This window comes from Ceratotherium simum, chromosome 8, assembly GCF_057802395.1.
Source record: "Ceratotherium simum simum isolate JZ-2026a chromosome 8, ASM5780239v1, whole genome shotgun sequence".
In the NCBI taxonomy this organism is placed as follows: Eukaryota; Metazoa; Chordata; class Mammalia; order Perissodactyla; family Rhinocerotidae; genus Ceratotherium; species Ceratotherium simum.
Genome location: NC_141907.1, coordinates 71940376 through 72226640, shown reverse-complemented (window position 1 = coordinate 72226640; position 286265 = coordinate 71940376). Strand labels below are relative to the sequence as shown.

Genomic DNA, 286265 nt, shown 5'->3' with positions numbered 1-286265 from the left:
CTTTTGTGGGCTGGTGTGAATTAGCGAGATCCAGCCTGAGCTGGTCTCCAGCAGGGGCAAAGAAATCTTTCCTTCATTTGAAACTACCAACAAACTACTAACGCTGATTTCCTTGGCCTTTGGCGGCCCTCTCCCTGATTCTACTGCTTTTCGGTTGGTTTCTTCAATCTTTGGTTGGCTTCTCTCTCCACATATTGTAGGGACCCCAGGGATTCAGCGCCTTGGGACTCTCAGATCGCTGGTGCTCCCAGCGAGAGCTCATTCGCCCCCCTCCCCCACGCCATAATTTTATTCCCACTCCACGGAGCACTCCAACTCGATGCTCTGTAGTTGTCTCAAACTTAACCTATCCCAAACTGTTTATTACCTTTTCCCCGCCTCTTTTAAACCTGCTTCGCCTCCTGTGCCCCGCTGAGATTAGAGGCATCGCTGGCCTCCTCATTTCCCAAGCTACCTTCTTTATAGTTTCCTCATCTGTCTTCTCTTCTCCTGCACCTCATCGTCTCCAAATCTTGTTACTTCTGCTGCACGGATATCTCTCTGATAGGACCTCTGTTTCTCTTTCCCGTTGTCAATGATTAATCCAGGGCCTTTATCTTATGTCTTGTTTTATTCCGGATTAGAAGTGGATCTGTCAATTCATCTCCATTCTCCACTTCAGGGTCCCCACTGTTTCCAAGTTATATTCCAGAACCAAAGCTGCCCGTGTCACATTGATGCTTAGACACTTCTGGGAGCTTCTTGCAGCTTAAAGGATAAAATTTAATTTCTGTAGTTTGGTTTAGTAAATTTTTATAATCTGCTCCTGTATTGGTATGCTAGGACTGCCGTAACAAAGGCACAGACTGGGTGGCTTAATGGAAATTTAGAGGCTGGAAGTCTGAGATCAAGGTGTTGGCAGGGTTGGTTTCTTCTAAGGTGTGTTTCCTCGGCTTGTAGTTGGCTGTCTTCCTCAGTGTCTTCACATGATCTTCCTTCTGTCTGTCTGTGTCCTAATTTTCTCTTTTTATAAGGACATCAGTCATATTGAATTAGGGCCCACTCTGATGGCCTCCTTTTAACAATTACCTTTTTAAAGACCCTATCTCCAAATATAGTTACATTCTGAGGTATTGGGGGTTAGGACTTCAACATATGAATTTCTTGAGGGGGACACAATTCAGCCCATAACAGCTTCTCATCTGCTTTTCTAGCTTGGTTTCCCATCCTGCACACCCACATGCAGAATCCTTTATTGGTTCCCTGTGCACTTATAACATGTTGCTTGTATTTAGCTAATCATGGCTGCCTGTTGCCTGATCCTGCAGTTTATCTGGTTAGGTGTCCATGTCTTTCTCTTAACTGTGAGCTTCTTAAAGGCAGGGCTGGTAGGACTGGACCACAGTCATGTCATGCTATCCATCGATTCATTCTGAAGACGCTTCCTGTGCACTGAATGAGGAGCTGGGCGTGTAGAGCAGATAAGACATGGCCCTTGCCCTCAAGAGGAAACAGACAGAGAAATCCAAAATAACTGTCCTGGGTCAGGGTTATGACACTTCTCATCCGAGGACTCGAAAGACGCTGAGGCTCTGACCAGCACTACTGGCCGGCAGTCACTGGATTCTTAACGGACACATAGCCAGAGGAGAGCCAGGCCTGAGAAGGGGGTACAGAATCTGACCCAAAGGCTTCTGCTGGAGAGTAGATCTAGTGCAGTGTTTTAAAAACGTGATCAGAAGACCATCACTTGTGGCTCTTGTGAAAAATATAGATTCTGGGTCCCCGCTCCAACCTTATTGATTCAGAATCTCCAGGATTTCAGTCCTGAAATTCTGAATCTCCTCAGAGGATTCTGAGGCATGCTGAGTTTAAGAAGTACCAATATTTTGAAAATGGATGGGGTTTCATAAAACGCTTCCTCCATATTCCTAGTGCTTCGTGATCACTAGTGATGCCACCATCTGGAACCCCAGACCTAGAGGAAACTTTCGTGGTCCTTGAGTCAGACTTACTCTTTGGCTTGTGCCTGCAATGTGCTAGTTCTGACCCTTGGGTTCAGATCCTGCTCTGCCACTTCCTAACTGTGTGACCTCGGGCAAGTCACTTGACTTCCTTGCCCCTGTAAAAATGGAAATAGTGTTCACCTCATAGGGTTGTTCTGAGGATTAAGTGAATTAATACATGTAAGGCACGTGGAAGACCATCTGGCACAAGGTAAATGCTCAAATGTTAGCTATTATTAGCTCTTACCTCTTAATTATGATAAATATTTGCGTCTATTGTCATTACGTATTTGGAAGTCTTTGTCCCAACTGGACTGTGAGCTTCTTGAGGACAGAGGCTCCATGCTCAGCACAGAGGATTCCATAATAAATAACTGTGCACCAGACACAATGTTAGGAGAGAGCACAATCAATGACACAGGCACAAAGCCCAGCCTTTAGGAGCTTGCGTTCCCCGTGGATCTGTTGAGGGGATGAATGAATCCAATCAGGTGCTGTCATTTTCAGCCACACAGCTAAACCTTTGACTTCGATGGGATTTCCTAATTCTTTGTTTCAGGCTCCTTTTAACTTTTACATACCACCACTTCTCCTCTGGGCTTCAGGGGCCCTTAGAATAGCTTAAGCCCATGTGAAGCTGTTACAAAGTCACTGCTCAAAATGCTATTATCAGTTTTGTCATATTTGTTCCCCAAAGATGTTTTGATTTTCCACAGTTCAAGATTTAGCAGACAGCAGATTACTGCTTAGTTTGTTCGTTTCTTGTTTGTTCTTACTATTTTTTGCTAGCAGGTCTATAGTCCAGAGACTGAATGGAAAAAGAATAATATCAAGGAATAATACAATAAACAAATGAATTCAATTACTATCTACTTATTGGATTTAATTCTGTACTTTTACTCTGTATAGTAAATAACATTATTATTTTAGTTAAAATATACAAAACTAAACAAAATGCTATTTGGACAGATCCTTCAGGGAGTTGTAATCTTGTTAGAGAGAGACACACTCTAAATAACAGTCTAAATAACAACAGATGGAAGGATATAATTGAGTATCAAGTCAGTAGTGAAGATTTTCAACCCAAAAGAGGGTTTGAGAACTCGGGGAGATTACTCAGGCTGGCGTGGGAGGGGAGTGTAGGCAGGGCCAGACCATGGAAGGCCTCAGATGCATGTTAAAGAGTACAGACTTTATTCTGTAATTAATAATAATATGCTTTTTTTTAGTGCCAAATATTTAAAACAAAATCTGAAACATTCTTCCTAAGACTGTACCCTTGTCCCCAAAAGAATTCAGATTGATCGAAAATGTGTTCACACACACATAATTCAGAATTAGATGTGTGCTTACTGAAATTTTAATTACAAATCGTTGCAAGAAATGTAATTTTTAAAAAAATTCACAGCGATATTTGTGTAATATAACTTGGATAGCATTTGGTCCATTGCGTCCTGAATCTTACATTCCAGGGGTTTCACTACTAATTCGAGTCTTAGTCTTCATAAACCTTCTACCAGCCGGCCAATGTTTCCTGCTCACAAACCTATTGATTCTTTCTGGCTTACTAATGTTCTCTTTTGTGCTTTTACCTTGACGTGTTTTTCCCCTTCGGAGCTCCTAGCTTTTGCTCAAGCAGACCTTGAGGCTGTAGATTTCTCTTCCTACCACAGAATTCCTTCCTTTAATACCCATTATAAAACCCTATTTCTCATGTGAAGTTCTCCCTTATTAAATAAGTGAAATGCACAAACTCGTATTTTTGTTCATGTAGTTGCCACAATGCTATTGCCATATTACACATTTCAATAATCTATAGGGCCTGAAATACCCTATGGGATAGATAGCATAGCCTGGATGCTATCTGGTTTTATTTCCTCTATGTGGTAGGTTCTTCTGGGGACCTGCTATACTAACCCCACCTCTTAGTCTCAGTGCCACCGTGGACACTCAGAGAAGCCCTTTAAAATGCAACTTTAAAAACACTCCAGTCTAATTGAATACTTAGTATTCTCCACACCCCCAACTTCTGTATTATTAGAATTGACTGTTTGTTTCCTATTTTGCTTTTATTTTCCGGTGTGAACCCATGAAGCAGAAACAAGCCGAAGTACCCGTTGGTCCCGCAGATTCCACCTTCAAAAGGAAATCCAAAAGAAGTCTCTGGCATGTGGGGTGTTGCTTAGCAACCAACCCAAACAAACATGTTTTCCTCTCAATTTTTTTCCCCAGTCCTTATTTATTTAAGAACATTGTAAAATAGATTTTTACCACTTAACATCTGAAATCGTTAGAAGAAAATTTGGTGTTTTGGGCTTTATGAGAACTGCTAACCATACTAAAACTTTATTTTATTTCTCACTTCACTGCTTTAATAATGCAAGGCTAGGATTTGTGGCATTCTTCTTCATGTCTGGAGTTCGGTTTGGATCTGTCCCTGCCTCTGGGGGAGTTACCTCGGCACCGTCGTTGGCTGGCACTGTGATTTTGATGACTTAATTTCTCTACCTCCGTTTCCTTCTCTGAATAATGAGGTTAAATATCAACCTTACAAATTCCCACAGACTTTTTGTTGAAGACCTAATGAGGGAATATTAATAAATTCATCAAACACTTATAGAGTGTCCACTAGACGCCAGGCACCATGTTGGATTCTGGGGAGACAAAGATAAGACATGATCCCTACCTTCAAGGGGATCAGATCTTATAAGTCAAGGATTATTGGATACATCCTTACATCACTTCCAATCCTTCTTCCACACCTCATAAAGTCTTATGAATCTTTCTAGACTCAGGCATCATCTCCTTCTGGAAACTTCTGTAGCCATAATCCTGTCTCCCAGCTTGAATTTACTTGCCCCTCTCCCTGTAAACATTTATCACAACATTTATCACCTTATATTGAAAATATCAGTTAGCATAGTTGTCTTCCTGAGTAAAATCTAAGCTCCTGGAGAGCAGAGACCCTGGCTTATTTGGTTTATAGTTTAGCAGTTTGGCAGCCATTTCCCTTTCTTATCATAACAGTAATCAAATTTTCTTGGGGAACCACCCTCCCATTCTGAATCTGTGTGTGCCTCAGACGCAGCTGACACCACCACCAGCTCCCAAGTGATGAGCGTGGAACTCAGGCTTGGCCAACCAGAACATCATGTCCCCTTGGCCACTGTGAATGGTATTTAAGAACAGGAATGGGATCCAATTCTGTTCAATGGAAATCAGGACAAAACTTTTTTTGGAGTTGTTGGAAAAGAAAAGCTTTATTCCCACTAGATTTAGAGTTGTAAGGATGTAAGTCTAGACAAGCTGGCAGCCAAATGTTGATGCTCAGGGGAAAAATGGAGCCAACAATATATATACAAAAAAATACATATATGAAAATACTGGCAGAATACCAAAATTGAACTAGTGGTAATGTGTGGGTGGCCATCCTGTTCAAGAACGTTGTAAAATATGCTTTTATCATTTGCCATCTTCTAGTGTTATCAGATGTAGATATGATATTTATCATCTACATCTTTATTCAAGTTCAAAAGAATTTTGAATAATGTAGGACCAAGAATAGAATAGAGCACTTTGAAATAGTGTGAGGCTTTTTTCTTCACCAACTCAAATTTGTTCAGTAATAGCATTTGGGTGTAGTTGGTCAAAAACTTTGAATCCAACTGTGCTTTCATTGGCCCAGATTTTCCAAAAGGATATCAGAATATTTTTCAAATGCCTTTTGATGCCAACGTGAATGAGGCTTACAGCATCCCCAGATCTATCGGACTTTATAGAATACCTGTTTTATGTCCATCTAGCACAATATTAGATATAATTAGGGTACAAAAGAAGTTGTCCTTGCCTGCCAGAAACTTGTAATTAGCTTGTGAACACAAGCTATACACAGATAAAGCAATTATTGCAATAAGCTCTGTATGGAGTTGTATGGAACTCATCTGGGAAAGGTTGTTTGTTGTTGTTGTTTTTTAAGAGTCTGAGGTCTAACTCTTAGGGATTCTGATTCATTGTGTCTTAGGTGGGTCCTAGGAGATGGAGAAAGACCAGGGTATGATGACATCACCTGAGCCCCTGAGCCAGCACTAATTGAAGTTAGATCTACCCCTGGACTTCATTAGCCAAAGAATTTCTTTTTTGATTTATTTATTTTAGGTTAGGGTTTCTGTCCCTTGCAACTGAAATAGGACTAACTAATGGATTTGAGTAGAAGTGGATCATGCAGACTGGTAAGAGTTGTGTTAGTGATATGCGTAAGACGCTATGTGAACACATGATTGGGTCCCTTTGTTGAGGTAAGCAGGCTAAGTTGGGCATATAGGGTGGCTGGCTCGGCCTCCCACTCTGCAAGGGTTAGGAGATTTGGAGACTTTGGGGATGCTGAATCCCACTTTCCTTTTTAATTTCATTAAATTACAACTTTGAAATCTTTGCTGTAAGTAATATTCTAAAGGGCCTTTTAAAAATGTCTTTTCATTGTCTTATTATTTTTTAATAGCTGAAGTTCATAGTTTTGATAAAGTCTGGTTTATGAATTTTTCCTTTTATGGATTGTGCTTTTAATATTATATATTTTTTTCTTTTTTGATGAGGAAGATTAGCCCTGAGCTAAGCTCCGTTGCCAATCCTCCTCTTCTTGCTGAGGAAGATTGGCCCTGGGCTAACATCCATGCCCATCTTCCTCTGCTTTATCTATGGGACTCCTGCCACAGCATGGCTTGGTAAGCAATGCGTAGGTCCGCACCCAGGATCCGAACCTGCATACCCTGGGCCACTGAAGCAGAATGTGCGAACTTAACCACTGCGCCACTGGGCTGGCCCCCTTGATATCGTATTTAAGAAATCTTTGCTTCACCCAAGGCCACAAACCCTTTCTCCTATATTTTCTTCTAGAAGTTTTATAATTTCAAGTTTTACTTTTAGGCATATAATCCATTTTGAGGTAATTTTTGTATATGGTGTGAGGTATGGATAGGGGCTTTTTTTTTTTTTTTCATATGGATATCCAATGGTTCCAGCACCATTTGTTGAAAAGACTATCCCTTCTCTATTAAATCATCTTTGCACCATTGTTGAAAATCAATTGACCACATGTGTGTGAATTTATTTCTGGATGCTATGTTCTGTTCCTTTGATGTGTGTGTTTAACCTGTTACTAATACCATCCTATTTTGGTTATAGTTCCTTCCACTCTTGCTCACTGGCCACATAAGATATTTTACATTTGTAAATTTTAATGGTTTGATTTTGTTTAATGACTCTTTCTGGTCACAGTCCTTACTTTGGTCTGGCTCATAAAGGCCTCCCCATCAGTTTATCAGAGAGCATTAGTGAGCCATGTTGGATTTGTGTCTAAATGATATTTAGAAATCATTTACAAATGTAAATTTTAATATCAGCCATCAGTTTTTTAAATGAAGCAAGTTGTGATTTATCAATTTTTTCAGTAGTCTTTGACTCTTCTTCCGAAATATAAGGATATTAGCAAATGTATACTCTCTACCAGTAAGCACTTTCTAAAATTAATAATAACTTTTACACTGCCAAAGTCTATAAACTTTCATTTTTTTCTAAAATAATAAATATAATATTTCATCTTATATATTTGAATATATTCCATACTCATTACCAGTACTTTTAAAACATGGGTTCCCCTTCTCTTAGTTCTTTTTCTTGATTCAATCCTTTTGGGATAGATTTTTTTATTAAAGAAGTTTTTTTTTTTTTTTTAAAGGACTCATTAATGCCTCATTTTTCCCAGAATCTGAACAAAATTGAGAATGCCTTTCTGTTGCCATAAACATAAAACAAATGGGCTGGGCATAATATTCTTGGCTCAATCTTTTTTTTCCTTGTTCTCAGGATTCTGGAAACATTCCTTCACCTTCCCTGTCATTAAGTGTTGCTATGGGGAAGGTCAGATTAACCCACCCTTTTTGTCTCAGCCCTAGCAGATGGCTTGATTTTTATGCCCAAAAGTTACCTGCTTAATGTTTTTTTTTTTATTATCCTGTTCCAGGATACAACTTTGTGTTGATCACTCTGCATAATTATTTTTCTGGGGAACATTGTGTAGGTTTAATCAGCAAATTCAATTTTTCATTTATTTGGGGAAAGTTTTCTTTTTTTATAATTTTGAAATATTCTGTCTATTATTTATTTATTTATTTATTTTTATGAGGAAGATCAGCCCTGAGCTAACATCCATGCCAATCCTCCTCTTTTTGCTGTGGAAGACCAGCTCTGAGCTAACATCTATTGCCAATCCTCCTCCTTTTTTTCTTCCCCAAAGCCCCAGTAGATAGTTGTATGTCATAGTTGCACATCCTTCTAGTTGCTGCATGTGGGACGCGGCCTCAGCATGGCTGGAGACGCGGTGCGTCGGTGCGCGCCTGGGATCCGAACCCAGGCCACCAGTAGCGGAGCGTGCGCACTCAACCGCTAAGCCACCGGGCCAGCCCTTTATTTTGTTTTGTTCTCTTAATTCAGGAATACCAATTATGCATATGTGGGAGCTACTGTGTTTGATTTCTGTATTATCTTCTTCCTAATGATTTCTCTTTTTGTCATTTTTCTATTTTTTAATAGGATTTTTACAAATCCTCCCTTCCGTGTTACTGTACCTTTCATGTTTTTGTAGTTTCAAATGTGGCTTTTATTTCTCTAATTATTTATTCTAAATTCTTAATTCCTCTTGCGAATTCTACCAGCTCACTTTTCATTTCTCCATGGTCATGTGTTTTATTTGATCTTTTCCATTCTTTTTTTAAGTTAAAATTATTTTTAAAGGATTTCTGTTTCTGGCCCTGATGGAGTAATAAGGACAGATTTACCCAATTACCTTAAACAAATATAAAAGCCAGTCAAAGTTTATAAAGAGTGGTTTTCAAACTTTGGACAACAGGCAGTTACGAATAGTAATTCTTGAAAGAAGACAAACGAGCGAAGTGAGCCTGATAGTTTCCCCAGCAATTCCCTGGAGAGGGCTCCCAGGCTGCAACGCAGACCCTCTCGGTTGAGAAGACAGAGTAAGCCGAGAATCTGGGGAGGCCAAGGCCGATAGAATTCGCAGAGTACCAGAGAGGAGAGAGCTGCACAAAGACTCCAGACATCTCCAGAGTTGCCCTTGAGTCTTGGAGCATGCATTCGAGGAAGCTGCCTGAGGCAGAGGAAAGGAGCAGGTAGGAAGATTCCTGAGGCTCTCACAGAGACAGGAACTTTTCAAGTTCTCAACACCCATAGCAGAGAAGCCTTGTGATATGTGGGGCATTGAACAGAATACTCAGAAGGGTGATGCCTCAGTAGCGGGGCCAGATTAGCCTAGAATAAAAGCTGGTCCGTTCTGTATAACTCCTGGTCAAATTAGCCTGCTGGCTATGCCTTCTATTTCTTATGTGATTCTAAGTGATTCTAAGTCATGTGTTAAAATTCTTCACTACTGTTATGCCCCTTCCTGTATTTAAAGATTTTATTTTTTAGAACAGTTTTAGGTTCACAACAAAATTGAGAAGAAGGAACAGAGAGTTCCCATATAACCCCTGCCCCCACACACGCATAGCTTCCCCTATTATCAACATCCTGATCAGAGTGCAACATTTGTTACAATTGATGAACCTACATTAACACAACATTATCACTCAAAATCTATAGTTTACATTAGGGGTCACTCGTGGTGTTGTGTGTTCTCTGGGTTTGGACAAATGTATAATGAAGTATATTTATTATTATAGTATATAGAGAATAGTTTCTCTGCCCTAAAAATCCTCTGTGCTCTGCTTATTCATCCTCCCTTCCCCCAACCGTTAGCAACCATTGATCTTTTTTACTGTCTTCATAGTTTTGCCTTTTCTTTTTTTTTTTTTTAATTTTTTGTTTATTGCAGTAACATTGGTTTATAACATTGTAAAAATTTCAGGTGTACATCATTGTACTTCTATTTCTGCATAGATTACATCATGTTCACCACCCAAATACTAATTACAACCCATCACCACACATATGTACCGAATTATCCCTTTCACCCTCCTCCCTCCCCCCTTCCCCTCTGGTAACCACCAATCCAATCTCTGTCCCTATGTGTTTGTTTATTGTTGTTATTATCTACTACTTAATGAAGGAAATCATACGGTATTTGACCTTCTCCCTCTGACTTATTTCACTTTGCATTATACCCTCAATGTCCATCCATGTTGTCACAAATGGCTGGATTTCGTCGTTTCTTATGGCTGAGTAGTACTCCATTGTGTATATATACCACAGCTTCTTTATCCATTCATCCCTTGATGGACACTTAGGTTGCTTCCAAGTCTTGGCTATTGTGAATAACGCTGCAATGAACACAGGGGTGCATGTACCTTTGCAAAGTGGTGTTTTCAAGTTCTTTGGATAAATACCCAACAGTGGAATAGCTGGATCATATGGTAGTTCTATCCTTGCTTTTTTGAGGAAAACCATACTGTTTTCCATAGTGGCTGCACCAGTTTGCACTCCCACCAGCAGGGTATGAGAGTTCCCTTCTCTCCACATCCTCTCCAACACATGTTGTTTCCTGTCTTGTTAATTATAGCCATTCTGACGGGCGTGAAGTGATATCTCATTGTAGTTTTGATTTGCATTTCCCTGATAGTTAGTGATTTTGAACATCTTTTCATGTGTCTGTTGGCCATCTGTATATCTTCTTTGGAGAAATGTCTGTTCAGGTCTTTTGCCCATTTTTTAATTGGGTTGTTAGTTTTGTTGTTGTTGAGATGCATGAGTTCTTTACATATTTTGGAGATTAAGCCCTTATCAGATGTATGGTTTGCAAATATCTTCTCCCAATTGTTAGGTTGTCTTTTCGTTTTTTTGATGGTTTCCTTTGCTGTGCAGAAGCTTTTTAGTTTGATGTAGTCCCATTTGTTTATTTTTTCGATTGTTTCTCTTGCCCGGTCAGATGTGGTGTTTGAAAAGATGTTGCTAAGACCGATGTCGAAGAGCGTACTGCCTATGTTTTCTTCTAGAAGTTTCATAGTTTCAGGTCTTACATTCAAGTCTTCAATCCATTTGGAGTTAATTTTTGTGTATGGTGTAAGGTAAGGGTCTACTTTCATTTTTTTGCATGTGGCTGTCCAGTTTTCCCAACACCATTTGTTGAAGAGACTTTCTTTTCCCCATTGTATGTTCTTAGCTCTTTTGTCAAAGATTAGCTGTCCATAGATGTGTGGGTTTATTTCTGGGTTTTCGATTCTATTCCATTGATCTGTGTGTCTGTTTTTGTGCAAGTACCATGCTGTTTTGGTTACTATAGCTTTGTAGTATATTTTGAAATCAGGGAGTGTGATACCTCCAGCTTTGTTCTTTTTTCTCAGGATTCCTTTAGCTATTCGGGGTCTTTTGTTGTTCCATATAAATTTTTTTTTTTTTTTTAAAGATTTTATTTATTTATTTTTTCCCCCAAAGCCCCAGTAGATAGTTGTATGTCATAGCTGCACATCCTTCTAGTTGCTGTATGTGGGACGCGGTCTCAGCATGGCCGGAGAAGCAGCACGTCGGTGCGAGCCCGGGATCCGAACCCGGGTCGCCAGCACTGGAGCGCGCTCACTTAACCACCAAGCCACGGGGCCGGCCCCTGTTCCATATAAATTTTAGGATTCTTTGTTCTATTTCTGTGAAAAATGTTGTTGGAACTTTGCCTTTTCTAAAATGTCATATAATTGGAATCACACAGTATGTAGCCTTTTCAGATTGGCTTCTTGCACTTAGTAATATGCATTTAAGTGTTCTCCATGTCTTTTTATGGCCTGATAGCTCATTTCTTTTTAGTGCTGAATAATATTCTGTTGTCTGGATGTACCACAGTTTGTTTATCCTCTCACCTATTGAAGGACATCTTGGTTGTTTCCAAGTTTTGGCAATTATGAATAAAGCTGCTATAAACATCTGTGTGCAGGTTTTTGTGTGGACGTTAGTTTTCAAATTCTTTGGGTAAATACCAAGGAGTGAGATTGTGGGGTCATACAGTAAAAGTATGTTTAGTTTTGTCAGAAATCATTGAACTATTTTCCGAAGTGACTGTACCATTTTGCATTCCCATCAGCAATGAATGACAGGTCCAGTTTCTCCACTTTCTTGCCAACATTTGGTGTTGTCAGTGTTCCAGATTTTGGCCATTCCAATAGCTGTGTAGTGATACTTCATCATTGTTTTAGTTGACGTTTCCCTGATGGCATATCATGTGGAATATCTTTTCATGTGCTTGTTTACCACCTCCATATCTTCTTTGATAAAGTGTCAGTTAAGGTGTTTGGCCCATGTTTAAATCAAGTTGTTTATTTTCTTACTGTTGGGTTTTAAGAGTTCCTTGTATATTTTGGATAACAGTCCTTTATTAGATGTCTTTTGAAAATATTTTCTCTTAGTCTATAGCTTGACTTCTTATTCTCTTGACATTGTCTTTTACAGAGCAAAAGTTTTTAATTTTAATGAAGCCCAACTTACAAATTCTTTCTTTCATGGATCATACCTTCCCTTGGTGTTATATCTAAAAAGTCATCACCATACCCAAGGTCATCTAGGTTTTCCTACTATTGTGTTTTCATCAATTATTTATTGTGGTTATAATAGTTTTTGCTATGTAATATTTTGTCATCCTGTTATCTGAAGCATGATGGTTCATAATAGTTATATCTTTATTGGTCCATTAGCAGTATAGAATAAACTCTTTTTTTCATTGCATGCTATTTGCTTTTTAATTCTACTTCTTTATTTGGCTGTAATATTGCAATTCTTCAAAAATAATTTAACCTGTTCATAAGGGAAATACATAAAACAAAGAGAAACAAAAGATGATGCAGGATTTATTATTATTTTTTACCACTATATGAATCTGTCTTTGAACAGAGGGGCTGCATCCATTTACATTCATTTTTTCCCAGCTTTATTGTGGTATGATTTACAAATAAAAATTGTATATAATTAGGTTGTATGATATGATTTTTTAAAAAGTTATACAATGCGATGTTTTAATATACACACATATACATTGAAATGATTACTACAATCAAGTTAATTAACACATCCATCACCTCACATAGTTACCTTTTTTTAATTAATTAATTAATTTATTTATTTTAGTGTGTGTGTGTGAGGAAGATCAGCCCTGAGCTAACATCCATGCCAACCCTCCTCTTTTTGCTGAGAAAGACTGGCCCTGAGCTAACATCCATGCCCATCTTTCTCCACTTTATGTGGGACGCCACCACAGCATGGCCTGACAAGCAGTGCATCGGTGCACGCCCGGGATCCGAACCCGGGCCGCCAGCAGCAGAGCCTGCACACTTAACTGCTACGCCACGGGGCTGGCCCCATAGTTACCTTTTTTTGTGTGTAGTGAGAACACTTAAGATGTACTCTCTTAGCAAATTTCAAGTATACAATACAATATTATTAACTATAATCACCATGCTGTACATTAGATTCCCCAGAACTTATTGATCTTATAACTGAAAGTTTGTACCCTTTGACCAGCCTCTCCCCATTTCTCCCATCCCCCAGCCCTGGCAACCACTGTTCTACTTTCTGGTTCTAAGTTTAAAGTTTGTAGATTCCACATATAAGTGAGATCATATAGTATTTGTCTTTCTGTGTCTGGTTTATTTCACTTAGCATAATGCCCTCCAGTTTCATCCATCTTGTTGCAAACAGCAGGATTTTTTTCTTTTTTTATGGCTGAATAAAATTCCTGTGTGTGTGTGTATGTGTGTGTGTATACACACACGTATATATCACATTTTCTTTATCCTTTCATCTGTCCAAGGACTTAGGTCGTTTCCATATCTTAGCTAATGTGAATAATGCTGCAGTGAACATGGGAGTGCAGATATCTTTTCGAGATACTGATTTCATTTCCTTTAGATATATACCCAGAGGTGAGATTGTTGGATCGTATGGCAGTTCTATTTTTAATTTTTTGAGGAACTTCCAAACTGTTTTCCATAAAGGCTGTGCCAGTTTACTTCCCACCAACATTGTATAATGCACTGTATGATGCATTTTGAGTTAATTTTTGTGTACGATCTAAGATAAAGGTCCAATTTCATTCTTTGCCATGTGGACATCCAATTTTCCCAACATCCTTTGTTGAAGAGACTATCTTTTCCCCATTGAGTATCCTTGGTGCCCTTATCAAAGATTAATTGACTATATATGTGTGAATTTATTTCTAGGCTCTCAATTCAGTTCCATTGATCTGTATGTCTGTTTTAAGGCAGTATCACACTGTTTTGATTACTATAGGGTTGTATTACAGTTTGAAAGCAGGAAGTGTGATGATTCTAGCTTTATTCTTCTTTCTCAAAATTGCTTTGGCAGGTATTTCTAGATGTACTCCTAAATATTTCATGGTACATCTCTTTTTTTGTTATTAAGGTAAAATTGGTATATAAAATTATATGTTTCAGGTGTACAAAATTTAAATTGACATCTGTGTACATTACAAAGTGATCATCGCCAAAAGTCTAGTTAGCATCCCTCACCATACAATTGATCCCCTTCACTCATTTTGCCCACCCCTCAAACTCCTTCCCCTCTGGTAACCATCAATCTACTCTCTAAGATGAGTTTGTTTTTGTTTTGTTTTGTTTGCTTGTTTGTTCTGCTTTTTTAGATTCCACATATGAGTGAAGTTACATGGTATTTGTCTTTTTCAGTCTGATTTATTTTGCTTAGCATAATACCCTCAAGGTCCATCCATGCTGTTGAAAATAGCAGGATTTCATTTTTTTTTTATGGCCGAGTAGTATTCCATTGTGTGTGTGTGTGTGTGTGTATATATATATATATATATATATATATATACACATATACATATATACACACACACACACATATAAGTTTCTTTATCCATTCATCCATTGATGGGCACTTCGGTAGTATCCACATCTTGGCTATTGTGAATAATGCTGCAATGAACATGGGAGTGCATTTATCTTTTTTTGTGTGTGTGAGGAAGATTAGCCCTGAGCTAACATTTGTTGCCAATCCTCCTCTTTTTGCTGAGGAAGATTGGCCCTGGGCTAACATCTGTGCCCATTTTCCTCTACTTTATGTGGGACACCACCACAGCATGGCTTGATAAGCAGTGCATTGGTCCGTGTCCAGGATCTGAACCCGTGAACCCCAGGCTGCCAAAACGAGTGTGAGAACTTAACCACTACACCACTGGGCCTCCCCTGCATTTATTTTTTTGAATTAGTGTTTTTTTGTATTCTTTGAATAAATACCCAGAAGAGGAATAGCTGGATCATATGGTAGTTCTATTCTTAATTTTTTGAGGAATCTTCGTACTGTTTTCCATAGTGGCTGCACCAGTTTACATTCCCATCAACAGTATGCAAGGGTTCCCTTTTCTCCACATCTTATCCACCATTTGTTATTTCTTGTCTTCTTGATAATAGCCATTCTAACAGGTGTGAAGTGATATTTCATTGTGGTTTTGATTTGTATTTCCCCGATAATTAGTGATGTTGAACATCTTTTCATGTGCCTGTTGACCATCTGTATATCTTCTTTGGAGAAACGTCTACTCAGATCCTCTGAGCTTTTTTTAATTGGGTTGTTTGTTTTTTTGTTGTTGAGTTGTATGAATTCTTTATATATTTTGGATATTAACCTCTTGTTGGATATATGATTTGCAAATATTTTCTTCCATCCAGTGGGTTTCCTTATCATTTTGATGATGATTTCCTTCGCTGTGTAGAAGCTTTTTAGTTTGATGTGGTCCCGTTTGTTTATTTTTGCTTTTGTTTCCCTTGCCTTTGGAGTCAGATCCACAAAGATATTTCTAAGACCAATGTCAAGGAGCTTACTAACTATGTTTTTTTTCTAGGAATTTTATGGTTTCAGGTCTTATCTTCAAGTCTTTGATCCATTTTGAGTTAATTTTTGTGTATGGTATAAGATAATGGTATACTTTCATTCTTTCACATGTGGTTGTTCAGTTTTTCCAACACTATTTATTGAAGAGACTTGAGAAAGGACAACATTAATTGTCCATATATGTGTGGGTTTAGTTCTGGCCCTCAATTCTGTTCCAATGATCTATGTGTCTGTTTTTATGCCAGTACCATACTGTTTTGATTACGGTAGCTTTGTAGTATATTTGAAATCAGGCAGCATGATACCTCCAGCTGTGTTCTTCTTTCTCAAGATTGCTTTATCTATTTGGGATCTTTTGTGGTCCCATACAAATTTTAGAATGATTTGTTCTTGTTGTGTGAAAAATGTCATTGGAAGTTTGAGGGGGATTACATTGAATCTGTAGATTGCTTTGGGGAGTATGGACATTTTAACAATATTAATTCTTCCAATCCATGAGCATGGAATATTTTTCCATTCCTTCGTGTCTTCTTCAATTTCTTTCATCAGTGTCTTATAGTTTTCAGTGCACAGGTCTTTCACCTCCTTGTTTAAATTTATTCCTAGGCATTTCATTCTTTTTGATGCAATTGTAAATGGGATTGTTTTCTTAATTTCTGTTTCTGATAGTTTGTTAGTACGTAGAAGCCCCACAGATTTCTACATATTGGTTTTGTATCCTGCTATTTTGCTGAATTCATTTATTAGTTCTAATAGTTTTTTGGTGGACTCTTTAGAGTTTTTGATAAATAGTATCATGTCATCTGCAAATAGTGATAGTTTTACTTTGTCCTTTCCAGTTTAGATGACTTTCATTCCTTTTTCTTATCTGATTGCTTTAGCTAGAACCTCCAACACTACATTGAATAAGAGTGGCAAGAGTGGGCATCCTTGTCTTGTTTCTGATCTTAGAGGAAAAGCTTCCAGCTTTTCACCATTGAGTATAATGTTAGCTGTGGGGTTGTCATATATGGCCTTTATTATGTTGGGGCACCTTCTCTCTATACCCACTTTGTTGAGAGTTTTTCATTGTATATCTCTTAAGAATAAGGATGTTCACTTTCATAAACATAATGCAATGATCACGCCTAAGAAAATTAACAATAATTCCATAATATCATCTAATACACTGTGTAATTCAAATTACCATAATTGTCCCTAAAATGTGTTCTATAGTTTTCTCTCTTTTTAAATCCAGGAGCCAATCAAAGTTCATATTTTCCTTTTGGTTATGCCTGTTTAGGCTTTTAATCTAGAATAATATCTCCCCTATTCCCTTTTTCTTTCATTATATTGACTTTTTTTGTAGAGTTGACAGATTTAGAAAATAAAAATGCAGAATGCTCAGTTAATTTGAAGGTCAGATAAGCAATGAATCATCTTTTACTATAATATGCCCCACACATATACTAAAAGATGATTTGTTGTTCATATGACATTCAAATTTAACTGAATGCCCTGTATTTTGTCTGGCAATTCTACTTTTTTGGAAAGTTCAGGCCAGTTGTATCATAGAGTAGCTCAAATTCTAGATTTGTTTGTCTTCTTAAGATTCAATTCTGTTAAACATTTTTTATAAAAACATTTCATAGTTGATGCTGCCTCCCTCTTGTTGCGTCACATTGAGAGTCACATATCTAGTAGTCCCATTAGTGAAGCTAAGTTTGATTACTAGATGAAGATGGTGACTACCAAATCTCTCTAGCTAAAAGCATCTTGTTTCTTTGGAACAAGGTGGGGTGGTATTCTGAGACCAGATGTATATCCTGTTCCAAATAACCTTTTGTGCAACGATTTTAACATTCATTACTGATAATTTCCTGAATCAATATTACACTGTGGGTTGCGAAATGGCTTTCTAATTTTATCATTCCTTCTACATTTATTGTTAGCTGGCATTAATCTGTCAAGAATACTTTTCTTTTATGCTCTCTCTTATAGTATCAGTATATGCTAATGAAATTAAAAAAATTCAAAAAGAAATTATTCTTTTTATTCTCAAATTGCTCCAGTTTTGGCGAATGGAAGTCTCCTTCAAGTCTGTCTTTGGTCCCTTGGATATGACCCCACTTTGTCTTTGAGTACTTCCTTGTATTCTACCATTAAAGAGATTTCCCAGGCTCATTTTTTCACTCGTTTTGTCCAAGAACAGGAATCAGCCTTTTTCCCAAAGAGCCCGGGACAGCTATCAGTTTACTGCTGTCCTGCTCCGAATCCATAGCCGTGCTTTGTGACACTGGAGTTGGATCACGTAAACATGCTTCCTTTGCCAGCTGGCTCAACTGCAAGCTTTGTCGGTAGAGGGCACTGGAAGGACACTGCAGGAAACAGGCTTCTTGTGCTGGTGTCTGTCCTCTCTTCTGGCTCCTCCTATGGAGCAGCTGCCAGCGATGTGCACGCCGAACACCCAGTGGCCCTCACTGTCCAGCTAGATTTGCTGGAACCTTGGTGGGCAGTTTCCTGCTAAGCAGTCAGGCCCACGGTTTCCTGCTTGCCAGCCTCTGTCTAGTGGGAAGTGTCCTGTTCACCAACTTCAACTCACCAGCTATGGACCAGCTCCGGTCAAGATAACCAGCAGACTTCTCTGCCATACCCTGGGCTGCAGCTACACTCTATCTAATGAAGTCTGAGTCTTAGCTTTGGGGAGAGGGCTCCTCTTTCCAAATTGTTCTTTCTTTGGGTACTCTTAGCCGAACAATATTGTTAGGGATCTTTTATCTCCTCTGGTTAACCTCCTGTTTCTAGTTAATAATTCTTTATGTTAAATTTTCTCTATTCAAACTACTGGTATGTTTTCTGTTTTCTAACTGAACCCTGAATGATAAAGTACAGAGAACGGGCTTTGAATGGTATCACCATTCAAAGATGCAATTTCTGAATTAATTTGGTCATGCCCTTGGATTTGAGCACAGTACTGAGCCGCTCATCGATAGAAAATGAGATGCTGTGTTCTTTGGCATGCAGGGACAACACAATTAACAAAGCTATGACCTGTGGTTGATTGTGATGAAGTGCCAACTGAAGCAGCTACATTGGGAGCCCAAGGGGCTGCTGCACTTGACTAATGATGACCACAAGGACTGTGTGTCTTAGTCTGTTTGGGCTACTATAACAAGAATACCCAAAAGACTGGATGCCTTACAAACAACAAACATTTACTTCTCACAATTCTGGAGGCTGGGAGGTCCAAGATCAAGGCATCAGTAGATTCTGTGTCTGGTGAGGGCCCTCTTCCTGATTCATAGATGGCCATCTTCTTGTGTCTCTACATGGTGGAAAGGGTCAGGGAGCTGTAGAGGGTCTCTTTCATAAGGGCACTAATCCCATTCATGAGGACTCTACCCTCATGACTTAGTCATCTACCATAGGCCCTACCTTCAAATACCCTCACATGGAGGATTAGGTTTCAACATAGGAATTTGGGGGGAGGGCGGTGGGCACAAACATTTACTCTATGGCAGATGATATGAGATTGAGTCTCTTCATAGTTAGAAAAGCTTTCCCCACACGCAGATTATAAAGTAACTCCCTCATGTATTTGTGTAATATTTTTATAGTTTCCTTTTAAATTTACATCTCTGGTCTATTTGGAAATTATTTTGATGTATGGTGTGAGATATAGATCCAATTTTATCTTTTTCCAAATACATATCCAGTCACTCAAGATCATTTGTTTAAAAGTCCACCTTGGGACCGGCCCTGTGGCGCAAGTGGTTAAGTGCGCTTACTCCGCTATCGCAGCCTGGGCTTGGCCGGTTCGGATCCCGGGCAGGCACCGATGCACCGCTTGGCAAGCCATGCTGTGGTGGCGTCCCATGTAGAGTGGAGGAAGATGGGCATGGATGTTAGCCCATGCCGGTCTTCCTCTGCGAAAAGAGGAGGATTGGCAGATATTGGCTGAGGGCCAATCTTCCTCACAATATAAATAAATAAATAAAAGTCCATCTTTTCCCAAGTGATCTTAGATGCCATATATTAATTCCCATATGTATTTGGGTCTATTTCTGGACTTACTGTTCTCTTCCAGTGTATCTATTCATTTGCCAGTACCACAGCGTTTTTATTAGAGGAGATTTGTAGTGTGTTTTAATATTTGTAGTCCTCCCTTACTGCTTTTTATTTCAGGATTTCGTATTATTGCATGTTTATTTTTCCATATGAACTTCAGAATTAGCTTACATAGCTCTAGGAGAAAAAAGTTTATTTTTATTTTAATTGGAATCACATTACATTTATATATTACTTGGGGAGAATTGATGTCTTTATATTGTTGAATTCTCCTGTAGGAGAACCAATGATGTGTTTCCATTTGTTCAAGTCTTCGTTTTTGGCTTACAGGAGTGTTTCACAGTTTTTCCAATATAGTTTTAGCACATTTGCTGTAAAATATTTTATCTTTTATTTTTGTTTCTATGTTAAGTGACATTACATGTTCTAAATGGTTACTGTCTGTATTTTTTGTATATATGTTTTTAGGTAAATTTTATATCATACTACCTTACAGAGTTTGTTAGTTGTTATTTTTAGTACTGATTTTGTTTTCTAGGTGTAGTGTTATATAATCCACATAGAGATATAATTTAATTCTTTCTCTGTTTTTGTGCATCTAAATGCTTATGATTATTAGCTTTTATCTCCGATACTATGCTATATCGTAGTGGAGATAGAGGACATACCTGCTTTGTCCTTGATCTTAATGGGAATGATTCTAATGTTGCTCCATTAAGTATGATGCTGATTTCCAAGTTGAGGTATAAAATATTTCATCATGTCAAGGACGTATCCCTTTTTTATTTTTATGAAGTTAAGAATGAGTGTTGAAATTTGTGAAAGGTTGTGTTACCTTTTATTATTTGCCCACAGTTCTTTCTTTTTTCCGTTCTTCTATCGTGATTCAATGTGGGGGGCGTGTACTTCACCGGCACATTGATGTTGGGTTTGACCATCTGACTTCCTTCGAACAATGGAATTTGATCAAAAGTGACAGTGTGTCAGTTCTGAGCCCAAAGCATTGTAAGTTTCTGCTCGCCTCTCTGTGTTTCTACCTCTACCATCAGAAAGACGTGCTTGGGTAGTTACTGGTCCCAGATAGAAAGACATATAGAGCAGACCTGAAACCATCTTGCAGCCTGAAGCACAACCATTCCTGCCAACCCACAGGCTAGTAAGGGAAAAAAGAAAAATATTTGATTGTGAGCCATTGAGATATTGAGGATGTTTGTTACTCATTATTTTCACAGTATAGCTAACTAATACAAAGTCCTTTTTATCATCCATAGATCTAATCATATGACATCTTTCTCCTTAGATCTAACTGTATGGTGGATTACAGGAATGAATTTACTAATATTGAAGCATCACTGTCCTGGAATAAACCCCCTTTGATTACGATACATTCTAAACTTGGTTTTAGATTCTGTTTGCTAGCATTTTATTTAGGATTTTTTTCATTGCTAGTCATCAGTGAAATTGGTTTAGAGTTTTGTATGTGTGTGTTTGCACTCTTGACCAGGTTTGAGTTTCAAAGGTATACTTGTTTCATAGAGATCGTTTGGGCGTTTTCCTTCTCTGTTACAATTTAAATGGTATTGGGATCAACTTGTCTTTGAAGATTTGATAGAATTGCCCTGCAAAATCATTGGGGTCTAGTTTTTATAGTTAGTTCTTTGATAACTTTTTCTCTTTCCTCTGTAGAAATTTGTCTATTTATGCTTTCTTTGTATAGCAAGGTCAATTTTGGTAAATTATATTTTCCTAAAGAATAATCTGATTTATCTTGTTTTTTGTTTGATTTGTATTGAGTTGTACAAAGTAATGTCTTTTGATTTTTAAAATTTCCTCAGTTTTCTTGATTATCTCCTTTTTTAAAATTACTTGTGTTTTCTACCTTTCTTCCTTTATTGGGTTAGCTAACAGTTTATCTATTTTGTTGATTTTTTTTAACAAAGAACCAGCATTTTTATTTATTAGTTTCTACTGTTTATTTGTTCTCTAGCTCATTACTTTTGCTTTTAACTTTATTTCCTTCCTTATGTTTTCTTTTGCTTTATTTTATTGTTTTTTTTCTAATTTTTAAGATGGAGGCTCAATTTGCTTATTTTCAAGTTTTTATTTTTTTATTGCTGCAAGAATTCAAAGCTATGGGTGTTCTGTAAACACTGGTTTAACTATACTCTATTGATTTTGTGTTCTCATTACAATTCCTTTTTAGAAATTCTGCAATTTAAATTTTTTCCTCTTTTGTCCCAAGAGTTGTTTAATAGAGAATTTTTAAATTTCCAAATGAAATTTCTAGTTTTAGAAAGAGCAGACGAGCAAGACCTGGAAATAAAGACGTTTGCTCTACTTCAGGTTTCCAGTACTTTTAGTTTTGAATGAAACTAACAAGTTTGATTGTTACCTGAAACGGCTTTTAAAAATTTTCCAATACAAAGAGAATATTTACTTATTGTCTACAAGTGATAAGAATAGCTATGGGACCTACCAAGTTTTTATCCAAGGCAAGAAAGCAATAAATTTACTGAGCAAATTAATGAAGATGATGAGAAACAAACTGATTTGTGATTGCATCTAGCCTTTCATTAGCTTTTATATCAGCTTTGTGAAAATTACAAAAACGTGCTCCCCCTGGGTGATCCTGGCCTGTAGTGCCCTGCATGGCTGGAGGACTTCTGGCCGAATATCAGCCCCAACTTGGCTGCTGTTTCCTTGACTAGGAACTTTAGCTCAGCCAGAAACTGTATGGCTGATCCACCAGGCCCTAGATGGCTCTCTACTAAGCCCAGCATGTTCATTAAAATGGTTACATTTGTTAATTGCTGGGAAACTGTGGGACAACAGATAAGAAAAGCAATTGACACCACCAAACTCTCATTACATTTGAGATATAAGATTTATTCACACCAACAAAAATAATCACAACCAAATATACACTAATTAAAGAAATAAAAGATTATAGGAACATAAAATTTAATATTTTCTCTTTTAAGTGTGTAAAAGTATTTTGTTTACTCATACAAAAAGTATTTTGTTTGCTTCTACATAAGATTTCTATTCGTAAAAGAAGAGCAAACATTAAAATGCAGTGATAGTTTGCATTTCTTACATGGAAAGAACATAGACCAAACCCTGAAGCTTTTAGTTTACAAGAGTGTTACCATAAAGCCATACACTAAACTAATGATCAAAAACGTTATCTATTTCCAGATCCACATACTTATACATTCACCAGCTAAGCTGAGAAATAAGCATTTCATATTATCTCCCACCCCGCTAGGATTTTTCTAAAAGCAAAAGTAAGAACCTGTATTTTTCTCCTTTTAATTGACCTCAGAAGATGCACTATCTAATTCATGAGAAACGCGAAATTTCAGGTATTTATCTTCTTCCTCGCTCTTACGGTCTAGGACTAGCTTGTCTTCACGGCTATGAAATTCTTGGCTGTGGCGTTCATGGCTGAATTTGGAATTTTCATGACTATCAATCACATCGGAATGCTCGCTGGTCTCATCGTTTGCCTTCAGCTTATATTCTTTGGAGTGCTCGAGGCTGTGGGTTTCCACACTGTGGTCATCCAGCTGACTTGTTTCCAGACTGTCCTTCCCACGGCTGTCCCAATCAGAAGCCACATGCAGGCCCTGGGCAACAAGGATGGCCTTGTGTACACCACCTACCTCCTTGCTTTTCACATGTGATGTGAGGTCCTCTTCTGTAGCATCAGGATACTGAATCACGGCACAAATGGAGAAAGAATTAAATGAACAGTCAGGGATGGGAACACTGTAATTCTTTAAGAGTGCTCTAACTTTTAGGCCAATTTATACTGAAAATTGTCTAAATTTGGCTGAAGCAAAAAATAATACTAGCATGTTACTTTGTATTTTACCAAGCCCTATCACATGTCATCTCCTTTTGTTTATTTTTTATTTTATTTATTTATTTATTTTTTTTGTGAGGAAGATCAGCCCTGAGCTAACATCCGTGCTAATCCTCCTCTTTTTGCTGAGGAAGACCGGCTCTGAGCTAACATCTATTGCCAATCCTCCTCCTTCTTTTTTTTCCCCAAAGCCCCAGCAGATAGTTGTATGTTATAGTTGTACATCCTTCTAGTTGCTGTATGTGGGATGCGGCCTCAGCACGGCCGGAGAAGCGGTGGGTCGGTGTGTGCCCGGGATCCAAACCCAGGACACCAGTAGCGGAGCGTGCGTACTTAACCGCTAAGCCATGGGGCCGGCCCTCCTTTTGTTTAATAGGTACATCAGTCATGTATGTGATGAAATTTATGAGGTAAGTCTCATTATCTCTGTTTTACATAAAGAGAAAGTGAATTGAAAGTTAAAAATTGAAGTGGGGGCCAGCCCGGTGGTGTAGCAGTTGAGTTCGTGTGCTCCGCTGCGGCGGCCCAGGCTTCGAAGTTTCGGATCCCTGGCGCAGACCGACGCACCCCTTGTCAAGCCATGCTGTGGTGGCGTCCCATGTAAGGTAGAGGAAGATGGGCACTGAGGTTGGCCCAGGGCAGTCTTCCTCACCAAAAAGAGGAGGATTGGCAACGAATGTTAGCTCAGGGCTAATCTTCCTCGCCAAAAAAAAAAAAAAAAAATTGAAGTGAATAGTAAGTGGCAAGGCTACATGTCAAATCCAGATCCTTTGACTGTAGATTCAGTGTAATTTGCAACTCTACAATTCCTCTTAGGAATTTAACTTCAAAATGTGACTATTATATTGTAAAAATAATTGCTGTTTTCCAAAGTCTTATTTTAATCTAAAAAAGTGAATAGAATAAATGCCCTATAGCCAGGATTTGGAAAAATAGCATTGTGATTGAGAGACAAAATTAAAGAGAAATTACATGGACTTAAACCTAAGAACCACCAGTGGAAAAAGGCTTTGTAGTCAATGGTCATAAAGTGATGATGCTTGCTGAATGAAAGAATGAATGAACAAGTGAATATGCAGATTCTGGTTTCCTAGAATGGGGCTCTAATCATAAGGATCTGACATGTCTGTTAAAGGACTTACCTGGACTTCAGATCTGCGGACCTTCTTAGATTTCGACCTCGGGCCATAGCCCACACTATCACCTCGGCCATCATATGTGTCACTTGTGGGGACAGCTGGTGTGAAAACTGGGGTTGCTGGAAGGTCAGTGGGAAAATCAGTGACCAGTTCATCAGATTCATCAGAATGGTGAGACTCATCAGACTGGTCAGGGTCATCAGTAGGATCAGTTTCATCTGAGTCATCTGAGTCAATGGAGTCCTGGCTATCCACATGATCTCCATCATCATCGTCATCCACATCGTCTGTGTGGTCAGGGCTTTCATTGGACTTACTTGGCAGGGTCTAAGAATCAAGACAGCCAGAAAAATTAATGTAATGGGTTTTATTTTCCCTTAGCCTTTACAGTGCATTAGTCCTTTACTAGCTTTCTTTTATTTAGTTTCAAAATCTTTGCGCCCACAACAATACATTCAATGGCTTTTAGGAGCTAAAGTGAGCATCTTCCAGTTTTTCTTTTAACACAAGGATAAATGGAATCATAGTCTGAGGTATTTTTCTTGCTTTCCCATAAAAAAAATCATTTTCCTAGGTATTTTCAAGCCAAATATGCAAGTATAACATTTATATCAATAACATTGTTTTTCCTTGTTCATATTAGATGTTATTTAATTTACCAAATTCAATGATGCAATACATACAGACACATAATTTTAAGATTTCTTTTTCTATTTGAAAGGAGAATTCTCGGGAGATCAGAGCATCCATGTATTAATGCATGCACTAAAACCTGAAAGGGCCTCCCTATTCGCATGAATAATCAAGAGGTGACTTTGTTATGTATGTTTATGTATAAACTGCAGCTCAGATCTGTCAATCGAATTAACCAGTTAATGTCTATTAAACCTCTGCTTAGCAAATATACTGGGTCATTTATCTAACTTTCCTTATTAGAGATTCTTAGCATATTCAAACAGAATCTTAAGGAAAACAAATTTAACTTATCTCTGCTTAGCAAATATGTCAACAGTCCTAATAAAAAGAACTGTTATCAAATATACCATTATGTTAGGAACAGAAACATTCCTAGAGGTAAAATCTTGGCTTTGGTAGGTATTAATTAGATGCTTATCAGATATTAGATAAGACAGCTTACAAAATACCTTAAATATATTGTAAAAGGCTTAGTATTTCAAATAACAGACATTAGTAAACATTTCCTGCCACACCAAATTTATCTGAAGAAACCTGGTATTGGTGACATTTAGTAAATATCTGCTTTCTTTCTGAGCAAGTTTTAGACTGGCAATGTACTGGAAAATTTGCTAGTGGAATTTTGTCAGAATTGAGCCCAGACAACGTCATTGGGAGAAAGAGTGGCTTCTTTTGTCTCTCCAAGACATAGTGGGCCTCTGATTCAGAGTGAGAACTCACCTCTTGTTTGAGGTCGTCAGTTTCTTCAGAGGACACGGTATTCTGAAGAAGGAAAGGCACATGTCAGTGTACATCATATGTGCTTAACTTTTTAATTCAAAAGTTAGCCTTTTCCATCCAAAGCAAGTCTCATTTTTCAGCCTCATGGGTGGATAGCTTCAAGTGGGAAGAAGCCAACATGGCAGATCAGTTGGTATCCCACGCTCACGTTTACCAACAGGCAGAAAGGATCCATTTAACCAGCCCAAATGGCCTGCGTGGTGGCTGTTTTTCTGTTGTTGTTCTTTAATTGTGAGAAATTTAATTTTTTAAATTAATTAAAATTAAAAATACCTGTGGTGCTAGGAGAGTCTGCTTCTGAGACGGATCAGGCTTGAGCCATGTGCCTACAGCATCTGGGGATTTGTTGTAAAGCTACAAAAACAGTTACATAGTTGTCATTATTAAAAAAAAGAAACATAGGGCTCTCTAATTGGTAAGCTGAAAAATATACTTCACCAATCTTAATGGATAAGCATAACATGCATGTGTATAGTCAACCAGACCTTTAGATACCCCTCTTATGATTTATTTTTTCTTGCAGATTCATTTAATAAACTCTTACATAGCACTTTCTGTGAGCCGGGCACCCTTTCAAAGTGATTTACATATAATTCAATCATTTTAATCCATTTAATCCTCTCAACCCCCTATGAGATAGGTTATCATTATTATTCCCATTTTACAGATCAGGAGAAACTCAGCCGCAGTGAAATTCAGTGGTAACTCCAGCAGACTGGCTCTTCACAGGTCTTAACCCTGTGTCTTCCTGCTCTATATTTGCTGGCTGAAATTTCCTCTTAGACAAAGCATGTCTAAAGCAGAGGCACCCTTAAGTAGTGCTGATCGTCATTGTTTCCTCTCTCCATGGAACAAGGGGAAACTCTCCAAGGTCCTGCTGTCTAATATGGTATCCTCTAACTATATAACATGTGGCTATTTAAATTTGTTAATTAAAATTAAACTGAATTAATTTAAATAAAATAAAAAATTCAGTTCCTCAGATGCACTAGCTACATTTTGAGTGTTCAATAGCCACATATGGCTAGTGGCTATCTGAGTGGACAGTGCAGAAATAAAATATTAACATCATCCCACAAAAGTTCTATTGCTCTAAGCTGTCCAAGACATGAATGGAATGGTTTTTCCTTTAGCCAAGTCATTTATCTGGAAAGTGATTATAACATGCTAGTGCAGAGGAGTGGAAATTGCCCTCAATGTGTCTCATCTGATGGGCTGTGTCATCCAGGGCCCATCGCTTCATATCCCCGTCCTTGGGAACAAGAGTCCGGGGGGCTCCCCAGAGTTCCTTCCACAGCCAGCCCCACGGGGGGGCTTCTCTGAAAGTTTTTTCTGAAAGAAGAGGTTCCTTGCCCAAAAAGGTACAAAAACTACTGGTCCAGATGAGTTCAAAGTTTCTTTCTCTAAAATAAATATTTATATAAATATTATATATAAATGTTACAATTTATATATATTTAATAAATATAGATATATATTTCCTGATGATACACGTAATCTAGGCTCAGGGAGAATGTATTTACGACTTTCCCATAGTTCCTACTAGCTCTAAATTTCCAGGATTCTAGAAGGTTGAGCTCTTCACTTCTCTCCTAAATATCATTTGACAACTTATATTGCCATGGCTTCATGTGCCGTATTTTATTCTATGAAAAAGGCACTAACTCTTGCCTCAAAGAGTGTGACCTCTATCTTCTCTGGAAATGCTAATTTTTCTGGCTTATTACTGTGATCCGATATTTGTGTTCTTAAATCGATTGGAAAACAGACACATCTAAACACACCAACTTGCACACCCAAACACACACAGCAACACCTCTCCGAACGTCTTCATTAAGTGCTCCGACTGCAGTGAGCTCGGGCAGCTCTCTGTTGGCTTTTGTTCTCTTCATTTGAAATTGAACTCTGTGTGCCTTTTTGTCCAAGCTCCTTGGGACAATGCCCGTTTGTTGTTTGGCTGGCACTATTTCACCTATTGTGGAGGGGCAGGTACATCTATGGTTCTGGTCAAATAATTATAATGAAGAATTTGATTTGGTCTTATGTTTGGTTAGAAAAATGTGATCTAAAGTCAGCTGACAAGCACAATAGATACAAACAGCATAAACAGACTTTCATTTTATAGTGGGCTTTTTAGCAAAAATCTGAGGAGATATTGTGAATATGACAGTCGTACAAACTGTCCAATATGTGAGGTGAATCTTAAACTTAGCCTTCCGCTAAGGAAAACAAAAGATAGAATTTTCTGCTTCTAGAACAGTATATTGACTCATGGAAAGAAAAAGCCACACAACTTCACAGAACTCATTTTACATAAGTGATAATGGCCTGGAGCATTATTTTGTTATATAAAAAAATCTAGCTCAGTGTTAAGAGTATATACTTATTAAACACTTTATTGTGCTCGGCACTGGCCTAGATTGAAAGCAGGCAGTCAATAAATACCTTTATAAATTAACAGCCTTGACCATGAAAATAAGTAAAATTGCAACAAATGTGTTTGCAGTGCTTCTTGCGGCAGATGTATAAATAACTTAACTAGATGATGAACCTAAAAGACGCTTACCAGCTTCTCCTCAGAGCTGCCAGAATTAGCCTGTTGAACCTTTGAAACAGAAACAATGAAAAGAGATTACAATGTGAATGCCTTCCTAGCACATGGCAGCATACAACTCATTTATTTTGAGAATTTTTTTAAAAGATTCAGCTGTACTCACTGGAAGGGCATAGGCGATGCCTAAGAGGCATAAGCAAATCACAGCAATTCTCATGGTAGCGATTTTCCTGCAAAATATTTTGTAAAGAATATTCGATCTCGTCATAGGTTACAACAGTGATAACCTTTTAACGATACCATATTACAAAATAATCACAAATAAAATATATTTTCTGTAGAATATTTTCTCTTTTTTAGAGAAATCTTTCCTTTTTAATATTATGATATTTTGAGTTAATATTTGCAATGCCACCTTTATTCTCCATCTCTCATTATTAGGCAAGGATGGGAGGAAATTTACAAGATTATATTTATTCAACTTTAAAATTTAGAGTTCCAGAGATTAACCCATTACTATCTGATATCTCTAGCTTTCTAAACCTAAAAATAGATCAACAGCAATTTAATTAAAATAATAAGCTAGTGTGGAAATATTTAGTTTTCAGAGAAGAAAAACACAAAGAGAGAGAAAATAAAGCTATGAAAGAAATTTGCTGTCTCCATTTTTCCAGCATGCATTTCAAATGTGATTTTTAACTTCAATTATTAAAAAGGTGCTAATTAGGTGAAATAAAGCTATCTCTAAAGTTGGTGATTTAAGTAAGGTATTCTAGATATTTGAAATGAAAAAGAAAACATTGAAAACAGTCAACCGCTTTTCTGTTTGTGATAAGTCTACTGAGTGTCATACAGGTATTTTGGTGAAAATTTTAACAGGTAAATACAGATGTAAAATATTCAGAAAGGGTTTTTTTCTCCCTGAAAATAGGATAAATCAAATCATTAAAAAATAACATTATCATTGGCTTATATTAGCACTAAAGATCTTTGTCCTTTTAAGTACCTCCACAATCATCTATCCATTTAAAATGATATAGATATAATTATTCCAAAGAGACATCGAATTTAATTTTTTTCTGACTGGAAGAGGTACTTTCAGTTCTTTTGAGGACTCGGTGCAAATATTTTTAGGTTTTATGTTCAACGGGCTTTTAAAATAGCTGGTCACCTTTCCTCCAGGAGATCTGCAATGTATCTTGGCATGTTTATTCAAAAGACTAGAATAATTGTAGTCTGCTTAACAGCCTTCCAGTTAAACTCTTTTCCTTACAACTTGACCTTCCCCCTGATATGAAACTGAATGCTTAAGACAGCAACAAAGTAGCAGACTGCAGGCTTACCTTGGTCTGTGGCTGGCTGAGAAGAGTCAGTCCGAGATGATGCTGCACTGCTGGCCTCCTCTCCTCGCTGCTCACAGCCAGGCCCTCCCAGGATTTAAATGCTGCTCCAGACGGTCTCCACCAACACAGGGAGGAGGAGAGATGTGTCATGAGGTTTTTTGCCGCTGCCCAGCCCACTTGCTCCCACACTTCCCCTTCTGGTTTTGTGGTTAAACAAACAAGCAAACAAACACACAGACTACTCTACAGTTAAAATGTTACTTAGGTACAATATCATTAAACTAGCTTTTTCATTTATGAGATTGGTCTTCAGCATCCTGGAAGGGCACCTAGGGGTCCCCAAAAAAGGGAGGAAATTGACTAGTTCTTACAAAGACTTTATAATTTCTGAATTAGAAGAAAAAACATTAATGTGTCAGTCCCAAATAAAATTAAATATAACGGATTTTTGTTTCTTTTGGTTTAAATAACAGATTAAGGTAATATATGCAACCAAATTTGCCTCATAGTTATACTTATTTAAGAGCTACACGGCTATCATTCAGGCGTACAAAGAGTTCAGAGACTGTCCCTCCGTCCTTTGCTATTCAAGCTGGGTTTCTGTGACGTCAAGCGTGCAGCGGCTTGTCATTTAGACCAACGGCATTAGTAACATTAAAATCCACGTTCATGCCCATTAAGTTGGATTTATAAGGGCCTTTCAAGGACATAGATTTTTGTCGCATTGTTTGAGTTGTTTGCAGGTGATGAATCTGATAACGTGCTATATAAAACAGAAGAATGGTGATTGACTGTAGAGGCTGCGGAAGTAAAGCAGTTTCTGAGAGCAGGGCTACTGCTTGAGAGTGCTGTGTGTGCCGGAGTGTGGCTTGGGATCCCACTTTGCCACTAACTAGCGGTGTGACCTTGGGCAAATCACTGAGCCCACCTGTACTTGTGTCTTCACCTGTCACACGCACACACCATTACCTAGCTCCTGGTGTTTCTGAGAGGTTTAAATGAATTAGCATGGGTAAAACTAGCAATGAGTGGCACATATTATATGCATATTTTAAGCACTGTGTGTGTTAACTATTACTAAAATTTTTAGGAGGAGCAGGTAGTCCTGATTTGTAAAGTCTTTAAATGGAATAGGTTATTAGGATGAGACTAGACGTAAGATCTTTAAACTGTGTACATCAATAGTGTAATTTACACACTTCTAGAGGAATGGATTAGATTCTTTCTGAATCATCTTTTTCTAGTTTTTCTTCCAGGATATATAAAGTTGGTTACTTAGTAAGAAAATTTAAAAAAATTCTATATTTAAAAAACTTTACTGGATATTTAAAAGCTGTTTGAATGAAAGTTACAGATGAATTTGAATATTGGAACAGAAATTAGAGGTAGCAGAGTTCTGACTCCATCCTAAATATTTAATATCATCTTGAGATTACCTGACCTCTTCATCTACCTTTCTTAGTTGTGAAATGGAGATTGCACTACTCAATTACCTCAGAGCGCCGTTGTAAGAATCACGTGTGGAGTGAGATTAAAGGTAAATGACCCCATTTATTATCAGTTCTATCGAAGGTGTCAGTTCCTATTGACCAAATACTGCTTTTAATATAAATATGGATTAAATAATTTCTTGCAGTGTTAGTAGTATAACCAATCCATAGGTTTTATGGACATTCGGTGGGGGAAAAATATGTCTCTTTTAAATTGGATGCATTCCAAATGAATTGATACAATTGATTTGCGGGTTCTAAGCACACATTTTAATAGTTCAGATGGCAGCTATCTCTGTAAAATATAAAGCACTCAGGTTATAAAGTTGCAAAACAGACTTATTTGCTTTTAAAAGCTGTGTTTTTTCCTCTTTAAACACATTACTCACTCACATAAGTTTGTCATGTTGTCAGTTCAGTGGAGGGAAGTGCACAAATTCTAAAAACAACAAGATTTCCACAAGATTCACTATGGTTTACTCTGTGCCCACGGGAATGATTTAATATGAACTTAGAGAGTTATAGGAATAGATTTCGCTGGAGCCCAGCCATCTTGAGATGAACCAAATGACCCAGCCCAGGACTCTTCCGGTCATAGCTCCAAAGGGCCACACGATGGCAGTGTTTCTGAAAGGGATTTCAGACCACAATCTGGTTCTGTCAGTTTTCTTATTCTGGAAGGATAGAGCATTCACGTATTTAATGACAGAACTATAAAACAGCCATGGGGCCCTCCATTTCTTGGAATGCCAGGTGAGGAAATATTTCCCAACAATGACCTGCTGCACAATAACAGGGAACAGAGAGGCCAAGAGAACCAAAGCATTCTTGTTCTGCTCCGTCCTGGCCTTCAGCAATGCCAGGTGGATGCTATTGTCTCCATCCCCACTTCCCATACTCTCTCAAAAGGTTACTGATCCCGAGGTCTCACTCAGAGTGAAGACTTATGAATTCATGGTTAAAGAATGTGTCTGGGATGCTTCAGAGATGAGAAGATCAAGTGATTTGTAACGGAGGCAGTGCTGTAAAGTATAAAATGGATAGTGTGTCACTCTGAGTTTTGAAGAGGCTCATGCTTCTTGCTTTTTGTAATCAAACATGCTGCTGACATCATTTTCTGAGAAGGATTTTCCAACGGTCAGAATTAACATGTTAAATGATTAAATCAGAAGAGCTTGATCTGTAGCATTTCCACGCTAGTTTCATTCTTGATTAGGCTAATGCTTGGTTGTTAGAATCAAAAGGTCGAAATGATCAAATTCCTTGTAAATCTTGTATGTCGAAAGGAAAAAGCTTAGTTATTAAACTAGAATGAAGAGTGGTTTGTGGTCATAAAATATAGACACCGTAGGAGGACATATGGAAATATATAAAGAACATTTTATTTTTTTCTTGAATTACATGAAAATTCTCATATAATGGGAAAATTTACATGTCCAGATGTCACTGTTTGGTGGACTTTATTATACTGACTTCTAGTTTATTTGGATATTTCTATTTATATTCTACTTAGTAAAGTATAATCAAATTTTGCAACCCTTTTAGCTCTGTCAATAATTATTTTTTCCCCTGAATTAAGGTTCAGATAAAAATCTGATGTCTTGACACCATCAGCAATCTGTCATAGAGAAGTTGGGAATTATAGCCAATCAGAAGCCCACTACAGTATTCATCATTTGAAGTCTAGGGCAGAAGGCATTATTTCTTAGAGGGAGGGAAACGAGGGTGGAAGATAACAGGGTGCTGTTTTTAAGTTCAGACATGAAATGAGAGCATTTCAGAAATACAAAGGAGAAACACTATCAAACTTTTTATCCCATTGCTCAATAACTTAGTCAACAAAATTCAGCTCCTGAAAAAGTGGTCTCGCTATTGGTAAACATTAGTTTCATTTAAAACAAAAGAAAAAAGCTTCTTTTTTAGACCCATAGAATTGTTATAGAGTAAGTAAGTACTCGATAAATTGTTAATGATTAACCACTCAACTCTCCATCCATAACAACTAATTCTGAGCATATAGGTCTTGATTATCAATACAATGCGTGGGCACTATGCTTGAATCTGTATATCATATATTGATAGCTAATATTTACCAGGACTCAAGAATCTAGCAGTATTTCTTTTTCTTTTTTTTTGTTTTTTGTGAGGAAGATCAGCCCTGAGCTAACATCCATGCCAATCCTCCTCTTTTTTGTTGAGGAAGACAGGCCCTGAGCTAACATCTATTGCCAGTCCTCCTCTTTTTTTTTTTTTCCCTTTTTCTCCCCAAAGCCCCAGTAGATAGCTGTATGTCATAGTTGCACATCCTTCTAGTTGCTGTATGTGGGATGCCGCCTCAGCATGGCCGGACAAGTGGTGCGTTGGTGCGCGCCCGGGATCTGAACCTGGGCCGCCAGTATCGGACGGAGCACGTGCACTTAACTGCTAAGACACGGGGCCAGCCCATCTAGCAGTATTTCTTTATCAAAGTATTATCACTAACTCTAAGAGCATTCTAACACTCTTTAAATGATAGATTCTTTAAAGTTGACTTAAATTATTACTTTTTTTTTTCTTAAAATGGCACCATTCTTACCCTCATGGAGCCCATGGATTCATGAAAATCAACTAAGAAATTTGTAACTTGAGTAGCCCATGAGGTTAAGAGGGTGTGATTAAACAGTAAACTCATTGGGCTGTGGACAGAGAAGGCACAGGGTGGAGACCCTGTGTCTACACTGAAGTTGAGGGGATGGGTATTTTGGGATAGGCTCAAACAGGAATTGTCTCTGCCCATCCAACATCAATCCAGCAGCATAGAGCTCTATATCTGCAGCAACAAGAGTGACAGTACAGGAGCCTGTAATCAGAGAGGACCCGAAGAGGGGGAGGTGGAAGCAGCAGGGACGGACAAGGAGAAATTCTAGCAGCCACAGGCCCTTGTTAGCGCAGAAAAGACGTTTTGCCACACTAAGCAACCAGCGACAGGCATTTTGTGGAATGTATTTGAGGGGAGAAAAGCCTTCTCTGAAATCAGTTTATGAGAACTCTCATTTCAAATCTGATGTTTGAGTAATTTCAGTAGAGAATCCATTGTAAGGTTGATATGAAAAAGTCACCATTTCAGTGAAGAACAGAAGAAAATCAAAAGAAAGAGGACAAAAAACGGACAGCCAAAGAAGCAACTGGATCAGATATTTTTCTAGCCACAAATGGCTAAGGGTTTTTCTTTGTTTTACCTATTCCAGTTAAGGAATATCTCACATTAATGTCTCTATTCCATGGTATAACATTTATAGTTTTAGAAAATATTATTTAAAATAATTGGTAATTAAAGTTTGAGTGCTTCTTTAATGTTTGAATTCCTCAGTAGAATGTAAGTTCTAAGATATGCTCATTCCTTAGCAGTTTACGTGCCAACAGATATTTATGCAGTGAATGAAAAAATTTAACTCTATAATAAAATGTATATAATTCTTGGGGCCAGCCCGGTGGCACAAGCAGTTAAGTGCGTGTGCTCCGCTGCAGCGGCCCGGGGTTGGCAGATTCAGATCCCGGGCGCGCATTGACGCACTGCTTGTCAAGCCATGCTGTGGCGGTGTCCCATATAAAGTGGAGGAAGATGGGCACGGATGTTAGCCCAGGGCCAGTCTTCCTCAGCAAAAAAAGAAGAGGATTGGCAGATGTTCGCAAAGGCTGATCTCACCAAAAAAAAAAAAAAAAAAAAGGATATAATTCTTATGTAAGTTGAGTCTTCCCTGATGATAATTTTTTGTTGCTTTCATAAAGCCTTAAGGTGAACTTCTCCTCTAGGTCCTATCAGAAGCTGCTCTCAGGCAGAGTGGATCACACCTGAGAACTTCAGGCACGCTCCCTGTGCCCACAGAGGGCTGGCCAGGTGGATGCTGTTTTTTACAGACCGTGAGGGCCTATGAGGTCTGGCCTCCTGCTGTCTCCCAGCCTTGTCTTTCACCAGCTCTCCTCCTTGTACTCCATGAAACAAGCAAACACAGCCGCTCAGAGCTCCCCGATGTGCCACGCCATTTCAAATCCACCCCTTCGCTCACATTGCACGACCCCTATATCTAGAATATTCCTCCAGTCCCATCCACATCTGCCTGTGAAATATTTTCGCATCTTTCCAAGCTTAGTTCACATCCAGCAGTATGGCATCCCCTATTAAGCCCTTTTTGACCTAAGTAGAAATAACCACTCCTACCTTTGGGTCCTTACTGCACCCTGTGCGGGATCCAGCGCAGCACCTAGGATGCTTGATTACCGTTACATGCTTGTCTCTTTGCACTGAGGAGGAAACTCCCTCCAGGCGGCGACCGGGTCTCATTCACCTTTGCATCCATAGTCTCCTGCTGGGCTCTCTCGTAAGTGTTCGGGGAACAAGTGAAGGACGGAGCACGACTGTAATAATGCTTATTCCCACGGGTGCTGCATGTAATGTGGCATTTAGTATCAGCCCCAGGGAGCTGGAGCAACTACCCAGTTCTCAGAACAATTATATATACGTTAAAAAAATGCCATTGCAGAATTTGAAGAGCTGGGATCTTCTCCCCTTATCTATGGGGTTCCGGCAAGCCCTTTAAAATAAAGCTGTCTGGGTCTCAGGTTTCTTGATAGAGTTAATCTGGATTATTTTTAAGCTCAGTTGCAGCTCTAAAATTCTGTGATTTTGTATTTTTTAAATTTATGAGAAGTAAAATATTGACATTACAACGGGAAGAGCCAACAGATTGTAGAAAGGGAGATGGCATTGAGATTGCAAGAGAAATCCAGATTAAAAACCAGAAAGGGAAGATTTTGACACAAAGAATCTCTGATAGTCCAGCAGACAGGTGAAAGTTGAAGAGTCTTTAAGATGTTTTTAAGTAAAATATCATGTGTTTTTTGGCTATATTTTAAATCAGATAAAAACTTAATGAACATTATTATAATAATAGCAGTAAAAATAAAACATTTTTCAAAAGGAGGGAAATCACTCCCAACGTATGACTCTCATAAGTCAAGCTTTGATGTTCTGTGAATTTTTTACCCTTACCTCTCCAAATATGGGTTTTTTTTAGAGGCATTGTCTCAATATGGGTCACATGAATTTCTTTCAGATTCTGTTACACCAAGAGTGGGAAATTGAGGAGAAAGTGACTGAAGAGGTTGGCTTGTTTCTTTCCTGGAAAATGCTGCCTGTGGTTTTAGGAGACAATTTTGTTGCCAAACAGATCTATAGCATCAAGTGTCTCCGTAATCTGGAGATGTTTTTAGATTTTCCTTTCCCGCACTAACATCCTCTTCATTTCCAAGCATCTGTGTCTGTGATTGCTCTAGACAACGCATTAATCTCACTTTTTATGTAGTGAAATTTTTCAAGAGTCATCCAGAAGCAAAGTTTGCGACTGAATTCTGTCTTCTTTTCAGCCATTTCATGCTTAACAAATTTCTATTGCTGGTTTTTTTCCCCTAAGAAATACATTGTAATTATGATGCCGTCAGCATTTACTTTTTCTTTGGAAACAACGAGTAAGCCCAGAACTTCTTCTTTTGCTTGTTAAAAGGAGAGATATTCAAAATAACAACAATAATGATAATTGCATGTTTTTATGGAACACCTATAATGTATGAGATTTAAAAATCTACATTATGTCTAATATTTCTAACAACTATATGAATTCAATTTTTCAGATAATTACAATAGAAGCCATTTACTGTGCCAGTCACTTCTACACACATAATTTCATTCATTCCTTGCAAAAATCTTGAATATATATTTACAGGGTCAGTAGAGGCCCAGAGGAGAGAGTGGCTAGTTCTACCTGTCTGGGTGGGAAAAGCTTCTGAGAGGACGCTGGGGTGAAATACAGAGGAGGAACTGATGATCAGAGACTAACTTGTAAGACGTGAATCAAAATTATAACCAAACTCGGTTGAAATAAAAAAACAAACACAAAACAAAAGCTATAAATTACAATTATATTGATGAGAAATCTTATAAAGAGAGTGCATAATCTTGTCTCTAATACACTCGAATCTAAGAAAAATGCAAAGCTTTATTTTTCCACACATGTCACCCAGCTAATGTCATGCTATAGTTATGAGCCATACAGTGTGAGAGAATGTTGACACATCTCCGCTAATCTCAAACTACTGTGAATCACCAATTCAAAATACATGATTACTAATTGTGGGTTAATATCATTACCTTCATATTTTGTGTGTATATATATATATATACACACACATAATGACCTTAAATATTAGTTGTCTTGATTCTCTAAACTTTGAGTGAATTGCTTATTATATTTTAACAGGTACTGTATACCTAAACAAAGGCACATTTCATGGTTAGCCTTCTGTCTTACTACATTTGAATTCCTCATAGCACCTACCACAATAATTGTGGCAGGCACCACTGGCTGTACACCCAAGTTTCGTCTTCTTTAGGGTACTTGCTGAGAAGCAGCTGCCCAGCTGAGACTACATTTCCCAGCCTCACTTGCATTTGGGTGTGGCTATGTGACTAGTTCTTGCTAACGGAATGTGAACTAAAGTGATGTGTTTCCCTTCCAGGCTGAAGTGCCTAAAAACTAAGTGTGCCTCATCCATAACCTTCTTCCTCAACTTCGGCTGAATGGAGAGGACTCGGAAGCATTTTTGGAGGGCAGAAACCCATGAAGGAGAGAGCATGAGCTGTCTGCAGACCAGGAACTCTGGCTTTAGATACTATATGAACCAGAAAAGTGCTTGTTGCCTTAAGTTCCTGATATATGTTACAATAGCAGGTGTTACCTTAATCAATGCAACCTCTTGTTATAATGCTCAATTTGTCGTCTTTGAATGTTAGCATCTGTATTCCGGATGACTGGATCTGGGATCAGGAGACTGGATTTAAATTATCGTGCTATAACTTTATATATATAATGTCCCTATTATAATCTCTGTCTATATAATTTTCTATTCATTTTTGCTTCCACATTCCTGAAACCCTGAATTAGTCCATATGAAATTACTAATACGTTAAAATTGGAGTTGGTTATTTTCTACAATAGGTATGTGACTCATTTAATTCCAAAAGGAGATGGTGTATCATCTCATTTAAGTGCTCATTTAATGCTCCAGAAGGAGTATCAGTAGATACTTTTAGTGATTAGGATTGCAGGTTTCTCTCAAGCCTCTGTTTTCGTTTCTCTCACTTTTACCAGAAGAGAAGCAGCTTTGGTGTGGGTTTTAGCTGATGGCGTCCAATGTTGAAACCCAGGGGACCTGACTTATTTTGACTATGCCACAAACTCCATTAAATATTATTAGTTTGCGTCTGAGAAGAGAGAAGCTACAGCTATCTCTCAATAAATAGTAAATCCATCTTGCAACTTCTGGTTGTTCACACAGTGTCATTTGCTTTTACTGCTTAATTAGGAGGCCTGTCTTTTGGGCCTATTCACCAAACGCAGACAGGGCAGTAAAGATGAAGTTAAAATCGACCTATCTAGTTACATTTGAGAACATAAAATTGAGTCCTCTGAAGGTTTTGGATGACTCCTGTTCCCTGGTAGGAAAGTGTTTACAGATTAATTTTATTCTTAGTTGCCTTTTACCAGATCAAATATTGTGTGGGTGGTAAATTCTAGGAAACCTGAAGAATTTTAAAACACTCCACCGTGGTTCCTAATATGGAGATGACCATAATTAGAGGAAAGAGTAGGTTGTGTTAGAAACCGTTCACGGTTGGGAGCTGGAGTTTTGACATTTTCCTGTATATTTCACCGATATTCCCCAACCCGTGGTGGTCTTCTGGTCTGTGGATCATGGCTTGGCCGGGCGATTAGCCAGAGTTTTTAGTGAAGCAGTGAAAGAGGTCATGTAGGCATATCTGCAGAGCTGGTACTCCCACTCGTCTGGGTTGAGGAGGAAGTGGAGGCTGGGGTCAGCCTTCTTCTGCTTTTAGGCAGTGCCAAGGCATCTCAGACTGGGGTTTCACTTTATTTTCGTTTATGTGGGGTTGGTTTAGACACAAGTAAAATTGTGATGTCTTAACTTCTAGTAAGATTTCAAGCATACATCTTGCTTCATCAAACTTGGTCTCTTAAGAATCCAGTTTGTGTCTTAGAGATGATGGTATTCTGAATTTAGAAGGATAATGGTGACACACTTTCGTTTAAATCTCATAATCTTCGACTATTTGGGGATGTAAATTAATGAAAAACATTTCATTTTTTCTTTTTAAGAAAAAGGATAAGAATCCTATGCACAGGAAGTTTATTTTCCTGAAACATATTTTACTTTCATAGTATTTTTGTAAAATTGGGAAGCTGATTTTTTTCTTGTGGTCCTATCTTCTCTCCTGAATTTCAGCCATGTGGGCAGGAGGACTAGGACCAGGAAATAAAATCAGTTAAACTTTTATCCCACTGCACCAGGTGCATGTGAACACGTGGCTATCTGTGTGTACATCTTTCTCTCACACAAAGGGTTTGAGATTTTTTTTTACAAAAATCCACGGAACATAAAATTATATAATAAATACTTGAGAGATATGCTAAGAAACCAATAAAATTTGTAAGTGTTGGGGTAAATTTAGCACAAAAATATAAAATGTCTGGTTCTATACATTGGATTATAAATATTAATTTAGTTGCTTTGAAACAATATAATTTAGTGTCAAATGCTTAAAAAACACTCATTTCAGTCAATATAATTAAAAAATATGAATTGTATGTATCTGTCTGGCTATTAAAGATAGCATTTCCCAATCTAGTACTATTGTTCTAGTCGTAGAATTCCCCAAGAAGCTGAAAGAGGGATAGTAAGAAGGCAGGGCGTTGAGAAAAGAAGGAGTAATTCTTGACTCGTGGCTCCATTTTAGCTCTAAGACAACTCAGGTTCTAGATGGGCAGAAAATAGCTAAGAATGGAGATCAGAGCAGAGGCTTTGGTTCAAATAGGGAAGGATGTCTTCAGTTATAGTCAAATCAGTGTGCTCAGAAAGCAGTGCTGGAATCGGCATTAGGAGCTAGGGGATTTCTTCTTGGCATCAGAGTCTTTTAATGGGGTGCCAAACTGAAAGACTTCAGCTACATCCATCCCTTGTTTTACTTTTCTAGATCAGGGATCAGCAAGCTCTTGGCCAAATCCACCCGTAGTTTATGTTTGTAAATAAAGTCTTATTGGAACATGGCCACGCTCATTCATTACGTTGTGTCTATGGCTGCTTTAGTGCTATGACAGTAGAGCTGAGCAGCTGGGACAGAGACCTATGGCCTGCAAAGCCTAAAATACTTACTATTTGGCCCTTTACAGAAAAGGGCTCACACCTGTTCCAGATGAAAGACCTTTCTTATTTTAGCCTATTCTTTAACTCAAACATATGAATCAGACCCTCACCCATTTCTAGCTATGTCATTTTTGAGGTGTGATGAGCAGTATTCCATGTGTGCTGTCGGATGCATGGACCTGGCTTTGAACCATGCAATACTATGCTTTCTGTTTTGTTTTCACTCATTCTGATAATGCCCTGCCTTAGAGTCAGCATAGGACACTGAATCAACGATATTAAGGATAAATGTTTAAAGATTCTCAGGTCTCTTTCTGGTCATAAGCAACAGTTCATTAGATACAGTCTTGTAAAGGAACTTGAAATTTCTGCCAGGTGTAAATAACCCTTCTTGTATGTGCTCATCTGACACTTCTCTGTCACTTTTTCTGCCTTTTCATATATTTCCTTGTGAGATAATTCTGTAATTATCCCCGTTGTTCTCACCTTTCACAACCAAAGGCCTTAGTATCATTTGTAAATCTTAGAATTTTAGTATAAATAATCATATCAATACCTTTGATTTATTTATTGTCTTTTAAACATTTAAACTGCTTTCAGATTGATGATCTGAATTGATGCTTGTTTGCCTCTGGGAAAGGGATCTGGTTGGCTAGAAACAGGGATGGGAAGGAGACAAATTTTCACGGAAATAACCTTTATAGCCTTTAGATTTTATACCATGTGTGCATTAGTTATCTATGACTGTGTAGTGAAATTACCACAAACTTGGCAGTTTAAAGCAATACACGTTTCTTATCTCAGAGTTTCTGGGTCAGGAATCCAGGCATGGCTGAGCTGAGTCCTCAGCATCAGAGTTTTCACAAAGCTGTAAGTGAAGTGTTGGCCAAGGCTAGAGTCTCACCTGAAGATTTGATTGTGGAAGGATCTGCTTCCAAGATTACATGGTTGTTGGCAGGATTCAGTTCCCTGAGGACTGTTGGATCGAGAGCTGCCTTTCCTGATTGTTTGTTGGCTGGAGGCCTCCCCAGTTCCTCTTCAACATGAGAGCTTGCTTCATCAAAGCATGCAAGCTGAGAAGGCAATAGAAGGAGTCTGCCAGCAAAATGGAAGTCGAAATTTTATGTAACCTAATCACAGAAGTGACATCCCATCATTTTTGCCCTATTTTGTTAGAACAAGTCATTAGTCCATCCCACACTCAAGGGGAGGGAATTACACAAGGGCATGAAAACCAGGAGTTGGGTATCATAGGGATACATTTTAGAGTCTGCTTGCCACAACGGTGTGTACTACCTATTTAGTAAAATTAAATAAATAAGAGTGTTTTTAGACATCCAAGACTTTTATTTATTTATTTATTTATTTATTTTGTGAGGAGGATCAGCCCTGAGCTAAGGTCCGTGCTAATCTTCTTCTTTTTTTTGAGGAAGACCGGCTCTGCGCTAACATCTCTTGCCAATCCTCCTCCTTTTTTTTTTTCCCCCAAAGCCCCAGTAGATAGTTGTATGACATAGTTGCACATCCTTCTAGTTGCTGTATGTGGGACGCAGCCTCAGCATGGCCAGAGAAGTGGCACGTCGGTGCGCGCCTGGGATCTGAACCTGGGCCGCCAGTAGCGGAGCACGTGCACTCAACTGCTAAGCCATGGGGCCAGCCCCATCTAAGACTTTTAAATGAAAATGAATGTCTCAGTGTCATATGAGAAATATGATTCTATTTTGTAAATAAAAAATACGATGTGCCTCTATACTTATACAAAGATGTGTATAAATACATACAAAGTGATAGGAAATATACAGATCAAATGGTTAGTGTCTTTGTTCTTTGTTCAAGCTGCTATAACAGAATACTATAGACCGGATGGTTTAGAAACAACGAACATTTATTTCTCGCAGTTCTGGAGGCTGGGAAGTCAAGATCAACGCACTGGCAGCTTTGGTGTCTGGTGAAAGCCCACTTCCTTGTTCATAAATGACCATATTCTTGCTGTGACCTCATATAACAGAAGGGGTGAGGGAGCTCTCTGGGGTCTCTTTTATAAGGGCATTAATCTCATTCATGAGGGCTTATGACCTAATCACCCTTATGACCTAATCACCTCCCAAATGCCCCATCTCCTAATACTCATTAGGGATTAGGTTTCCACATATGAATTTTGAGGGGACACAAACATTTAGATTATAGCAGTTAGCAATGATTACTTCTATGGAAGGGAGTGAGAGAGGAATGAGTATAAAGGAACTTTCATGGTTTAATCTAGTGCTTTGTTTTCTTCTCAAGACCGTAAGAAAGCAGTTAGGATCACTTTATAAAGTTGTAGGGGATAAATGGCTTTCCATGGCATTTGCTCACTTAATTGCAGGATCAGGACACAAAACACAGTTCTGAATGTCAAAGACTTTTTTTTCCTATTTATTTATTGGATTATTTATTTATTTCTAAATAAATAAATTGAGTAAATTGTTTTATTCAGAAAAATTATTAAAAATTAAAAAAACTATTTATAAGAATGATATTAGTTCCTCTGTTGATGCTTGACTAACTTCATTGGGTGGCCGTCTCTACCCAATATGTCTGGTAATTAAGCCATTTTTTAAACCATGATAAAATAGACATTTGTGTTTAATTTTATGGTAGGGTTGCCAGATTTAGCAAATGAAAATTTAGGATGCCTAGTTAACTTTGAATTTCAGATACACAATGAATAACGCTTTAGTGTAAGGATGTCTCAAATATGCAAATATTTTATACGTACAATATTTGGGACATACTTATACTACAAAATTGTTCGTTGTTAATCTGAAACTCACATTTAACTGTATGTTATGTATTGTATCTGGAACCTTATTCTACGGGCAATGAAAAAAGCAGTGTACGTTCTTGAGCAGAAGGATTACGTAGTAAAATGGAATTTTTTTTTTTTATAATTTTATGTATTTATTTTTTCCCCCAAAGACCCAGTAGATAGTTGCATGTCACAGCTGCACATCCTTCTAGTTGCTGTACGTGGGATGCGGCCTCAACATGGCCGGAGAAGTGGTGCGTCGGTGTGCACCCGGGATCCGAACCCGGGCCGCCAGCAGCAGAGCGGCCTCTCTTAACCCATAAGCCACAGGGCCGGCCCCTAAAATGGAATTTTAAAAGGATCAGTCTCTACTTCCTTAGAGTCTATGATACCCCCAAGATCCTCATTTTTCTCTTTCTGACCCAGGGACTAATCCATTTAGCAAACATTTGTGAATGCTGCCAGGTGTGAGGCACTCCACCAGCTGCTGGGGCTACAAACAAGGTTCCATCCTCGCTCTCAAGAACCTCAAAGCCTTTTTTGCCAGTATTTGTTATAGGATTTTTTTTAGGTGATGACTAAAGGTTAGAATGTACCAAATCTGGCAAAAATAGATCAAATTGTTGTGAACGTCTCAGCTCTCAAACTTTAGTGTTTTTTGAGTGGTTTTAACACACTTTAAGGTTTTTAAAATTATAAGCTATAATGGATATTTAAGACAAAAATATTTTTGAAAATGGAGAAATTAAAAAAAATAGTTTTAAGGAGTTTAACATTACATTATTTTCTTTGAGTCCTCATCGTCTTTTCTGTTCTTCTGAAATAGTCATTGAAATATCCCTGTGGAAGTATAAAGAGGTAATATAATTTTGCAGAATGTGATTTACCAGTAAAAGTTTGCCAAATTTGACTTTATGACTATATTCCAGGAAAACAGAAAAGTAAAACTCAATAAGGAGATAGTCTGCAACTAAATTTCAATAAATGTCCCAGAGGCGGAGCTGTGTGTCAAGGTCCTTTATACATTGATTTAGGAGATTTTTCATTTGCAGTTTTAAACACATTATTCCTTGAGGATTCTCCTGATGATGTAACATAATTGGATGACTGATCAGTTACTGCATGAGTTCTAGAGTTCCATATTTTTAGATTGAGTAACAGATCTCTGGTGGGGAAAGGCTGACTATGTGTAGCCACAGAAAAGTGGAAAAGAGAAGGTGAGTGTGTCATCCAGGGCCTGATTGCTGTCAGATCCAGTCCTCCCATTGTCCTTGCTCTGCTCTGGATCAGAGAGAATGGCCCTGTAGGCTGCGTTCCTAAGCCCCCATGTCATCTCGCCTTTGGCTAGTTTTAGTCGGTGGATGGCACTAAGGGAGATAGTCAGGCAGGAAGAAGTGGGAAGCCTGGGTATTTCTCCTTCTCTCTCTGTCTCTGCATCCAGCGGCATCTCTGACAGTGCCTTTGCCTTCCTCCTGGCCCCAGCTTCCGCCTGGTGATCCCGGACCCTGGGATCTAGTACCAATCTCTTTCCCTGCTCTGGTTTAGGGAGAGCAATGGCTACCTGATGTTGTTGCCTCATGGAGCCTATTTGTCTTCTCAGATCTTCCATATTCCATGGTATCAATTCCCTCTGTTAAATTCTTTCTGTTACGTGTACTTGAAATGGTTTCTAGTCTTCTGGATAGATTTTGCTCAATATAGGGAACATGGAAAATTTTAGGAGAATATCAGGAAATCAAGGATCCTTATTCCTCTCTCCTTGGCGTCATCTTCAGGGAGTTTCAAATAAACAAATGAACACCTGTTTCTTTAGCACTAACACTTTCTCTGTTTCAAGGATTAGAGACCCCTCAGGGTCTTCTAGAGCAGATGATTCCAAGAATGTTTGGCTAGTACAGCATGAACCTGTACTCTGTCTCAAACCAAGTTTTCCTTTATTTTCTCAGTGAACACAGAAAATTTCCTTTTTTTAATGGAGGGAGGTATTATCATTTCTAGATCACTAATTCTTAAAATGAATATGTAAGGGAAAAGAGAATAAAGAAAGGCAGAATGAAATGGAGAAACAAGAAGTTTAGAGATAAGGGAAAGAAAACAGGCCTGCGAGTTTGGGTGCCAGTTATATTATCTGATTTCATGTCAGACTTGGAATCCAAGTACCTGGTGGGCCACTTTTGGTCAGCAGAACTGGTGCTGCAGGATGAGTTGGATGAACTGGATTCCAACACGATGACACGGAATCAGATAATATTACTACCCTCTTTGAGAGAAGGGCAATAACTTTGATTAAAAGGGGATTAAGAAATCTATTTTCTCAGAAATGTTACTCATGACCCTGAAGTTTGTCAACACATTTCAGATATTTGCATGGAATTGGAAACCATAGTAGACATAGGAAATGATGTTTGCTATGTACACTGTAAATATTAATAATCACAACCGCTCAGTGAACTCTTTGTTTGCCAGCAAAGTAAAGGAAAATATTTCATAGCAAAAGCAGTGAACTTGACAAATGGGCCTTGATAGCACAGACCTGATGGAGGGGAGGCAGCAACCACATGGCCTGGGTTTATGCAGGTGTAAAATGCCTTATTCCAGAATATTAACTCACATCCTTGTGAGCTAAGGGCCTCGTTAGCTGACCTATTAGGCAAAGTCAAACCTTGAATTAGGATTTGTGTAAGTCACAGATCTGCTCACTGCTTTCTGGCGTCAAGTAGAAAGAAGACAAGGCCTTTCTTAAATGTCCCAAGGCATTATTGCTATACAGTACACCATTGCCCTCTAGAGCAAGAGCTTTACAGTCAGTCTGCCTCACTTCTACCGCCGCTCTGCTCGCTCCCTAACTGAGGCACCTCGAGCAAATTAGTTCTCCTCTCTGGGCCTCCTTTGTAGGGACAGAGACAACACCTCCTTCAGAACATCGTTGTGGGAATTAATCATGCTCATACATATAAAGCTTAGACCAGTACCCAGAACTCAGTGAATACTCGATAAAGGTTAAATATTGTTATTGTTCAGAAATGTTAGCTGTGATTTAGAGCTTGTGTTAAATTCAAAGTATGGGAAATACACTTTAGATAAATGCATAAAGTGATATACCATATTAAATGTAAGAAATCATGTCGGTTTATAACTTGTTCTATCTTACAAGCAAAGGAGAAGAAAAAAAAGTGAGAACAGGGAGATTTGACAAATGGGAAGCAATATAAAAACATTTAAAACACTTAAAAATGAAATTCCTTTATTCAGGCACATTTTGCACATACATGTTGAAGAGAACTGTGACTGTATGTTATAGTAGCAAAGAAGGCAGTATAACAGACTGGGGAATGTGCAGCAAAATAAAGTCACTAAATTTCGATGGGCAATATATTGGGAAATAGATCCGAAACTGTGGTTAATGTTCAGCTTTTGTTTGCTCTGTTTCCTGAGAGTATTTAGCTTACTGAAGCCAAATGACATTTGTTTACAGATGGAAAATTATGAGCAGTTTAGGGAAATAAGCACATATCTTAATTGGGCAACATCACCTTTTCCATGAGATGTGTAAATGAGACTTTAAATAGTTTAGATAGAAAACAATTGATAGAAATTCTCACTCTCTGTGTCTCTCTCTGTTTCTCTCTCTCTTTCCTCTCTTCCTCCCTCCCTCCCTTCCTCTCTCTCTCTCTCTCCCTTCCTTCCGATGCGTGGTGGTCCCAATCTTCATGTTAACAAATATCAACCCAGCAATAAAGGTTGTCAGCTGCATTTTTGAGTGGACATCCATTCTGTCACTACCATTGTTGGGACACCGATTTTGTAGCAGGCTCTGATCAAGTCTTGCTATAATGACTTTGATGGTTGTTAGGGTCCATGCAGGATTTCCCATATGACAGCTCTGGAAACAAAAGACTTAATTGGAAATAGCCAAATGGCACTATTTATAAATGCAGTCAGATTTAGGAAAGTGTAAATAACCATGCACATACGTTTAAGGAATTTACGATTATACTTTTCCCCTCCAAAACAAAGTTAACACTTGATGACTCAAATAAGTTGGTGTTCCCATCTCACCCAACTCATCTGGCTGGAACAAGTTCACATGCCAGTGTGGGGATGGCCGCATGACTCTTCCAGGAAAAGATAGGAAGTATATCAGTGTGATTTTGAGTTTATAAGTGTTGAGCAATGCTGCTGCCTCATAGCGAACCCGTTGATCTACCTGTGGCACTTTATGCCAAACACAGGCCATGTTTTGACATCAATCCCTCCTCCTTAGAACTTGGAAACACCTAAAACCTTTGACTAGTTTAATGCCCTCCCCTTCTCAAGTGTGCAGTGGTAGCACAGAACATTTATTAAAGATGACTGTAGAGCAACATTTACAGAACTAGAAATAAGAGCAAGTGGTTGTAAGAACGATGAGAGCGAATGGTCATTACGTGCCTGGGCCTGAGGGAGATGGGTGGGGGCTCCAAAGCCCAGCTTGCTGTCTTTCGCCTGGTTTTGTTTATAGTCTGGAATTGCTACCACATCACAGCTCCTGGGCTCCCTTCTGCTATGAGACTCTGTACCATTTTGCAAACACTCAGAAGGATGAAGGGCTCAGAGCAGCTCAGGTAAATGGGATTAATCACACCTTCTTTTTAATCACTGGTTTATGAGCAGAGGAGAGGAAAAATGAACATACTGAAAGCAGTGAGGTTTGACAAATGGGCAGCAATGGCACAAAGCTGATAGAGGAGAGGAAGCTGGACCCAAAAGGGACAACTGTTCCCTTTCTCCTGAATGTTCACACCAGTCGCTGAGCTACCTGTACAAGGAGGAATGCTACCTCTTCCACTGTAGTGGAAGAAGAGCCTCTCTCCTGCCAAACTTTTCCGGGTCATCCCCAAAGAAGTACTCTCTCTCTTTGCTAAATTACCATAGAACTTTAAATATGCTCCTTTTCATGGTAATTAACATCTGCTCTCCCTCTCAGCTGCATGAGATGGAGAAAAGAAATAAATAACACAAAAATGAGTCTGAATAAACAGATTTGATAATTACAAATAAGTTATTTTGATAGTGTGGTCAAGGAAGGCCTCTCTGAGGAGGCTGAGACCTAAAGAATGAGCAGGAATTGGCTATAAAAGCAGTGAAGAAAATGTTCCAGAGAGACAGAACAGTGTGTGCAAAGTCCCCAAGAAAAGAAAGGACTGGGGATGTGTACTGAAAAACTGAATGTAGGCCAGTTTGCCTGGAACTCAGTGAATATGCCATAGCAGAAGAGAGCCTTAGGGAAGGCAAATCCACATCCAGAATAAGTGTCTATTCCAGTAAGGACAAAACATTGCCCCTTCCATGATGGAAGCATTCCAGTGTAATAAACCTGCCACCAGGTAGCTGGCTGATCACCACGGGGAGTGGTGCCATATGGGGGCTCCATGTTGGTCTCTGCTGCTGGCAGATCAGGCCCTCACCAGTGGCCATAGCCAGGTCGGTCTTGGTGAGTGGAAGTCCATGTTGCTGAGTTCAGCACAACCTCCATCCCTGCCACTACGGTCATTTTGTTCATGACCCCATTGGGCAATGACAGGGGTGTCTGGGGAAAGAGGCTGACTGGTATCCACAGAACAGCTCATCCTATCCACTTGATTGTTAAAATCCTCCTCTGCTGGCATCACCCTTTGGTGAGCATTCACATGGGACACAAATATCTTTACGATTTTTTGGCCACTCAGAGAGGTTTATCCACATACCTCTTCCCCAAATTTCTTTGTCCCCAATTTTCCAGTTGTGTTCCTTCCAAGTCCCTGACCTTCCAGCCAAACCACTGGACATGCTGCCCCCCCTCCCCCAAAAAAAAGAAAAAAAGAAGAGAACCTGACTACCAGATTTAATTTCATTTGTCAAAATGGTTTAAAAAAATATTTTTTTTCTGGAGTATATTACTTGACCAGACACAGTAGATTTATTCATATCATTTAGCATATTCTGTCCAAGGCAGAAAATGGAGAAACTATCTCTTACTTAATTACTGGAAGCTTGAATCATAAAAGGTAATTATAAATTAAAGATGTTTCTGCTTAAACTTTGATTTTGTTTATAATACATATGAAAGTTTATGAATGCATTTCCATTTAAAAACATACTTAAAATCCAATACAAGATAATCACTTATTTTTGAAAAATGCATGCTTTTGTTATCCCATTACCTTGAGGGAAATATGATCTTACCAATCATCGTTATTACTATGCCTTCTATTTTTTGCCTTTGTACTTGAAAATCATGGGAAACCAAAACTAGAAAGAAAAGCAATAAGTAGGTAATGTACTATCAAAAGTAGTCACAACATATTTTTTGATTAATTCTGTTAAGGTTTACAAATATGAAGTGGCAGAAATATTTTATTTTGTATCCTAATATTATGGTGCAATTAATTTAATTATTTTCTAGAACAAAAGAAATATGATACATAAGCTTGGACTGGTAACTATGAGGAATTCTTTCATTCAGTTAACAAAACTACAGGGAACCAAACAAAGCCCTTGCCTTCAAGGAGTTTGAATTTTAATTGCAAGGCTAGGTTTTAAAAAGTTAACAAATAAATATATAATATAACATCATGTAATGATAAATATATTGAAACAGTGGATTGTGTTCATAGTGCTAATTATCAAAATACTTAACATTCAAATTTGACTGTTACGAAACTTGTATTTTTGCCTTTTTAGAAAATCTTGGAAAGCATGCTTCTTTGTAAAAGACAATCAACATAGTTTGCTTCCTATTATAAGGTTTAATTTGAAAAGTATCTTGGAGCTAAACAGAAGGTATCAAGCAGTTATTTTTGGTTCTAGAGTATGCAATTTTTTTTTCAAATATGCGAAGTTAGGTTTGTGAAGAAAGCTCTCGTCTCTGTAACTTCCTGTTTGAGTAGTAAAACAGAAGTGTAGGAAGGGCCACTATGACCAAGCGATAATGACAGTTTATTCCTTGGAGAACCTTGTTTTTCCCCTGCCCATAAGCATAGGTTTAGGAAGATGAAACCCTCACCACAGCACATATGTACATTTCGCTGAATTGACGAAAATAATCCAAGTCCTGATCTTAGAAGTTGGGAATTACACTGGAAAACCTAACTGAAACTGACAAAGACTACAATTATAAAAACATCAGGATTTGAGCCCCCACTTAGGGGCAAAATTCAACAATATTTTAAAAATTTGTTCTTCAAAAACTGGTCACTAGATGGAAAATTCTATTCCTGTTATGTAGAAATCCTTCTTTAGATGGCAGGAAAAATAAAGTAAAATGTTAAAATAAGTAGCCTGTTCCATAGTGATTTGTTTTGCACGTTAGATAAGACAGTTACCTAAAGAGGTACTGAAATATTTAGAATGAAAGAATCTTTTCAGTCCATTTTCAGTTTTTCCATTGTCTTTCACATTAATGTGCCAGGTATTTATACTTGATTATGTACCAAGGTATTTATTATTGATTATATGGCAATCTGTCAAGACAAAGATGAGTACTGAGACACTAGTCTAATCAGGGTTACTTGCTATTAAATTTAGGAGCACAGATGCAACACATATCACCTAAGCTCCTGCTTTCTAGTAATGTTAAATTGGCACAATATTGACTATTGACTTCATTGGCCCTTTTCAGAAGGAATCTGAGCTCAGTCTCAGTGGGTCTACGGCATATTGCCTTGCATTAATGTGAGATTCAGTGTAAAGTAATACCCCAATTGATAACTATATGTTAAACATTTTCCTTTCTCCATATCTACTTAAGGTTCACTTTCCAGGCACTCCAAGATCCCTCTGGGCCCTGAGGGGCAGAAACCACTCTTCTCACAGGGTATTCGTTCAGTGCTGCCCAGTTACACCAGGGATCTCAGGAGCAGCTGTTTGGATATCTTCAAGTCTCCATAGTCCCCTCTTGCTCTGATATTTGACTCTGTTGAATTTTTAGTTTTAACCTCCCTCTTGATTTTTGCAACTGCAATCCTTTTTATAAATCACTTTGTTCCACTCTGAACACTGCCCCAATTCCTTCATTGACCAAAATATCAATAACACAAGGCATTTGTATTTAGCAGACTATACTGAAATTTTGGAGTTGTACAGTGGACTTACAATATTACTGACTACAAGCCCACAGTTAAAATTTAGTAATAGTCATCATGGTCCTATCGTGGCCTCCATTGGCCATCCATCCGTTATTTCTTACTGGCTGTCTCTCCTTAGCCTTGCTGTCTTCACTTCTGGTCACTGCCTCACCCTCCCTCTCCTGCTCTTCCCTTGTAATCTGATGTATTAATTTGCTTGGGCTGCCATAACAAAATACCAGACTGGGGAGCTTACACAACAGAAACTTAATTGTCTTCCAGTTCTGGAGGCTGGAACTCCAAGATCAAGGTGCTGGCAGATTTGAGTTCTCCTGAGGCCTCTCTCCCTGGCTTGCAGATGGCTGTCTTTTTCCTGTGTCCGAACATAGCCTTTCCTCTGTGCAGACATCATATCCCTGGTGTCTGTCCTGTGTCTTAATCTCCTCTTCTTTTATGGGCACCGTTCAGAATAGACTAGGGCCCACCCTGACAGCTTCATTTTAACTTAATTACCTCTTTAAAGGCCCTATGTTGAAATGCATTCACATTCTGAGGTACTGGGGTTTAAGGCTTCAACATACAAATTTAGGGGGGACACAATTCAGTCCATAACATCACCCAAGTCCTTTCTCTTCTTCTGTCCCATTGCAAGCCTTCAATCCCCAGATTTCTGTTCCATTTTTAAAGCAGAGCAACTTTGTTTTCTGTTAAATATCTCTCTCTATGTTCAAAACAAAATGATATCTACTTTTGGATTTCACTTTTTAGCAATACATGGCTCAGGTGAAAGTTTTAAAATTAAAGTTTCTCCTATACTATAAATAAGTTCCATGGTAGGATTCCATAGCCTTTGTGCATAAGAGGGACAAATATCATGATTTATTCTCCTTATCCTACAGTTCCCTCAGGGCCACTGGATGGGTAGGGCTTGGTTGAGAAGCTTGGATTTTCCTTGTTCAAACTCATGCATTTTCTCTTGAGTTACAATAGGAACTTGTAGAGATATTAATGCGAGAGAAAAAGAAGTATCTTGTCAGCTGGTAATATATTGGTCTCAGGACTTTTTTTAAACAAAATGTATCCAGTGCATGACTGTTACCCTACATTAATAAGCCAAAGGAATGTACCTGACTTTCCATACCTCTCCTTCCCCAATCTCTCCCAGCCTGACAGCCCCTCTTTCAATTCCAACTTTTGGAGACTTTCAATTCACGGGCACTCTCAACACACATCATTCCAGAAATCTTTATTGAGTAATTGATCTATACTGTCTTTAATCTTTGTTTTATTGTGGTAACATTGGTTTATAACATTATATAAATTTCAGGTGTACATCATTATATTCTGATTTCTGTGTAGACTACTTCATGTTCACCACTCAAAGACTAATTACCATTATATTGTCTTTAATCTTTACAACACTCCTGCAAGGTAGGCAGTATTAAACATATTATACAGATAAGAGGTTATAGGTCAAGGTCTCAGTCAAGGTCTTATGCTATTTAGCTACAGAATCTGAATTTGACCTATGTCTGCCAAGTCCTAATGTCTCTGTTCTTTTCACTGCACAAGAACAACAGATATAAGAGACTTATGCTCTTCAAACTCTCCCAGGAGTTTGGAATTCTCAAAATTCTTAGTCTTGTCTTCAAATATTTGGATAGGGTAAGGTCTATCCATCTTTATGTTCTTTTCCCTCTTTTTTTTTTTTTTTCTTTTTGCTGAGGAAGATTTGCCCTGAGATAACATCTGTTGCCAGTCTTCCTCTTTTTGCTTGAGGAAGATTCCCCCTGAGCTAACATCTGCACCAATCTTCCTCTATTTTGTATGTGGGTTACCGCCACAGCATGGCCACAGACCAGTGGTGTAGCTCCATGCTTGGGAACTGAACCCAGGCTGCCAAAGCAGAGCACGCCGAACTTAACCATTAGGCCACAGGACTGGCCCCTCCCTCCCTTTTTTTAAAATTAAAGAATTGTTGAGGGGGAAATTATCTTTAATCTCACAATCCCCTAAGATTACTCTTATTAATTTTGCATTTTACCTTCTTTTTTTTTTTTTTTTAATTTTATTTATTTATTTTTTTCCCCCAAAGCCCCAGCAGATAGTTGTATGTCATAGCTGCACATCCTTCTAGTTGCTGTATGTGGGACGTGGCCTCAGCATGGCTGGAGAAGCAGGGCGTCGGTGCGCACCCGGGATCTGATCCCGGGCTGCCAGCAGTGGAGTGCGAGCACTTAACCGCTAAGGTACCTTCTTATCCCGGTTGATGTCAGTTTACATATTGGCAATCTCCTTGGCTGGCCCTTCCTGGCTTAGGCAGGGAGAGAAGTGAGTCACGCCAGTCAGGGTCATTCACTGCTGGAGGAGGTGCCCAGCGGTTGGTGGGAGGCTCTGAAGGGAGGGAGTCCTGGGTCAATGCCAAAGGAGAGTAAATTATTGAGACACTGTTCCAGGAAGCGGCCAGCTAGCGAAAGTTTGGAAAAGAAAAGCAACATTCATGAACCAAGAAATAGTTCAAAAGGTGAATCAAGATAAAAAGCCCAGTAGGAGAGGCAAGAGAAGAAAACAAGTTGACCAGGGGCCAAAGGAAATAAACACAGACAGGTTGAAGGATGGTTCAGGAACAAAACGTTGATTGATGATCTTGTCCTTTATGCATTTATTAGCACATTATCATTAAGCCCTAGTTAAAATGTCACTAGGACTGAAATTTTTGGATCTACTTCTCTATAATAAGAAATAATTGTGTCATGGGTACCTAAGTGAACTGCTTGATAAGTATTATTTTGTTCTTCTGAATTCCTTTTTTCCTAAGTCATCATAGTGGGGAAGAGAGACACAAACAAAATCAGTAGTAAATTTTTGTTGAATGCTAAATCCTCCTAACAACTCAAGAGAGAAGTGTATTATTATTCCCATTGTGCAGATGAGAAAATGGAGGCACAGAAATGCTAAGTAACTTTCCTGTGGTTGTACAATGCCTAAGTGGCATAGCGAGGATTTGAATCGAATACTATGCAATGTGTTAAGAGAGAAAATAATGATACAGTGTAAACAAAAGAAGATCCAATGAATTCTGCTTGGATGAGGATCAGGGGGAGCTCTGCTAATGAGGAGACATATTTCCTTTGGTCATCCCACAACACGGTACCCATGTAAATATTACCTCTGATTGTCCTTTCACATAAATATCACCCTTGACACTGCTCTCATTACCCAGACACTGAACTTGATGCATGGATAAGGATTCATCCTGATTTTTCTTTTACCAAAGAGCCCTAAGTCTTAAGGACATTCCCACTCCATAGGCTGGGGTGTTCCCTTCAAGCTAATGTTTGTTTCAGAAATTCTAGATATTAAATACTATCACAATTCATTGTTTGCACTGAAATTTTTATAAGAACTAGTAGAGTCAGATAACAGGTTAAAATCCACAAGATGATTTTTATACTTCAAGCAGTTTGGATAAGAGAAGAGAATACTTTCTGAACAAAATGTTTTCCTATGACTAGTTCTTCCTGTACATATTATCCTAAGGATAAGAGTAGACTGGGCTAGAAATATTACTTAAATTCCTTTTTCACTGGCATGGTTCTTTAACAGAGCTTTCCATAAGAAAAGTTCAACAGAACAGGGAAATGTGATGAATTCTCCTCCCAAAACATTTATCAGTTTGTGTGAAAGATCTAGTTTCGCTATATTTTCCACTTGTATTTATGTTGTACAATCTTGGAGTAAAAAATGTCTACAAGAATGTCTACTACAAATGCAGGTAAGGGAAAACCATGGCTAATTCCAGTGCTCAGGAAATGAGGGCTCCTGGCTGATGGAGGTTTTTGAAAAGCATTTTTGTCCTTCTGAATACTAATAATCATTACACTTGCTTGCAGATGTAGAAAATGAGGCCATCGGAGGGATTAATTATCAATACATCAGCTCATTTCTGGACAGAATTTTATTAAAATAAAACAGTAAAAATATAAAGTTGTTTTCCTTATTATTTATATTTTTCTAATTATATAAAAGGAAATGTTCCTTTTTACCAATTGGATATTTTTTATTGTGTTTTGGTTTTTTAAGTTTTATTATATTTCAATGATATTATTATTAGAGTTGGCAGAGGCTTTCTGCTACCAGTTACTTTCGTTTCTCTGAAACTTGGTTTCCTCCTTTGGAAAATGGAGAAAATGTAGTCTCTACCTCAAAGAAGTATTGAGAAGATTAAATCAGGAAAGGCATGGAAAGCACTTAACAAGTGCTGGGAGCATGGTAATAGCTCAGCAGATATGAACCTTCCTGAAATAGAACAGAAATGGCATTAATACCATGTCTGTGGGTAGCATACCCATGCTGTCCTTCTGTGTTGCAGGTTGAATTTTCCAGAGAAAATTCCTGAATTCCTGACCCAGAGATTCCAGGTGTGTAAAAAAGTATTTTGATAGTAGTTATTTGTTTTGCAGTAATAGTAATGAAACATTTTGCTTTTACCATTGAACCCTTCCTAATGACAGAAAAAGGTTCTCTGTGAAGTATGAAATCATAGAGTAAACAACTTCATACCGAACAAATCTTAGGTTTCCTTTGCAGAAAAACACTAAAATGTGAAATGTCTTTGTTTTTGGAAGGCGGTAGGGCTCTCAAAATCATGGGCCTTTCGCTGAACACCTGTATCACCCATACATCCAAGTATAATTACTCATGTTTTAATATTGTACCTCAGCTAACTTTTCTCCTCAAATGGGGATGATTATTTATTATATTTCTATCATGTTGGAGAAGTTTGAAGCCTATGTGCTAATTACTACTGAGCATTTCAAAATTTAAAATTAATAACTATTACACCAGAGGAGAATTTAAAATACAATTCTGAGCATGTCACCACCCTGCTCAACATCCTTCTAAGACTTTCCACACAATTTACCACGTACATTTAGAGGTGGATGAGTGTTATGTGTCATCTTCTCCACAGCTCCACTCCTTAGAGGTTTGCTGGGAGTGTTCACGAGAATTCTACCGCACGTATAAGCAATTATTAGCAAACCAGGTGTAAAAGCAGTTACTCAATCTCTTTCAATTCTTTGTCCTCTTGTCACTCCGCAAGGTTGACCCTAATGCAGCCGTGTCAATATTTCCGTGTAAGATGAGCCAACCTTCTTAGGATCAGGTGGCAGGGTCCTTTAGTGGTGTAAGTGTGTGTATGTCTGCGTGCACCCAGGACACTGAGGGATGGGGTGGGGAGGGGAGACACAGGACTTAATGGAACTCCAGGTCAAGAGCTCCGCCCTGTAGCTGCTGGACTGTTGGGCTTGCCAAATTTTTCAGTTTCCATGCGAGGACAATCGTGCTTATACAGACTTTCTAGCTAATTATATTTATTAAATACCACTAATTACTGTTTCATAAACTTTTTGGTAGAGATTTCTATAGTGATACTTGAAGCACTTGCTGAAAGCAACTCAGGAATGTGGACTCCTGATTACGGTCTTCCAAATGCTTAAAGCCCCTTAGTGTGAAGTATTGCTCAGAGTATTACAAATATGAACTAATTGGTCCGAGGGTGTTAACACACCCTCTCTTAGACACACACACACACACACACACACACACTCTGCTTAGGTGAAGTATTTTAAACTGTATTCCTGACAATTTAATAGCATTGCATGCGCAATATAATACCAAATCCTTTCCCTGACCTCTAAGTCGTTATGTTATCTGCCCCACGTTGCTCTCTTGTGTCACTTACACTCTCCCCTGACTCACACTAGGGCATACTTATCTCTTGCCATTTCTCCAGCATGCTCTGCCTAATCTTGCACACACAGCACCTTTGCACTGGTAGTTTGTTCTGCCTGAAATATTCCCTCAGACATTCACAGGGCTAGTATTTCACTAATATTCCCTCAGACGTTGACATGGCTAGCTCCTTCACTAATATTCCCTCAGATAGTCACATGGCTAGCTCCTTCACTTCACTCAAGTATCTTCAACAGATGTTACTTCCTCAAGAGGGCTTTCCTGATCACCCTAGCAGTTCTCGCTCTTTATCCTCTTCCCCTTTTTCCTTTCACATAGAACTTACCCTTACTTGACATTTCGTTATACATTAATTAGTTAGTTTGCTGTCTGTCTCCCCACTAGAATGTAAGGTCTATGAGGGTAGGACATTTTCTCTTTGGTTCACTACTTTATCACTAGTGCCTGACACAATGCCTGGAAGATGGTAGGTGCTCAAAAAATTTTTGATGAATGAATGGATGAATCTGTATTCATTCAAACTGTAATATCTTTACTTATAGTCTGTTATGCTATAGCTTTCTTAATTCATTGAAACTCTGTGAGGTGATGCTTAAGTGATTCTTTTTTTCCTCCAGTTTTATTGATATATAATTGGCACACATCACTGTATGAGTTTCAAGTGTACAGCATTAAGATTTGACTTACATAAATTGTAAAATGATTACTGCAATAAGTTTAGTTAACGTCCCTTATCTCATACAGATACAATAAAAAGAAATAGAAAAAAAAATTTTCTCCTTGTGATGAGAACTCTTAGGACCTACTCTTTTAACAACTTTCCTACATATCATACAGCAGTGTTAGCTATAGTCATCATGTTGTACATTATATCCCTAGGACTTATTTATCTTATAACTGGAAGTTTGTACCTTTTGACCACTTTCCTCCAATTCCCCCTCCCTGTACCCACACCTCCACCCCTAGTAACCACAAATCTTATCTCTTTTTCTGAGTTTGATTTTTTTTTTTTAGATTCCACATGTAAGTGAGATCATACAGTATTAGTGCTTCTCTGTCTGACTTATTTCACTTAGCATAATGCCTTCAAGGTTCATCCATGTTGTTGCAAATGGCAACATTTCCTCGTTTTTTACGGCTGAATGATATTTCACTGTATATATACGTATACCTATATGTGTATATATACATACATATACATATATATACCATAACTTTTAAGTGATTTTTTGAAATGGAATCCGTATCACAGAGTCAGCTGGTGGCAGTTGGTGCTGAAAGTGACCCAGGGCTGATACCTATGACATTCGTTTCTCCATTTTGTTTGTTTATACAACACATTTTTCTGGAGCGCTGTGTTTCAGGCGCTGTGGTAGGTCACTAGCAAGATAGAAGGAGTCTCTGTCTACATCAAGTGTCAAGTCTATCAGGGAAGACAGACAAACAGGCAATTAAAATAGATCATGGTAGGTGCTATTATCAGATAGATTCAGGATACTATGGACAGTGGTGTGCTGGGGCTGGCTCCTACTGGTTCATGAGAGCTGATGGTTAAATTTCTAGGAATTTTGCAAGCTGTTTATTTATTTATTTATTTTTGAGGAAGATTGGCCATGTCCTCACATCTCTTGCCCATCTTCCTCTTTTTTCTTTTTTCTCTCCAAAGCCCCAGTACACAGTTGTATATCACAGTGGTAGAGCTGTAGCTCTTCTATATGGGACGCCACCTCAGCATGGCTTGATGAGCTGTGAGTAGATCTGCGTCCAGGATCTGAACCGGCGACCCCAGGGCCACCAAAGAGGAATGCATGAATTTAACTGCTGCACCATCGGGCCAGCCCCACAAACTGGTTATTAAACCCAGCCACTATTAAAAATTAAACTGTGTAAACTTACAATTAAATAAATTATATTAAAAACAAAGGTAATAAATGCTTATAATTTATCATTTTCTAATCATCTGTGCACTTGGACTTATTTACGTCTCTTGTATCTGTATGGTGGAGTTGTTATATGACGGTGTGCTACTGTGCATCTTTCCCCAACTCTCCATTCAGTGACTCACATTGGTAGTTTGAAATCAACTGTGGTGTGAGTATTTATACCGTGGAAATTGCTACAAGTGATATTTTTCCCCTCAGAGAGCCTGTTGTAAATATTTATCAGCACACCATTGCTATGAAAGCGCATAGTAGGGGCACCTAACCTCACTGGGGGACACCAGGCAAGGGACCTGAAAGAAGAAGCAGAAGTTAACCAAGGGAAAGTTGCATGAATGGTGGAGAGTATTCCTATCAACATCAAGGCCAAACAGGTGAGACAGCTCTTATCTTCAGTCACGTACAAGCTCTTATCTTCAGTCACGTACACCATGATTCTGCCTCTCTGTCACTTCTTTACTGCAGGTTACTCTCTCTAGAATCTTAACCTCATTCTAACTCAAAAATAGGTCCACAGTGGTGGTCATGGGAAGCATACTGTGTGGTTATGGGAAGAGGAATGTCTCTTGCACTCTTCCTCCCTTTCTCCCTCCCTGGACTCTCTACGTTTGTGTCTGTCTTTGTTATTGGAAGATCTTCTGAAATGGTTGCTTCCTTTAATGGGATCATAATCTGCCAAATGGTTAACATTGCCTAGTGTTTAATAAGAGCTAGTTTGCAGAAAGACCAAATGTAGATCAGCTAGGGTGGTCTTGAGACAGTTAAGTAGGGGTTGAAGTGGACAGCTTAGACCATGGAAATCCTTGACAAGCATTAATGTCATGCTTCTGGTTTGTTTTATCTCTGAAGGAAGTCTTTTCTCAGAAAGTTGATGCTGGGGATGAGAGAGGTGAGGAGGGGAGGAAAACATACTTTAGTTAAGGCATATGCTGTGAAAAAGGAGGAAAGCCAGGGAAGTTAGGGGGAGAATTGGATAAAGGCAGAGTGCTCCAAGCTTCCCGCATGCTGGGCTTAGCGTGGGAGGGGTGACCAGGAGCCTGGGGCTTAGGACCTGTGCAGTCAATCAGGACCCTGTGCCCAGAAGGCACCGCCACATTTGGTTTAAGGCTCTGCTGTCTCTACCTTGAAATTCATACTCTTTGAACAAGGGACCTTGAATTTTCATTCTGTACTGGGCCCTGCAAATTATGTAGCCAGTCTTGCCTGGAGTTACATTTCAAATAGGGATGGCACATAGATTTCTAATAAAAATGAAATCCTCATGAACAACTTGATATGTCATGCATGGGCAAACTAACAAAACACGATTTCTTTAAAATCTTTGATGAATGTACAATTGACTCATGGACTACAATAAAATTGATATAATAAAAGAACACTTGAAATAAACAAGGTTTGAAAAGTTTTAAATTGAAAATTTTATTTCATGAGACTAACAAGACTGTGCCTATTTCAATGTACTTCATGAATTTGCTACCATGCGAAATACAAAATTTTCTTCTGACAAGAAACATTTTGGTAATATTCATTTGATCAAAAAAAATCATCAAAAGAGAAATTACAAAGTTTTTTCAACCACAAAAATGCCTCAGGCTACAACTGCTAAACACGTAGATGAGGCAATGTCAGTATGTATCACCAAGATAAATGTTAAAGGAATGATGTGCGATGGTGCTATAACTGACCAGCAACCTCTCGGCCTATTTTCAAACTTTTGCGTTAAATAAATTCTTACTCTTTTGGAATTGTATTATATGTTTTTCTTTGACTTCAAATTTTTGAAATAAATCCAGAGCAACTACTAACATAACTGAAAATTGGTAACAATCTGAAAATTATTTTAATTGTGTTGCCATTAAGCACTTCCCTGGGAGAACTTCCGCTAATGTAGTAGACTGAGCAAAGGAGAAACTTTGCTTTTCTCTCTGTGGAGAAACTAACCAGCCACAAAGAGGACAGCTAGAGACATAGACACGAAAGAGTATCCTAATGAAAGAAAGGCAGTTCAACCCACAGTCAGGCTCCAGTAATAACACCCATTAGAAAACAAGCCCCCCTCTAAAGATGGAGAATGTCCAATCAGAGAGGCAGTAGAGGTACCGGTTAAGAACTCAGACTCTAGAGACAACGATCTGGATTCAAATCCAGCTTCACTCACCCTCCTATTTGGCCTTGGGCATATACTTAACCGCTCTGTGCTTCTGTTTCTTCATGTGTAAAATGGGATGATAATGGTTTCTTCTTCGTGGTTATTGTTGTTGAGATCTGTATCAGTTTGCTAGGGCTGCCATAACAAAGTACCACACACTGGGTGGCTTAACCAACTGAAATTTATTGTCTCACAGTTCTGGAGGCTAGAAGTCCAAGATCAAGGTGTTGGCAGGTTTGATTTTCTCCAAGGCCTCCCTCCTTGTCTTGTAGATGGCCATCTTCTCTCTGTGTCGACACATGGTCTTTCCTCTGCGTGTGTCTGTGTCTCCTCTTCTTATAAGGACACCAATCATATTGGATTAGGGCCCCCACCCGCCCCCATACACCCTCCTTTTAACTTCACTACCTTTTAAAAAACCCTATCTCCAAATATACTCACATTCTGAGGTACTGGGAGTTAGGACTTCAACATACAATTTTGAGGGGATACAATTCAGCCCATAACAAGATTAAATGTGTTAATTATGCAAAGAGCTTAGGACAGTGTCTGATACATATTAGGTGCACTATCTAATATCCTTTTGGTGCATCACTCTTAAATGGGAACTGATGGCCAAAAACCACCTGACAGTCTGGGTAAGGTCTCCAACCTGAAAGACTGGGACCAGGACCAGGGCAGGGGAGAAGGCAATGAAGTCCTACAGCTTGCTATGCAGAATTCACCTAAACTCATTTTCAGTCCCAAGTCTTTCCATACTCATTTGAGCTAGTGTTTCCAAACCTGGGGCCTTTCTGATTGCATGTTTCCAGGGAATATACCTTTAGTCTATGCAGTGGAGGTGGAAGTAGTGGGGACAATGTAGAATAGTTGCCCTGATCAACAAAGTAGAGGAAATTACCTGGTTTTTTCAATGCAGGCTTTCAACTCGTCTCTTGGTATCAGCCTCACCTCAATCCCACCATCAAAAATACCTAATGCTTCACCTCCTGGGCCCTTCTAAGCTTCTGCAGGCATCTCACATGTTCTCCTCTGTACCCTGGGGTTGTCACTTACTATGTCAGCCATCTCAGTTACCATTCTTTCCACTTCCCATCCTCCAGTGTGTTGACATCTTTGGTCCACTATTGTTTCCTTTTCTATTTTCTCTCTTTGAATTTACAACCTTTGTTATTCTTCTGTGGCCATGTTAGTGAGTTTGGGAAGAGAAAGAAGAAAGAAGATAAGCCTTTAATCTGACATATTTCCCTAGATCTTCTCACTTGTTCCATGAAGTTCCTCAAGTACTGGTTTTTGGTTTCAATTGTACTTCCTTCTGCTGTTGGCTTGATTAGGTAGTGTTACCATGCCAGGTCCGTTTTTGCCTGCTGTCCAGAAAGCCAATCACTGAGATGACAAGATTGCAGAGAGAGACAGGGTTTATTCACAAGGCAGCCAAGTGAGGAAAACGGGAGAACAAGTCTCAAATCCGCCTCCCCGAACATAGGGACTCAGGAGTATTTATGGGGAAGGGGGCAAGGTGGTCTGAAATGATTGGAGGTGAGGAGAGATGAGGTAATTGATGATCTGCGCAAGCGTAGTCAGGCTTCAGGTCTCCTTGTAGGACACACGCTCACAGAATGGTGACATTAGCATGCCCTGAGGGTGGAGTTCCAACCTCTTGCCATCAAAAGGGCCCAGTTGATGGGTGGGTGGTCTCAATTCTGCCTGAAGTGGACAAGGGGTTCAGTTCCTGAAAAAAAAAATAGCTCTAACACCCATTACCATGGTAACCCAGGCTCCAGGGAGATGTCATCTATAGGAACCTAGTGGGAGTCAGAAGACATATTGCCCAAACAGCACAGTTAACAATGAGTAAGTTTATCATGCAGATTTAAGTCCCCGCCTTCCATTCTGATAAGTTTCTAGGTAAGACCATCCCCCCCATTCTTCCTGGTACAGGGAAGAAGATACCTTTACAAATGTAAATGTATCCTTTAAAGGGTATCCAGAACTAAGAATGGGCTTAGCACGACCCACCCCCCGGGTACCCAGAGATGTCTATGGTAATGGCCTTTTCTGGGGGCAGGCCTCCCATCCCAAACTCCTTTGGTCAGTTAGTGGGGGTGGGGGTCAAAATGTCATTCAGGCAGAGACATATTTTGAGTTGGCAAATTCCAATCCCCCATAGTTACTAGCTGCTTAATCATCAATGGCTGTTTGCCGGTTTCAGTAGGTTATATTAGATGGGAAGCACACAGCAAGGGGACATCTTTTTGATTTAATTCAGACTTGGTTGGCCAATAGTGAACTAGGATGGATCATATGTGTCTGTTCTTAGAACCACACAGACATGATGCTGAAAAAGTAGCAGGGTACTTTCTCAAAGAAATCCTGTTCCGGCTCAAGTCAATTGCCTATACAGACTAGGCTTCCCCAACCCATACCATTATTTGATGTTGGAAAAATTTGTTATTTTTCTCTTAGTAAGTCTTTTCTAGTAAAACAAACAATCTGTGGGAGATCAAGATTTGGCCACCCTGAAATATATCTCTTTACCTTGATTGTTTTCTCTGAGGGACATTTGACCTCCCCCACTAACTGCCTAAAGAATTTGACATGGTGGCTCCTTCCTGGAACAGATATTCTATCATGATGGCTGTAATGATAATGTAAAATAGATGTTACAATGGGAGGGGCACCAAGCCTCTTTTATCAAAAAACTCTATCTCTCCCTGACCACATTATCTATAGATGACCCTGAAAAGAATTGTCCTCCTGCCCTCTGAAGTCCCAGGCCACTACCCACCCCCAACACGCTCCTCGCCTTTAGCTGCAATACTTAAGCAAGCAGCTTAGACAGAGGGATGAGTTGCTCATTTCTGAGTTTCTCCCATGTATACATGTTATTAAACTGGGTATTATTTTCTCCCGCTAACCTGTCTTGTTGATTATTTGGCCAGCCATAAGAACCTTAAGGAAAAGGGCAGAGGGAGATTCTCCCTCTTCGCCCTACAAATCCAAACAATCAGCCAACAAACGGACACTTTTTGGGTTGGTTACAGACTGGTAGGAAGAAGCATATCCCCCTCCTACCCTCCCTTCCCCCTAAGACAGACACACTGTTGAGTTTGATTACATTTCTTATTTATTTAACAACAGGAAGCAGAAACTTAACGAAAGTGATGTACTTAAAAGTGGAGAGTGAGAGTGAGCAAACCAGCATTTTTTACTGCAGTTACTGCTGACCTGTACAGTCTCTTTGGGGGAACGAGAGGTTGCAGGTGGTTGTTAGTGACACTGTGCAGGGTATTGGCTGTGCTGAAAATGAGAAACTGAAATTTTGCAGTCTGCAATTTTTTTTTAATCTCAGAGAACATATAAAATCCGTGTGCTTTCATTTAACTCATAAAATATTTGCTAACTTGGGGTTATTGTGGGTCTTACATCAAACTTGAATAAACATTGTTATTCATGGGGAGAAAACAGAATACTCCCCTAAGAAAACTAATCAACCACTACTGATACCACTAAAGTCCTGTTCCTTTGCAAAGGAACTGTCGAAAACCCTGCAGCATACTGCACTCGCTAACAAGAGTACTGCAGAGAACACAAATACTGAAAAGAAGGAGGTATCCTGTATCCATCTACAGATGGTACATTTTATATTGTTAGCACCAAAGTAAACTTTGAGGATGGCATTTCTTGGTCAACAAGCCAAGGGTAATGCATCTGGTGCTGATTCTAATACGTTTCACTAATTGAAGGTTCATTTAGGATAATATTTAACTAAAGCAACCACGGAAGAGCCCTCACAGGTCATATTTTACCTCTGTTCGCTCAGTTCCCTTGTTGGTAATAGATTCAAAAGCTCTTCTGCCAGTGCTTTCCATTGTGCTGTTTCTAGTGGTACTTTTTCATTTGCTACATTAAGCACACATCAAGTCCTTCAAATTTTGGCTGAAGGAAAGAAAGAAAACTTTTAAGCATTGACTTTGGATGCTGGGAGAAATAACCTTCTATAGACCTGCTTATGTGCAGCTCTAATGCTTTGGTGCCCCAGAGGACAAGCCTGGGTTATTGACTCCTTGCAAAAGCTGTAAACGTATTAAGAAACAAACTCTTCTTAGAGGTATCTAGGACTGGACCTCTAGCTTTTCTGGAAAACACCCTAGAGAACACTGTTTCTAGATGTCTTGAACATTTATGATCTACAGCAGTCACCAGAGTATAGTATTCTGATAGTTTAAATTTTTTTTTTAATTTTTGAAAATCATAGACCTGGAAGTGAGGAGTTTCTGCTGTATGGTGTATGAGCTCACGTTGATGGAAAAACCTTCACCTGGTTTTGGTGAATGATATATCCAGATCTTGTTACATCATTATTAGGCCACAAGTGGAAAAGTGAAAACAAATGAGAGAAGATTATAGAAAGTGTGTTGGCTTTTTTGGCCTTTCCAGCCTCCCCTTTTTCCTTTAAACCTTCTCTGAACATCCCAGCAAAGTACCATGTAATGACATTGATGCCAGGTTTTCGTTTTTTTGTGGAAGGCCGTGGCTTTTAAATAGTTTGTGGTCATGACTGAAATGTTCTTATATTCCTATGAGTATCTTGCAGTACAATTAGAAAAAAACGCTTTTTATAGAATTATTTTTTGGACAATTCTGCATTTTTTAATATGCTTGTGCTAAGTATTCATTGGTCTGGAACAAGAAAAATTCTCTAGGGATTTGCATCATTTCAACTCTTAAGAAGAGAACGTGGACAGGCAAATTGATTTCAAGTATAACATCTATTGGGTTAAATAAGATGCCATTTGTTTTGCTAACTGGGGAAGAATCATTGACTTTGTTGAAAAGATGTAATGCTTGGGTATTTTTAAAATTCAATAAAACATAGCTTCCAACTTCAGGCTGAAGAAAATTCTCTTGACAGTTTTTTAGTGATTATGCGACGGGGAAGAGGCAAGCAGAGAATGCTTTCTTTGTGCTAGTCTAGAACAATGCAGAAAGCCACAGACCTTGGGCAAATTACTCTACTTCTCTGAGTGAGTTGAGGAGTCTGCATTTAATTAAGAATTGATGGAGTGAGCAGAACTATTTTCATAGCAAGAGTGATTTAAAAAAATACTCCTCGTGAAAACGTTACACAAAAAATTTTAGTTGTGATTCTTGTTAAAAGGAGATTTTGTTGACTTTCTGTCAGAGGGATGTGAGGAGCAGGGCAGCAACTTCTCCTTTGAATACAGTCTTCCAAGAGTAGTGCCTTTTAAACAATATTTAAAAGGTGATATATTGACGTGACTGTTAAGACTATTATGAAAAAACTTGAGAGGAAGCAGCATGAAAGCAAGAATGACAGACTTTCAGAGAGAGAAATGAAGGGTATTGCCTTTGCTATAAGCTCTCTTCTGCATTGGCCTCCACAGGTTTGAACCTATTGTTCAAATATGGTTAGGCTTCTGCTTTCTGTATACTTCTTTTTTCTCTTTTTTTTCACTGAGGAAGTTTCACCCTGAGCTATCATCTGTTGCCAGTTTTCCTCTTTTTGCTTGAGCTCAGGTGTCGCCCTGAGCTAACACCTGTGCCAATCTTCCTCTATTTTGTATGTGCGTTGCAGCCACAGCATGGCTGCTGATGAGTGGTGTAAGTACACACCCAGTAACTGAACCCAGGCTGCTGAAGTGGAGTGCGCCAAACTTAATCACTAGGCCACAGGGCCGGCCCCGCTGTATACTTTTTTTTTTTTTTTTTTTGGTGAGGAAGATTAGTCCTGAGCTAGCATCCATTGCCAATCCTCCTCTTTTTGCTGAGGAAGATTGGCCCTGGGCTAACATGCGTGCCCATCTTCCTCTACTTTTTATGTGTGGGATGCCTGCCACAGCATGGCTTGATGAGTGGTGCGTAGGTCCACGCCCAGGATCCTGACCTGTGAACCCCGGGCCACCAAAACGGAGTGCTGGAACTTAACCACTGTGCCACTGGGCCGGCGCCCCCTCTGTGTACTTTTACATCAAGGCTTCAACGTGCTTTATAAATATACACACCAGAGCAAAAGTACCTTTAAGAATCTTACAGAATAAATATAATTTGTCTCAGCTGCAGGCTGCCTGGATATGGGACATCCAAATCCAGTAATTTTTCATGAACTTTTGTTTCTTCTCTCTTGGGATGGCACAAGAACTAGCCTCTGGTTTGAGTCTATCCCAGTCACCACTGAAATGCTAATTGTCCAAGTTCTTACGAGCGTTCTCAGATGAGTAACTCCACTGGCTTGTCTGCGCCAAGCTTGGCGATCAGCACCTTCACTGCATGAGGTGAGAGCGCTTAGTAGCTTTATTCCGGATCCACGCTGCCACTCCATTCAGAGGTCTGGCAATTTCCAAGGGTGCTGGATAGGACACAGAACTCTGCTTCTTATGGAAATTGCCATCTATTCATCCTTTTAAACTCAAGAAATTCAACTCTTCCCTGGAGTGAGACCAGACCTCCCTTTGACCTCAAAGGCCAACATCCCCACCAACCACTAATAGGACAGTTTGCTTTATTCCTACTCTAGCCCCGAACTCCATAAACTATTAATATCTCCCTAAACAAGAGAAACCAGCGTTCAGAAAAGAGAGGCCAGGTATTATTTCTATTTGAGGCAATGACCTTTTCATTCTTTTGCTAATGAGTCCATTTAGCAGTGGGAGAAATTCATTAAGATTTGATTTGATTTTTTTTTTTTTTTTACTATTTATCAATGGCTGTAGATTATCATAGCCATAATAAGATGGTAATGCCAGTTGTAGTTGCAGATTTGGATATGGTATCTTCACTGAAGCAGCAAATAAACATAGCCCCTGGCCTGGTATACAACTATTGATCTGGTCAATGCTTTTTGACATCTCTATCAGCTAAATTAATAAGATGCAGTTTGCTTTCAAGTAGCAGGGATAGCAGAATACTGACTTGCCTGAGGGCTGTCTATGTCAACTCACTTCATCTCTGTTAGAATGTGCTTTGGGGGGAACTTGATCATCTTGATACTCTGCAGAATATTTTGCTAGTGCATTACTTTAATGAATTATGCTAATTGGACTTAGTGAGCACCTACGTGCCTTTGTAAGACACACATTTGCCAGAGGGTGAGCAAAAAACCCTGCCAGTTTCCAGGATCTGTCACATAGGTGAAGTTTCTAGGTAGCCAGTCATCTTGGATATATAGGGAATATCCCTTCTAAATTGAGATATAAGTTCCTGCATCTTGCGTGGCCCACTACAAAGAAGGAGGCACAACATTTTGTGAGCCTCTTTGGATCTGGGAGGCTGCACATACCACACATGCAGATGCTGGTCCTACCTTTTGTTGGAAACCTTGTAAGGCTGCCAAGTTTGAGCTGATCTTGGAGCAAGAAAAGCAACAAAGGCTCTTCAGCAAGTCTTTGCTCTCATGCTTATGACCTGTTAGACCCAATGGTGTCAAGCATCTGTTTCAGATGTTGTACAGAGCTTCTGGCAAGCTCACAGTGCAGGTCTTTAGGTGTTTGGAAAACTTGGCTTCTTCTGACAGCTATTCTCCACTTGAAAAATATCTTTTAGCTTGCTACTGGGCCTGGCAAAGACTGAACACCTGACCTTTGAATATAAACGAATATGTGGCCTGAACTACTCACTATGAACTGAGTGTTATATAATCTCTTGCACGATAAATTTAGACATGTGCATACCATTCCAGTATAAAATGAAAATGGTACCTGTGAGACAGGGCCAAGAAAAGTCAGAAGGCACAAATAAATGGCATGAACGTGTAGCTCAGACTTCCATGGTGGAATCTCTTACTGCTTTCTGACTTTCCCTCAGACAATACTATAGTTTTACAGGGAAATTCTCTATGACCAGCCGAAGGAGGAGGAAAAAGAACGGGCCTGGTTTAGGAACAGACAGCCTGTGGACATCAAATGGAAATGGATAGCTGCTGCATTACAGTCTCAGCGAGGATGACACTGAAAGACAGTGATGAAAGAAAATTTTCTCAGTGGGCAGAACTGTGGGCAGTCATCTAGTTGTCCACTTAATGTGGAAGGACAGATTGCCTGAAGTATGAATTTACTGGATAGGCCAGCAGGTAAGGCTTTGGAAAGAGAAGAATAGGAAGGTTGGTGACAAGGTCTGAGGGAGAGGTATGTGGATGGGCCTCCCAGCCTGGGAGGGTGGGAGGATATGTGTGTTCCATGTAAATGCCCATTTGAGGGTATCCCAGTAGTGAATGAATACTTTCAATTATTAAATGGATAAGATTATTCCTCCTAGGGATGTCAGTCAGCCTCTTCTCCTAGCCATTTGTATGATTGATCAATGGAGGTATACAGTGTGGGCATGGTGGCAGGAAGGGAGGCTATGCATGGGCTCACCAACATGCACACACTCTCATCAAGGCTGATTTTTCTACACCATCACTGTGTGTCCAATGTACCTATAGCAGAGGCCATTGCTGAGCTCTCAACATGACACCATTCATGATGTTCAGGTCAGTCTCCTGGAAGTGTGGAATGGCATCTGAAGGCTCACTTTTGGCACCATCAGGAGATAAATCCTGTGAGGTCAGGTTGCTATCTATAGGATGCAGTGTAGGCCTCAAATCAGTGGCCAGTATAAGGTACCATAAGGTACCTAGCGCTGGAAACCATGCAAGCAGGAGCCAAGGGCTGGAAGTGAGATGGACTTTCCAGCTACTATACCAAATACGTATTTTGGGGAATTTTTTCTTTCCATTCACACAACCTTGGTCTCAGAGGGTTTATAGTACTGGAGGGAGGAATGCATCCATGAGGGAATTCAGTAATCGTTCCATTGAATGAGAAACAGAGACTGCCCATTGGCCATTTTAGGCTAATGAAGCAATAGACAGAGAAGAGGTTATTGTCTTGGTTAGGTGATGATCCTGATTACCAAGGGGAAATTGAGTTAATGCTATATGGTGGGGGTGAGGAGGACTATTTCTGGAATCCTAGTGAGGCTTTTAGCTACTTAGGACTCTCTTACCCATGGCCCTTGGCAATAGAAAGCTGTGGCAACACAACCTAGAACCACCAAAGGACTCAGCTCCTATAGGACTAAAGGTTTGATGCAAGAAACCAGGTTAAGAAGGCATCCAACCCATGTGCTTTCAGAGAATAAGGGAAACATGGAATGAGGATTAGAACAATCACTACGGTTGACAACTTAGGCCTAGTGACTAGTTACGGAAGCAGAGATTGTAACAGCTTTGTCTTATGACAATTGCTTCTTTTCCCCATGTTTCCTCCCACTTCTTTCATGAAAAGCACTGGTGGTGGTTAACATTTTAGGTTGCAAGTGGTGACGTGATCTAATTGACCTTGATGGTATGGTAGCTGACTGGGGACACAAATTTTTCCTGTGAGCAAAGGACGAGAGTGAATCCTGAGAGACAAAAGGAGTGGAGTGTGCCGGATGCTTTCTGCTGCTCCTCCCGCTCCGTCCTCCACCCTTGCCTGTCATTCTCTGTGTGGATCTTCATCAGTGGACCTCTTTGCCTCTGGCTCTTGGTTGGGTTTGGCCAGCGGAGGCAGAGGAGAGTGGGGTTGTGGCTCCTCCCCTTCGTAGTGCTGCAGGTTGGCTATGTCCATTTTCTGAAGGCTGTGGCTGTGTTCAGCTGGCATTCTCCACATAACTGTTACTGTTCAACATGGGGCTTCTGCTCGCTGCAAGACATGCCAATAGTCAAGAGGCAAGGTGGTAGGAGAAAAGGACTTTTTTATTACAGCTTGCTAGCAAGAGGGAAGATGGCTGACTAATGTCTGAAAAAAACCATCTTAAGGGGCACAAAGTCTTACAGCAGTTATATAGGCTGGTGGGTTACAGGGGAGGGGGTTAGGAATGTTGACCCTTGGGTGTTACAGATTGGTAGTCACCACACTAGATCTTTCAGTTTTCATTGGTGATGGCTATTAGCATAGATTCTCTGTTCAGGGGTCATCGCATTCCTAAGGAACTCAAAAGAACAAAGTTATCATCTTATCGCAGCTGGGAGGTACATGCACATACAGGGGTTGTAAGATCTACAGCGCAGTTACACCTTCTGGAGGGTGCATATCCAGCTGGGTTAGTTTGTCAGAGTTCAATCAAAGTTACAACAGAGTTTTTCTTTTCTACAATATGGTTTCCCTTATGTCAACCTTGTCTTGAGCCGGTATCATAACTACTATCTCTGGGTTTGGACAGGCACTCACTTCAAGATTAGGGGGTAATGGATTCCCTCTATTAGCAGCCCATGGGTACTGAACTATTTCTGGTTTGTTCCCTAAAACCTACTCATGGCAAATAGTCTCTTAAAAATTCTCCTCAGAGTACCTGGTCTGAGTATGTCCTGCTGGCACTCTGACTGATTCATATACAATACTTCATTTGATCTTCACAACCACTCTAGGACATAGATTGGGTAGATCCTGTCACTTCCATGCTTGGAACGTTCCAATGGCTTTTCATTGTACTTGAAATAAAACTCAAATAGCATGATTTGCAGAGCCATACTTGAACTGGTTTCTGCCTCCTTCTCAAAGCTGATCTCTTCACTCTCCCTACCCCTTCACTGCACTCAGCCACTTTAAGAGCCCTCGCTGCTCTTTCTCCTGAGATTCTTGTTCCAAAGATCTTTCTGACTGTAATTCAAATTTCAGTTTAAATGCCACCTGCTCAGAGAGTCTTTCCCTAGCCATTCAATCAAAAGTAGTCATCCAAACACTATCACATCATCCTCTTAACTCTTCCCATAGAACTTTTCTTGTCAATTTTTATATGTATAAAATCTCTCTCTTTCTCTTTCTCCTTCCTAGAATGTAAATTTCCTGAAACTGGCTTTTAATGTTTGTTGATATTGAATAAAACAGCAGGGATCAACACCATTGTATAGATAAAGTAACAAAAGCTCAGAGGTTATAAATTCCTCAAGGTCTCACAATTCTTAGTGGCAGAATCAGCATCTGTGCCTTCTGATATCCACATACCAGGGTCCATTCTCTATCTGATTTCCTAAGTATAAAAATGCCGTGGGACATGGAATGCCATGAGGGAGGGAGTAGTGAGCACTCCTATGTCAGACCCAAAACTCCTGGAGCAGTAATGCCAGGTCTCGTATTTTCTTAACTCGTTTTGGGTTTTGAAATGAATTATTTCTGATATTAAATTGCCACTTCCCTCCAAAAATTCTGCTGAACAATTTAGTAAGACGTTAGAAGTGTTCCATGATTCGGTGGCCAAAATAACTTTGTGAAATACTGAGTTTGGTGTGTTTCTTTACTGTAGGAGTTCCCAGAGCCTTTAGTATGTGCATTGTGAATTTCCAAGAGGCAGATGTACTATGCACAATTACCTAAACTGATTAGGGCAGAAAATACTTCTATGAGAATCCTATTAGCATCTCATAGACCATGCATTTCCTGGAACAGAGTGGGTAAACATTGAATTAAATCTTTAGTGATAGACATCATGTTGGCAGAACAATTTTATTACAAAGATAAATTTATTAACGAATTCTTTTGTGTGTAGAGAAGGAAGAGTAAGTATGTTTGTATTGGCATCTTCTGAATTTTGTTCTTCTATGTGGCTTATTCAGTTTTGTGAAAATCTTATTCTTTTTTCCAAGTACATGTCTGCCAATTTTTTATTTCTCTGGTCAAACGACATATCATTTCTGACAATCTGACTAATCTGGTAGAAGTGTTGAAACAAAATGATTCTATTAGGGATGTCTTCTGTCCAGTTCCACACAATTCCTAAAGGAATCCGGTAGTCAGTTGTCTCATGATTTCCAATACAGTCTGCATGGCTGTGTTGTGCAGCCTGTTCTGCTAGAATATGAGTTGTGTTCCTAAGAAGTCTCACATATAAAAAATTGAGTAATACACACGGTCCAATGAGAAAAACGGATTTAGGACTAGAACATTTAAGAGTAGCAAGAATAAAGTTATTTTGCCACAGGAATTTTATAATAGAGTGTTTTACAAGCTATAAGAAGACTTTATTATTACATGCTAAAGTCAGTTGGCTTATCAAAACGGACAGAAACAGACTTGGAAACATCTTCCTTACCTTTTCATTGAGACAATTAGCAGCCTCTCCGTTTCCTCTAGCTTTGCCTTGCTCTTATGATTGTGCTTGCAGCATAGTTTAAAATTACTGTGAACTTTAAACAAAAGAATAAAAAAATGCATGGATAAAGAACAGGTGAGAAGCTGAACAGCGTGATGCCTGCATAGTTCTTTATATTTGAACCCCGTTGCCATCCAGAGGTTCCTATTGCCTTCAATATTTAAGAAAGACTGCCCTGAGGGTGTCCAAAGGTCTCCTCAAGATTTCTGTGAATTCTCAGGGCCTCTTCCATCTCCTGGGCTCCTGTTTTCTCACGCTCTGCCCCATGACAACCTAGATGTGAAACTTAGTCCTTTTGCCAATTTACACTACCTTCCTCCATACACATCCCACGTCATTTACTACCAAAACGGAAGAGAGGGGAATCACATAATTTTCCAAGTAACAAACAACCTAAACTTGCATGTTATGTATTTCTCTCTTTCTCTTTCTCTGTATATATATATATAGATAGATCGATCTATCTATCTATGTATCTGTCTAATCTCTATCTATCTATATATACAATCTGAGGGAATTCTATTTCTGGAAATGGCAGAATAATTAGTTTGGATCAATACATCCACTGAGAACAAGTAGATTATCTAGGAAAAATATTTAAAAAATAAAAACAGCAGTTTGTAGGCAATAGAGAGCTAAAATAGCATCTAGGGATTCTTCTTCTAGGGAGATCTGCTGATTCCTGGAGAGGCAATTGAGAAGCAAACGTTCTGAGCAGAACTTTTGGCAGCATTACAAAACTAAGGGGACCAAAATTAAATCTGGGTCCTGCTAAAGGGGAGAAGGGGACATTGCTAAAACTCACATTTTTTGATATGACTCAATTAGAATATCCCTCAATGCTTTGTAATTAAGAAATTGACTTTGAAATTATTTATGGGTCAGAGAAGGAATCACAATTGAAATTGGAAACTATTTGACTGAATGACAATGGAAATACTACCTATCAAAATTTGTGGAATGGCTAAATGTAAGACCTAAAAGTGTAAAACTTCTAGGAGAAAACCTTCATGACTGGTCTTGGCAATAATTTCTTGGCTCTGAGACCAAAAGCACAGGCAATAAAAGCAAAGACAGACAAGCGGGACCACATCAAACTGGAAAGCTTCTGCACAGTAAAGGAAATAATCAACAGAATTAAAGGGAACCTACGGAAAGGGAAAAAGTATTTGCAAACCATTTATCAGATCAGTTATTAACCAGAATATATAAAGAACTCCTACATCTCAACAACAACAACAGCAAGAACAAAATAACCTGATTAAAAAATGTGCAAAGGACTTGAATAGACATTTCTCCAAAGAAGATATACAAATGGCCAACAAGCATATGAAAAGATGATCAACATCACTAATCATCAGGGAAATGCAAATCAAAACCACAAAGAGACATTATCTCAAACCTGTTAAGATGGCCACTATCAGAAACCCAAAAATAACAAGTCCTGGTGAGGTTGAAGACAAATTAAAACCCTTGTGCACGGATGGTGGGAATGTAAAATGGTGCAACAGCTATGGAAAACAGGATGGAGGTTCCTCAGAAAATTAAAAATAGAACTACCTTATAATCCAGCGATCCCACTTCTAGGTATATATCCAAAAGAATTGAAGAATAGGATCTCGAAGAGATATGTGCACACCCATGTTCATCACAGCATTATTCACATTAACCAAGAGATAAAAGCAACTTAAATGTCCATCAGTAGATGAGTAAATAAAGAAAATGTGGTGTATATATATACATTGGAATATTATTCAGCCTTAAAAAAGAAGGAACTCCCATCATACACTACAATATGGATGGAGCTTGAGGACATTATGCTAAGTGAAATAAGCCAGTCACAAAAAGACAAATACTGCATGATTTCACTTACATGAGATAAAGGAATCAAATTTATAGAAACAGAAAGTTGGATGTGGTTGCCATGTGGTAATCATTTTGCAAGATACACATATATCAAATCATTATGTTGTACACCTTAAACTTATACAGTGTTATATGTGAATTATATCTCAATAAAACTGGGAAAAAATAAAATAAAATTTACTTAAAAAAAAATGTGGTTACCAGAGGCAAGGGGGGAGGGAAGGTGATTCCTTGTTCAATGGGTATAGAGTTTCAGTTTTGCAAGATGAGAAAGTTCTAGATACCTATTGCACAACAATAAGCATATAGTTAACACTACTATACTGTTTAAAAATAGTTAAGATGGCACATTTTATGTTATGTGCTTTTTACCACAAAAAAAATTGTGTGATGCAGCTAAATCCATGTTTAAAGAGAAATTTATAGCATTAAATACAGCATATATTAAAAAAGAAGAAAGATTGAATCTCAAGAAATTAGAAAAAGGACAGTAAAAACAAAACAAAAACAGGAAAAAAAATAAAACTCCCCCCAAAATGAAAGAAAATAATGACAAGAGCAGAAATTAATGAAATTGTATAAAAACATAAAGAGGAGCTACAAAGGCAAACATTTTGGAAGACTAATAAAATTGATAAACCTTTAGACTGGTTAAGAAAAAAGAAATAACATAAATAACCAATATCAGGAATAAAAAATTGGACAATACTATAACCCTGCAGACACTGATAAGAGGGGGTTGTGAACAATTTTATACAAATAGATTGGAAAATGTGGATAAAACAAACCCTTTCAAAAACATAATATAAAAACAAACACACACACAAATGCACAATTATTTCAAAATAAATATTTTAATTCAATTAAAAAAAACACAAGAGATAGAAAATATGAATAGTTATGTAACTATCCAAGTACTGAATCTATAAATAGGAATTGTTGGGAGGCAATTCTCAATGGGGTTTCTACAGCAAGGGTATCTTTACAAGGATGTTTGCACAGCAAACAGCATTGGAACATAGGAATTTTGTCTCTTTCTTGGGTAGGGGGCAGATTTATTTCCTGATCACGAAAATAAAGATAATGCTCCCTGCAGAACAAAGGGTGTTAGGTTTGCTAGCAGCGCCTTTCAAAGACTGGTATTTCCCAGGCTCAATATTCCTCAGCAGCTGTCACACAAATCATTGTGTGCACAGTGGCCGCTTGGGCCAACCTCTGCATCACCCTCCTGGGACTTGGGGCAAGGGACCTGCTGCCTGCTGTGCTGTGATAATAAACTGTCTAAATCAATTTGGGCTTGTTGTTTGCTTACCAAACAATGATTTGCTTACCAAACAACAATGGCTCTGTAGAAATGTGGCCGACAGTCACTATTGCTTAGGGGCTGCTTAACTTGGCAGAAACCGTCCCACAAAGTAAACACAGGTCCAGTTGCTTAGTGAATTCTTCCAAACATTTGAGAAAGAGTTAATGCCAGTATTAACCAATATTTTCCAAGGAATACACACAGAAGAAACATTCCCCATTTTGTTTAGTGAGGATGTTGTAACCTTGATATCAAAGCCTGAAAGGACCTTACAGAAAAGGAAAATTATGGGCCAATCACAATCTTGACCACAGATGCAAAAAACTAAACATTACAAACTAAATCCAGTAATATACACCAATGACAATATACCATAACCAATTTGAGTTTAATTCAGAAATGCAAATTTTTTAACACTTGAAGATCAATTAATAAAATTCACCAAAATAAGATCAAAAAGAAAACTGATATGATCATTTCACCAGATGTGGAAAAATCATCCGATTAAATTCAAAATCCATTTAAAATACAAATACTCAGCAAGCTAAGAAAGGAAGATAACTTCCTCAATCTGATAAAGTTGTTTTCAAAGAGCCTATAATAAACATCAAGCTATCTTTAAATGACATACTGTTTTAAACATAATCATGATAGCATTTTCACACCTAGAAAATGAACAATTTATCCTTATATCTTCAAATATTCTATAAGTATTCAAATTTCTCAAATGCTTCATCAATTATTTTCCATACAGGACCCAAATTAGGTCTGCCTATTTCAATGGATTGATGTTGCCAAGAAACTGTGAGGGGTCTGAGATGCTATCCTGCTTGTAAGCTAACAAGGTAGCCAGCCACTGTTTGATGGATTCTGGCTGAAGATATGAGACAAGAGTCAGAGAGAAAAGACTTTATTACTCATAGCACAGTAAGCAGTATATACTTCATCTTAGCGTTGGTTTGTTTTGCTACCCAGTCCCACAAGGGCAGGGTGGAGTGGCCAGGTGGATGCTGCATGTGGTGGGTTTGCGTCACAGAGGAAGAACCCCAAGCTTAGGAAATGCCAATCTTTTATAATAGGCTGCAAGCAAACCTGCCAGCCTTTGCCATGGAGGGAGACATTATCTTTATTACAATGGACAGAAAGCAAGCTTGTGCTCTGCTCTGGAGGGACACACTATCTCTATCTTCCAAATCTGTTCACTATAAAAACATTCTTGAAAAATAGTCTAGAACAAAAAGATAGTTAATGCCTCTGCTCACAAGACATGCAGAAACGCAAGAGACCCACGGAGAATTGTCTTGCAACAGATATGTCTCAAGTATCTTTCGATATATAGATTCTCCTTATATCTCTTTTACACCCCTCACTCCAACTTATTTGTCGAAGAAACTGCTCCAGTAAAATGTTAACAACCTGGAATTTGCTAGTTGAATCCCTGTGGTATCTTTTAACAGTCTTCTGTCTCCTATATTGCCTGTAAATTTATAAAGTATTGATCAATTAAGGTTTGACCTTTCACAAGAATACCTCATGGGTGGTAGTGTGTAATTCTATCAGGAGACACACCATGCCTGGATATGTCCATTCTATGATGTTAGAAGCCATTGAAGATCACTAATTCTTTGGGGGTTACAAAATGGTGATATTCTAATTCTTTAAGACTTCTTTTATTTATTAGCTGCAACACTTCTATAAAACACTTTCATCAACCCTTTGGTGACTTTGAGATACTGTTCACATAGGAAAGGGAGGTTAAATGCTTGATTCTGTCCCTTTATTTAATAGCTTTCAAAATAATGGGCTGATGCCCTAGTGCTCTTTAATGATTACCAGTGAATATCATTATAAAATCATGGAATTAAACATAATTGACATTGCCATTATTAGCGACATTATTATTGTTTCCAAGAGAGTTTTTGATAAAATTGAAAAGATGACTCTAAGATGCATATGCGAATGCTAAGAGCACAGAATACACACTTATGAGAAAAAATAGGGAGAACAGACTTGCTTTACTAGATGGAAAAACTTCTTGTAAAGTGACAAAATTAAGACCGTGTGTTATTGGTGCAAGAATTGACTAATAAACCAATGGGATGAAATAGAGTCCCCAAACAGACTCACATATATAGACATTTGATTTACAACAGAGGTGGCACTGTAGGGAAAGGACAATTTTTAACCAATAACTAATGCTACAATTGGATGTCCAGATAGAAAATAAAATGACACCTGACCCATACACCATATACAAGAATGTATTTCAGATGAATTGTAGATCTAAAGGTGAAAGGCAAAACAATAAAATTTCTACAAGATAGTTAAGAAGAATATCTTCATGACCTTGAGTAGGAAAAGATTATTTGGATAAGATACAAAAAGCACAAATGTTAAAGGAAAATATTGATAAACTGACCTATATTAAAATGAATAACATTTATTGATCAGAAGATACTTTTAAGAGAGTTAAGAGACAAGCCTCAGAGTAGATTGTTGCCATATGTAAGATCTATAGAAGGCTTGATTTCAAAGGTATATAAAGGGATTCTAGAAGTAAATAAGGATAAGAAAGAGACCCCAAATGAAAAATGTACAGTAGCCTTAAACAGGCATTTATAAAAGAGCCATTCAAATGGCAATAAACAAATGAAAAGATGTTTAACTCATTAGTGATCTAGAAATGCATATCAGAACTACAAACTTAGAAAACATCGAAAATACCAAGGGTGGATAGAAATGTGGAGCTACTGGAGCTCTCGTACGCTGCTGGTGGGAGTGTAAATTGGTATAACACTTTGGGAAACAGTTTGGCATCATCTGCTACTATTGAAGATATGCTCACTTATGACTAGGGTGACCAAATAATTTTTTCCCCAAACTAGAACATTTTTGAAAGAGAAAGCATAGAGCTAAAAGTTAATTTGAGATTTTTATTGACTGACAAATGGGTTTTATTGTATTAAAAGACCTATAAAATACTTCTATTCAAAATCATTTCCAAAAGTAGATTTTTTTCTAAAAAATAAAAATAGTTTTAATTAAAAAATTTTAAAAACTTCTTTTTATTGATGCTATCTCATTAACTGACAGTAAAATATATAGTTGTGGGTTTACTGCTTTTTATTTATAGTAAATTACAAATCTCCTGAGGTACATGTCAGAATACTCTCTACAGCAGATGGCTCATCCTTTATGTCCACACGTTATTAGGATCTACCTAATAAAGTACATTTTCCCGTATTTCCCAAGAATGCTGCCTGCTGGTTTCAGGTATCTCACGGCTACTGTGCTGGCCATAGTACAACTGTCTCTGGGCAGCAGTTCAACTAATTCTCTCATCATCCCTGAGGCTGGAAGGAATTCGCTGTCCCTATCCACTAGTGTCTGAGCCCTTTGTTTCATCGTTGAGTGCTCAGTATGCTGTCCTTGAAAGTAGAATGTTAATTTTATTGTGTCTGAAAAGGGATGGAAAAAGAGAATTGGGCGATTGGTGGTTGTCTTTCAGATTTAATCACTGTCAAAGTGAGAACTCTGTTTACCGCACATGTGTCTCACACAGTCCTATATGAAACCATGGTAGAATGGTAGAAGCTGACAGTATAAATTGGAGGTCTACCAGACCCTCCCTTGGTTTATTTTAATGCAAACTATGATAATAATTCCTTATGGTAGAAAGAAAGAGAGAGAAAGAAGACAGAAAGGAAGGAAAGAAAGGAAGAAAAAAAAAAGAAAGAAAGGGAAGAAAGAAGAAGGAAAAAAGATAGATCTAGAACAAAAGCTAAACCAGCTTATAATGGGCATGGAGAGGGACTGTTCTCTGGGAAACCAAGAAAGATGGTCACCCTACTTAGCTATTCTGCTCATTGTTATGTACCTAAAAGATATGTGTGCACAAGTGAAACAAGAGAAATGTACAAGAAGGTCTATAGCAGTATTATTTGTACTAGCCTAGAGAGGAAATTACCCAAATATGCATCAATGGTAGAATGAATATATAAATCATCATATTCAGATAATGGGATGCCATGCAGCAGTGAGAATGAATAAACTATAGCTACATGCGACAACATGGATAAAGCTCAAAGTACAATATCAATCAAAAGAGGCATGCCTGAAAGAACACATTCTGTGTCTCCATTAGTATAAACTTCAAGAACGGGCAAAATTAAATTATAGCATTAGATACAATAGTCATCTTTGAGGAGGAAGGCAGAAAAGTATTGATTATTTTTATTATTTTATTATTATTATTTTATTATTTCTGTTTCAAGGGAGGCTTCTGTGGTGCTGTCAGTACTTTATTTCTTTTCTTTAATATGGTAAAAAACACAACAAAGTTTACTAACTTAACCATTTTTAAGTGTATAGTACAGTAGTGTTAACTGTATGCATATTGTTAGGCAACAGATCTCTAGAACTTTTTCATCTCACAAGACTGAAACTCTATATACCCATTGAACAACAACTCCCTTATCCCCCCTTCCCTCAGCTGCTGGAAACCATCATTCTACTTTCTGTTTCTATGCATTTGACTATTTTAGATATTTCATATAAGTGGAATCATGCATTATTTGTCTTTTTGTGATTGGCTTATTTCACTTAGTATAATATCCTAAAGTTCATCCATGTTGTAGTGCATGATAGGATTTCCTTCTTTTTTAAGATTGCATAATATTGCATTGTATACCACATTTTCTTTATCCATTCATTCACTGATGGACATTTAGATTGCCTCTTCCTCTTGTCTATTGTGAATAGTGCTGCAATAAACATGGTTGTGCAAGTACTTCTTTGAGATCCTGCTTCTATTCTTTCAGATATACACCTAGAAGTAGGATTCCTGGATCATATAGTCATTCTATTTTTAACTTTTTGAAGAACTTCCATATGGTTTTCCATAGTGGCTGCACCATTTTACATTCCTACCAACAAGGCATAAGGATTCTAATTTCTCCTCAACCTCGCCAGCACTTGTTATTTTCTGGTTTTTTTTTTTTTTTTTTTTTTTTTGATAGTGGCCATCTTAACAGTTGAGAGACTATGTCTAGTTGTGGCTTTGACTTACATTTCCCTGGTGATTAGTGATGTTGAGCACTTTTTCATATGCTTGTTGGCAATTTGTAGATCTTCTTTGGAGAAATGTCTATTCAAGTCCTTTGTATATTTTTAAATCAGATGATTTGTTTTTTGTTGTTATTGTTGAAATATCCCTTATCAGATATATGGTTTGCAAATATTTTCTCCCATTCTGTACGTTGCCTTTTCACTCTGCTGATTGTTTCCTTTGCTGTGCTGAAGCTTTTTCGTTTGACATAGTGCCATTTGTCTATTTTTGCTTTTGTTGCTTGTACTTTTGGTGTCACAGCCAAGAAATCATTGCCAAGACCACTGTTGTGTAGCTTTTCTCCTGTGTTTTCTTCTAGGAGTTTTATAGTTTCATGTCTCTAATCCATTTTGAATTGATTTTTGTATATGGTATTATGTGAGGATCCAACTTCATTCTTTTGCATGTGTGTATCCAGTTTTTACAGCACCATTTATTGAATAGATTATTCTTTTCTCATTTTGTAGTCTTGGAGCCTTTGTCAAATGTCATTTGAGCATCTATGTGAAGGTTCCTTTCTGGGCTCTCTGTTGTTCTTTTTTTCTAGTTTTATTGAGATGTAATTGACATACAGCACTGTATAAGTTTAAGGTGCACACCATAAAGACTTGACTTACATATACTGTGAAGTGATTACCACAATAAATTTAGTTAACATCTATCATTTCATATAAATACAAAAAAAAAATGCTTTTTTGCCTTGTGGTGAGAAGTCTTAGGATCTACTCTCTTAACAACTTTCAAACATACCAGACCTGGGCTCTCCATTCTGTTCCATTGGTCTATATGTCTGTCTTTATGCCAGTACCATACTGTTTTGATCACTGAAGATTTGTAATATGTTTTGAAATCAGGAAATGTAAGGCCTCCAGCTTTGCTCTTCTTTCTCAGGATTATTGTGGCTATTTGGAGTCCTTTGAAATTCCATGTGAATTTTAGGATTTTTTTCTATTTCTGCAGAGTACCATTGGCATTTTGATAGGGGTCGCATTAAATTTGTAAATTTCTTGGGTAGTATGGACATTTTCACAGTATTAAGACTTCCAATCCATGAACATGGAATATCTTTCCATTTATTTGTGTCTACTTTAATTTCTTTCAGTAATGTTTCATAGTTTTTAGTGTAAATGTCTTTCACCTCCTTGGTAAAGTTTATTGCTAGGTAATTAATTTTTTTGATGTTATTGAAAATGGGGTTGTTTTACTAATTTCCTTTTCAGATTGTTCATTGTGAGTGTATAGAAACACAATTTATTTTTGTGTGCTGCTTTTGTATCCAACAGCTTTGCTGAATTCTTTTATTTGTTCTGGCAATTTTATTTTGTAGAATCTTTAGGGTTTTCTTACAAACAAGAGCATGTCATCTGTGAACAGAGATATTTTACTTTTTCCTTCCCAAGTTGTATGCCTTTTATATTTTTTTCTTGCCAAACTGCTTTGGCTAGGACTTTCAATAGTATGTTGAATAGAAGTAGTGAGAGTAGGCATCCTTGCCTTGTTCCTGATCTTAGAAGAAAAGCTTTCAGTTTGTCACCATTGAGTTTGATGTTAGTTGTGGGCTTTTCATATACGGCTATTATTATATTGAGGTAATTTCCTTCTATTCCTAGTTTGTTGAATATTTTTATCATGAAAGGATATTGAATTTTGTCATACTTTTTCTGCATCAATTGAGATAATCATGTGCTTTTTATCCTTCATTCTGTCAATGTGGTGTATTACATTGATTAATTTTTGTATGTTGAACCATCCTTGCATCCTAGAAATAACTCCCACTTAGTCATGGTGTATAATCCTTTTTATGTGCATTTGAATTGTTTGCTAGTATTTTCTCGAAAATTTTTACATCTATATTCAGCAGAGATATTGGTCTGTAGTTTTCTTTTCTTGTAGTACCTTTGTCTGGCTTGGTATCAGGGTAATGCTGGATTCATAGAATGGGTTTGGAAGTGTTCCCTCTTCTCCAATTTTTTGTAAGTGTTTGAGAAGGATTGGTGTTAATTCTTCTTATTCTTTTTTTTTCTTTTTGGTGAGGAAGATTGGCCCTAGGCTAACATTTGTGGCCAATCTTCCTCTTTTTGTTTGAGGAAGATTGTCCCTGAACTAACATCCATGGCAATCTTCCTCCATTTTATATGTGGGACGTCGCCACAGCACGGCTTGATGAGCGGGGTGTAGGGATGCGCCCAGGATCATGAACTCCAGGCCGCCAAAGTGGAGTGTGCAAACTTAACCACTATGCCGCCAGGGCGACCCCAATTCTTTTTAAATATTTGGTAGAATTCTTGAATGAAGCTATCTGGTTCTGGGCTTTTCCTTTTTTTGCAGTTCGTGATTACTGATTAAATCTCCTCACTGGTTTAGGTCTGTTCAGATTTTTTATATCTTCATGATTCTAGTAATTTATCCATTTCTTCTAGGTTATCCAATTTCTTCATAGAAAATGCTTTTAATCTTTTTTATTTCTGTAATGTCCGCTCTTTCTTTCTGATTTTTGTTATTTGAGTCTTCTCTTTTTTAGTGTAATTAAAGATTTGTCAATTTTATTTATCTTTTCAAAAAACCAACTCAGTTTCATAATATTTTCATAATATTATATTTCTTGACTCAAGTGGTATTTATATGGGAATTTATTTTGTGATAATTCATTGAGTTGTACATACGTGTTTCACACATGCTGTGTGTGTTTTGGAGACACAATAAAAAAAGTTTAAAAAACAAGTTTCCTTTGTCTATCCCATTGCCAGAGATTTCTTTCTTTTCCTCTTTCCATGCAATATTTATTTCTTGTATTATCCCAGATAAAAATCTCAATAAAATTGGTCTCTCTTTATTCTACAGAACAATTCGTCTCTCCCCAGCCCCTGCTACCAAACTTGAATAGCCAAACCCCTCTAATCAGGGTATTCAGGAGTCGAGAGTCCTCCACTTGACAAGTTCCACCTTTTTCGAAGACTGTTTTAACCCTACACATATTTCCTGTTATGTGAAAAACAACTTCCTTTGTTTTGAGTGATGCTTACTTCTGATTACAGTTGTGTATAACCAAATGTACTTCCAAAAAATATGGACATATTGTAACAATTTGTCTGATAAAAACTCCTATCGTTCAAGAAATGCCTATACTTTATTTTTCTAGTTTAGCATAGACCATCAATCAAAATCAAGAAGAGAAACACAAGCAGAACTGTCAAACACATCCATGGAAAATCTCAGAGTACTAGACTGATTTTTGGTTGGCTAGTTAGTCTGTCTGTTCGCAGAGTAGTGTGATGGCATCTCAGTAATTTTTTGAGCCATTTTCTTAGTCGTTGTGATGTTATTGCATTTATCAGACTAAGAATTCACATCTGAAAAGTGGTTATAATAAAATTATAAGTACAAAATAAAATAGAGAACAACTTTATCAACCAACCTGGTACTTTATTCCTTACAAGAGTAAGGTTCCATTTCCTTTAAAAGCTGATTGAATGGAAACCCATCTCCCTCTTGTTAGTATCAGGGGTTGAGAAAAGATGCCACGGATAGTTGCAAAAATGCTATAAAGTGTTTGCATTTCATGGTAACAAATTAATGACTGGCTTTAATGCTATAGTGTGGGAGCAAAAAGGCAATTCTGGCCTCCCTCGAGTAAATATAGTTTAATATTAATTATTAGTTATTTTAGAGGAGAACAACAATTGGAAAAATATTCAAAGTTTGCTTCTCAGGATCATCTACTTAATAAGAATCACTTGGGCTGCATGTTAATCAGAATGTCAAGGGAGGGTCCAATGAATTTGTGTTTCAACAGGCATTCAGAGTGATTGTTTCCTTTGTAGAATTTCAATGAGTTCTGGAGAAATAGATGGACTGGAAAATTGATTCTTTCAGTTACTTGCCAGCAATCTCAGCAGCTCCTTAAGTGGCAGTGACCCGGAATAAATTCCTACCACAAGAATATCTTAATAGATTTTGAGAATCAGACAAAAATTATCGGACATATTCATTTTTGGATTCCATGTCCTAGCTACATTGGATTCTGTTAACTCAATTTATACCAATAATTCATGGTATTTTGAAGAGTTTTCTAAAATCTTTTCATACCGTTCTTACTTCCTTGCTGGAATACATGGCCCAGAAGTTCAGGAATCTTTTCCTGTTTTGTTCATTTATGCATACTAACTGCCTAGAACAGTTCCCCACTCAGGGTAGGTGCTTGATAAATATTTGATGAATGAATGAATAAATGGAGGATATCTACAGATTAAAAGTCATTTTCTCATTTTGTTGAAGCCCTAACTGTGTAAGCAAAATTCAGAAGTGATCACTAGGGTTTGTGCAAGGGCAATAGCTTTTTCATTCAAGATGCTAAGAGATGTACAGATGTTTCTACTTAAATTCTCTTGCACAAAACTGGTGCAGCCACTATGGAAAACAGTATGGAGCTTCCTCAAAAAATTAAGAATAGAACTACCATAAGATCCAGCTATTCCACTGTTGGGTATTTATTCAAAGAACATGAAAACACGAATCCATAAAGATATATGCACTCCATGTTCACTGCAGCATTATTCACAATGACTAAGACTTGGAAGCAACCTAGGTGCCCATGAAGGGACAAATGGATAAAGAAGATGTGTACAATATGTGGTATATATATGTGGGTGTTATGGGCTGAATAGTGTCCTCTTGATATTCATACATTGAAGTCCCAACCCTCAATACTTCAGAATGATCTTATTTGGAGATTGTGTCTACAGAGGTAATCAAGTTAAAATGAGGTCATTAGGGTGGGCTCTAATCCAATATGACTAGTGTATTTATAAGAAGGGGGAAATTTGAACACACAGACAGGCAGAGAAGGAAGACTATGTGAAAAGTCATAGGGAGAAGGCCATCTGCAAGCCAAGGAGAGAGGCCTGGAACAGCTTTTTGTCTCACAGATCTAGAAGGAGCCAGCTCTGCCCACATCTTGATTTTTGGACTTCTAGCTTCCAGAACTGTGAGACAATAAATTTCTGTTGTTTAAGGTACTTAGCCTGTGGTATTTTGTTTTGGCAGCCCTAGGAAACGAATACAGTGGGTATGTGAGTGCTCTATAGGAAATGCAAGGAGGGCATTAGTGTGCTTTCAGCCTCAAGCAAAGAGTCTAAGCCCAAATGTGGCTTAAAAATTAGAGCTGGAGAGAAGTAGTTCCAAGTCTGTTTCAGTGTCATGATGATGTCTTTGACCACCCAGCCTCTTTTCTTGCTTTCTTTTTTGGTGAGGAAGAGTGGCCCTGAATTAACATCTGTTGCCAATCTTCCTCTTTTTGCTGAGGAAGATTGTCGCTGAGCTAATATCTGTGCCCATCTTCCTCTATTTTGTATGTGAGACGCTGCCACAGCATGGCATGATGAGAGGTGTGTAGGTCCGCACCTGGGATCTGAACTCACAAACCCTGGGCCACTGAAGTGGAGCGTGTGAACTTAACCACTGTGCCACCAGGCTGGCCCTGTTCCTTGCTTTTTTTTTTTACCATCTTCAGTATGACAGTAATGTCTCTCTTCACGGTTATAAAATGGCAGAAATTACTCGAAGTGTTATATACTCATGTGACAAAGTGCAAAAGTAGGAAAGGAAGGTATGGGGTTCTTCTTGGGGCTATCTCAGTAGAGTGCCCCTGAGTTTCACTGGTCAGAACCAGGTCATGTGGCCGTTCTCAGCTGCAAGAAAGGCTGGGAGTATGAGTACAGTCTGTTCTGGATTTGTATTGCTGTAGCAAAAGAGCAGTATATAACAACATAGCAAGAGAGAATAACCTTCAGCAGGAAAGGCAGAAGCCATTAGTTGTACAGGCAGGAGCCCTTTTAACTTTTTAAAAGAAATTTAAAAATAAGTGCTGCATCCAAGGCTCCTTCTCCAGAGAGACATCCCCAACCTCCAGCTTTACACAGCTCTACACTTGCGGCAGGTTCAACTTCTATGCCCATTTTATGAGCAGCCCCACTGGCTCAGAACTCCACAATATTTTCCATATTATTTTCTCTTTCTTTTTTTCTTTTTTTTTTTTTCGGTGAGGAAGATTGGCCCTGAGCTAACATCTGTTACCACTCTTCTTCTTTTTGCCTGAAGAAGATTGTACCTAAGCTAACATCCGTGCCCATATTCCTCTATTTTTTGGAGGAAGATTAACCCTGAGCTAACATCCGATGCAAATCCTCCTCTTTTTGCTGAGGAAGACTGGCCCTGGGGCTAACATCCATGCCCATCTTCCTCTACTTTATATGTGACACTGCCACAGTATGGCTTGATAACTGGTGCATTGGTGTGTGCCCGGGATTCAAATCCACGAACCCTGGACCGCCGAAGCAGAGCGCGCGCACTTAACCACTACACCACGAGGCCGGCCCCAATCTTCCTCTATTTTTATATATGGGAGGCCACCACAGCATGGCTTGATGAGCAGTGTGTAGGTCCATACCCAGGATCTGAACCTGCAAACCCCAGGCCGCCAAAGCAGAGCTTAACCACTATGCCTCTGGGCCACTCCTCTCTTTCTTTTTTAAAGTAATTTTTAATTGAAGTATAACATATATAGAGAAAAATGCATGAACCATATGTGAGTATTTAGGGGGATCAGGAAGTTGTGAAGTGAATATTTTTTTGTAACCACTCACCTTTAGCTTTCAGGGAAAAGCTTTACTATATGACAAAAGTAAATTAAAATTATTACTCTTCTGTCAAACATATTTCTCGTATTTGAGAACAAGGTCTTTAATGGATGAAGAAAGTTCTTGAAGCTTTTTACTAGTAGTATTGGTGACATATTCTTGTTCTTTGTCTAATTTATCACTCAAGGATCATCTCCTTGCCCAGTCTTCTTCTTCTTTTTTTTTTTTTTGTGAGGAAGATCAGCCCTGAGCTAACATCCATGCTAATCCTCCTCTTTTTGCTGAGGAAGACTGGCTCTGAGCTAACATCTATTGCCAATCCTCCTCGTTTTTTTTCCCCAAAGCCCCAGTAGATAGTTGTATGTCATAGTTGCACATCCTTCTAGTTGCTGTATGTGGGACGCAGCCTCAGCATGGCCAGAGAAGCAGTGCCTTGGCGTGCGCCCGGGATCCGAACCCGGGCTGCCAGCAGCGGAGCGCGCGCGCTTAACCGCTAAGTCATGGGGCCGGCCCCAGTCTTCTTATTTTGAATAAGCAGCTGCTTTACAACCAAACCTTGATACTTTACTAAAAGAGTATGCTGATCCTCTGGAATTTTACTGTTAAGAAAAGCAATGATCTGTGGGATACATCTTCCAGGTGCATGGAGCATGCTGTGGGTTGAGAGCTGAAACAACAGGGCCAAAGTGAGATCCATGTTGTTTATTTGTTTTTATTGAGATCATATTGGTTTATAACATTATATAAATTTCAGGTGTACATTACTATATTTCAACTTCTGTATAGACTGCGTCGTGTTCACCACCAAAATTCTAGTTGCCATCCATCACTGTACACATGTGCCTCTTTACCCCTTTTGCCTTCCCCCTATCTCCTTCCCCTCTGGTAACCACTAATCTGTTCTTTGTATCTATGTGTTTATCTTCCACATATAAGTGAATCATACAGTAGTTGTCTTTGTCCATTTGACGTATTTCACTTAGCATAATACCCTCAAGGTCTATCCATGTTGTAACAAATGGCAAGATTTCGTCTTTTTTATGGCTGAGTAGCATCCCATTGTGTGTGTATACCACATCTTCTTTATCCTTTCATTTGTTGATGGGCCCTTAGGTTGCTTCCAAGTCTTGGCTATTGTGAATAATGCTGCCGTGAACATAGGAGTGCATATTCAAATTAGTGTTTTTGAGGTCTTTGGATAAATACCCCCAGAAGTGGAATAGCTGGATCATGTGGTATTTCTTTCTTAATTTTTTGAGGAATCTTCATAACATTTTCCATAGTAGCTGCATCAATTTATATTCCAACCAGCTGTGTACAAGGGTTCCTTTTTCTCCACATCCTCTCCAACACTTGTTATATCTTGTCTTTTTAATAATAGCAATTCTCTTGGGAGTGAGGTGATACCTCATTGTAGTTTTGACTTGCATTTTCCTAATAATTAGTGATATTGAGAATCTTTTCATGTGCCTTTTGGCCATCTGTATGTCTTCTTTGGAAAAATGTCTGTTCAGATCCTCTGCCCATTTTTTGATTGGGTTGTTTTTTTGTTGTTGTTGAGTTGTATGAGTTCTTTATATATTTTGGATATTAACCCCTTATTGGATATACGATTTGCAAATATCTTCTCCCAATTGTTAGGTTTTCTTGTCATTTTGTTGATGGTTTCCTTTGCTGTGCAGAAGCTTTTTAGTTTGATGTAGTCCCATTTGTTTATTTTTTCTTTTGTTTCTCTTGCCTGGGGAGACATGATATTCAAAAAGATACTGCCAAGACCAATGTCAAAGAGTGTACTTCCTACATTTTCTTCTAGGAGTTTTATGGTTTCAGGTCTTATATTCAAGTCTTTAATCCCTTTGGAGTTAATTTTTGTGTATGCTGTAAGATAATGGTCTACTTTCATTCTTTCACATGTGGTTGTCCAGTTTTCCCAACACCATTTATTGAAGAGACTTTCCTTTCTCCACTCTATGTTCTTGGCTCCAAAAATTAGCTGTCCATAGATGTGTGGGTTTATTTTTGAGCTCTCAGTTCTGTTCCATTGATCTGTGTGTCTGCCAGTACTGTGGTATTTTTTTTTCGTTTTCTTTTTCTTTTTGTTTTGTGAGGAAGATCAGTCCTGAGCTAACATCCATGCCAATCCTCTTCTTTTTGCTGAGGAAGATTGGCCCTGAGCTAACATCCATGCCAATCCTCCTCTTTTTTTTTCCCTTTTTCTCCCCAAGGCCCCAGTAGATAATTGTATGTCATAGTTGCACATCCTTCTGGTTGCTGTATGTGAGACGCCGCCTCAGCACGGCTGGAAAAGTGGTGCGTCGGTCCATGCCCGAGATCCAAACTCAGGCCGCCAGTAGCAGAGTGTGCACACTTAACCGCTAAGCCACGGGGCTGGCCCCCAGTACCATGGTATTTTGATTACTGTTGCTTTCTAGTATATTTGAAATCAAGGAGTGTGATATTGCCAGCTTTCTTATTTTTTTCTCAGGATTGCTTTGGCTATTTAAGGTCTTTTGTTGTTCCATATGAATTTTAGCATTTTTTAGGAACTTTAGGATCTGACAGTTTTTATCTTTCAATATTTTTAGTATATTTTCCACTCTTTTATTTTCTTCTCTCTGGCTACCCTTAATGTTCTCTTTGTCATTGACTTTTGACAGTTTTAATATAATGTGCCTTGAAGAAGGTCTTTTTGCATTGAGATATATAGGTGTTCTATTGGCTTCAAGTACTTGTATTTCCGGTTCCTTCCCCAGGATTGGGAAATGATCAGCTATTATTTCTTTAAATGAGCTCTCTGCTCCCTTCTCCCTCTCTTCTCCTTCTTGGAAACCCATTATCCTTATATTGCTTTTCCTAATTGAATTGGTTATTTCTTGTAGAATTTCTCAATTTTTAAAAAATCTTAGTTCTCTCTCATCTTCCACCTGAATCATTTCTAGATATCTATCTTTGAGCTTGCTAATTTATCTTCCATATAGTCTGATCTATTTCCAGTGCTTTCTACTTTATTCTTCATCTTATTTATTGTGTTTTTCAGCTCCAACATTTCTGTTTGGTTTGTTTTTCAGTTTTAATCTCTTTGGTGAAGCATTCTTTGGGTTCCTTAATTTTATTCCTGAGCTCATTGAACCGTCTTTTCGAGTTTTCTTGTAGTTCATTGAGTTTCTTCGTGACAGCCATTTTGTCTTCTCTATTAGTTAGATCACAATCTTCTGTGATTTCAAGTTTGGTTTCTGGAGAATTGTCATTTTCTTTTTGTGATAACATGTTACTGTAGTTCTTCATGGTGCTTGATGTGTTGTTTCTCTGCAGCACATTTATGGTAGCAAACACCTTTCTTATTTGGGTAAGGCTTTGGTTACTTTGATTCTGAGCTGCTTCTGATTGTATTTGAGAGCCTGCACTTTCCACCTTCCATTGCCTCTGCCAGAGGTGTCAGTCCTCTCATTGTGCTGCTTGTGCCTCCAAGGTTGCTGTTGCCTTGCTGCTTATGGTGTCCCCGCAGTTGTGGGTGTTGGCACTGGGGTCACTGGGCTGGTGAGCACGTCAGTTGCTTCCAGGGTTGCCTGGGTCACGGGTTCTCCCACTGGGCCAGGGTAAGGGGGTGAGTGGGGCAGGAGCTGGTGTCATGGGCACCTCCGCCACATCTGGGCTTATTGGGTCTGCAGGCGCCACTGCTGTGGGTGGGGGGTGCTGAAGTTTCAGGAGCCCTTGCAGCTGGGAGGGACCAGGATCATGGGCTCTGCTGTCACTGTCACCTGGTGCTCGGTGGGCTTTCCACAGGCTTGGGTGTTGCTGCTGCATGTCCCCCCATGCTGCTGCTTCTGGATTTTCTGGGGGTGCTGGCAAGGCCACTGTTGGGGTGCTGGGTTTGCACGTGTCACCACCGCTGTTGGTTGGGCTGGGGTCATAGGCGACACTGTCACCACCAGGGGGAAGGGGTACCTGGGTCATGAGCACTGTGAGAGTTCCTGGAGCCTCTGGTCTCTGGCGCCTGTGCAGTTCCTAGAACCTTAGGCCACAGGTGCTGCTGCTGCTGCTGGGAGCATCAAGGGTTGGATGGAGCCCCCACTGCTGGAAGGGCCAGTGTTGGAGGCGCTGGCTGGGGGAGGGAAAGGGGCTGGGTCACAGGCAACACTGTGGTTCCTGAAGCCTCGGGTCGAGGGCACCACCCGCCACGAGTGGGGTGGGGGTGGGACTGAGCCACAAGTGCTGCTGTGGTTCCTGCATCCTGTGGTCTCCAGTGCCAGCATGATTCCTGGAAACTCAGGTCACAGGCACCACCACCACTGCTTGCTGTATTGGGGTCTTGAACGTAGCCTCCACTGCTCAGGGAGCCAGAGTCAAAGGCACTGCTGATGGGGGAGGGGCAGGGGCCTGGGTCACAGGTATTGTCACAGTTCCCAGAGCCTTTGGTCAGGGGCCGCAGTGATTCCTGGAGCCTCTGCGAGGGCTGGCTGTCTGGATTCCCAGGGCCTCCATTTGTGGGCGTTACCTCAGTTTTTGGGGCCTCTGGTTGCAGGCATGGTGCGGTTCCTCTGGTCTCGGGACCGCTGTTCCCCTGGTTGCACTGTCTCTGGGAGGTCCAGTCCACCCACCTTTGGATGGATAGATGTACGGATCTCTCAGCTTTCTGGTGTGCTGTGCAGAGTCCTTTGTTGGTCAGGGGATGTCCTACTGGTTGTAACTTAGAGGGGAGAGACAAAGAGAACAACTGGCTCCACCATGCTGTTGTCACTCCTTCAAGTTGATTTAATGCATTTTTATTATATCGTGAGTAGCCCCAGTCATGCTGAGCTGTCTGCCTAGGGTTGTCCAAGTTATATTCTGAAATACCCATTATTATTTTTGTTAGTGCTCTCACTAAAAGTTGCACAGATTTTTAATCATCTACCTTTAACTCCGTTTTTCCTGTAAACTCTGTTATTTCTAGGGTGTAACCTTGCACAAAACAAGCATTTCCACTAACGATGTTATAGCAGAAACAACTGAATATGACATTTTCAGTCTCTGTCACAGGAGCAGGTCTCCGCCAGCTGGAAGAGAGTGAGGCAATGATTTTTGGGTAGGGGACAGCAATGTTTGTCTCATTGCACATGCGAACATAATTACCTTTGCAGCCACAGGTTCAGTGTTTAACATCATGAGACCTGTTTAGAAAAAAGTGAAAATTGCTACAGCCAAATGTGGAGACTGACAATAAAAGTTAATTGGTAGTAGATCGTCTTTCAAGTGCAATTTGTATTGTGACTAATAGATTTGTGTAACAGGCTTGTGGAGGCTTTGTGGTTCCGCCTTGGCACATGTGGGTGTGAGAAAGGGGAATGTGCGGCTGGGCAACCTGGTTAGCAAAGCATTTTTGTCTATAGACAGCAGACCTCTGAGCAGCCCCAGACTGCAGAGGCTGCTTGGAAATGTGGACATGCATATCCACTGGCCAATGGGTAGGCATTCCAGGGCCATTTTTGGAGTGGGGATAACTGCTAACACCCAGGCAGGCCACAATCTTCCAGAAGTATCTTTCCCTGCAGGAACCTAGATCATATTGACAAACTGGGCCACCCTGAGAAACATGAGTTACACAATCCCCTCCATCTGACCTGCTCCCGGGCACCAGAACCCCCATTGCTGGGCCACAGAGGAATAATTGTAGGTCCTTCATAGGGCACTTCTCCTCATGCGGCCAACTGGGAGGAGCCAGGAAAGATGATTCATCATCTTTTAAATAGCGAAATACCTTTCACCTCTCCCTCACTAATAGTCACCTAGATTCTTCTTAAAGATTACCAATGACAAGTAACTCACTCTCTATAGAATCTGTAGTATGTAGTTAAGAGAATGGATTTTTGGAGCCAGATTGCTAGGGTTCAAATCCCAGTTATTCTACTCAGCCAACTATCTGACCTTGACCAAATTATTTAACATCCCGTGCTTCAGTGGCTTCATTTGTAAAATGGAGGTAACAGTAATGTACAGCATAAGGTTGCTGAGAGGAATATATATATATATATATATAAAATATATATAGATATACAATATGCAATAACTTAGAGCAGCCTAGCACCATGGAAGTGCTAGGCTATTATTATTATTACTATTACAGTACTTGTTATTATTGGAATGACCAAAGATCATCCAAATCAGAACACATGGTCTGACCAGACAATTTTGTTCTCTTCTTGGTGTGACTAAGAAATTAAATTGGATATCAAAATATTTGTTGGAAACATCCATTGCTTTTGCACTCCCTTATCCTTTCATCCATTTACCCTTCTGGAAACTATCTAGAAACTTCTCTCTGGGGAACCATATCTTCTCTACTCTCAGAACAAGTACTTGGACTGCTTCCAATACAGCTCCAGGGGAGGGCATGTGATTCAGTGTTGCCAATCGAAGCAGGGCATTCCCCTGACCACATGACCGGTTCAGAGTTGGGCATGAAACATTATCAGAGCCAGTGGGAGACAAATGTTTTGCCAGATCTACTGGAAAAAGCACAGGCATTTTCTTTGTAGGATGTGAACCTGGGGAGAGGTAATTCTGGAGCCCTGGCAGCGGTTTGGCAGCATGTAATGCCTAAGAAAAAAAGGTGTGGCATACACTTGTTATTCTTTTTGGCTACTCAGCATCTTTGAACAATTTTCCTATGTTGAAAAATTCCACAATTTAGGAGACCACCTTCCTCTTGTAAAAGCTGGATTTTTTTTTTTTTAAATCATATGCATTATGTTAGTAGACTCCTCTTTTCTCCTTAAAATGTGAACATGACTACCTAACTTTTAAATTACAGTTTAAAAATTATAATGCTAATTTTAATACACCTTCTGACTTGGTTTAATTTTCCATTCTTAGATACATTTTACTAGATTGTGCCGTGACTTTAGGGTTTTACATATGGCAAGATACTATCAGGAATGTAGATACTTTCCTTCCTGGATTTTCTTTGCATCTAATTAAGATTACAACTAAACTGGCCATTAAAAAAATAGTATCTTGCTCCTTTGCTTGCTTCTGAATTTCATGTGAGAGTAATTTATTTATTCATTTGTTTTTTATTTAGGTCATAATAGTTTATAACATTGTGAAATTTCAGTTGTACATTATTATTTGTCAGTCACCATATAAATGCGTACCTTCATCCCTTATGCCCACCCCCCAACACGCTTCCCCCTGGTAACCACCAAACTATTCTCTCGGTCTGTGTGTTAGTTTATCTTCCATATATGAGTGAAATCATGTGGTGTTTGTCTCTGTGTGGCTTATTTCAAGTAAAAGCTGGATTCTTACCTTAGTAGTCTTTCTTGCTCTAGGATATGTGTGTTTTAGGCTCTGCCAGTAGGACCACTCTTACCGGACTTTTGTCCCAAAGCCGTGAGGCAAGAGGAAGGACTCCATTCTGAGAAGGCAGTGGCAACTTTGTCTTATTTCTAGAAGCACCAATAGCAATAGTTTTCTAGTAGGGGCATCAAGTGCCTGGGATTAGAACTGTTGAGTCCAGTTGTGCTGGCGGTTGTGTCTCCAGTGGGCTTGGGACTGAATGTAATTTGGAGTTGTGTTTCTGGCTACAAGGTCTCCAAATCTGGTTCTCAAGTCTTTCTGAAAATATGTGAGCTAGCTAAAACTCTTTAATAAATTTATGTTTCTGCTTAGCCATAGTTGGTGTCTGTTGTTTGCAACTGAGAAATTTGAGTAACAAAATTAAAAATGGAGAAGAGTAGATTCAGGAGACGGAGAGAGATCAGGTCTTGGTGGTATCATAGGAGTTCCTGGATCCAGCCACAACTTACGCCAGCACTCTGCTTGATTTTTCAGTTATATGAACTAATGAACTCTCCTTTATCTTAAGCCAGTTGGGGTTGGGTTTTTAAAACTTGCAGCACAAATAACCCCAACTGTTACAATATTGTACTCTTCTTCTCTCTTCTTTTTTTTTATTATATAAATTTCAGGTGTACATCATCATATTTCAATTTCTGTATAGACTACATAGTGTTCACCATCTGTCACTGTACACATGTGCCCTGATATCCTTTATGCCCTCCTCCCTCCCCACCTCCCCTCTGGAATCTACCAATCTAATCTCTATATCTATGTGTTTGTTAGTTGTTGTTTTTATCTTCTACTTATGAGTGAAACCATATGGTTTCTCCGTCTGAGTTATTTTGCTTAGCATAATACCCGGAAGGTCCAACCACGTTGTCACAAATGGGAAGATTTCATCTTTTTTTTACTGCTGAGTAGTATTCCATTGTGTATATATACCACATCTTCTTGATCCATTTATACATTGATGGGCACTTAGGGTGTTTCCAAGTCTTGGCTATTATGAATAATGCTGCAATGAGTATAGGGGTGCAAATATCTTTATGCATTCGTATTTTTGTGTTCTTTGGATAAATACCTGGAAGTGGAATAGCTGGATCATAAGGTAGTTCTATTTTTAATTTTTTGAGGAATCTCCATACTGTTTTGCATAGTGGCTACACCAATTTACATTCCCACAAGCAGTGTATAAGTGTTCCCTTTTCTCTACCTCCTCTTCAACACGTTGTTTCTTGTCTTGTTAATTATAGCCATTCTGATGGGTGTGGGGTGATATCTCAATGTAGTTTTGATTTGCATTTCCCTAGCAATTAGTGAAGTTGAACATCTTTTCATGTGCTTGTTGGCCATCTGTATATCTTCTTTGGAGAAATGTCTGTTCAGATCCTTTGCCCATTTTTAAAATGGGTTGTTTGTTTTCTTGTTGTTGAGTTCTTTACATATTTTGGATATTAATCCCTTATCAGAAATATGGTTTGCAAATATCTTCTCCCAATTGTTAGGTTGTCTTTTCATTTTGTTGATGATTTCCTTTGCTGTGCAGAAGCTTTTTAGTTTGACGTAGTCCCATTTGTTTATTTTTGCTTTTGTTTCCGTTGCCTGAGGAGATATGATATTCAAAAAGATACTGCTAAGGCTGATGTCAAACAGCATACTGCCAATGTTTTCCTCTAGGAGTTTTATGATTTCAGGTCTTATATTCAAGTCTTTAATCCATTTTGAGTTAATTTTTGTGTATGCTGTAAGATAATGGTCTATTTTCATTCTCTTGCACATCACTGTCCAGTTTTCCCAACACCATTTATTGAAGAGATTTTCATTTCTCTATTGTGTGTTCTTGGTTTCCTTGTTGAAAATTAGCTGTCCATAGATGTGTGGTTTCATTTCTGAGCTCTTGATTGTTTGCCATTGATCAGTGTGTCTGTTTTTGTGCCAGGACAATGCTGTTTTGATTACTATAACTTTGAGGTATATTTTTTGAAATCAGGGAGTATGATACCTCCAGCTTTGTTCTTTTTTTGCCAGGATTGCTTTGGCTATTCAAGGTCTTTTGTTTTTTTCTATAAATTTTAGGATTCTTTGTTCTATTTCCATGAAAAATGTCCTTGGGACTTTGATAGGAATGCATTGAATCTGTAGATTGCTTTAGGAAGTATGGACTTTTTAACTATGTTAATTCTTCCAATCCACGAGCATAGGATATCTTTCCATTCTTTGCATCTTCTTCTTCTTCTTTGCATCAATTCTTTGCATCTTCTTCAATTTCTTTCTTCAAGGTTTTATAGTTTTCAGTGTACAGATCTTTCACCTCCTTCATTAAATTTATTCCTAGGTATTTTATTCTTTTTGTTGTGATGGTAAATAGGATTGTATTCTTAATTTCTCTTTCTGCTATTTTGTTGTTAGTGTATAGAAACGCAACTGATTTTTGTAAGCTGATTTTGTACCCTGAAACTTTTACTGTATTCGTTTATTATTTCTAAGAGTTTTTTGGTGGATTCTTTAGGGTTTTCTATATATAAGATCATGTCATCTGCAAATAGTAAGAGTTTTATTTCTTCCTTTCCAATTGGGTCCCTTTTATTTCTTTTTCTTGCCTGATTGCTCTGGCTAGGACTTCCAACACTGTGTTAATAAGAGTGGTAAAAGTGGGCATCCTTGTCTTGTTCATGTTTTTAGAAGGATAGCTTTCAGTTTTTCACCATTGAGTATGATGTTAGCTGTGGGTTTGTCATATGGTCTTTATTATGTTGAGGTACTTTCCTTCTATATGCATTTTTTTCAGAATTTTTATCACAAATGAATGCTGTATCTTGTTGAATGCTTTCTCTGCATCTATTGAGATGATCATGTGATTTTTATTCTTCATTTTGTTAATGTGGTGTATCACATTGATTGATTTGTGGATGTTGAACTGTCCTTGCATACCTGGAATAAATCTCACTTGATTATGATGTATGATCCTTTTAATGTATTGTTGTATTTGATTTACTAGTATTTTGTTGAGGATTTTTGCATCAATGTTCATCAGGGATATTGACCTGTAATTTTCTCTTTTTGTGTTGTTGTTGTCTCATTTTGGTATCAGGGTATTGTTGGCTTTGTAGAATGAGTTAGGAAGCATCCCATCCTCTTCAAATTTTTTGAAGAGGTTGAGAAGGATAGGTATTAAGTCTTCTTTGAATGTTTTGTAGAATTCACTGAGGAAGCTCTCTGATCCTGGATTTTGTTTTTGGGGGGTTTTTGATTACTGTTTCAATCTCCTTATTAGTGATCAGTCTATTCAGATTCTCTATTTCCTCTTGATTCAGTTTTGGAAGATTGTATGATTCTAAGAATTTATCCATTTCTTCTATATTATCCAATTTGTTGGATCATAGCTTTACATAGTATTCTTTTATAATCTCTTGTATTTCTGTGGCATCTGTTGTCATTTCTCCTGCTTTGTTTCTGATTATATTATTTGAGCCTTCTCTCTTTTTTACTTGGTGGGTCTAGCTAAAGGTTTGTCAATTTTGTCTGTCTTCTCAAAGAACCAGCTCTTAGTTTCATTGATTTTTTCTATTGTTTTTTTAGTCTTTATTTCATTTATTTTGGCTCTCATTTTTATTATTTCCTTCTTTCTACTGATTTTGGGCTTTGTGTGTTCTTATTTTTCTAATTCCTTTAGGTGTAATGTTACATTTTTATTCGAGATTTTTCTTGTTTCTTGACGTAGGCCTGTTGCTTAAACTTCCCTGTTAGTACTGCTTTTGCTGCATCCCATAAATTTTGGTATGTTATTAGTAGCATTTTGTTTAAGCTCCACATATTTGTGGCTTTTTCCGTTTTCTTCTTGTAGTTGATTTCTAGTTTCATACTGTTGTAGTTCTTCTCTATTCTTATGTTCTATATCTATCTTTTTATGATTCTGTGATAAAATTTAAAATGAATAATACTTAAAAAATACCAACCCGTATAATACTCATGGAGGCTGTTCATTACTGTGACCCGACATTCTATTAACAGTGTCAGACATTTGTTTGCTTTTTATTTTTTTGAGGAAGATTGGCCTTGAGTTAACATCTGTTGCCTATCTTCCTCTTTTTCTTTTTTCTCCCCAAAGCTGCAGTATGTAGTTGTATGTCCTAGTTGTAGGTCCTTCTAGTTCTTCTATGTGGGATGCCGCCTCAGCGTGGCTTGATGAGTGGTGAGTAGGTCCGTATCCAGGATCCAAACTGGTGAACCATGGGCCGCCAAAGCGGAACGTGGGAACTTAACTGCTATGCCACTGGCCAGTTGCTGGCCAGAGCAAACTGGCCAGCCTGTTTGCTCTTTAATATCAGGTGAAGTCAGAACAGAATTTGACACTGTTAATTCCATTTTCCTCTCCTGTAAATTCTTCAGTTGTTTTAATTTTTCATTTTGTTTTTAAAACTAACTCATGGGAAATGAAATAAAATGCATGATTATATCTGATTTCTAAGTTCCATTAACTTAAAAACAAGTTTGATACCTATCATTCATATTTAAACATTAAAAACTCACACACTTGTATATACTTTTATAATAATCTACTTACACTGACTGAATTGTAAAAAACAGAAAGTACACATCCACTTAAATTGATGGTCTCCTCACAGTGGAAGTGTTTCTAGAATGCAGAGCATAATTTGCTGAACTGTTTGGCATCAGGTTCCTTTTTATGTCATTATAATTTCTGGCACATGCATTTTACACAAATGTTGATCAAGTGATGTTCCTCCCCTACTTCCCAAAGTTATTGCTTCTCAATATTTGTGAAATACAATTATATACTTTATTTTTAAATTTTTTTCAGAACAGAATTATGTGGTCCAATGAGTTTACTCACTGGCATGTGATTTGGATTTTCATCAAACCAGTCAACCAAGATGAAACCAAAATGAAAATGTCAACTTATATGAATGGATACATCTGTGTTGTTTAGCAAAAATTTAAGAGCATGTTGGCATAATGTACTGACACAAACATAATATATGACTTATTTTTATTCTTTGGGTTTAAAAATGCAGTTGACTCTTATGATTACAAAAAACTGAATGCATGAACATTTTTTTTTTTAATTTTTTGTTTATTGCAGTAACATTGGCTTATAACATTGCATAAACTTCAGGTGTACATCATTATACTTCTATTTCTGCATAGATTACATCATGTTCACCACCCAAATACTAATTACTACCCATCACCACACACCTGTGCTGAATTATCCCTTTCGCCCTCCTCCCTCCCCCCTTCCCCTCTGGTAACCACCAATCCAATCTCTGTCTCTATGTGTTTGTTTAATGTTGTTGTTATCTACTACTTAATGAAGGAAATCATACGGTATTTGACCTTCTCCCTCTGACTTATTTCACTTTGCATAATACCCTCAGTGTCCATCCATGTTGTCACAAATGGCTGGATTTCATCATTTCTTATGGCTGAGTAGTATTCCATTGTGTATATATACCACATCTTCTTTATCCATTCATCCCTTGATGGGCACTTAGGTTGCTTCCAAGTCTTGGCTATTGTGAATAACGCTGCAATGAACACAGGGGTGCATGTACCTTTGCAAATTGGTGTTTTCAAGTTCTTTGGATAAATACCCAACAGTGGAATAGCTGGATCATATGGTAGTTCTATCCTTGATTTTTTGAGGAATCTCCATACTGTTTTCCATAGTGGCTGCACCAGTTTGCACTCCCACCAGCAGTGTATGAGAGTTCCATTCTCTCCCTTCTCTCCCTCTCCAAAACATGTTGTTTCCTGTCTTGTTAATTATAGCCATTCTGATGGGCGTGAGGTGATATCTCATTGTAGTTTTGATTTGCATTTCCCTGATAGTTAATGATTTTGAACATCTTCTCATGTGCCTGTTGGCCATCTGTATATCTTCTTTGGAGAAATGTCTGTTCAGGTCTTTTGCCCATTTTTTAATTGGGTTATTAGTTTTTTTGTTGTTGAGATGCATGAGTTCTTTGCATATTTTGGAGATTAAGCCCTTATCAGATGTATGGTTTGCAAATATCTTCTCCCAATTGTTAGGTTTTCTTGTCATTTTGTTGATGGTTTCCTTTGCTGTGCAGAAGCTTTTTAGTTTGATGTAGTCCCATTTGTTTATTTTTTTCTATTGTTTCTCTTGCCCGGTCAGACATGGTGCTTGAAAATATGTTGCTAAGACCGATGTTGAAGAGTGTACTGCCTATGTTTTCTTCTAGAAGTTTCATAGTTTCAGGTCTTACATTCAAGTCTTTAATCCATTTGGAGTTAATTTTTGTGTATGGTGTAAGGTAAGGGTCTACTTTCACTTTTTTGCATGTGGCTGTCCAGTTTTCCCAACACCATTTGTTGAAGAGACTTTCTTTTCTCCATTGTATGTTCTTGGCTCCTTTGTCAAAGATTAGCTGTCCATAGATGTGTGGGTTTATTTCTGGGAATGGAATTGAAATTGAAATTCTATTCCATTGATCTGTGTGTCTGTTTTTGTGCCAGTACCGTGCTGTTTTGGATACTATAGCTTTGTGGTATATTTTGAAATCAGGGAGTGTCATACCTCCAGCTTTGTTCTTTTTTCTCAGGATTCCTTTACTTATTTGGGGTCTTTTGTTGTTCCAAATAAATTTTAGGTTCTTTGTTCTATTTCTGTGAAAAATGTTGTTGGAACTTTGATAGGGATTGCATTGAATCTATAGATGGCTTTAGGAAGTATGGACATCTTAACTATGTTAATTCTTCCAATCCAAGAGCACAGAATAACTTTCCATTTCTTTATGTCTTCTTCAATTTCTTTCAGCAATGTTTTATAGTTTTCCATGTACAGCTCTTTCACCTCTTTGGTTAAGTTTATTCCTAGGTATTTTATTCCTTTTGTTGCAATTGTAAATGGGTTGGTATTCTTAATTTCTCTTTCTGCTACTTCGTTGTTAGTGTATAGAAATGCAACTGATTTTTGTATGTTGATTTTGTATCCTGCAACTTTACCATATACGTATATTACTTCTAAAAGTTTTCTGGTGGATTCTTTAGGGTTTTCTATATATAAAATCATGTCATCTGCAAAGAGTGACAGTTTCACTTCTTCCTTTCCAATTTGGATCCCTTTTATTTCTTTCTCTTGCCTGATTGCTCTGGCTAGGACTTCCAGTACTATGTTAAATAGGAGTGGTGACAGTGGGCATCCTTGTCTGGTTCCTGTACTTAGAGGGATAGCTTTCAGTTTTTCACCATTGAGGATGATATTAGCTGTGGATTTCTCATATATGATCTTTATTATGTTGAGGTACTTTCCTTCTATACCCATTTTATTCAGAGTTTTTATCATAAATGGATGCTGTATCTTGTCAAATGCTTTCTCTGCATCTATTGAGATGATCATGTGATTTTTTTTTTTAAAGATTTTATTTATTCATTTTTTTCCCCCCAAAGCCCCAGTAGATAGTTGTATGTCATAGGTTCACATCCTTCTAGTTGCTGTACGTGGGACTCGGCCTCGGGTTGGACGGAGAAGTGGTGCCTTGGGGCGAGCCCGGGATCCGAACCCGGGCCGCCAGCATCAGAGCGCGCGCACTTAACCGCCAAGCCATGGAGCCGGCCCGGTCATGTGATTTTTATTCTTCATTTTATTAATGTAGTGTATCACGTTGATTGATTTGCGAATGTTAAACCATCCCTGCATCCCTGGAATAAATCCCACTTGATCATGGTGTATAATCTTTTTAATGTATTGTTGTATGCGATTTGCTAGTATTTTGTTGAGGATTTTTGCATCGATGTTCATCAGTGATATTGGCCTGTAGTTTTTTTTTGTGTTGTCCTTGTCTGGTTTTGGTATCAGGGTAATGTCGGCTTCATAGAATGAGTTGGGGAGCTTCCCCCCGTCCTCAATTTTCTGGAAGAGTTTGAGAAGGATAGGTATTAAGTCTTCTTTGAATGTTTGGTAGAATTCACCAGGGAAGCCGTCTGGTCCTGGACTTTTATTTTTGGGGAGGTTTTTGATTACTGTTTCAATCTCCTTACTAGTGATTGGTCTACTCAAATTCTCTACTTCTTCTTGATCCAGTTTTGGAAGGTTGTATGATTCTAAGAATTTATCCATCTCTTCCAGATTGTCGAATTGGTTGGCATATAGCTTTTCATAGTATTCTCTTATAATCTTTTGTATTTCTGAGGTGTCTGTTGTAATCTCTCCTCTTTCATTTCTGATTTTACTTATTTGTGCCTTCTCTCTTTTTTCCTTGGTGAGTCTAGCTAAAAATTTGTCGATTTTGTTTATCTTTTCAAAGAACTAGCTCTTGGTTTTATTAATTTTTTCTATTATTCTTGGTCCCTATTTCATTTATTTCTGCTCTGATTTTTATTATTTCCTTTCTTCTACTGATTTTGGGCTTTGTTTGTTCTTCTTTTTCCAGTTCCTTTAGGTGCATTGTTAGATTGTTTATTTGAGATTTTTCTTGTTTGTTGAGATAGGCCTGTATCGCTATAAACTTCCCTCTTAGAACCGCTTTTGCTGTATCCCATAAATTCTGGCATGTCGTATTTTCATTTTCATTTGTCTCCAGGTATTTTTTGATTTCTTCTTTGATTTCTTCGTTGACCCAGTCGTTGTTCAGTAGCATTTTGTTTAATCTCCACGTATTTGTGGCTTTTCTGATTTTCTTCCTATAGTTGATTTCTAGTTTCATACCGTTGTGGTCAGAAAAGATGCTTGGTATTATTTCAATCTTCTTAAATTTATGGAGACTTGTTTTGTGGCCTAATATGTGATCAATCCTGGAGAATGTTCCATGAGCATTTGAAAAGAACGTGTATTCTTCGGTTTTTGGATGGAATGCTCTGTATCTATCTACTAGGTCCATCTGTTCTAGTGTATCATTTAAGACCAATGTTTCCTTATTGATCTTCTGTTTGGATGATCTATCCATTGGTGTAAGTGGAGTGTTAAAGTCTCCTAATATTATTGTGTTACTGTCTATTTCTGTTTTTATGTCTGTTAATAATTGCTTTATATATTTAGGTGCACCTACATTGGGTGCGTAGATATTTACAAGTGTTATATCCTTTTGTTGGATTGTTCCCTTGATCATTATGTAATGCCCTTCTTTGTCTCTTTTTACAGTTTTTGTTTTAAAGTCTATTTTGTCTGATATGAGTACTGCTACCCCAGCTTTCTTTTCATTGCCATTTGTATGGAGTATCTTTTTCCATCCCTTCACTTTCAGTTTGTGAGTGTCTTTAGGTCTGAAGTGTGTCTCTTGTATGCAGCATATATATGGGTCTTTTTTATCCATTCAGCCACCCTATGCCTTTTAATTGGAGCATTTAGTCCATTGACGTTTAAAGTAGGTATTGATAAGTATGTACTTACTGTCATTTTTTAACTTTTTTTTTCTCAGTGTTTTAGTAGTCCTTCTCTGTTCCTTCATTCTTCTATACAGAAATTGATGGTCTCTTTAGTTTGGCCTCTGTCTGAAAGCTCTTCTCTTAACTCCCCTCCTCCCTCCTTTTATGTTTTTGATATCTTATCTGACCTCTTTTTTGTGCGCTTGTATCCATTACGTTCTTATCATGGAAATAGATAATTTTTCCAATTTGTGGTCTTCTCTTTTCCCCTTAAATCAGTCCCTTTAACATTTCTCGTAGCACTGGTTTCTTGGTGACAAACTATTTTAACTTTTGCTTGTCTGGGAAATTTTTGATCTCTCCTTCCATTTTGAATGATAACCTTGCTGGGTAGAATATTTTTGGCTGTAAGTCTTTTTCCTCTTAGCACTTTAAATATATCATGCCATTCTCTTCTAGCCTGTAACGTTTCTGCTGAGAAGTCAGATAGCCTTATGGGGTTTCCTTTGTATGTAACTTCACATTCTCTTGCGGCTTTTAGGATTCTCTCTTTATCTTTAATTCTGGACATTCTGATTATGATGTGTCTTGGTGTGGGCCTCTTTGGGTTTATCTTGTTTGGGGCTCTCTGTGCTTCCTGTACCTGGATGTCTGTTTCCTTCCTTAGGTTAGGGAAGTTTTCATCTATTATCTCTTAAAATAGATTCTCTGCCCCTTTGTCTCGCTCTTCTCCTTCCGGGACACCTATAACACAGATGTTAGTGCGCTTGATGTTGTCCCAGAGGTCCCTTAGACTGTCCTCACTCTTTTTAATTCTTTTCTCTTTTACCTGTTCACCTTGGGTAATTTCTTCTAGTCTTTCGTCCAGCTCACAGATCCGTTCTTCTGTATCCTCTACTCTGCTTTTGAGTCCCTCTAGTGAATTTTTCATTTCCAGTATTGTATTCTTCATTTCTGATTGGTTCTTTTTTTATATCTTCCATTTCTTTGTTGACATTCTCACTGAGTTCATCTATTCTTCTCCCCACATCAGTGAGCATCCTTAACATTCTTTGTTTGAACTCTCTGTCAGGTAGGTTGCTCATTTCTGTTTCACTTAGTTCCTTTTCTGGGGTTTTGTCCTGTTCCCTTACTTGGAATGTATTCCTTTGCCTCCTCATTTTGCCTCTTTCCCTGTGCTTGTGACTACATATTAGGTAGGTCAGCTACATCTCCTGCTCTTGGATAGGTGACCTTATGTAACTGATGGCTTAGGAGGCCTGCCGTGTGCTTCCCTCAGTTCTCAATGTTCCAGGGGTGACCCCTATTGTGGGCTATGTGTGTCCTTCTGTTGTGGCCTGTTTGCTCTCCCTGTAGGCGCCCAGGGAGGCCGAGTTATGCTCCTGGCCAGCTGTTGTAATGCTCAGCTGCTTGTAGTTGTTGTGGGCCCTTCAGTCTCTGTATCAGATGTGGGGAGCCCCAGCACAGTTGGCTGCAAGTTCTAATACCACATTTGTGTTGCAGTATTTCTTTTAAGTGAATAGGCCCCCAGCGTGGCAGGTTGTTAGGCTCAGGGGCTTAAAATTGCTATAAACCTCCAGCCTTTAGGTCTCTTGTCAGCTCTCTGAGGATTGCAGCTGGGTGGGGCTGGCCTCAGGCACGGGAGAACCCAATTGTTTCAGGCTTTGGAAGGTGCGGCAAACCCCCTATGTGGGTCTTTGAGAAGCACAAGTCTTCTGCAGCTGACAAGCCCTGCCGCCCACATGTCCATACACACAGTGAACACAGTCCTGCCCTGTGTGCGTGCCGCGACCTCCCGAAGTGGACCCAGTCTCTCCACGGCGGGAGCCCCACACACTCCACCACTGCCCCACACTCGCCACCTGCTCCTTGTGCACGCCCTGCCCCACTGAAGTCGGCTCAGTTGCCAGGCTGCAGAGAATCCAGTCACCAATCTATGCAGGCCCACAAGTTGCCTGAGGGCTTGTTGTTGGGTGGGGCCAGTCTCTAGGGTGGGCTGCTTGCCCTGGCTGAGCTGGATTACATCGGTGCTCTAGTGGGTGGGGCAGACCTGGGCTAGCAGGCCTCAGGGAGAACTCCTATGGCGTCTGTGTCAGCACACCCACACCGGGCCACAACAGTGGCCACCGCCAATGTCCCAGTCCCTGGAGAGGTCTCACCTCTCACTGAGATGCACTCAGGGCCTATCAGGTGAGTCTCTTTTCACCAAAGCACTGTGCACCTTTTTTTCTGGTGATTTTAAGTTGCTTTCTGAAACGGGTGAGTTTGCAGGTGGGCGCTTTAAGAGCCGGTTTTAATTTCTTTGTGAAGCAGCTTTTCTGGGGGTACTCCCCAATGTTTTAGTAGCAGGCAAAGTCAGATATTATGCCACTCGTCTAGATTGTGCTGGGTCCACAAAATGCCCACAGCGGGGGCGCTCCCCGGCTCAGGGCCCGGCACCTCCAGGGAGGCTGCGTACCTGTGAGCTGCTCCCGGCGGCCGTGAGGCGCTGCGGCTTGTGAAGGCTGCTTTTTTTCTCTCCAGAAGGGAGTCTCTGCCTCTTCCACCTCAGTTAGGATTGTCTGTTGTTGCAGGAGTTCCTCTTATCCAGTTTTCAGTTCTCTCTCAGGGGCAATTTTTCCACGAGTAGTTGTAAATTGGCTGTGTCCGCGGGAGGAGGTGAGTTCAGAGTCTGCCTACGCCGCCATCTTGACTTCTCCCTCTAAACATTGTTAAAAAGACTAAAAATTAGAAGAAAATTCAAAAGGAAAAAAAATACATAATGTTGTTGTTTTCCTTAGTGCCATCCAGTTGATTCCAACTCCTAATGACTCTGTGTACAGCAGAGCGGAACCCTGCCTGGTCTTTTTGCACCATCCTCTCACTTTTTGGCAGTATATCAGACAATGCTCTGCTGCTATTCACAGGATTTTCATGGCCAATTTTTTCAGAAGTTGGTGGCCAGGTCCTTCTTCCTGCTCTGTCTTAGTCTGGACGCTCTGTTGAAATCTGTCCACCATGGGTGACCCTGCTGGTATTTGAAATCCCAGTGGCATAGCTTTTAGCATCACAACAACACTTAGCTGCCACAGTATGACAAGCAACAGATGGCAGGTGGTGTAGTTCCCTGACTGGGAAACGAACCCAGGTCCAGTGGTGAAAGAACAGAATCTTAGCCACTAGACAATCAGGCTGGCATATATAATGTTACTGTCAGACGTAACTATTGTTATTTTGGAATAGTGTCTTAAAATCTTTTAACTTGGCATAGATATTTTTACATATTTTTTCTTTTTTGAGATAATTATGTCCATATAATTTTGCATAATGCTTTTAAATTAACCTCATTAAAAAATAATTTTAAAGTGTTGATTTTGCATCATCTGCAATTTTAATAAAATTAGTTCATTACTTGACGTTGATGTTATTACTTTGCCTTGGAATATAGAAATCTATGAAACTATGGAACTATAATCCTAATTTATAATCACTACAGATCTAGAATAAAGTCTTAATTTTTTTTTGTGTGAGGAAGATTAGCCCTGTTGGAAGGTTAGCCCTGAGCTAACATCTGTTGCTAATCCTCCTCTTTTTTTTTTTAAGGAAGATCAGCCCTGAGCTAACATCCATGCTAATCCTCCTCTTTTTGCTGAGGAAGACCGGCTCTGAGCTAACGTCTATTGCCAATCCTCCTCCTTTTTTTTCCCCAAAGCCCCAGTAGATAGTTGTATTCATAGTTGCACATCCTTCTAGTTGCTCTATGTGGGACGCGGCCTCAGCATGGCTGGAGAAGCAGTGCGTCGGTGGGTGCCCGGAATCCGAACCCGGGCTACCAGTAGTGGAGTGCGCGCACTTAACCGCTAAGCCACAGGGCCGGCCCATAATCCTCCTCTTTTTGGTTGAGGAAGATTGGCCCTGGGCGAACATCTGTGCCCATCTTCCTTCACTTTACATGTGGGACGCTGCCACAGCATGGCTTGATAAGTGGTGCATAGATCCACGCCTGGGATCTGAACCCATGAACGCTGGGCCACCGAAGCAGAGCATGTGAACCCAACCACTATGCCACCAGGCCAGCCCCATAAAGTCTTGATTTTTATAGTCTTATTATATATTTGGTATTGTCAGGTTTAAAAAATATAAGTAATCTCATTTAATCCTCTAAATTACCCTGAATGGTATATTAAAAAAGTAGCATTAGCTTTATTTGGGGTGGGGTGGGGAGAAGTAAGGTAGAATACCCATACTATAGAAAGAGACCTGACCATCCAAAACTAATCAACTCTGTGACTGCGATGATTACTTTTCTGTGTCAACTTTGCTAGAGTATGATGCCCACTTGTTTGGTCAAATAGCAGTCTAAATGTTGCTGTAAAGGTATTTTGTAGATGCAATTAACATTTATAAACAGATTTTAAGTAAAGTAGATTAGCTTCCGTGATATGGATGGGCCTCATCCAATCAGTTGAAGAGCTGATTTAAGAGCAAAAACTGAGGTTTCCTGAAGAAGGAGGAATTCTGCCTCAAGACTGCAACATAAAAATTCTGCCTGAGTTTTTAACCTTTTGACTCAAGCCTGCTGGCCTACCCTACAGATTTTGTACTTGCCATTCCCTACGAGCCAATTTCTCAAAATAAATCTCTCTCTGTCTATATATGTATATCCTACCTATTCTGTTTCTCTGCAGAGCCCTAACTAATACAGTAATATTGGCCAAGTGACCCTGAGTTTTAATTTCTTCAACTGAAGTTTAGGAGATGGAATAAGATGGGTGATTCTTAAATTATAATCTGTGGATCAATGTTCATTTTGGTGAAGTTCTGCCCAGTCTGTGATAAAAAGAGAAAACAAGTTGGTAAGTTTTTTCAGATAAACAAATTTACTCTAATATATTTTTCTGTCTTTTTTTCCCTGAAGATTATAGTCTTCTACTTTCTTTTGGACTGAAAATACCCTTTCTTTTATGAAATGATGCTGATGGTTGTCATTAAGTGTTTGTCTGTCTTATTTTATAATATACTAGGCAAAATACAAAGTTGGCATCTTTAAGTCAGTTACCAAAATTTGGGAAATTTTTACTAGTTCACCTAATTGAAAAATCTTGGAGCCACTGCCTTAGATAATCGCTTCCAACTCTAAAATCTAAAGCTCTAAGATAAAATATTAGGGATTCAGAGAAGTAAAATACCCACCTAGTTAGAGAGTCAGAAACAAACAAAAAAAGTGAAAAGAAAACACAAAACAATATGAAGACAAAGAAATAAATTATTTGTGGATTTTTAGTTATTTTGGATTATTAATGCCACTTGGTATTCTGTAAAGACGATGGAGGCCAGTTGACTACGAGTTCATATAATATAGCTTCCCTGTTCTGCTGGTGAACTTTCAGCTTCAATTTCTGGTAGAAATTAACATTAAACATGACCTTAGTTGAGCCTTCCAATTTCTTTCATGGTTAGAAGAGATTACGTAAACTAGCTTCACTAATCTCAATTTTTCAATTTTAATCTGATGGGGAAGGGTAACTGGAAAGGCAAACCCTACGGGAGGAGAGAGGGGACATTTCCTTTTCCTTGTCCTTTTGAGGAGCTTAATGTCCTCATATGTGGACAGCGAACAGCTATAGAAAGCTGGCTGTAAAAGTCAGCCTTGCAGCTCAGTAGGTAGTAAAAACCAATCAGTAGTCCTTTGAGAGATGACTCTTCAGTGGGTGTAGGGGTGAAATCATAACTATCGTGACTTGCTTGCAGGCAAATAATGGGTAAGCTTAAGGAGTTGTGAAACCAGGATTCAAATCAGGGCTTCAGTGGTTGCATTTGGGTAGATCAGTCACTCACCTGTCATAACTCCTTATGGATTATCCCCATTCAGGGAGAATTCAAATTAATTCACTTGGATATAATTTTCTTGAGGAGAATCATGAAAAGCTTTCCCCCCTTGTCATACATTACAGAGAAGATTTATAAACCTTAAGTTCAGCGTAAGATATTTTTCCAAATAAAAATGTCTACTTTTAACTACAGTGTTATATTTTTAGAGTTTCCAAATATTCCCCACTAATTGCATTTGTGCTGACTTCACTTTTGTTGATCTGATTCAATTCCATATAAAAGGTGTGGCTTATCATTATACATCTAGATATATATATTGACAAAATATAGTTGATCTTTGTTTAAAAGTTCCAAGTTTCTTTTTCTCATTCAGCAGGACCATCTCATCTTCTTACACAGCTTCTCTTTTTGCATGCAATATAAATAGGTTTTGATTTCCTACTTTCCCTCTCTCTCTTTTTTAAAAATATGGGTAACAGAAGATTTGTATTTAATTCGTTCCTGTCCTCATTCCCTTACCCTGTCCAGGGTTTCCATTTATATTGTTGTTCACAAGCATTGAGCATACTTCACTTCAGGGCCTAAATGTATTCACTACTCAGCAATAGAAAAGACTTGTCTCCCCACCTGGACTGTAGAATCAATGGCTCTGGCTAAATGATGTCTTTGTCTGAATCTTGCTTTTTAGTGTGTATCTCTGTTACACTTCCAGGAACTCTGGCTAACTTGCAGAGCACCTTTGCCCAAGGACAAACAAAGTTGGCGGGAGGGAAACCAGGAGAAGTGATATCAAAGTGAGTCACGTCTGGTGCTCCAGTGGCTGTGGCATTCATGATGTAGATTCCCAGAATGGGCCAGTTTTATCGGCATTTAAGAGAATAAAGAAACGTTGTAAGACTTCCAGAACCTGGCCAAAAATCTATTTCAATCTGCTTTGTTTATGGCAAAGGGGTATTCAAGAAACAGGCAAGACAAGAAAGTGGTGAAGCAATCAGCTATAAATAGTAGAGCCTGTGTTTGTTCCAAGACAGCGTGTTCTGCAAAACACTGTGAATATTTGGATTCTTGCAAAGAACTGTGTCTAGTTTAACTTAAATTTGTAAGTGCAGATGAGGAAAGAAAAAATGTATATCCAAGAGAACACAGCGCAATATACTGGTGTTTAGTGTTCTGTTCTGTTCTGTTTTGTTTTTGTTCTAGTCACAGGATGGAAATTTCCATTTTGCCTAGATTGTCTGCTCTTGCAGGGCTGCTCCACAGACTCCGCTAACATCTATTACTTACGGAGCATCTGCCATGTGCCACACACTGAGGCATGAGCATCGTAAATACGAAAGAAGCATATTCCTGTCTGTAGCCTAGCAAAGGAGAAAAACAAGAGAACTGAGAATTATAAATTACAGTCCAGTGTGATGAGTCCTACATAGAACGTGATTTGGGAAGAAAGATGAGGACTTAGGGTAACTGACTCACCCCGATTTGCCTGGCAGTTTTCTGGTTTTAGTACTGAAAGTCCTGTGTCCTGGGAACCCCCTTCAGTCCCTGCCAAACCCAGACAGTTGGTCACCTTAGCGAGGAACCCAGTTGAGGGTAATTGGGGGTAGTAGTAGGGGGCAATCGTACATAAGGAAAATTCCCAGAGGAGAGAAAATGTTTAAGCTGTGTCTAGAAAGGCTGAGGTGGAAAAAAGTAAGTGTGATAGGCTGAGTAATGGCCCCAAAGATATCCAGGTCCTAAAAATTGGAACCTGCGAGTGTTACCTTATATGGCAGAAGGAGTTTTGCAGATGGGATTAAATTAAGAGTCTTGAGATGGAGAGAGTATCCCAGATGATCTGGGTGGGCCCTAAGTGTAATCCAAAATATCCTTATAAAAAGGAGGCAGAGGGAGATTTGGCAACAGAAGAGATGTGACAATGAAAGTAAGAGGTCTGAGTAATGTGCAAGGAAGGGGCCACCAGCCGAGAAACGCACAAGGTCTCCAGAAGCTGGAAAAGGAATGGAAATGGATTCTTCCCTAGAGCCTCCAGAAGGAACCAGTCCTGCTGACGCCTTCACTTTAGCCCAGTGAAACTGATTTCCAGTTTCTGGTCTCCAGATTGTAAGAGAAAAATTAGTGCTATTTTAACCCATAGGAATAGGTAATCAATACGGTGGAAATGCAGAGAAGGGCATTCTAGGCAAGGGAATAGCATGACGAAGGCTGTGGAGAGCAAAGACTGCTCAGGATGCTACAAGTTTGGCCCCTGTGCGGCAGTTTGGCAGTAAAGCTGTCTTGGGAACACAGTAGGAGAGGAAACTCCAGGGGTAGGCAGGGGCTGGGTCCCCAACGACCTTTTAACTCCCATTAAGGAGTTTTTCCTCCATCTTGAAGACAATGAAAATACATTCAATGATTTAAACCAAGGCCATAATGAGATCATATTTGCATTTTAGATGTGTCTTTTTGATAGCAGGATGGCAAGGCGATTATTGATAGAAGGAAGAAGATCCAAAAAAGCAGGGAATCCATTTAGAATGATCATATTGTCCAGGTAACAAAAAGATCATATTGTCTTGATTGCCAAGGGGATGGAAAGCTGGGGGCAGTTTCTAGAGATTCTTAGAAGGTGGACTATACAGGACTTGGTGACCACATAGTAAAGCAGAGGAAAGGCTGAAGTTTTCATCTGGGTCTGTGGAGGACCGGGCTGTCACGGCCGAGATGGGGAATACAAGAGTAGTGTGTGGACAGACTGTGGGTGGGAGTGATGGGTTAGATCTTAGACACGCTGAAGTTGAGGAGCCAGTGATATACGCAAGAAAATTTTAAGGGGATGGTTCAATCAAGAATTTCAAAAAAAGGCTTTGAAAAAGGAAGTTTCTCTTTGGGGCATGAGGGCAGTTAGGGAAGTAGAAACGGACCAAAGATGAGGTCGCTGGTAATGCAGACTTCTCCTCGTGCGTGGTTTTTCTTTCTCAGTATGTCCAGTTTACTTCTTGAGCATCACTGTCCAGTGCATGACTCGTTGTGGTTCAGATAAAAACCTCCATGGAGCTGTTCCATTTGGTCTCGTATCTCTCACCTTGCTACTCTCTAGTCTGTCCTCACGCACCATTCCTTAGCTCTGATCATGCTGCGCTTCTGCTCAGACTTCTCCTATAGCTTCTCCTTGTGACTTTCCCATTCAGGCTCCAACCTAACTTTCAGCCTGGTCACCCCTACACCACCCTCTATATCAGCAGATAAAAATTATTAAAATAAATTATTGTTTAAAATGCTAATACCTGGGGCCGGCCCCGTGGCGTAGCAGTTAAACGCACTCGCTCTGCTGCTGGTGGCCCAGTTCGGATCCCAGGCGCGCACTGATGCACCACTTGTCAGGCCATGCTGTGGCGGCGTCCCATATAAAGTGGAGGAAGATGGGCACAGATGTTAGCCCAGGGCCAGTCTTCCTCAGCAAAAAGAGGAGGATTCTCGTGGATGTTAGCTCAGGGCTGATCTTCCTCACACACATATACACAAAAATAAAAATAAAATGCTAACACCAAATAAAAATAAAGAAAATAATGATAAGATTTAAAAGTAGATATTTGATCTTCAAAAAATATTACTATCTTTAACAATACAGTCCATTAACTGTACTAATGTTGAGTTACGTGTGTAAAGCTCTTTTGACCTTACGCTAGTGGGGAAATGGTGAGGCTCTAGTTATATGCTAACTCCAAAGAGAAGTTAACTCTATTTCTTGTTTGATAACTTTAAAGACAGCTTTGTGAATAACTTTTGTGTGTATGAGTGTGTATGCCAGTGTGTTCTTGAAGGTGTTTCAATTGATAGCAGATCTAGTGTTCGTTTTAAAGAAAGCGTTCTGGTTTGTCTTTGTCTTCTATAGTTCCTTATGTAGAGATGGCAATTCTGATGCATAATTACTTACGCAAATTTAAATACTACCACATTTACATTCTGGTTCTTGCAATAGAGTAAAATCATCTTGCAATAGAGGCTCTGCTTTGTCCATTGTCATTTTCTTTGTGCTCTTGAGGGTTATGGAGAAATGGAAATGCTTTCAAAATGAGTACATCTTAGTTCAATTCAAAATTTTAATACCATCTATAATCATTTGGGTATATCTCAAGAAAGGAAAGAGTAAGATTTAAATTAAAAAAATCTAAGATACAGTATGACATCACAAAAATACTACTATTTCAATACCTAAAAACAGCATGGAATACATAAAACAGGTTTTTTTTTTTTTTTTGGTGGGGAAGATTGGCCCTGAGCTAACATGTATCTAGTCTTCCTCTATTTTGTACGTGGGACACCTCCACAGCATGGCTTAATGAGTGGTGTAGGTCCTCGCCCAGGATCCAAATCTGCGAACCCGGGCCACCAAAGTGGAGCTTCCCGAATTTAACCACTATGCCACTGGGCTGGCCCCTAAAACAGGTATTTTAATCACCATTCTTTCTTTCTCTCTTTTTTTTTTTGTGAGGAAGATTAGCCCTGAGCTAACATCTGTTGCCAATCCTCCTGTTTTTGTTGAGGAAGATTGGCCCTGGGCTAACATCTGTGCCCATCTTCCTCTACTTTATATGGGATGCCACCAAAGCATGGCTTGATAAGTGGTGCGTCAGTCCAAACCTGCAAACCTTGGGCCACTGAAGTGGAGCACGTGAACTTAACCACTACGCCACGGGGCCAGCCCCTATTATTTCATTTTTGACTGTTGGAAATACATTTCTATTTCAAAGTTCTACTCCCTTTTTCTCCACTGGAATCAATCTTTGCCTCCTCTGTTTTTAAAAAGTATCTTGTGTTATGAGTATTTTAATATTTGTCTTATTTCTTCTTTTAGGGAGATAAACTCGTTAAAGGAAGGCTACATCATATTCAACTTTGCATCCTCACATGCCTAGTACAGTAGCTACCCATGGCTGCACTTGATAAATATTTGTCGAACTCTACTATTTATTATTATTCTTCCTCATAGTAGAGTTGACTTCACATTTCTCAATGCCTTACTGTGTCTTTCTCATCATATCTAGATGTTGAAGCCACTTGGGTATAAAGGCATAAGGTCATGATAAGAATAAAAATCTAGTTCTGTGCCATACTGATGTTCCTTTATGAATTTTCTACTCTTGTTAGGTTCTTTTTGAAGTGATGGAAACTTCCACAAACATTTTTTGAACTTTGACCTAAGAATTCATATTTAATCTCTTTAGGACTCTTCTTCATGACCAATGGAAAAAAAGTATAGTTGTAGAAAAGATAATGCATAGCCTCCCTTAATTTATAGATTGACTTTAAAAATTCCTTAAAACTTTCTGTAAAAAAAAAAAAGTGATTTACACATTTTGCTTGGGGGCTGTTGTTGATTGAATTGTTATATTGAAATCCTAACCTCCAGTACCTCACAGTGTGGCCTTATTTAGAGATAGGGTCTTTACAGAGGTAATCAAGTTAAAAGGAGGTCATTAGAGTGGACTCTAAACCAATATGGCTAATGTCCTTATAAAAACGGGAAATTTGGAGCCAGCCCTGATGGCCTAGTGGTTAAAGTTTTGTGCTCTCAACACTTTGGCAGCCCAGGTTCAGTTCCTGGTCGTGGAACCACACCACTTGTCTGTCAGTAGCCATGCCGTGGTGGTGGCTCACATAGAAGAACTAGAAGGACTTACAGCTAGAATATACAACTATGTACCGGGGCTTTGGGGAGGAAAAAAAAATAAAAAGGGGAAATTTGGATACGGAGACAAACCCACATAGAGGGAAGATGTTCATGTGAAGATGGAGGATGGGAACGATGCATCTCTAAGCCAAGGAACACCAAAGATTGCCAACAAACCATCAGAATCTAGGAAGAGGCAGAGAAGGATACTTTTCTACAGATTTCAGAGGGAAGAAAGCCCTGACAATACCTTCATTTTGGACTTCTTGTCTCCAAAACTGTGAGACAATAAATTTCTGTTTTTCTAAGTCACCCAGTTTGTGGTTCTTTGTTATGGCAGCCCTAGGAAACCAATACAGAGGCTTAAGAATGTGTACCTCATTCTACCAAATCTTTTTTGACTTGAAATATTTCAGAATAAAGGTATATGTTAACAGTTCCACATTTAAAGAAAGAAAGATTTAAATGTTTCTAGTTTGGACAGAAAAAGGGTCAGTTTGACTCTTAAAAGAACAAAGATTCAAAAATAGTGAAAACTTCTACTAAACAAAACTAGCAGTCATGTTAGCAGAACCTATCATTATTGGATTCTACCTATGAGAAAATTTCTAGATGTGCTTGGCAGCTGTTAGATGGCACCTCAGAAGAAGAGATGGGATATTTTCTACATAAGGTACAGAGATTAACAATCTTAATAATCACTTAAACTAAGAGTACTTACGGTCATTTGTGTGAAAAATAGATTTCTCTGTACTTCTGCCTCATTATATGCTTCAAACTTGAAACTAGTTATTTAATATGTCTTTCCTGCAATATGGAAGGTGCCAAGAGGCCGAGGGTCATATCTGACTTGTTGCTGGCTGAATCGCAGTGCCAATGAATGTACTAGGCATCCAGTGATTGTGGGAGGAAGGGATAGAGGCAAGGAGGAAGCTGGGAGAGAGAGGAGAGAAGAATCAAATGACAATTTCCTTGTCATTTTGCCACAATATATGGGCAGCATTTTAATTTTAATTCCTTTTAAAAATAATATTGAGTCATATTTAAATGTTCTTTTACTTTTGGGAAATGAAGATTTTTTATTTTGTCAGCATGGGGTTGTAAGCCTGTGATGTGATTTCTTCATTAGAGTATTAGTTATTCATGATATTTGTCTTTTTATTTCTTCTTCTTCTTCTTTTTTTTTTTTTTTTGCTGAGGAAGATTCTCCCTGAGCTAACATCCACGCCAATCTTCCTCTATTTTTAAGTATGTGGGCCACTGACACAGCATGGCTGCTAAAAGAGTGGTGTAGGTCTGCACCCAGGAACTGAACCTGGGCTGCCAAAGCAGAGTGCGCTGAACTTAACCACTAGGCCACCAAAGCTGGCCCTTTATTTCATTTTCTGAATGTTGTGTCCCTATCCTTATTCTCTCTCCTGGCCAGCTATCTTGTAATGTCACCACAAAGGAGATATGATGGAAAAATAATTGTAAACAAAAATAATTGTAGACAAATCCTTTGTGGGTTAGTAGGCTTTTTGTCATATTTAAGGAACATGTCACAGCAATATATTTCAATTGTGGAATCAGGAAATTTATTTGCCTTCTGCTACTGACATGCTTTGACAATGAATAAAGCTCTTCTGCAGTTTTTTCTTTGGAATCAAAACTTCCCTATAACAATTTTGCACTGATTACTTGATAATTATTCTTAAATGTAATGGACATCTGGGAATAAAAGTTTCTGTCTGATTGTGAAGTGCTATATATTGCTTACGTTTCTGTATAAACACTTATTCATAAGGTTGTTTCTTCTTGTCATTAAAAAAATAAGCAGGTTTCAACATTCTCCACTGGAGACTATGACTTTAAGATAACAAAGGACCACATATTTTATGATTACATTTATGTGAAATGTCCAGATAGTGCAAGTTCATAGAGACAGAGAGCAGATTAGTTGTTGCCGGGGCCTGAAGGGAAGGGAAATGGGGAATGATTGTTAATGGGTTCAGAGTTTCTTTTTGGGGTGATGACAATGTTGTAAAATTAGATAGTGGTGATGGTTGTACAACTCTGTGAATATGCTAGAAACGACTGAATTTTACACTTTTAGGGAATTTTATGGTATGTGAATTATATCTCAATGAAAATGTATTTTAAAAAGCCCCCCATATAGATTTTTAAAATTAGTATTTTTCCCCTTTAGAATGAGTCTTCATTGGAGATGATTCATTCATTTAAATTAGGCTAACAGTGCTTAAAATAGGATTGAACTCCCCCTTCTCAGTTGCACTCAGAGCTGTTTTTCATTCTTTGAACTTGTTATTTGATGGCAAATTTTCATACATCTGGGGATGAATTTAATATTAAAAGCAACTAAAAGTCAGTGCAACCAAATAGAATTAATGAAGTATAACTATAAAATGACACTTTCTTTTGTGCTTATAAAATAGCTCTGAATGTTACTTCCAAAAGTTATTTCAGAAATGGTTGGAACAAGGTCAGCATTTTTGGATTAAATATAAAGTCACCCATGGTGACCTTCTGGAAACAAAACATTTACTTTCACTTACATCTTGATGTATTAATGAAAAAATAATCATATTACTTTATAGTTCTACCTCTTGTTCATGATAAATGATGTGACAGCCAAGGAACATAATTAGACAAATGTGTCCCAGTGAAAAGAGTAAAGGTGCCCTTCACCTCCGGGCCTACCGGGTGCAACAAATTCCCTTCATTTCTCCTAGGAGCAGAAGCGGTGGTTTGGGATAAGGATGATCAGAGTCTTAGAAAAGCAGGCATATGTGTGCATGTGGTTTCCCCCGTTGAAGTTGAGTGAGCTCGCCAAGAAGAGAAGGAGGTGACTCAGTGCCCTTGACACTGTAGTCTCTAGCCCCAGGTCCTGCCCTGGGGGCTTCCAGAGACTTCAAAGAACCCGAGGCACCTGTGCCGACTCATCCTCAGCAGTCTGCTCTCATTCTGGGTAAGGGACAGAGTGCCCACTGCCACGCCAGAACACCACTTGAATTCCTGCCCTGTGAGAAAGCAGATCTGAGTACGGATGGTCCTCAACTTGCTATGGTTTGACTTATGATGATGTGACCTACGATTTTTCTACTTTACTATGTTGTGAAAGCAATATGCATTCAGTAGAACCAATACTTTGAATTTTGAATGTTGATCTTTCCTGGCCTAGCAATATGCGGTGTGAACCTCTCTCGTGATGCTGGGCAGCAGCAGCCATGCATATCTCCCAGTCAGCCCAGCGATCATGAGGGTAAACAGCCGATACACTTGCAACCATTCTCTACCCAGACGACCACGCTATTTTTCTCTTTCAGCACGGTATTCAATAAATTACATGAGATATTCAACACTTTTTATAAAATAGGCTTTGTCTTAGATGATTTTTCCCCACTGTAGACTAATGTAAGTGTTCTGAGCACGTTTAAAGTAGGCTAGACTAAGCTATGATGTTCAGTAGGTTAGGTGTATTAAATGCATTTTCGACTTATGATGTTTTCAACTTACAATGGGTTTATTGGGATGTAACCCCATCATAAGTCAAGGAAGATCTGTACCTCACAGCTCATAGGCCTAGTGCAATGTAAAGTAGTTGGATCTGTTTATGTAACCTTATTGAAGCTGTCACATGTGGTCCAGTGTCAGTGGTGTTCTGTTCAAGGAACACAGTTCTGACCCAAACGTTTTTAAAAGGTATTCAGTTTATAGCTTGAAAAGCATTAAAGTGCATACATTTATGGCCCTTTCAGAATATTTTGTGGAACCCTATTCTTTCACATCTCATACTCTTTGACACTGTAGATTCTCATTTGCCAACTTCAATTTCCCCTCTTGCTAGGTCTTTCCCTTTCTCTTGCCTCATGGGTTCTGTAGTATTCTGTTAGTATTGTAGTATTTTCCAATTCGGCATTCCAAAAGACTAGAAAAGAGTTTGGCAGAGACAGACTGACTTCAGAGGAAGTGGATAGAAATTGGCCTGATAAATTAGGAGTCAACTGGCATGGCGGGGAGAGGAGAATCTGAATATTCCCTTATCAATATTTTTTATCATGTTTAGTTTATAATTCTAATATCTCCCACCACAGAGTCTAGTGTCTGTGCTGCTTTCCCTGTGTTGTTCGATATGTTCTATACATTTCCCACAGTATGCTAGCCACTTAACCATCACCAAAGTATTTTTTGGTTGTGGTTGTTGTTTAGATCACACCTTTTTACTTCTCTCATGTCTCTGACTCCTCTCTATTTCGCTGCATTGTCTTCATCTTGCATCATAATTTAGTGTATCTCCTCAGATTCAAGCCATGTATCCTTTGCCCCCATCCTGCATTTACTAAATGCTTGGACAGGGACTAATAGGTAAGACAAGGACAGAGCAGAGGCAGGGATACAATAAGGGAGGACGCACCAGTTTAGGCGGGAAGGGTCAGCATGCAAGGCAAGACAGATGTAGATGCAGCGAGCAGGAGGCAGAGATGGAGGGTTTGCCTCTGGGGAAGATCATTTAAAGTCTGTGCCAGTCTCCCAGAACAATTCAAAGAGAAGGGCTCTAAAAAGGACTTGAAGAAGGGAAGCATCAGTGGAATAGTCCCACAGCCTTTCAAGAGGACTGCTTTGAAAGTGGCAAAACCATCTGAAGTTTTGCATTATGCTGTGTTTAGGAGAGAATCACTTCCAAGTCTTCATAGCCATGTCTCCTATGTCCTGTGCCATTGTCCTTCGGATCTGAAATAAAGGTTGACATTCATCACTAGTTATACAGATGTGGCCATCTTTCTTTTCCTTCCTTCCTTCTTTTTTTTTTTTTCAAACATAGGGCACCTGAAAGACTAGACAAAGGACTAAGGCACTAATACATTTCCAGAATGTACATTGGTTGGTAACTATCTAGGAAACTTAAATGCTCTGCCATTTTACTTTCTCATGTAGGCCACTGAGAGGTGTTCCTAGCCTTAGCAAAAAAAATATGAGGATCCTCTAGCAAGAATCAAGGGGCCAAAGTATGCAACAGAAGAGCTTTCACAGATGATGTTCTCAGGAACCTGAACAAGCAAGCCCTCATCTCTCCGCCCAGCCTTTCACTGTTTCTCTGACATGACAAGCCCATTTCTTGCTCTTTGCTTTCCCATCTGAAGCAAATGTATTTCAACCTTCCTTCACCCACCCAAATCCTTGCATTCTTTAAGGTCCAGATCAAGTCCACACTCTCCCAAGACTCTCTTGGCCCTAGCTCATATTAATATTTACGTTCTTTGAACTCCAATTGAAGATTTTGGTTTTTGCATCATTTGGAACTTACTTGTCCTGTAATCATGCCATGTGTGTTAGTTTTATCTCTGCAAACATACAACAAAGCTTTCTGAAGACTGAAATTATGCATTTTTTTGTATTTTCTATCCATTTAAATGTACACAATGCATAAGGAATTTTCAGTAAATATTAACCAAGTATAGTTAATCAACAAGTAAATACCCAAAAACTCAGGATAAAATATTGTTCTTTGGTAATAAAGAGTTGATAAAGGCCAAAGTCTTGGGAGAGCTCTTCAAGATCTGGACTAGAGAAAGTTAAATATTTCCTGGAATTCATGCAATGTATACCTAGGTCAGGAAATATCAATTACAGTTATTTTTTAGAAAGATTTTTTCCACACAAGCTACATGCTGAAAGATTGTTATACCAAATTATTGGTTAATCTATTTTTCAACAAGGAAACAAATTTAATACCTGCAGAAAATTGACATGGTTGACTTTCCATAATTTGAGTGAATTTTTCTTACATTAGTGACAACTTCTGCCTAGATCTTAGATCCAACCATAGTTAGAGTTTCTTAAGCTAAGACATTACATTTACTCATAAGAACGATCAAATGGAACATTAATCAACTTAATGGGTGCTGTGTGAAATAAAATACAAAACAAGCCAAGATCTAGAATACAACAGTAACCACGACAGGGCAAGGAGGCAACAAACCTAAAGGTTGAGTTAATTCCAAAATTAAATACATATATAAAGACTGCATAGTTTGAATAAATGAAAGGTTGAAAATGTTTTCTTAATCATTGGTTAAAAACATATCTGCGTGGCCGAGCAGGCAAAAAGGTTTGCTCTGTTTTTTCTTTCTTTAGATGTTAAAGCCCAGGGCTGAGAGGGGAGCCTCTGGAGCACCGTGTTCATTTTTGTTTCGGTAGGTGGAGTTCACTAACCAAAATGACAACAGACACACGGAAATGGGGACTTACTCTATGGCATCTGTTCAAACCTCTTAAAACCAGGGATGTTTTCCTGTCTGATGTATAAGCCACCCAAGCACAAATTAAAAGCAGATGCTCCATGGTTCTCTGAGGATATTTATAGCTCAGAGTCTATACTTCCCGATCATCTCTACAGCAAAACATTCTGAAGAGGTACTGAACATTTTGCAATAATGAATGCCCCCTTCTAGCAGATTTCAACTTCTCTGTTTTGAAATTAGACTACACATTTTCTTTCCTCAGTGGAAAAAATATCTTTGCAAAAGGAACTTGAGGTATTTTCCGCACTAAATATGTCCTAATTACACACTCACAGGAATGGACATGTTAACCAAAAACAAGAAGGACGATTTTAGGTTTATGTACTGAACTCCCTCCATTGGTAAATTCGTGCATTTCAGTGTAGTCTGTTCTTCAGAACAATAGGTTGAGATATGAAGCACAGCAACATTCATGAAAAAGAATGCAAAACATTAGGGGTTCCATTGAAGGACATAAATATGCCATTTGGATTTATAAATTTATTCTACCAATATTTGTTATGTACAATGTACACAGAGCAGGTATTATGGGGATTCAACAAAGAAGCAGAATTGTTGCTCTTTGGCTTCATTGAACTTGACGTGGCTGGGGAGAGAGCGCTTCAGCACATGAACATGGAAGTTGACAATACACAATAATACAACAGGTGTTACCTATATGTATACAGAAAATGGTAACTCGGGAGAGAGATTTAAATTTAGCTTGAAATAGTCATTCTTTAAAATTAAACACATTAAGGGTAGTCTCAACAAGTCTCAATATTCCAATGAATTATGGAATATTGGACAATGGGAATGGATTAATTTACATAGAATATGTCCATATCCTAGAAGGGATAGAGCCTTGGACTAGGAGTAGTGAATGCAGGAAGAATGAGATCCCACAGAGAGGTGATGTGCCCACAGAAAATGTGTACAACTCCTTTGTTTTCTGAAGCAATCTTAGAGTTCTCTTTCTACATAATAATAATTGTCTTCTATCTTCTTGAAACTGTTATTCTAAGTGACACTTTATTCCCTGAATGGATTTCTTTTAACTCTTCTTTTCCTTCCTTAAACTCCACCTCCCTCCATGAAGCACTTCCTACCAGACAAAGGAGAGGTGGTGATGAGGCCGTCTCCACCCACAAGTGACTGATTGAAATAAGCATGTCCTCTCACCACCACACAGAATGCTCTTACTACGTTTCTTGAACACAATGCAGTTTTGAGGGTGTTTAGTCTGTGTAGTGTTTGTGTTTAGTTGTCTTTCCCTTTTTTCTGTCTGTGCTAGCGTTTCTGTCCAAGACTATCATGAGCTCTAAACGATATTTAACGCGGAACGATATTTAACACGGGTCCATTCAGCAGATTAATGCCTCAGGTTGTGACTGAGGTTATGAATAAATATGATGTGTTAGACATTTAAAAAGGAAATTTCCTTTTAACATTTGCAAGTCATTTAACATCAATAAGCAGGGCTTATTGAGAAAGTTTCCAACCCTAAAGTATAATACTGGTGTCATCTTTTTAAAAAATGAGACATTTCAAATTTTTTCTCTTTACCAACTCAAACAACTCAGAATTTTTGAGTGTGTTACCAAAAGTGATGCAGTAGAAGTGAAAATTTTGGTAAAGTAGGGGATGCAGGGGGAGTGATGGAACCTAGAATATTCTAAGGACGCAGATGCAGCAGTAGGACCCTGAAACTACCTACAAATGACCTAGAGACTTCAGGGACCCCCAGCACTTCCATTCCTCAACACTGAGATGTCTGTTTTGTTTCTTCTCATCAGAAAATTAAGTTTCCGTGGAAGGGAGGCCAGAAGTTGCTTCTGTACCCCCTCCTCCACTCTCCATTTCTCTTTGGCCAGCAATCTATACCCCCAAGAGTTCTACAGAAAGGATAACCCCTGAAGTCGCTGCCCCTTTTTATTTCACTGACTCTAAAACTGAGGAATCTCTTACCTGAACTTATTTTGCCACCGGGTTCAGTCTACTGAAAGTCACTAGTAAGGAACCCCCATCAACCGAGTGATTAAAAAGTTAGCTCTTCTTGTTGGAATTGCATAGGCTCTGGATTCCAGTTTGTGGATTTATATCCTGTCTTCGTCTCTTCTGAGCTATTTGGTTACAGGCAACTTCACTTGCTCTTCCTTCAGTTTACTTATCAGTGAAGTGGGAATAAAACAATAAATTAAGGAATCATTATACTCACCATAGACACCGAACTCTAGCCTTTGTCTCTTATTAACTTGTTACTTGTCTTCAGAAAGTATGGATTACTCTGGAACAGCTTAAAGCTAGTGTTAGGGAGCCCTGTTTTCCTGATACAACCAAGCTCTAAAGATGAAGTTGATAATGGGTCTCAAGACACACAGATGGCATCAGTGTGAATTACTAGGCATCACCTTCTGCCCGTTGCACAATGAGCATCTCTACAAGTCAGTGAGAATCAAGGATTCTCAAAGATGCTCATTTCCAAGTATGAACTCACCTTGGACACTGGTAACTCTGTCGTGTGGGTCCTCTGATGCTGTTGGCATATTTCATTGGCCATACTCCACTCAAACCATTGGTACCTCTGCGTCCATTATTCTGCCTCTACAGAATTTTCTCTCTCATTTGGAAGGATACTTCTCAAAAAACACTTCTAGGTTAATCTCCTTTAGTCTGTTTCTTATCTCTCAAGACTTCAAATCCACAAGAATGATAGTGTTTTGTTACTGAGATTAGTAATAGTAGTTGTTGACACATAATAACAGCAGTACTACAAGTGGCTGAGACTAATGTAACACTTATTGTCTGCCAGAGACAGTGCTTTATGTATATTAATTCTTTGAATCCTTCCAATACCGCTCTGAAGAAGGTACTATTCTAATCACCTTTTTATAGACAAGGACACTGTGGCACAGCTTGTTAGCAGTGGGCCCCTGTCTTACAGCTAGTGAGTGGCAGGTCTGGGACTTGAACCCAGGCAATCTGGTTCCCAAGTTCTTACTCTTAGCCTCTGTGATATACTTCTTTATTAATAATGATAAACACTATTTATTTTGTGCTTCCTTTGGGCCTGTCTATTTTTAAGTAGTATGTATGCAATATTTCACTTATTCTTTACAACAACCCTGTGGGTAACGTTTTTGCTTCTATTTTTCAGATGAGAAAACTAAGGCTTAGAAAAGTTCAATATCTTATCTAAGGTCACATAGCCAGAAAGTGGCAGAACCAGTATTCCCCAAAGTCCCTAACCTTAACCCGTGTGCAAAATTGTCCCAGGTGTATGCTCCTAGCTTCCTCCAAATGGAATGGAAAATTCCATTTAAGTTGTTTGTTACTTTTTATAACCTCTCTGTAACGTCATATCAGGAAGATGACTTTCAAATAATCTAAGGCAAATAATTTTTTAAAATTCAAATATTTATTCTTAATTTGGAATTCCTGAGAAAATACTTTCTGGATAGGGAGGGATTGGTATGTTCATAAATAAAAGTTTGGGGCATGTGTGGCGAACAGTGAGTTATGTGTTTTGGCTGGAGACTGTGCGAGGGTAATAAATCTTGAAATTAGACAGGAAATAAGCCTGGAGAGGTAGGCTGCGGCCATATCATGGAGGACCTAGAAGGCCTGGTTTGGAGTTGTAGCAAACTCTATAGACAGTGAGGGATCCACTGGGAGCTCTATGGGGAGCCAGGGTCCTAGCTGACTTAGGGAGATTCCTGGGATGGTAGCAACTGAGCTATAGAAGCAGAAGTAGGAAGATTAGGCAAAAGGCTATTGCATAGTTTTTGCATATCTACCAAAAGATGTGCAAGAATATTTACAGCACTTCATTCATAATAGCTGCTTTATTCATGAAATCAGTAGAGCGGAATAATAAATAGCAATAAAAAAGAATAAACTGTAGCTTACACAACAATATGAATGAATCTCACAGACAAAAGGCTGAGTGAAACAAGCCAGACACGAAAGAGTATCTATTAGATTCCAATGGCATGAAGTTCAAGACCAGGGAAAACAAATTTGTGGTGAAAGAAGTCAGAATAGTTACTTACTCCTGTGGGAGCAGATGGTGTTTATTGACTGGGGCATGAATCTTCTGCAGTGTTCACAATGTTTTATCTTTTGATCTGGGTGGGATTACATGATTTTTACACACATGCACATACATATGTACCTATGTATATATGTAAAAATTCATTGAGTTGCACGATTTGTGCGCTTTATAGTACATATACTATACCTCAAGAAGATTTTTAAAAAGAGTATTGTATAGTTCAATCAACTCTATTAATAATTGTAGAAATTTGCCAATGGAGTGTTTCTTTTATATTTTTCTCTAATTAAAAAAAGAAAGCATAATTCTTCTTTTCCTGCTTCAGATTAGATTTTCTTCCTGGTTGGCTGGATGATCTCTCTGTGATTCACTGAGTCAGTGGCAAGGGTGGTGGTGGGGTTCAGCGAGAGATAGAGAGAGGAGAGGCTTCTGAGGTGATGGAAGAAAGGGGAGGAAATGAATCAACCTCTCTGGACGTGATACAGTGCAGGCTGCACCACTCGGAGGGGACAGCTTCCCTTCCTTTTACAGTGATTTCAACATAGCTTCCGTGTTTCTATTTCCCTCCACCAACGCCACTGTCTCATGTGAATGAAAACGAGACAGATCACTGTGATTAACCCATTTTCACATGAAATAAACAGAGAGTGTTTTTTTAACTGGAAGCTAGTTGGTAATTTGTATGTAGAGCAAACAAAGGGTTTGTAGTAATTAGACCATATGAATGCCTACGAATGTGTAAATGGAAAGCAAGCTGATTTTCTTGCAGGATTATCTTTATGGAAATTTATGGTTCTGAGATGACCACATGGTTTTGTAGACAAGCTGATACAAACCAGTCTCAGATACATTTATGTTTTTTACAACCAGAGAATTTGAAATTCTTTCTGATACAACAAATATTTGATGAGCAGGTTCTATCTGAAAGACAAGGCACTGTTGCGGTGGGAAAACCAAGATAAAGAAGGTTTTGCTCCTGTCCCGAAGGAGGATACAGTCTAGCAGGGAAGATCAGACTCATGTCAAATAGCTGGCTAGCAGGAAAGTACAGGATAACTACCAAGAGAAAAATACAGAGCCCTTGGAAGTTCAGAGACAGATGGGTGGGATTTCAACAGAAAAAGATAGATGAGGATCTTTGGGGAGAAAAGGGAGGGATGGTATCGGTAGCCACTATTTCTATGCTACATTGTACAAGACGCTATCACATACCTTTTCTGGGTTCTTAGAAAAACTCTATAAAGTAGTTATTGTTCGCCTCATGTTCCTGATGAGTAAATTGAAGCATGGAGAGGGAGTGACTTTCCCAAATCAGAAGACCCAGGACCTACACCCAGGTCTCTCTGACTCCACGGCCCTTCTTTATAAAAGCACACAATATGCTCTAATGTTAAGAATGTGGACATTTGAGCTAGACTAACTGAACTTGAATCCCAATCCCCTTACTTCCTGGTTTGGGCACTTCTTGCAATTTATTTCATTTTTGTGTATATTTATTTCTTCATCTGCAAACTAAGGTTAAAAATAAAAATGTACTTCTGTAAGATTAAACGAGTTTACCTACATGAAGCCTTTAGAACAGCTCCTGTACGTATTAGCAGTGTGCAAGTGCTGGCTACTATTATTTTTTGAAAAAAAATTTATTATAAAAATAATATACACTCTATGGAAAACTGGCAAAAGATCTAACAAAAGAGTTTGGCACACTTGCTAGAGGCAAGACCGACACATAAAAATCAATAATGTTCTTCTACCCAACAGTGATATCTTTGAAAAGGTACTAGAAAAAAAGACACAATTCAAGATAGCAACAAAAGCTATAAAGTGTTAAGGAATAAAGCTAATAAAAATGTGCAAAAATGTTTATGGAGAACATTTGGAAAATATAGAACAAGGTCAAAAGGAATGCCTTTCCATTGGGTTGGGGAAGGAAGACTTGGTAGAGACAGGGAATACCATGAGTAAAGACAGCCAGTGGGCGTTTTTAGGGAATAGTTTGGTACAGAGTGGGATACACATAACAGGGAGTGAGATCAAGGCAGAAACATTCATTTTGAGTAAGGTCATGGATGGCTTTGAATATCAGATCAAAGATTTTACAATTAATTTACAAGTGGCAGGGAACCGTCTCAGGCTTATGAACAGGGAATAGGACTGACCTCGGAACAGGAAGATGCTCAGGAGAAAAGAATTTAAACAATAGCCTGGGAATTTCCTGGGGGCCAGGGAAAGATGAAAATGTATTGATTTTAGAATGGTTAAAAAAGAAAATGAGCCCTTTAAAAATAATTCTAAATAATAAATCAGTCTTCTTGACTATGTATTCTTATCTGTGAATTACTTACTGTTTTTTAGAAGCATGTTGAATCTGAGTAAATTGCTACTTGGTTTACCATCTGAATATCTATTATGATAATAAGGAAATGGTAAACTTCAGGGTTTGCATTTATCTTGGTGTGTTTTGGGAATATGGAAACGCAGTAGATACATATTGACATGATCTAGTTGAGAATACGAATAATTCTATTCAAAAAAATTCCTTGGCAAAAGTTGGAGCTTTTTGGAGGTAGTACTACTAAGGAATAACGTTAACACTTTTTTATTTAATGGGATGGAATGTGACAGACAGGGGTTACACAAAGGCAGAAAGGGAAGGACAATGAAAATGTATTGAATGACTACTATATGCTCCATGTTGTGGGATTAGCTAATTTAATCCTGACAACAATACTGGAGGGTGGGAATTATTATCCCTATTTCTCAGATGAGTAGTTAAACAGACTTGGTGTCAAATTTCTCCTTCGTTATTTATTAACGATAGATCCTGGATGAAATTACTTAACCTTTTTAAACCTCAGTTTTCTCATTGATTAAAATGGGGGAATAATAATGCCCAAATCCCAGGGTTATTGTCTGGATTAAATACAATAACACACATTAAGTCCTTGGCCCGCCTGGCTCATAAACAGCTAACACATATGGACTTACCATGCACCAGGCACTGGGCTAGGAAATTGAAATCCATCAACCCATTAAATCTTCATGCAAACTTTATTGCAGGCACTCAATTGTTATTGTTGTTCTTCTAAGTAATAATAAGTTTTATTATTATTTTATGTAGCTCAGAGAGATTGTTACATGTCCAAGGTTAAGCAATTAATAAGAAATTAACAAGGAAAAACTGATATTCAAATTTAGCTGTGTCTGAGGGCAAAATCCAGAGATTTTAAAGAATACTCTACATCAGAAAAGATAAGAATACTAATAAGTTGCCTGAATTCTGTTTTTTTCCTCTATAGAGCTTCTGATTTGGACTCTGATGAGAGAATAAGACATTGGTTAGGAATAGGATCAAGTTTTTGTATTTAAAAATGGACTAAAAAAGGGCCGGCCCCATGGCTTAGCGGTTAAGTGAGCGCGCTCCGCTGCTGGCGGCCCAGGTTCGGATCCTGGGCACGCACTGACGCACTGCTTCTCCAGCCATGCTGAGGCCGTGTCCCACATACAGCAACTAGAAGGACCTGCAGCTATGACACACAACTATCTACTGGGGCTTTGGGGGAAAAATAAATAAATAAATAAAATTATTAAAACAAAAAAATTTCACTTAAAAAAATAAAATAAAATAAATAAAAATGGACTAAAATGAAAATGTGGTAAAGATTGGAAGAATGTGTATGTGAAAACAATCAATATTGTTGTCAGAGGAGGGACTGTAATAGCAATAGCTCTTGAGCATCTGCGATGGTGGTCCTCATTCAGTGCGGGATTAGCACAGAACAGTGAGTGTATGGGGCCCAGCAGGAAGGATCCAGGTGACATTAAACAGGAGATCAAGTGAGGCCAGTGAGAAAATACAATCACTGTGCTAGTTTTAAATTCCACATTTAAGTTATAAACCAGATCTCCTCAACCACGTGCATGTGACACAATTGTAAATATATAGGCAGCATCTAAGTTACTTTTTTAGGTGTTTTTTAGGTGTTCCACTATTTTTGAGTGAAGACTTTGATAATCTGTGTAGGGCGGAGGGAGGGGAAGAGATCTCTGAGAGCATGATGAAAGAGCAACAGATGCTTGCTCGGTTACCACTGGGTTCATTTTAGGATTTAGGATTTCCTTTTTCTGATTAGGTTTGCAAGTTTAGGGACAGATCTGAACTGCGAGAGGAGATTTTGAAGACTGTCTGGGAGAAGGATTGAGATGAAGGAAACACCTAAACTTGGCATGTGACAAGAAATGTACAGAAAAATAGAAATGTTTAGTGGGGATTTTTACTCTGCTTTTTGCTGTGTGGTATATGATATCAACTTTTGACTATCTCCCATGAAATCTTCAGTACAATTTGTATTTTGAGGGCTGTTGCTTAAAAAAATGTTATTTGTTTGCTTTTGTTTTAATTTGGTGGGAGGATAAAGAGTTGGGTCCTACTTTAAGATGAGGAGAACATACTTGCCAACACTATGATTTTTTTTTTAGCCTATAAAAATGATGGCCTTGAACTTTCATTTACCCCTAGCATTCTCAGTTCATATTTCTTTTCCTTAAAGAATTATTTCCGTTTATACAGCATCTTGCTATCTCTGAGAATAGGATACAAATTCCTGGGCTAGTTGGGGCAGATTGGGCAAAGCGCTGAGTCAGAACATCAAGTGATTGACACAAGGAAATGTGGCACTATATGACCTTAAATAGACCCTGATTGGATCTGGTGTATGTGGCCTCTTAGAGTGAATTCTGTCTTCGTTTGGTACACAGACCAAGAGGTTGGGGGAGCCTTGTACCACCCAAACTCCTTTAACTGAGAATCTCTGTCCCGGGAACTAGGAGCAGCTTCTTTTAGGAGATCCATTGACTTGCCAGATGGTCAGACATCCCAAAGCCTACACTGACACATGTAAACGCCCTAGATTGGCAAGAGTGGGTTCCTTTTGGGCATTGCTCCCACGTAATATCAATTACACTTGGCTATAGGACTAACTTGCCTAGTTAAAGCAAGGAGAGAATCCCTTCCCTCTATGTTCCTTGTAGTGTCTGCTGGGGCCTCAGAGTGGATGCTGAATGTCCTGTTGTCCTCTGCTGATAAAATCTGCAGCTGGTGAATTTGTGATCTATTCTCTCCACTGGATTGGGACCCAGTGGTCCTCCTTGGCCTTATCTCTTGCTGACATCCTTTGTATCTCTGTCAAATCATCTGTGCAGTCCTCAATCTAGGGTATGTATATAATCTCTTATTCACCATGGCTGTCCTTTGGCAAGATTTCCAGCCCTCTGATCAACTATCTCTTCTGTTGCCTTGGGGCACGTTGGAGTTTCTGGATTCCTCTCACATACTTGAGAGGCAGCGGAGGAGCGTAAGTGCTAATTGGGCTGCCTGTGTGCCCAATCACAGCATGCCACCCCATTTCTGTCACTTCCTAAGGAGCACCTTTTTGGATGCTGTGTTTCCCTGTGAGTCTTCATGTTTTCCTCCATGGCTGTTCCCTGGAAAGCCAGGCAACTGTTGCTTCTACTCTGGAAACTCTTCACCCTATCATGAAACTTCTGAGGGTCTTCTAGCTCTTTGCCTCCTGGGCTGAAGTTCAGGAGAGACTGGACCATACATCTCTGACCTCCAGTGTCCTTGTTCGTCTTGCCAGAGTCTTCCTCCTTGCCTCCTTCCTCTGCCTGTCATATTCAACAGTACATTTGTCTTCTCACTTCATCTTTCCTACTCCAACCCTATTCTTGGCTTTAAAAGTACATGGTGTATGGGGGAGAGTGGAGGAAACCTAGCTTACTAAGAAAAGAACATACCTTAGAAAAAATTTAAAATATATTTTACCTGTTTTATGTACAAAGCCCATGAGGGAGCTAACGGATAAGAAAAGACAGGTTCGTCATTCTCACAGACTGTACTACAGCCTGGTAAGGAAGATGCCCCCAGCTAACACTCAGAAAGATGAATGAAAGTAAATAATATAATAGAAATATAAAATGTTTTAGGAGAATTGGAGAGGAAGATGTCCATTGTGATTGAAGGAGAGTGGGAGTGGGGAATTTCTGGGGGAAGGAAGGAGAGGACATAGAGAGCAGGTGGGATGAAGGAGGAGGGCCAGGCAGAAAAAAAGACATAGTGACAGTAAAGTAGGACAGAATGACAGAGCTGGCGGTCTGTGGTGTGCGATAATGTGGGGCAGGAGACAAGTCTGAGAGCCCGATTGGATCCCAGGCTGTGTGGGCTCCACATTGCATTCTCACCAGAAGAGGAAAAGTTGGCAAATCTTTACCAACCTGAGTATACTTTCTCTGCTAATCTTTTATCTCTTTCAAGTGAAAACTGTTTGTCTAATTAATACTTTCCGCCCCAAACTTGCGTAGTTGGATAGTTGAAACTTTTCTCTTCTGACTCATGAGGGAGTGAAATTCATAATTTAGTTGACTTTTATAGAGCTATTTGTGGGACTGTCTGGTTGGACTGGAATAATGGCTCTTTTCTTTCTTTGTTTCTCACCAGCCAGTGTGGTTTGTGATTTAATAACCAGGCAGAGCACTGAAACTAATACTGGTAATATTTTAAGCTTGAATGAGGAAAAGGGAGGTCAGAATTTTAAATTGTTAGTTTTTCGTGTGGGCAGTTTTCTGTCTCCTTTGGCAGGAGTTCAGGCCAGGCCAGTTCTCACCATCAGTTTACAAAAATGAGCTTGAAAAAGGAAATACTCCTGTTCCTACTTCGTTTTTCCTTTTCACTGCAATTCATGTCCTGGATGAGAAGATTGTTTTTGCTATTCTGTATCCTTTAATTCTCTAGAGTCAGAACACCTGGCTTCAAATCTTGGTTCCTTCACTTGCAAGCTGTGCGACTTTAGGCAAGCGACCCAGCTTCTCTAAGCCTCGGTTTCCCTGTCTGTAAAATGGGGTTCCTAATGGCACCGACCTCATAGGGTATTGTGAGGATTAAATGAGGTAATCGATGCAAAGAACCTGGTAAAATGCCTGGCATAGAGTAAGCTCTCAAACGTTAGCTCCTTCTCTGTTCATTTTCTTCATTTTATCTTTTTCATGTTATTATTATTCTTATCTGACTTTTACTACTGTGAATAGCACCAATATCCTGAAAGGATTGCCTCCTCCAGGATACAGAGAGTCATCTACCAGTGGGCAGGGCTGAGAGACACTTGCAGGTCAAGAAGTCAAGTAAAAGATATCTAGTTAAAATTCTCGGAAAAGTATTCTGCTTCAACCAAAAATGACAAGTTTAGGTTACAGAAAAATTCTTGTGGAAGGTGCTAGGGGAACTCTTCTAAATGTTCACACAAATAGTCAAGGATGTGGCTTATTGCCTCACCTGAAGAGTGGATTTCCCTGCCCTCCTGGGCCCCAGTCAGTTCTGAGTCACAGCTGTGTCATCCCCTCTTCCCTGCTCAATGCCAGCTTCCTGAGGCTGGTGAGAATTTTCTCCAACAATTCCTAGGGCTGTAAGGACCTTGTTATTTTATAGAGACACCAGAGGGAGTGTGATGTTGTGAAACATAGCTCCAGCCCAGGAAATCGGGGATTTGGCTTCTGGCCCGGACTTCAGCCCTGACTTGTCAGTTGACCTTGGGCAAGTCATTCCTCTTTGCCACTTCCGTTCCATTAAGTGTAAAGTAGAGAGAATAGTATCTACATTTCCGAGGATCATTTTGAAGTTTCCATAACTCAACATATGCAGAAGCCATTTGAAAAATTTAAATACCTTTGCACGTTTGAAATATTACTATTTGCCTGTGTAATATGGTTTAGTGAGGTGAAGAAAGCAGGGGCTAGGAGATAGGAAGAAGTGAGATCTAATTTCAGCTCTGATACCTGCTAAATTTGTGACCTTAGGTCAATCCCTTACTTTCTTCGAGTCTCATTTTCCTCATTGATAAAATAATGATTATCTCATAGGGTGGTTGCGAATATTAAATGAAATGAAACTTCTGCAAAATGTTAGTTTTTCTTTTTCTTTAATGAATATATCCAAGTTTTTTAATAAGTTTTTTTCCCTTAATATTTGATTTACTAAAATATGTATAGGTGTGATGTGGAGTATTTCTTATCCTTTTTCCAGAACTACATGTACATATTTATATTTATACATATGCTCATACATATCAAATATATTTATAAAACTACTTCATGCTTCCTGGGATTTCTCAAGTATATATATTTACTTATTAATACATAAGTATATTATTATTTAAATGTATATGTTATGTGATGTGTTTTGTACATATCTACATCCATATCTATCTACTGATCAATCCATAGATACAACACATCTCTCTCTCACACACACACGCACTGTATATATATATAATGCCAGAACTCATAAAACAGTTTTATAAATATGTTCTTAGAAAATGATGCATTTAATGATTCATGGGTTGCCTCTAGATCCTACCACAATGAGTGACACACAGCAACTTTTTAGAAAATCTGTGCTGAAGTAATAAACTAGCATTGTATGATGATCTAATTTGTTTATATTTAAAATGCAAATATGCTATTCATAATTCTCTGTCTTAAATTCCTACCCCAAATTGCCCACTCTAACCTAGTCAGCCTCCTGTATTTACTTTAAGAAATATCCTACTAATGTAAACGTTCACTTTTAGGTTCTTAAACATATTTTTAGTAATAGAAGTTAATATTAGGAACTTATTATTTAATGGATTAAATTGATTGTTATGTTTTAATTCTTTCCCAAAGAATATGGAAAAAATTGGTCTTATAAAATTGCTATATTTTATATTCCATTTGATAGGGATGCAAATTCCTTGAATAAAAATTCATGTATTTTTTTCTTAGTTAATATTTCCATAGAATGAATTTAGGTTTCTGATTACTAAGTCTCAAAATTATCTTTAAATGTAGCTTCTTATAGCTTTTTTAAAAAAATTAAACTTTTAATTTTGAGATAATTGTAGATTACATGCAGTTATAAGAAATAATACAGAGAAGGCTCTCATACTCTTTACTCAGTTTTGTCAAATGATAACGCTTTGCAAAACTATAGTACAATATCACAACCAGGATATTGACATTGACATGGTCCAGATGCAGAACCTTTCCATCACTATAAAGATCCCTCATGTTGCCCTTTTATAGCCACATCCCCTACCTGCCTGACTGTACCCTCTCCCTAACAACTGCATGTAATCCACTACTCTGTTCTCCATTTCTATAGTTCTGTCTTTTCAAAAACATTATATAAATGAAATAATATAGTATGTAAATTTTTGGGATTGGCTTTTTTCACTCAGCAGGATTCCCTAGAGATTGCTGCATGTATCAATAGTTTGTTCTTTTTTGTTGCCAAGTAGTATTCCATGGCATTGATGTACCATAGTTTGGTTAACCATTCACCTGTTGAAAGACATCTGAGTTGTTTCCATTTTTTGGTTCTTATGAATAAGGCTGCAATCAATATTTGTTCAGATTTTTGTGTGAGCATAAATGAACATAAATGCCCATGAGTGCAATTGCTAAGTCATATAGTAGCTGTATATTTAGCTAGCTGTAAAATAAGTCTTTATGCTTTTTCAAAATTGCTTAGCTCATCTAGTTTGTTTGCCTTTCCATATAAATTTTAGAATGATTTTGTCTATATCTACAAAATATCTTGTTGGGATTTTGATAGGAAGTATACCTGTATATCAGTTTAGGGAGATTAGACCTCTACTATGTTTAGTCTTCTGATCCATGAACACAGTATGTCTCTCCATTTGTTTAGATACTCTTTTACTTCTTTCATCATCATTGTGTAGTTTCAGCATACAACTCCTATACATTTTGTTAGATTTACACCTACAAATTTCATTCTTTTTGGGCATTGAAAATAACATTGTATTTATAATTTCGGTGTCTATGTGTTCATTGGTAGTATATAGAAATGCAATTGATTTTTGTATGTTGATCTTGTATCTTGTGACCTTGGTGAGTTAACGTATTAATTCTAGAAATGTTTTTGCAGAATCTTTGGAATTTTCTACATAGACAATTATGTCATCTGTGAATTAAGCCAGCTTTACTTCTTCTTTTCTGAAATTTATGTCTTTTATTTCTTGTCTTATTTTATTTTCCTTGCCTTATTCTCATGACTAGAATTTCTAACACTATGTTGAATGAGAGTGATAACAGCAGATCCTTGCCTTCTTCCTCATCTTAAGGAGAAAGCATTCTATCTTTCACCATTAAATATAATATAAACTCTAAGTTTTTTGTAGATACTCCTTATCAAGTCGAGGAAGTTCCCCTCTCTTCCTATTTTCTGAGAGTTTTTATCATGAATGGGCATTGAATTTTGTTAATTGCTTTTTCTGCATCAATTGATATGATCATGTGATTTTTCTTCTTCAGCCTATGAATATGGTGGATTGAAATGATGATTTTCAAATATTGAACCAGACTTGTATCCTTGGAATAAACTCATTTTTTCATGTTGTTTATTTTTTTAATATAAATTGCTGAATTCTATTTTCTAATATTTTGTTAAAGATTTTTGGGTGAGGCATGTGGGCCCACAGCAGCCTTGTGAGGCTGGCCATCACAAACAGCCACAGAGGGGATCTGCCCTGCCTTCCAATGCCTGAAACAATTGTGGCCCGTTGTGCCTGGGGCCAGCCCCACCCATCTGTGCTGTGCTGCAGGGCAGCATAGCCGGATTTTGCCAGAGGCTTGCTCTGCCCCAAGGAGAGCCAACAACAGCAGTGCACTGCAGGGAGCCACACTGGAGGCCTGCAGCAATTGTGTGACCCTGAGCCTAGCAACCAGCCACACTGGGGGCCTGACTCGCTTATCAGCAAAACAGTAGTAATTTTATGCTATTAGACCTCATAGCCAGCTGTGCTGGGTGCTTGCTCCACCCAATAAAGTGACCATAGCAGCCTCATGTGGCCGAGCCTTACGGTCAGCCAGGCCAGGGGCCAGTCTAGCCTACCCATGCACTCACAGCAATAGCAACCCTACCACAACACAAGCCATATGAAGCCCACACAGGGAACACTCTTGGAGCATTTGATATGGGTGACAAGAAGGAAGTATGTTACTGGGCCCCATAAGGCATCTCTTACATAAGGCCACATTTCCAAGATCAGATGTAGCTGATCTACCTAATATATAGCAATAAGCACAGAGAAATAGGCAAAATGAGGAGAAAAAGGAATATTTTCCAAATAAGGGAACAAGACAAATCTTCAGAAAAAGAACTAAATGAAACAGATAAATAATCTACCTGATAAAGAGTACAAATTAGTAGTCATAAGAATGCTCACTGACCTGGGGAAAAGAATAGATGAACATGTGAGAACTTCAACAGAAAACTGGAAAATATAAAAAAGAACCAGTCAGAGTTAAAGAACACAATAATGGGAATGAAAAATTCACTAGAGGGAATCAATAGCAGAGTAGATGACACAGAAGAATGGATCAGTGAGCTGGATGAAAGACTAGAGGAAATCACCTAAGCTGAACAGAAAAAAGAAAAAACAATTAAAAAAAATGAGGACAGTCTAGGGGACCTCAGGGAAAACATCAAGTGTATTAACATCTGCAGTATAGGTGTCCCAGAAGGAGAGGAGAGAGACAAAGGGGCAGAGAACTTATTTGAAGAAATAATAGCTGGAAACTTCCCTAATCTGGGGAAGGAAACAGACTTCCAGGCATAGGAAGCACAGAGAGCACCAAACAAGATGAACTCAAAGAGGCCCACATCAAGACACATTATAATTAAAATGTCAAGAATTAAAGATAAAGAGAGAATACTAAAAGATGCAAGAGGAAAACAACAAGTTACATACCAAGGAAACCCCATAAGTCTATCAGCTGACTTCTCAGGAGAAACCTTACAGGCTAGAGGGGAGTGGCACAATATCTTCAAAGTGCTGAAATGAAAAAACCTACAGCTAAGAATACTCTACCTGGCAAGGTTATCATTCAGATTGGAAGGAGAGATAAAGAGTTTTCCAGACTAGCAAAAACAAAAAGAGTTCATCACCACTGAACTAGCCGTAAAAGAAATGTTAAAGGGACTTCAGTGGAAAAGAATAGGCCACAAATAGGAATAAGAAAATTATCACTGGTAAAGGCAAGTATACAGTAAAGGTAGTGGGTCAACCACCTGTAAAGCTAGTATGAAGGTCAAAAGACAAAAATACTAAAATTGTCTGTATCTATGACAAGAAGTTAAGGGATACACAAAAATAAAAGAGGTAAAATATGATATCAAAAACATAAAATGCTTGGGGGGGGTAAAAGTGTAGGGCTTTTAGTAAGAGGTCAAAGTTAAGAGACCATCAACTTAACTTGCTATTTACATACGCTATTATATATGAACCTCATGGTAATCACAAACCAGAAACCTATAATAAATACAGAAAAAATAAAGAGAAAGGAACCCAAATTTAATAACTAAGGAAAGCCATCAAATCCTAAGAGAAGAGCGCAAGAGAAGAAGGAAAGAACAGAGAAGAACTACAAAAACATCTAGAAAAAAGTATAAAATGGCAATTTATACATACTTATCAATAGTTACTTTAAATGTAAATGGACTAAATGCTCCAACCAGAAGACATAAGGTGGCTAAGTGGATTAAAAAAACAAGACCTGTATATATGCTGCAAACAAGAGACACACCTCAGACCTAAAGACACTCACAAACTGAAAGTGAAAGGATGGAAAAAAATATTCCATGCAAGTGGAAATGAAAAGAAAGCTGGGATAGCAATACTTACATCAGACAAAATAGACTTAAAATAAAAACTATAACAAGAGACAAAGAAAAGCATTACATAATGATAAAGGGAACAATTCAACCAACAAGAGGACATAATGCCTGTAAATATCTATGTGCCCAACAGAGGAGCACCTAAATACATAAAGCAAATATTAACAGACATAAAAGGAGAAATTGACATTAACACAATAATAATAAGAAATTATAATAGTAGGGGACTTTAACACTCCACTTACATCAATGCATAGATCATCCATACAGAAGAACAATAAGGAAATGTTGCCCTTAAATGATACACTAGGCTAGATGGACTTAGTAGATACATAAAGAACATTTCATCTAAAAACTGAAGAATACACATTCTTTTCAAATGCACATGGAACATTCTCCAGGATAGATCACATATTAGGCCACAAAATAAGTCTCAATAAATTTAAGAAGGCTGACATACTAAGCATCTTTTCTGACCACAACGATGTGAAACTAGAAATCAACCAAAAAAAGAAAACTGGAAAATCCACAAATACGTGGAGATTAAACAAAATGCTACTGAACAACTATTGGGTCAACCAAGAAATCAAAGGAGAAATAAAAAAATACCTGGAGACAAATGAAAATGAAAATGCGGCATACCAAAGTTTATGGGATACAGCAAAAGTGATACTAAGAAAGACGTTTATAGCAATACAGCCTACATTAAGAAATAAGAAAATTTCAAATAAGCAAGCTAACAGTACACCTAAAGGAATTAGAAAGAAGAACTAGAAGAACAAACAAAGCCCAAAATCAGTAGAAGGAAAGAAATAAAAATCAGAGCAGAAATAAATGAAATAGAGACAAAAAGACAATAAAAAAGATCAATGAAATTAAGAGCTGGTTCTTTGAAAAGGTAAACAAAATTGACAAACTTTTAGATAGACTCACCAAGGAAAAAAGAGAGACGGCTCAAATAAATGAAATCAGATATGAAAGAGGAGAAATTACAGTGGACACCACAGGAATACAGAGGAATATAAGAGAATGCTACAAAAAATATACACCAACAAATTGAATAATATAGAAGAAATTATAAATTCTTAGAACCATACAACCTTCCAAAACTGAATCAAGAAGAAATAGAGATTCTAAATAGACTGGTCACTACTAAGGATATTGAACTAGTAATCAAAGCCTCCTAAAAGACAAAAATCCAGGACCAGACTTCTTCCCCAGTGAATTCTACCAAACATTCAAAAAAGAATTAATACCTACCCTTCTCAAACTCTTCCAAAAATTGAAGAGGGTGGGATACTTCCTAACTCATTTTATGTGGCCAACATCACCCTGATAGCAAAACTAGACAAGGACAACACAAAAAAATAAAATTGCAGGCTAATATCACTGTTGAACATAGATGCAAAAATCCTCAACAAAATATTAGCAAATCTAATATAACAATATATTAAAAGGATCATACACCGCAATCAAGTGGGATTTATTCCAGGGTGCACAATGGTTCAACATCTGCAAATCAATCAATGTGATACACCACATTAAAAAGATGAAGAATAAAAATCACATGTTCATCTCAATAGATGCAGAGAGAGCATTCAACAAGATACAGCTTCTATTTATGATAAAATCTCTGAATAAAATGAGTATAGAAGGGGGGCCGGCCCGGTGGCGGAAGTGGTTAAGTGCGCACGCTCCGCTGCGGTGGCCCGGGGTTCGCTGGTTCGGATCCCGGGTGCGCATCGACGCACTGCTTGGCAAGCCATGCTGTGGTGGCGTCCCATATAAAGTGGAGGAAGATGGGCACAGATGTTAGCCCAGGGCCGTCTTCCTCAGCAAAAAAAAAAAAAGAGGAGGATTGGCGGATGTTAGCACAGGGCTGATCTCCTCACAAAAAAAAAAAAAAAAAAATGAGTATAGAAGGAAAGTATCTCAACATAATAAAGGCCATATATGACAAACCAACAGTTAACATCATACTCAATGGTGAAAAACTGAAAGCTATCCATCTAAGAACAAGAACAAGACAAGGATGTCCACTTTTACTGCTCTTATTTAACACAGTGTTGGAAGTCCTAGCCAGAGCAATTAGGCAAGAAAAAGAAATAAAAGGGATCCAATTGAAAGGAAGAGATAAAATTGTCACTATTTGTAGATAACACGATCTTATATGTAGCCAACTCTAAAAAATCCACCAAAAAAGTACTGGAAATAATAAGTGAATATGGTAAAGTTGCAGGGTACAAAATCAAGATACAAAAATCAGTTGCATTTCTATACACTAATAACGAACTAGCAGAAAGAGAAGTCAAGAATACAATCCCATTTACAATCGCAACAAAAAGAATAAAATATCTAGGAATAAATTTAACCAAGGAGGTAAAAGACCTATACACTGAAAACTATAAGACGTTATTGAAAGAAATCGAAGAAGAAATAAAGAAATGGAAAGATCTTCCATGCTCATGGATTGGAAGAATAAACATAGTTAAAATGTCCATATTACCTAAAGCAATCTACAGATTCAATGCAATCCCAATCAGAATCTCAATGACATTCTTCACAGAAACAGAAAAAAGAATCCTAAAATTTTATGGAACAACAAAAGACCCTGGATAGCTGAAGCAATCCCGAGAAAAAAGAACAAAGCTGGAGGTATCACAATCCCTGACTTCAAAATACATTAAGAAGCTATACTAATCAAAACAGCATCATACTGGCAGAAAAACAGACACACAGATCAGTGGAACAGAATTGAAAGCCCAGAAATAATGCCACACATCTATGGACAGCTAATCTTCAACTGAGGAGCCAAGAACATACAATGGAGAAAGAAAAGTCTCCTCAATAAATGGTGTTGGGAAAACTGGACAGCCACATGAAAAGAATGAAAGTAGACCATTATTTCACACCATACACAAAAAATTAACTCAAAATGGATTAAAGACTTGAATGTAAGACCTGAAACCGTAAAACTCCTAGAAGAAAATGTAGGCAGTACGCTCTTTGAAGTCTGTCTTGGCAGTATCTTTTCGAATACCTTGTCTCCCCAGGCAAAGAAAACAAAAGAAAAAATAAACAAATGGGACTACATCAAACTAAAAGCCTTCTGCACAGCGAAGGAAACCATCAACAAAATCAAAATAAAACTTAACAATTGAGAGAAGATATTTGCAAATCATATTTCTGATAAGGGCTTAATATCCAAAATATACAAAGAGCTCATGTAACTGAACACCAAAAACCAAACAACCTGATCAAAAAAAAGGGTGGAGGATATGAACAGACATTTTTCCAAAGAAGATATACAGATGGGCAGCAGGCACATGAAAAAATGTTCAACATAACTAATTATTATGGAAATGCAAATCAAAACTACAATGAGATATCACCTCACACCTGTCAGAATGGCTATAATTAACAAGACAAGAAATAACAAGTGTTGGAGAGGATGTGGAGAAAAGGGAACCCTCACACACTGCTAGTGGGAATGTAAATTGGTGCAGCTACTACAGAAAACAGTATGGAGATTCCTCAGAAAATTAAGAATAGAACTATTATATGATCCAGCTATTCCATTTGTGGGTATCTATCCAAAGAGCATGAAAACAGGAATACATAAAGATAGTTCCACCCCTATGTCCATTGCAGCATTATTCACAATATCCAAGACTTGGAAACAAGCTAAGTGCCCATCAATGGATAAATGGATAAAGAAGACATGTTACACACACAAGGGAATACTACTTAGCCATAAAAAAGATGAAATCTTGCCACTTGTGACAACATGTATGGACCTTGAGGGCATTACGCTAATCGAAATAAGTCAGACAGAGAAAGCCAAATACCATATGATTTCACTCGTATGTGGAAGATAAAACAACCACCACCACCACAACAAACAAACACATAGATACATAGAATAGATTGGTGGTTACCAGAGGGGAAGGGAGGAGGGGGGAGGGCAAAAGGAATAAAAGGGTACACATGTACAGGGATGGATGGTAATTAGACTTTGGGTGGTGAACATGATGTAGTCTACACAGAAATTGAAATATAATGATGTACACCTGAGGGGCCAGGCCTGTGGCCTAGTGGTTAAGTTTGGTGCAATCCACTTCGGCGGCCTGAGTTAGATTCCCAGGCACAGACCTATACCACTTGTCAGCAGCCAACCTATGGTGGCATCCCACATACAAAATAGAGGAGACTGGAACAGGTGTTAGCCCAGGGCCAATCTTCCTCAAGCAAAAAGAGGACGATTGGCAACAGATGTTAGCTGAGGGTGAATCTTCCTCCACAAAAAAAAAAAAAAGATGTACACCTGAAATTTATGTGATTTTGTAAACCAGTGTGACCTCAATTGAAAAAAGGAGATTTTTGCATCTATATTCATGAGGTATTATGGTGTGTAGTTTTCTTTTTTGGCACTATCTTTGTCTGGTTTTGGCGTCAGGGTAATACCAGCTTTATACAACAAATTAGGAAATGTTCTCTCCTCTTTTGTTTTCTGGAAGAGATTGTGTAGAATTGGTGTTAATTCTTTTTTAAATGTTGGGTAGAATTCTTCAGTGAAGCCGTAATTTCTGCTTCAGTCATCAATCATCACTTAGAAATTATGAGGGGAGCAAAAGTCTATTATATTTACTCATACTTTTGCTTACTATATTCTTTCTTTCTTCCTGATATTCCAAGACTCCTTCTTCTTCTTTTTTTTTGGTGAGGAAGATTGGCACTGAGCTAACATGAGTGCCCATCTTCCTCTATTTTATGTGGGATGCTGCCACAGCATGGCTTGATGAATGGTGTATAGGTCTGCACCTGGCATCTGAACCTGTGAACCCTGGGCTGCCGAAGTAGAGCATGTGAACTTAACCACTAAGCCACCGGGCTGGCCCCTAAGATTCCTTTTATTGTTCCCTTTCTGTTTAGAGAACTTCCTTTAGTCATTATTTTAGGGTATGTCTTCTAGCCACAAATTCTCTAGTTTTCCTTCATCTGAGAATATCTTGATTCCCTTTTTACTCCTGAAGTATCTTTTAACTGGATATAGGAATCTAGGTTAACAGTTATTTTCTTTTAACAGTTAAAAAAATGTACTACTTTCTTCTGGGCCCATGATTTCTGATGAGAAATAGTCTGCCATTAGAGTTATTTTCCCCAAATTTAAAGAAAAGGTGTCTTTTCTCTCTGGCTGCTTTTAAGATTTTCCTCTTTGTCTTCAGTTTCCAGAAGTTTAATTGTGATATGGCTTAGTCTGGATTTCTTTGAGTTTATCTTGTGTAGAACTTATTCAGCCTTTTGAATCTGTAGGTTTATGTCTTTTGCCAAATTTAGAAATTTTTCAGCCATTATTTCTTCAAGTACTTTTTAAGTTTGGTCTCCCTCTCCTGGGACTCTGATGACACAAATGTTACATCTTTTGGTATAGTTCCACTATTTTCTGAGGCTCTATTTATTCATTTTTTTCTATTTTCTCTCGGTTATTCAGAATGAGTAATTTATATTGTTCTATCTTCCAGTTCACTGAGTCTTTTCTCTGTCTTCTCCATTCTATTTTTGAGTCCATTCACTGAGGTTTTCAGCTAGGTTATTGTATTTTTCAGTTCTAAAATCTCATTTGGTTCTTTTTTTATTTCTTACTGACGCTTTCTATTTTTTCACTTGTTTCACCTGTGTTGGCAGTTGCTCACTGAAGCATTTTTATTATGGCTTCTGTAAAATCTTCATCAGATAATTCTAATATCTTTGTCATCTTGGTGTTAGTATCTATTGATTGTCATTTTACATTCAGTTTGAGATCTTCCTGTTTCTTGGTATAATGAGTGATTTTTTAATCGAGAACTGGAAATTTTTATATTATGATATGACTCTGGGTCTTTTTTAAACCTCTTGTTTTAATTGGCTTTTTTGATGGTTACCTGGCTTTTTTTTGTTTTTTTTTTCAGCAGAGGAAACTTCTGCCCATTACTGCCAGGTGGAGGCAGAAGCCCAGATTCCACATATGGCTCGCACTGGACATTTTATGTATATACATACGGTCTCCAGTGATGCAATGGGTGGGTGGCATCATTACTGCTGGGCAGTGGTGGAAGTCTTGACTCTCCACTAGGCTTCCTCTGGTGTCCTCTTAGCAGGGCAAGGGAGGAGTGCCTCGTCACTGCTGGTGAGGGTAGAAGTCCAGACTCTCCACAGAGTCCCCATTGACACCACGAGAAGGGTGCATAGGGGCTCTTTACAGGCCAATGGGCTGAAAGTCCTGGCTCCCAACTTGGCCTTCTCTGACACCACCCTGGTGGGGGGATAAGTGTGCCTTGTTACAGCTTCTCAAAAGGGAAAGTCCAGGCTTCCCACTTGGCTGGTGTGGGTAGGAGTGGGGTGTCAGTTTTTCTCTGGTGTTTGGTGGGAGTAGGGCAGTTATTGTCTAAAAGTTTTCTGTTTTGCTAGACTGCCCCTTTCTTCATCCTTTGGTTAGAAAGAGGGCTTTTGTTGGGACTTATTAGTCTGTTCTTACTGGCCTTTCCAGGTAGCTGGCTTCTTCAGCTCCAAGTCTGGTATATATGAGACAAAAAGAAAACCCAAGGATCTTACCATTGTATTGTTTCTCAAGTCCCAAGGTCCCTAGCCAGTCTGCTTAATTCTCTCCAGCTTTCTGTCTTATGTTTGTTTTACATATAATGCCCAAAGTTTTCAGTTGTCCTCAGTGGGAAGAAAAGGGAAAAATACGGCTATTCCATCTTCACAGAGGAGAACATCCCGTGTATTCTTTTCTAAAATAAAAGTCTCATGAAAATGTTCAAAGATACAACTTACTCATCTATGTTATCCCTTTCAATTAGTTTTCCCTTAAACCAAAGTGTTCCTAAAGTGGTTGAGACAGAGATTCACAAGTCCAAAATATGTTCTTAGGATGTTAATAAATCTCACAGGTAAAAGGGCAAACAAGTATAGGAAAGGCTGCGCGAAAGAGTTTCTTTTACTGCTGATTATCTGAGGGCTTTTAATGTCTTAGCGAATACTCCAACTTTCCCAGGTAATGGATTCTTGAACAAGGTTTATTATTTTAGAGGAGCAGGCAGGTAGTGGTATACAGAGTAATATAGATAACCAAGTAAATTATACTTTAAAAAATTTTTCACATTAAGATTGAAGTAATTTTTCACCCCACTCACCAATAAGCAAAAGTATATATTAAAATGCATGAAAGAAAGTAGCGACTTTAAATCACCTTACGGGAAGATTCTTTCATTAGACCAGCAGGTACAACTCATGGTTACATTCCCTGACCCCATCCCTATCTTTGGACTATCTTGTTAATTTTCTCAGATTTTTAATACACTTTCTGGGCTCTAACTCCAAGACTTCTTAATGAACTCTGCATATACCTAATGAAATGGAGAAGTTGAAGGAGTAATATGATGACTGAATGGAAATTAAAGGCACATTTGAAGGTCACTCTATGTTGGGTTTCAATTAAAAAACAAAGAAAGAAAGAAACAGTGGAATGCTCTAGTAGCTTTGGAGAGGCACTATTTTTAGCCTTCTGATAAACTAGTCAGTCTGGGCTTTGATTGCAGTAAAGACTTGATCAATAAATAAGACTGTCAGAAGTAACACAATGTATTTTGTATTTAAAAAGTAATTTCTTGCAGTGATATGTTTGAATAGCTGGTTAAAGAAAACAATATGTTTTCTTTCCTTTGGGACAAGTTGGAGGGGGGTGGAGAATGCATAAAGTGGAACAGGAAAAAGAGGACCCCCTAAGGGAAGGATGTGGTGAGATGGTGCAACCGAAGAAATTCCATGCAAAGAAGATGACAAATTCTACATTGTCATTGTCCACAAGAGCATCCATTTGTCTGGGCCAAAGATTACACGTTTGTGTTGGAGTGCTATACATGCCCCTTTCTGAGTTCAAAAATATTTTGAAAGCTAAAGAGAACTGTTGACTCCTTCCCTTAAATTATAGCTTTCATTTGGCTTATGAATCCACTTGTAAGTATGTTTTCCATACCATTTGGCTTCTGTTCTTGCCCTTGCCCAAAATCACAGGCAGAAGACTTGGAAGCAAGCCTCCAGGCAGTTAGTGAGTTCGTGGCTATCATGTAGGAGCATTCAAATTTCCTAAAGCCGTCCTATTTAAATGGATCGTAGTAGTTAGGAAGGAATATTCTAAAACATCTTAATGCAAGCTTTTTGATTTTTAAATATTTGATTTTGAAAAATTTCAAACATATAGAAAATACAGAGGGTAGTACAATGAACTTCCATGTATTTCTCGACCAGCTTCAATAATTAACAACTTTTAGCCAATATTGTTTCTTCTATACCTCAGTCTACTTTTGTTCCCACTTGGGGTATTTTGAAACATATCCCAGGCATCATATCATTTCATTTATAAATATTTCACTATGTATTTCTAAAAGATAAAGACTTTTTAAAAATAACTACAATACCATTATCATACCTGAAAATAGCAATAATTTATTAATTTCATGAATTACCCAGTCAATGTTAAATTTTCCAATTGTCTTATATTTTATTTTTACAATTTGTTTGAAGTAGGATCCAAATACCTCCATAGATCTCTTTTAATCTATAGGTTCTCTTTCTTTCTCTCTTCTTTCCCTCTGCAGTTTGTTTAAAAAATGGCTCATTTGTCTGATTTTGCTGATTGCATCTCTGTGGTATTGTCTAATATATTTCTGTGTATTCTGTGAATTGGTAGTTAGATCTGACTCTAAATCTTGGTCAGATTCAGATTTGACTCTTTGGTCAAGACTACTTCATCGGTGGTTTTGTGTACCTTCATCAAGAGGTAGACGCTCCCTGGCTGTCTCTCTTTTGTGAGGTTAACAGGGATTGATGACCATTATCTAGATCTATGCATTCATTAGGGTTGCTGAGTGGTGATATTATATTTATTTCATTGATTTTTAATCACCTTTTGTCAATAGAATGACTTAACGTCCTGCTCTTCCTTCTCCTAACAAGGATCAAGGCCCTATTCACATTTCTTTAGCCACTAAGGAATTCTCAGGTTTTTATAAATCTTCAAATACAACTTCGAATTAATGTTCATAGATTTTTACCAACAAATTCCTTGACACTTCTACATGGGTTTAAAATTAATATCATATGTTCCTGGAATATAAGAACCAAAGTAATATATTTCTTCTTAATAATGTGGTGGATTAATATTTTTAAGTCATAAGAAAAGTTCATGAATTAATCAATTCAACTAGTAAGCACCAAAATAACTTATGGGCTGATATTTTTTTTTAAAGTATGATTTGGCAAGATTTCTCAAAATTAAAAATGCAGAAAATCCTATGAACTAGAAATTCCACTTCCAGGAAATTTGTCCCATAGATAATTTCCAAAGGTGTATGAACAAATTGTTCATTAAAGAACTATTTATAATAAAAAATTGGGGGAAAACAACCCTTGATTTCCTTTAACAGAAGACCGATTAAATAATTTTATATTCATATGATGAACTACCATACAATTTTTACAAAGTATTAAGTAAATCTCTACATACTGACATAGAGAGGTCACAGTCTGTGAACTCAGCTTTTGTGGCCAGGAAGGAAATGAAATTCTATTACTATGAACTATATACAATTCTACAATTAAATTAGAATGTATTGTTTTTTAAATAAAAATAAAATCTAATAATCTACAGCTTTAGACAAGCTGGGGAAAAAGAATTTGATGTGAGTACAAGATTTCTGAAAGGACGTTTAATTCACATGCAAGATCTTATGGTTGGCAATTGTTAAATGATAAAGGATAGTCTCACTTTTATTTTTCATTTTTTTTGTGAGAAAGACCAGCCCTGAGCTAACATCCGATGCCAATCCTCCTCTTTTTTGCTGAGGGAGACTGGCCCTGGACTAACATCCATGCCCATCTTCCTCCACTTTATATGGGACACCGCCACAGCATGGCCTAACAAGCGGTGCATTGGTGTGCACCCGGGATCCGAACCTGCGAAATCCCGGGCCGCCGCAGCAGAGTACGCACACTTAACCGTTTGCACCATTGGGCTGGCCCCAGGATAGTCTCACTTTTAATCCTGAACATAATTAATCAATGACAATGGGCAGCAATTAGGAACTTTGGTTCCTTGGATCAATGATCCATGTCAGTTGGAAGGAGCTCAGAGCACTGGGTTAGGGCACAATATTATGCAAATGATAGAGGGACGAATGAGGTCTAGCTGGAGAATGATCAGAGATGAAATGGGGAGATTTGAGCCAGACTTGGGTACACAGGGAGAGATGGGACAAGTGAGATTGGCATTCCAGACAAAGGCGACAAAGATGTGAAGATGTGAAGATGTGCTTGGGCGAAGATGTGCAGATGACTTTGGTTGGCATTGAGGGTTCATGTAGGGGAGAAATCCGGGTTTGGTTAGAATGACATATCTGGACCTTGAAGCCTGGTTTGGGGGGTGTGGACTTTATTTTGCAGGCAACAAGAAGTCACCGAAAACTTGCAGTTGATCAATGGAGGAGAGACTCACTGAACTGCACAGTCAGGGAAGAGCCATCACTAATCATATTTTGTAAGCCTACAGGCGTGGAATCATCCTTGAGGCCAGATTTGAGCAAGAGAAGACGATCCCCTCTTGTACTCTCAACTGCAGCTTTTAACACCTGCCTGCCAAGGGAAAACAGTGAGAAGAAGGCTGTCACCTTCTGCCTTTTGCTTATTGCACTAACTGGCTATTTTAGTGAAACTCCATTCTGTCTCTCAGCACCTCTAGTCATTGTAAATTTTTCCACTGGAACAAGGAGAGATAGCAGCTGACCTCTTTATTCATCAGAGTGACAGTGTTAGCTTTCCACCTTCCTAATGAAATTCTCCAGTCGGCTGTGAAAATAGCAGGAAGCCAGCTATATTTAGCAAAGGAAAGCGAGTCTAAGCAGTGTGCAGAGAAGGGGAAAAATAGAAGCACCAAGTCTTATGATTAGTGTAACCAACAGTACTGCTCACAATTTTCCATATTTTGTAATTGGCAAAAGCAGAGTGTTTTGTTTTGTTTTAAAAACCAAAGCAAAACCTACAGCTTCCTTCACTATTATGTCTAAATAAAATATTTTCTTTATTCAAAGAGCAGGGTATTTTTAGATTTCAAAAGAATGACAGAATAATGTACTTTTTGAAATAAACCAGCCAGTAAATATAATCTTGCTCATATTCAGTACTTTCTTTTTGATTAAAACATTTCAAATCTAGGAACTGGTGTAATAAGTATTTTCAGTCAATTTCCTATAAGACTTCTACTCTTCCATAATCCTATATTAAATTTTCTCCATTTCTTTGAGTTCCAGCAACTTCACTTGAGTTAACAGTTTTAGATTGTGTTCTCAAGACTTAATGAGACGTGGATATAAAATTTTTTATGCTTAGAATTTCGGATCCTTAGCACCTCTAATGTAACTTTCCATTACCACTGGTATTTCCTGAGAGGCATGCATTCTTTGCTTAAACCTATAGAGATAGATGTGGAAGAATTTTCTAATTTATGAAATCAGTTCTACTCTGAATGAAATGTTCTTCCTTCTATTTAGCTGAAATCTTTCTTCTAATTTCCACTTCTAAGGGCTGTCCTCTACATAAAAACAATGTCTATTCATAATGTCTGATGTCTATTCTATATTAACCCTTCAAATTTTTGAAGTCACTGCTGCTATTCCTGTGGTCTTCTCTTTTACAAAGAAAGCAACTTCATTGCCTTCATTCTTCCTCATGCAATTGGCTCTCCAGCTCATGAAGGAACAGGTATAATCTGACCAGAGTATACGTTTAATGGGCTAAGATAATTCCTAGCCTTTTGACATGTCTCACCTTTGGTTCATATGGAGTTTATGGTCAATTCATTTTCCTAGATTTTAAATTAAAGGCACAATTGTGGTATACTTGTGTGTTCAGTTAAAGGAAGGTCTTTCTGTTATCTTTCTAGGACATCTGCTTTGTGAATACAAGATCTGCTGCCGAGGGCACCTGGTCGATTCTTTCAGTGTGGACTCTCATTAGGCACAAACAGCGAGTGTTTGCTTAAAACTTCAAAGGGTTGATGTTTCTTCATCTCTGGTTTTACTCTGAGTCTCCAAAGTAAATAACTAAATTAAAAAAGAAAATTGAAAGGCTCTGTGTTTACTCCAAAGTCAACAAATTTTTAGTTGATTCCTTGATTAGTTTGTCTAGCTAGTAATATTTTTAAGGATGTGTCAGAGTAATTTTAGATACATACATACTACATTTAACTGTGAATTATCCTCCCTAGCATTGGGTTTGCTATTTTTCTAAATCATTTCCTCTTTGGTGGGCTGCTACAGTTGTCAATTTCAGGAAGTACCCTGAAAGCTTGATCAAAGGAAGATAAATTGAAAAATCAATATAACAATGCTTAATCTCTATTCTGATTGTCATCATAACTCTTGTCAAGCCTCCAGATGTCACCAGGGGACAATTATTAATAGAAAATCATCTTCTTGGATAATATAAAACACAAATCTTTCTTTAAGACATTTCCACTCAAAAAATTCTAGCACGAAATGAGAGCAAAATTTGGCAAAAACGGTTGGAATAAATCTTGAACTTTTTCTTAGAATAGTTTTAAATTATATTTGCGTACCCTTGGTAATGCTAGTGTTCATTTTAATATGTAAACCTCTCACTTCCTTTGTAACATTTTTTCCGTGTTTACAAAATTATAACTGGGTGTTCTGAGCTATCCATCAGGAAAGACTTGTGTCATATTTTAACATGTGTCTAACCCCAAATCCTAAGTACACAACTACTATATTTAAAAAGGGAGGGAATTGTGTGGATCCCAAATGGATGCCACAGTGGCATCCACAGAGTATAAAATATATAATTTTTCTCCAATTTGTAAACAATGGAAGTCATCAGCATCTTCAAACATTTCATTGCCCTAGCTCTAGCCAATGCCAAGGATTGAGTTCATAGTGAATCCAACATACTCAGTAACCCTTTAACTAACTCCTCCTAGTGGGGGTTTACCCTGGCTTAGACAGATTGTGCTGGTCCTTTTCCACAAGTGTAGCTGTGGAGAGTAGTTGGTGTCAAGCTTAAATTTCATTCTAGAAAGCCCTCCCTCATCATCTTCACCCTCATCAGTCTTTACCTCTCTTGAACAGGTAGTCATGCATTGTTCAATTTTCCATACATTCCTCTGTGCTCTCTCTCGTGTTGTCGTAACATGTTATTTAACTCATTTTACTAATGAAGCTTACATGTATTTGTCTTGGTTGCCCAAGCAGATGTTAACTTCTTGAGCACCTTAACTTAATAATTATTGATTTTACTCTTTCTGGCATTACTTAGACCAGCTTCATTTTATCATCTGTTTTATTATTATTATTTATATAAAGTGCTGTCATAAAAATGCATTTTTGGTATAATACAGTATCATATTCTTCCCTTAGGGGGTAATCTTGTTAGACTTCTGAGTATAGCAATATAGGGTTTTGTAATCTTAAGAAACTGTTTTTCTACATCAGTTTGGAATACCGCTTCCTGATTTATGAGGGCAAAGCAAATAAAGAGTACTTGTTTTCATAAGACATTTTCACTCTAAGTGGCACTTCTCAAAAACACAATGATTCTATGATTTGAGGTTCTCATATTTATTTTAAGTTACTGCTTGGGAAAAGTTCCATATTATAGTAATAAAAACTAGTCTTCTTTTAAGATAAATTTTGACCATTGTTGGAGATATTATTGCAAAGTTGCAAACAATTTCTACTTCCTCTACTCCTCAATCTATTTTACATTATTCGTTTCCTTTACATGTTATAAAAAATCATTTGCAAAAAAGTAGCTGGATGAGAACATTAATTGTACTTGAAGCTCAGCTCTGGGCTAGCTGCTACACGTAGTAGAAGAAAAACTTCACAGCAGCACCAACTAACACAGCTAAGAAGACAAGATTTAGAGGCATATAAAAATTATTGAATGAAATAAGGTCATAAAATTATAGAATTAAGTGCAAAGTGAGTAAAATATAAGTATTATATTTTACATTCACATAACTTCTTTCTCCAAGTTTCTCGAAGGAATTCAAAGTGAATGATAAGAGCTAACAATTATTCACACATGCCATGTGCTATTGAGCATGGGGCTTTAGATGCATTATTTATTGAATCCCCACAACAATCTCTCTAGGTAAGTACTATTATTCTTCAAACAACAGGTCACAGCCCACTACTGGGTCATGAGAACAATTTAGTGGACCGCAACTATGATTTTAAGAAATAAAATAAAACACAAATAAACAGGGTACATCCCATATTAATATTGTTTTGTGAAACTCCCGTGTGTGTGCCTGTGTTTATAAGTGGACTGGGTCGTGATGTGAAACATAATGCTTATTATGTGTTGGAGGCAAAAGAGTTTGAAAAGTACAGCCACACTGTGCTGCCTCTCATAGAAGTCTTAATCAGGCTTATGGAGATGACAGAGATTTATTTTTTAAGTTGATGTATGAAGATGTTGAGGACCAGAGGTAAGGCAGGACTGTGTCTTAAAATGAGAAATATATGGAACCGGGAATTCAGTTTGGCTTCATTTAGCGATAGCAATATACAATGTACCATACTAGATGCTACGGTGAGTATAAAGATATTGAAGATGCTCTCCTTTCGCCCCAAGCTTCCAGTCTGGAAGGGTAGGTAATGTTAGCGGGGAGAGAGATGGTGGGTAAGAGAGGTATCTCAAGTATTATGAAGAGGGAGAGTAGGTGTCACTGAGTGACTTATTGTTTTAGGATTTTAGCAATATTTAGAGAATCCTTTTACTCCAGATCACCTCCATGCCTGCTTTCTAGGGTGCCTGAACTACTAGCAAAACTTAATTCCTGTGGGGGACATAGTCTCCTTTTTGAGGGAGGTGCTCTCTTAAAATGCAAATGATTTTCAGAGGAGTGATACCTCAACTTTGTAGGATTAGTCTTTAATATGAAAGAATTTTCCCAGATTAATGGGTTTTCTTTGACAGCTAGGGGGTGAGATCCCAAGTGCCTAGGAGTTTACTGGGTGCAGGAGTAAGAATGATTTTTGAATGAAGTGTTGCAGGATACTAGTTATCCAGGGAAAATAAGAGGAGAAGACGGAAGCTAAGAAGGGAGGCCAGATTCTACAGTTTTACTTAAGACTGGTACTGGCTAGGGTGGTGCACCCAAGTGGCTAAAAAGGCAGAAAGGGAATAGAATTCGAACTCTCACCAAGGAACTTGCAGTGGGCTGGCACAGCCTGCCCATCAGTTCCTGCTCCCCTCTGCTGTCCCACCTGTGTTTTAGACCATGCATTCTCAGCTGAGATGATATTGCCCCAAAGGGAGGATTGGTTCTTGAGGGGTGAAAAAATCAGACTCTTTTTATGTATGAAGTGTAGAGATATATATATATATATGTAATCTGTAAGCCAGAATATGGTATATCTGTGGATTTAAAATTTCATGGGAGGGTAGGAGGGAGTTAGGGAAAAATATGTCTAAAAAGTCTCTTTGGGGGAGGCAATAATAAAAAGAAGGTTGAGAAACACTGATGTAGACTGGGGTAATTGGGAAGACAACAACCTGAGAAGAATGTGTGGGTGGGGCGAGGTTGTGAACTAAAAGGTCAGATTTACTCTGTAGAGAAAAAAATGAGAAGAAATGGAAAGAGAGGAGCTAGAAGTCAGTGGGCTTCAGGGAAAACATTCAGGGAAGAGTAGCATGAAAGACCTGGGGGAGCTGTGGGGAAAGAAGAAATGAATACAAGAAAAATGGAGAAAGAGATTTAAAAAATATTAGTGTGGATTGTGAATAGAATTCCCTTTGACGCTGGTCTAAAGAAGCAAGTAAGGATTAGAACTATACTTAGTTTTGACTTTTGAACATCAGTGATGGCATCAAGAAAGACAATTATTTGAGATGAATAATCACCTTTTCTATCTTACGTAAAATGTGCTTTTTCAATCTTATGTAAAATGCTGTAAAAATGCCGCTATCATAACTTCTCTAGCACCTCTTCAATAATGTAACTCCTTAAGCCCATACTATTTAGAAGCTGCAACAATTGATTGTGTTTTTTGAAAGCAGCACCTGAAGAGACTGGGCCTCACGAACCCTGGACTTTATTTGGGTTATGGAGTTTATTTAATTATCCCAGAAGTTGTTTAGGCTGAATGGTCTATAGGGAGTGTGTTTCAGTTCTTTAGACGGGCCTCAAAGGCATTAAATTGTATTTTGTACAGCTTTGAACACCTATCTACGTGAATGCCACCAGTCCAGGGAAGTCCCAAGGATCTAGTGTCAGAGTATCTACAAAAGAACCAGGCATCCTAAGTATTTTCTCGGTATTAGGAAGGAGCTATGTGTTCTAATGGTGTAGAGAAATGATTCTTCGGAGATCTTGCTGCAAATCAATGTCATTCTTGGGAAACGGGTTAAAGTCTACCTTATTCCATTCAATAGCTTAAAATAATAGCATCCTCCCTCAAATGAACAGTAATATGGTCCATTTCCCGCTGTCAGGGAGGTATCAAAATCATTCATTGTGAGTAAGCTCTTTTGGTCATCAGGGAAGGTTCACTGCACTGTAGTAAAGTGTGAGGATGTTTCTTAAATGGATTACAATACAAACACCAAGTTAGACTTCTCAAAAATAATGCCAGACCCCAAAGGTCAGAAAGATGTTGGGGCTTTTGCATTAAATTAGGAGTACAGATGTTCCAGTTCATTTAATAAGGCATGCCTTACCAATGATAAATACCTAGATCAATTATATAAGTTAAAAAAGCAAAATATGGCTAGAATTAAATGCACTTTGCTTCCTTACTACCTGTTTAAAAAAAATTGTAGTAGGAACGTCAAACATGAGACCTACCCTTTTAACAAATTTTGAAGTGTACAATACAGTGTTGATAACTATATAGGCATCACGTTGTACAGCTGATCTCTAGAACTTACTCTGCTTAACTGAAACTTCATACCCATCAAAGAGCAACTCCCCATTCCCCCCTTCCCCCAGCCCCTGGCAACTACCATTCTAGTCTAATTCTCTGAGCTTTTTGAGGCTATTTTAGATAAGTGGAGTCCTTACTACCCTTAAGTTGGCATATGAGTGTTGGTGAAGGAGTGAGGGTGATAAGAGAGAAAAAGGAGCATATAATGGTCAAAGTCAGGCAGGGGCTTTCCAGACATAGTTTGGAAATATTCCAAATTGTGTAGGTAAAAAGAAATAACGTTTTTTGTAAATTTCTTTTTCCCAGTTGTGAGTTGAGATGTCTGATGTGATCATGACCTTGTCAGCAAATTCTATTTTCAGTGTGACTGGAAAATCTTTTACCTCATACTCACTTTGGGGAAATTTTAGTCCTTACTGTTCTAATTTCTTCCTTTGCTAATTTGCCGCCTTCTCCTCTGGCTGAGAAGCTTCATGGAAAGTTCAATTCATTTGTCTAAGAGTTTCTTCCTCAGGTCATTTTAAAATTTCATTGTATTATATAAATTTCACTTTAGTGATTGCTAGTTCCCTCATAATAAATATTGTTCTCTTTGCTTAAACCTAAGTTGTGAGGTAATATAGCTGGCATGACCTCAATTCAGATGGTATCAATGTGATTAGAGTGTGACAGAAGAATTCTGTGGTAGTGGAAAGAATACTTGATATTTTAAAAATGGATTTTATGATATCTTCTCTTTCTCCTAATGCTAAATGGTTAATATCGATTAAAATAAAGTTTGTTTTGTTTTGAAACTCTTTCAAGAATGTCAGAAAGTATCTCAAAATTATTTAAGAAAATCTGTGATGTGCCGTGAATGGGCCTGGAAGTGAATGGATCAGAAATAAAGTAACCTCGCTCTAATACTCTCACCTTTAATATACACCAGATGCGAGCAACACTATAAAACATCCTATATTCTAGTAGTTAGGAAAGTGCATCAAGGTTCAGATTTACATTTAAAATTGGCTCATTTTGGGGGGAGAAGGAGACATTTATATTTGGACTCTACAGATTCTTCTGCAGTTATGATATATGGTTAACCTCTATTCAATACATAATTATTCCCAGGCTTAGTGCTATAATAAAGAATATAGGAGATACAGAAGAACTAAGTGGTTCTCTGCCAGGCATAAAATTGTCATTGAAAAGACAAGGCAGTACTCACAGGGAACTGCTTCAGGGAATCAAAGAAATTTAGTTTCAGAGCTAATATACTCCTTTAAATCACCCATGCATATTTTAGCAAAAACCTAGAATATGATGATAATATAAATTAACCTCGAGCTGTTTAACAGCTGGTATTTTTGTGACTGTCTGTTGAATTTGACAGGGCAGCCACAGGAAGCACAGGAAATGAGGTGGGACAGAGTGGGTCGAGGTGATGCCAGTTTTGTTCCACTGTGTTTCCATGAAGTTTCGTATAAAGTGGCCTTTAGGATATTTGCTGAAACCCACCTACAGGGGAAATGTGGTTGTTCTGTTTGAATTTGAGGTAGAAAGAGCTGCCATGTCCTGGACTCCATGGCCCACCTCAGTAAGCCAGCCAGGAAGGTGACATCTCCAGGGCTGCCCTGCCTCTCACCCTACTGCAGAGGTCTGGCTTCTGTTGCCCTAAGTAGTGTACCTATTCTTGGCATCCTGAATCATCTTCTTATTCTTTTACCTACAAGGAAACAAATAGTAAAAATACAAGAAGTTTTTATAGCAACAAGAAGAGGTCAATACAAAGTCTGTAACTTACATGCATCAGTGGGAACTGGTATTATCTGAACAGCAGTGATCTCTGCAGGGCTGGCTCCACGGGTGGGTGGCCTGTGCTGTCACACAGACCCCATGCTCAGAAGGGACCTCCACTTGGTTTAATGCTCTGCTGTTGCCATCTTGAAGTTCTTAACAATTATCTTTGAACTTGTGTTTTGTAAGTGACGTCTGATGGGACAATGGAGCATGTACTTGAGCAGGTGAGATATGCAAAAGAAAGGAGCTTTATAATTTAGCACCTTTGCCAGCACTGTCTCCCTGCTTTCTGAACAAGAGGCCTTGCATCTTCATTTGTACTGGGCTTCACAAATTATGTTGCTGGTCTTATCTCTTTGTGGATCTCTACAGTTTTTTCATCTACTAATAATAGCACACCTTTTGAGTTTTCTCTAAGTGGTCATGTTCATCCATTAAACTTGTATCATAACGTTTTGTTGCAAACATTCTTGAAACTACTCTGTAGGAGTCAGTTTATGAGAATGATTGTCTTAGTCTGTTCGGGCTGATATAACAAAAGTACCATAGACTGGGTGGCTTGAACAGCAAAGATTTTTTTATCACAGTTCTGGAGGATGGGAAGTCTAAGATCAAGGCACCAGCAGATTCAGTGTCTGGTGAGGGCTTGCTTTCTGGTTCATACTCAGCAGTCCTCCTGTAACTTCACATGGATGAAGGGACAAGAGAGCCCCTGGGGTCTCATTTATAAGGGCACTAAATCCCATTCATGAGGGCTCTGCCCTCATGACTTAATCACCTCCCAAAGGCCCCACTCCAGATACCCTCACATTGGGGATTAGATTTCATCATATGAATCTGGAGGCACACATTCAGTTTATGGCAATCATGAAATGGTGTTAACTATTGTTAGTATCAGTATTGATAATTGTAAAATCAAAACTACTTAAAAGAATAAAGATGTGCCCGTCAAATATAGCTGCCATGGATACTGAAGGTATTTCTAAAAGGTTTTCAGATACATCACATATAGCTTCCCAAGATGACTCTTTCAAAGAGATTTCACTCAGATGCATATTGATAATAAAGAAAACCGGTCTCATTAGCATAATTATTAGCCATAATTGCAAAAAAAATTATCTGTAGAACTGAAGTGAAGCTGAAATCTTGCTATCTGATCTGATTTTACATCTTAAAAAGAATCAGTTTTTCTGTAGACCAGTTTTGGGTTAATGACCTAGCTCAAGAATAATGAAACTCCTAGCAACCAACATTATCAATTCAGGATAACCAACTCCGGAAAAGAAGATCCATCTTCAGCTAATTCGACATTGTACGTATGTCACCTCTCACTACAAGGGCACAATTTGCTTAGGCAGCAGGATGAGCTTTTGAGAAGTCAGTTATAATTAAAGTGCCCAACTATAATGTTGGGCACTTTTTTTCTGTTGTGAACTTATCAAGAAAGAACAAAAGCTTGTCTGTGCCATGCTATCTACACCACCAACCTCCCCCACAGCCACCAAAAGGGAGAAGATAGGAATTTCTAAGGGCCAATATTTCTTGAGACTTATTATGCTTAAGAAATATCTGAAAAGCCTTCAAACATGCAAACTTCCTGTGTGAACCGACAGAGATCCTGGTTGTTTTGACCTTGGACCCAGGAATCAATACTTTTAATTCCTGGAAACACTTTCTTCATTTGCCTGAGTTCCTCCAACCTCCCTGCTTGCTGCCTCTTGACATTTTTGCTGGTTCCTCCTCACTTCTCTTACCTTTAAACTTCAGCGTGACCAAGGGTTCCCACCTATTCTTAGATCGCTTTTCTTTTCTGTTTTCACTCATCCCCTTGATGATCTCATCCACTCTCATGACTCTCAAACTGTTCATATACTGATCACTCCCAAATTTATTTTCCTAGCATGATTTTCCCACGAATCTCAGAGACTGAGTGTTCATCTGCTCCCACGACTTTGCCTTTTGGGTGTCTAACAGGTCTTGTCTTAGTTTCAGTTGCACCAGAAACAGACTCTGAGAGAGGATTCAAGTACTAGTAGATTATTTTTTTGTTATATTTTTGTCGTTATGTTTTATTTTGGATGACGAAGATGAAGGTAAGGAAATGGGGAAGTGAGACAAAGAAATGTAGCAATACAATAAAGGGTTCATTATCAAACCAGCTATCCAGAGGGTAAATGGAGTGTGACCCTGCTGGAGGAATTCTGGAGACCAGTGCAAAACACAAGGCTCAGAGTTATTCTAGCCAAGGGGTGAGGGAACTGGGGTATTTATACCCCAAATCCTGTCAGTTACTGGTTGACAGCTGCTCCTGGGGGTCATTAATTCCCTGGCACTTCCAGCCAATTTTGATGATAAAGCAGACTCCTACAGCAAAAGAGAGTCCTCAGGCAAAGATGTGAAATTTTGGAATTGGAAGTTGGGCAGGTGTGCACTGGAGTGGACAAGAGGACAGATGTGGGACATCAACCACTTCTGCCACAGGTGTTTCGAACTTAACATGTCTTCTGATATTCACTATTTCCAAACCTGCTCCTCCCACAGGCTTCCTGTCTCAGAGGTGCAGCTCCAGCCTTCTGTTGCTCAGGCTGAAAATCTTGGAGTCAATGTTGAGTCTTTTCTGTCTTTCACACCCCAGATCCCATCCACCAGCAAATTCTGTCTGCTCTACTTTCAAAATACATGCTGAATCCAAATACTTCTCTCCACTCCACTGCTACTCCAAGCTCCCATCACCTTTTGTCTAGATTGTCAACCCGCCTCACTGCTTCTGCCTTTGTCCCAGCCTCCAGCCAATAGCCAAGTGATCCTTCTAAAATGTAGGTCAGATGATGGCACTTCTCTGCTCAAAACACTCTGATGGCTTTCCATTCCACTCAGGATTCAAGCCAAAGTATTTCCTATGACTTATATAATCTTATATTTTAGCATTGCCCTGCCCCAACTTCATTACATCTCTGAGCTCATCTCTTACTACTCTTACTGTTTTCTTTTCACCAGCCATTCAAGTCATATTTGATGTTCCCCAAACATGCTAGGCATGCTCCTGCCTCAGGGCCTTTGCATTTACTGTTCCCTCTGCCAGGAGTGTTCTTTCCCCTGATATCCTTTTGGCTTGCTTCCCTACTTCCTTCAGCTTTTTAGTTAAAAGTCACTTTTTCATTGAGAATTTTCCTTGCCACCCTACGTAAAATGTTAGCCCTTCCCACACATTTCTAGCCTTCTTCCCCAACTTAGTTTTTTTTCTTAGCATTTGTCACTATATAGCATGCTATATATTTTATTTTATTTAACTTGTTTTTTGCCTGTAGCCACCCCAGAACTTAAGCTCCTAAAAGTAGAAATTTTTGCTTGTCCTCAATGCCTTGTATCTTGTTGGCTCTCAATAGATATTTCTTGAACAAAAGAATGAAATTCATACTATTACACTTTTTGGAGCTCATTCAAATCTGAATCATAAAGCATTTCAAAATTAATTTATATGCAGTATCAGACTAAAGTTTAACAGAAGGCCATTTCTCCATGGCAAGAAAATTATTCAGTAAAATTTCATTCTTTTATTCAAGAAATATCTTTTGAGAGCCAACAAGATACAAGGCACTGAGGACAAGCAAAAAATTCTACCTATCGGAGCTTAAGTTCTGGGGTGATTACAGTCAATAAACAAGTTAAATAAAATAAAATATATAGTATGCTATATGGTGACAAATGCTAATAAAAAAACTAAGTTGGGGAAGAAGGCTAGAAATGTGTGGGAAGGGCTAACATTTTACATAGGGTGGCAAGGAAAATTCTCAATTAGACAGAAATTGACATAAATTGGTATAATAAGCATGGTGGCACAAGTAGATACACTCTTTCAAAGGTGATGAAAAAATGGCTCAATGTTTCCCCACCTCTAACCACAACTCTTAGCTCTTTAGTTGGTACTTAGGTAGTTGTGTGTCTCAGAGCTTGACTTGATGATTTGCTTTTGCCAATAGGACATTATCAACTATGAGGTAAGCGGGGCATTGGAAAGGGCTTACACGTAAGACTGTCAGAGAATGAGCTGAACCAACCTACTGGAGGATGAAGGAAGGGAACTGAGGCAACAGCCTGCCAAACACCAGACATGTGAGTGAGGCTATACTAGATCATCCAGCCCTCAGTGAACCAGCCAGCTGACCACAGTGACATGAGAGGGCCCAGGAGAGACCAGCTGAGCAGTCCAGTCTGGAAGAACCACCTAGCCAAGCCAAAGGCCTATGAGCTAAATAAGATAGCTATCATTATAAGTTTGAAATATTTGTAAATATATTTCCTTGATAACTCAAATCTACATTGGTTTTCGCATTTTTCAGTTGTCCTTTGGTTCCTATCATTTATTTTGTCTATTTCAAGTCCCTAGAAGGAACTCTACTTAAGTGCATATGCCCACTACCCTAATTCCTACCCAGATATTTAAGAATTAAGTCCTACTCTTAGTATTTGATGTATATATCCTATCCTTCCCCGTCTAAACCACATGATTTGACCTTCCTTATTTAAGCATTTGCTGACAGCAATATCTTATCATTAAATAGAGAAGATTGGCTTAATACATTCCAAGTATATAACCTATAAAGAATAGCCTAATTATTTAAGCTGCTTGTTATAATAAGAATGCTTGGTACCAGGTTGTTGTGAAAGACCAAGTCAATTCATCTAATCACAGTTTTCAAGTTCTTCTAAGTATTCGTAGCGTCCAATAATTAGGAGTGGCTGGGGGCTGCAGGACTCCTTCTCCACAACCTTGCTACCATGGTAGTATACTACAGTGGAAACAATCTCAGAACTCTGCCACATATCTAAGCATTTATTAGCAAACAGACAAAAACAACCAAGGCACAAGAAGACCCCACTCTCTATCTCTTTAGGCTGCCCAACAAGCACCTTGCACGAAACATTCATTCTTCTGCAAATGCAATAACATTCTGATGACAGGTTCAGCTAACCTTCTAGTTGAGATAGGGAACAGAATCCTCCATTAATTAAAAGGTTTAGATGACCTTGCCGTAGAAGAATTAGGCTACTGGGTGGATCAGATTCTCTCACTCTGTTCATTCAGCAAAGAGGTACTTGTACAATCTTTCTAGCTTGCTGTATGTTTCTACGGGTTTATCTTCTCTGGGGTTCACTCAGCTTTTTTAAGCTGTAGGTTTTGTCTTTTGCCAAATCTGGAAAGTTTTCAGCTGTTATTTCTTCAAGTACTTTTCCAGTCACGCTCTTTTTCTTCTCCTTCTTGGACTTCTACGACACTAATGTTAGATCTTTTATTACAGTCCCACTGGTCGCTGAGGCTCTGTTCATTTTTTTTTTTTTTCAGTTTATTTTCTCTCTGCATTTAGATTGAGTAATTTCTATGGTTGTATCTTTCAGTTCACTGATTCTTACCTCTGTCCCCTCCATTCTTCTATTGAGCTCATCTATTGAGTTTTTTACTTGTTGTTATATTTTTCAGTTCTAAAATTTCCATTTGGTTTTCTATATCTTCCATTTCTTTTCTGAAACTTTCTGTTTTTCATTTATTTGAAGTATGTTCATAAATTGCTCATTGAAGCATTTTATGATGGCTGGTTTAAAATTATTCATTAGATAATTCTAACATCTCTGTGATCTCAGTGTTGGCATCTATTGATTGTCTTTTTTCATTCCATTCAAGATATTCCTGTTTCTTTGTATTACGAGTATTTTTCAGTTGAGTTCTGGATATTTTTATAGTATATTATGAGACTCTGGATCTCATTTAACTCCCGTTTTAGCTGACTTTCTATGACTCCACTCCAGCAGGGCAGGGGTGTGCCCTGCCTCATCAGGGCCAGGTGGAGGTAGAAGCCCAAGTTTCCTACTTGAGCTCTGTTGACATGGAGTATTTGTGTGTCTGTGGGTCCTCATTACACCAGGCAGGTATGAGATTTCTGTGTCCCCATGTGGTCTCCACTGGCACCATGGGTGGGTGGCATCATTACTGCTAGGTAGTAGTGCAAGTCCTAACTTTCCTCTAGACCTCCTCTGACATCACCTTTGCAGGGAGGTGCTGGGTGGGAGTGGATCCAGGCTCCCCACGTGGTCTCCATTGATACCACAAGGCCAGCTCCTTATACGTTGGCTGAGACTTTCATCTCAGCTCCCTTCTTAGTCTTCTCTGACACCACCCTGGTGGCAGGGGTGAGGGATGGGGCACCTTGCTGTAGCCTCTCAAGTGTGGCAGTCTAGGATCCACACTCAGCCTTGGCTTGCATGCGTGGGAGTGGGGCCAGAGATTTTTCTGTTATGTTTGACAGAAGTAGAGTCACTGTTGTCTAAAATTTTCTCTGTTGCTAGGCTGCCCCATTCTTGTTCCTTTGATTAGAGAGTGCAGGCTTTTGTTGGGGCTTTTTTTGTCTACTGCAGTTGGTATTTCTGGGTTATCAATATCTTCTGCTCCAAGTCTGAGATATATGAGGCAAAAAGAAAACCAGGGAATTTAACACCTTGGGTCTTGTGGTCCCTGGCCTGTATGCCTAATTCCCTCCACCTTTCAGAGTTTTCTTTGGTTTGTTTTATATACAGTCACCTGCCACATAGTGATGTTTCTCTCAATGGCAAACCACATATAGGACAGTGGTCTCACAAGATTAGTACCGTATAGCCTAGATGTGTAGTAGGCTATACCATCTAGGTTTGTGTAAGTACACTCTATGATGTTCGCACAATGACGAAATTGTCTAACAACATGTATTTCAGAGCATGTCCCCATCATTAAGTGAAGCATGACTATATCTGTTTAGGGATTTTAGTTGTGCTTAGCAGGAGGAATAGGGAAAAGTACCCCTACTCCACCTGCCCAGAAGTGAAAGTCATCTCTTATTATTATTTTTTAAAACATTTTTTTAAGAGCAGTTTTAGGTTCACAACAAAATTGAGAGGTAGATACAGAGATTTCCCACATACTCCCTGGCCCCGCACATGCATAGCCTCCTTCATTATCAACATCATTCACCAGAATGGTACATTTGTTACCAAGGATAAAACTACATTGGCACATCATTGTTGCTCAAAGTTCATAGTTTACTTTAGGGTTCATCCTTGGTGTTGTACCTTCTATAGGTTTGGACAAATGTATGACATATATCCATAATTATAACATCATAGAGAGTATTTTTACTGCCCTAAAAATCCTCTTTGCTCTGCCTATTCATTCACCACTCCGCCCACCACTGATCTTTTTATTGTTTCCACAGTTTTCCCTTTTCTAGAGTGTTATATAGTTGGGATCATACAGTATAAAGCCTTTCCAGATTGGCTTCTTTCACTTAGTAATATGAACTTAAGTCTCCTCTATATCTTTTCATGGCTTGATAACTCATTTCTTTTTAGTGCTGAATAATATTCCATTGTCTGGATGTACCACCGTTTATTTGTCCATTCACCTACTGAAGGACATGGTAATTGCTTCCAGATTTTGGCAATTATGAATAAAGCTGCTGTAAACATCCCTGTGCAGGTTTTTGTGTGGACATGTTTTCAACTCCTTTGGGTAAATACCAAGGAGAGTGATTGCTGGATCATGTAATAAAAGTTATGTTTAGTTTTGTAAGATATTGTCAAACTGTCTTCCAAAGTGACTGTAACACTTTACATTCCCACCAGCAATATATGAGAGTTTCTGTTGCTCCACAGCCTGGCCAGCTTTTGTTGTTGTCGGTGTTCTGGATTTTGGCCATTCTAGTAGATGTGTAGTGGCTCATTGTTTTAATTTGCATTTCCTGATGACATATGGTGTAGAACATCTTTTCATATGCTTATTTGCCATCTGTATATCTTCTTTGGTGAGGTGTCTTTTAAGGTCTTTGACCCGTTTTTTAATTAGGTCATTTGTTTTCTTATGTTGAATTTTAAGAGTTATTTGTATACTTTGGATAATAGTTCTTTATCAGATATGTCTTTTGCAAATATTTTCTCCCAGTACAGCTTGTCTTCTAAGTCCCTTAACATTATCTTTCACGGAGCAGAAGTTTTTAATTTAATGAAGTCCAGGTTATCAATTATTTCTCTTATGGATTGTGTCTTTGGTGCTGTATCTAAAAAGTCATCACTATACCCAAGGTCATCTAGGTTTTCTCTTGTGTTATCTTCTAGGAGTTTTATAGTTTTGCATTTTACATTTAGGTCTATGATCCATTTTATATTAATTTTTATAAAGGGTGTGAGGTCTGTATCTAGATTCAATTTTTTCCATGTGGGTGTCCAATTGTTCTAGCACCACTTGTTGAAGAGACTATCTTTGCTCCATTGTATTGTCTTTGTCCCTTTCTCAAACATCAGTTGACTATAATTATGTGGGTCTATTTCTGGGCTCTCTATGTTCCAGTGATCTATTTGTCTATGGCCACTACCACACTATCTTGACTACTCTAGTTATAATAGTAAGTCCTGAAGTTGGGTAGTTTCAGTCTTCCAACTTTGTTCTCCTACAATATTGTGTTGGCTATTCTGGGTCTTTTGCCTCTCCACATAAACTTTAGGATCAGTTTGCTGATATCCACAAAATAACTTGCTGGGATTTTAATTGAAATTGCATTGAATCCATAGGTCAAGTTGTGAAGAACTGACATCTTGACGATATTGAGTCTCCCTATCCGTGAACATGGAATATCCCTCCATTTATTTAGTTCTTCTTTGATTTTTTTCATCAGAGTTCTGTAGTTTTCCTCATAAAGATCTTGTACATATTTTGTTAGATTTATCCCTAAGTATTTAATTTTGGGCAGTACTAACGTAAATGGTATTGTGTTTTTAATTTCAAATTCCACTTGTTCATTGTTGGTATATAGGAAAGCAATTGATTTTTGTATATTAACTTGTGTCCTGCATACTTGCTATCATCACTTATTAGTTCCAGGAGTTTTTTTGTTGATTCTTTTGGGTTTTCTATATAGATGATCATGTCATCTGTGAATAAAAACAGTTTTATGTCTCCTTTCCCAATATATATACCTTTTTTTCCTCTTTCTTGCCTTATTGCATTAGTAAGGACTTCTAGTACAATGCTGAAAAGCAGTGAGAGGCGATATTATTTTTTTAATCTACATGATCATAACTTTTTGTATAGTTTTGTCACTATTCTGATTTTAATAGTGTTACTGGTCTTGTAGATTTAGAAAATGCTAAAGAGTGCGGGGGAGCCAACATCAGCATGCAACAGGGCACTGTGCTAGCCTCTGCCCTGTTCAAAATTCTTACAAATAGCTGAGATGAATGCCAAAAGTAATAATATATTTGCATCTCAAAAAACTGAGAGTGATAGTTAATACATAGGATCATAAAATCAAGATTCAAAAAACTTTGATGAAATAGCATTATCAAATGCTATTATGCATTCAGATTCAGAAAATAAATTATATAGTAGGGTAAAAAAGGCAGTGCTGGTCTAACATTGGTTCTTATGGAGCAAGCAACATGCAAAGAAAAAACAGAAGGAGGGTAGTACTTATATAATTAGAAATGAAATAAGAAGCAAAGGGAACTAATACTAATTCAGCCTGTATTTTGGGCCAACCACTGGCACAGGCATATTGCAGATGCCAAGGAATCTGACACGACCCTAGACTATACTAACAGGAGCAAGTGGCCGGAATAAGGGAGGTGACTGTCACGCTGTGTGCTGTGATGTGTGGATGATGTGTGGACGTTGTGCCCAACTAATTGGAGGTGACAAGCGTGGTGATAGGTCACATGAAAGGTTTTTGAAAAATGTTTAATTTGATGAGGAGAAGGTTAGAGAACATGAAAGATGTCACGTGGAAGAAGAATGAATCATTCTGTCTAGAATCAGAAGTACAAGGTAGTGAGCTCCCTGTTAGTGTAAGTATTTAAGCAGTGGCAAAATGACTAGCTGGTAGGGATAAAAGAAAGTGATCCTGCTTTAGACGAGCACATGGCTAGATGGCCTGTAAGTTTCATTCCAAGAATCTACGCACCTCTATGGGCCGAGTTAGAAAAGGAACAGAAAAGTGTTAATGTCGGGGGTTTAGCCTCACAAGGCTGAGCACCGCTGGTCTTCAGCTTTAATGAGATCCAGACATTAGTAAGAAAGAAAAGAGATATGTTTAGTTAAGATAAATTCCAGCTATTATCTTAGGAAACAGGAAATTCAGAGTTTTATAGGTGAGATGTGTACAAACAAAAGCTGGATTTAAAGTTTCCAGGGGGACTATTATTCAAACAAAAGAGCCCTTGTTTTTGGTGATGGAGTTCAGAAGAAATGGGATATGGACATTATAAGAGAGAGGCACCTGCTTGTGTATTTAAAAAAAAAAGAACTTCCTATAGGGAGATATCTCCTGCAAATTGAATTGTGAATGAGAAGAAGACAGATTCTCTCAAGTGCTCTGCTTAATTTTATTTCAAAATTCTAAAAAGAAAAGTGAGCGAGGTTGCCATCTAGCGACTGTTTTCTGGTTTTCAACGTTAGAGGCTCTTGAACATGAGTCCCCACGGCGGTGATTCTCAAACCTGGCTGTGCATTAGCATCACCTGGAGCTTTCCTAAACCATTGATTCCTGGGACCCACCTGAGGCTGGAATGAGACTCTTGGGAGATGGAGATCTCCAGGGGCTCTACTTTATTTTAAAGCTCTTCAGATGACTCTGCTGGGCCTAGTCTACCACGAGTGCTTGGAATTAACTGCCCTGGGCACATATTGAGTGTGTGATAAAGTGTCACAGAGGCAAGTTTATGTAAAGTGCATGCTTGCTCTAAGAACCTGGTTTCAGGTATACGCAACTTGATGTTGCATCTTCATATCTCTGGTACTTAAAATAGGCTTAGTACTGCTAGAATTTACCCTACTGCTATGCCCAAAGACACACAATCAAAGATATTTATTGTAACACTGGTTTTAATAAAGATTAACTAAAAATGACTTAAATATTCATCAATAGAATTTGGCTAATAAGATGACAGTAAATCCAAGCAGTGAAATTCTATGCAACCCTGTAAAAAGAGGGAGGTAGTTCTACATAGGCTGATACTCTAGATGTATTAGGTGAAGAAAGCAAGCTGTATTTTTAGCAAAGGGGTAATTCTGGTGCAGGTGGTCTGGAGTTGATCTCAGAAACACTGCATTAGTGAGTAGATCGAGTCATATTTGTGATATAAGGCTGTGAACGGGGCCCAGGGATTTTCATTTTTAACAGGTTCCTCAAGTGATTTCAATACGAACCAAATTTTGAAATCACTGGCCTGGGGTTCTTCCCAGTGACCCTCAAATCAGTCTCCTAGGTCTCCTCTGGGTCTAGGCCAGTCCAGGCCTCCCTCTGTATTAACCCGACATTGTGGGAATGCTTTCAGTATGTGATGAGGAGATAACGTGTTCTTGCTGGTTATCTCGATCAACAAATAATGAAAATATGATTTAAAGTGAACTTACAAGACACCCTTCAAACATGAACCTTTAGACAGGCTCTTGCGAAAGAGAACTTGTTCCCAGTGAGTAGGCGTGGCTGCCCGGGTTCGCCGCCATGTGGAAAGTCATCTGGCGCCTGTAGAGCTGTGGTGAGCCGTCAGGTCACGTACAAATCAGTCATTCTGACGGGATATAACTGCAACGTATGTCTCTGTAAAAGACAGAACAGAAAGTATGACAAGGAAACAAAGAAGGAACTGAAGGAGCAAAAGTTGAAAGTGCAAAAGGAGCGAAAGGTTGCGATGCGCTGATCTGAGATGTGTTTGCTGTCCTATGTTTCACAAAGGTTTGGGTTCTGGGAGACTGTCCCCTGTCAAGAGAATTTTCAGTTGGTAGAATTTGTGAGCAATAACCCTCGCGTCTGTAGTGCTCTCCTACAAAGTCGGCCGTTGTGACCTGTTCCGGGTTGGAGTTCTCTCTGCATGGAGACCCCGATTGTTGAAGGGAATGAGCCCCTCCCAGGGAAGGGCCCTCAATTGGGCCAACGTGTTTTACAAGGGGCGGGAGACTGGAGGGACCAATGGAGATGGAGAACACGGGTGTGAAAGCCCGCTCAGACCTCCCCAAGCCGCCCTGCACCCACGGAAAGGAGTCCCCACTCGGACTCTCCAACCCACGGCCTCACCGGGATTACGTAGTTTTGAGTAAATGAGGAGGCTTCATTCTTTCAGTTTGCTGCTGTTTATTCATCTATCACTTACTCAAAGCATGTGAGTAAGCCTTGAATCAGTTTGCATGTATTTCTTTTTCAAAATAATGTTTATAGTTTTTCTGATCAGAAAAGAAAAGAAAATTCAGTGTAGAAATTTACAAAGAATATAGTAAAATATGAAGGAAAAAATCACTTATGGATGCATCACCTTTTCCTTTCCACTCTTTTTTCTATGTATATATTTAAATACATTTTAAGAAAACTGGTATCATACTTTATGTTCTGTTTGGTAACCTGTTCTGTTAACTTAATGTTTCATTTTACCACATTACCAAATATTTTGAAATCATTAAAAAATTTCATTATATAACTCTACCACAATTTGTTCAATCTACTCTTGAAGGATATTTAATGTTTTCCCAGTTTTTCTCCATTATAAACTCTTGTTTGTTTTTTAAAAATTACATCTGAATGCCGTTGGTATTTCACCATTGTTCATAATATGAGCTGTTTTTAAGGTATACATTCTTTATCATATTTAGGAGTATGCCACTTCCTGGTATTCCTTGTTTAATAATAATTTGAAAATCGGAAATAGGTGTTGAGTATTTGAGAATGACATTTTGTGTCCCTCCAGTTTCTCAGTCCAAAAATTTAGTCATGTATACCCCCTTTTCTTTCTCTTAAAACCTCATATCCAAATCATTGGCGAACCTTGTGGGCTTATGCTTCATCACACACTCAGGATCTGACCCCTTCTCGCCGTCCCCCTCATCTAGATGATTACAACAGCCTCCAGACCTTACCCTGCTTCCACCTTTACCAGACTACATTCTGTTCTCCAACACAGTAGCCAGGGTTATCCTTTTAAGATAAGTCGGGTCATCCACTTTTTGCTTACAATCTTCTATTGGATTTCCATCTCACTCTGTAGTCTACAAGGCTCTGTCTTCTATACTTCCTTTGCTCGGACTTGATCTCCTACCATTTCCCCCTTGCACATCCACTCCAACCATGTTGGTTTCCCTGCTGTCCTCAGTACGCCAGGCAGGATGCTGCCTCAGGGCCTTTACATGTGCTGTTGATTCTGCCTGGAACACTTCTCTCCTTCATATCCAAATAGTTAGCTCCCTCATCTTCCTCAGAATTCTGCTCAAACATCATCTCAGTGCAGCCTTCTCTGATCATCCTATTTAAAATCGCAATTTCTATCAACCTTCCATGCTTTATTTTTTCCACAGCATTTATCACCATCTAACATACTCTATCTTTTCTTTTTATTATACTGCCTGTCTTCAGTATACTGCCTGCATTTCTTCCATTAGAATGTAAGATCCATGAGGGCACCCTCAGCACCTAAGACAGTATCTGGCACATAGTAGACATTCAACTGAACTGACCCAAACTCAACTCAACTCAAATATTTGTTGAATGAATGACATTGTTGTTGTTTGATGGGAATTGAGCTACTGATGTGATGTATTATAGGACTAGATTTCATAATAGTGAACTGCTTTTGTACTTCTGGGATAACCTCTTTTTGCTCATACTGAATGACTTTTTTTTTATTGAGGCAAAATTGATATATAACATTATACAAGTTTCAGGTATACAACGTTATAGTTCAACATCTGTATACATTACAGAGCGATCACCACCAAAAGTCTGGTTTCCATCCATCACCATACAATTGACCCCTTTCACCTATTTTGCCCACCTCTCGACCCCCTTCCCCTCTGGTAACCACCAATCTGTTCTCTAACTATGAGTTTGTTTTTGTTTTGTTTTGTTTGTATGTTTGTTTTTTTAGTTTCCACATATGAGTGAAATCGTACAATACTTGTCTTTCTCTGTCTGACTTATTTCACTTAGCATAACACCCTCAAGTTCTACTCATGTTGTCATAAATAGCAACATTTCTTAATTTTTGTGACTGAATAGTATTGCATTGTGTGTGTGTGTGTGTGTGTGTGTTTGTATCTTACATCTTCTTTGTTCACTATCCATCAATGGACACAGTTTGTTTCCATATCTTGGTTATTGTGAATAATGCTGCAATGAACATAGGGGTGCATATATCTTTTTGAATTCATGTTTTTGTACTCTTTGGATAAATACCCAGAAGTCGAATAGCTGGATCATATGGTAGTTCTATTCTTAATTTTTTTAGGAATCTAGTCTCCATACTATTTTCCACAGTGGCTGCACCAATTTACATTCCCACCGAGAGTGTACAAAGGTTCCCTTTTCTCAACATCTTTTCCAACACTTGTTATTTCTTGTCTTATTGATAATAGCCATTCTAACAGGTGTGAGGTAATATCTTACTGTGGTTTTGATTTGCATTTCCCTGACAATCAGTGATGCTGACCGTCTTTTCATGTGCCTCTTAGCCACCTGCACGTCTTCCTTGGAAAAATGTCTATTTAGTTCCTCTGTCCATTTTTTAATTGAGTTTTTTCTGTTGTTCTGAACGATTCTTTAAAATTACTTTTGCAATTAAATTTCCTGGGATTTTTCCAATCTATGTTCATAAGTTGTGCTGTCTTATGGTTTTCTTATTTTGTTCTATTCTTTTAAGGATTCGACATCAAGGTCATCTTAGCCTCATAAAATGAAGTGGGCAGCTTTCCTTCTTTGCCACTATTTCCAAAATGGTACCTAGTGCATAATTCATACCAATTATCTATTTGCTGAATGTATGAAAGAACACACTATTAAACCCACTTGGCTCTGAGGACTTTTTGAGAGGCAATTCATTGATAATGTTGTCCAGTTTCTTTCATGGTTAATGGTATATTCAGCTTTTAAGATTTTTCAGGATTTATATGTTTCCAGAAAAGACTGCTTCGTAGAAACACTCTAATTTATAATCATAAAATTGTTTTTGTTATTATTTTGTATTTTCAATGTCTCTTTATCTGATGTTATATTCTTATTTTCATTAGCAGTTTTCTTTAATTTTTTATCCTTTCTTTGTCTCTGTGAGATCTTTCAGAGGCTTCTCTATCTTATTGTTTGAAGTAAAATATGTTAAATCCAAATTGTTTAAATTCTATTACTAATCTATAACAATAGTATCAATCTACTTAAAATTCAAATATAGCAGTAACCATGTTTCTAAATACGGGGCATATATGCTATTCTAAACTGTCCCCATGAATTTCTAGAGCATCGTTCATTTAATAAAATGGAGTCCACTTGAAGCTCTTCTTGTTCTTATTATCTAAAGTCTAAACCATATATGTTCATGTGGATTTTCTTTCGGATATTGTGGGAATCCACTCATCCCTTTTACTTTTTTCTCATCTGGGTTTCTGGCCTTGAGAGTGCATTGGAGTTTTGTTCGCCTTTCTTTCCAGATTTCCTCTTTAAGTTTTTTCTAAGCCTTTATTGCCCCCTCTTCCCCTTCTGCTTCCAATTCCCCTTTCATGACTTTCCTCCATTTCCATCTATTTCTTTTCCTCTTTCTCTGGGCCGTCTAATACTACATCTTAACACCTTTGATTCTAGGTATCAATATCTCATTACCTTATTAGAAGTTGTTTTTGAAACGTGGGCTCCTATGAAAGCATCATGGTGTCTGTGAAACTAATGCCACCTTGAGTGTCTGCTTAGTTCAAAGCAGATCCTAAAGACAGTGAGGAGACAGTGGTATGCTTCCTCTAGATTATACGAGCAGCCCTTTGGGTGTCCTTACCACTAGTCTTCTGCCTTCCAAATCCTCCCACCCATCTCACCCACCACTACGTCCCCGTCCTATGGTTGGACTGATTTCTCCTAAGCTCTTATACATATTGTATCCTTTAAGGTCATTGACAGTCAAGCCCTCATTTGCCTGTTGGAACCCACTGTCTGCAGCCCCTCTGAATGTGTAATACCTCAAGGAAAATGGATTTTACTGTATCTTTGCTCTTTCATTCAGCTAGAGTTTATCTCTTTCCTCAGAACTCCTATAATCACTTTATTTATATTTCTGTTATTGAACTTACCACAGCCTGCCTTGTATCTTTTGTATGCCTTTCTCCTTGACTAAAGTATAGTCTTGATAAGGGCCAGGAGCATCTCTTCTCTTCTTCTTTTGATCCCCATGGGATTTTGTAAAATATGGACATTCAGTATATGTTTTTCAACTCAGCTGAATATTATACCAAACAGAATCAAGATATCTTGCCCTGACTGGCTGAAGTTGCCAAGAACAGATCAATTAGGGCTGCAAAATCAAACTAGGTTTTACAAGCAGAGCAATCTAGAAGAGTGAGGTCGGAGGGAGTAGTGGGTGTGGAAATAAATGCCAGAGCCTGGAGTGATCTTTTCTTTTTGGGCACAAGGTGGCAGACCATTACCATTTCAATCATCACATGTAAGGCAGCTTTGTGAAGCTGAAATTTTCTGCCCTGTTTCAGAAAACTATGTTTATAAAAAAAAAAAAAAAAAAAAAAAAAGCGAAGCTAGTGCAGCTTGTTGGCTGAAGCCCAGGTTTGGATGAAGCACAGACCCACTGCCTGACTGCAGGCGGTGCCTCCGGATCTCTGGTCTTTCCATTTTAGACTCACCCCTCTGTGGCTGCATCCCACAGCAATGCATCGTGGATGTGGAAACATTGTGAGTTGCCCTTAAATGGATGAAGAGAATCTGAACACTGTCACTGTTTGAATAAATATGCATGAACACTCAAGCTTGGAGAGAGGAAACAAAAACTGACCAGAGAATTGAAACGTAACAGTTTCTCCGCTAGATAGCAGACTAAGATAGACGACCTTTGGAAGGTCCCTCCTGTATTACTCAAAGAAAACATTGGTTTTTCTCTATCAGCTCATTGTTTTTCTTCTACGACACCAAGTGTTTTTCATGTGATCAGACAATTCACATGTAAAAGTATGATATAATCTGGGATGTAAGTAGCAGATTGATTTCAATTCATTTATCTGCAATTTAAATTCTGGTATAGTTTTCTTCACTTCATTAATTGCCTCCAGTTTTGTGTGTGCATGTGCCAAAATTGTCTTTTACAAAAAAAAAGCAAAGCACTAATAATCGTTTATCCTGGAATCATGATGGTGACTGATTTATTAGGTGATATGTTAAGTCTTTCCATTGACACTGATTTCTGTTATACCTGGAAGATGGAGAATAAGTGATGGAAAAAAGATATTCCTTGTTTTCAGATTCTACTTAGCATTTCTTTCAGCTTCTCTCTCTTGCAATACATGTATATACACAGGCACATACACATATTCATATAGTACATGCGTGAGTATATACACACTCTCCATGTATGTGTCTATATATACACACATTCATATATATCATGTATATTATGTATATCTATCTATGTGATATATGGCAGTACAGTGAGTGTTTAAGAGCAAAGACTCTGGAGTCTGACTGCCTGGATACAAATCCTAGCTTACTAGTTGGAACACTTACTAACAGTTCTGTGCCTTAGTTTCCTCATCTGTAAAATGGGGATAATAATGGTACATATATAATAGGATGGCTGTGCAGGTTAAAGGATTTAACAGAGTGTGGCACGTGTTAACCACCGTTATTTGTGTGTATGTGGAGAATCTGATTTACTCCATAGCTCATACTGCAACTTTCATTTAGTAAAAAAAGCACCTTCTATCCACCCAATGTGGGAGTTTAGATTTTTTGAAGGCACCATAATGTTGACATTGACTTGTATTCACTTGTGTTATATGGATTATTCAACTTGATCATCTAGGTGCGGTACAGAACATACCAGTCATGATTTCTGCTGTTTGGGAGCTCACGTCATAAAGAGACAAGAGAAATAATATGCACCCTACTTTCTCTATTCTCTGCCTCTCTCTTTCTTCTTCCCTTGGCCCTTCTCATGCAGAAGAAAGTCAGGAGTGGAGAGATATACCAACTAGTAACTCAATTCAGCTGTCAATAACCAAAAAAGAGCAGTCGCTTAACAAATAGAGAAGCGTTTTCCTCACAGAACAAGCACTCTGGAGGCAGGAGGCTGTTGGGGTTCCTCTAGTGGCATCTCTATGATTATTTTGTCCTTTTGTGGTAGAAAACCTACACTTCCGTGTTTCTCCTTTACGCTCACACTACTACCACACTCACAACACTTCTGACACCAGACATATGGGTTTTTTCCCACACCAAGCACTTCTGTGACACCAGCTGGGTGTCAACTAAGTTGAGTTAGATTTAACTCAGGTTAAGGGCTCAGTCCCACTAGACTGCCGCCCCAACCCCATTCAGAGGCCAATCGCAAGTCCAGGCTGTCACCTGTGCTTCTGACCTATTGGCTATAAATTGGAGGTTCCCACAACCCCCTCCTTGGGTTCGATTAATTTGCTAGAGCAGGTCACAGAACTCAAGAAAACATTTTACTACTGTTTACCAATTTATCGTAAAAGGATATGGTCAAGCGTAGATGAAGATGCAGATGGAGGAGATGCACAGGGCAAGGAATGTAGGAAGGGGCGTGGATCTTCCATGCCTCTCCAGAAGGGCCACTCTCCCATCGACTCCACGTGTTCACCAACCTGGAGACACTCTTAACCTCATACTTTTGGGATTTTTATGGAGGCTTCATCACACAGGCATAATCAATTATTAATTGTTTTCAGCCCTTCTCCTCTCTCTGGAGACTTGGAGGTAGGGCTGAAAATTTCAAGCTTCTTATCATGGCTTGGTCTTTCTGGTAACTAGCCCCCAACCAGGAGCCATCCAGGAGCCCACCCAGAGTCACCTCATGAGAACAAAAGACACTGCTGTAACTCAAGAAATTCCAAGGTATTTAGGGGCTCTGTGTCAGGAACTGGGGTCAAAGACCAGATATTAGAACAAAAGATGCTCCTAGTGCTCTTATCACTTATGAAATTACAAGGTTTTAGGAGTTCTGTGCCAGGAACCAGGGACAGAGACCAGTATATATATTTGCTATTATCTCACACCTTTCCTTCATGGTCACAAAATGGCTGCTGCGCCTCCAGGCATCATGTTAATGTTAAGCAAAGAAGAATAGGGTAAGAAAGGAGAAAAGGAGGTACTAGTTATATAAGCTCCTCTTATCAGGAAGAGCAAAAGCCTTCCAGAACTCTGCTCCTCTCCCTCACCAGGAGGCTCAGGTCTAATTTCCAGAGTGGTGTCACAAGGCCATTAGCTGGAAAATCATCTATACTAAAGGTTAGAAAAAGAAACGACTGGAAATGATTTGGGATCAGCCAATGAATAATATCTGCCAAAGTAAGTTTTTGCCTTGGCTTTGCATTTGTGCTTCTTCTCAAATTCTCCCTGTTGCCCTCCCTCTACCCCATTCCCCTCTTTGTCTGGAAAGAGGTAGAATTGAGAAAAGTGATAATAGGGAGATTTGTTTCAGGAAACAAAATTTGCCTTATAAGAAGTTATGAATGTGCAACAGAGGAAAGAGCGTAGAAGGATATGAAATAGGGTATCTTTATTAGAGCACAGGAGGTCAGAGGAAAAGGGAAACGCTGGTTTAAGCAGAGTGGGATGAGGGTAGGTGTTCAAGCTGTATCCAGCGGGTTAATTTCACAGCACTGCCTCTGCCAGACGCAGAACTAATCTTGTTGCCTCTGAAATGAAGCACCACAGACAACAGACCTTCTTATAGATCATTTAATTATAGATTATCATGTGAGAGATATTGTTTATTTTCATGTCTACAGAGCAAACAACAAAGGAAGGCTTTTGTGACATTCACAAACTATTTTTAAACGACGCCTATTCAAATGTTACCTATTCCATAAATCCTTAATGAATTTTTCTTTTTGCTTAAAAAAAGCATCCTAGCTTTGAATAGAGTTACATCTATGGCTATTAAAATAGTAACAATTCTCCCCAGGAGGCCAGGTTTCCTGGTGTTCTCAATGCCCCCCATCTGTCCTTCTTCGTCCGGTCTGCTACCGGGTGGCTCTCCTTTACTGTCAAGTCACAGTCACAGGTGTTCGCAGCTTCATCCTGCTGGGATGCCTAGTGGACTAGTCGCCATCACTCTCACTGGAACTGTCACTGTCAGATGACTCACTACTGTCACGCTTTCTAGGGGGACTAAACCTCCTATTGGAGTGGGGTTTTCTGTAACCCCAAGACCCTTTCCTTTGGGGCATACCCTTATTCCATGAAGAGCTGTTTTGTCTGTGGGGTACATAATGATTTTTTCTGCTGTGTGTTATAGTCCCCTCATTATTGTGGCCATTATGGGAACCAATTTCATTTTTAATTTCATGATCAAGACCACGAGAAGGAATGAGCTGGCCCTGACTTTTGCCCTTACTAGGAAATCTTTGTTTTTCATTTGAGGTTGCTTGATTCCCATTAGAATGTTCTGGACCTTTTCTACTACTACCTTTGCCATTTTTCGGAATTTCATTATGATTAGTACTTTCGGCTACATCACTGCTGCCTTCTTTTCTTTTCTCTTTTGAGGGTATGTGAGGGTAATGAAACTCGACTTCCCCTTGGTGAGCATTTTGGCTGCTGGCATCCACTCTGTTTCCTTCTTTTCCAGGGAGTTTCTTAAAGTCAGTGCTACCTATGAAGTTGTTGCTGCCCTCCACTAGCCTCGCATCAGCACCATTTGCCTCTTTTGCTGTTCCATCCCTGGTTCCAATGGTATTTCTGCCATTTTCTTCTTTCTCTGGGATCTCATTATAACCTGGCCCTTTCGCATCGGGGTGACTAGTCTCAGCTTCACCTGGGCTGGAAAACTCTGTTTGAATATCTGCACCTCCTAGGTCAGGACCAATAGCTTCTCCTTTACCAGATATGTCCTTAAAAGGTTGGCCATCTCCACTGAAAGGAGAAATATCATTGTCCCCCCTCTCTTGAAGATCTGGGTCACCACTGCCTTCAACATCGCTGGGGATTTTTTTGACTTTCGGGAGCCGTTTTAGATAGTCAGTGTTGTGCTGGATACGGTGGGTGCTTTTGCTTTTTACGAGAATATTCTGGGCTTGGGGATCTCTTTGATGATACTTTTTATCTTTTAAGGGGGCTTTAGCATAGTTCGCACCTGCTGGAATTCTGCTTAGAACTTTCCTGGGTTTGTTCTCTTTGTTTTCTTCCCCCAAGAGTTCAATCACAGTCCCTGGCTCCATTATGTGTTGCATATTCTTTCTGATGAGAGCTGCTCCATATTCTTCTTGGTCATGGAGTTTGCTGATAGCATCGTCTCCCTCCTTGGCCCCATTATTCTCAGTGGATTCAGGGTACGTGGACATCTTTAGGTCATTGTGTGCATTTTCTTTTTTGTTAATACTATAGTCTTCATTCATTTTCTGTCTATTTTCAAAAAGAATTTGGGATTCACTACTTTGGTTATTTTCATTGGCTCCAAGAGGGGACAAGTTATTCGCTCTTTCCTGGGCGATGTTTTCTTTAGGTGCTGGCTCTCGATTTCTTCTCTTGCCAGAAAGGGGAAGAGCAGTATTGTCTTTGTTTTTTTCTTCCTGTTAAAGTGTAATTTCCAACATAAACTGATTATTTTATGTTAAATTTTAAAAATCCAGTAATTCTTAGGCAATACAAAAAAAAACCCAACAACCATCAAATACTTGATAAAAAGAGTCCATTAACTCAATAGAGGTTTGTTGGTAGAGATAATTCTGGAATGGCCAAAGCAGGTTTCATAGAGAAAGAAGAATGAGCAAGGCTTGAAGGATGGGTAAGATTCAGATACATGGAGGGAAGTGGTGAGAATATTTTAAGAATATGTGGCATATTCAAATGTTTGGAAAGAGGAAACATCTGAAAAATAATATGATAAAACTATAAGTTTGGAGTAGAAAAGTCCTAAATAAGAGAATAAGAAATAAATTTGGAAATGTAGATTGGGGCCTGATTTTGAAGAAGGACAGAGTGTGGTCCTCATCTTGTGACTAGTGAGTCATTGCAAACGCAAAGGAGTTCATAGCTTTAAAATAATTATTCTCTCTCTCATTCTCTCTCTCTCTCTTTACTTTTGCCCTGGTCTTCAGAGGTGCTCATCTACCTAGAAGAAGATTTTTTTCTTTTTCTTTTCCTTTTTTCTTTTACAGAAAATATACAAATAGAAGAATCTAGGTAATACTCAGTTTCTAACATTCAAACAAAGGGTTTTGCAGCAAGCACTGAAATCCCAGCTATTGCCTGAAAAGGGATTCATTAATTTTATTTTCTTCCCCTTTTGTCATTATAATAAACCAAACTTGGTAGTTTAGATCAATAGTTCTCAAATTTAGCATTTATCAGAACTATTTGGAAGGCTTGCTAAAACGAAGATTTTGGACCCAAATGGCCAGAGTTTCTGATTCAGTAGGAGTGAGATGGGGCTCTAGAATTTGCGTTTATCACAAGTTCCCAGCTGATGTTGATGCTGCTGGTCTGTAGACCACATTTTGAGAACTACTATTCTAGATCACAAGTGTAAGTAATGGAGGTCCAGACAAGAAAAGTCCTTAGGAGAATACTGGGATGAAAAAGAGAAAGTGGAAGAGGAGAGTAAAGTGTTTATGCATGCATCTTAATTCGCCTTTCTTGGGGGTGGAGGGTGGTCTGTAAAGATGCTGCTTCATAGGCTGCACTTTACCAACCTAGCGTGCAACCAAGTTGCAATATGCTTGGAAGAACAATGTGGTCAAGAAGAAAGAGGGGCTGAGACTGACTTTGCCCATGCTACCCACTGTTTCCGTGTGACACAGGCTAGATATGGAAGTGTCTGACACTCTGGTCAGGAACTTTCCAGAAGGTGTCATAGTGGAGGGAATGAAGTGGTTCTAAAAGGAGCAATGTCCACAGAGCATGTACACTAGGGACGAATGTGAGTCATATTCAAACAAAGAGGGGTCCAAATTGTCCATGAGAGCCAGGAGGGGCTGAATCACCACTGGGCCCCAAGACTGTACTGTTTGGATCCTATGCTATGGCAGCCAGCGACTTCATCTTAGGATCCAGCAGGGCAAGCAGCACACGAGTGGTCCAGCAACATTGTTCCATGTGTGTCTGAGGATTCCATGTCTTCTTTTCCACTATGGCATAAGCCATGTTTGTACCTATGGTGTATGGTATGTAGTGGATGGTGTAAGCCACACCCTTCTCCCTCATATACCTGCATACCGTCTTAGAGAGAGAAGGAAGGAGAATGAGGATCTGAGCATTTGTGTGTGTGTGTGTGTGTGTGTGAGGAAGACTAGCCCTGAGCTAACATCTGTTGCCAATCTTCCTCTTTTTGTTGAGGAAGATTGGCCCTGGACTAACATCTGTGCCCATCTTCTTCTATTTTATGTGGGACACCTGCCACAGCATGGCTTGGTGAGCTGTAGGTAGGTCCACCCCTGGGATCCGAACCTGTGAACCCCGGGCTGCCGAAGCAGAGCGCGCAAACTTAAACACTGTGCCACTGGGCGGGCCCCAGGATCTGAGCATTTTTATCTAAAAGAGACTGAAGGATTTACTTTACAAACTATTTCAATTATTAAATAACCTTAACTTTAAACAGGTTGAATTTATTAATTTCTGCACTTACCCTCCCCTTCCATTAACCTCTGGGTAGGAACTCTTGAGCAACACAACAGTATCGACATAATAAATACCATTTCTCTCCATCTTAAAATTGTAGGGTGAGCTAAAATTTACACCACCACTACGTAGGCCTTTGAACTGGTGAGTAATACGAAATCAAAATAAGAGCTATTTACTGAGAGACGGGGCCATGTTAGAAATGTGGCTAGGTGTGACATGGTCCAAGCAATGCCTGATGACTTACTGAATGGCAGAGGCAACAGTCCTTCAGGGTATGGGGGGGGTGCGGGGCGGTGGGGCAGAGACCTCACATCCAGTTGGAGTTGGCACAGACATACAGAGTAGTACCTGGGACTTCAGGGATAAGAATTTGGTTTTATTTTGTGGGGGATGAAGAGCTAGTAAGGTTTATGAGCAAGAGATTAACAAAATAAAAATCAGGGCTTTAGGAGGAATAGTGGTAAGAAGGAACAGTTAGGAGGATGCTGCAGTGTCCAGGAGTAAGACATAATCCCTTGGATTAAGATTATGCCAAAGAAAAAAATCACAAAGAAAACCTTCTATTGGTGCCCAAATAGACAAAGTGTTAACAACTAAAATGAACTGGAATGTTGACATGCAAAAATGAAGATAAAAGATAATAACTTTATATGAGACATATTGATGTAGAGAAGATCTGGAACCTGAGCTCAAAAAGCAATACCCCTTAGAGACAGAGTTGTGTGTCACAGCCTCCCAGGACAAGTCCTTCCCAGTTTCCATGACCTGTGGTCGCTCTTTCCTCCTTGGACACTTTATGGGCTAATTGCTTGTTATGTTTCATGTCAGATCTTTTCATTTATGGATATTCTATTTTTTTCAAGTTATTATTTTTCTTAACCTGCAACCAGTAACTAGTATCCCTTTTTTCCCGATGCAACAATTATTAAGGAAATTTCCTCTTTCATATGCAACCCTTCCAATATTTGGAAAAGTTAAGATTTCCTCCAAACTCCCCAGATGCTTTCTCTTCTCCAGGCTGACACTGGCTGTTCTCTCTTCTTAGGTCGCTATGCTCACACTATACTCAGACCCATCACCTGACTGTGGATCTCCTTTAGCTAGTGGGGTCCCCAACCAGCCCCAGACTCTGGTGTGGCCTGATCAGCCCAGAGCACATGGCATCTAGCAGCTTCCTTGTCCTGGCCACAGCCCTGTTTTTACTAATACAGCTTAATTTTGTCCCGTCTTTTTCGGCCACCGCTTCAATCTCTTGGCCCTTGTTGAGCATGTGGACATCTTCTTGGATGTATTAATTAAATATGTGAAAACATATGAGAGCTCCCAGATGGAGAAAAAAAAAGTGCAGTCCATGCAGGGCAAGTGTATAGGGAAGATAGCAAAGGAGACAGAAAGCCCACACTCAGGGAAGCCAGGATCATGGGGAACTGTATCTAGTGAAATAGCAGGAAATGCCAAATGCTCTGTCTTGATCCCTCCATCAAGGGCTCACTGAAAGTGGGTGTGTCTATGGAAAGAACATGGGTATTAGAATCAGTTGCTCAACTCTGCTGTTTATGAGCTGTGTGATCTTGGAAGCCTTATTTAACTTCTCTGAGGCTCAGCTTTCTTAGTTTCTCTGTAAAACAAGAAAAATGATACCTACTTTTCAGGATTGTTGGGAGAATTAAATGATCCAACTAAATGCACGGATAGCTTCTAGCCCAATGTCTATGGTGAAACAAGTTCTATGTAAATGATGGTAATTATCATTTCTCCCAGAACTGTATATAGCCCTTTATCAAATGGTAGTTTGCTTTCCTGCATACTGTTAATGATAGTCATTTGATTATTAAATTAAGCTTTATTAGGAAAAACAGGGTTATGGTCAGGGCAAGGAAGCTGCTAGATGCTGTTCTCCCAGTCTCTGCACTTGTCTAACACTGGTTGTAGTGGCAGACGGAGATGGACTAATTCTGGACCCCTCTGTCCCTGTACTACCTGAATGCCACTCTCTGGCTGTGGGCTCTGTAAGCTTGTGGGCCCTGATACCATCTTATCTAAAACGGATTTTGATTGGACTTTCTCTCTCTCTCTCTCTTTTGGACCCCAAATAGGAGTGCTGTTCTACTTGGAGGACTGCCTGCTTTTATACATGTATCTTATTAATGTTGGAAGCAGTGGGGAAATTGTCGAGTCAGCTTGCACTTGAATCTCAAGATAAAAATGGTTAATAGAAGAGCCCTCTATTCTTACAAAGCTGGCTAATATGCAGTATACAAAAGTCCCACCTTGTAGTATTTTTAAGATATAATTTGAAATAATTTATTTGTAGGAGTTATGACATCGTTATCACCAATCTTTTATACTGGCAGGTCTATTCTGAAAATAGGTAAGATTTTGCTATGAGGAAAAAAATAATAGGAAAAAACTTTATAGTGAGTTATTTCTAAATAAAAAATATTTTAAATATTTGACTTATTTTAAGACACTAAATCTTGGAAAGTTGTATATGGACATTTATATTTTCCTCTGCAATCAAGTTTGTTTGTTCATTGCTAATATATCCTTTTGCATTAAACAAGTGCATTTGAAAAATCAGTAGATTATAATAATCCTTTCTTAATTTTTTTCCCACCGTACGCTGAAGTGGGAGGTTTTGTTTTATGTTTGGTGCTTTTACTGCTTTTAAAACAGTAGCATGTACACTAATGAATTGTGTGCATTTCATTAAAGACCGAATAGAGTTCTTTTGTAAATGAAAACATGAAACAATTTTTAAATCGTGGTATGTGATGGTGATGGTCAATCAGTTTTGCATTTGCTTATGTTACATGATTTCTGATTGCATTGTTGACTGTATGATGGTCTGCGTATTAGCTGACTGGTCTGCTTTCCTGTGCTATCCTTTTTTCTCTCCATGCCTTGGCTCATATTATTATTTTCATGGAGCATGGCCTCTCCCACCCACTTGTTTGCTCAAATCCTACTCATCCTCCAATGCCCAGTTCAATTATTTCCAATATGTAGCTTTCCCTGAAACTCAGACTAGGAACTAATCTTTTTCTACTCCAAGCCCTAAAGCATGATTTTTTGGGTACCACTCACAAAGCACTTTGCACATACTGTCTTGCGTTATAATGATTTTCGTAAGTGCCTTCTGTTTCTTTTCTAAGATCCTGGAGAGAAAGAATTAAGTTTTCGCAATCATTTTATCTCATATAGTATCTTGCACAATAGTAAGAGCTCAACATGTATTTGTTACAACAAATATGCTTAACAGGCTGTTAGTCTTAGAGAAGCTAAGTCCTAGAGATGCATCTAAAGAATATTGAGCAGAACAAAATAACATTCTGAAGGGAAACTACTGCTTTCATGGGAAATGAAGCCAGATTTGGAAAAAGTAAATAGTCCTTTTGCTGATGGCATTTTGAGCTGTTTCCAGCTCTTTGGCCAATGAATCTGCAAGAAGGGACTGAATGAAAAGAATTACTGTTCCATTTCAGTGACCAGGCCCTTGTTCTTTCTCTTCTGAGCATCGTGACACAGATGGAGTCATCTGTGAATGAATTTAAGGGACACTAAAATGTGTCACTCTTTAGGCCAACACGACTTCTCCTAATCCCCACTCTTAGAGCATTTGGTAGAATACGTCCAGAAAACCTCCTTACAAAAGACCAAACGTTACTCAGAAGAAATAACAAGAAAAACTCATGGGCATCCGGGCCCCACTGGCACCACACCTGCTGCGGCAGGGCCTGAAGCAGGGCGGGATTCGGGCCAGGGCATGGGGTGGCCCGTCTGTGTCAGGAAGCCTCTGGAACACAGAATTCCATAGCAGAGACACTGCAGGAGACTGGGACCGTGGGAATAGGACAAAGGCGCCAGCCACAGACAGAAACCCCAGAGCAGGCGAAAGCAACCTTTGTCTCCCCTATGGTCTCCCCTAGCGTTAGGCCAGAGTTTGCTCATGAGAAGGATCATGACTCAGAGATTCAGCTTACCTTTATGTCAGTTTGATTTTTCCTCCCAGGTGATGTGTAAACATACTTAAAAATATAATACCCATGTTTCTCATGGTGGCCCTTGTACGTTATCTACAAAAACACAACATTGTATTAAGATGGGTTTATCTCTCACTGATAAGTTTTCTGGTTCTCCTTTTGATAGTACAACTTATCTTTTTATATTGGGTGAAGTCTAATTCTGCGTCTGACAAATGGTAGTACTTCTTATAACCACAGGAGGGCGTGTGTCAGCCAGCTCCTGAAGACAGCAACGCATTCCTTTTTCTGCACATCTCTAAACCTGTTTTCCCTGAGGGTGACTGTCAACTGCTCTCTCCCCCAGGGCCTATCAATTTTATTACCAAATCTCAATGGAAATGGAGCACCTGGAAATATTTTCAAGTTGCGGGGGAGGCGGGAGCATTAGGAGAAAGGCAGATTTTACAGTATTCACGTCTGACGTCAAATTGGCAAAACTCACAGCAGGAACGTTCAGCCCTTAAGTTGGCAGTTTTTGCCTGTGTAATTTTCAGCTGAGATAGAGAACAGAAGATTGTTGGTTCTTAGAACAGAACTTTCTGAGACTGCCAGGAGAAACTGTGGTGGGCAGAAGTAAGCTGCAATGGGGTGACATGAAGGCTGAGGTGCTTGAACTTTCTGGATACGTCTGGAAAACCAACACCATGTAAACAGAATCCCCATTAGGACTTGTTAACTCCTTTCTCTTTGTTTTCTCCCTCATTTATTGCTTTGTTCTCAATTACATGGGTGGGAACATATTGTTTGCTAACGACAATATCCCGGAATTTTTCCTCACTTATCCCTCTGAAGGGAGAAATCATATTGAAGAGAAACAAATCTCCATCCAGAATGCTCTTCTCTTTTCTATCACACATTGTGTGTTCAAGTGCCAAAATTAGGTTGTACAATTTTGCATTTTCATTTTAAGTACATAAGAATGTTTTGATCGTTAAAATTTTCCTCTTATTGACTTTTTTCTTTACAGAGTTGAAATGTGTTTATTTGAGAAGAATAAGCCTGTTTACCCTCTGTTCTTCCACACAGTCTTGCTTAGTTTTCTCAGCCTGTGGTTGCGATGCCTGTAAGGAAACAAGAAATAAAGCTTCACCCAGCATTCATCCTTTTATTCACTTCTTCAAATGATAAACGTTTCATTTATTTTTCTCTCACTGGGTTGTATTATTCAATGTGGAAAATCATTCTGACCAAAAGAAGATGGACACACTCATCTCATTAATATGTGTCAGTGTTACAAGAGGGCGCCAGCGTTCCTCCGCCAGAGGGAGACAGCGCCATCTTCATTAAGAACCGCAAGCAACTTCGGGAAAACCGCCAAGATGGGGAGGGGTGCTACTCCAGGTGAAAAAGCTTGGATGTCATTAGTATCCACTGAAAAAGAAGTTTCCACTGGCACACTGGGAGTTGTTTTGTATCAGTGAATCCAAATCAGATTTCAGTGACGTGCATTGTATGTGCATTGATTGCATACGTACTTGCTGTGTGAGTTCAGATATGATGCTGCTGATAGTCCAGCAAGAGTGAAACCATAGCCCTGCACGTAAGGGGAAGGACCAACCTAAGGATGGGCCTTTATGTTTGCCAGTCACCTGGGCAGATATTTCTTTCCAGGAAAGGAAAATCGGGTGGCCTGCTGATTGGGACAAATGCTTTCTTCTGATCGGACAAGGAAGTGTCAAAATATCTTGAGGGTGCCTGGGGATGAGAGGCAGTATTGAAGCAAAGAAAGGCCAGAAACTAAAAGAGAAGAGACCCAGGCAGCTTGTTCCAGGCTTTCGGGCTAAACTTTAGGTGTCACAGGAGAGCATGAAGAAGAGGATGTGAGAATCCTGGAGCAAGCTTACCAGAGAAGGAACAGACATAACGATTCTTCTATTCTCAGTATTTTAATTTCCTTATTTGTTTTTGAAACTCCTAGCTTATTGCAGATGTGGCAAGAGGGCTCGTGGGTGGGACTGGTGCGTGTCTGAATGAGTGTGCTGAAGTGGAAGCAGGCATCATGGTGGTATCAGTCATATAAGAGAGAAACCCTCAAGGGAAAGATTAGATAAAAAGGCCCTATCCATCTAGAGAGCAGTCTGCCTGAATAAACCTTAAAGTTCTGTATTTCCTTGCAATAAGATTTGGGTATTACCCTGCTTGCTTTCAGATACCGTGCTTCTCCTGCACCCTCTGGATGACCCCTGCAAACTACATTTCCCGAGCGCCTTTGCCATCTGGCTTCAGTCTGGGTTTGGCTGAAGGGAGGCCTGGCCTGAGACTGGAGGGTAGAAGGAGAGGAAAGCCAAGGTATGCCCTTCTCTGCTCTCTCGTTTGGGGCTGCATCTCTAGATGGGATGCATCTGCTTTATGGTCCTACTTCCTGCTGCCACCCCTCCTCTGGCCACTACCCCCCACCCCAGGGCACTGGGAACACCACCTGCTTCCTTGTCCACCAGCCCAAGAGTAGTAGTAACTTCCATCTTCGGGTTGCCTCATCACTCTTGATTTGCCCTTTCTGTTCGTTCTATGCTTTATAACTATTCTCCAAATAAAATCCTTCCACTGAACTCCCTGTCATGGATTTTGTTGTCCTGACTGGACTCTGACTGATAAAATCATCTTAGAAATAAACTCGAAACTTTGGTAAAAGTACCCTGTTGGCTGGGCTCCAAGGCAGATCTGCCTAACATTCCATTCCATTCTAGAAAAAGAAATAGTTTCACAATAACACCTTATATTTCTATAGCACTTTACAGTTTGTAAACTGCTTCCACATGCATAATCTCATCAGATTCCCATAATAACCCCCTAGAAGAAGGCAGTAGAAGAAATGGAATTGCCTACACTCACACAGCTGCTAGTAGTAGTAGAAGTAAAGGAGATATTTTAACCTAAATTCTCTGTCTCAAAGTCCCAAGGGTAAAATAGTAAAATTTTAAATGACCTGATATATTAAAAAAAACATATTTACTAATAAGAAGAAATGTTGCTGAAGTTTATATTAAGTACCTTCAAGGCATATTTTATAATTTTATCCTTTACTGTATTTCTTTTTTATGTCAGTTCCTATGTGATCTTTCATATACCAATTTAGACCATTGCATCAGTCTTCAAAAATATCAAAACAGTAAAAATAGTTCTGGAAATAGGGCTATAGGAAAAAGAACACATGAAAATGAGTTGGATGGATATTAAGCAAAAGAAAGAAATGACAGTTTGGGGTATTCAATATCTTACAGAATACACAAGATGCATGTATTAAAACCATACTCGATAGTACAGAGTACTTTAACATAGTCTGTGATAATAAATCATGAGCTTATAACAAAATAACTTATAACAAAGCCTTTATAGTTTAACTCCATATTGATGAATAGTAATTGAATCGCATGGCCCAATAATCATCTTTTATTTTCTTCCATTTTTAAATTTTGTTTTTGAGGGAAACTAGAATGTCACGCCAAAACGTGCCTCTTTGGCATACAAATTATTTTGAACTGAAGGCAATTAAAAAGTAGGAAAAGCAGAAAAAGCTCCCCCTTTTCTGCCTAAAAGCTGGAAATAAATTCTCCTTTTTCTAGAGACAGAGTCTTAGCAGCTCAGAGACGCACCAGAGGAATCTGCAGACAAACCTTGTTAAACTAACCCTTACCTTCCTGGTTGAGGAAGACGAGGACTACCTAGCCCTAGGTGGACTACACCTGGCCCAAACCCCTGTCTTGCCAATTCTTCACAAATGTATTGTTTCTTTGTCTAAAAGGTATACAAGCTTCCCGTTCTGTTCACTTCTTCGAGTCTTCATTCTGTTGTGAAGGCTCCCACATGCATGTAAAAATTTAATAAAATTTGTATGCTTTTCTCCTATTAATTTCTCTGTCGGTTCAATTTTCAGACCCAGCCTGGCACCCAAAGAGGGTTGAGGGAAACTTTTATATTCCCTAGTCAGTATATGCTAATTTCTGATACCACCAACCTATTATTCAGTAATTTAGATAAGTGCTCAAATGGAATCTATATCTGGGAGAAAACATCACATTTAACCATTCATAATTCCAAATGTTGTCCCCCTGTCCTTGCCGAGCCTCTTGCATTTGCAGTCCGCACCCTCCCTTCTCCTCCACACCCACTTGGCGGTCCTCGGCGCTTGGATGTGGCCCTGTAATGGAGACGGCATTGTCTCCCCCTGGGGAGGAGTGCTGGCACCCGCCTTGGACCAGTGGTCACCGGATTGATGTTGACACAGCACATTTACTGGAAGACGGTCGGAGAGTGCCACTCCAGCTGTTCCTTGGAATGTGTTGCTCAAAATAGACTCATCCTCAGTTGGTGGGATTGAGCTGGTTCAGCAAGACCTACGCGACCCCCCTCTTGCCTAAGCACATCCCTCTGTGGCCCTGATGGAGCTAAGGCGTGTGGCTTGGGCCTGGCAGATGTCTAGTTCAAGCAGCCCCGCCCCCCAGGTCTGTTGGATGTGTGCTGAGAGGGCCCTGCCCTTAGCTTCTGCCGTCCTCACCCAACGCATGGCTCATGCTCGTCAGTGGGTTACTCAACTGGTCACCCACTCGCTCAGGGCCTATATTTAAGTACTTCTGGCAACAGAATGACTGCTTGTTTCCCCGGTTCTCCAACTGAAAAGGTTGGAGAGTACTGAGAAGTTAGGATACTTCAGACATTATCTAATTAGCACTGTGTCTGCCTTGCAGAAAATATCTGTGACACTCAGCACTCTCACAAGATAATTTGGTCACATCCTGAGTACTCATCTCAGTGAATCAGAGGGAAGACAAGACACAAAAGGAAATTGGAGCTCAATTTAGGTTAAGCTTAGAGGGACTTTCCCATCTTTAGCCTCGCTGATGCAGAAAAAACTATTAGCAGGATCCTACAGTGTTGGGATGTTATAAAAATTACAGAAAAGTTCTTGTCCCTTTCTGTTGCCATCTATTTATAAAATTTAGTTGGTTAGCCTTAAAACATTCAAGTCAAATTCTTTCGGTTTTTAGTGAAATACTGAAAAGCTCTTTGACGTGTTATAATTTGAGTCTCTGAGCACTCACTCATTAGCGTCAGCTGATTTGAAACACTGGCTGGCTACTGGTTTTCTCAAAATACTCTTTTTGGTGTTTCTTAAAAGGCAACGTGGTGACATCTTGTAATTGAGCACATGTTTACGGAGGGCCTCCTGGTGACAGGCGTTTGTGTCAAGGGCTGGGTGCTTTGTTTTTGCTTGTACTTTACTGTAACTGAACTCGGTAAGTGCCACTAATTTAAAAAGACATTGCTTAAAAGAAAAGTAGACAGAGAGCAAGAGATTATATGATGCATAACTGAATTCGTAAATGCTTACTGGTGCTGCCCAGGTCACACTGAAAAGGAGCAGTCCCAAACAGACAATTTGCATCTTTGAGAATCTCTGTAAAAAGATGACAATATTTTACCCTAAAGCATTGCCAACTATAGACTGCAGCCACAAGAATAAATAAAACACAAAAGCATATACAAACATTCTTCCACCTAGCACTCTATTTCCTTTTGTTTTTTAAAAAAAACTTTGTATAATTTATATCCAAGTGCAGACATGTTAGTCTAAGAGCTTTCAGATGTCTAATTATTCCAATGTGAAATGAAAATTGTCCAATATTATTAAAACAATGAAGTCAGTTGATGGAAATGAATTTTATAGACATGTTTATCTGCTCTGTTGTCAGCTCAAACTTTTCCCGTTTGTCTTTAGAGAGAGATCATTTCATTTATTTATTTATATAATTCGTAATAACATTAGGTTAGTATAGCAACTCCTTTCAGACTCTTGAGATGAGTCTGCCAGGGTAGCAGGCCCACTGTGAGGAATGAAATCTTGTCGGCTCCTAGGCTGGTGCCTCAATACGTGTCCTTATTTTCATTAGCAATGTATCTGAGCTAGCAGCCTCAGTGGGTTGGAGAGTAAAACAATTTATGGAATACTCATATTAATAGCTAACATTTATTGAATACTAAAACGAGCCAAGCACTGCTCTAAAAATTTTATACGTGTTCAAGTAATTGAGCCTCCCACAACCCTGTGAGTTAGGTGGTCTTACTATTCCTGTTTCAGAGATTAGGAAATAAGCTCAGAAAGTCAAATAACTTGCCCCAGAATTCCCAGGTATTCAGGGGCAGAACTACGGTTAGTATCCAGGCAATGGACTATAGAGGCAGTGTCCCTAATCAGGACTCTATGCCACCTTGAATGTTTCTATTCTTTTATCTTATTACAGAAAAAGCTACATGTAATTGATTTAAAGGCAAATCATATTTTATATCAGGCTCAACAAAATTATGTTTAAAACATTAACATTTAGCTACGGATAAAGGTCCATGTTTATACTTTGGTAAATATACTAAGATGATCCAGTGAGCTCATTTAAGTCAAGTAGCCATTAGAGTGAAAGAAAATGTCAACATGACTTTGAACTACTAATCTGTTGGTTTTGATGAACATTAGGTATTTTACTAACTACCATACAGACATGTAGCAAACAATATGAGAATAAAAAATTTACACCTCTTTTTGAGATTACTTGGGGAAAAGCACTTTTAATGGGAAAAATAATCTAAATACTGTTGCAATCTTTAAACATTTCAAGGTAAAATCTTTCATTTCAATAAGCAAATATAACATTAAATATATTCTAAAATTCTAGACTATTATCTTCTAAAATAATACAATTTTAAGGACCTTAATTCTAAGTATAATTTAGCCATCCAAGCATTTTAGAGATCAAGACAATACAAGTCATTTGTCAAATGAATTAATGCTATCAGCAGAAATATCTGCACAGATGGTTTGAAAGTATAAATATGATCACATTATCCTTATTCTGGTTTGTAAGTGAAGGTGTGGAGTAAAATTAGTCTTTGAATTGTTGTGGATCTTAATAATATTAATAGTTAAATCAAAGAGAAAGTTGCTACCAAGCCATCAATTATAGTTGATAATTTCTAGAGCTTGGTAACACATTTTCTATTTTATAAAACAAAGCATAAAATATTACACAGTTGTGCTCACAGAGGATACTTTAAATTTGCTTTTATTTTCAAAAGCAATCTCCCTACCTGCATGGCATGCATCTTGAAAATGTAAACAACTACTTTGCAAAGCTATTTGCTATCGAGAACATCAAGAGAGTCAAGTTACCTGGTGTCTTTTACCTTCAGAATACCTGGCTTCTTCTGCAGGATTAACAGTCTCTGGGCATTTTGCTGAAATTTAAAGTTTGTCAGAGTTCCCAATGGCCAATCAGCATTGGCTCACTTAGCAACAGCAAACAATTTGTTACCAGTGCCCACAGATAACCATAGGGGGCAAAGTAATTTTAATCTAAAAATGTTTTTGTGGTGGAAAGCTGCTATCAAATGTTCCAGAAAGTGGGATGAACAGAAAATATAAATACCTCAGTTTGGTGTATCGTGTTGTCAGATAATTAAAATTGATTTCAGAACTATTAATTAGGACAGACTGAATAACTAACAAGTTTATAAGTGGAAAATATCTTAGCTATCCTTTTATGTAGAAAGTTTAAAACTTCAATGTTATCTGAATTAAATTCAGCAACTGTAACAAAAATGTATTGAGTGCCTATTATGTGGCAGGCATTGGGGACACAGCAATGAACAAAACAGACAGAAAAAAATCCCTGTCTTCGTGGAATTTATAACCTGGTGCAGAGACAGACAGTCAACCAGCTAAATAAGTAACATATATTGTGTTAGGTAGTGACACAGACTAAGTCTAAGAAGAAAATGTATTGCAGGGAGGGGGATAGCAAGATTGGGGGTAGGGATACTGGGTTGACATTTTAGGTAGGGAGTCCTGGGAGGGCCTCACTGAGAAGGTGACTTTTGAGTAAAGACCTGTAGACATGTGACAACTAAGAGGAGAACATTCTAGGCAGAAGGAAGAGGAAGAGGAGAGCCCCAGAGACAAGAGCCTGCTGGCTGTTCCAGAAACAGAGAAGAGGTCAGTTTGGCTGGAGGGACTGAATGAGGAAATGACGTCAGAAGGGTAGTAGATGGCAGATCATGTAGGGCCTGTGGGTTATCAAAAGGTCTTGACTTTCCCCTGAGTGAGACGGAAGCCCACGCAGGTTTTGGGCAGAGGAGGAACTGAGGGACTGACTGAAGTAGGAAAAGGCAGAGACTGGCTAGGAAGCTCTTGTGATAATCCAAGGAAGAGATGATTAGAACTTGAACCAGGGTGGTGGCAGGAGGGATGGGGAAAAGTGGTCATGTTCTGAATATATTTTGAAAGTAAAGCCAATAGGATCCGCTGATGTACCAGATGTGGGTTGTGAGAGAAAATCAAGAATCAAGGATGACACTAGGTTTTCGCTTTGAGCAACTGGAAGGATGAAGCTGCCTTTTATTGATATAGGGGAAACCGCAGAAGAAGTGGTTTTGGCGGAAATATTGAGGTTTTGGGTTTGGATATGAATGTCATAAAATGGTCAGTTCAGGACACTGACGTTTTCAGTGAAACAAGTAGCGCGCCCGTATCAGAATAAACCTTTCTAGGGGGATGCCTGCTCTCCTGTTTTACCAAATCTGGCCACCAAAATCATGACTGCAATAGTTCAGTTCATTCAGTCTAAAAATATTATAATACCTGGAAGGGTAATTCACATTAGAACTGTATGTGAAACATCAATGAAAGATAATGTAAGAATTTTTTAACCCATACCAAGTGATAAGAACCACCTATAGTTAAACACAATTTTAACAGACTGTAAATAATATATAATGAGATTTAAGTGTAAACTCACAATTTCTCCTAACTTCCAAAACAGACAAAAACCAAAATAAACAAACAAAAGAGCCCTTGGACAGCTTCAGCTGAGAGAACGATGTCTTTTCTAGTTCAGGCTGAATCCCTATTTTCGCTTTATCCAAATTCTGCAGATCCTCTTCTGAGTGTCTGGAGCTCTTTAAAACACTTGCCAGGACTGAAATTTGAGCTGTTGAGCTTAGGCCACTGTTGATTCACAACCATTCAACCATGTATTTTAGAATATTTGAACATTGTCATTGACATGGAGACATTTAACTCTAGTGGCTTTGGAGTCGAACAGACCTGAGTTCAAATACTGACTCTACCACTTGTTTGCCGTGGTCAGTTGCTTAAGCAACTAAATCGAACTTCTGTGAGCCTCAGTTTCTCCATCTGAAAATGGAGAGCATAGTAAGAAGCTAAATTTTCATTGAGTGATTACCATAATCCAAGCATTATTCTAAGTGTGGTGCATTCACTCATTTAATGTTTACAACAACTCTTACGATGTAGGCACTGGAACTATCGTCCTGATTTTAGTGATGGAATGTAAAGCAGTTAAGTGGCTTGTTTAGGGTCACGTATATAGCAAGTATAAAAGCTAGAATTCGTGGGGCCGGCCCAGTGGCGCAAGTGGTTAAGTGCGCGCGCTCTGCTGGGGCAGCCCCGAGTTCGCCAGTTCGGATCCCAGGCGTGCACCGATGCACCGCTTGTTGCGCCATGCTGTGGCGGCGTCCCATATAAAGTGGAGGAAGATGGGCATGGATGTTAGCCCAGGGCCAGTCTTCCTCAGCAAAAAGAGGAGGATTGGCAGATATTAGCTCAGGGCAGATCTTCCTCAAAAAAAAAAAAGCCAGAATTTGTAATTAGGCAATCTGACTCCAAAGTGAGGTTTGAAAAGCACTGCACTATACTGTCTCATAAAATCAACGTAAGCATTAAATTAACAAATGTCTACAAGGCACTTAGCCCAGTACCTAATTCTAAATTAAGTGATAAATAAATAACACCTACCCGTTCCACCCATTCTTCCCATTACTAAACAATAATCTGGTATTCAGATGCCATGCTTCTGTACCTCCTTTGTGTCCTCTGTTTATTTTCCTACCACGTCTTCTTCTGTGACTTATTTGATGAGGGGGAAAAAAGCAATGAAATGGTGAAAGAAATAATACAACTGAAGTTTAAGAGCAAATGGTGGGCTATTTCTCTAGACATGGTGAATATTAATGACCAGAATTTCAGCAAAGTGCAGAGGATGGGGGTGATACAGAAAGAGAATAACAAGGAAATGGAAGGAAAGGAGACGACAGGCAAGAGTGCTCAGTCAAGCATAAGACTGAAGAGAAATATAAAGCCATATAAACAGCGGACAGATGTGAATACCACAAACATGCTCATTTTAATATTCCATTAAGGCAACGAATAATTCAGGAATTTCTATAACAATTAGAAACTCTGCAGTATTTTAAGGTTGTACACTGTTCTATACTATTAACTTTATACTTTTGAATGATCCAAGTGAAACAGTAGGCACCTGGTATTTGCCTTGTTTATGGTGCAGCCTTAGAAAATGTTTGTTGTTTTTTTATTGATATTATTTCATAGTTTCAGATATTTCTCAAATGTGCTTTTTCTTTGTTTTTCCTTCTTTCCATACAATTTTAGTGTGTAAGAGATTTCCCTTTCATTTAAATGATGAGAAAGTGTTTAATTCTATCTAGACAAACTTGTGTTCTGTGAAAGAAAATTCACAGAATTTTAAGAGAAAAAATTGACTTAGCTATTAGTCTTACCAAGGAGTAAACTGGCAGTAGCTAAATATATATGTTCCCAAAGCTAAAATGAATTCAACGCTCAAAAAAAAAAAAAAAATTCAACTTGAGCCTTAAATTTAGAACCTACAATTGACAAAAGCAAAAAAAGGAAAAAAAAAAAAAAAAGAGTGTATTCTGACTGGAGGGTTGCAGAGAAGAAACTCCGGGGAAAAAACTGAGAATGATCATTTGCTGAAGTTCTGTGAGGTCAAGGTATTATTTCTACCCTCTTGAAACTTTCCCCCGGTTGAGCTTGAACCTCAAAAACTCAACATAATTTTCCTAAATGTTTTTGTGTAATAAACAGTTTTGCCGTAACATTTCTTAGGAACCTATAACCAAAGATGAAGGCCAGGGTTCTGTAAAAAAGGTTATTTATCCTCACACAATCTCTATTTAACTGGAGAACAAAACAAAATTAAACAAAACTAGGAAGCAATAGAGAAGGGCAAGAAATGGACACTTGAACTTCTGGTTCTTGGTTCACGGCTCAAGAATGGCCACCTCCCCGAGGATGCAGCTAGCCTAGCTTTCCTGGGCCAGGCTGACATGTAGAGTTGCTCCTCATAGAGATTTTTAGATGAAAGTAGTCCATGGAACGTGTTTCATCATGTGGTGGTTTTTTCATTTCTTACCCTTCAGTTGAGTGAGGACAAGCGTATAAAATGTTAGCAAACTAGGAACATACACTATCAGTTCCGGCTATTGGACCCTCATCCATGAGTAAGGGTTTGTTTTGTTTTGTTTTCCCATTTATTTCTGGAACCTTCCACACATCTTCTCTGTACTCATGCTCTAGGCCCAATTGCTTTGATGTATATTTTCAAAATGTAGGAAATCTTATCCTCTGGGATCTTGGTCTTCAAATTATTCTTTTTTTGTTGCTGTTGTTGTTGATCCAAATTATTCTTAAGACTAGTATGCAACACATTCTCTGTATCGTCTTAGACAGAGGCAAACACATCCTGTACATATTTCCATATGTTCTGACCAACTGAAATAACTCTATTTTCTAATTTATATACACAACAAATATACCGCAGTTCCTCTCCTCAATCAGTGGAGGCATCTTTACAGTGTTGTGAGTAGAGAAGAGAGGTCCTTGTTGAGCAATCTCCTCTTTACCATACAGACCCTTAGAGCTTTGTCAAGGCTTCAGGCATTTCATAAGTGTTTGTTCCTCACTGATCTCCAGAAGAGAGTCCATAATGAATGTACTGGGAGTCTTGCCCTGTTTTTAGCAGAAGAAAATGTTTCTGTTCTAAATATGTTCATTCATGAGTATCAATATTCATCCTAAGTTTAAAAAAGGTCAGTTTTTCTAAACCATCACTTACAACCAAGTAAGTTGTTTCATCTACCCCAAAATTATTTTTATTATTTTTTTCTCTCGGTGTTTGGGAATTTCAGCAGAAGTACATAAAAATTTCAGCCAGATATGGAACCACAAAGGGTCACGGAACAGTGTGAAGCTAGCTGTGTTCACTTCTCTAGGCTGCTTGTTTACTCATTCAGCTATTACAGCAGAGAGAAGACACATCAATATAATTTGCTTTTATTTTTATATTAGAAAGCTGTCTTATTACACCTTAAAATGTAACTCAGAGGATGTAGTTAAAATATAATTATAATGATACCAGTCCTTCCCTTCAGGACTTGGAGACATTGCTGGAACTAGCTGCAAAACTTTGTTGTGTGACCTCAAGGGGAAATATTTCTCATTCTCAAAATAGCCTTTTTCAGAGGTTGCCGTTTTGTTTTCTCAGGACCAAGAATCTTCTCTTTTGGAGACAGAACATGATGACATTTACCAGCTATTCATTCATTGTTTTGGACACGTACTAATTTTTTTTTTTTAACAAATTGGGGCATATCTAGCCGTCTCAGTTTTTACTTTTTAACTTTGTGTTTATCTGCATTGTGTTATTATTTTATTTTGGCTCTTCTCTCATGACTTTCTTAATTCTCATGGATCCAGATTTTCTCTCTGCTTGTCAGTTCCTGTTCCAATTATCTATTGCTGTGTAGCAAACTACCTCAAAACTTAGTGGTTTAAAACACAAATTTATTGTTTTCTCTCAAGGTTCTATGGATTGACTTGACTCAGCTGGGAGGCCCTCACTTGGGATCTCTCATTTGGGACATTAAGAGAAGGGCAGGTGCAGGAGTTCTGAAGACTTGACTGGGCTGCACATCCAAGACGGTGCCTTGGTGCTTCTCCGCCATGACTTCTCTTTCCGACAGAATAGGTTGGACTTCTTATATGGTGGCTCAAGACTTAAAATATTCAGTGGGTTAAAAACTCATTACCTGGATTTGTTGATCTAAGAATAAAAGTTCCCACTGCAAATTACATTCTGTTATGTTCTGTTCTTTCTCAGGAGGCCTCTCCAATCTTGAGACCCTGCAGGGCCTCCAGAGCAGAAAGCAGAAATTGGTAGGCCAGTTTTGTGAGCTAAACTTAGAATTTTTATGGAGTCATTGTCACTATATTGATCAAAGCATCAGATTCAAAGGAGTCCAGAAATAGGTTTCATGCCTTGATGGAGAAGTGGCAACGTTACGTTGCAGAAGAGCTTGTGGAATGGGAGATAGTATTGGAGCCATCTCTGGAGAATAAATGTAGCTCAGTCAGTCCCTGATAGTCACTGAAAATTACTCTCAAACGTTTGGTGTACTTGTGTTAGCAAGAGTTCTCCAGAGAAACAGAACCAGTAATATATATATATGAAGAGATTTATATGAGAAATTGGTTCACATGATTATGGAGGCTAAGTCCCACAGTCTGCCATCTGCAAGCTGGAGACCCAGGAAAGCTGGTGGTATAAATCCAGTCTGAGTCCGAAGGCCTGACAACCAGTGGAGCAGATGGTGTAAATCCCAGTTCAAGGGCAGGAGAAGACAGATGTCTCGGTTCAAACAGGCAGGCAGGAAGTAAAAGGAGCGAATTCCTCCTCCCTTTGCCTTTTGTTCTATTCAAACCCTCAATGGATTGGGTAATGCCCACCCACATTGAGGAGGGCAATTTACTTTACTGAGTCCACCTATTCAAATGCTAATCTCATCCAGAAACATGATCACGGACACATCCAGAAATAATGTTTAATTTGGGCACTGCTTGAACCAGTCTAGTTGACTCATAGAATTAACCATCACAGTACTGGATTCGATAACACATTCTACACAGCATAAATAATGGTTTATGTTGTGCTGTTGATTTTATATTACTGTCTTATAGCTAGAATCTAGATCAAGCTTTCCCTCAGCTGGCTAAAGGGTGAGACTTACCTGAAAATCTCTGTCACAAAATTTCAAAAGATAATTAGTGTAGTGAAAAAATTATCTTTAAATATTATTTATCTAAGGTAATACTCCTCGATGTGTTTAGGTCCAGGAACTGTCAGAAGCATTTTATTAAGCACCTGCAGAAAGGAGACAATTCACACATTACTATATCAAACACTAGAAATTTTACTGAATTTTTTAAAGAGTTTGAAACAAAAGGCCAAGCTTCAAGTTGGAAAAGAACAGAAAAAGATAGTGAGTTCACTGATAGTTTGTTTATATCCTAAGTAATTAACAATAACTAAATTTTTTAATTAATCATTTCCTTCATGGTTGTGACTTGATACAATCATCTAAAACAGGAGTCAGCAAACTATGGCCTGCTGGGCAAATCTGGCCAATCACGTGTTTTTGCAAATAAAGTTTGATTGGAACACAGCCATGCTCATTTGTTTACATACTGCCTATAGCTGCCTTTGCTACAGTGACAGATTGGAGTGAGTAGTTGTGACAGAAACCATATGGCCTGCAAAGCCAAAAATATTTACTAGCTAGTGCTTTACAGAGAAAGTTTGCTGACTTCTGTTTTACAGAGAGTTTGCTGCCCCCTGACTAAAATAGTGAAGGATGAATTGGTATTTTGAAAAGAGATAAGACAAGTTTTGCACACATTGATGGAGGTCTTATCTTCTTGGACTCTGGAAGTCATGAAATACAAGGGGGGAAGCCCCCTGAGAAAGAACGAAATACAACAGAATGTAAGTTGCATGGGAACTTTTATTCTTAGACCAACAAATTGAGTTAATGAGTTTTTAACCCACTGAGTATTGTAAAGATCTAAGGGCAGAAAATATTTACAAATAGTTGCGCTTGGATAAACAAATGTCCAAGTGATTGCTTCATGGTTTCCTTTTAATTGATATTGATCCTGTTTGTAAAGTGAGACTTGCATTTCTTGACATTAGATTATCCTTTTCAAAAGAGTGTATTTGCATTTTCCTGCTTTTCTTACTCTTTCATTATTTCTTCTCCTTGTCATTCAGAGGCATTCACTTTGCCTGGAGATGGATTGGGATTTGGTTTTGCTTTTTTTTTAATGAGAGGAATCCAAATGGAAAGAAAGTCAACGTTTGGTTTTTCAGTTCTGAACTACGCTCTTGAAGCTCTCAGCAGAAACGATCATTTTGAAAGCCAAAGCTTTAGTTTTGCAAGGCGAAAATTTTGTTAAGAGAGGAAAGAATGGTAGAAAATGAATAGGGCCAGCAATAAAAGAAGCAGGGTGTAGAGTATATGTCACAAATAAATTGAAAAGCGGGGGCTCCCCACAGATTAAATATGGGTCACTGGGATGCCAGCTGGGGAGGATCTTAATTGAGGCATCATGTTGAAGGAGGTAAGAGGGACTTGAAATGAGGGGATGGGACCTAGGGTGACCACAGAGAGAGGGGCAGAGTCATCTCTGAGAAGCAGCTGCCCTGTGGCCATGCTAATAACCACACACCATCCCCCCCACACTGTGGCCTGTGATAGGAAGCCTTTTAGCATACCATTGCCTGGTGAGGGCCCGCGTGTCTGCCATGGATCATCTCTCAGACGTAATCCTCTTCTGCCCTAAGACCTTTCTTAGCCCATCCTAACTCCCCTGTGTGGCTAGCCGTCCCTAGAAGGTCCCGGACACTCATAAGCCTCCCAAACCTTGGTATCTGGAAGAGGTGTGTAGGGGAGCAGCACTCTGACAACCTTGCAAGTCTCTGTATAGACCACATGGACAAGGATTGACTACAGTCCGACCTGAGTATTGGCAAAGTGCCCTGTGCCTGGAACAAGGAGGGATAAGCAGCCTGGTGAAGAGATGCCACAGACAGTTTCCTATGCACCTCCTTACCTTATGGGAGATGGTCACAAGGCCATTTCTCATCCATCTTCCCGGTTTCAGTTGAGCAGAGGACTTTCAACCTCATCCCCCATTGGGTACAACTGCAGATTTCTGTGTAAGTCTGTCTGCTTGGCTATAGGTGAGAGCTTGCTCCTCAGCAGCAGAATGACCTACCACCTGTGCCATCTATCATCTGGCCCTTCAGGTTCAGTGTCATCTTGTGGGACCAGGGATGCAGGGAGCTGACACCATGCTGATCCTGCTTTTGTTCTCTGTGTAAGTAATAAACTGCTTGTCTCCATTTGAGTTCATTGCCTCCCTACTGGCCAAATCAATGGAATTGTGGGGAGCCAACCTCACAGCTGCAGTCGAGGTCCTCATGGCCCTATCATGAATCACACTGCTGCTTAGGGAATGCCCGACTGCTTGACAAGGGACAAGGTGTTGTCCTATTTTGACAACAGCACGAAAGGGTATTTCCATGTGTACTAGCAGTCTCTGTTGTCAAAGAGATCTTCCTTTGATCACCTGAGCCTGATGTAAAACCTGTAAAATTACATCTTCTTATTAACTCTAAAGAACCAAACAGTAAAGCATCATTAGGGTTGTTACATGTGCTCTTATCCAAAATTTCCTCTTCCAATTCCCGGTTAAATCCACTTATTTTAACAGACTGACTTTTCTGTATAAAGAAAGAAGCTCTGAGAGGTATCTAGGGTGTGGACTCCAGAAGAGGTCTCCTTTCCTCCATTTATCAGCTGTATTATCTCAGAAAGTGGCTAAACATCTCTGTAACTCACTTTCCTTACCTGTAAAATGGAGTTAACTTACAGTAAGTGTGAGAATTAAATGAAGTAGTGTATGTAAGAGGCTTAGAATAGAACTGGCACACAGTAAGCATATAATAAGCTTTAGCTATTATAATGAAAATAGTGGTTCTCAAACTTTAAGGTGTATTGGAATCCCCTGTCCACCCCCAGAGTTTCAGTAGGTCTTGGGTCTTGGGTGGGCCTCTAGATTTGAAGTTCTCAGATGATGCTGATGATGCTGATCTGATGACTACACTTTGGGAACTACTGAGTTAGAATTATTTTGCCTGTAAACAATAGAGACTCATAATCACAGTGCCTTAAAGAAAATAGAAGTTTTCTTTCTAGAGGTTGGGTATCCAGAGCTGGTGTGATGCTCCTTGGAGCGAGACTTTTTCTATCTCGTCATGTTGCCATCCATAGATTGTTGCTTCATGCACACTGTCATAGATGTCTCAGCACCATGGTTGAGTTCCAGCCAGTAGGAGAGAGAAATTGGAGAAAGGGAAACTGAATAATACTCTCTTTAGGGAGACAACAAAGAAATTGTACACATCAAATGTATACCTGGCCAGAACTCAAATAGAATGACCACATGTAGTTCCAAGGGAAGTAGAAGAAATTAGAGTTTATTCTGTAGCCACAGGCCTAGTTAAAAAAACCCGAGTTCTACGACTCAGAGAGAGAGAAGGGAGAACAGATATTAACAGGCATCGAGGAGCTCTGCCGTGGCTACAGACTGGTTTTGATATATGTACAATGGCAAAAGAATTTTCTATGGGCAGGAGAATATAACTTTATTTTTCCCCCAAATATGATCATAGCTTATTTCACTTTTTATCTTTTCTCTATTCAAAGGAGTCATTTGATCCATTCTTAGAGGAAGGATTATCTTTCCCTGGGAAGAATAAAAATATTCCTCTTTCTTTTCTAATAATTTGGGAAATGGGAGCAAGAGGCCAGGGAGGCTAGCTAGCTAGGATGGCAGAAGGAGGCTGGAACTCTAATGTGTGGTTCTAAGTAGGAAAAATATTCCAAGAGGGGGGCAGAAGGTATTCCATGGTATGGCTGAGAGAACTGCTATAAGGGGCATCACTGGGGTACCTAGGAGCTGGGTTAAATCATAGCCCTCACCAGCCCACCACTTGGCCTTCATCCAAGAACTTCGTGTTGCTTCCATCTAGGTCCTGGGCAGTGGTTGTCTACAGGCCTCACCATCTGACTGCCCACTCGTGCTGGTGTCCGTGTTGTGCTGGGCTGTGAATCTCTCCTCTGCGGCCATTGCCTACCCAAGTGAACACCTTGCCACAGTCCTCCTAAAAAACCCCACTAGTCTAAAGGAAACTCCTAGATGCTCGGAGCGATGGCGGGGAACACTTACCATTCTGCACTCGGGGATCTAAGTGAGCTAGCTCGAATCCGTAAGGTAGGATAGTGGGGAGCAGCACCCACATTACATGAGTCAAAAGCAAAGGAAGAAACCATAAAGGAAAAGATTTAGCCATTTTGCTATAGAAAAATGAATAAAAATTAATAAATTAACATTACAGATTGCAAAGATCCTTTCCAAATTTAACACTTGATGATTCTTTTATATATTGAGATAGTTTGTGACAATAAGTCACAAATAAATAGTAAACATTACTTACATTGACTAATAAACAGTAATGATTACACTTTTCCCAAGGCCTCAATCTCATCAAAAGCTTTTGTTTACAAAGATGCATTAGGACAAAAAAAATATTCTATGAGTTCCTAAAAAACAATTTTTATGGCCAGATAATTCTATTACTATCAGATGCACCTAAGTGTTAAGATGGGGAGCGGAGGGGCAGTGGAGAGGAGCGATGTGATGATCCTGAGTACCTCAAAACAGCATCAGATGGAACAGCAACACACTGAGTATGCTCCTCACGTAGGAGATGAGGTAATAAAGACTAGAGAAGCAAATTAATTTACTCTCAATAACACCATTATTCAAACCCGTCTAACTCTAGAGCTCATGCACTTTGCACAATACAAGCTGCCTATATAGAAAGATATACTAGAAATATGAGAAGATCCTTGCTTTGAAAATATTCTTAGGGCTGAAGACATAAAACATGCTGGTTCTAAGAATATTGTGATATACGACAAGACTCATTTTTCAGCAATGTTCTCATCATTAGCTTTTTCCTGCCCTCTCATCAGTATAGTGTATATACAGATGAATACACATGAATGAATACAGCATCCTGGGGAAGAGCACAGATTCTAAAGCCAGGCTGTCTTCATTTTAACTCCAGCTTTGCTGCTTGTGACCTTGTACAAACTGCATATCCTCTTTGTGCTTTAGCCCCTTCATCAGTAAAATGGGAGATAGCAATATTACCTGCCTGGTAGAGTTTTGTGAGGATTAAATGAGTTAGCAGTAGAGGACATCACTGGAATAATTGGGAAAATTTGAAAATGGGCAGTATATTAGAAAATGCTATCATATCTATGTTAAATTTCTTGTGAATGAGAATAATAATGGTAATGTGGCTATGTAGGAGAATTCCTTGTTCTTATACTAAATGCCGAAGTGTTTAGGGGTGGAGCCTCATGATATCATGATGTCTGCAATCACTCTTCAATGGTTTGGCAAAGCAGTATAGATACGAAGAGAGGCACACAGAAATAGAGGAAAGAGAGGACAGAAACATGGCAAATGTTGGCTATTGTTGAGTCCAGGCGAAAGGTATAGTGAGAGTGCTAGTGTTCTAGTCTTCAACTTTTCTGAAGGCTTGATATTTTTCAAAATGAAAAGTTAGGGGACAATGAATGCCTTACATCTGTTAGGAATCAGACTAAACTCACTCTGAGGACAGGGTTCTTCATCTTCATTAGCCCAAGGTCTAAACATTGTCTGGCTCCATAGTAGATGCTCCATATATCTTATAAATGAATAGATAAAGAGATGAATGAATTTTTGTCTTCTTACTCCTTCCTGCTATCTACTTTCCATCACTACGCCCATTTAAAATTTGCTTTCAGGTTTATATGAAAGTGTAAGTTCTAGTTAAGGCTTTGCATATCAGCCCTCTTTGGTGTGTGTGTGCGCATGTGTATGCATGCATGTGTGTGTGTGTGTGTGTGTGTGTGTGTGTGTAAGAGTTTTCTACCCATCCCACTCCCTGCTCCACCTAAAACCAAATCAAATAGGGATAGGGTTACCAGATATAACACACGACATTCAATTAAACTTGAATTTCAGATAACGAATCATTTATTTACTATAAATGTGTCCCAAATATTTCACAGAGGCAAATTATTGCATGGAGAATTCTTGTACTAAAAAATTATTCATTATTTATCTGAAATTCAAGTTTAACTCAGCCTCCTTTATTTTTATTTGTTAAATCTGGCAACTCTAATAAAAGCCATTTATTCTCCTGATATATATATGGCGACTCTGCCCACAAGCTTGTCAAAATCTTAGTTATATTGATTTATCCATGAGAAAATGTTTATAGTTCTTCTGAGATTTAAACCATAGTGGAAATAAGCTTTTATCCTTTAGCTGAATTGTTCCCCCACCGGTCTCACCTTTTTTTCATTTTGAATCTCTCATTTTTCCTCTTAATTATAACACATTTGAAGAATTGCATTTTTATTTGTGATAAAACCCATAGATAGACTATACATACAGGTTACATAAAAACACATGAGGATGATAATTAAAGCTAATATACAGTGTTGGATAGGCAGTGTGATTGAGGAACTACATATTTATTGTATACAGTGTCATTAATGTCAATAACTCTTTTCTTAGAAGCACCTCTTGCACAAAGAGTATGTTTTAGCAGTTAGTAATAGTACAAACATGTTAAAAATACTATTTATAGAACTACAACCTCAAAACATTCAGTCAAATTTGATCTCATGGATTGGTTTACCACTTGATAAATGGCCCTGACTTACAACGACCTTTCAATAACACACCAAGGAGAAGCAACAAGAAGCCCATTACTTGCAGAAGCAATTACAGAAAATCACTTTGGAACAGTAGCACCGTTCCACATTATAATATGCACATTTGTTGTATTGCACCTTCCTGAGTTGAACTTTGAAAACAATAGCCATACAAAACACCAGAATGAATGAATTCATCCTAGGCTGGGCCTTTACTGGTGGTAGTAGTAATCTTGTCCGTCATAGCCATCATAGCCACGCCCCTTATAATAGCTGTACTCATCCTCATAGGTTCGGTAATTGTCCCCACGAGGTTCCCCATTCTCATTTTCATAGACTTCATAGCCATTGTCGTATTCATTGGTGCCTGTTTGTTCGTACTCCCCCTCATATCCAGTGGTGGTGGTTCCCCCAAATGGAGGGGTGCTGGTCCTGTAGACCTTCTGTGGTGGAGTTGTAGGTGCAAACCCTCCATTTGGAGAGGTTGTTGTCTTAGAGCCACCCTTGTCCTGCTCTCCAGCCACCGTGGTTCCTTCTGCATTGACTTCTTCTTCCCCTTCTTCTCCGTTGTCTCCGCCACTGCTGCCATGGCCGTTTTCTGCCTCTGTGCTGTTGGAGCTGGTGCCGTTGATGCCTTGCCCATTTTCATCCACTTCTGCTTCATTTTCTTCGTTTTCATTTTCTTCCTCTTCTTCTTCTTCTTCTTCTTCTTCATCACTTTCCTCTTCTTTTGTAGCCTTGCCTTTTATATCCCCAGCCTGTACAGAAAAGTTTGGAAGAATCCAAATCTAGGTGTGAAATATGTAAAACTTAAGGCCATCATTTCAGCTAACACAGGCTGTACTGACAGCTTTGTTCTGGATGTAATTTTGAATTGAAGCCAATTTAACTTACAAAAAAATTGGTGGGGGTTTTAAAAATTCAGAATTAGTACCTTCATCATTGGGTTTTGATGGGGGAAACTGTACCCGATAAATAAGCCTTCTTTGTGGGAGATGCTTCCTATAGCTTTGCCCCTCACTCTCTCTGTGTTGGAATCCTCTTCCCTGAAATGCAATGGCATCTCTCAGGACCTTTTATCCATTGCTAAGATGCTTGTCCTTAGTATTCTGTTATAATGTAGAAAGTCAGTGTAATAACATGGGAAAAGAACTTGCCTGGGAAAAGATCTTTCCTTATTTGTAAACAGGGAAATTGTATCTGTTCTCACTTTTTCGATGAGCTAATGAAGATAATATAAAATACGTTGTGCCGTAGTGTTGGGACAACCTTAGACTTCAGTAAAGAAATGAAATCAGATTGAAAATTTTGGGGGAATTATTACCTTCTTGGGAAGTCGGATTGCAGCTAGACCTATATTCCCTGTTCCAGGGGTGGGCTCCTCTCCATAGCCAAGTGTTGTAGTAGAAAGGGTTGTGTTCTCAGCCTCGGATTCTTCATCTTCATTTCCATCAGAGTCTTCATTCTCTCCATTGTTTTCTTCTTCATTTGAAGTCCCCTGGTAAAAAAAGCCAGAGCAAGAAAAGTTACCTTAACTGGAAGGTAACTCAAGATTTGTTGGAGTCATGAACCATCACTGGGGAAACATTTGTATCCCTCAGCCAGCTCATCACCCAACGTTGGCAATTCTGCTTCCTCTTATGCCATTTGCACTTCTCACTTCTAAGAACTCAACTCAAAGTTATCTCACCCTATTGACCTCACTATACTGTGTTTTAGCTATTTCTGCATTCTATTTAATCAACTCAAAAATATTTGTGTAATAATTTCCACATATCTGAGTATATGGTATCATACCATACATGGCTTAGGCTCTCAAAGTCTTATTAATAACTACTAGAACATGGCAGTAAATTAATTATTGTGTTTGCTAACAAATAAGCTGAGAACTTTATACTTACTTTTTAAATTTCTTCTAGCAGCCCTGTAAGTTAGGATTATTGCTCTCACTCTTCAGAAAAGGAAAGTGAGCTCAGAAAAGCTAAATAACCTGTTTAAGGTCTTATAGTAAGTGATGAAGCTGTATCTTTCTAACTCAAAAAGCTGAGCCCCTTCTAATGTACCATGATGGTTTTCACAATGACAGGGATTTATATGAATTGTACACACCTACACCTAGGATTTTTTTTTCCAGAAAGGAATTTTCTATAGAAACATTTCAAACAGATTGACTGCATATTTTATTTACTACCAAAAAATAAGTGAATATATTTCATGTGCTTTGATGTTTAAAGAAAAAAGGGTATATTTAATTCAAAATCCATCTGCCAGTATGTAGGTCAGTACTGTTCCATATGCAGTATTCAAAAAATTTCAGGCATTTGACATGAAATCAATATTCCTGTATGATGAAGAGACTAAACACTCCAAGAAATCCTTAGGTGTATATTATGTTATTGCATGAAAATGTTTTTAAAAAAAATCACTTGTCAAATTATGTTTATTGTAATCTTTAACATTTTATTATTTTGCCTTTATTCCTTTTTGTTAGGCAATTGCTTGTTAACTGAGTTAATTTCCCAATGTAATTCATAGCTAGTATTAAATTCAGGATTTCATACATATAGAATTTATTTACTTTAAATGAGTACTGGAAAATTGAATTCATTTCAATGTATTTTTAAAAAGATTGTGATGTTAGGATAACTTTAACCAGGCATCCTATATTTTGACTTCAAAACAAATAAAAAAAACTCAGATTTAGCTTGCCTTATTACTAAAACAAAGTGACTAAAGAAGAATATATTTGTTCCATCAAATTTGTAAATTCCACTATTTCAATGAACTCTTGAGACTACTAGAGTCCACCCAAAACAGTCTCCAAGCTAATTATGTCAAATATCCCACAATTACCATACTGTTTATTTTTTTCATGTTTATGCTTTAGTCCAACAGACTAAACCTTTCAAAGGTAGAAGGAGGAAATATCCTTGGAGTAGAAGAATATGCAAGGTGGGTCCTGTTCCCTCATTTCACAGATGAAAAGTCTGAGGTCCAATGGGATAAATGACTTGTATGAGGTCAAAGAGATAGCAGTTCATTAGTGGCAGGGTCATGACTAAAGGCCCAGACTCTCAACTCATAGACTTCTACATTTTCTCCTAAAACACTCTTTCTTTTCCTAGATACTTTATTTAAGGATGTCCTGCTGCAATAAGTTAAAAATGAAAATAGGTCAGTCTGTTGATGGGTATTAGGCCTCAAATATCTTATTGAATAGAAAAATTAGCAATAATTTGTGCTTAAAAATGTATTATTAACCTCCTAGAATCTAGGGTAAAATGACTGAAAGAAACGAGTATTGGTGAGAATGTGGAGCAGTGGAACTCTCATATCCTGGTAGTGGAAGTTTACATCAGTACATCTGCTTTGGAAAGTCATTTGGTTGCATCTACTCAAGTTGAACATATGCATACCTTTTGACTTAGAAATTTCACTTCTAGCCAAGAACATACAATGGAGAAAGGAAAGTCTCTTCAACAAATGGTTTTGGGAAAACTGGACAGCCACATGCAAAAAAATGAAAGTAGACCATTACCTTACACCATACACAAAAATTAACTCAAAATGGATTAAAGACTTGAATGTAAGACCTGAAACCATGAAACTTCTAGAAGAAAATATAGGCAGTATGCTCTTCGACATCAGTCTTAGCAATATATTTTCAAGCACCATATCTGACCGGGCAAGAGAAACAATAGAAAAACTAAACAAATGGGACTACATCAAACTAAAAAGCTTCTGTAAGGCAAAGGAAACCAGGAACAAAATGAAAAGACAACCTAACAATTGGGAGAAGATATTTTCAAAGCATACATTTGATAAGGGGTTAATCTCCAAAATATATAAAGAACTCATGCATCTCAACAACAAAAAAACTAACAACCCAATTAAAAAAATGGCAAAAGATGTGAACAGATATTTCTCCAAAGAAGATATACAGATGGCCAACAGGCACATGAAAAGATGTTCAACATCATTAACTATCCGGGAAATGCAAATCAAAACTACCATGAGATATCACCTCATGCCCGTCAGAATGGCTATAATTAAGAAGACAGAAAACAACAAGTGTTGGAGAGGATGTGGAGAGAAGGAAACTCGCATACACTGCTAGTGGGAGTGCGAACTGGTGCAGTCACTATGGAAAACAGTATGGAGATTCCTCAAAAAATTAAGGATAGAACTACCATACAATCCAACTATTCCACTACTGGGTATTTATCCAAAGAAGGTGAAAACACCAATGCGTAAAGAAACACGCACCTCTGTGTTCATTGCAGCGTTATTCACAATAGCCAAGACTTGGAAGCAACCTAAGTGCCCATCAAGGGACAAATGGATAAAGAAGATGTGGTATATATACACAATGGAATACTACTCAGCTATAAGAAACAATGAAATCCAGTTATTTGTGACAATATGGATGGACATTGAGGGTATTATGCAAAGAGAAATAAGTCAGAGAGAGAAGGTCAAATATTGTATGATCTCACTAATCAAGTAGCAGATGATAACAACAACAAACAAACACATAGAGACAGAGATTGGATTGGTGGTTACCAGAGGGGAAGTGGGGAGGGAGGAGGGCGAAAAGGATAATTAGGCACATGTGTGTGGTGATGGATTGTAATTAGTATTTGGGTGGTGAACATGAGAACATGATGTAATCCATGCAGAAATAGAAGTATAACGATGTACACCTGAAATTTATACAATGTTATAAACCAATGTTACTGCAATAAACAAAAAATTAAAAAAAAAAAAAGAAATTTCCCTTCTAGATAAGATGGCCTCCAGAGAAGAATGCATATATTCACCAGAAGGTGTACTAGAATGTTTATAGCAGCACATTTTGTAATAGCCCAAACTCGGAAACTATGTGAATGAGAATGAACAATCTACAACTAGAGAACAATATGGATCAATCTCTGAAGTTGAGAGTGGAAGAGACCACATGCGGAAGTGTATATGCTGTATGATTCCATATATATAATACACGAAAAGAGGCAAAAGTGATCTATCTGTTAGGAGACAAAATAGTGGTTGCCCTTGGTGGGGCTTGGTTAATCAATGGAATGGAGCACAAAGCGTGTGCTGCTTTTTCATGTGGCTGCTGATTACACTTGCGTGTTCAATTACTGACATTTCAATGATCTATATATTTATGATAAATGTGTTATACATGTATGTTATATTTCAATAAAATTTTTTTCAAAGTGAAGGCAAACAGTTTAGGAGTGGAAAAAAAATATCTGATCATCAAATAGAATAAGCCTAAGTACCTTCTCATGTGAACACAATTCCTGGGCACTCTGTATTTAACCTGAATTGCCAATGAAATTTTAGGGAAGAACTGGGGAAAAAAAGAGATTCTAAATTTTCTTCAGGATGGAAGGCTCCCAGTTTTATTTATCTACTTTTCCAATAGCATTTTTTTTTTTTTTTTTGCTGAGGAAGATTTGCCCTGAGCTAACATTTGCTACCAACCTTCCTCTTTTTGTGTGAGCCACTGCCACAGCATGGCCACTGACAGAAAAGTGGTGTAGGTCTGGGCCTGGGAACTGAACCCGGGCCACCAAAGCAGAGCGTGCTGAACATCACCACTAGGCCACTGGGGCTGGTCCTCCAATATCACTTTTAATGAATAATCTTTGGAGCATTTATTCCTCTGAAGTTTCAAAATGAAACCACTAAATATTTTCTAGGCACCATATATGTGTAAGACTCTGTGCTAGGCAGTGTGAGGACATACAAAAGAGGGTATAGCACAGGTCTTTCCCAAAGCCAGGATTGCAGCCTGTGGGCCCTACTCCCCTAGGTTGTGTGCAGTTGGAAGATAAGTTTTGGGAGGACCATAAATGTTCAGAGATTGTTGACAAAATTTTGGGCATGTATTATTTCATCAGAGTCCTAAAAGAGTCCTAATTTTTCTCCATCCCCAACCATCATCACGACAAATGAAGACCCATTGCTGAAAGGTACACAGTCTAATTGGGAAATCTAGCTGGCAAGGCAATTTACAACCACTGTACAGCAAACAGCTGTAGTGAAATGGATTACCCTAGCTTAGTTCTTTTTTTGTGTGTGTGTGTGGAAGATCAGCCCTGAGCTAACATCCATGCTAATCCTCCTCTTTTTGCTGAGGAAGACCGGCTCTGAGCTAACATCTATTGCCAATCCTCCTCCTTTTTTTCCCCAAAGCCCCAGTAGATAGTTATATGTCATAGCTGCACATCCTTCTAGTTGCTGTATGCGGGACGCCGCCTCAGCATGGCTGGAGAAGCGGTGCATCGGTGCGCGCCTGGGATCCAAACCCGGGCCGCCAGTAGTGGAGCGCACGCACTTAACCGCTAAGCCATGAGGCCGGCCCCCTAGCTTAGTTCTTATGTAAAACTTCTGTGTGGAGCTTCTGGCAAAATTTTGTGGGATTTGGTAGGTGGCATTTTTTCTGGTACTGGATTGACATTCCTGTAAGGCCTTCCTTTAAACTATCAGGGTAAATTATGGTACTGGAAATGGTACTTTTATGGTTAAAAAAAATCAAACTAATGATTTGTCACTTTTAAGTTCCCACTCCATTTTGTTTTCAAGATAGCAGACATTTATCCATGATCCATTTTTGACTGTCATTGTCCATTCATAAATAGCACCTAAGAATACCTGAATTTAGAATGTTCCCAAACCAGTGGATAGCTATAATTGACTATCCAGGAAAATATACCTAATTAGTATGTTTCCTTGGGCAAGGGTTTCAGTTATAAACAAGTTAGCACAATTTCAAAGATATAGAGATGGATTTTAGCCATGAACTACACTAATTTGCAGTACTATAAGGGAAGATATTTATACATCTTGAGTATTTGCATTTCTGTAAGAACATAAATTTTATTGTTAGACAAAAAGTCATATGAAATTCCTATTAAAAAGAACAACCCTGGGGCTGGGCCGGTGGCGTAGTGGTTAAGTTCATGCAGTCCACTTCAGAGGCCCGGGGTTCTCAGGTTCAGATCCCGGGTGCCAACCTACGCACTGCTTATCAAGCCACGCTGTAGCAGGAGTCCCACATATAAAGTAGAGGAAGGTGGGCATAGATGTTAGCTCAGGGACAATCTTCCTCAGCAAAAAGAGGAGGATTGGCAACAGACGTTAGCTCAGGGGTAATCTTCCTCACCAAAAAACAAAACAAAACAAAACAAAACCCTCCTTTGTGGGTCAAGAAGAGCAAATGAATCACAATAACACCGTACAGGATAGAAGATTAACTTTCGTATACTACCCACTTAGTAAATTGAGTTTTTTAACTTCAGTCCTTAAAACAAGTATTACACTGAATTTAGGATTATTATGTACTGCTCTTTTACCGTCACGTTCTATCCACCTAAATATAAACAATACTTTCGTTTTTATCAGAATTTACACTTCTTTCACTTAAAATGGAGACAATTCTGTTTTTGTGTACCACTTATAGGTAACTCTATCCCCAAACTGTAATAGTGTTTTAAACAGGTCATTTTAGTTGATTCTAGTTTAAATAACATTTTACTTTCCAAAATAGAAGACTGTGGGCAGTTGGTAAGCTGGCAATGGCTATTTGCTGAGTCCAGACTACAGTAGACTAGTTTCCTATTTGTTTTTTGTGCTGCCTGGTTTGTTATGAAGAAACTTCAGAAATTTCTTACCTCTTCTTCCTCCTCCTCTTCTGAGCTATCACCATCTCCATTTTCTTCAGATGAGTCACTACTGCTCTAAAAATATATGTATATGAATTTATATACATATGAATATATAAACATATACATACATGTACACACATTAACACATACACATGTATATGTGTATACACACATGTATGTGTACACGTGTATGTTCATAGACATGTATGTGTGTATATGCACGTGCATATATACACACATATATATACACATATATTCAACATCAAAGAAAATTTCCTGCTGACTAAAATAAGATTAAAATACACACAAATATTTACTCAAACTAATTAGTTACTGTCTTGATTGATTTATTTACCTAGAACAGTTCCCATGCAAATGTGAGAGAGGTGTGGAGATTGGGCGTATATAAAATGAGGTTAGAGAGAAGGAGGTATTTTACAATGATTTAGATATGAATTGAGATATTCCATTTTCAACCACAAAATCATAGGCGATATGTTGAAACATTTTGTATGTAAAAACTAGAGCAATGAATTACAGAATTGCTTAACTCTGAGACAACAAGAAGATTATCTGGTCCAATTTATTTTACAGAGAAAGAATCTGAAGCCCAGAACAGTTGTGACTTCTCCAACCCGTTCAAGGCAAATCTGGGGCTAAGACTTAGATCACATTGTTTTATTTTCATTATAAAATATAAGTGTAATGATGATTAGGCTTACTATAAAATATAAGTTGTTACTGGATGATTCTCTTAAATAATGAGCTCTCCTGGTGAATTTAAACTAGAATTTGACTTGAAATTAAATTTGCGTATAATTTTTAGTATCTTTCAATCTAATTAAAGCTAATGGCTAAAATAAGGTTATATATATATATGTGAGGTTATATATATGAGGTAAAAGTTATATAAGGGAAAAATAATTTCATTTACTCATTTAGGAGATTTATAGAGTACCATTCCTCTAAAGAGCTCCATTTTAAATGAGAATAAATTAAACTAAGGGGTCTGTATATAAAAATATAAGTTAATAAGCTTTGTTACTTTTTAAAAGGAGATGTAAATCTGAACATCTGTTATCAGAGCCTTTAAGACAGTAGAAGAGATCTTCATCTTTCTCCCAATGATAACCCAAATTAAATTCTCCTTCTTTTTTTGGAACCACCCCAATGGCACTAGGTATATAAATGGATACCCAACTTAAGATTCTGTCATTTTCTGCCCTGCAAATTTTAGCTTTGATTCTGATGACCCAGTTAAGTATCCTGGGTCTTAGACAATACAGCTGCAGAAGACCTCAGGGTTAGAGATCAGATACGAGGAAACCCTCATGCCCTGGTCCTGCTCAGAGCTGTCCCTGTTGGGCTCATTCTTCAGGTGGCCACACTATCCACCCAAGAAAAGGGAATGCTTGTCCCCTTGAGCCAAGAATAACCTTGGGTGGAAAAGAGAATAGTTAGACCTGTTCTTCCACTGCCATGACCTTCATGGTTGAGCCTTCCCTATTCAGCCCAGAGAGTGAATAACACATAATATTGTATTTGAACCATTTCTATTTGTTAGTTAAATTATATATAGAGGACAGCATATTTATGCAGCACATTTTGTCTCAGTGGGAGTGTTTTAGTCATTTTACAAGCTTCCTCACCTCTAGCCTTCTTCCTACCCCAACCACATTACTCTTCAATTAGTATCTGCAGTGAGAACAATTTTAAAACTGCATGAAATGCCTTGAAGACTTGGCATTTTCTTATTTTCCTTTCTTTCATTTATGCCTTATTACCAATTTGTCACTAAGTCCTATTGATTCTTATGGAAGTCTTTCAAATACATAATTTTATTTTTACCTTCCTCTCCCATCACTCCCTTTATTCAATCCTAAATCATATATTCCAGGCACTGTACTGAGAATGAGGGTCATAGCAAAAGATGAAGTTGGAAATGTGGGCAGCTTTCCTGTGTCAAGCATTGTGATAGCTGAGATGAATCCAATAAAAGAAATATGAGAGAAAGTTTTTGCCCTCTAAGAGTTTACACACTAATCAAATATCATTTGAATCATAAAAAACAATTTCCTCAATTAAAAATGCTTAAGGTATAAGCTTATTTATTCTTCCATTTCTACAGCCAAGCAGATAGATAAGCTATAGGAAACTGTTAATAGCTTTGCAATCAATATAACATGTTTCATGCAAGTTGGTATTTTAGAAATGATTATATATAAACACAGATGTGCTTGAATAAAATATAAATTTCAAAGCTAATACAGTTTAATGCATTTTTGGGTGACAATTTGGGCACTAGATGCTTAATAGACTTAAGAGAATAAATAAAGAACTATGGAAAATATAAAAATAGACATGTAAGAGGAAAAATCTTGGAAATCAAACTTTGTCAAGTAGGAGGATGGATCATAAATACTAGGTCAGACTGTTGGATGGGGAGATATATTTTGTTGGATTCTATTTTAAAACAACTCTCTTACTTACAAATTCTACATTGGTTGAGATGGACTTACCTGCATATAATTTGTGGAAATTTTATGTATTAAAGATCTGTGAACTTTGAGTCTATCGATAATGAAAAATATAACTCCTCTTCATCTTTTCACTATGGACATTTTTAATTGGACCACACATATATATCTATAAAAATTTCTAGGTGGGAAAATCTTTATGTACTTTATATTTTAGAAAAGTTGAGGAGGAGCTATTGAGAAACTTAAATTTATTATCATTTCTGTTTAGTTTAAGAAAGAAAACAAAGTGAAGTTTCAAATGAGCACTGTTTATTTATGGGCCTGAGGTGAACCAAAGAATGGAAGATAATTCTGAAAAGCCACAACTCTTGTATCACTTGTGCTCATATTTCTGTGGCTGCACACATTCCCCATAATTATTATGGTGCTAGAAATACTTTAAGATGATCGTTTCCAATCATTGTATGAGTTAGAGATGGGTTAGCCCAACATATGGTAGGATGCTATGCCAAGCCACTGTGCTGAGGCATCGTTTTCAGCATCTTGACTGTTTTTAGTGTCTCAGGAGTCCTGGGCCAAATGGTGCATAATTGGTGCCCTGAACCCAAACTGTATGGTAATAAAAATAGCACAATTCTGGTTTGTTGTATATTTAAAATCAACACCACACCCTCCAGTTTTCAAAGGCCCTCTTCACAGGTAACCCAGTAAAAACAGAAACTTATTTTTAGTGTTTAGTTATTTTCCTTTTTGTTTACAAATTTTAAGGATGTTTTGTTTTTCCCACAAGCTTTTTAGTTCATTTCATGAAATTCTCTCTTTCCTCTGCAGGTCTTGAGCCACACTTCCATTACAATTGTGCTCCAACGTATGACACACTGCTCTAGCGACCCACACAGGTCAAAGGTTCAGAAGATGTTCAGCAACTACCATTGATTATCCAGAATTTTCTTAATGATCTTTACTGTTTATGAAGTCAATTTTTTCCCCTACCAATTAAAGGACTCTAAATTATTGGATGTAAAGCAACTGTATGACAGTATTGAATCAACAATAACATGACTATTAGTGGCCTTATCACTGACTTAATTGTCAACAATTGATAAAATTGTCCACTTTTGTCAGTGAATTAGTCAAAATACCTGAAATCAATGTGCCAACGTTTTTGCTTTTCTTGTATCATTCTAGACTGGGCCCAAATGAATTTACTGCGTGTGTGTGTATCTCTGCTTTAAAAGGTAACTTAGGAATAAATTTTATTTTATTATAGTAAAAACAAACTTTTTGTAGTAAGTAGTCTTTCTGGCTGAATTTCAGTGACAGCTGAATTGAGGTATTTTGTAGTTAAATTTGATTCCCTTTAAATTGTAGTGCGTGAGAAGGAAAATTAACTTTTATACTTACCTGAACTGGAAATCGTTTTAGAGGAGGATAAAAGTAGGCATGCTTGTAAAGAGAATATCGTGGTCTATACTTAAAGACCTGCATAAAGAAAATAAATGATATATTCACGTTTAATGTGCAGTAAATCTAGAGTAAGTATAGTCAGGCCAAGGAAGTATGCTAAAATTAATTACCCCATTTTGTTCAGAATCCTCTAATTTGGTTCTTCGATGCAAATTTTTCATCTGTTTAAAAGAACATTTAGTTATTGTATATTCTTTCTTTTACATAAAAAGACAGAAATGGAAATAACTACAGCTTTTTAATAAAGAACTTACTGAGAGAGCACAGGCCATTCCCAAAATGCTGAGCAAAATGAAAGCAGTCTTCATTTTGGTGATTGCTTCTGGAATTAATGAAGTGGTAAAGTTAATAAATATTAAAACTGAGTGTAATTTTTTTCCTCATACTAGAAGATTAAGTATTTGATTTGCTTTTATCTATGTCCAGTTATAGTTTCGACTAATTAAGACCAAATTTCTACTTTTGTTTTAAATTTCTTCCTTCTATTTAAATGCTAGAAGACTGATTTTACCTATTTGAATAATCTTGAGTTCCATATTTGGTTTTAACCTATTTGCTATGATCTGTCATTGGAAGGCCATTTCATCACTGCAAGGGGCTTGCATGCTTAGCCTACTTCATACTGGGGCAAGGAGGCCTCCTAATATTATTGACAGGAATATCAGCTAAGTGAGCTGAATTGTTACCATAGTTATGTGACCTATTTTCTTTGTTTATAATTAAAAACTAAGCAAAAATTGAATACATTTAAATGATTGCTTTTACATCAATGATCCTACAGGCAGTTTCCAGCTTCTATATAGATTTTGAACTAAAAGTTCATTTGCAAAATGAGACTAGGAGCCATTTTCCTATGCATATCTTAGAACACTTGGTATTTTTGTTATGCATGTGAAATGATCCATATTATGTGAAATACTATTTTCTTAGCATGTAGCACTGAACAGCCATGTCTAAGGATGATTCTATGAGAAGAGTTCATCAGAGTTTCACCTTGGGACATCAGGAGCAAATTTCCTCAAATTAGGTTGTTCTCCAGCTCCACTTAAGCTTTCCCTCACTAGTGTGGGAGACTATCATGGGATGGATCAGGGGATCCCAGGGTCAGGGCAATGGGCATGATGAAGACGCCAATTCTGTGGAAGAATTGAAGATGCAACTCTCAGAGTGGAAATAGTTCCCGGACAGTCCTGGGGATTGCAGCCATGTGAAGATCTCAGTTCCACTTACGTTCCTCATAAGTAAAAGGAGAGAGATTGACATCCTATCCTATTTAAATTTTATTCTATTTGATAAAATTCCATATTAATGGAGGTTAAACAAACTTAGCTGAACACTTAACAACCCCCCACTTGCACTGACATACACATTTAACTGAGTGCTTTCTCAAGCAGAGTGACAGCACTGGCAACATTTTAGAAGCAATAAGTAACAGTGATGGTAATTTTCCCATACACAGATGGAAAAGTAATGTATAAAATGTATAAAACCCATGTCATATACTGTACCTTGAAGGTTGATTTTGCATTTTGTCACCATTAGCCAAGATTTATTGCATTCTGATTGAGTATCTGACACTAAAATAAATATTACATTGAGTAAGTCTTGAGGCCTGGAGAAGGTATTTGGGTCCTAAGTCACACTATCTGTGGCAGAGTGGGTCTTTTGATTTTGATGCCTACACACTTCCTCAAAGTCTCTCTATTTTAGTAAAAGTTCTTTTCTTTTCTTTTCTTGAGGTTGTATTGGTTTATAACATTGTGTAATTTCAGGTGTACATCATTATATATCAGTTTTTGTACAGACTGTATTGTATTCACCACCAATAGTCTAATTTTTATCTGTCACCATACATATGTGCCCCTTGACCCCTTTCACCCACCCCTTTCTTCCCCTTTGGTAACTACCAATCTGTTCTCTTTATCCATGTGTTTATCTTCCACATATGAGCGAAATCACACAGTGTTTGTGTGATGGCCACATGGGGACAAAACGGCTTTGCCCCTGAAGGGGGCTCATCTGTTTAAGAAGTTTCATTGCTATCAGGGTACTTGGAATAATACTTTGAACTTTGCTGCCCATGGTTGAGCTCACCAGCCTGGAAAATTATTGCTTTGCAGCCTTATGAAAAGAGTTGGCGTATTTAAAATATTTATAATATCTAAAAGAGCTAAAAACTTAAATACAGAGAACTGTAGAAAGAGTTTTGATTACATAAATTTCTCATAACAAACCATAAAAACAACTAGATGAAAACATAGCAGGAATAATATAAAAAGAACCAAGTGATTCAGGTAGGCAGCAATTGGCTGCCTACATAAATCTCATTTTATTTACTTTGTGACTCATCAAAAGCAAAGACCTCTATAGTGGCCCCAACTAACCCAGACAACAATTCAAACATTCTTAAAGGATAGTTTTGAGAATCTAATTACAAGTTTTTTTTAAGGAAGAGTATGATAAACTGTCAACGTTATTTATTTCTCTAGTACTGTGTATTTTTCCAAACTGATTTTAGAGCTATAGGATATTAACACTTTGAAATTGAATGTATAACATATTAAAAAGATATTGTATCTGATTGAAATACAGATTAGGCATAACTTACGGAGAAATCTGCAGAAATCAAGGCAGATTTGCAAATGCAAAATAGTATTTCAGTCAGGTTATCTTGAATGCACCAGAATGAGGAAACAAATAGTTATCTGTGAAAGAATCTAAAATCTGAGGTACTAGTTTAATGGTAAACAAGTGTTAAATTACATAGCCATTCTATACAGGGCAATATTAGCAATATTTAAATAAAAAATTCAAAGCCATATTCAGAGATATAAAACATGGAGTGTTTGATTTTAAGATAGTGAAGCTGGTGTATTAAATCTTACCCGTTCGCAGTCCTGGAGTGAGGAGGCAGGCTCACAGGAGTGAGTGACACAGATTGAATATTTCCTCTGCTCTCTCACTCACTCATTCACTTGCTCTTGCTGGCTATAAACTCTTCTTTGCCTTCCAACAGCCAATCACTGTCATGGCCAAGGTGATGTCAGAACGTGGATTCTCACCAGAAAAACCCCAAACTTCAACACTTTTTCAAGACACAGGCTCAGTTGAATAAACATGAAATGTGGTTCTAGTGCCAAGAGGTTTGCATTGTGGAATTTAATTGAAGGTTTAGATGAAGATGAATAGCTTGAGTTCTGGATATATATAATAATATACTGAATTTGAATTAAAATAAACAGCAAAAGATTTAACCATTTAAAAATTTCATAATTATCCAAGCTTTCACTATGTTGAAAGAAAGGAAAATTTACTGTCATCAGAAACAAACCTACATTATTAGTTTAGTAAAAAAAAATAAATTAAATAATGAAGGAAGCTGATGAACAATTAATATTTTGATATGAATTATTTTGTATTTTTTCCTGAAATATGCTTCAATGACTCATAAATTAAAATTGATATAATTAAATGTCAGGGTTTATAAGACACATCTGCTAAAATATATTGCTGAGTATAAAAGTTAGAACTTTTGAGGATCATGCTGCTGAAAGGCAGGTTTCATTTTTTGATTTGTAAAATAAACCTTTTTAGATTATCTATTAAATGTTCCCTTTCTGTTGTGCAAGTGATGTCACCTCATTTTATTTTCTTGGGCTTCTGTATACCTCTTTTCTGTTCATTTTCATATTTAATTTTTTCTATATGGTATAGGAAAAAAATGATTAGAGCTGGCAAGGATGACCTGTTGTTATTGAAATGATTCATGAAAACCAAACCCTCAAGGAACTGATTGACAAACTAAAGTACTAAGTTTTTAATTTGCAAGGGAGAATTAGCTTAATAGCCAGCATATTCTCCTTGTCTAGTGTGAAGTCTACCTGAGAAACCAAACATTAATAAATATCATTTTTAAGTGTGTGTGCCAGTCATCCTGTTAGATGTTTTGGATAAATCAGCTTTTATTTCAGAAAAGTTGCTTAGAAAATATAGACTCATAAAAAGAGAAATTGGATAGCCTACTTGAATTCAATTCAACTGCATCGATTTAGTTCAATTTACCAAACCTTAAATCATTGAGTTTTCCACTGAACCAGGACAATGGAGAGCCAATGTTCCAAGGCACAGAGAGCCAAATATAAGGAAGATCTGGTGTCTGTCTTTAATAATTTCACAGTTGTGTAGAGAAACAGACATATATCCCTAGGCACAGAAATCAAAATATCTACAAGGTTTAGAGATGCTGTGGAAGTAGGGAGGTTTAATTCTAAATGACAAGAGAGCAGTGGAGCTGGACCCTTACGTCAGAATAGGAATCTGCTACGTTATCAATAAGGAACGGTTGATCAAGAAGGAAGAGGAAAGCATTCTCGGGAATGGGTTTAAAGGATACAGAAAAGTATGAATAACACAACAACACCATCTAGTATTTGCTGAGCGTTCTCATGCTAGTTCTTCACTTGAGCTATTTCATTCATCCTTCATACACACAGAAAACAATTCTATGAGATTATTCCCATTCTACAGGTGAGGTGAGAGAAGCACAGTGATGGCAAGTATGCCCTGAGCTACATGGCTAGTAAATGGGGGAATCTAGGGATCAAAGTGAAGTCTAATTCTACAGTCTGCTTTTAATCGCTATATATCCTTGCTGGCACATTCGGAAGACTTCAGTGAGTGAGTAGATTGGAATATAGTGAGTAGAATTAGTGACAGATGAGAGTGGTCAGATAGGCAAAGACCAGGAGATGGAGGGGGCTGTAGGTTGCACTAAGGAGTATGGACTCCATCATGGAAATGAGAGAACACTCAAGGGTTAAAGCAGAAAAATAAGATATTTATATTTGCAGTTTGGAAAAATCTTTTATTGACAAGGCACAGCTGGGATGAAGAAGGCAAGATTGTAATGGAGAAGGAGAGCTTCAAAAGCTATTTTAGTGGTCCAGGAAAGCAATGATAAAGGTCTGAACTAAAGCAGTAGCAGTGGCGATGGGAAAGATGGAAGAAATGAGAGAGATGATAAATAGATAAAAAGAATAGGACTTAATAGAAGCAAGAGAAGTGGAGAAGCCTAGGATGACTTCCGGATTTATGGCTTGGGTAATTTTGTGAGTGGTGGGACCATATCTCATGAGATCTCTAGCTAATCCAGTCAAGGTCTACCTATAAACTGACTAGATGGGTTCACGCACGCTCATTGGAACATTCTTTCTAAGGAGTAATGCTAGAGAAAAAAAAATAAGGGATCCTTACTAATGCTGCTTTTTCTATAATCAGGGCTATTTCAACATTTTTTTATTGCAATCGCATTATCATAATAGTCTTTATTTAAATATTTGTTATAAATCGATTCTCTTAGATGACATATGACCACACTTTCTTCTCATTGGCATACCACAACCAAATTGCACTGTGTAATGAGTCATTTTTGAGAGAAACTCACACTCATTGTGATGTATCCCTCTTTCTTACCTGCCCCACATACTCAGTTGTCAAATCCTATTAACACTACCTCCACAGTTTCTTTGGGATCCAACCTTCTCCCTCCTTTCTTGTTGCCTCTGCCTTTGTTCACGTCCTCATTACTTCTTGCCAGGTTATGGTAGTAATATTCTAATAGTGGGTGTGTTGCCTATTTCCCTTTCCAAATAATTCTGTGGCCACAGGATTTAGAATCGAAGATTGAGTTGAAGTTCTGGTGTGGTCTCTTGCTAGCTTTTGACCTTGGGTAAAACTCTCTCAACCTAAAAAATCTGACCCCAACTTTCCTTTCCAATATCATTTTTTACTTCTTGCCTGCTAGAATACATTTCAAGATGCTCTATATAAGACTGATGAATAGCGAAGTCTAAAAAGTACATAAATACTTTTAAAACATTTTCATGTGAAGTCTCTTTGCAGCTTTTAATTGAAAGCTTAATAACCTAGAATTTTCTGGAATAAATGACAAAATTTCCTCCCTTCATCAGAAAAATGCTAAAATCTTGGTTATGCCAATGTATATTACTAAACTCTTCTACTATTTCTTCCATATCTTCCACATCTACTTTTTCTCTCTGAAACCAAAAGGTAGTATCTAATTTGGGCACTAACCCTCATCTCCACAGTCTTCTCCTTCTCCTGAGCTGTCTCACCAGTAGCCTGGTGGCTCTTTGGTACTCCATCACTGGAAACCTTTCTAGCCAGACTAAGGCTTTATACCCTTTAACCCTCTGAGTTCCAGCATGCATTCTGCCTTCCCTCCAGGCTTACCTGTTCAGCCTTTGCCTAGTTTTTGCATCAATAAGTCTCTGGATCTAGGACTTTATATAATCAGTCAATTGCTATCATCTTTTAAGCTCTTATAAGCCTGGGTGGTGAGGAATACAAGAGACAGGTTTTTTCCCTCCGAGTATAATCCAGTCAAGCTCTCCCTTCTTTCTTCCCTCCCAGGCCTCCCCTGTTTGTGCGAAAGTCAAGTAATACTTTTCCTAACCACCCCCAATTTCCCAGCAAAACTTTTCATGTATCCCATAGCTAGAAATAACAAATACCGAACTTGTATCTAATATAAATTCTTATTTAAGAACCATCACGTTCTCTTACTGTAATATGTGTCCTGGTGTGGTAGGGGTGGTGGTGGACGTGTGTGTCCATGTCATCTGTTTTTTATTGTGAGTTTCTGGAGGGCAAGGACTGTATCTATTTAAATTACTGTATACGGTGTCAGGGAAACCACATCTATGGATATTTACACAAGACTGGAAGATCTCATAGAATCTGACATCAGGTAAACTTTAGTGAGATGTATCAATTCCTTCCCCTTTCTGAAAGAGAAAGCAAAGGTTAACACACAATGCTGTTAGCAGATACTAGATCTAAGGGCAGGGTACTTCTAGACTGTTGTCTGTAATGTGGTTCCTGTCTCCAAGGGAAAGGTCCTGAATTTGTTTCTCTCCTTCCAAATCTTCTTTATTCAAGATTTGGGAGGAGAGAATGAAAGTTCAATCTGGTGGATGTCTCTATAGCCTTCCCAGGTACTTTCTCTACTGTATCATCTACTTCTCCCTGTTGGCTCTCTTTTGTTGGTATTTTCAAGTCTTTTTCATAAAACAGAGAAAATAAAACCCGCCTTCATCCATACACATTCCCACTCAGCTATTCATATATTTCTGTCTTCCTCTTCACAGCCATGTTTCTTGAGAGCTGTCAACGTTTAATGACCCAATTTCTTCACTTTCTACTCATTTTTCAACCCACTGCGTGGGTTGTTTATGAAACTTGTCTCATAAAGGTTGCCAATGACTTCATTCTGTTTAACCAATGAGTTCTTGCTTGTTAACTGGAGTGAACACTTCGCAGTCACTTTCCTAGGTGGTGTTGATAACAGTTGATGCCACTGACTGTTTCCTCCTCTTTCAAATGCCCTACCTACTTACCTACCACATGCGTGGTACTGGATTCCCTGGTTTTCTCTTCCCTCCCCGCCTGCTATTTCTCAACTCTTCCTATGCGCCATTCTTTCTCTAGCTGTCTTTTAGACGTTTATGTTTCCAGGGTTCTGTGCTTGTCTATCTCCTCTTCTCATTCTCCAAAGTCTCTCTAGATGATCTCTTTCATTCCCGTCACTTCACTTACCCATCTGTTTTTTTTAATATGGATTTTCCTCCTGTGCTTCAAGGTCATATATCAAACTTATAATGGAAATCTCCACCTGGAAGTTCCAAAATTACCTCAAATTCCCAGCTGCCCTTCCTCCTGTTTTTTGACCAGTTGCTCAAGCTAGAAATCTGAATGTCATCCTTATCACCTGTTTCTTACCCCTCCCACATGAATGTAGTCCTGTCAATTCCCGTTAATTCTACACCCCTCAAATCTTACTTCCACCCACCCCCACTACCACTGTAGTCTTACTTGAGGCCACTTGTCTCACCTAGGTTATTTATAAGAACTTCTTTACTATCTTTCTCTCCAATCCGTTTTTCACAGTGTGGCCAAAATAAACTTTCTAAAACACCAATAATATATTTTCAATCTCCGCTTAAAATCCTCCATGGCTCTAATACCTTCCGGATAAAATTTAAACTTCTCAGAGTTGCATAGAAGGCCCTTCAGGATCTGGGTCTTACATATGACTCCAGCCCCACCTCTACACTATCCTGCCTCACACTAAACTCAAGTGATACTAAAATATCTCATTTTCTTTCCTATACCCCAGAGCCTTTGTGTGTACTATCTTTGTCTGTCTAGCTCTGATCTGTCACTCAGGACTCAGTTCTGAAGTTATATCCTTCAGGAAGTGTGTCCTGATTCCTATCACCTTGGCTAGGTTGGGTCCCTCTTCTATGTTCCAAAACATTCCTGTGACTGGACTGATCCTTCTCTATTGTGGATGCTTGCTTATCCTCTGGACATATTCGGAGTTGTTGAGCATAGGAGCAGGGTCATATTTACCATTATATTTCCAACCTCTCATCACACTGCCTGAAGTAGGGCATTTAATCAAAAAATATTCTCAAAATAATGGCTGACTGACTAAGAAGGAATGAATGAAAGACAATCTATCTCTGTTTCTCAACCTTTTTTTTTTCATTATTGCCCACTAAGGAGAAAAATTGAATTTAATTTAATGTCTCCACTAAGGAGAGAAATTAAATACTAAGGAATAAGATTTTTGTTGGACAGAGTTGAGCTTCGAAGGGCCACAATCCATTGTGATATCTAAGAATGAGGAAGGAAATCTATAATGATTTCTAGAAGGCTATTCTGTCTATATCTTTACCAGCCACAGTTAAGGAAAGAACAAGCGAACAAAGACTCTTTTCTACATATGGACAGACTGAGGAATAATTTTGACCTTAAACTTTATTTAATAATTTCCTTTGACTCTTTTTGTGTTTTCAGCTAGAAACAAATTTTTACTTACCAGAGTAACAGAGAACCTTCTGTTTCATGCTGTTACCTAATTATTCAGTTACTTTGTGAATAACCTGAATGTTTCATTCATTTTGTGATGTTAAAATGCCTAATATTTTTATCAAACCAGCACATTCTTTAGTGAAGAACTGAGAAATCTGTTCTCAGAAATCATCATTTTGGGGATTCCACAATTGACAAATATAGTCTTTTAGTTACTAGCTGAGGTTGTATTTTTGGTGTTCCTTAGGTTTTCCACTGCCTCGGACCTTCTGCAATGATCTGCGGTAATAACAGTTTGTGATTCCACAAAAAACACATCACTCTTAGTCTGTAGTTGTGGTCTGTTGTACTTTTGTATGATATGGCTCACTCCATTGCATCAACTGTAAAGGTTACAACACCCGTTGGACATCTGAGTCCAGCTGGTCACTTAGTGGACATTTATTGTTATTTGCTTTGGTATTTTTTGCTTGAATGTGTCCGATGTGGATTCTTAGGGATACCTCTGGCCTAATGCATTCCAAATAAGTTTCTCTCTTTTAGAAGAATGATCTTTATATGCAAGTCTCATTTTCTTGAAGCTGATTTTTTTCCCTACTCGGGTTTTCATCTCAATCCTCCAACCTAAAAATTTCTAGTTTTAGATTTTTTCTTTTTCATTTGGTATTTTCTAGTTAATTCATTGCTTTTTTCTATTCCCAAATAACTCTCTGTATTGCTGTCGTGTTACTGTACATTTAGAAAGAATTATTAAATATTGGGTGACTGACTGGTTTTCTTGTATGTGACTCTTCATCCTCTTACTGAGGATGAAGTCTTCCTACTGTACCAGAATTTGAGCTAGGGATGTAAGTTCCTGCCTCCTCCTAATCCTACCCACCACCTCAAAGAATAAAATATCAATTATTTAGATTCAAAGTTTTAAATGCCTAAGAAATGCATTTCTTAGAGGAATTTTTAAACTCGAGATGGTTATCTATATCTTCGTATTCTTCAGGCACAGCCATGCTCAGAGGCAAAAGAGGAGATGACCAGTTTCTCCTCAATTTTTAAAATCGAAAGGAAAACATGATCTTTTGTCACTATCATCACTATCACCATCAAAAATGTGGAAATGCCTCTTTTCACCTGATGCCTGGCAAAGTCTCTCTTTTGGAAAAATAATCTCTATATGTAAAATATGATGCGGATTTTTTTTGCACTTTTAGCTAGAAATATCTAAGAACCTAGAAATAGTCATTCCTTGATAGAAATATAAAATAAAATAACTGCCAAAATAGGCCAGATTCAGTATTCCCATAGTATAAGGAAAATAGTAAGTACAATTATGAGGTGGTGGACTGGAGAGCCCATTAAAATTCAAGTTTTGTGATCTAGTTCCACAAAGTTAGAAAATCTTTCAGAGCACATGGAACTCCTTATTTTACTTTCAATCTGGTGAGCTGGCATTGGGAGAGGATGGCCTCCCTTAGTCCTGTGGCTTTATGTCTAGGGTGGGGGTCAAGAGATTTGCCTACAATTTCAGGCTGATTCACAACCAGAGCCAAGTCCTCCTTGTAATTATGTTTTCCTGCAATAGTTCAAAAGCTCCTGCTCCATATTCAAGTTCATACTTTATTAAAGTAAACGGGCAGAGTCTTTGCTTCTGTTGGTGTTACGGTGTCAAACAGTGAGAAGCTGCCACCCATGAGAGACCAAAATTGGTTTTTGTGGTGGAAGAAGTGTTGGCCACCATGAGAGACAGAAGTTCCCTATGGATTTGGATGTTTTAAATTTGGTAGTAGATTCTACTCAGGACTAGAGAGGACCTCATAAAAGAACAGGTTATTTGAGAACAACCAAAACAAAAGGACTGCGAAGAAGGCAGCAGAGTGTATCAAATGAGGTATTGTCCAACTCACAGGCCCATGGAGAAGTTACAAGCATAATGCTGACAATAGCTGGGGTAGCAGGGGTGAGGGTGGGAGGTGGGAGCAAAGATGGTGGCAGAAAAAGATGGCTCTAATGGAGAACTAAACACCTTACTGTGCCTAATCTACAAAAGGCACAAAACACTCAGAGCTTGACAAAGCTCTTCCATGACACTAGTGGGAGAAATTTTTTTTCCTTGTTTCCTAAAATAAAATGTATATTTCAAGAGAGACTTTGCCTAACACAATCTAGCCATTTGTCTCAAAATTTGAAGAAACATTATAATTTTATAAAACATATTTATGCTAAGCAATAATATTTCATACACCAATAGACTGTAGACTCACTTGTCTGCATAATGGCTGCAAAGGCATCCATTGAAGTAAGAGATTTGTAGCCTCTTAATTTCAGTTTTTTCATAAGGTCCAAATTGATGTTTCTATGAGTCAGTATTATTAGAAGCCATTTCTTCTCTTTGTAAGTCTGTGATGTTGCAGGCAATAGACTCTCCAAAGTTTCTTATTCATCCATCCATCCATTGTTTTCAACACCTAGTATGGACCAGGCACAGTGCCAAATGAATGCTGAGGGTACAAAGGTAATTAAAACAAGAACTTTGTCCATAATTTCTTTGTGAACAGACTAAGGTAAGCTTACTAGTGGCATTTTGATATCTATCTTCTAAGATGCCTAAACAAACCATCAAACAATGCCTTTTACACTATTTCTTCACTTGACATTTTTCGCTTTCTCAAAGAACAGAGAGCAAACTGATCAAAAGTAAATAAAATAAATGCATTCTCAGGAAACTTCTTTAAGATTTCAGTTGTGGGTGTTAAGTGTGAATTTAGTTGACATGAGAGATATTTTTTCATTGTTTTAAACCTATGAAAAATACTTTCACCAACTCCAAAATACATGAATTTATTTCATTTCCAGAGCATTGGAAATCAATTTTCCTGCCTCTTACTACAAGTTTTCTTCTGTTATCCTATCAACATGTTCACATTCACATTATTCTTTAGAACCATACCAAAGTTCTAGGCTCTACAAATAGAATTACATTTTTTAACATGCACAGCAAGGAAAAAACTTGTGGTACCACTCAAGATTTCAGACACTCTTAAATATATTGAGAGCAGGGGTTACTGTAGCACCCAACCTGCCAGATAACACTGTATGGACAACTATGGGGCTATTTTAAATTTAACTCTGTAGACCATCTGACTCAAAAGAGGGCTTTTTCTTTTTGTTTTCCCTCAGAATTATACTACATTTTGGCCAATGGCTCTGTGGTTGTGTCTGTGTAAGGCAAAGTTGATGCAGTATCTGAAACCTAGTTGGTGAGATTCACTTAGCATGATTTCAAAGCTGTTAGTGCTTAAAGTAGCATTAGAATATAGATCAACCTTAAGGTCTATAACAAACGTTTTTTTTTCTTTTACTTTTTTTTTTTTTGACTGAGGAAGATTTGCCCTGAGCTAACATCTGTTGCCAATCTTCCTTTATTTTGTATGTGGGTCGCTGCCACACCATGGCTGCCGACAAGTGGTGTAGGTCCGCGCCTGGGAACTGAACCCAGGCCGCCGAAGCGGAGCACACCAAACTTAACCACTAGGCCACTGGGCCAGCCCCAGCAAACTTATTTTTTAAATTAAGGCATAAATACATATAGTAAAATACATAGATCTTAAGTGTACAGTTCAATAAGTTTTGATAAATGTTTATACCCCAATTTCCCTTACCCTAGAAAGTTCCCTCATATCCTTCTCTGGTCTATACCCCTTTGTCTGTCAGAGACAACTACTATTCTGATTTTTATCCCATAGGTTAGTTTTGCCTTCTCTTGAACTTTATAGAAATGGAATTGTAAGTTTTCTTTGGTGTCTGACTTCTTTCACTGAGCATAGTACTTTTTATACCCATCCATTTTGATGCATGTATCAGCAGCTCATTGTTTTTATTGATAAGTAGTATTTCATTATATGAATATACTCCAATTTGGGTATTCATACTACTGTTGATGGACATTTGTTTTATTTCTAATTTTTTTTCTATCATGAAAAAAGCTGCAGTGAACATCTTTTTATGGACATATGATGTGTTTAATTTTAAATTTAAGCTGTAATGAAGTTAGAACACTGATAGTTAAACTATAATCAAGTGGCTACCTTGAGTAGAATCATAGCTTAAAAGAGATGGACAAGGGCAAGTGCAACCAGCATCCCAAGACAACCAGGGAACACAGTGCAGGTAATATATGGGACAGCAGCTTCTGAGCCCAAGGAGAGCCAGTGGAGGAACACAAGACCCAGGTGACCAGAACCAAAGTAACCAAAGCTGTACCCAAATAAGAAAAAGTGATTACTACCACAAATGTGCTGGCAGAAGATCAATTCATCAAACACCACGAAGAAATATAGTAATGCTGCAGAACAGAAGGCAAATGACAACTCTCCAGAAACCAAAGCTGAAGTCACAGAAGATTACAATCTAAATGACAGAGAATTCAATGAGAATAACAGAGAAACTCAATGAGTTACAAGAAAATTCAGAAAGACAGTTCAATGAGCTGAAGAATGAAATTAATGAACAGAAGGAATACTTTACCAAAGCGATTGAAGCTCTAAAAAAAAAAAACCCCAAACAGAAATTCTGGATGTAAAGAACACAATTAATGTGATAAAAAATAATGTAGAGACATAAAATATAGAGTAGACCTTATGGAGGAGAGAAGTAGTGACACGAAAGATAGAAACCTAGAAATGCTTCAGGTGGAGGAGGAGATAGAACTAAGATTTTAAAAAAATGAAGAAGTTCTTTGAGAAATATCTAACTCAATTAGGAAAAGTAACATGAGGAGTATAGGTATCCCAGAGGGGGAAGGGAGGGAGAAAGGAGCAGAGAACTTGTTCAAAGAAATAATAGCTGAGAACTTCTCAGACCTGAGGAAAGAACTGGACATACAGGTATATGAAGCCAACAGAACTCTTAATTACAACAATGGAAAAAGACCTTCTCCAAGGCATATAATAGTAAAATTGTCAAAAGTCAATGACAAAGAAAAAATATTAAGGGCAGCAAGAGAAAAGAAAATGACCTACAAAGGAACCCCCATTAGACTTTCAGCATATTTCTCTGCAGAAAGCTTACAGCCTAGGATAGAAAGGAATGATATATTCAAGATACTGAAAGACAGTAACTATCAGCCAAGAATGCTCTATCCAGCAAAATTATCCTTCAGATATGACAGAGAAATAAAAGCTTCCCCAGATAAACTACAGCTAAGAGAGTTCATGGCCACTAGACCTGCTTTACAAGAAATGATGAAGGGAGCCCTCCTACCTGAAACAAAAAGGCAAAGGTTTACAAAGCTTAGAGCAAGGAGATAAATAGGCAGACAAAATAAGAAAATTGCAGCTCTCTATCAGAATAGGTTAGCAAGTACTTAATTATAACATAAAAGATAAAGGGAAGGAAAGCATCAAAAATAACCATAAATACTTAAATTTAGTCACAAACTCATGACACAAAAAAGAATAATTTGTTACAACAAAAACATAGAAGGGCAAGAGAAAAGGGCTGGAACCTTCTTAGGTTAATGGAGATAAGAGGCTATCAGAAAATGGACTATCTCATCTATGAGATCTTTTATACAAACCTCATGGTAACCACAAAACAAAAATTAGAGCAGAGTCACAAATCATAAAGAAAGAGAAAACCATCACAGAAAACCACCAAACTGAAATGGCAGTCAGAAATACAAGGGAGGGGCCGGGTCCATGGTTTAGCGGTTAAGTGCGCGTGCTCCGCTACTGGCAGCCTGGGTCCGGATCCTGGGCACGCACCAACTCACTGCTTCTCCAGCCATGCTGAGGTGGCGTCCCACATACAGCAACTAGAAGGATGTGCAACTATGACATACAGCTATCTACTGGACTTTGGGGAGAAAAAAGGAGGAGGATTGGCAATAGATGTTAGTTCAGAGCTGGTCTTCCTCAGCAAAAAGAGGAGGATTAACATAGATGTTAGCTCAGGGATGATCTTCCTCACAAAAACAAAAAAAAAAGGAAAAGAAATACAAGAGAAAAGAAACAATGGAGATATAGAACAACCAGAAAACAAGAGTTAAAACAGCAGTATTAAGCCCTCACATAACAATAATCACTCTAAATGTAAACGGATTGAATTCACCAACAAAAGACACATAGTGGCTGGATGGATTAAAAAACAAGACCCAACAACATGCTAACCCCAGGAAACACATCTCGGCTCTAAAGACAAACATAGTGTCAGAGTGAAGGGATGGAAGATGATACTCCAAGCAAATGACAAGCAAAAGAAACCAGGTGTAGCCACACTTATATCAGACAAAGCAGACTTCAAGATAAAAAGACAATGAGAGACAAAGATGGGCATTATATAATGATAAAAGGGACATTCCACCAAGAAGACATAACACTTATGAATATACGTCCCTAACACAGGAACACAAAATATATAAAGCAACAATTAACAAACCTAAAGGGAGAAATTGACAGCAACACAATAATAACAGGGAACCTAAACACCCCCCTTACATCAACGGATAGATCATCCAGACAGAAAGTCAACAAGGAAACAGTAGCCTTAAATAAAATAAAACACTAGACCAGGTGGACTTAATAAATATAGAGAGAACATTCCATCCAAAAATAGCAGAACACACATTCTTCTCAAATGCACATGGAACATTCTCAAAGATAGACAATATGTTAGGAAACAAGGCAAGCCTCAATAAATTTAAGAAGATTGAAATCACATCAAGCATCTTTTCCAACTACAATGCTATGAAACTAGAAATCAAGAAAACTACAAGAAAAAAGCTGGGAAAGTCACAAATATGTGGTGACTAAAGAACATGCTACTGAACAACTATTGGATCAATGAAGAAATCAAAAACTACCTGGAGACAAACATACCAACATCTATGGGATGCAGTAAAAGTGGTACTAAGAGGGAAATTTATAGCAAAACAAGCCTACCTTAACAAATAAGAAAAATCTCAAATAAGTAATCTGAAACTACACCTAAAAGAACTAGAAAAAGAAGAACAAACAAAGCTCCAAGTCAGTAAAAGGTGGGAAATAATAAAAATCAAAGCAGACATAAATGAAATAGAGACTAAAAAAAAACAATAGAAAGGATCAATGAAACTAAGAGGTGGTTCTTTGAGAAGATAAACAAAATTGAGAAACTCTTAGCAAGACTCACCAAGAAAAAAAGACAGAAGACTCATATAAGTAAAATCAGAAATGAAAGGGGAGAAATTATAATTGATATGACAAAAATACAGAGGATTATAAGAGAATATTATGAAAAGCTATATACCAACAAATTGTATAACCTAGAAGAAATGGATAAATTCTTAGAATGATACAACTCCCAAAACTGAATCAAGAAGAATTAGAGAATCTGAATAGACCAATCACAAGTAAAGAGATTGAAACAGTAATCAAAAACCTTCCCAAAAACAAAAGTCCAGGGCCAGATGGCTTCTCTGGAGAATTCTGCCAAACATTCAAAGAAGATTTAATACCTGTCCTTCTCAAACTATTCTGAAAAATTGAAGAGGAAAGGATGCTTCCTAACTCATTCTACAAGGCCAACATTACCCTGATACCAAAACCAGACAAGGACAACACAAAAAAGGAAAATTACAGGCCAATATCTCTGATGAACATAGTTGCAAAAATCCTCAACGAAACATTTGCAAATCCAATACAACAACACATTAAAAGGATCATACACGACGATCAAGTGGGATTTATTCCAAGGATGTAGGGATGGTTCAACATCTGCAAATCAATCAATGTGATACACCACAGTAACAAAATGAGGAATAAAAATTACATGATCATCTCAACAGATGCAGAGAAAGCATTTGATAAGATCCAACATCCATTTATGACAAAAACTCTCAATAAAATGGGTATAGAAGGAAAGCACCTCAACTTATAATAAAAGCCAGATACGACACACCCACAGCCAACATCATATGTAGTGAAAAACTGAAAGCTATCCCTCTGAGAACAAACAAGACAAGGGTGCCCACTCTTACCATTCTTATTCAATATAGTACTGGAAGTTTTGGCCAGAGCAATTAGGCAAGAAAAGAAATAAAAGGGATCCAAACTGGAAAGGAAGAAGTAAAACTCTCACTGTTTGCCGTTGACATGATTCTATATTTACAAAACCCTAAAGAATCCATCAGAGAGGAGAAGTCAAGATGGTGGCATAGGCGGACTCTGAACTCACCTCCTCCCGCAGACACAGCCAATTTACAACTACTCGTGGAAAAATTACCCCTGACACAGAACTGAAAACTGGATAAGAGGAACTCCTGCAACAAAGGACAATCCTAACTGAGATGGAAGAGGCAGAAACTCCCTTCTGGAGAGAAAAAACACCGCCTTCACAAGCCGCCAGCTTCATGGCCACCCGGGAGCAGCCCAAAGGTCCGCAGCCCTCCCTGGAGGAGCGGGACCCTGAGCCAGGGGGTGCCCCCACTGTGGGCATTTTGTGGACCCAGCACAATCGAGGCGAGTGGCATAATATCTGACTTTGCCTGCTATTAAAACATTGGGGAGTAACCCCAGAAAACTGGTTTACAAAGACATTAAAACCTGCTCTTATAGGGCCCGCGTGCAAACTCACCCATTTCAGAAAGCATCCTAAAATCACCAGAAAGAAAGGTGCACAGTGCTTTGGTGAAAAGAGACTCACCTGATAGGCCCTGCGTCTCAGTGAGAGGTGAGACCTCTCCAGGGACTGGGACATTGGCGGCAGCCATTGTCGTGGCCTGGTGTGGGTGTGCTGACACAGATGCCATTGCTAGCCCAGGTCTGCCCCACCCACTAGAGCACCGATTTAATCCAGCTCAGCCAGGGCGGCAACCCACCCTAGAGAACGGCCCCACCCAACAACAAGCCCTCAGGCAACTTGCGGGCCTGCATAGATTGGTGACTGGATTCTCTGCAGCCTGGCAGCTGAGCCCACTTCAGTGGGGCAGGGCGTGCACAGGGAGCGGGTGGAGAGTGTGGGGCTGCGGTGGAGTGTGTGGGGCTCCCGCCATGGAGAGACTGAGTCCACACCAGGAGGTCGGGGCACACACACGGGGCAGGAATGTGTTGACTGTCTGTGTGGACCTGTGGGCGGCAGGGCTTGTCAGCTGCAGAAGACTTGTGCTTCTCAAAGACCCACATAGGGGGTTTGTCCCACCTTCCAAAGTCTGAAACAACTGGGTGCTCCTGTGCCTGAGGTCAGCCCCACCCAGCTGCAATCCTCAGAGAGCTGACAAGAGACCTAAAGGCTGGAGGCTTATAGCAATTGTAAGCCCCTGAGCCTAACAACCCGCCACGCTGGGGGCCTACTCGCTTAAAACAAATACTGCAACACAAATGTGGTATTAGAACTTGCAGCCAACTGTGCTGGGGCTCCCCACACCTGATAAAGAGACTGAAGGGCCCACAACAACTACAAACAGCGGAGCATTACAACGGCTGACCAGGAGCGTAACTTGGCCTACCTGGGCGCCTACAGGGAGAGCAAACAGGCCACAACAGAAGGACACATGTAGCCCACATAGGGGTCACCCCTGGAACATTGAGAACTGAGGGAAGCACATGGCAGGCCTCCTAAGCCATCACTTACATAAGGTCACCTATCCAAGAGCAGGAGACATAGCTGACCTACCTAATATGTAGACACAAGCACAGGGAAAGAGGCAAAATGAGGAGGCAAAGGAATACATTCCAAGTAAGGGAACAGGACAAAACCCCAGAAAAGGAACTAAGTGAAACAGAAATGAGCAACCTACCTGACAGAGAGTTCAAACAAAGAATGTTAAGGATGCTCACTGATGTGGGGAGAAGAATAGATGAACTCAGTGAGAATGTCAACAAAGAAATGGAAGATATAAAAAAAGAACCAATCCGAAATGAAGAATACAATACTGGAAATGAAAAATTCACTAGAGGGACTCAAAAGCAGAGTAGAGGATACAGAAGAACGGATCTGCAAGCTGGACGAAAGACTAGAAGAAATTACCCAAGGTGAACAGGTAAAAGAGAAAAGAATTAAAAAGAGTGAGGACACTCTAAGGGACCTCTGGGACAACATCAAGCGCACTAACATCTGTGTTATAGGTGTCCCGGAAGGAGAAGAGCGAGACAAAGGGGCAGAGAATCTATTTCAAGAAATAATAGATGAAAACATCCCCAACCTAAGGAAGGAAGCAGACATCCAGGTACAGGAAGCACAGAGAGCCCCAAACAAGATAAACCCAAAGAGGCCCACACCAAGACACATCACAATCAGAATGTCCAGAATTAAAGATAAAGAGAGAATCCTAAAAGCTGCCAGAGAAGACAAGTTGCATACAAAGGAAACCCCATAAGGCTATCAGCTGACTTCTCAGCAGAAACCTTACAGGCTAGAAGAGAGTGGCACGATATATTTAAAGTGCTAAAAGGAAAAAACTTACAGCCAAGAATACTCTACCCAGCAAGGTTATCATTCAAAATGGAAGGAGAGATCAAAAATTTCCCAGACAAGCAAAAGTTAAAGGAGTTTGTCACCAAGAAACCAGTGCTACAAGAAATGTTAAAGGGACTGATTTAAGGGGAAAAGAGAAGACCACAAATAGGAAAAATTATCTATTTCCATGATAAGAGGGTAATGGATACAAATGTACAAAAAAGAGGTTAGATATGATATCAAAAACATAAAATGAGGGAGGAGGGGAGTTAAAGAGTAGAGCTTTCAGACAGAGGTCAAACTAAAGAGACCATCAATTCTGTATAGAAGGAGAAAGGAACAGAGAAGGACTACTAAAACACTGAGAAAAAAAGTTAAAAAATGGCAGTAAGTACATACTTATCAATAGCTACTTTAAACGTCAATGGAGGGGCTGGCCCTGTGGCTTAGCGGTTGAGTGCGCGTGCTCCGCTGCTGGCGGCCCGGGTTCGGGTCCTGGGCTCGCACCGGTGCACTGCTTGTCCGGCCATGCTGGGGCCGCGTCCCACATGCAGCAAATAGAAGGATGTACAGCTATGACATACAACTATCTGCTGGGGCTTTGGGGGAAAAATAAATAAAATTATAAACGTCAATGGACTAAATGCTCCAATTAAAAGGCATAAGGTGGCTAACTGGATAAAACACCAAGACCCATATATATGCTGCATACAAGAGACACACTGCAGACCTAAAGACACTCACAAACTGAAAGTGAAAGGATGGAAAAAGATACTCCACGCAAATGGCAATGAAAAGAAAGCTGGGGTAGCAGTACTCATATCAGACAAAATAGACTTTAAAACAAAAACTGTAAAAAGAGACAAAGAAGGGCATTATATAATGATCAAGGGAACAAGCCAACAAGAGGATATAACACTTGTAAATATCTACGCACCCAATGTAGGTGCACCTAAATATATAAAGCAATTATTAACAGACATAAAAACAGAAATAGACAGTAACACAATAATAGTAGGGGACTTTAACACTCCACTTACACCAACGGATAGATCATCCAAACAGAAGATCAATAAGGAAACATTGGCCTTAAATGACACACTACAACAGATGGACCTAGTAGATATATACGGAGCATTCCATCCAAAAACCGAAGAATACACGTTCTTTTCAAATGCACATGGAACATTCTCCAGGACTGATCACATATTAGGCCACAAAACAAGTCTCCATAAATTTAAGAAGATTGAAATAATACCAAGCATCTTTTCTGACCACAATGGTATGAAACTGGAAATCAACTATAGGAAGAAAATCAGAAAAGCCACAAATACGTGGAGATTAAACAAAATGCTACTGAACAACGACTGGGTCAACGAAGAAATCAAAGAAGAAATCAAAAAATACCTGGAGACAAATGAAAATGAAAATACGACATGCCAGAATTTATGGGATACAGCAAAAGCGGTTCTAAGAGGGAAGTTTATAGCGATACAGGCCTATCTCAACAAACAAGAAAAATCTCAAATAAACAATCTAACAATGCAACTAAAGGAACTGGAAAAAGAAGAACAAACAAAGCCCAAAATCAGTAGAAGAAGGGAAATAATAAAAATCAGAGCAGAAAAAAATGAAATAGAGACAAAAAAAAAAAAAAAAAAAGAAAAAATTAATAAAACCAAGAGCTGGTTCTTTGCAAAGACTGACAAAATTGACAAACCTTTAGCTAGACTCACCAAGAAAAAAGAGAAAAGGCACAAATAAGTAATATCAGAAATGAAAGATGAGAAATTACAACAGACACCTCAGAAATACAAAAGATTGAGAATACTATGAAAAGCTATATGCCAACCAATTCGACAATCTGAAAGAAATGGATAAATTCTTAGAATCACACAACCTTCCAAAACTGGATCAAGAAGAAGTAGAGAATTTGAATAGACCAATCACCAGTAAGGAGATTGAAACAGTAATCAAAAACCTCCCCAAAAATAAAAGTCCAGGACCAGACTGCTTATCTGGTAAATTCCACCAAACATTCAAAGAAGACTTAATACCTATCCTTCTCAAACTCTTCCAAAAAATTGAGGAGGGGGGGAAGCTCCCTAACTCATTCTATGAAGCCGACATTACCCTGATACCAAAACCAGACAAGGACAACACAAAAAAAAGAAAATTACAGGCCAATATCACTGATGAACATTGATGCAAAAATCTTCAACAAAATACTAGCATATCGCATACAACAATACTTTAAAAAGATTATACACCATGATCAAGTGGGATTTATTCCAGGTATGCAGGGATGGTTCAACATTCACAAATCAATCAACGTGATACACCACATTAATAAAATGAAGAATAAAAATCACATGATTATCTCAATAGATGCAGAGAAAGCATTTGACAAGATACGGCATCCATTTATGATAAAAACTCTGAATAAAATGGGTATAGAAGGAAAGTACCTCAACATAATAAAGACCATATATGAGAAACCCACAGCTAATATCATCCTCAATGGAGAAAAACTGAAAGCTATCCCTCTAAGAACAGGAACCAGACAAGGATGCCCACTCTCACCACTCCTATTTAACATAGTACTGGAAGTCCTAGCCAGAGCAATCAGGCAAGAGAAAGAGATAAAAGGGATCCAAATTGGAAAGGAAGAAGTGAAACTGTCACTATTTGCAGATGACATGATTTTATATATAGAAAACCCTAAAGAATCCACCAGAAAACTTTTTGAAGTAATAAACGAATACGGTAAAGTTACAGGATACAAAATCAACATACAAAAATCAGTTGCATTTCTATACACTAACAACGAAGTAGCAGAAAGAGAAATTAAGAATACAACCCCATTTACAATTGCAACAAAAAGAATAAAATACCTAGGAATAAACTTAACCAAAGAGGTGAAAGATCTGTACGCTGTAAATTATAAAACATTGCTGAAAGAAATTGAAGAAGACACAAAGAAATGGAAAGATAGTCCATGCTCTTGGATTGGAAGAATTAACATAGTTAAGATGTCCATACTTCCTAAAGCCATCTATAGATTCAATGCAATCCCTATCAAAGTTCCAACAACATTTTTCACAGAAATAGAACAAAGACTCCTAAAATTTATTTGGAACAACAAAAGACCCCGAATAGGCAAAGGAATCCTGAGAAAAAAGAACAAAGCTGGAGGTGTCACACTCCCTGACTTCAAAATATACTACAAATCTATAGTAATCAAAACGGCATGGTACTGGCAGAAAAACAGACACACAGATCAATGGAACAAAATTGAAAGCCCAGAAATAAGCCCACACATCTATGGACAGCTAGTTTTTGACAAAGGAGCCAAGAACATACAATGGAGAAAGGAAAGTCTCTTCAATAAATGGTGTTGGGAAAACTGGACAGCCACATGCAAAAAAATGAAAGTAGACCATTATCTTACACCACACACAAAAATTAATTCAAAATGGATTAAAGACTTGAATGTAAGACCTGAAACCATAAAACTCCTAAAAGAAAATATAGCCACTACACTCTTTGACATCAGTCTTAGCAGGATCTTTTCGAATACCATGTCTACTCAGGCAAGTGAAAGAAGAAAAAATGAAAAATGGGACTACATCAGACTAAAAAGCTGCAGGGCAAAGGAAACCAGGAACAAAATGAAAAGACAACCCACCAAGTGGGAGAGAAAATTTGCAAATCATATATCCGACAAGGGGTTAATTTCCAAAACACATAAAGAACTCATGCAACTCAACAACTAAAAACCAAACAACCACATCAAAAAATCGGCATGGGGGGCCAGCCCGGTGGTATAGGGGTTAAGTTTGTGTGCTCCGCTTTGGCGGCCTGGGGTTCGCATGTTCGTATCCTGGGCGCAGACCTACGCACCGTTCACCAAATCACACTCAGGCGGCATTCCACATAGAGCAACTAGAAGGATGTACAGCTATGACATACAACTATCTACTGGGGCTTTGGGGAGAAAAAAGGAAAAAAGCAAGAAGATTGGCAACAGATGTTAGCTCAGGGCCGATCTTAAAAAAAAATGCACATATGATATGAACTTTTTTATTTATTTATTTATTTTTGAGAGGAGATCAGCCCTATGCTAACATCTGCCAATCCTCTTCTTTTTTTGCTGCGGAAGATTGGCCCTGGGCTAACATCCGTGCCCATCTTCCTCCACTTTATATGGGACGCCGCCACAGCATGGCTTGCCAAGCAGGGCGTCGGTGCATGCCCAGGATCCGAACCAGCGAACCCCGGGCCGCTGTAGCGAAGTGTGCACACTTAACCGCTTGCACCACCAGGCCGGCCCCTAGAATATGAACATTTTTCCAAAGAAGATATACAGATGGCCAACAGGCACATGAAAAGATGTTCAACATCACTAATTATTAGGAAAATGCAAATCAAAACTACAGTGAGATATCACCTCAGACCCATCAGAATGTCTATAATTAACAAGACAAGAAATAACAAGTGTTGGAGAGGATGTGGAGAAAAGGGAACCCTCATACACTGCTGGTGGAAATGCAAACTGGTGCAGCCACTGTGGAGAACAGTATGTAGATTTCTCAAAAAAATTAGAAATAGAGATACCATATGATCCAGCTATCCCACTACTGGGTATTTATCCAAAGAATAGGAAATCAACAACACTGTTCATCACAGCATTATTTACAATAACCAAGACGTGGAAGGAACCCAAGTGCCCATCAATGAATGAATAAAAGAAGATGTGTATATATATACAATAGAATACTACTCAGCCATAAAAAAAGACAAAATTGTGCCATTTGTGACAATACAGATGGACCTTGAGGGTGTTATGCTGAGTGAAATAAGCCAGACAGAGAAAGACAAATACCGTATGATTCCATCACATGTGGAAGATAAATAAGCACACAGATAAGGAGAACAGATTAGTGGTTACCAGAGTAGATGGGGACTGGGGGAGGGTGAAAGGGGTAAGGGGGCACATATGTATGGTGATGGATAAAAACCACAGTATGGGTGGTGAACACGACACAGTCTATATAGAAACTGATATGTAATAATGTACACCTGAAATTTACACAATGTTATAAGCCAATATGACCTCAATAAAAAATAAGTTTACATTAGAAAAATCAGAACATAAAGAAATAAAATAATACTAAATTCAATAAAAATAATAATTCCCACTCCCACCTTGATAGGTAAAAGAATTAAATGGGATTTACTAGTTAAGGTCATAGCAAATTTAATTTGTATTAAATGTAATCAGAGATAGCACCGTTTATATATCATAATTAGACAAAATATATTGAGGCTATAATTTAAGTATTAGAACATATCCTGTAGATAGTGGGATGATTTATATTTTAAAAAATTTTGTTTTGTCCTAAGTGGGTGATTCTGTGGCTGACCTTACATTAAGGCAAATTGATGCAATAAATTAAACATACTTTGATGGATAAACCTCCTGCTATTAGGTGGCCTAATAAATAAAATCCCAATCTTGTTTTTTCTGGCTAGTGATAGGATTGGGGGCTCTACTCTATACCATCCTATAGGCCCAGGCAGATGGAGGCTCCGACATCTTCAATATGTGAGCTTCTGAGTCACACTGGCCATCAGCATCCAACTAGCAGATGGGGGAAAGAGAGAGGATCATATTGTGGGAGATTTTATTTTGGGGGAGACTAGAACTAGAAGTAGTATACATTATTTCCATTCTCTTTCCATTGGCTATAATTCAGTCATTAGGCAACACCAGACTGCAAAGGAAGCTGGGAATTGTGGTGTAGCAGTAAGCATAGGAAGAAGAAGAAACAGGTTTGGTGATCAGCTGGCAATGACTGGCATATAGCAGGCATTAAACAAATATTAGTGGCCTTCTCCTTTCCTCCATAGCCACTCATATGATTCCCATAGCCCTTTTTCTCAAGAACTGTCTCCTGTATTCCATATAGAGTCCAGTGCTCCAGGCTCTGAATTGCAATCTCAACACATATGAAATCCAGGATACACTCTGAAAATGCATCAGTCAAACTTTTGATATGGTACAGGAAAGTGTAAGCATAAATGGATAACTCTCACCTTGCTTATAACCCAGATTAAGAGAATTTAGCTAAGCAAAGAAATCTGTAGAAATCCTGAAAAGATTAAGGTGCCTCTCATATGAAATCAAAATATTTTTGAAACTATAAAATAATTATAAGGTAGTTCAACAAATTGATTTTTCCATGATGTTTATTTCAATGCATTTTTAAAAATTTTGAAATATCACATCATTTCAAAAAATGGTTTTGGTGTCTTCACTCAGCTGGTGTAAGCATATGGGTTGGGGTAAATCCAGCATTGATTATAGCGTTTAGGGGGAACCACCAACACCACCAACGTTAGCAATGACAAAAGCCAAACATTTTGTAAGGGCAGACAAACTTCTAGTCTTTTAGTTATAGATGTATTTGAAATACACTCTGTACCTTTCTGAATCCTGTTTCCCCCTCACTATATAACCATATAATATTTGGATATATCTCTAGTGCTTCTCTACATTATTAAAAATTATTTTAAAGCCCAATATTTTGTGGCTGCATAATATTCTTCCATACTTATGTGTCATAATTCTTTATTCCTATGTTGGATGTTTAGGTTATTTTAAAAATGTCATTGTTGTATTTAATGACTTGAAAGTCTTTTTACATTAACATCTTTTTTTTTTTTTTTTTTTTGTGAGGAGATCAGCCCTGTGCTAACATCCGCCAATCCTCCTCTTTTTTTTTTTTTGCCGAGGAAGACGGCCCTGGGCTAACATCCGTGCCCATCCTCCTCCACTTTATATGGGACGCCGCCACAGCATGGCTTGCCAAAGCAGTGCGTCGGTGCGCGCCCGGGATCCGAACCAGCGAACCCTGGGCCGCCGCAGCGGAGCGCGCGCACCCAACTGCTTGCGCCACCGGGCCGGCCCCTACATTAACATCTTTAACAAAATTTCTGCCCATTTTCTCAGTAAGGATTCCCAGAAATAGAATTACTATATCAAAAGTTACAAGTATTTTTAAATTCTCAAATTTAATAATCAAATTACTTCCCAGAAAATGTGAACCAATGTAAATACTTACAAAATATCATATGGCTATGCTGATAACTGAACCCCTAGCAGCATTAAATATTATCAGAGTTTATTGTCTGATAAAAGGCCTCTCATTTTAAGGCCCTCCACTTTTGAATAATTATATAATAAATGGCCATTTTGTATACAGGGCCTAAAATCCTATATTTAAAATCAGATATATTTTAGTGGAAAACATAAATATATAGAGAATAGTTTCTCATCAAAGTTGTTAATACTTATTTTTTGTGGAAATTATTGAATTCTATTTATTTTGACATTGCAAAAGAAGACAGTACAAATAGGTATATGAACAGGATGATTTTTCATTTTTAATTTTCTAAATAACATAGTCCAAAACATTAGTCAAATGAAATGAGAAAATCAATACCTTAAAACATATAATGGGGCCGGCCAGGCGGCACAGCGGTTGATGGCGCGCTCTGCTTCGGTGCCCCAGGGTTCACAGGTTCGGATCCCGGGTGCGCGCAAACGCACGAATTGTCAAGCCATGCTGTGGTGGCATCCTGTATAAAGTAGAGTAAGATGGGCACGGATGTTAGCCCAGGGCCAATCTTCCTCAGCAAAAAAGAGGATTGGTATCGGATGGCTCAGGGCTAGTCTTCCTCACAAAAAAACACACAAAATAACCTATAAGGAGACACTCATCTGAAACTCCGTAAGGCCTCTTGGTGTTGCTACAAAATCTCAACGTTTGGAGGAAAAAAATTTACAGAGAAAGGAGGTTCTAGCTGGAGATAGTGGCATGACTACATTTATCTCTGATGATGGAATGAAGATATTTGTCTTCCTTATTTCTTTCCAAAGTTCCACTGAAATGTAAGCAGTTTTTCTGAAAAAGAGACTGAATAATAACAGTGCTATAAAAAAGACACCATCAGTCAATCAAAAATTCTAAAGAACTCAGACAATTGAAATCAGATAGGATCAATTTGAACAGAAAACAAACAAACAAACAAAAAAGAAAACAAGAGTCAACCTTTCTTTTGAAGGAAGTCCCGAAGAAGCTCTGAATTCAAAATCAAGACAGGTGAAGAGCAAGTGTGGTCAACGGAACAATTAACGGCAGTAAATTCAAGTCTTTCAGGACCACCTGGACGCCCCCTGCAACGTGGAGATTTACGTGTAGGACGGGAGTGCTTGCTGCGGTGATACTTGTAAGTGGAGCAGGGAAGCAGAATCGGGCAGATGGAGAAGTTGAGCTGTGACTCAGTAGCCAACAGAGATCTCAGCCCATTCCATGGAGAGCTTTGAAGCAGTGATGACCCCTCAGGGTTGCCCAGAATTAAGGCAAGAGAGCCAAGTCTTCGCACTCCCCTCTCTTTGTTGACCACTCTTTGGATGTGGGCTGCCCCTAGTAGTGAGTATAATTTTGCCTGAGGCAGTTTCCTTGGGTTGAGGGCAGTTCTTGCAGAGGGACACAGCTGTGAGTTATCAGCAAGCAACACTCCTGACAGCTGAGTGACTGGGTACTTCAGTCCTGCAGGAAGAAGGACAATAAAGCCAGAAGGAAACATGGAAATATAGGAAGTAATCAAGAGCAGTGGAAAGAGTAAAGATGTGAATAAATCTAAGTTAATATCAACTATAAATAATAATAACAACAATAATAATAACAGTGTCTTATGTAGTTCAAAGTGTATATAAAATAAAAATGCATGAAGACATGATACAAAAGACGGACAAGGAATAAACTAATTTAAAGCATTCTAAGGTCCTGCTGTTGGCTGGGAAGGAGTAAAAGTTTTAAATTTTAATAATTCAAGGAGACACATTTTAATTGGGTCACCACTTAGAAAATATTAAAAGATATATAACTAATAAACTTATAGATGAGAAAAATAAAATCATAAAAAAATACTTGATTGATCCAAAAGAGGGCGAGAAAAGAGATAGAAAGGAAGATAGAACAAACAGGACAAATAGAAAATGGTAACAGGACAGTTACAAACCTAACACATCAGTAATTCATTATTTATTAATGGACTAAAAGCTTTAATAAAAGAACAAAGATTTCAGATTGGATAAGAAATTTTCTTTTAATCTCCAAATCAATGTCAATTAAGTCTTTGGGTTTTTCTTTTTTTCCCCCTGAAATAAAAATTACACATCTTTCACTTAGCTGTTGTAAAATGTACATCAGTGTTCTCTATCACTGAAATTGATTGCAAAGGGACATCTGTTAATGAAATGAGGTTTTACGTACTTCATCTTTGAAAATGTCCTTTCACACAGATAGGTCCTGCCAAATACTGGTACCAATCCATAAACATACGGCTTTAATTCAGCATACTCATCACTTGGAAGCATTTATAGAATTCTATTAGATTTGTCTCTTCATATTTGCTTTTTATCCTGTCATTACATCACAGATTAATCACCTTCAATTAGATAGAAGCTCTTCAATTGCATCAGTTAAATGAATTTTTTGTTGTTGTTAAATGAATTTTCAAATATGAAAATTATTTATACTTTCATTGAGGTCTGAAAAATGCTGCTGGAACTATAATTTGAGCTTGGAAAATGTATCTGCTTCAAATTTGTGTGGAAATGGAGAATTCACTTCTTTTTATTTTTTTTTTTAATTTTTTTGTTTATTGCAGTAACAATGGTTTATAACATTGTAAAAATTTCAGGTGTACATCATTGTACTTCTATTTCTGCATAGATTACATCATGTTCACCACCCAAATACTAATTACAACCCATCACCACACACATGTACCGAATTATCCCTTTCACCCTCCTCCCTCCCCCTTCCCCTCTGGTAACCACCAATCCAATCTCTGTCTCTATGTGTTTGTTTGCTGTTGTTATTATCTACTACTTAATGAAGGAAATCATACGGTATTTGACCTTCTCCCTCTGACTTATTTCACTTTGCATTATACCCTCAATGTCCATCCATGTTGTCACAAATGGCTGGATTTCATTGTTTCTTATGGCTGAGTAGTATTCCACTGTGTATATATACCACATCTTCTTTATCCATTCGTCCCTTGATGGACACTTAGGTTGCTTCCAAGTCTTGGCTATTGTGAATAATGCTGCAATGAACACAGGGGTGCATGTACCTTTACAAATTGGTGTTTTCAAGTTCTTTGGATAAATACCCAACAGTGGAATACCTGGATCATATGGTAGTTCTATCTTTGATTTTTTGAGGAATCTCCATACTGTTTTCCATAGTGGCTGCACCAGTTTGCACTCCCACCAGCAGTGTATGAGAGTTCCCTTCTCTCCACAACCTCTCCAACACATGTTGTTTCCTGTCTTGTTAATTATAGCCATTCTGACGGGCGTCAGGTGATATCTCATTGTAGTTTTGATTTGCATTTCCCTGATAGTTAGTGATTTTGAACATCTTTTCATGTGTCTGTTGGCCATCTGTATATCTTCTTTGGAGAAATGTCTGTTCAGGTCTTTTGCCCATTTTTTAATTGGGTTGGTAGTTTTTTTGTTGTTGAGATGCATGAGTTCTTTATATATTTTGGAGATTAAGCCCTTATCAGAAGTATGGTTTGCAAATATCTTCTCCCAATTGTTAGGTTGTCTTTTCGTTTTGTTGATGGTTTCCTTTGCTGTGCAGAAGATTTTTAGTTTGATGTAGTCCCATTTGTTTATTTTTTCTATTGTTTCTCTTGCCCGATCAGACATGGTGTTTGAAAAGATGCTGCTAAGACCGATGTCGAAGAACGTGCTGCCTATGTTTTCTTCCAGAAGTTTCACAGTTTCGGGTCTTACATTCCAGTCTTTAATCCATTTGGAGTTAATTTTTGTGTATGGTGTAAGCTAAGGGTCTACTTTCATTTTTGCATATGGCTATCCAGTTTTCCCAACACCATTTGTTGAAGAGACTTTTTTTTCCCCATTATATGTTCTTGGCTCCTTTGTCAAAGATTAGCTGTCCATAGATGTGTGGGTTTATTTCTGGGCTTTCGATTCTATTCCATTGATCTGTGTGTCTGTTTTTGTGCCAGTACCATGCTGTTTTGGTTACTATAGCTTTGTAGTATATTTTGAAATCAGGGAGTGTGATACCTCCAGCTTTGTTCTTTTTTCTTAGGATTCCTTTAGCTATTCGAGGTCTTTTGTTGTTCCATATAAATTTTAGGATTCTTTGTTCTATTTCTGTGAAAAATGTTGTTGGAACTTTGATAGGGATTGCATTGAATCTATAGATGGCTTTAGGAAGTATGGACATCTTAACTATGTTAATTCTTCCAATCCAAGAGCATGGACTATCTTTCCATTTCTTTGTGTCTTCTTCAATTTCTTTCAGCAATGTTTTATAGTTTTCAGTGTACAGATCTTTCACCTCTTTGGTTAAGTTTATTCCTAGATATTTTATTCTTTTTGTTGCAATTGTAAATGTGATGGTATTCTTAATTTCTCTTATTGCTACTTCGTTGTTAGTGTATAGAAATGCAACTGATTTTTGTATGTTGATTTTGTATCCTGCAACTTTACCATATTCATTTATTACTTCTAAAAGTTTTCTGGTGGATTCTTTAGGGTTTTCGATATATATAATCATGTCATCTGCAAATAGTGACAGTTTCACTTCTTCCTTTCCAATTTGGATCCCTTTTATTTCTTTCTCTTGCCTGATTGCTCTGGCTAGGACTTCCAGTACTATGTTAAACAGGAGCGGTGACAGTGGGCATCCTTGTTTGGTTCCTGTTCTTAGAGGGATAGCTTTCAGTTTTTCACCATTGAGGATGATATTAGCTGTGGGTTTCTCATATATGGTCTTTATTATGTTGAGGTACTTTCCTTCTATACCCATTTTATTCAGAGTTTTTATCATAAATAGATGCTGTATCTTGTCAAGTGCTTTCTCTGCATCTATTGAGATGATCATGTGATTTTTATTCTTCATTTTATTAATATGGTGTATTACGTTGATTGATTTGCAAATGTTAAACCATCCCTGCATCCCTGGAATAAATCCCACTTGATCATGGTGTATAATCTTTTTAACGTATTGTTGTATGCGATTTGCTAGTATTTTGTTGAGGATTTTTGCATCGATGTTCATCAGTGATATTGGCCTGTAATTTTCTTTTTTTGTGTTGTCCTTGTCTGGTTTTGGTATCAGGGTAATGTCAGCCTCATAGAATGAGTTAAGGAGCTTCCCCCCCTCCTCAATGTTTTGGAAGAGTTTGAGAAGGATAGGTATTAAGTCTTCTTTGAATGTGTGGTAGAATTCACCAGGGAAGCCGTCTGGTCCTGGACTTTTATTTTTGGGGAGGTTTGTGATTACTGTTTCGATCTCCTTACTGGTGATTGGTCTATTCAAATTCTCTACTTCTTCTTGATCCAGTTTTGGAAGGTTGTATGATTCTAAGAATTTATCCATTTCTTCCAGATTGTCGAATTGGTTGGCATATAGCTTTTCATAGTATTCTCTTATAATCTTTTGTATTTCTGAGGTGTCTGTTGTAATCTCTCCTCTTTCATTTCTGATTTTACTTATTTGTGCCTTCTCTCTTTTTTTCTTGGTGAGTCTAGCTAAAGATTTGTCAATTTTGTCAATCTTTGCAAAGAACCAGCTCTTGGTTTTATTAATTTTTTCTATTGTTTTTTTGGTCTCTATTTCATTTATTTCTGCTCTGGTTTTTATTATTTCCCTTCTTCTACTGATTTTGGGCTTTGTTTGTTCTTCTTTTTCCAGTTCCTTCAGGTGCATTGTTAGATTGTTTATTTGAGATTTTTCTTGTTTGTTGAGATAGGCCTGTATTGCTATAAACTTCCCTCTTAGAACCGCTTTTGCTGTATCCCATAAATTCTGGCATGTCTTATTTTCATTTTCATTTGTCTCCAGGTATTTTTTGATTTCTTCTTTGATTTCTTCATTAACCCAGTTGTTGTTCAGCAGCATTTTGTTTAATCTCCACGTATTTGTGGCTTTTCTGATTTTCTTCCTATAGTTGATTTCTAGTTTCATACCGTTGTGGTCAGAAAAGATGCTTGGTATTATTTCAATCTTCTTAAATTTATGGAGACTTGTTTTGTGGCCTAATATGTGATCAATCCTGGAGAATGTTCCATGTGCATTTGAAAAGAACGTGTATTCTTCGGTTTTTGGATGGAATGTTCTGTATATATCTACTAGGTCCATCTGTTCTAGTGTGTCGTTTAAGGCCAATGTTTCCTTATTGATCTTCTGTTTGGATGATCTATCCGTTGGTGTAAGTGGAGTGTTCAAGTCCCCTACTATTATTGTGTTACTGTCTATTTCTGTTTTTATGTCTGTTAATAATTGCTTTACATATTTAGGTGCACCTACATTGGGTGCGTAGATATTTACAAGTGTTATATCCTCTTGTTGGATTGTTCCCTTGATCATTATGTAATGCCCTTCTTTGTCTCTTTTTACAGTTTTTGTTTTAAAGTCTATTTTGTCTGATATGAGTACTGCTACCCCAGCTTTCTTTTCATTGCCATTTGTGTGGAGTATCTTTTTCCATCCCTTCACTTTCAGTTTGTGAGTGTCTTTAGGTCTGAAGTGTGTCTCTTGTATGCAGCATATATATGGGTCTTGTTTTTTTATCCAATCAGCCACCCTATGCCTTTTAATTGGAGCATTTAGTCCATTGACGTTTAAAGTAGCTATTGATAAGTATGTACTTACTGCCATTTTTTAACTTTTTTTTTTTCTCAGTGTTTTAGTAGTCCTTCTCTGTTCCTTTCTTCTTCTATACAGAGTTGATGGTCACTTTAGTTTGACCTCTGTCTGAAAGCTCTACTCTTTAACTCCCCTCCTCCGTCATGTTTTTGATATCATATCTAACCTCTTTTTTGTGCATTTGTATCCATTACGTTCTAATCATGGAAATAGATAATTTTTCCTATTTGTGATCTTCTCTTTTCCCCTTAAATCAGTCCCTTTAACATTTCTTGTAGCACTGGTTTCTTGGTGACAAACTCCTTTAATTTTTGCTTATCTGGGAAAATTTTGATCTCTCCTTCCATTTTGAATGATAACCTTGCTGGGTAGAGTATTCCTGGCTGTAAGTTTTTTCCTTTTAGCACTTTAAATATATCATGCCATTCTCTTCTAGCCTGTAAGGTTTCTGCTGAGAAGTCAGCTGAGAGCCTTATGGGGTTTCCTTTGTATGTAACTTGACATTCTCTTGCAGCTTTTAGGATTCTCTCTTTATCTTTAATTCTGGACATTTTGATTATGATGTGTCTTGGTGTGGGCCTCTTTGGGTTTATCTTGTTTGGGGCTCTCTGTGCTTCCTGTACCTGGATGTCTGTTTCCTTCCTTAGGTTAGGGAAGTTTTCATCTATTATCTCTTGAAATAGATTCTCTGCCCCTTTGTCTCAGTCTTCTCCTTCCGGGACACCTATAACACGGATGTTAGTGCGCTTGATGTTGTCCCAGAGGTCCCTTAGAGTGTCCTCACTCTTTTTAATTCTTTTCTCTTTTACCTGTTCACCTTGGGTAATTTCTTCTAGTCTTTCGTCCAGCTCACAGATCCATTCTTCTGTATCCTCTACTCTGCTTTTGAGTCCCTCTAATGAATTTTTCATTTCCAGTATTGTATTCTTCATTTCGGATTGGTTCTTTTTTATATCTTCCATTTCTTTGTTGACATTCTCACTGAATTCATCTATTCTTCTCCCCAGATCAGTGAGCATCCTTAACACTCTTAGTTTGAGCTCTCTGTCTGGTAGGTTGCTCATTTCTGTTTCACTTAGTTCCTTTTCTGGGGTTTTGTCCTGTTCCCTTACTTGGAATGTATTCTTTTGCCTCCTCATTTTGCCTCTTTCCCTGTGCTTGTGTCTACGTATTCGGTAGGTCAGCTACGTCTCCTGCTCTTGGATAGGTGACCTTATGTAAGTGATGGCTTAGGAGGCTTCCAGTGTGCTTCCCTCAGTTCTCAATGTTCCAGGGGTGACCCCTATGTGGGCTACATGTGTCCTTCTGTTGTGGCCTGTTTGCTCTCCCTGTAGGCACCCAGGGAGGCTGAGTTATGCTCCTGGCCAGCTGGTGTAATGCTCAGCTGCTTGTAGTTGTTGTGGGCCCTTCAGTCTCTTTATCAGGTGTGGGGATCCCCAGCACAGTTGGTTGCAAGTTCTAATACCACATTTGTGTTGCAGTATTTCTTTTAAGTGAGTACGCCCCCAGCGTGGCAGGTTGTTAGGCTCAGGGCCTTACAATTGCTGTAAGCCTCTAGCCTATTAGGTCTCTTGTCAGCTCTCTGAGGCTTGCAGCTGGGTGGGGCTGGCCTCAGGCACAGGAGCACCCAGTTGTTTCAGGCTTTGGAAGGTGGGGCAAACCTCCTATGTGGGTCTTTGAGAAGCACAAGTCTTCTGCAGCTGACAAGCCCTGCCACCCACAGGTCCACACACACAGTCAACACAGTCCTGCCCCATGTGCATGCCCCGACCTCCCTAAGCGGACTCAGTCTCTCCCCAGCGGGAGCCCCACACACTCCGCCACCGCCCCACACTCTCCACCCGCTCCTTGTGCACACCCTGCCCTGCTCAAGTCGGCTCAGTTGCCAGGCTGCAGAGAATCCAGTCACCAATCTATGCAGGCCCACAAGTTGCCTGAGGGCTTGTTGTTGGGTGGGGCCAGTCTCTAGGGTGGGCTGCCTGCCCTGGCTGAGCTGGATTAAATTGGTGCTCTAGCGGGTGGGGCTGACCCTGGGCTAGCAGGCCCCAGGGAGAACTCCAATGGCATCTGTGTCAGCACGCCCACACCAGGACACAACAATGGCTGCCGCCAATGTCCCAGTCCCTGGAGAGGTCTCACCCCTCACCGAGATGCACTCAGGGCCTATTAGGTGAATCTCTTGTCACCAAAGCACTGTGCACCTTTCTTTGTGGTGATTTTAGGATGCTTTCTGAAACGGGTGAGTTTGCGCGCGGGCCCTTTAAGAGCCAGTTTTAGTTTCTTTGTGAACCGGGTTTTCTGGGGGTCTCCCCAATGTTTTAGTAGCAGGCAAAGTCAGATATTATGCCGCTGGTCTCGATTGTGCTGGGTCCACAAAATGCCCACAGCGGGGGCGCTCCCCCGCTCACCCGCGCCTCCAGGGAGGCTGCGTACCTGTGAGCTGCTCCCGGTGGCCGTGAAGCTGGCGGCTTGTGAAGGCGGCATTTTTCCTCTCCAGAAGGGAGTCTCTGCCTCTTCCACCTCAGTTAGGATTGTCCGTTGTTGCAGGAGTTCCTCTTATCCAGTTTTCAGTTCTGTCTCAGGGGTAATTTTTCCACGAGTAGTTGTAAATTGGCTGTGTCCACGGGAGGAGGTGAGATCAGAGTCTGCCTACGCCGCCATCTTGACTCCGCCCCCCCGAGAATTCACTTCTTATTTGAACTTTTGACAGTGTAGGAAATGTATAGAGCTTTGCAGGTGTAACCAAGAATTATTGATCCCGAATAACTTACATTTTCACTTATTTATGTGGCCAATTCTTATTGATAGCACCTACTAAGTGGAATCTTATATTAAATGTAGTAAAACACAATGCTATTCTCAATTTAAATTAAGTTAACGTTTGTATTGAATTATTTTTATCTACAACACAATTTACAGAATGACTGTATGACAATTTTTCTCATATATTTGTCATAGTTATTTTTCCTAGTTCTATATCCCCATGGAAAACATTACCTTTTCCATTGTTCTCCTGGTTCCAGGACCTTTCTTTTCAGCCTCCATTAGCTCCTGGTTTGGGAATTTCTATTAAGAATTTTGGAAACCGAAATGGACTAGAGAACACTAGTTTTGTCATTCAAAATATTGTGTCACTAATTTTCCTATATTGTCACCTTTAAATAATGTTTAAGAGCAAATAGCAAATTTAGAAATTGTTGGCATAACTATTCATACATCTTTCATTAGAATTAAAACTCATTTTAGCTTCTCTTAGCCTCAGTTTTCAGATTTTTAATATGAGGATCATAATACCTATTTTAAAGTCCTTATGAGAAATAAGATCCAGCACATAGAGTGCTATTGTGAGCCTTCAATATATTTCACTTTTTGGATCTTAAATTACTTAAATGTAACATTAAACATTCCTTTTATAGTTTTTGCATACATATATTCCTTTTATCTTGGAAAATCTCAAAGAATTTGTTGTTTATATGTCAGATCACTTTCATCATACCCTAGGGAAACATGACAGTACAGTTTTCTTAATCACATGTGTGTGGATTTAAAGAATCCTTTAAATATATAGGTGTGTGTGTATCTAAATATAACATGTTATGCATATATTTAAAATGCATATATTTTACTCTACTGCTTTATTATATCTATAAATATGTTGCCTTTTCAGTAATTAAACATTTTAGTGAGAAAATTAGGGAGGAAAATGAAAAAAGTATCAGCCACCATTCCGTGAGGCATATCATTCACAGACCATAGAAGAAGAACAAAACAGTTTGTGGAACACTGCAGGCTGAAACCAACCATTAGCAAACCAATGCCTTTCAAACCCAAAGGGTCACTTTGAGGTGGGGGGGGCGCACTTCATTCTGACGCTTCCAAGGCTTTCAAGAGCAACACCCCATGCAGCAATATTTTCTTTGGTGGCATCTTGTTAACTCATGAACCACAAAGTCTTGTGCTTAAAATGTGGTTGAAAATTTAAGCAGAAACTTGTAAATGAGTAGCTTAGTGTCTTAAAACCATATGTTTAGCCAAATGAAGGTGCGGTGTCATGATGTTTCTCTTTAGATGCCCAAACTTTGAAAAGCAGAGTGTTGGATCATTTTTACGCATTTCTTGCAAGCATGTAGAAGCTTCTTTCCTCTTATTTTCTCCCCCAAATGTTATTTTCTTAGCTTGGTGAAATAGGGGTCACCTTTTATATTTGCCATGCTTGAATGTGAAGACTGTGGTGGTTGTTTCAATAACTCAGAAGTATTCACTTGTTGCCACACTGGAGCTATTCTAAAGAGAAACCACAGTTCCAGAAATAAGCAAAGCAAACAAAACAAAATTAACTAATGTGATGTCTTTTAGATTGAGGGTAGTAAGGTTACTGGTAAAACAATGTTCAGCTCTGCAAATGTATTTTCCCCTAGTCTTTAAAATGTAAATATAATCAGATATTTCTGCTCGATTTTATTTTGGTAACCTCCGAATGTCAATGGCAGGGCAGAAGGGGAGACTGAAGGAGACCTGGAGTGCTGGAAGACCACACTTGCTTGCCTTGTGTTTTGGCCTCAGGAGGAGCTCGTTCTGTTGGCCCATTCTCCTGGTCCTCCTTTGAATGCTGGTGGAAACACCAATAGTATTTCCTCCATTTGGGCTTCCCCCTCTCTCATTTCTAATCCTTTCTGAATGCCCAAAGACTCTGGAGCTCCATGCAATTATCATGTTCTGAAGACTGATAAAGAATGAGTCATTTATTCATTTGTTTATTCATTCAACAAGTATCTAGAGATCATCTACTATGAATATGGTCACAGAGTTCTAGGCTAGACATTTAAGGACATAAAAAGAAATGAAGGATACCGTCTGGAACTTGCAATCTAGAGAGAGAATACTAAATAGACACATTTTAAAAGTTACACCGCAATGCAAATGCATGAGTTAGTTGAGAAAGTGATGGCCAGTGGAAACCATGTTGTTCAGCAGGGTGAACTTGGGCATGGTCAGTCTGGCAGGTACAGAAACCAAAGTGTCTGGAGGGGTAGGTCCATATTTCGTGAGGCATCATTTGTTTTCAAGGAACAAAAATTTTCTCAAATTACCTTAAAAAAAGGGAGGTGATGAGCAACACAGAGAAACTGGAATGTCAGATGCAGCCTCCTTGTCTTTCTGACTCAATCTGCATCTCTCTTTCCATGTGACCTCCCCTCTCTTGCCTGTTCTATTCTCCTCTCTGCAAACTAGCTTCCTCCGTGTGACTCTTGGTTTCTGCTCTTCCTTAGCCTCAGCTTGAATGTACCTCGCTTGCCAAGAACCCAACTCCAACTCCAACACTGAACACGTGCCTAACATAGATTCATGAGTTGTAATAACACCAATCTATGCTTTTGTGTTACTTTTTCCGGAAGCATTCAAAACCCAGATATAAGAATGGAAAAGCCAGATAGTAAAATTGGATCTAGGATTGGCAGGATGTAGAATGAATGTGGTGAAAGCAAATGGAAGCAAGGGCTTAAAAATATGAAAAGAAAGAGTTTTAGCTAAGGGAATCAAAACTCTATAAGGAAGCTGAAAGGGACAAAAACATCAGGAAAAAGAGAAAAGTTCAGGGACAGGAATTGGAGATCTTTGGTCAATAAATGGTTTTTAGTTTTCACACTAGATTTCCACTTATAATTAGCTCGCACAAACTACTTTTTCTTGATGAAAAAGTTACTGTAGTAAGCTGATGTGTAACAAAGAATTTCTCAGGGAAATCATCTGTGTTTGAGACAATAGGGTAGAGTAGGAGCCAGGAAGTATCACAATGGCAATTGTAGTGCTTGTGTAGGAGTAGATGAATTTATTTTAAGTTAATGCAGTGGTAGAGGGAACAATATCCAGTTGGCTGGGAGATGAGTAGCGCTGAAGATACTGTTCTGAGAGGCAATTGTCCTTTTTGTCCGGCTATTGGTTTAAGAATGGTGAGCTAAGGACATTGAATTTTAATCTAGTGGGTAGAAAGTGTTTGTAAAGAAAGATATGGACTCTGGTCTGACATAAGACAGCTAAGGAGTTTATATAGACGGAAGATGTCAGTTCTGAGCACAAATTTCTACAGCTGCTGTGTGGAGTTTCATTCCCTAGTATAGTAGGAACAAGGTCATTTTGAGCAACCATCAGTAGCCATGGGTATGAGCTCTTTCTCTCTCCCTCTTTCTTTCTTTCTCTCTCACACATACACACACACACACACACACACACACCTCTGAAGTCTGTCCTTATTCCCATAGGTCTTTCTGGCTATATGACCACCAGGAGTGCCAGGACAAGTCTTGAACTAGAAGACCCAAGGGCCAGGGCAGCTACTTCTGGGTTTAGGGCAATTGTGCTATGGTGTGACTTTTCAGAAGATGATGAGTGAGGAGTTTATAACCCAGAAGGACACAGTATCCTGGAATATTGAGGACCTACCAGGTGAATATATAAACTCTGCAGAGATGATTACGTAAGTTTTAGTCACTAGCCTACAATTTGTGCCAATGAAGGTGAGCTATATCTTCAGAAGATTCAAGAACTAGATTTCAAAGGTAAACTAGGAATGTAATTAAAGTAGATATCTTACACATGTCTACATATGTTTAGCACAAGCTTCCAAGTGGCTATGACTCATGAGCAAAGTTCAGAAATGGCACCCCAGAACATATTTGTCCATAACATTCTTCATGCCTTTTTTTATTGAAGTAAATTTAATTTTACGTAAAACTAACCATTTTAAATTGTACAATTTAATGGCATTTAGTGCATTCACAATATTGTGCAGCCGTCTTCTCTATGTAGTTCCAAAACATTGTCATCACCCCAAAAGGAAACGTCATACCATTAAGCACTTCTAGTCTTTTTTGCATTCATATTATTTCTACCTTCCTGGAGGTGCTCCCATCTCTTATGCACGTGTGGAAATTCAAACCAGCTTATGTCGGAACTAAAAACTCATAAAAGGGAAATAAGACAGAAATGAGGCTGAGGCTGGGACCGGGAGTTAGGATTGTTCCCAGGTGGACTTAATGCCATGTTCTGCCTTCTGCTGGAATTTCTCTTGGAAGAACTGCATGTGGGCAGTAGGCTCTGGTCTTCTATTTTTATTTTTTTTTTAATTTTATTTGGTATAGATGGGAATAATTTTACATTAATGCATAACAGATTGTATTATAAAGGCTGGTTATTTTAAGTACAGTCTTGTTTTTTTTCTTTGCATTTTTGGTTCTCCTTCTCCCCTTCCCTCACACTTATAACCTGCTTCCCCCTCTCCCGCATATATTATTTTCTCATTCATAGCAACTTAATATGTATTTTTCCACTTCTTTTTTTTTTTTTTTAATTTTTTGTTTATTGCAGTAACATTGGTTTATAACATTGTAAAAATTTCAGGTGTACATCATTGTACTTCTATTTCGGCATAGATTACATCATGTTCACCACCCAAATACTAATTACAACCCATCATCACACACATGTACCAAATTATCCCTTTCACCCTCCTCCCTCCTCCCTTCCCCTCTGGTAACCACCAATCCAATCTCTGTCCCTATGTGTGTGTTTATTGTTGTTATTATCTACTACTTAATGAAGGAAATCATACGGTATTTGACCTTCTCCCTCTGACTTATTTCACTTTGCATTATACCCTCAATGTCCATCCACGATGTCACAAATGGCTGGATTTCATCATTTCTTATGGCTGAGTAGTATTCCATTGTGTACATATACCACAGCTTCTTTATCCATTCGTCCCTTGATGGGCACTTAGGTTGCTTCCAAGTCTTGGCTATTGTGAATAACGCTGCAATGAACACAGGGGTGCATGTACCTTTACAAATTGGTGTTTTCAAGTTCTTTGGGTAAATACCCAGCAGTGGGATGGCTGGATCATATGGTAGTTCTATCCTTGATTTTTTGAGGAATCTCCATACTGTTTTCCATAGTGGCTGCACCAGTTTGCACTCCCACCAGCAGTGTATGAGAGTTCCCTTCTCTCCACATCGTCTCCAACACATGTTGTTTCCTGTCTTGTTAATTATAGCCATTCTGACGGGCGTCAGGTGATATCTCATTGTAGTTTTGATTTGCATTTCCCTGATAGTTAATGATTTTGAACATCTTTTCATGTGTCTGTTGGCCATCTGTATATCTCCTTTGGAGAAATGCCTGTTCAGGTCTTTTGCCCATTTTTTAATTGGGTTGGTAGTTTTTTTGTTGGTAAGATGCATGAGTTCTTTATATATTTTGGAGATTAAGCCCTTATCAGAAGTATGGTTTGCAAATATCTTCTCCCAATTGTTAGGTTGTCTTTTCGTTTTGTTGATGGTTTCCTTTGCTGTGCAGAAGATTTTTAGTTTGATGTAGTCCCATTTGTTTATTTTTTCTATTGTTTCTCTTGCCCGGTCAGACGTGGTGTTTGAGAAGATGTTGCTAAGACTGATGTCGAAGAGCGTACTGCCTATGTTTTCTTCTAGAAGTTTCACAGTTTCAGGTCTTACATTCAAGTCTTTAATCCATTTGGAGTTAATTTTTGTATATGGTGTAAGGTAAGGGTCTACTTTCATTTTTTTGCATGTGGCTATCCAGTTTTCCCAACACCATTTGTTGAAGAGACTTTCTTTTCCCCATTGTATGTGCTTGGCTCCTTTGTCAAAGATTAGCTGTCCATAGATGTGTGGGTTTATTTCTGGGCTTTCGATTCTATTCCATTGATCTGTGTGCCTGTTTTTGTGCCAGTACCATGCTGTTTTGGTTACTACAGCTTTGTAGTATATTTTGAAATCAGGGAGTGTGATACCTCCAGCTTTGTTCTTTTTTCTTAGGATTCCTTTAGCTATTCGAGGTCTTTTGTTGTTCCATATAAATTTTAGGATTCTTTGTTCTATTTCTGTGAAAAATGTTGTTGGAACTTTGATAGGGATTGCATTGAATCTATAGATGGCTTTAGGAACTATGGACATCTTTTTTTTTTTTTTTTTAAAGATTTTATTTATTCATTTTTTTCCCCCCAAAGCCCCAGTAGACAGCTGTATGCCATAGGTTCACATCCCTCTAATTGCTGTACGTGGGACTCAGCCCCGGGCTGGACGGAGAAGCGGTGCCCCGGGGCGCGCCCGGGATCCGAACCCAGGCCGCCAGCATCAGAGCGCGCGCACCCAACCGCCAAGCCACAGAGCCGGCCCTGGACATCTTTTTTTTTTTTTTTTTTTTAATTTTTTGTTTATTGCAGTAACATTGGTTTATAACATTGTAAAAATTTCAGGTGTACATCATTGTACTTCTATTTCTGCATAGATTACATCATGTTCACCACCAAAATACTAATTACAACCCATCACCACACACATGTACCCAATTATCCCTTTCACCCTCCTCCCTCCCCCCTTCCCCTCTGGTAACCACCAATCCAATCTCTGTCCCTATGTGTTTGTTTATTGTTGTTATTATCTACTACTTAATGAAGGAAATCATACGGTATTTGACCTTCTCCCTCTGACTTATTTCACTTTGCATCATGCCCTCAATGTCCATCCATGTTGTCACAAATGGCTGGATTTCATCGTTTCTTATGGCTGAGTAGTATTCCATTGTGTATATATACCACAGCTTTTTATCCATTCGTCCCTTGATGGGCACTTAGGTTGCTTCCAAGTCTTGGCTATCGTGAATAAGGCTGCAATGAACACAGGGGTGCATGTACCTTTGCAAATTGGTGTTTTCAAGTTCTTTGGATAAATACCCAACAGTGGAATAGCTGGATCATATGGTAGTTCTATCGTTGATTTTTGAGGAATCTCCATACTGTTTTCCATAGTGGCTGCACCAGTTTGCACTCCCACCAGCAGTGTATGAGAGTTCCCTTCTCTCCACAACCTCTCCAACACATGTTGTTTCCTGTCTTGTTAATTATAGCCATTCTGACGGGCGTGAGGTGATATCTCATTGTAGTTTTGATTTGCATTTCCCTAATAGTTAGTGATTTTGAACATCTTTTCATGTGTCTGTTGGCCATCTGTATATCTTCTTTGGAGAAATGTCTGTTCAGGTCTTTTGCCCATTTTTTAATTGGGTTGGTAGTTTTCTTGTTGTTGAGATGCATGAGTTCTTTATATATTTTGGAGATTAAGCCCTTATCAGATGTATGGTTTGCAAATATCTTCTCCCAATTGTTAGGTTGTCTTTTCGTTTTGTTGATGGTTTCCTTTGCTGTGCAGAAGCTTCTTAGTTTGATGTAGTCCCATTTGTTTATTTTTTCTATTGTTTCTCTTGCCCGGTCAGATGTGGTGTTTGAAAAGATGTTGCTAAGACTGATGTCGAAGAGCGTACTGCCTATGTTTTCTTCTAGAAGTTTCACAGTTTCAGGTCTTACATTCAAGTCTTTAATCCATTTGTAGTTAATTTTTGTGTATGGTGTAAGGTAAGAGTCTACTTTCATTTTTTTGCATATGGCTATCCAGTTTTCCCAACACCATTTGTTGAAGAGACTTTCTTTTCCCCATTGTATGTTCTTGGCTCCTTTGTCAAAGATTAGCTGTCCATAGATGTGTGGGTTTATTTCTGGGCTTTCGATTCTATTCCATTGATCTGTGTGTCTGTTTTTGTGCCAGTACCATGCTGTTTTGGTTACTATAGCTTTGTAGTATATTTTGAAATCAGGGAGTGTGATACCTCCAGCTTTGTTCTTTTTTCTCAGGATTCCTTTAGCTATTCGGGGTCTTTTGTTGTTCCATATAAATTTTAGGATTCTTTGTTCTATTTCTGTGAAAAATGTTGTTGGAACTTTGATAGGGATTGCATTGAATCTATAGATGGCTTTAGGAACTATGGACATCTTTTTTTTTTTTTTTTTTAAAGATTTTATTTATTCATTTTTTTCCCCCCAAAGCCCCAGTAGACAGCTGTATGCCATAGGTTCACATCCCTCTAGTTGCTGTACGTGGGACTCAGCCCCGGGCTGGACGGAGAAGCGGTGCCCCGGGGCGCGCCCGGGATCCGAACCCGGGCCGCCAGCATCAGAGCGCGCGCACCCAACCGCCAAGCCACAGAGCCGGCCCTGGACATCTTAACTATGTTAATTCTTCCAGTCCAAGAGCACGGAATATCTTTCCATTTCTTTGTGTCTTCTTCAATTTCTTTCAGCAATGTTTTATAGTTTTCAGTGTACAGATCTTTCACCTCTTTGGTTAAGTTTATTCCTAGGTATTTTATTCTTTTTGTTGCAATTGTAAATGGGATGGTATTCTTAATTTCTCTTTCTGCCACTTCGTTGTTAGTGTACAGAAATGCAACTGATTTTTGTATGTTGATTTTGTATCCTGCAACTTTACCATACTCGTTTATTACTTCTAAAAGTTTTCTGGTGGATTCTTTGGGGTTTTCTATATATAAAATCATGTCATCTGCAAATAGTGACAGTTTCACTTCTTCCTTTCCAATTTGGATCCCTTTTATTTCTTTCTCTTGCCTGATTGCTCTGGCTAGGACTTCCAGTACTATGTTAAATAGGAGTGGTGACAGTGGGCATCCTTGTCTGGTTCCTGTTCTTAGAGGGATGGCTTTCAGTTTTTCACCATTGAGGATGATATTAGCTGTGGGTTTGTCATATATGACCTTTATTATGTTGAGGTACTTTCCTTCTATACCCATTTTATTCAGAGTTTTTATCATAAATGGATGCTGTATCTTGTCAAATGCTTTCTCTGCATCTATTGAGATGATCATGTGATTTTTATTCTTCATTTTATTAATGTGGTGTATTACGTTGATTGATTTGCAAATGTTAAACCATCCCTGCATCCCTGGAATAAATCCCACTTGATCATGGTGTATAATCTTTTTAACGTATTGTTGTATGCGATTTGCTAGTATTTTATTGAGGATTTTTGCATCGATGTTCATCAGTGATATTGGCCTGTAATTTTCTTTTTTTGTGTTGTCCTTGTCTGGTTTTAGTATCAGGGTAATGTCAGCTTCGTAGAATGAGTTAGGGAGCTTCCCTCCCTCCTCAATTTTTTGGAAGAGTTTGAGAAGGATGGGTATTAAGTCTTCTTTGAATGTTTGGTAGAATTCACCAGGGAAGCCGTCTGGTCCTGGACTTTTATTTTTGGGGAGGTTTGTGATTACTGTTTCGATCTCCTTACTGGTGATTGGTCTATTCAAATTCTCTACTTCTTCTTGATCTAGTTTTGGAAGGTTGTATGATTCTAAGAATTTAGCCATTTCTTCCAGATTGTCGAATTGGTTGGCATATAGCTTTTCATAGTATTCTCTTATAATCTTTTGTATTTCTGAGGTGTCTGTTGTAACCTCTCCTCTTTCATTTCTGATTTTACTTATTTGTGCCTTCTCTCTTTTTTTCTTGGTGAGTCTAGCTAAAGATTTGTCAATTTTGTTGATCTTTTCAAAGAACCAGCTCTTGGTTTTATTAATTTTTCTATTGTTTTTTTGGTCTCTATTTCATTTATTTCTGCTCTGATTTTTATGATTTCCCTTCTTCTACTGATTTTGGGCTTTGTTTGTTCTTCTTTTTCCAGTTCCTTCAGGTGCATTGTTAGATTGTTTATTTGAGATTTTTCTTGTTTGTTGAGATAGGCCTGTATCGCTATAAACTTCCCTCTTAGAACTGCTTTTGCTGTATCCCATAAATTCTGGCATGTCGTATTTTCATTTTCATTTGTCTCCAGGTATTTTTTGATTTCTTCTTTGATTTCTTCGTCGACCCAGTCGTTGTTCAGTAGCATTTTGTTTAATCTCCACGTATTTGTGGCTTTTCTGATTTTCTTCCTATAGTTGATTTCTAGTTTCATACCGTTGTGGTCAGAAAAGATGCTTGGTATTATTTCAATCTTCTTAAATTTATGGAGACTTGTTTTGTGGCCTAATATGTGGTCAATCCTGGAGAACGTTCCATGTGCCTTTGAAAAGAACGTGTATTCTTCGGTTTTTGGATGGAATGTTCTGTATATGTCTACTAGGTCCATCTGTTGTAGTGTGTCGTTTAAGGCCAATGTTTCCTTATTGATCTTCTGTTTGGATGATCTATCCATTGGTGTAAGTGGAGTGTTCAAGTCCCCTACTATTATTGTGTTACTGTCTATTTCTGTTTTTATGTCTGTTAATAATTGCTTTATATGTTTAGGTGCACGTACATTGGGTGCGTAGATATTTACAAGTGTTATATCTTCTTGTTGGATTGTTCCCTTGATCATTATGTAATGCCCTTCTTTGTCTCTTTTTACAGTTTTTGTTTTAAAGTCTATTTTGTCTGATATGAGTACTGCTACCCCAGCTTTCTTTTCATTGCCGTTTGCATGGAGTATCTTTTTCCATCCCTTCACTTTCAGTTTGTGAGTGTCTTTAGGTCTGAAGTGTGTCTCTTGTATGCAGCATATATATGGGTCTTGTTTTTTTATCCAGTCAGCCACACTATGCCTTTTAATTGGAGCATTTAGTCCATTGACATTTAAAGTAGCTATTGATAAGTATGTACTTACTGCCATTTTTTAACTTTTTTTTTTCTCAGTGTTTTAGTAGTCCTTCTCTGTTCCTTTCTTCTTCTATACAGAGTTGATGGTCACTTTAGTTTGACCTCTGTCTGAAAGCTGTACTCTTTAACTCCCCTCCTCCCTCATGTTTTTGATATCATATCTAACCTCTTTGTTGTGCATTTGTATCCATTACGTTCTAATCATGGAAATAGATAATTTTTCCTATTTGTGGTCTTTTCTTTTCTTTTCCCCTTAAATCAGTCCCTTTAACTTTTCTTGTAGCACTGGTTTCTTGGTGACAAACTCCTTTAATTTTTGCTTATCTGGGAAAATTTTGATCTCTCCTTCCATTTTGAATGATAACCTTGCTGGGTAGAGTATTCTTGGCTGTAAGTTTTTTCCTTTTAGCACTTTAAATATATCGTGCCATTCTCTTCTAGCCTGTAAGGTTTCTGCAGAGAAGTCAGCTGATAGCCTTATGGGGTTTCCTTTGTAAGTAACTTGACATTCTCTTGCGGCTTTTAGGATTCTCTCTTTATCTTTAATTCTGGACATTTTGATTATGATGTGTCTTGGTGTGGGCCTCTTTGGGTTTATCTTGTTTGGGGCTCTCTGTGCTTCCTGTACCTGGATGTCTGTTTCCTTCCTTAGGTTAGGGAAGTTTTCATCTATTATTTCTTGAAATAGATTCTCTGCCCCCTTGTCTCGCTCTTCTCCTTCCGGGACACCTATAACACGGATGTTAGTGCGCTTGATGTTGTCCCAGAGTTCCCTTAGACTGTCCTCAGTCTTTTTAATTCTTTTCTCTTTTACCTGTTCACCTTGGGTAATTTCTTCTAGTCTTTTGTCCAGCTCACAGATCCGTTCTTCTGTATCCTCTACTCTGCTTTTGAGTCCCTCTAATGAATTTTTCATTTCCAGTATTGTATTCTTCATTTTGGATTGGTTCTTTTTTATATCTTCCATTTCTTTGTTGACATTCTCACTGAGCTCATCTATTCTTCTCCCCAGATCAGTGAGCATCCTTAACACTCTTAGTTTGAACTCTCTGTCTGGTAGGTTGCTCATTTCTGTTTCACTTAGTTCCTTTTCTGGGGTTTTGTCCTGTTCCCTTACTTGGAATGTATTCTTTTGCCTCTTCATTTTGCCTCTTTCCCTGTGCTTGTGTCTACGTATTATGTAGGTCAGCTACGTCTCCTGCTCTTGGATAGGTGACTTTATGTAACTGATGGCTTAGGAGGCTTCCAGTGTGCTTCCCTCAGTTCTCAAAGTTCCAGGGGTGACCCCTATGTGGGCTACGTGTATCCTTCTGTTGTGGCCTGTTTGCTCTCCCTGTAGGTGCCCAGGGAGGCTGAGTTATGCTCCTGGCCAGCTGTTGTAATGCTCAGCTGCTTGTAGTTGTTGTGGGCCCTTCAGTCTCTTTATCAGGTGTGGGGATCCCCAGCACAGTTGGCTGCAAGTTCTAATACCACATTTGTGTTGCAGTATTTCTTTTAAGTGAGTAGGCCCCCACCGTGGCAGGTTGTTAGGCTCAGGGCCTTACAATTGCTGTAAGCCTCTAGCCTATTAGGTCTCTTGTCAGCTCTCTGAGGATTGCAGCTGGGTGGGGCTGGCCTCAGGCACAGGAGCACCCAATTGTATCAGGTTTTGGAAGGTGGAGCAAACCTCCTATGTGGGTCTTTGAGAAGTACAAGTCTTCTGCGGCTGAGAAGCCCTGCCGCCCACAGGTCCACACACACAGTCAACACAGTCCTGCCCCGTGTGAGTGCCCCGACCTCCCCAAGCGGACCCAGTCTCTCCACGGCGGGAGCCCCACACACTCTGCCACCACCCCACACTCTCCACCCGCTCCTTGTCCCCACCCTGCCCTGCTCAAGTCGGCTCAGTTGCCAGGCTGCAGAGAATCCAGTCACCAATCTATGCAGGCCCACAAGTTGCCTGAGGGCTTGTTGTTGGGTGGGGCCAGTCTCTAGGGTGGGCTGCCTGCCCTGGCTGAGCTGGATTAAATCGGTGCTCTAGCGGGTGGGGCAGACCCTGGGCTAGCAGGCCTCAGGGAGAACTCCAATGGTGTCTGTGTCAGCACGCCCACACCAGGCCACAACAATGGCCGCTGCCAATGTCCGTCCCTGGAGAGGTCTCACCCCTCACCAAGATGCACTCAGGGCCTATTAGGTGAGTCTCTTGTCACCAAAGTACTGTACACCTTTCTTTCTGGTGATTTTAGGGTGCTTCCTGAAACGGGTGAGTTTGCGCGCGGGCCCTTTAAGAGCCAGTTTTAGTTTCTTTGTGAACCGGGTTTTCTGGGGGTGCTCCCCAGTGTTTTAGTAGCAGGCACAGTGAGATATTATGCCGCTGGTGTGGATTGTGCTGGGTCCACAAAATGCCCACAGCGGGGGCGCTCCTGGCTCAGGGCCCCGCGCCTCCAGGGAGGCTGCGTACCTGTGAGCTGCTCCCGGCGGCCGTGACGCTGGCGGCTTGTGAAGGCGGCGTTTTTCCTCTCCGGAAGGGAGTCTCTGCCTCTTCTACCCCAGTTAGGATTGTCCGTTGTTGCAGGAGTTCCTCTCATCCAGTTTTCAGTTCTGTCTCAGGGGTAATTTTTCCACGAGTAGTTGTAAATTGGCTGTGTCCACGGGAGGAGGTGAGTTCCGAGTCTGCTTACGCCGCCATCTTGATTCCTCTCCCTTTCCACTTCTTCACCATGCTCATAGAGTCATAGGCAGACATTTATCTACTAGATAATACATTTAAATTTTTATCATTTTTATTTTACAAAAATTATTATAAAACAACTACCTGTATAACCCCCCATCTTATACATTTTACTTAACAATGAATACCTTGTGGATATCACTTCAAGTCAATTGTTTAGCTGTGATTTATTCTTTTTAATAAATATAGCATGGTGTGAATGTGGTATAATTTATACCACAATCGATGTCATTTGCTATGTTTCCATTTATTTATTTTTCCTCTGCCCACTATCAATGAAGCTACAATAGATTTCCTTATACACATGTCATTAGGTGCTCCTGGCTTGATTTATGAGATAGATTCCCAGGAGTGGTGTTAAAACAAAAAATACATATTATTTTTTAAATTTCAACAGATGTGTCCAGATTGCTTTTCAGAAAAGCAGTAGCAATGCACATTTCCATCTTTGTAGGTGTGTGATAATATTCATTATTACTTTCATCTGTATTTCACTAATGGCTAGTTAATTTGAGCATCTTTTCATATTTGTGGGATACCTGGGTTTACTATTGGTTAATATACATATTTCTGGCCCATTTTTCTATTACATGTCTTTTACTAGTCCATTTTTATTATAGCTACCAACACTTTGCCTTACTCTGTGCTGTAATTATTCTCTCCAAATCCATTGTTTGTTCATTTTTTTTTTAAAATGTGGGTTTTTTTCTTTTTCAGTTTCTAGTACATAAACACTCCATGATCTGTAGACTAATATTAAGTCTCCTGGATTTCCTGTGAGATTTGTGTTATTCTTTTTTTCCATTTAATTCTTTATCTCAATTTTTGGTGGGAGCCTGTTTTATTATTTAGTTCTAAATTTTATTGGATTGTGCTAATCAAATATAAGTGATAAAATCCTCAAGTTTTGAGGTTTTAAAATTTTCTTTGTGGCTAAGCACACAACTGATTTTTGTAAATGTTCCACAGACATATAGAAAAATGTAAATTCAGTTTCTCTATGTCTTTGTTTAATTTTTTGGCTCTACTAACCATCCTATTCTAGAGTAGTATATTAAAGTCTTTAACTATAATCATATTTTTACCACATTTTCCTTGTTCTGCTAATAGTTCAATTTAATATATTTAGTCTCTATATTGCATGGTACTATCATGCAACTCCATAAATTGTGCCTCTTATTATTAAAAAATCTCCTTTGTATGATTTAATGTGTTAGGATTTTTGAGGAGCTACTCAGCAAATAGCATCCCTCTTCTTCACCTAAGTAGAACAAGTTAAGACATAAAAGCTAATGGATGGTATATGCATGACAGCATTCATAATTTGCAGGACCCAGTACAAAATGAAAATGTGAACCCATTTGTTTAATAATCATTAAGAATTTCAAGACAGGGATAGCAGAGCATTAACCTAAGTCCAGGGAATTCTAAGCAGAGGGACCCTCTAAGCATGGGGCCCTGCGTGACTGCTGAGGTCACAAGCCCAGAAAGGCAGCCCGAGGTATCTGGAAGTCTCAATATCAACTTTGTTACTAACGAAGCTGATATAAGATCATGTATGATAGTTATGGGCTGGTTAACTCAGACCTTCTCTGCTGGTGACTGAACAATACCATATTTTACTAAACAGTAGTCCAACTCTGACTAAGTCTTCAAATTACAAATCTGGTAGTATATAAAACTATGTTAAGTGATGACATATCATAGATAATTACGTGTCATAAAAGAAAACTCTGAGTAATGTCATTGAGTGTCCTCTTGCCTAGTTTTTGCATATTCTACTGTCTCTTAATTATTTCAAACAGATTTGCTGTTGAGTCATGGATGCTGGCTGTCTCAGGAGACTCTTGCCTGCCTTCTTCACACACTAGGAGTAGCACAGGCATTGCCCTGTGCACTTGCCCCACACCAAGCTGGAACTGGACCTCAACCCTGTACCAAGGGGACCACTCCCAGTGATGAGAAGGAGCTTCTGCTTCATGGCAATTTCATTCTTGGCTTTTCTTCTGAGAAGACACAAGTGAAGGACACAATTAGTGTCAACAATGATGGGGTGTGTTTACTTTTTCATGGTGTGGACACCCAACTTCTGGGACTAGTTCTGAGGTCAGTGCTCGAGTGGCCACCCCATGGTTTCATTCTTTTTAGTCTTCGCTGTCTTCCCTCCTGGAGGAGTAAGAATTAAAAAAATAAGGGTCATGACGTGCTGGAAATATGGCATGTTACAAAGAGAATAAAATACAGTTGTGTGATACAGCGATTGTGCACAAAACATTCTAATTCCTCACAATGAACGAATTACTAGTAGCAGTATGCTGTGAATAGATTCAGACACAGCCTTGAGATTTGCAGAATCTAGTCAGATGCTCTAATATTATTGAGTTGTGCCCCCCAACAAGTCAGGGAAAAAAAGGAAACAATTAAGAATTCTGTTAATGATTTTTAGCCAGTGGATAGGAAGACTTTTACATAGCTTAACGAAATACAAACTTCAATTAAACGTGTAGCTGCTGAATGAGGGTTACAGACTAACTTGACTTAAAAATTGAGAACAAAATAACTTAAATCTGAGGGAATAGGTATCTACCCAGTTTTTCCTTTATGTTTAGAGTCATTGATATAGCAACTATAAAAGAGTTCACCATGTCCCATCAGTGTCTCAAACAAGGATCTAGTGGCATCCTGACTATCGCTGGTACTTAAAAACCAAACAGACAATAAATCAGCATGCTGAGAAGGAAACCTAACTGTATTTTCATAGAAAAAAACACTCAACATTATTTGGAGTGGCAAAATTGTTTTCTTAGTGAATATGCATATGTTAAACTTGGGAAAATTTAATATTAAGTATTGAAATTGTAAAGATAATTAAACCTGTATTATTCGCGTTTTGAATTAAGGAATCAGCATATTTGGCATTCTAGGTATTTACCAAGTTTGAGGCTCTTCTAAAGCAATGTCAGCCTTATAATTTAATATAAATAACAAACTTTTGGTTGTTGATGATTTGTATCTTATGTTTGCTTTCTATTTCATTGATTTCCATTCTTATCTTTATTATTTTCTTCTACTTCCTTTAGATTCAATTTTATGTCTATTTTCCAGATGCTTGAGATGGATGATTAGATCATCAATTTTCAACCTTTCTTGTTTTCTTTCATGTGTATTTAAGGCTACAATTTTCTCTCTAAGCACAGCTCTAGCTGTATCTCATAAGTTCTGACAAATAGTATCTTCATTATTTTGCAGTTTCGCAATTTTTTGTGATTATTCTTATGATTTTTTTCTTTGATTGACAGATTATTTAGAAGTATATTGCTTAATTTTCAAACATATGGATATTTTTAGGTTTTCTTTTTGTTTTTCTCTCTAGCTAATTTCCACCATGATCAGAAATTGTACTCTGATTTCTATCCTTTGAAATTTGTTGAGAATTGCTTTATTTCCACATTTGGTTAATTTTGATAAATGATCCATGTGCACTTGATAATCATCTTTTTCAGAGTTATTGGGTGCAATGTTTTATATATATGTCAATTAGGCCAAGTTTGTTAAGCATGCATTTCAAATATTCTAAATCCTTATTGTTTTGTCCATTTATTCTATTAGTTACCAAGAGAATTGTGTTAAAATCTCCTACTAAGAATATGAGGTCATTTATTTCTAAGTTCTGTCATGTTAAAATTTGTATTATTTCAGGTTAAGTTACTAGGTCCATACAAATTTAGAATTGTTGCATCTTCCTGATAAGCTGGTCTTTTCATTATTATAAAATGTCCCTCTTTCTCTCTAGTGATAGATTTCAGCTTAAAGTTTCCTTTGTCTCATATTAGTACTACTTTACCAGCTTTCTTTCTGGATTAGGTTGGCATTGTATTTATTTTTAAACCTTTACTTCCAACATTTTGGTATTCCATATGTTTTAGGTATGCCTCTTATAAGTCTTAAATTTTTTTCTCATTATTTGGGGGGTTTTTTGATGCTGATTGTTCTATATTCCATTTTATTTCCTCTGATCCATTTGCTTTCTATATGCCAAATTTTTGTTGATGTTTCATGTACTGTCATTTGTCCTGTTTGATTTGCCTTTCCCTTCTTAACAAGGCTTGAAGGAAAAACGTCCAAAAAAAGATTTGTCCTCTGTCCCACCTCAGACACTCCCATGGTCGTTACACAGACCTTGTTATTCATTCTCAATACCTGCAGTTCCTCCATAAGCCCTATTTCATGCATCCCACTCTTTCACCATCACCCCTTAGATTTCCAGCTCATTTTCTCCAATACCCCAATCCCAACAATCATTTAAATCTACCTTTGCACTGTTCCTCCTCACACAGCTTAAATCCCACAGCCCATCATTTTAATCCACATATTGTATATACTTGCCCCCTCTCACCTGGTTGAACTTGCTATATGAAACCCCAACTCTGATTAAATCCACCTTTCTGCCCACTCTGCCCCTGGATCTGTTCAACTAAACATGGCCAGAGAAAAACCACACCGATTGCTCTTGCTTTAATCATCATGACTGTGGATATCAAGGGGCCTGCTAATGCTGTCTCCCGATCATACTACATTTCTAGTCCATTCATTCTCTCTCTCTACTAGCTACTGCTTCTTGTCTTCCTCTCCTGATCCACATTCTCAGCTGATGACCTGCTTTGCTAATTCACCAAGAAAAAAACGAAGCACTTAGAAGAAAACTGGCACAGACTTCCATCACCCCCCAGCCCACATACCAGCACATGTGCCCATGTACTCTTTTTTTTTTTTTAACTTTTTTTTTTTGTGTGAGGAAGATCAGCCCTGAGCTAACATCCGTGCTAATCCTCCTCTTTTTTTTGCTGAGGAAGACTGGCTCTGAGCTAACATCTATTGCCAATCCTCCCCTTTTTTTTCCCCAAAGCCCCAGTAGATAGCTGTATGTCATAGTTGCACATCCTTCTAGTTGCTGTATGTGGGACGCGGCCTCAGCATGGCCGGAGAAGCGGTGCTTCGGTGCACGCCCGGGATCCGAACCCGGACTGCCAGTAGCAGAGCGCGCGCACTTAACCGCTAAGCCACGGGGCCGGCCCCCATGTACTCTTTTGTTACACACGTCACTATAAATGAACTTTCTGTGATCCTGTCTAATGTGCACTAAGATCCACCTGCTCTTACCTGCTCAAGGCACCACACCAGCAATCCTCACCTGTCTCCTAATTAAAAAATTTCCAGCTCTACTGGATCATTCCCAATAGTACATAAGCCTGCAGTTTTTCCCATACTATCTCAAAAAACCTCTCTTTGACCCCATATTGATGACATATAAATCAAATGCTTATGCATGGGGGAAAATACACTAAGTGAATTGAAAAATACGGGACAAATTGTGAGAAATATTTGCCACTCATATCACAAAGTGCTGATATCTCCATTATAAAAAGCTTCTATAAATTAATAAGAAAAAGAGTCACATCACAACATTGGTAAGTGATATGAATGAGAAGCTTAGAGAAAAGTGAATTATAATTTGACTCTTAACCATACAAACAGATGCTATCCTCCACTCATAAAAGAAATAAAAAAACAAACAGGAACTATTTTCACCTTTCATCTTGGCAAAAGCGTAAAATTCGATTAAAGAGTCTCTATGGAGTACTGGCTGGGAGCCTGTGTCTGGAGCCAGACGACATGGGTCTGAGTTCTACTAGTAGAGAGACTTTGAACATGTTTCTTGAAGTCTCTGTCCCTTAGTTTCCTCAGTTATTAAATGGAAATCATAATTATACCTACCTCATAAGGGGGTTATTTTAAGGATTAAAATGTGTAAATTTGTGTAACATGCTTACAAGCAGCTCCTGGCACAGAGTAAAAGCTGTTACCATTAAAACAGCATTTTGGGGTAGGGCAGGCTGTGAGAGCATAGTCAACCCTGTTGGTGGAAGTCTAAATTATTTCAACTTTTATGAAAGGCAGTTTGGCAGACCTAGCAAAATCACAAATGAACATGCCCTCTGACTAAGCAATCTCACTTCTGTGAGTTTATCTTACAGATATCCTTGCACACATTTGGAATGATGTGCGTACAGGTCTAGTCATTGCAGCACTGTTTGCAAATGCCCATTGATAGGATACTAGTTGAATAATTTAGATCCACCCATTCCTTTAGAATTCACCTCTAACTTTCTGTGGGCTGATAGGGAGATTTTCAAGATATATATGTAACAAGACTTTTTTTTTTTTTTTTCAGTAAAAAAAGCATGGGACAGAATAGTCTTGCATAGGATGCTATCATTTGTGTGAAAAAGAAGGATAAAAATAACAATGAAGTTTTGTATATATTCGCAGATGCATACAGAAGCTCTGGCACAATTCACAAGAAACTATTAACAGTGGTTTCTTGCAGGAGTAGGCAGAAGGGGTTTAGGGGTAGGAAGAAAACTTCTCACTGAAGCCTTTTTCTACTTCATGATAGATAGAGTTACACTCTATGAGAGAGAGATTGAAAAAAAATGCCCAAACATGTCGACGCTCTGCCTAAAACCCTCCAAATGGCTTCTCACTCTTCTTAGAGAGCAATGTAGTCATTACAATGACCTACATGCCCTAACTAACTTGGCTCTGGACTTCTCTCCAACCTCCTCCATCACTATCTGCGTGCTCACTCTCAGTCACATTGCCTTCCCGCCGTTCCTTGAAAAGGTCAGACATGCTCCTGCTTTGGACTCTGCTACTGTTCTCTTGCTTTCAGTGCATTTCCTTCAATATGCTTGAGACTTGCGCCATCATTTCCTTCAGCTGTCTGTTCACTCTATCAGAAAAGCTTCTCCTGATCATCCTATAAAAGAGCATGCCTTTATCTCAGTCTTTTTATTTCTTTCTTTCCTTGTTTGAAGTAACATTGGTTTATAACATTATATAAATTTCAGGTGTACATCTTTGTATTTTGCTTCTATATAGGCTACATCGTGTTCACCACCAAAAGTCTAGTTTCCATCCCTCACCGTACACATGGGCCACTTTACTCCTTTCACTCTCCCTCCTTCCCCTCTGGTAACCACCCATTTTTCTGTATTTGTTTATTCGTTTATCTTCCACATGGGAAATGCAAATCAAAACCACAATGAGATATCACCTCGCACCCATCAGAATGGCTATTACGAAAAAGACAAGAAATAACAGGTGTCGGAGAGTTGGAGAAAGAGAACCCTCATACACTGCTGGTGTAAACTGGTCCAATCACTATAGAAAACAGTATGGAGATTCCTCAAAAAATTGAAAATAGAACTACCATATGATCCAGCTATTCCACTTCTAAGTATTTATCCAAAGAACATGAAAGCACCGCTATTGTCATTGCAGCATTATTCAGTCATTCTTTAACAACACACTCCCTTCCCCCCACACACTTTATTTTTCTTCATGGCATTTATTACCACCTGATATTATAAGGCATGCGTGCACACACACACATTTACACATGTTGATTTCTGCCTCACCCCCTCTATAGGGTATCCTTAGTACCTAGAACAGTGATTGAAAATCAAACCAAGTCTTCAAACACTGCTAACAACACTCTTTCTTAATAATGAGACATCCATTTCTTGGCTCTGCTTCCCTCTGTAGTTTGGCTTCATTCTCTCCCACTGCAGGCAAGCTCTCAACAGTTGGCTGCCAACAGTTTCATATTCACGTTCTCCCATTTCAGGAAGCTCCAGCCAAGGAAGAGTACTCATTTGAAGACTCACTTGGAGAGCTGGGGGATAGTTGCAAGAACAGGAATGAGGCATTTGGCCTCCCAGATGAATGTTCTCTCATCTAGGGCATGAAGAAATTTTTAAAATATTGACCACGTTTTTGTGTTTGTGTTCTCAGTTATCTTTAGGTTGGCTCTAGTTTGTGATGTATGAATTCTTCAAGACCTTAAGGAACTCCTTCTTGAAGAATGTGTGTTTCCTGCATTTTTGTATTTTCAAAAAAGTCTATCTCTTTTCTTCATACATGAAATACATTTTGGCTATGTATGAACTCTTTGGATATATTTTCTTTCCTTAAGAATTTTGTAGTTATGGCTACATTATCTTCTGACATGTAATTTTATTATCAAGAAGGATGATCTTAGACTCAGATCTACAGTATAGATTCTGTACTAATCCTTTTCAGTTATTCATTATTAAAGGTTTTTGTTTGTTTATTTGTTAGTTTTCTGAACCAGCTCTTTGATGGAAGTTATGGGAAAGGTAGAGGCCAGAGCCTTGTTCAGGCTGAGATTTTTTTATGATCTAGGGATTTGTGAGAAAGTTTATGTAGCCTTTACTATTTCTCAAACAGTTGAGACAGGAAGTATTTTTTCCTTCACAGTTCATATCTTGTATTCTTCCAGCTGCCATAGAGAAACACTGCTTCCTGGAAACACGGCTTGTCTGTGTGACATTTCACTCTGCCACACTTGCTCTGCTTCTGGCATCAAGTAAAGTAGATGGGGTCTCCAGCTTCCAGCTGTAACCCACCTCTGCCTCCTACTTCCTTGCAAACAGGGGATATTGTTTTTGCACTTCAAGGTGTTCACAACAATTTTTCAAAGTGTAAAATTTGCAGTTTTCTTCTGATATCTATAGCGACTCATCAATTAGTTCTCTCACAGTGTTACCTTCTCCCAATTTCCTCTTTTCTGTTCACATTGTTTCTTTTGGATGATTTTTGGCTGAGAAGGGGAAAATGCTGATTTCACGTCAGTATGTTCAAATTTGAAATTCCTTGTACGTTAGCTTTCTTGAAGCACTCTATAAAATGGCAGTCCAATAAGGGGAGGATAAAAGCAGAGCATAGCGTTAACAGGCCTATTTGTCATGTGCCAGCTTCTCTGCTAATACCAAAAATAAAACAATGAGCTAGACAGACACTGTCTCATGTCTATATTCTAGTTATAGAGATTAAAAAAATTAATAAGAGAACCTAAGTAAAATAGTTGAACGTTAGAGTAAGTGCACTGAAGGAAACCATATGCCAATCACATCACTGAATCTGACAGCCACGGTCGTCAAGCTCAGGTTAGACTGGTTTTTGTTTTTGTTTTTTTCTTTAGAAATACAGCCACAGTGCCCTTTAAAACTCCAGGCAGCAGCTGTCTTTATTTGACAAACTTGGAAATGCATGTTCTATCCATTTGCCAAGCCTGGCTTTGTGGCTGCCCACAGACTCAAGAGAAGGTTTGAATAGCCCAAAGTTTCTTTTCCACAGAATGCCACGAAGTTAAGGAGTTATCTTCTCTTCGTGGGAACTTATTTCTGACTTAAAAGATCAAAACATGCTCTTCTTTATTGGCTCAAAAAATATATATTAGACCTAATAAAAGGAGAAGGTAACAAGCCTTAAAACCGAGAGCTAAACATGTCTGTGATCTGAGTTAGCTATTGTTTAATATATTTTCTTTTCCATAGTGGGGCACTGGATTTTTTAGCTAGAGTTTAATTATTTTTAAGGCATCATGTCCCTTCCTGATATAGATTAGAGCAATGACATTATATTGACCTATAGATTAGGTCCATAGCCTTATTTCAAAAGATGTTTGGATGTTAAGAATAATTTTAGAAAAATCACTCAAAGATATTTGAAGGAAGCAATGTAAATGTACTAAAGAATGCGAAGATGCAAAGTCTAAATTAATTAAGAACCTGAGGGGTTTTTTTGTTCAATTAACTGTTAGGGCAATTTTGTAAATTTGTCTTCTTGTGTATTGAATTCTTTCACAAATTCAAATAATTAAGGATATGTTACTTAGCATCTTTTACTAGTTCTAAGAAAAAATGTATAGAATACTAGAATATCAATTCCCATCTACTTTATATTAAAGGTTATTTATTTTGGAAAAAAATAATACTGATAATAATAGAAAACATCTTGCATACTTTTTGTGCCCTCTTTTAATAAAGCAAATCCATTTTTACTGTACTAGCACATGGTGACATTGAAAGGCAAAGAGTTATCCACTGAAGTTTAGCATCAGAGCATTGAATAGTGAGCATTGTAGTGGATTATCAAAACTAGTTAAGTTAAAGGATTCCAAAGAAATTAGGCTGTATCCTAATACTTATATTATTCTCTTAAGCTCCTTTCCTGCATATGTCTTCATTATGTATCCACATGATTAACTGAAACACGTTTAACTTATAGTTTCACATGTTAACAGCCAATCGTATCCCAAGCTCTGAAGGGTAACTTTACAAGGGATGCCCCCCAAACAGCAAATATTTGTGTGGTCTAGCTATACTCTTATGGTCTTAAAACTATTGATTTGTTTTTCTCTTAATATGCAGAAAAATTTATTTTTCATTAGGTTAGACAGAATAAGGAGTAAATCTTTCTTGACATCACGAAAATCCAATCTAACTTTTCTTTTTCCCTGGAATATTTATTCTTCTTCCAACAACATAACAAATATGTGGTGATGCTTTTAATTCTGTTTTATTACATTCAAACTCACCTCCTATATTAATACTAAAACCTGCAAGTAGCTCCTGGTGGCTCTTGGAAACTGAAAAAACAATGTATTATAAAATATAACTGGAATAAAGTCTCATCTTGTGCACCTAGCTGGGCAAGGAAACGGAATGCTTTTAACGTCACTAATACTAGGGAATTTTACAGTTTCAGTTAGTTTTGCCTCATAGGATTCCAATTAAATTCAGTTTAGAAGGAAAATATCATATGCAAGAGACCCTCATACCAATTGATATTTGTTTTAGTCAGCTCAGACTTCCACAACAAAATGTCATCGACTGGGTGGCTTAAACAACAGGAATTTATTTCTCACAGTTCTGGAGACTGGAAGTTTATGATTCTGGTACCAGCAGGGTCAGTGCATGGTGAGAGTTCTCTCCTTGGATTGTAGATGACCACCTTCTCACTGTGTCTTCACATGGCCTTTCCTCCATGCTTGCAGGTGGAGAGAGAGAGAAAGGAAGTAAGCTCTCCAATGTCTCTTCCTATAAGGGCACTAATCCCATCATGAGGGCCCCATCCTCAGGAACTTTTCTAAACCTAGTTATTACCTCCCAAAGGCTATACCTCCAAATACTATCTCATTGGGGATTATGGCTTCAACATATGATTTTTGAGGGGACATAATTCAGCCCATAGCGATATTTATGCAAATAATGAAAGAGTCATAAGTGTATGTAAATATAGTCTCTTTCTGATCATATGATTAATCATACAACATATTTTTCATTATAACCTATACAATTTAATCTGATCATAAAATCATCTAGAAGACAAGAAAGGAGACTCTCATGTCTGTGGCGTGAAGATATTTTTTAAATATTCATCTTACTTTTCATATTTCTCCTCTTTTACTTCTCTTTGAGAAGCTAAGTTCTTTGGAACTTGTTTCCTTGAAGAAAGGAACATATGATGTAGAAGAAAAGAAAGGAGTCTTCCTTGCTTTGGTTTTCAAAAGCCAAAACCCTAAGGAGAAACAAGAGTAATTCTGGTATAAATAAAGGCAGATTTGAAGACTATTCCACAAGCTACATAGAAGGAAGACAGCTGGAGTTGAATCAAGGAGAATGAAATTGTGGGTGGAAAACACAGAGTTGAGCCTTGTTCCCCTACATTTTATGGGTTAGAGTCCCTGAGAAATGACAGGATCCTTGAGAGGCTTTGGAGAGACTGAGTGAGAAACTGTTTCCCACTTCCTGGTTTAGAGCCCTGGTGAGGTGGGAAGATTCCAGAAATTTGAGGTACCTGAGTGCAAAGGGCATGTGCTACCTATTTTCCATAGGAGAATCTTGATGAGGTGACAAGAGGGAAGAGCTGCATGTTGAGTCTGGGTCTAGTGAGCCAAAGAAAGACTGGGTTCCTGTGCTGCAGATTATGACAGAAGCGACAGAATAATTCTTGTCTCTGAAGTGTGATGAGGAAGAAAAACAAAAAGAGTTGCTATAGCTAAAGGGATCATGTGGACAGCATGAGGGACATCTCATTGCCACCTGGTGGACTGATGACTGAGGACTAGACAGAGAAGCAATGTGTCAGTGGATAACTATGTAGACAGATGACCTCGAGATCACGTGCCTCCCCACAAGGGACCTGGCACCACTCAAGCCCCCCATTCAGACACAGCTCTGAAGAAATTTCTAAGTCTCTGACTGACTGTGGTTAAGTCTGGGCCACCCAGAGGATTGGGGGCTTAAAATAGAAATTGTAAAGGAAGAAAGTATGACACATTAGACCAATTGGTCCATCTTTTTCCCAGGGACTAGCTCTGCATTCCAAGAGGTATTGTCAAGCCACAAAATACTCACTCGGTTATATCTCTCCCTCCCTCCCTTATATCAGAGAATACTGTCTCACGTATTCATAACTCTTCCCCGCACTGTGAATCCATATGCCCAACGGACCACTGGATATTTTCACTTGGATGCCTCAAAGGCACCTAATACTCAATATATTTAAAGTCATACTCATAATCTTTCCCCAAGTTCTCTTTAATGCCCTGTCTCAGTGAGTGGGGCCCTTTCTAACCACATACAAGCCAGCAACCTGCTCCTGGTCCTTGACAGCCCCCTCTCCTGTTACCGGCCACAAACACAGGTTCTTTTTACCCACAACACAAGGGGCCAAAAATAAAAAAAACTGGAACGCCAGGCTTACGGCAAGGAAAGGAGATTTTATTATTACCAAAAGGCAGCCAGACAAGGAGGTGGGAGCTAAAACTCAAACCCACCTCCCTGAAGGAAAAATGTAGGGGTTTTTATTTGAGGTTTTACATAGAGGAGGGGCAACATGTGGCCTTGCTGGTTGGCACTTTGCCACCAGCCTGCGTTTGGTCTTGTGAGGCTGCTTGCAGGGAGGAGGAGGGTGAGATAAGGGAATCCGCAGGTGGGTGTCCTTGGTTGTTTACCTCCATGATGGGTGGTGGATTCTGGCGCCTGGAAGCCAAGGAGTTGGGGTCTGGGAAGCTTCGGCTTCTTGATATTCTCTGGACATCAGTTTCTCTGTAATAAACTTCAAGAACCGGTAATTAACCAAAACTTTAGTGTGAGCCCAGCAAGAGGCCACCTGGGCTTTTAACAATTTCTAACTTCTATTTTCCTAGTGAAGCTCAGGGATACAAAGGTTAAAGAAACAGATATTTACATATGAATGTAACTGGTGAAGCAGGGAAAGGGGATGGGTGCTTTTGGTTTTAACTCCATATATGCTGGGTTTAATGCAGGGCTGGTATCACTCCATCACTACCCATCTTCAATCCATTACCTCTCCATTTCTACTATGACCCCTTGAGTCCAAACTACCATCATCTCTCCCTCTGGAGGGATCTATCCACATTCACTCAGTGCCCACTTCGTCATTCTCTACACTGCAACCCGAATGATTTTCAAAATGAAACCCAATCATGTTGTTCTTTACAACTCATCCAACACCTCACACAGGTTCCTTTGTGCCAAATGCGTAACAAAGTGACACAGTTCTACATGAGCTGGCTAGTGTGTTTTTATACAATCTCATCGTAAACCATGCTCCTCTCACCTCCCGCATCCGAGACACACTGGCCTCCTTTTCCTTTCTTAAACTTGCAAAACCCCTACAGCCTCAGGGCCTTGGCACATCTGCTCTTTCCATCTGGAATACTGTTCTTCACATCTTCACTTTCTACTCACACCTCAGATCTCAGTTCCTTATCCCTGACCCTGCCAACCGTTAAACCCTCCATTATTGATCTCGAAGTACTAGGTATCTCTCCTTCAGAGCAATGATCACAATTGAACTATTTATTTATTTTTGTGATTATTTTATTACCCTCTGCTTTCTCTGTTAGGCCATCAGCTCAATAAGCAGTGAGAACAGACCTGCACTCCCATTTTATCTGCTGTGACCCAGGCACATAGTAGACATTCAATAAATTACTGAATGACTTTAGAAGTCTTCTCAAGTGAGTCTTCACTACAATAATAAGAGTTGGCACTCTTTGAGTGCTTACTCGAAGCCAGGCACTCTTAGAAGCCTTTGTTACACGTGTTAGCCCATTTAACTCTCACAACAACCCTGCGCAAAAGGCTCAGAGACTGTGTTCTCCACAGCCAGCCTTGGAAGTCTGTTCCACGGTGATCTGCTGTGCCCACCAAAGAGAGGCGGCTGCTGGCTCCCTCTTTCATTGACAAACTATAGATTCAACTTATACCGAATTATATTAATTATAAGACCACAGAAAGCTTGCAAATATCAAATTCTCATTGAATTCTGCACATTCTCCATTAATTTATTTAATGAGTGTGTATTGAGCCAGATTTTGTGCTAGAAATGAAGAAATATAAAGGAGAATGAGAGTCCTTGCACTTGAGATGCTCCCATTCTGGTGAGATAAATGGAGACAGAAATAAACCATTCAGTACAATTTGATGGGAGCGATTATGGAGACAGCTACAAAGTGCTGGGGGAGAGTGGGGGGATCAAAACTCAGTGTTTTCTAGCAGGGGCTGGGGATGGTCAAGAAAATAATTTGTTACTCTTGGATTCCCTGCATGAAAAACAGTGTGAGGTAGGCCCCTGTTCAGGATTCCTAATACCCCTTACTCTCTATTTTCCCATAGCCCCACTATGTTTGCTAGGGCTGCCAGAAGAAAATACCACCAAGTGAGAGGCTTAAAGAACAGAAATTTATTCTCGCACAGTTCTGGAGGTTTGAAGTCCAAGATCAAGGTGTCTGCAGGGATAGTTCCTTCCAAGGAATGTGAAGGAGAATCTGTTCCATTCCTTTCTCCTGGCTTCTCATGGTTTGCTGGCAATCTTAAACCCTTCGAAGAATCAAAAACATCATTCAACTTCACTCTCTTCACGTCTGTCTTGCTTCAGCGGTTACACTGTTAAGCATAAATTTATTCATTCTTGTTATATTCTTTCCACAAAAATGGCTCTTCAGTGATATAACATGAATAGGATTAAAAATATATATACACAGAATCCGGCTGTATAGGTCTTCCCTCCCAGAAATATAGGCATTGGTGTCTAATTACAAACACCTGGTTAGTGTACACACACAAAAAAAGTGTTTAAAAATAGGGAAAACCTACTGTGCTGTGTATCCAGTGCATCTCCCCCCTCCGCTGGAAATGCGCAATCAGTACTGTTCTTTGAACAGTCTCCCCAATTTGTCTTTCCTGCCACCTATGCGCTTCTTTAGTTGATTGCAACCCTGATTCTCACATTTACTCTCGCATTTTTCGGATATAAATTATGTTCTGTTCAAAGAATCTTTTTCTGATATTCTGTCTCTCTCTCTGTCCCTCATTTCTTCCTCTTTTCAATCCATTCATAAACCCCAAACACGGCTGATCATCTCCAGCACACTTCTATTAAAGCATCGGTAAAATGCAAGAGGGAGGCTGCCCGGGCGTGGCCGTTCCCAGCCCTGCGGAGCGCAGGCGGCCTGTGGGCGCGGCGGGCTCTTGGCAGCACCGACCACCGTCGATGGTCCCCCGTCCACGGTCCAAGGTCCACGGTCCACGGTCCACGGTCCATGGTGCTGGAGCCAACCCGTGGGCCATGGGCTCGAGGCCTGCCACTTCCGCTGGGGCGGGTGCATGCCTAAGATCCCCACCTGTGGAGCCTTGGCACTAACGACCCGAGCTACTACAGCTCAGACCCGAGGTCCAGTGCAGTCAGCCTGTGCTGCGGTCTCCGGCGGTGCACACCTCACCACTCGGTCCACACCCCACCACTCCGCTTTTGAGCAGCCCCGCACTTGTGCTTCAGTTTCCCTCTCCTGGTCATCAGGCCTTGCCCAGGTAAGAGGCCCAACTACAAGACACATTTTATTGCACCTGAAGCTTTTTAAGGTGTCAAGTTTATTAAGGTACAACTTACAATAAAGTCCCTTGGATGAGTTTTGACAAATGCATACAGTCCTGGAGCCATTTCCACAATCTAGACATAACGTGTTCATCACCCTGAAAAGTTTCATCAAGCTCCTTTGCAGTCAATCCCCTTCCCCATCCCCAGGCATACAGTAGGCAATGAATATTTTTTTTTTTTTTTTTTTTAGATTTTATTTATTTTATTTTTCCCCCCAAAGCCCCAGTGGATAGTTGTATGTCGTAGCTGCACATCCTTCTAGTTGCTGTATGCGGGACTCGGCCTCAGGATGAACGGAGAAGTGGTGCCTCGATGCGCACCCGGGATCCGAACCCGGGCCACCAGCATCGCAGCGCGCGCACTTAACCACCAAGCCACAGGGCCGGCCCGGCAATGAATATTTGAGGAGCAAATTTTACTCACTGCACCCATAGAAGGGCCTCTCTAGCTCTTCACCCTACTCTGATGATAACCATTTTTTTCAAGTAGCAATATTTACAATAGAACAAGAAACATTTATTGATTTGGGGGGTTAATTATTAGTATAGTCACTATTCAATTTTCAAATGGGTTGTGGTTTGACCGTCCAATTGCAAATCAGATGTTTCTATCTCAGCAAGTATTTTTTCCATAAACATAATGTTATAAAAAATGAGTATTCAAGTATTGTTCAACAAAAGTATTCTAATATTTGTTGCTTGCCTAAATTCTAGATTCTGGAACCTGGGGACCAAGCAATGCAGAATCAAGGTAGAGGTACAAAAAACATTTAGGAGGGAAAATTATCAGGGCTTGAAATTGGCTGGAATGTAGGAGATGGAATTTATGGAAGAGCAGAATAATGGCTCCTGTGATTCAGGTCTAGATAACCAGGGAGATGGCAATGCCCCCAACTGAGAGAGAGAACACACAGAATGAGGAATGGCACGGGGTGAGAGGACGGCAGGTTGCATTTGACATGTCTGTGGGACGTCCAAGTGGAGAACTCTAGTTGGGGTTGGATATAGAAATCTGAAATTTGGCAAAGAGGTCACCTGCATATAGGTGGTTGTTGAAACCATGAGATTTGATGAGATCTCCTAAAAGAGTATGAAATGTGAAAAAATATAATTCACCAAAACTCTGAGGAAACTTCTATACATAACATATGGTCAGATAAGAGAAACCCATAAGAGAGAGAGAAAAATCAGAGATACTTTTTGGAATATCATTGTGTTGTTATCAAAAGACAAACAATTTAGAACACTCTAAGTAAATCTGATTTAAATGCCACATAAAGCTGAATTTCAGGGAGGTCGTGGGACAAAGGTGTAGAGCTTTAGCAAATCTACGCTGGACACTAAATCTGCCCATCTGCCAGCCAACTGCACCTTAGTCACCTGGGAAGCTTTTTAAAGATAAACATTTCAGGCCTTTTGCCTGTATATTTTAGTTTAGGAAGTCTTTCATGAGGCTCCAGACTCAATATTTTTAAAAGCTTCCCAAATCTAACATTCCACCAGCTTTGGAAACATCTTCTTCATAACACCCTCACCCTTCACCACCTCAAGTTGAACACTTTACATTTTTTCTTACAGAAGAAAATAAGGCTCAGAGTATTTTTGGAGCTTGGAGGTGCATAGCTGAAGACAGAAAGTACCTTCCAATTTCCTAGTAGTCACGAACTTTTGTGACTAAGAGAAACATATAATTGCCAAGCTCAGAAACACCTGGAAATAAAGGAGGTGGTTATTATAAAAATGAGCACCTATAGGTAGTATTTATTTTATTGAAAAAAATAATGGTTTAGAGGAAGAATCCAAGCTATAATAAAATTAATTATTGTTCTGCAAGCCAACCTAAAGGAGGGTTTCCAATGAAAGGGATTCATTGTCACCATTCAGCTATGCACGTGGCTGCCAACTGTGCTAACTGCTGTGGCTGCTCTTTGACCTGCATCATGTGATAACCTGGACGGTTCCAAATAGTTTTACCCACCCACAGAATGTGGGTCTTCCTCAAGATGGTACTAGGTGGTCCACTGAGTAAATATTTGTCATATAATTTTTAAAACTATTTATTCTATCCCCCTTTGGAGTTTTACAATGAATATTAGAATATTAAAGTCCTTGAGAATTCCTACAATCAAGAGCCCATTAATTTTGTTTATTCTATTGTTTCCCAAATTTATTTGACCACACTTTGCTTTTTATATAAAACACAGTCTTAGAAATGGTGCTCCAGACAATACCATGACAAATTCTAAAATTCCAGTGAGATCAAGAAAAAGAGTACATTGGTGATCATCCGTTGAGCATGTAATGAGCAAAGCTTTAAGATAATTTGGAACAGTAGCATTTGATTGTTAATCTTGATAACATACAGTGTCTGGGTTAAGATAGAGTATCTAAGCATATTAGTAATATATATGACAATTCATAGGAAATATTTTATAAATTTAAGGCAATCTACTAACTTCAAATATTTTAGAAATATTCATCTCCTTAAAATTATCTGGCTAATTTAGAATATTGTTACCTATTCATTGAAGTAATTCCTAAGGGCTTTTTCTTAGTAATGCTAACAGCATATGTTCTCTTAAAAATATGGAAGTTAATCTCATTCAATATCCAATT

At 38.7% G+C, this 286265-nt stretch overlaps 3 protein-coding genes and 2 long non-coding RNA genes across 6 annotated transcripts; 1 reads left to right on the top strand and 4 right to left on the bottom strand.

Annotated features, from left to right (window-relative positions):
- Nucleotides 1–22751: 22751 nt before the first annotated feature.
- On the bottom strand, nucleotides 22752–30346 carry SPP1 (secreted phosphoprotein 1). The gene is made up of 7 exons (XM_087434734.1): nucleotides 30267–30346; nucleotides 29087–29153; nucleotides 28936–28974; nucleotides 26643–26723; nucleotides 26310–26351; nucleotides 24897–25220; nucleotides 22752–23602 (listed from the first exon to the last, which is right to left on the bottom strand). Exons 2-7 carry the CDS (start codon nucleotides 29138–29140, stop codon nucleotides 23198–23200), a joined length of 945 nt encoding a protein of 314 aa, XP_087290860.1. The 5' UTR covers nucleotides 29141–29153; nucleotides 30267–30346; the 3' UTR covers nucleotides 22752–23197.
- Nucleotides 30347–107493: 77147 nt separating this feature from the next.
- Nucleotides 107494–219019, top strand: LOC147916501 (uncharacterized). 2 transcript variants are annotated; one of them, XR_015552946.1, is made up of 4 exons: nucleotides 107494–107630; nucleotides 110108–110275; nucleotides 188532–188671; nucleotides 217878–219019. It is a non-coding gene; the product is annotated as an uncharacterized LOC147916501 (long non-coding RNA). The 2 variants fall into 2 exon arrangements; XR_015552947.1 differs by lacking the exon at nucleotides 217878–219019 and adding an exon at nucleotides 189946–190222.
- MEPE (matrix extracellular phosphoglycoprotein) lies at nucleotides 178838–180129 on the bottom strand. The gene has a single exon (XM_004430935.3). The coding sequence runs from the start codon at nucleotides 180077–180079 to the stop codon at nucleotides 178838–178840; it is 1242 nt and encodes a 413-aa protein (XP_004430992.3). The 5' UTR covers nucleotides 180080–180129.
- Nucleotides 206580–229875, bottom strand: IBSP (integrin binding sialoprotein). Its single transcript, XM_087434563.1, has 7 exons — nucleotides 229670–229875; nucleotides 218768–218835; nucleotides 218624–218674; nucleotides 218451–218528; nucleotides 214573–214638; nucleotides 208215–208388; nucleotides 206580–207648 (listed from the first exon to the last, which is right to left on the bottom strand). Exons 1-7 carry the CDS (start codon nucleotides 229740–229742, stop codon nucleotides 207103–207105), a joined length of 1056 nt encoding a protein of 351 aa, XP_087290689.1. The 5' UTR covers nucleotides 229743–229875; the 3' UTR covers nucleotides 206580–207102.
- A 15478-nt stretch (nucleotides 229876–245353) lies between these two features.
- LOC147916500 (uncharacterized) lies at nucleotides 245354–254272 on the bottom strand. Its single transcript, XR_015553014.1, has 3 exons — nucleotides 254042–254272; nucleotides 245957–246457; nucleotides 245354–245483 (listed from the first exon to the last, which is right to left on the bottom strand). It is a non-coding gene; the product is annotated as an uncharacterized LOC147916500 (long non-coding RNA).
- Between the last annotated feature and the right edge of the window lie 31993 nt (nucleotides 254273–286265).

Excerpts from the sequence above, each read along its gene's own strand:
- SPP1 (XM_087434734.1), bottom strand. The coding sequence starts at position 29,140 with ATGAGAATTGCTGTGATTTGCTTATGCCTCTTAGGCATCGCCTATGCC. Across the intron at positions 28,975-29,086 it reads GCATCGCCTATGCCCTTCCA|GTTCAACAGGCTAATTCTGG; the intron begins GTGAGTACAGCT and ends TCTGTTTCAAAG. Across the intron at positions 26,352-26,642 it reads AGACTCTCCTAGCACCACAG|AATACCGTGTCCTCTGAAGA; the intron begins GTATTTTTAATT and ends TTCCTTCTTCAG.
- MEPE (XM_004430935.3), bottom strand. The coding sequence starts at position 180,079 with ATGTCCACGTACCCTGAATCCACTGAGAATAATGGGGCCAAGGAGGGA.
- IBSP (XM_087434563.1), bottom strand. The coding sequence starts at position 229,742 with ATGAAAAAACTGAAATTAAGAGGCTACAAATCTCTTACTTCAATGGAT. Across the intron at positions 218,675-218,767 it reads GAATGGCCTGTGCTCTCTCA|ATGAAAAATTTGCATCGAAG; the intron begins GTAAGTTCTTTA and ends TCTTTTAAACAG. Across the intron at positions 207,649-208,214 it reads CAATCCGACTTCCCAAGAAG|GCTGGGGATATAAAAGGCAA; the intron begins GTAATAATTCCC and ends TTTTCTGTACAG.